Here is a 234,551-nt window from a genome sequence, read left to right on the forward strand (position 1 = left end):
AGGGAAAAAAACGTGACTAAACACCAGTGGACAGGGGCGCCGAAAAGGGGAGGTAAAGGAGACGGATTCTAGGGGCCCATGATGGAGGGGGGCCCAGAGAGGCCCCTAATGATGATGAAATTATAAAACAGAAAAAATAATGACACTGTGTTGGGGGCCCTGTAAAGATTATTTTCATGGGGCCCAAAATCCCTAGCGGCGCCCCTGCCAGTGGAGAGGACAGATGCATATTTGAATTGATGTAAACTTACTGAAAGTGTACTGTGACACATTGGATGAAAGGTTGAGAGTAGGGATGTCCGATAATATCGGACTGCCGATATAATCGGCCGATAAATGCTTTAAAATGTAATATCGGAAATTATCGGTATCGGTTTCAAAAAATAAAATTCAGGACTATTTAAAACGCCGCTGTGTACATGGACGTAGGGAGAAGTACAGAGCGCCAGTAAACCTTAAAGGCACTTCCATTGCGTGCCGGCCCAGTCACATAATATCTACGACTTTTCTCACACACAAGTGAATGCAAACCATACTTGGTCAACAGCCATACAGGTCACACTGAGGGTGGCCGTATAAACAACTTTAACACTGTTACAAATATGCGCCACACTGTGAACCCACACCAAACAAGAATGACAAACACATCTCGGGAGAACATCCGCACCGTAACACAACATAAACACAACAGAACAAATACCCAGAACCCCTTGCAGCACTGACTCTTCCGGGACGCGACAATATACACCCCCCGCTACAGTGTCTACGCGTTTCTCCTCATTGAGCCAAATGTAATTCTGTCTCTGTTTAATTCCTTGCTTCTTGTCTTGTTTAATAGATGTCATCAGTGTTTGAACCTGACAGTGAGTGTGAATGTTGTTTGTCCATCTGTGTTGGCCATGCGATTAGGTGGCGACTTGTCCAGGGTGTACCCCGCCTTTTGCCCGAATGCAGCTCCTGCATCCCCCCCGCAACCCAGAAAGGGACGAGCAGTAGAAAATGGATGGATGGATCGTCACATTTTAGTCATGGTAATAAAAACTTGAAAATGATCCGTGTAGGGTAACACTTATCTATGATGATGAAAAGTTATATTTATCTGCGATTAATTTTGAGTTAACTATGAACACACTGCAATTGAATATTTTAATTATTTGACAGCCCTGATAGTTAGCATAGCTAGTGTGGCATGGGGAGAAAGGTAGGCGAAGTGTCTTGCCCAAGGACAAGAACAGCAATGAAGTATGGAAGCTGGATTCGTACCAGGAACCCCCAACTTTCTGGACGATCGCTCTACGAGCCAAGCCCCCAGTACCGGTAATTTAAACATGCTTCAATTATATAAATTAATTGATAACTAATTCAAAAATGAAAAATAGAATTAACAACAAATTATTAGAATCATTGCAGCAATACATAACATATGGAGAAGTGAATGGTTATTTCTCCTCACTCAACAACAAAATGAAAAGCTTTGAAAACAAATATGACAAAATCCAGGCCACTCAAAGAGTTCTCTGTATACGTCTTATAGTCTTCATTCATTGGAGACATTGTCAAGTGACCTTTAATATCTGCTGTTATCTGCCAATTACTTTCCTGTTGTGAGGATAATTAACAATTGATGGCGACTTTTTTTGCACTTGCTATGAACAAAAGACAAATATCTACAGTGGGGTTTTTTTAGGGTGCACTCCCACTGCTCTACAGCATTACTGCCAGTTGTGCTGTTTTTGTAGATTAGTCCTCGTCTTTTTGTTGTTATTTCTGTTATACAAAGCGGGTGTCATGATTAACAAGCAACGGGCGAGCCTCGTTCAGCTTGTTCACTTCACATTTCACTTTTTCTCCCCCCCTGCGGCAGACAATTCAGTTAATTAACGGCAATACAAATCCCCCAGTAAATAGATTTTGGATTCAATTTACTTTTTTTTATGAAAAACCTCGGGAGGGACAAGTGGTAAAAAACAGATGGATGAAAATAGTATTTCTGTGTAAAAGGTGTTCATAAAAGACTGGCTGGAAGTCAATATGAATGGATTTAGAGCAGTGGTTCTTAACCTGGGTTCGATCGAACCCTTGGGGTTCGGCGGAGGTCAAGACACACCCGACTCATCGTGTAAATAAAAACTTTTCCCTATCGGCGTATTATGGATACGGCAACAGCAGAAGTCACACTGATTTGCAGGTGTGTAATGTGTTGTGAGTTTATGCACTGTGTTGGTTTTCTCCTTTGAACAAGGTGATGTTCATGCACGGTTCATTTTATGCACCAGTAAAAAAAAACATGGTAACACTTTAGTATGGGGAACATATTCACCACTAATTAGTTGCTTATTAACATGCAAATTAGTAACATATTGGCTCTTAACTAGTCATTATTAAGTACTTATTAATGCCTTATTCGGCATGGCCTTATTATAACTCTAACCCTGACCCTAACCCTAACCACATAACTCTAAATTAAGTCTTTCTTACTTAAAATATTGTTAGAATAATTGTTTGTAAGTTATCACAAAAGAAACGTGGTATTATGAATGCTGTCTTTTGAGGCCTAACAAGAGGAAGAAGGCTCGTGAAACGCCACTGTGATTTCAACACGGACAGATGGCAGGATCTGCTCAACTCCCAGAGGAACTCTCTTTGAAGTGTTAAACGAACTCTCTTTGAAGTATTTCACAAACTCTCTTCCAACTATTTGGTAACTGAAGTCAACGCTATTTACGACCCGCTGCCCTCTTGAAGTCCCTGTGGTCAGGAGACGGGAGGGGTTATCCATTGTCCTCCAACACCTGCCCCAGCTGGATCCAGGAAGAGCCCAAGCCCGAGAAATCCTCTTCTTGGACTTCAAAGCGACCGAAAACAATGACTCTTTTACACACTTACCATTCCTGCTGTGACATATGTTGGTGCGTGAACATGGAACATCTGAATTAAAAGAGGAGACGAAAACCTTCTTCGTCAGAGCGTGCTAAGACACTGTAAGAGGTTACAGGTTGACGCATGTCTCTCCTCAATTGAGTCTAAATTGAATTCTGTCTCTGTTTGATTCTTTGCCTTTTGTCTTGTTTAATAGATGTCCTGTGTTTGAACGTGACATCTTATTGGTCCTTCGAGCCGGATTCCAACACGTCTGACAATTCCAGCAGGAGTGAGTGAAACCAGAAAGACCATGGCAACCAAATCCTGATTGAGGAACTGCTTTTTCTTCATTTCGGGCTGGAATTGAAAGACTGACGGAAAATCCGAGGACAAAAGGAAGGAAGGCAGAGAGCAGTGAGTACGTTTTAAATTGACAAAGAAAGAAACGACTAAGAGAAAGCGTGTGACGAGGGTTACGACGCATAAACAAACCCTGTAAATCCTAGGCTCTAACAGGTAAAAAGGCCAAATTAATGCAGGACGTCGGTGTCCGCGAAAACTGAAATACCCAAAATAAAATTCTAAAACTGAAGAGGCCAATATACTGCAGGTAAACGGAACCGCGAAAACTGGAATCCGTAATATCCGTAAACAAATATACTAGGGGGAGGCGGAGCCCACAATTATTTGAAATATCCGTAAGCCATTATCCTGGGGACGACGGCGTCCAATGCAGACCTAAAATGGTCTATTCAGAATAAAAACTGAATTTTGTCCGTAAAAAACAATAACCTGGAGGGCGATGGGGTCCTCATGTCATGATACATTGAAATTTCCGTAGATCAATATACTGAAAAGTGTGAATGTGAGAGTGTGTGGGAGTAATCGCCATTAGGCTATCACTCCATATTAAAGTTGTGAGAAGTAAATAGTGGGTTATTGTGGATGCTCTAGGCAAGACACCTCCACTGGGGAACCATCTCCAGTAGAAGCGACGTGTACCACAATAATAAATTAAACCACTATCTTACAAAAAAGACAAAGTAATCCTTATAAGTTCGGCTCTGTAGGGGACGACGGATTACTCCAAATTCTCAAAATGGAAAGAGGGACACAAAGAAACGCAGATCTAATATGGTCTATTACAATCTATTTAAATCAAAATAGAAGACAACAACCACAACGTCAGCGGTTACACCTGACTGCATGTTGGCGTTGTAGCAGAGAAGGGCATTTTGCAAGAAACTGTCCTGAGAAAAAAAAAAAAAATTAACAATCAAAGTAACTCAGCATGACTGTTAAAAGACGACACCAATTAGTCATGTTGTCAGCGTATGCCATTGGTGGTAAGATCGCTGCAAACGTGTTTGTTTGTTTGTTTGTTTGTTTGTTAGTGTGTGTTTAAGTGTGTATCTTTCCAGGTACAAATTGTGTAAAAACCCTGGAGGTTCAAATAAAAATAAAAATAGGTTAAAAGAAAAAGCAAATAGGAGAAAAATCTCAAAGTGCTGAAGTGAGAGAAAAGTAAAAATAAATGAAGAAATGGGGAAAAATCAATAATAAGAATTAATGCAAAATGAAATAAACTAATGCGAAATAGAGATAATGGGGGTATTGAAATAAGAGATGAAGAAAAGGTAGACTGAAGATATACATGTATGTTTGGATATATAAAGAGCGCTTTTATATATACAAATATATATATGTATAATTAAATAATGGAACAAATAAAAACCTAGATTAATAACTATAATAAGAGTTGAGAGGTATAGTATGATAAAATGATAAAGTGGGTTACATGGTTATTAGCTGAAGAAAGAAGAGAGAAAAAAAAAGAAGAGAAATCTCTTCAAGTGTTGCTGACCTTTGCCCTTAAGAGTGCACTCACGCACTTACACACCACCGTGTGTGTGTGTGTGTGTGTGTGTGTGTGTGTGTGTGCGTGGCGCAGTGGGGGAGGTGTGAAAGTGAATGTATTACATGTAAATTTAAAGTAGGTTTAACTTTGAAGTGTAGTACAACATTCTTAAGTTAGATTATGTTTTAGACATTTGCAACACCATACATCTGAGTGTTGAGCTAAGATAAGATAATGACATAACATAAAATAAATAAGGAGGTATGGCAATCAGGAAAACTATCAGCTAGCGATAGACAACTGTTTGCTTTGAATATTATTGAATAGTAATTGCAAATAAAAAATATAAACAATGGGAAGAATGTAAATTCTGAGTGTAAAAGTATAGATTAAATGGCATATAGACAGTTAAGTGAGTTTAAAATGTTACTTAAAAAATACATAAAGTAATATGTATAACATTTGAATTTGGAGGAAAAATAACATTAGCGTTATTAATTAATTTACATAGTGAAAGACACAAAATAAGCAAAATAAAAGTCAAATTATGAAAAGAGAAGTAAAGAATCTAGGACGTTCTCTAAACAAAAATGGACGTACTATTGTGGAAAATAGAAAAACTAAGTACGGCAAGTACAAAAACCACAAATAAAGAAGCAAATGATGTAATTTCTAGGATTAACTAATTATTGTAGAAGTTGAATACCAAATTATGCTGAAATAGTAGCTCCTTTAAGTAAATTCATGAAAAAATGAAATCATCTGTAGAGTGGAATTCAGAAGCTAAAGCAGCATTCTGTGAAATAAAAATAGAACAGAATGTGCGATTGTTACAGTAACGAAAATTTTGAAAGCTATCAAATGACCATCAAATTGCTCAATGCAAGCGGCAGAACTAGAAGCACTAATAGAAGCATGTAAAGTAATGAAAGATCAAAAGGTCACAATATATATAAAGATAGCCAAAATATAGGAATGATAAAGTCAACAGGAAAACCTGTAACACATGGAGAACTATTAAAAGAATTAGTAGAAGCAGTACAGCTACCAGCTAAAATAGCAATATGCAAATGTGCGACACACACCAAAGGAACAGACACAGTATCACTAGGAAATGTGTTTGCTGACAAAACAGCAAAACAAGCAACAGACAAGGAAATACAAATTTCAAACTACAAACTAGCGCATGATAGACTAAAAGACATGCAACAGCAAAGTACTCCAAAAAGAAAAAGATAAATGGATAAAAAAACAGAGTCACGTTGAACAAAGAAGACATCTATGTATGTCCAGACAATAAACCAATCTTACTAAGAAAAATCGGTATAAGTGAGCAGCAATATTGAGCCAAGGTTGAACTCATGGCTCAACAGGAGGGATATGAATGCCCTTATACAGAAGTACTATACTTCCTATAGTTTAATTCTTATAAAAAAAAAATTGTATAAAACATCTATGCAATTAACTAAATAAGAGTGAAGGAAAACATTATTGTCTGGTCATAGTAGATGCATTTTCAAAGTAGATAGAAATATTTCCTAAAGGAAAAGCAGATGTGCTGACAGTAGCAAAAGCATTATGCAAATATTTAGTAAAAATGTACATTAACATTACAAGTACAACAGGACTAACACCATTTGAAAGATAGTGGAAAGACCAAGCTGAGTACACTTAGCACATAGTAAAAAGGTCATATAATGAGAAAAAGTATTTGGGATTGTATTTAAAAAGGTCATATAATGGGGGAAAAAAAAGTATTTGGAATTGTATTTGTGTTATCAAAGGGACATGTTAACTAGCACACTACAAATTCCACTGTGACAAAGTTGTAAGCATACCATTTGATGGTGTGTCAAAGTTTGATAATAATTGGTTCCTGTTTTGGTAATTAATTTGTTCCTTACGGCGGAGCAAGTGGGAAAGGCTACAAAAACGGATTGTGTTGTATGTATAAGCCCAGACAATTACTCAAGATGAGTCAAAAAAAAAAAAAGTTGAATTGAAGTAATGAGCAAAACAAAATCTACCCTGTAACTAAGGAAACAAAGCAGAAACCAATGTTTGATAAACATGTGACAAAAGCTAACTATACCTGCATTAACATGCTAGGCTCTGGACAACAGTTAGGAAATGTATCATTGGATAACTGCTTACACATAGTAAATGTATCAATATTTGTACCAGTATCACGAGGAGATGTGTGGTGGTGGTGCGGTGAGGAAAGAATCTATGACCGATTACCGCAAAATGTAACAGGATATTGTGCTCTGATCACACTGCTCCTGCCCACATCCATATACCCCACAACAGCACAAGAATTGTTAACACGCCTGAACAGTTTGATACCTGAACATGGGAAAATAACTAAACATGATGTGACCTGGCAAAGTGTTGGAGATCCAACTTATATCGATGCAATAGGTGTCCCAAGAGGTGTACCTGACGACTATAAATTGGTAAATCAAGTTGCAGCTGGTTTTGAATCATTTGTCTGCTGGTGGTGTACGATTAACAAGAATGTTGACAGAATAAACTATGTCCACTACAACGTACAGAGATTGGGAAATTGGACACAGGCCGGACTTGAAGCAGTCGCTGATCAACTCGCCGCCACCTCCCTTATGGCCTTTCAAAACCGTATGGCGCTGGACATGTTGTTAGCGGAAAGAGGGGATGTGTGCGCAATATTTGGTGAACAGTGTTGCACGTTCATACCAAACAACACCGACGCAGAAGGTAGCCTGACCAAAGCACTGGAAGGCCTTCGCACCCTCAACGGTAAAATGAAAGAGCACTCAGGCATAGATACATCTATGTGGGATGGGTGGATGGACGGTTTCGGCAAATACAAGTCTTTGGTATCATCAATTCTAGTATCTATGGCCGTGTTTGTAGCAATACTGGCGTTGTGTGGATGTTGTTGTATTCCCTGTCTGTTCTCTGTTTAACCGTCTGATTACCACAGCGATTAGCCCAGCAGATGATAAAGCTGTTCAGATGTACTTCCTGGTGGACGACAAGGAAGATGAATCTGAAGACGAGGATACCTACCAGGATGGTGTTCCTGATTTATTTCCAGAAATGTCATAAATATGAGGAAAAATGTATGTTCAATTCTGAGTGTAAACATAACTTTGTCGTAAGGAAATTAACCATTAACTGAAAATTGCAAGAAGAAGTTATTAGGGATAAGGAGATTATGGGAACGTTTTTGCGATAAACAGGAGGGAATGGTTAGAATAATTGTTTGTAAGTTATCACAAAAGAAACGTGGTATTATGAATGCTGTCTTTCGAGGCCTAACAAGAGGAAGAATGCTCGTGAAACGCCACTGTGATTTCAACACGGACAGATGGCAGGATCTGCTCAACTCCCAGAGGAACTCTCTTTGAAGTGTTAAACGAACTCTCTTTGAAGTATTTCACAAACTCTCTTCCAACTATTTGGTAACTGAAGTCAACGCTATTTACGACCCGCTGCCCTCTTGAAGTCCCTGTGGTCAGGAGACGGGAGGGGTTATCCATTGTCCTCCAACACCTGCCCCAGCTGGATCCAGGAAGAGCCCAAGCCCGAGAAATCCTCTTCTTGGACTTCAAAGCGACCGAAAACAATGACTCTTTTACACACTTACCATTCCTGCTGTGACATATGTTGGTGCGTGAACATGGAACATCTGAATTAAAAGAGGAGACGAAAACCTTCTTCGTCAGAGCGTGCTAAGACACTGTAAGAGGTTACAGGTTGACGCATGTCTCTCCTCAATTGAGTCCAAATTGAATTCTGTCTCTGTTTGATTCTTTGCCTTTTGTCTTGTTTAATAGATGTCCTGTGTTTGAACGTGACAAATATGTTCCCCTCGTGTCCAAATAACTCTAAATTAGTCTTTGTTACTTAGAATATGTTCCCCTCGTGTCCAAATAACTTAAATTAAGTCTTCCTTACTTAGAATATGTTCCCCATGCTAAAGTGTTACCAAAAACATACAACTTTGTCTTGAATTTGAAAAATATATATATATATATATATATATATATTTTTCACTAAAGAAGGGTTCGGTGAATGCGCATATGAAACTGGTGGGGTTCGGTACCTCCAACAAGGTTAAGAACCACTGATTTAGAGGGCCGGCATGCGTGCAATGTTTGCTGTCTGTATTAACACTAAACCTTCTGTTTTATTTATGTAACATACATGTTAGACATTTTCCATCGATCCATTCATTTTCTACCGCTTGTCCCTTTCGGGAGCCTATCTCAGCTGCGTTCGGGCGGAAGGCAGGGTACACCCTGGACAAGTCGCCACCTCATCGTAGGGCCAACACAGATAGACAGACAACATTCACATTCACACACTAGGGCCAATTTAGTGTTGCCAATCAACCTATCCCCAGGTGCATGTCTTTGGAGGTGGGAGGAAGCCAGAGTACCTGGAGGGAACCCACGCAGTCACAGGGAGAACATGCAAACTCCACACAGAAAGACCCCGAGCCCAAGGATTGAACCCAGGACCTTCGTATTGTGAGGCACATGCACAAACCCGTCGCACCGTGCTGCTCGTTGGACATTTTATTTACGTAAAACACACAATGTACGTTATACTTTTGTAATGTATATATTTTCAGTCTTACAAACCTAAATAAAGACGTATAAAAATGTTTTTAATTAAAAAGAAGGATCATCAATGGAGATGTCCGATAATGGCTTTTTTGCCGATATCCGATATTCCGATATTGTCCAACTCTTAATTACCGATTCCGATATCAACCGATACCGATATATACAGTCGTGGAATTAACACATTATTATGCCTAATTTTGTTGTGATGCCCCGCTGGATGCATTAAACAATGTAACTTTACCATGAATTGATTTACGTGGACCCCGACTCAAACAAGTTGAAAAACTTATTTGGGTGTTACCATTTAGTGGTCAATTGTACGGAATATGTACTGTACTGTGCAATCTACTAATACAAGTTTCAATCAATCAATCAAAAACAAGGTTTTCCAAAATAAGAGAACAACTTCAACTCCAGTTATGGAAAAAAGTGCCAACATGGCACTGCCATATTTATTATTGAAGTCACAATGTGCATTTTTTTTTTAACATGCCTCAAAACAGCATCTTGGAATTTGTGACATGCTCTCCCTGAGATAATCCTAATACCCACTACAACTATGGGAAATACTCTACTTTGACTTTCACAAAGTGCATTTTTTTTTTTTAAACATGACTCAAAACAACAGCTACAGAAACAATGAAGGCACACAGCTTCAGTCCAGAGTATACTAGAGCATACTTGCCAACCTGGAGACCTCCGAATTCGGGAGAAATTCAGGAGAATGGTTGCTCCGGGAGATTTACGGGAGGGGCACTGAAATTTGGGAGTCTGCCGGGAAAATCGGGAGGGTTGGCAAGTATGCCCTACGTCCGTGTTTTACCGGATATGTACCGCTCCGTACAGCGGCGTTTTAAAAAGTCATTACTTTAACTTGTTGAAACCGATACCGATAATTTCCAATATTACATTTTAAAGCATTTATCGGCGATAATATCAGCAGGCCGATATTATCGGACATCTCTAATCATCAACCATCAAAATAACTTAGCTCCGGTTTCTTCATGCTGTTAACTATCTGTCTAGCTGCACACACTGGAAATGAGTAGCGAAGGCATAGGAATTAATTAATTCTGAAAGCTGATGTGTAAATAAGTAAACACGGTCTCAAAGGAATAGGCACTTTCTAAAGAAACATCCACATTTTGATGTCCGGCCCATGAGACCATGGGCCCTTGAAACTGCGGCCCTCTTCATTATGTAGTTGAATAGCCCTGATTTAGTTATTATTTATAACACACTACCTTGAATACATCAGGAGGGAGGTTAAGGCGATTTCCTTGTTTTACTAAAAGTCGGTATTTATTAAAGTATATGCAGATTGAAAATATGGGGAATATATTTTACTTTTATGCAAAAGGTTATATTCAGAATGACAAAGCACGCTCTGATCACAGCAGTGTGTGTGTATGTTTACAAAAAGTGTAGAAGACAGGAGAAAAGGGAGGCACTTAGTGAGGCAGACGTGCAATCACGATGTCCCTTTATTTCCAAAATGACTGGAAATGTTGGTAATAATTTGCATTTTTGCTTTTTGTGTAACACCCGCCAGCCCCCTGATGTATTTAAGTATGTGGTGCACACTACAACATGTTAGATGACACAAACACACCAGCTTTGTTCTTGATTTAACTTACTTTTTTCAAATTCCCCCAGGAGGATGTTAAGAGAGGCTTTAGAAGCTAAATTCCTTTGGGACCAAATGCCTAAAGGTAGAAAAGTCACAAGTCTTACTTGACATGATTAAAAACAAGCGGTATAAATGAGCACAAATCCTCGAAAACAGGGCTATACAACTTGCAGGCCTGGGGCCCAAATTTGGCCCGGGAATGACACCGTACCTGCCCCCAAGTTCAGTTCAATACTTGTGAAACAACATTTTTTGCTGTAAATTCCTAAAAAAACTAGCATGCTCCTGTTGTATAGAGGAACTTGGACCACTGTAAATTGGTGAATCCTAGCATTGATATTTTAATCTTGCTAGTGAAGTGTATTTCTGGTCTTGTCATCCTCGTCCGGACAGAAGGGCGACACGGCAGTGGGGCTGGATCAAAAGAGACGTCGGAGACGCTTTACTGAACCAAAAGTTGCTTTATTACGAGCGAGCGTCATTATACAGGTCTGACATACCCGGAGGAACCTAGGTCAAAATAATGAAGGACTCCTCAACTGGAGAAACCAAACCACCAGTCTTATATTCCTACCTCCTATCTGTGTGTGGGTGCTGGGTCAGGAGAGCACATCCTGACCATAAAAGGAGATGTTTGTGTGTAAGTGTCTGGAAAACAACTGCTTTAAGTCATAACTCAAATGTTGGCGTTGAGCTAGACAGGTAGTCTCTTTTTAAGGATAGGGCTATCACTTTTGCATTCCGAAGTCCCAATTAGGGCCTCTTTCCTACGAGATGTGATCCAATCCACCTGCGAATATCAAACTAAGGGGCCTTATCTTATTGTGTGCTCAAACGGAAATACCACTGTTTACTTCAACTTCAATCAATGTTTACTTATATAGCCGTAAATCACTAGTGTCTCAAAGGGCTGCACAAGCCACAACAACATCCGATCCCACATCAAACTTGAAGATTTGCTTTTTCCAAGATGAATATGAACATTCACCATATATAGAAAACAAGTTAATTAATTCACTTCACTAGCAAACATAGAACACTGGGGTCCAAACCTGTGATTTGCATAACTGAGGCATTCCTCAAAGTTTAAGTCCTCTAATTTTTGGCATTTACAGTTTTTTCGCAATGTGGTTTATGTAACTAAGGTGTTGCCGTAGCGTGTTTACTTCAGATGCAGTCAGTTGTCATTTGCAGCTTGTGGTGTACCTCATGGTTCTGTTTTAGGTCCTCTCTTTTTCATTATTCGGACTATTCAACTGGTGGCCCAAAGAATTCAGTTAAAAAAACTTGCGAGAGATTTGCTTTTGCAGAAGTTTCTTAAAAACACTAGAGTGCTCTATAGACGATCTTTGACTAGCTTTTGTGCAAACAGTCTTTTAAAAAACAGCAGAGCGCTCCTGTAACTCTGACAAAATAAATAGCCCAAAATAAAATGTCTACTGTAGAGGACATTGGCTCTACGGCATATACAAAATAAGACTAATACTGAAGCAATACTTTAGCTTTCTGGTAAAGTGGGCCACAAAACAATTTTAGTTGAATATCCGTGCTCTAAATGGTTTCTCTAAATCTGAATGCCCCAAATAATGCTGTGCGATAGTACAATATATATCATAGCACAACTTACCCTAAAAATGTCTATCGTACGATGAAACTGTATTGTTTATTAGAGATTATCTTGAGGACTTTTTAAAGAGACTGGCTCGTAACTATAGCTTTGTTTTGTTCTTTATCTTTATTCTTTAACAATCGCCAGTGGTAGTTATACGATATGGATCAGAACAATTAAAATGTTCACTAAAATATTTTATTATTGGGAATTATCGACTGTAATTGTATTTTTGTTGTGTTTTCATTGTAAACATTCCCTAAGGTGGTGCCATATCCCTGTGCTTTTGATAGTGAGAATTTTCCCTCACCTAAAAAAATCTTGTGTTCATTCATAGTTTTGATGCCTTCAGTGACAATCTACAATGTAAATAGTCATGAAAATAAAGAAAACCCAATGAATGAGGTGTGTCCAAACTTTTGGCCTGTACTGTATATTCCAAAATTCTTTTGTTGCTTGTCCCCGACTTATGATTTCAAAAGCAAGTACCTTATTTTTCGGACTATAAGTCGCACCGGCCGAAAATGCATAAAAAAGAAGGGAAAAAACATATATAAGTCGCACTGGAGTATAAGTCGCATTTTTTGGGGAAATTTATTTGATAAAACCCAACACCAAGAATAGACATTTGAAAGGCAATTTAAAATAAATAAAGAAAAGTGAAAAACAGGCTGAATAAGTGTACGTTATATGAGGCATAAATAACCAACTGAGAACGTGCCTGGTATGTTAACGTAACATATCATCGTAAGAGTCATTCAAATAACTATAACATATAGAACATGCTATATGTTTACCAAATAATCTGTCACTCCTAATCGCTAAATCCCATGAAATCTTATACGTCTAGTCTTTTACGTGAATGAACTAAATAATATTATTTGATATTTTACGATAATGTGTTAATAATTTCACACATAAGTCGCTCCTGAGTATAAGTCGAAACCCCCGGCCAAACTATGAAAAAACTGCAACTTATAGTCCGAAAACTACGGTATGTTATTCATCAATTTGTAAGTGGGAAAAAAAATCTAATCCATAGAAAATTGTCGAATAACATACTAACACATAATTCTTAAACAATATATTTATTCACTGAAACAAGCAGCCCTCTGAGAGCAATGTGGCCCTCAATGAAAAGGAGTCTGACACCCCTGCTTTATGTAGACAATTGTTTGGAAATTCGACCGCCGAGCATAGAACTTCCAGTGTGGAATTAAGGGGAAAAAAACACTGGGTTAAAAATTCCTATGAAGAATTAAAACTAATCCAATTAGGCTTGCATCATGTGCACATGCACACAGGATAATGCAGTGCTCCAATTACATTGACACACGTTCGCTTTTAGATAATATTGCATTTGGCCACATGCAGTCAATGTTAAAATGATGGAGGCACATGGACAGGTAGACGCTTCCCTATTTGTCGCTACAGTTTGCAGCTTAAGAAACCAAAAGTACACGCATGCACAACGTAGGGAAGATTAAAGATGCTCATGCAATCCTCTTGGCAGCGGCTGCAAGGAAAATGAAAAAGAGGGACAAATAGCCGAGTGGTATGCAGCGCCATTTATATATTTTCTAGGGAGGAAGGGAGCAAACTTGAGCATTTTGCTTTGGTCTTAATGCAAAGCTAACAACTTTAATAGCAAGCACAATGATCTGCGAAGGGGAAATAGAACATGCAGTGTTGAAGCCTAAATCAAACAATACGTTTTTTTCAGTCAAATGGATCAAATTGTATTAGGTTGTCGACTTTTTGATTCGTTATGATACAATGTGTGCATTAAGATGCTCAAACCAGTCCAATGTGGGTCAAGATATGCTAGGTGTTCTGAACCAAACAACATCTTAGCGCTGTACTTGTTTTGTTGTTTGTCTATGCATGCTGCAATCGTATGTGTAAAATATGTATTATTATTGCTCGTTGTTTGTTTTTTTCGTTGGGTTTTACTTTTGTCGCTGTATGTAGAAATGGTCCCACTGAAATGGCAGCTGGTTGCATCAGCTCTGCTCTTTAATGTACACTATATTGCCAAAAGTATTTGGCCACCTATCCAAATGATCAGAATCAGGTGTCCTAATCACTTGGACCGGCCACAGGTGTATAAAATCAAGCACTTAGGCATGGAGACTGTTTCTACAAACATTTGTGAAAGAATGGGCCGCTTTCAGGAGCAACAAATCCAGTCGTGAAATTTCCTTGCTCCTAAATATTCCAAAGTCAACTGTCTATAATTTTATTATAAGAAAATGGAAGAGTTTGGGAACAAGAGCAACGCAGCCACCAAGTGGTAGGCTACGTAAAGAGGGGTCAGCGGATGCTGAAGCGCATAGCGCAAAGACTTTCTGCACAGTCAGTTGCCACAGAGCTCCAAACTTCATGTGACCTTCCAATTAGCCCACGTACAGTACGCAGAGAGCTTCATGGAATGGGTTTCCATGGCTGATCAGCTGTATCTAAGCCATACATCACCAAGTCCAATGCAAAGCATGGGATGCAGTGGTGTAAAGCACGTCGCCACTGGACTAGAACAGTGGAGACGCCTCCTCTGGACTGATGAATCACGCTTTTCCATCTGGCAATCTGATGGACGAGTCTGGGTTTGGGGGTTGCCAGAAGAACGGTACATTTTGGACTGCATTTTGCCGAGTGTGAAATTTGGCGGAGGAGGAATTATGGTGTAGGGTTGTTTTTCAGGAGTTGGGCTTGGCTCCTTAGTTCCAGTGAAAATAACTTTGAATGCTCCAGAATACCAAAACATTTTGGACAATTCCATGCTCCCAACCTTGTGGGAACAGTTTGGAGCGGGCCCCTTTCTCTTCCAACATGCCTGTGCACCAGTGCACGAAGCAAGGCCCATAAAGACATGGATGACAAGAGTCTGGTGTGGATGAACTTGACTGGCCTGCATAGAGTCCTGACCTGAACCCGATAGAACACCTTTGGGATGAATTAGAACGGAGACTGAGAGCCAGGTTCTCGACCAACATCAGTGTGTGACCTCACCAATGCGCTTTTGGAAGAAAGGTCGAAAAGCCGTATTAACACACTCCGCAACCTTGGGGACAGCCTTCCCAGAAGAGTTGAAGCTGTAATAGCTGCAAAAGGTGGACTGTCATCATATTGAACCCTATGGGTTAGGAATGGAATGGCGCCTCAAGTTCATATGTGAGTCAAGGCAGGTGGCCAAATACTTTTGGCAATACAGTGTATTTTATGTCCTTTGTGTTGCTTTGATGTCGTTTTCATGTGTTTTTTACCTCATGTTTTGTATCTGCACTGCAACCACATAATTACCCCATTGTGGGATAAGTAAAGTCTATCCTATCTTATCCTGAAAGCATGCCAGTAAAATAGCACAGTTGCACCACACTACCGCAGTATAGAAAGTTGCTTGGATTTCCCCTATTTTCCAGAAAGTTTCTCTTATTTTCAAAAGCAAACGTTGATAGCCGTGCTGATCATGTTGCGATTAAAGCCAAATGGAGAGCACCACTTGACTTGCAACCACCAGAGGTGCTGCTGATACTTTACTGACCCAAATTGCTTTTCCCTGCGATTCAATCACATACAGTAAATGTTTTTTGGCCTGGTTTCTCCTGCCAGGAATCGAACCCATGCTCTTGAAATGCAGCGTGTAAAATTACACAAATAGCGGGGGAAAAAAAGCCTTAAAAAGACAAGTCATCCAAAGAAGTGATTCATAACCACCATGTGAAATTATCCAATTCCACTTCATCCATCCAAAATGGTTCATGTATTTATTACAAATAATGCATCTTTGTTTATCTATCTGTGTCACCAACAGGCAGAATAATTAACTGTACCTAATCTAGATGGCAGAAGATACATAATGAACATGTGTATCCACTTGCTGCCATTCCTACACAGAAAAAGTCCCCTCCTTGTGAAATCTTTCTATATAAATCAGCAAATCACTTCTCTTAGAGCTTTTTTTCCTGTCACTCACACGATATTGTAATGGTCGTCCATCGCCACATCGTTCATCGAAGTTTGCGGCTTAATAGTAAAGGTGAAAACGTGTGTGTCATTTCATACCCAGACGGCTTTATTAATGTTAAAAATTTATTCAGAAAGTCATAGACATCTTTTTTGTTCTTGCTATGAAAATATTCAATTTAGAATGAATAATTCCTCGTAGTAGATTTGGCTGAGTGTGTATAATAACCGACCAACGAAAATGCAGTTTAAGTATTGTACATTTATCACTAGGTAGTAACAAATAATGTATTATTACTATTTTACAAAGTATGCATAATGTGTAATCATGTATGAACAATAAACAAAGAGACAACAGTGACAACTGTACTCAATATGTTCAATAGTCATGTGTTTACATTTTAGATAATGTCCTAAGTATATATAAAAAGGTCGATAAGTAAACAGAACGCAATAAATGGGCAAAAAACTACGAATAAATAAATGTTCTTTAGATACAATTTTTTGGGGAAAAATGTTTGGCTTCAGTCCAATACAGTTGTTTGAAAAATTAAATACAGTATGTCACGATGACGGCGTACAAAGCTATGTTAAATTATTAATGATCTTTATGAGCTTTTGAATGGATGCTGCGAAACCAAACTTAAACTTTTACAAAAGACGTGTTGACTCACCGATGAATAAACGTTTGCAAAAACTAAGCATCATTTTATCCATGAGGTAATTCAACCCATCAAAGTAGAACAAGCAGGACACGATGTCCAGCTACTGAAGTGACCGGTTGCCATGATCATGTGGGCCCCCTTAGTTGTTGTGGCCCTAAACAACCACATTGAGTGTTTATGCCTGGAGTCGGCCGTGCCAGCAGCAAAGAAATATGATTTCACTCATTTTGAAAACATCAGGACGTTTGTGAAGCCTTTTAACTACTCAAGGCAGCATCAATATGCTCAGGACAACCAATGGCATTGAAACAGGAGTTCAGTACATTCAGAGAATGGTTTTCCCATCCTATTATTCCCAAAACTTAGTTCTGCGTGTGCAGGTAGTGTTTTAGAGGTGACAACAAAGTCAATAAAAACGAGTGAGTCAGTTAGTTAGTTAGTTTATGGTAATAAACAGTCAAAAACTGGTCTGTGTCTATAGTGTGGCTCTCGGGTTGAAGTGCAAAGTTTCCATCAAAAGAGATGTCTTTGTTTGCGATGACAGCTTTGTTTGCTTTGTTTTGGTCAGAGTGTAATTGTGTGCCTCTGATTATAATTTTCCACAGTTGCAAGCAGTGAATGGGAATAGAGTGAAGTGGAATACTGTAATAAGTGGCTGGCACCCGCGTTCGTACCCATCCTCGCGACAGTCTCACACCTGATTATCCGCGCCTCTGAATTCGATTTGGTTATGGAATTTAGCAAGGGAACTAAATAAACACATTATAGTGTGTGCACATAGATGTGTACATATACGTATATACATATATGTACATTGTATACATATACATATATGTATATACATATATGTATACAATGTATATGTATACATATACATATATGTATACAATGTATATACACACACACACACATATATATATATACATACAAAGTCTGTATATACTTATATATACATACACACACGTATATACATATACACACATATATACATTATATACATACACATGTATATACACATTTACATGTATATACACATACACAAGTATACATACACATACACATATATATGTATATATATACATATATATATGTATATACATATATAAATATATATATACATATATATATATATATAAATATATATATGTGTATGTATGTATGTATGTATATATATATATATATACATATATATTTATATATACATATATATACATACACACACACACATATTTGGATACATATATGTTTATATATACACACATAAATGCATACACTATATACACATATATATATATATACATACACGTATATACATACATACAAACACATGTATATACATCAAAATATACACGTATATACATCCATTTATACACGTATATACATACATGCATACATATGTATACATACATTCATACATATGTATACATACATTCATACATATACACATATACATACATACACATATTATATATACATACACATATACACATATACATACATACACATATTATATATACATACACATATATACAGACATACACATATATATACACACACACATATATATATATACACATATATACATACATATATATATATAATGTGTATGTATATATATGTGTATATATATATATATATATATATATATATATATATATATATGTATATATATATGTCTGTATATATATTTATATACATACATATAAATATACACACATAAATATATATGCATATATACACATTAAAATAGCCACTAACAAGTCATCCAGTCTTTCTTACTTGAATTTGTAACAACCATCTTAACGTACAGTAAATACTGTACACACTTGTATTACTAAGTAGCATATGACCCTTTAAAAAACTAAGGACACTAGAAACATGCAGTTAATCATATAAATGCAAAAATGTTTACATTGTTTCACATTCAAAAAACACTTAACAGGTCTAAAAACACTGTAATGGAAAACACATAATAATGTCCACAAATAATTACAAATCTAATAATAATACTTTATGTATTTATTTAATGGATTTTAAATCAATGAAAACTAAATAAAAATGTTTCCTTTTTTAAATCTGAAAATAGAATAAGTGAATTAAAATAAACGTGATAAAAACTGCAAATAAAAAATTAAACTGTTGATTAATCCGCAGAGGATTGCCCTATAGATTATTTTAAAAGTCTAAATCGTACTTAACATGCACCTTTTCTATTAATGTATATTAACATAATATACATTTTCATTCAAGTCGATATTGAAATAAAAACGATGGGTCTGATGCCATTTAACTTTAAATTACATTCTCTCAATGGATGGCACGCATTCTGATTGAAGCTTCACACCAAAAAATCCATAACCATCAAATAACACCAGAAGTGTAATAATGGAGGATGTACTCACAGCAGGAGCCAAGCAGAGTGTGAAGAAAGTCCCTTTGGTTTGCATCCGCAGCATGTTGGCGTGCAGCATGCTTGTGGAGAGTGGAAACCACGCTGGAAGCGGCTCTGGATGCTGAGCCTCACTCTCTCGCTCTTAACTCCCCAGTTTAATAATGGAGATCCACCTGTCAAGCTCAAAAACTAGAAGATGTCAACGTTTCTTGGTGTGGGTTTTCAGAATAAAAGCATTGAGAGACAACATTGAGGAAATAGGAGCAAGATTTCTGGCTGAATGCTGATATACAAAAAATACATACAATACTAAATATGAGTACAGTATGAACTCACAGACATTTCATTAAGTGCGTCTGCACAGTGTAAAGCAATGAGACATTTTTTGTTGCAATATAGTAAAAAAAAAGATACATTTTCAATACAATAGGGAGTGGAACCTTAATAAAAAAATAATTGTAAAGACAAGAGTAACACACATGCTGAACGATGCTGAAGATTTTTCCACTAAAAGCTCAGCTTGACTGCAATTTTCAGTGATTTTTTAAAATATTTTTTTAGGAAGACATATTTAACAATTACCACAACTTTTTACCTCTCATTATCCCAAATGTAACCCATCATCCCTCAGAAGTCCTTGTTTTACAAGTTTAGTATTGATTGCAGCATGTATTTGCAAGTAAAGACATCGATAAACAGATTGTATCATGTGAACGTTTTATATTTTCTTCAACAAGTGCAGCTGTGTAGACAAAATATGAGTCTTTGCATACAAATAGAAAAAATCTACAAAGTTAAGCCCTTTGTATTTTAGCAAGAAAAATGTAGTGTCTTCAAAACAGTTTTTTGCATTCCAAAAAAACACATAATTCAAGTACAAGGAAAGCAGAAGCTATTTAAAAAATATGGCAAAAAAAGACATCAAATAATAGTCAAACCTACACTCACAAACATACACAAAAGTTGTCTTCCTCACTGCTTTTCGCAGCAGGTGTCAAGGTGCACGACAATTCCTGCCAATTAAGAGTCAATAGGCACTTGGAGCCAACAGTCAGCAAAATACTGCAACGTGTCGTCTCATCTCTTTGTAGGAAGCAAGAGGGCGTTATTTTTTTGTCTGATTCTTTTCAAGGTTTTACTTTCCAAATCCATGAAATGATGACTGCCTCCTAGAAGTGCGTGGCGTGTGACCTCATTTGGGAAATTGAATGGGATTTGGAAAACTTTGGAAAAAACACAAAACTGTAGAAATGAAATAAAAACAAACCAAGCCTGTCATTATAGGCTGCTTTTACAAATACATAATTTCTTTTGGCTAGTGTTATTCCACCGTAAATGCTCAAATTAATACCTCATTTCAGTTAATCACAGAGTCTCCTAATTTGTGCGCGTGCATGATGAAGAAAATCAAATAACCAATGAGGTTATTTTAACATTAGTGTTAACAAATGTGGCTGTAGGCAACCTCCTGATGTCATGAAAGTGGTTACACTTGACCAATGTTTATCTACCTATGTATGAGCTTTAAAATGTGTTTCATTCACGTTTACAAACAACTCATCAGCGGTAACAATCCTGACAAAGCAGTTTGCTCCTTACTGCTATTACAATTTTGGTTCAGTTGCTGCTGTAGTGTGAAATTTACTTGCTAAAAAATGACCATGTGTTCAAAGAGAGCTATGTTTTCCTTTCCACTTTCTCATGCACCTAAAATCACTTTAAGTTTAAAAAATGTAGGAACAATTTGTTCTCAAATTTTGAAAATACCAGCCTTACCTGCGTCCAGTTAACGCCACATCCTGTTTGTGGTTGAAATAGACAATTCGGTTGTAATTTGAGCATTTATGGCAAGACACATTCACATAATAATAATAAAATAATTAGTCAATTTCTTTCCTGAAAAAAAATAATTAATGTATCTCCAACTTTTGTGATTTAATTTTTTTTTTTGTAAAAATGTTTTTCATATAAAAGAATCACAATATTTGGAGATACATGCGTTTAAGTTCAACATAATGATAAACAGGTGCTATATTTCATATCGCTAGTGTAACTTTTGAGTCACATTAATTCTTACTTAGCCATATTGGAACTAAAAGAACATCACTTGGTGGATATGTTAAAGATAAAAAGGCTTCACTTGTTTATGAAGTCAACAATCGCTGTACAAAGAAAAGCAGATCTCTCTGAGACACAAACATCAGAGATATATGTTCTCAGTGGACAGCGACAAAATAAGATTTTTTTTTTTTTTTTAATAAACGTCTCTTCCAACACTTTTATCCCTTCGGTTGCCATGGTGATACTTATGCTAAAGCTTCAGGGGCAGTCGCTTCCATCGTAGATGATGGGCTTTTCCATGGTCAGATGGTAGAAGACTTTCTTAGAGATAAACCTGCGGGGAGAAAAAAAAAGATTTCGCATGAAAACGGGCACAATCCAATTAACGGGAGTATGAAACAAAACCAACAGCTGGCAAACTCTTGCAGGAGTTTTTGTTTTTAAATGGCTCATTCCCAAGCGTCCATACACTCAAGCTGGCGAGAGAGTTGCAACACCGCGGCTTACCGTGAGAAGGAGTTGTCGAAGATGAGCATGTACGTGCCGGACCGACGCACTTTCAGCTGCCCTCGGATGGTTTCTTTGTGAGAATTGCAGCGCGTCAGAGGAATAAGAACCTTAAAAAGAAAAGACACAGAAACGTTGGCAAGCAAGTGGAATTCAATTTCCACCTGATGTTAATCAACACAATCAAAACATGTATTATTACCTGTAGGGGGCGCCGATGTATTGTGTGGTAAGTTAAGCTTTGGGACACCATTTTGTTTATTAATGTTTACACTGACTATCTGTCATTTGGAATACCGGTACTTGTTGGTCGGTTCCAGAATGTTCAGGGGTCATAGTTGTTTTGCACTCACCTCTATTGAAATGATTGCCAAAACTCCCCAAACACACAAAAATGTCTGACAAAAATAACAAAGAAGAAGAAGCAAAGTGGGGCGTGAAATGGCGGACAGAAGAGAGCTCAAACTTACTTTCCGGATGCACTGTATGTTAAAGGGGAACTGAACTTATTTTTGGAATGTTGCCTATTGTTCACAATCCTTATGAAAGACATGACAATGGATGTTGGGTTTTTTTGCATTCTAAATATTAAATAAATGCGATCAAAAGTTTGCTTACAATGGAGCCATGGGAGCCACGCAATTCCGCCTATAAAGCCCTTAAAAAGACATCCAAACACCTCCCTTGATGTTTTATATACATTACGTAAGTATATATGTAATGTAGTAACAGGCACATTCATAATAACGTTTAATATTTACGTATTTTGATAATTCTAAGGATACGCGGTGCATTAATTTGCTTGTTTTTTCTTTATTACTGATTATTACTCACTGTAGACTTCATGAGAGCCAACAAACATAATAAAACATCGCTTACTGTGCAACGTCTGCTGTCATTAGGATGCCGATTGCTAGGATGTTTACATTAAAATTTAGATGAAGAATTTCTCCTCAGGAAGAAACGGGGTGGGGGTGCACGGGGAGTGGGGGAGGAGGGAGTACACGCGTCTTTTTGTGTCGTCCTCGCAAGTTTCGGGTCCTAAATGACTGTTTAACTTTAACCAACTTGCCGAAATACCTACTCAGACGTCTCATGTCCAGGTGAGATGCATGATTCATGATCTAGAATAAACTTACAGTGAGCAAAGAAGCGAGGAAGCAGGTGACCACTCGATGTAAACATAGGGACATACAATAGTGATCACTTCGCCGCTATAAATAGTTAGTCTGCGTTAGAGCTTGTAATAACAATATCACTAATACTTGCTTAACATTCAAATTATGAAATGTAAACTGACTATTGTTGGCACTTTTTGGATGGTTATCTATTGGATTTTACGGACGAAATAGAGGACCTTTTCAAGTTAGAATGAACTCATCACCGCCATTATTACTGACTCAGCAGCTCCTGCTGCTGTGTAGTGAAATATACTTACTAGTAAAATGAAGTTGTTTTATTACCTCATCTTCAATTATTGCCTGCTTCCGACATAAGCACTCTAAATTAATAGACTTTAGCTTAGTGAGAACCTGAGCAGAATAAACATGGTGCTGTAACTACCTTTGACTGCTCCACCGGAGAGTCAGAAAATTCCTGGTAGACCACACTAAAGGAGATGCTTTTAGGTTCAGAGGAAAACATCCAACTGATGGTGAGCCCACAGTCGCCCACGGCAACCGTCACCACGCTGTAACAGCTGGACTTGATGAAGAGTTCCCGGGAGCCGTCGCCAAACTGGGAAATATCGTCGATGCTCAGCGGCACGGCCATCCTGCGAAGAGTGCCATGCAGAGATGGTGTTGCATAAAAATCAACTTGTTAAAAGTCACATGTCGGCACTCACGTGAGTTCTCCTGATTTGAGAAGGTTGATTTCCGAATCCTGCAGTGTAGGATTGTTCTCCTCAGGGTCGTCAGGGGTTATATCTCCTACACCTCTGCAAAAAGAAAAACAACTATTAACTTTTTGATCCTCAAGGTCCAAGAGTAGGCAAGAGAGGTACATCTGCCTCAAGATGTCTCAGTGAAACCCTCCAGCATAATGACTTTGCATCTGGTTTTTACCCACAGGTCTGTGGGGCAGTACAGTTTAAAGGACCAAACCAATTTGGTAAAGTAATCTTAAGCCAACATCACGCATCCACTGGAGTTTGTTTTTTTTTGTCTGGGGCTTTCAATCCCTTCTTAGAAGGCAATGAAATGTGCTCTGTCGTCATGGAGATGTCATTATGTAGCCATCCGCAGCCAACTCTCCCCACTGATAAGTATACTCATATGTAGTTGAAAGTGCACCTGCGAGCCAGTGGAGATTATTTTAACTCATGTCAAAGCTCAAGACTGAACCAGTGTCAAAGTTTGCAATCTACAGCTGTATTAGTATTCTCAAAACAACACTTTATTCGCAAAGAAGCCAGATGTCACCATGAACTTACAGTGATGGGACTAAAGCTTTCATGAAAGGTTTTCTATTATGCAGAAGTGACTTTTAATGTTGAAAATGTTCTAACAGTAGTATGTGTCCCTAGGGCAGAGGTGGGTAGTAACACACTGCATCTATTATTTACTTATGTAACTTTTTGGATAAAGTAGTATGAATGAACTTCCATCCATCCATTCATGCTGATGGTATCATAGCAGTAAAATGAAATGTGTGCTCTTCACTTTATCCCAGTTATATAGATATTTTGATGTGGAACATGTTAAATCCACACATTTTATTTTTAGGGGTGACTTCATCTCACAAAGAAAAGCATCTGACTGGCTCTTCTTCATAACTAATCCCCAACCCTCTTTCTAAGTACGCTATTAAAGAGCTGTGATTGGATATATATCAAACTTGTCCCACCCATTGACAAGACAAAATTAAATATGATTGGATTTTGTTTCTGTCAACATTTTCGGGCTGTTTTATATGCTAACCAACATGTCAGTTAATTGTTTAATGGTCTTAGGCCATCCCCACACGAACACGGATAGTTTCAAAAATGCTTAAAACGACCTCCATCCAGACAAGTGAAGTTTCAAGGCTGTCTATTTCTACACACAAACGCCTGCTGTCATGCACATGGTTCAATCAGAAGCCTGAAAAAGCAGCAAAAGCTGACTTGGTGGCATTACACTTCTCTTTTTATAATGTTTATTTTGATATACTAGATGTAAAGAGACATGTACATTATCTTTAAAACCAACCAGTACTTACACAGAGCCCTGCAAAACTTTCATGGGATTATAATGCATTTAATCATCACTATATTGATATTATACATTTGCAATGAAGTATACATTGTCTTTAGCATCAGTACACACAACAAGGAGGAAGGATACAGTATATCATGTTTTTTTTTTTTTAGTCCCTCGGACCCGTTTTACGCACGCGCACTGTTAGAACCAACACACCTAAGTTAACTGCACGATATGTTGTTAAACAAGGATTAAAAACATGAGATAATGTTGCACCTTTCTTATGACACAAAGCAAAAAGTCTTGCTTGTCAAAGTTGTGCCATCAGCTGGAGGTCCGACAGTGACCGTATCCAAAACAGCTGACTCTCATTGCCGCTGGTGGGAGTGTCCCAACCTCTTTCAAAGCCCGTTTTGATGCGTCTTTTTTATCAATGTAGAGTGAAAATAGCAGCATGTGTCTGTTTGAACATACAATAAGTCCTTTTAGAGTGTTTAAAGCCAGCAAGGCAGTGTTGGAAACGACAGCGCACAACCGTGACGTCATCAGATGACTAGAAGTATTAAGTATTCGTGGTTCGTATGGACATGGCCTTAATCAACATGACTTTGTTTTGATTAATTATAATCTTATTTTCACCTACTCCGATGTAAAAGACAAAACGCAAATAAAATAAACAGCTTCAAGGCCAGGGCAGGCATCGCTACTTCTGTAGGCGGGCCAGCCAATGACGCTGGGACTGCTCTATCGTTTTTTTTAAAGCATATTCTACATATTTTTGGCCTAAACTGAAGCATAAAAATGACTAAATGAACTAATAAATATTAATACTATATTTAGTGCTGGGCGATATGGAAAAAAATTTGTATCACGATATGGATCATTTTATATCACGATAACGATATACCACGATATAGCTATGGTACGCTTTCAGTTCTATGAAAAATGTAACAACATACATGACAACTTGTCTTTTTTCTCACTTTATTTGCAAGTGAAATAAACAAATACCGTATTTTTCGGATTATAAATCGCTCCGGAGTATAAATCGCACCGGCCGAAAATGCATAATAAAGAAGGAATAAACATATATAAGTCGCACTCAAGTATAAGTGGCATTTTTTGGGGAAATATATTTGATAAAATCCAACACCAAGAATTGACATTTGAAAGGCAATTTAAAACAAATAAAGAATAGTGAACAACAGGCTGAATAAATGTACGTTATATGACGCATAAATAACCAACTGAGAACGTGCCTGGTATGTTAACGTAACATATTATGGTAAGAGTCATTCAAATAACTATAAGATATAGAACATGCTATACGTTTACCAAACAATCTGTCACTCCTAATCGCTAAATCCCATGAAATCTTATTCTTTGGTGTCGCTTCTAAACAACTCTGCCAACTCCAAAGGTAGACAATGCGCCGCTTCCTCTTGCCGTTTTCTGCTGCATATTTCACTACGTCCAACTTGTAACCTGCAGTGTTTGATTTCCTTTTCGGTGCCATTTTTGTTCAGCCCTTCTCAGTTTTTATAAGTTACCGCCAATGTTGAAATGATCCATTTTCATAGGTACAGAAGTAGTAGCAGGTAGCATCTTTTTTTTTCACAATGCACTTCTGCCATGACCCGCCCCCGCCAAATTTTTATTGGTTGACGTGTGTGACGATTGGTGATATACGCCTAGTGTCTTAGATAAATAATATTATTTGATATTTTATAATGTGTTAATAATTTCACACATAAGTCGCTCCAGAGTATAAGTCGCACCCCCGGCCAAACTATGAAAAAAACTGCAATTTATAATGCGAAAAATACGTTACATTTGGTATAGCAAACAATAGCAACAAAACAAAGTTTTCAGGGTTCACTGCCACACACAGCCACATGAACACTAACACTACACAAAACCTGACAGGACAGTTTAATAATAAACGGGATACCGCATGCAAAGGTACACCCTTACACTCTATTCAGAGGTATGTTAGAAAAATGACATAAGAAACATGGATAAACACAGCAATATTAACGTTAGCTGCCACACATACCTTGGGCTGTCACGGCTCCGGTGTGATCCTCTGGGAAATAAGTAGTTTGCAGGCAGCGATAAATAAAGCCACACTGATTAGCTACCCCCTCGTTTGGGTAGGAGTTTGTCCTGGGACTCCGTCTCCGCTGATTCTGGGGGTTCAATTTATTTTTCCGCCAGCGCATCACCTACCCGTCCTGTCTCCATATTTACTTACAATGATCCCCTCATGTGTGTAACCCAGGTAACCTGCAACGGCGGGAGACGCTGGACGCAAAGAGGGCACGTAAAGCGGCGTCATGCCGCAAAATCAAAATCAATCAATCATCAATCAATGTTTATTCATATAGCCCTAAATCACAAGTGTCTCAAAGGGCTGCACAAGCCACAACGACATCCTCGGTACAAAGCCCACATAAGGGCAAGGAAAAACTCACCCCAGTGGGACGTCGATGTGAATGACTATGAGAAACCTTGGCGAGGACCGCATATGTGGGTAACCCCCCCCCCCCCTCTAGGGGAAAAAGAAATGCAAGCCTACATGTCAATGCATCCTTTTCTTTATAAGAAAATATTGTTTTCTCTCCCGTTTGACACCAAATACACTTACTGAATGTGCAATTATTGTTGTTGTTACTATGAATCATCTGATGGCACAACCCCTATGGATAAAATACAGCCTATCGCTTGAAACGATAAAAATAGAAATGGCACGATAGACATTTTTCTATCGTGCCCACAATATGTATCGTCATATCGCCCAGCACTAACTACATTTCTTCAGTCAGTACTAAGCATCACTGTACAGCACCTGTTAACATAGTTAGTGTATATGTATAAAAGTATCACTTCTAGCCGTACACATAAAGTTGTCTCCTGAACTGTCTCAAAAAGCAGTTTTGTCCCCGATTGTCCAAGAATACTGCAACACTATTGAATGGAGAAAAGTCAAACACTTGTGCCAGGAGAAAAACCACAGCTCAGATGGAAGCTTGTCTCCTTCGATTGCACACAAGCTTATTGATTGGCTTCCTGATGCTGCATTGTTGCCAACATGACTCTGATTGACAGCATGCAGCTTTTTTTAAACACTGCTTTTGTCATAGTACGAGTGTAGTTTACAGAACATTATAATTAACCAGGAAGAGAGCAGGTTACAGGTGTGGACTGGCCATCAGGAGTTTTCTTTAACCTTACCGCGCCCCTGACGTTTCCATGATCTAAATATGTCAAATTTCTCAAATAGTTCAGTTTTTTGTATTTTCACACCTAAGTGTTAAATCCAAGTGTCCATGCACACTCTCTAATGCGACTATTGGTAATACGCCATGTGCCTCCCGTACACTGGGGGGCGCTTATTTAATGTTTAAATAAAATAATTAGTTTTACGGTTGACCGGTGGCTTGTTTTAAGTTCAGTTCAGTTCAGTTTCAGTTTATTTACAACATGCATACGATACAATGTAATACATCACATATTTCCAGTTGTTTCATTACAGCACGTCCGAAAAGGAGTAGGAATAAGATGAGCTTATTTAATCCTACCCCTTTTCATACCATAGCAATTTTATTCCATTTCCTTGTTCTCTGTAACAGAACAGTGAATAAATAAATAATAAATAAATAATATACCATAGTAAGTAAACTAAGATTAAATACATAAATAATCTTTATCCCAAAAGAAAAAAAAAAAGGGTTCAAGATCCATCCATCCATTTTCTACCGCTTGTCCCTTTCAGGGTCGTGGGGGTGCTGGAGCCTATCACAGCTGATGTTGATCATAATTATTGTTCTGTGTACTTTGTGAACACTTGTAGTTTGAACAGTCTCTTAAACTGAATCATATTGGTGCTCTGTTTGATTTTTTTGGTTAATCCATTCCATAATTGAATTCCACGTACAGATATGCTAAAGGTTTTAGTGTTGTACGAGCATACAAATGTTTTAAATTAGATTTTACTCTTTTGTTGACAAGAATTGTTGTACATTCTTGGGTAGCAGGTCATAGTTTGCTTTGTACATCATTTTAGCTGTTTGCAAATGCACCAAATCGTTGAATTTCAATATTTGTGATTCAAATAAATCACAAATATTCATAAGTGATGTCCGCTGCAATATTGGCACAGATTACAAATCTTCCCGTCTCTAATGGCTATGCTGATGTTAAATAGCAGACAGCATCAATAAATGATCTTGTATTGCGCGACAAACACGATGCTACCACCAAGAATGCACGTGCGACGCAAAGAAAGACCGGCGGAAAAGTTTTTCAAAGGAATTTTCGGAAATAAAATAATGGAAACAAAACTTTTTAATGTCTCGAAGTTAATTTCATGGAAGTAGTTTTAAATCCGAAAGAAAAGACAGTTTGTGTATCGACTGATACTATTCCAGAGGAAGGTTGCTATTGTTCTGGACTATCTTGCCAGTTGTGTGGAAAGTTAATCAGTTTGGAGTGCAAAAATGCAGCATGGAGAGGTTTGTGTACGCTTTATTATTCGCCTTTAATATACCTGCTTCATCATCTTACGTATCATTCGTATTTCGTTCAGAAGTCCGAATTAAAACGACATTGTACATTTCTTTAGCTACCTTCTTAAATTAATCTATTAATTTTTTTCTACCATTGATTCACTTCAAAATGTTCTGTTCTTTTAATTTGTGAAGCAAACAAACAGTCTCCTCTTCATTACAATTTTTGCTAGGTTTTTATTGAATGGTATCTGATTCCATGTTGCCCGGCCGCACACACCCCCTCGAGAGATCTGGTTTCCAATCGCAGACGATCGGGTTAAGGTGTTACCATGGGTTGTAGAAGGCTTATTTAGAGCCAAACTATTTGAGAAATAGGACTAATTTAGTGCATGGACACTTATTGACCGTTGAGAAGCAAAAATAGCTTGTAAAATGTCAATAAATGACAAGGTGCTTTATATGAAGTGTATTAACAAATCAAATCGCCTTACCAAATACACCTTATTTGTTGATTTACACTAAAAATAAATAATTTGTTTATCATGTACTCTTTCTTAATAATCCAAAACATGCATCTACATAAATTAAGGTTTGAGTCAAATAATACCAAAATTGTTTCACACAGATAAAGAAAGAAAAAGAAAAAAAACATGCATCGAATCCGTTAAAACAACTCCCACTTCTAAACTCTGGCCGCTCACAATGTCGGAGACACAAACACAGCTTATCAACATTAAAACCAAAGACAAAAAAACGCCGCGTTCCCAGTAGGTCTTGCTAGTTACTTTTAGACTGTCTAAATTTCAACATTGAGGCTAGAGTTTGGCCAACACACCATAAATCTCAACTGTGATTTGATGTGATATTAAAATTGTTGAAAAAAATACTGGGACCTTTAATTATGTCTTCCTTGCCTAAAATTGAAGGGTTTTACTTTCCAGGCAAGAAGCAGCAGTGTCAGACAGTCAGAGAGTATAGTTTTCTAAAAAGTAAAAGTGAGAGGTTCACAGCAGGTACCAAATTATGCTATTTTTCTCACAACAGGGAACTTGTACTTCTACATTTCCTGATCCCCATCCTAAAAGGGTGGAGAAGATAAAAAATAGCCACCTGGGCTGGCTGCAAACACACATTCATGAACTTTATAGGGGAAGAGAATCTGTATAAAGTGTTCAGCTTGATGGAAACTCACATATCTAAGGATCCGGGCAGCCTTCGCTCTGGTTCCCCCTCGAAGGAGCCTCCAGTGGTTTGGGAATTGGTGTCACTGTCGTAGACACCGTTCACCTCCTCTTCCGTGATAATGTCAAAAGCGCCATCATCAGGTTTGCTGCTGTGGTCGGATAGAACTACAAAAAAGACCAGAAAACACTTGAAGCAAAATGATAAATTACAGCAATAGTTATGGTTATGAAGTTGTAAAAATACAAACCACAAAACCAGTGAAGTTGGCACATTGTGTAAATCGTAAAAAGAAACAGAATACAATGATTTGCAAATCCTTTTCAACCTATAGTCAATTGAATAGACTGCAAAGACAAGATACTTAACGTTCGAACTGGAAAACGTTATTTTTTGCAAATATTAGCTAATTTGGAATTTGATGCCTGCAACATGTTTCAAAAAAGCTGGCACAAGTGGCAAAAAAGACTGAGAAAGTTGAGAAATGCTCATCAAACACTTATTTGAAACATCCCACAGGTGAACAGGCTAATTGGGAACAGGTGGGTGCCATGATTGGGTATAAAAGCAGCTTCCATGAAATGCTCAGTCATTCACAAACAAGGATTGGGCAAGGATCACCACTTTGTGAACAAATGCATGAGCAAATTGTCCAACAGTTTAAGAACAACATTTCTCAACAAGCTAGTGCAAGGAATTTGGGGATTTCACCATCTACGGTCCGTAATATCATCAAAAGGTTCAGAGAATCTGGAGAAATGACTGCACGTAAGTGATGATATTACGGACCTTCGATCCCTCAAGCGGTACTGCATCAAAAAGCGACATCAGTATGTAAAGGATATCGCCACATGGGCTCAGGAACACTTCAGAAAACTACTGTCATTAACTACAGTTTGTCGCTACATCTGTAAGTGCAAGTTAAAACAACACCCAGAAACGCTTTGCTGGGCCTGAGCTCGTCTAAGATGGACTGACGCAATGTGGAAAAGTGTTCTGTGGTCTGACGAGTCCACATTTCAAATTGTTTTTGGAAACTGTGGACGTTGTGTCCTCTGGAACAAAGAGGAAAAGAACCATCCGGATTGTTATAGGCGCAAAGTTGAAAAGCCAGCATCTGTGATGGTATGGGGGTGTATTAGTGCCCAAAGCATGGGTAACTTACACATCTGTGAAGGCACCATTAATGCTGAAAGGTACATACAGGTTTTGGAACAACATATGTTGCCATCCAAGCAATGTAATCATGGGCGCCCCTGCTTATTTCAGCAAGACAATGCCAAGCCACGTGTTACAACAGCGTGGCTTCATAGTAAAAGAGTGCGAGTACTAGACTAGCTTGCCTGTAGTCCAGACCTGTCTTCCATTGAAAATGTGTGGTGCATTATGAAGCCTAAAATACCACAACGGAGACCCCCGGACTGTTGAACAACTTAAGCTGTACATCAAGCAAGAATGGGAAATAATTCCACCTGAAAAGGTTCAAAAATGAATCTCCTCGGTTGCCAGAGTGTTGATCAAAGGAAAGGCCATGTAACACAGTGGTAAAAATGCCCCTGTGCCAACTTTTTTGCAATGTGTTGCTGCCATTAAATTCTAAGTTAATGATTATTTGCAAAAAAAAAAAATTGTTTCTCAGCTCGAACATTACATATCCTGTCTTTGCAGTGTATTCAATTGAATATAAGTTGAAAAGGATTTGCAAATCATAGTATTCTGTTTTTATTTACAAATTACACAACGTGCCAACTTCACTGGTTTTGGGTTTTGTAATTATATTCTTCAGTCAATCTTTACACTTCTGCTTAGACGGTATGAGTTGATGAGCTTTACAGAAGTACTCATTGATGTCAAATAAACTGTCATGCCTTGTACCTGTGACTTTGGGAGTAGGTTTATACGAAGTGGGATCAGGGGCAGGCTGCGGCCCGGCCCCAGGCAGAGATGGCTGCTGATCAGATGGGCTAGGCTCGACCGCGGTAAAGCGCTTCACCACCGCACTGTGCTGGCTGTAACAGTCCCTGCAGCAGCGCTCCTTCTTGCCGCTGTGCTTGATCATGGCGTAGTTGTTACTGCAGTAGTAGCAGAAGATGCGGCCGCAGAGTCTACACAAAACTACTGTTATTGGTGCATCTCTTTTAAGTTAGCGCTTTATGTTGAGCATGTGGGCACCTGCAGTGATGCCTACGCAGCCACCAGGTGAACTGGCCCTGGCAGCCCAGGCAGTTTGTGGCCTCTTTGTCCACCAACCACCACCGCTCCTCCGCCCGCAGCCTCTGTTCAAACTCCAGGGCGTCCGACTTTTGCCACAGAGCATCTTTGTCCCTGGGGAAAAGGAAAAACCATGCAATTAGGAGTTATGTGTCTAGCTGTAAAAAAAAACAATCATATTTAGGCAAGGCAAGTTTATTTGTACAGAACAATTTGCACCAAAGATAATCTGAAGTCCTTTACAGATGGATAAAATTAGAAAAAGGCAAATAAAATCATGAATAATTGAATTCAGAAAGAAGCAAAGCAGGAAGGTTCTTTTGCGGATTGTTTTGCTTTTTATGGGGTTTTTTTTTTTTACAATTTTTAAAAAAATACGCCATTGCTAATCATGCAAATTCAACGATTACGTCATTATGTCACCCCCCCCCCCCCCCCCCACCAGCAAAGAAGAAAGATTCGATGCAGTAAGTGTGTGAATCTTTGGGCACCTCACGATTGATAAGATTCAGGGACTAAGTTTGATTATAAATCGGTTATTGATGCATTTGTAATTCATGTATTCTGTATTAGGCTCCTCCATTGGCTGCTGTCGTATGAGGTAACTTATTGTGAAATTTCCGGTTTTCAGATGTGGTTGCGCATAGCATAGATGGAATGTAATAGAACTTTATTGTCATTGCACTTAAAAAGTGCAAAATAATTGCATTTTCAGTAGAAACTCGTCCAAGACCAGACATACTGTATACAAGATAGAACGGCAAAACTGACGTGTCGCGTCGTAAAAAATGGAGGAAAAAGGTAAACATGGGGGGAGGAGGAGAAGGAGAAGAAAAAAAATCCGAAACTGAGCTTCTGTTGGATGTGCTGAGTTTGAAACAAGGGAAACAAGCTTGAGCAAAGCAAATATATACATACTACGACAAACAGAAACTTGTAAATTGCAAAGGGAGGAGGGGGTGAGCATCCGGACGGAAGCTGCCAATAGGGGCGGGGCGCTGCTCTGTTGGGGGGTGAAGCGACAAAGTCGTGGGATGGTGGGGGTGGGGTACGTGTGTGTGGCGTGTATTTTCATTGGATGTATTTTGTGTGTGTAGGCCTGGAGAGTTGCTTTGTTCAACCTCGTTGCTCGCAGAGTGTTATCGCAATAACACAGCCAGTCAGTACAACAAATGTCAACAACAACAACAACGTGTGTCTCCATGAAAGATGGCAAAATAAATTTGGAGCTTCTTCGCTGTGCTGTACTCTGGGAGAGTCTCATGGCAATAATCTAAAACAATGTAATGGGAAAAAAATGTAGAATTCCCTGATTCCGTTCTAATATGCACATTTGCCACTATTGCAAAATAACAAAATAAAAAACAATGTAACAAAAATATACATCTTAAAAGTTAAACAAAACCACCAATACAACTATAATTACACACATACAGGTAAAAGCCAGTAAATTAGAATATTTTGAAAAACTTGATTTATTTCAGTAATTGCTTTCAAAAGGTGTAACTTGTACATTATATTTATTCATTGCACACAGACTGATGCATTCAAATGTTTATTTTATTTAATTTTGATGATTTGAAGTGGCAACAAATGAAAATCCAAAATTCCGTGTGTCACAAAATTAGAATATTACTTAAGGCTAATACAAAAAAGGGATTTTTAGAAATGTTGGCCAACTGAAAAGTATGAAAATGAAAAATATGAGCATGTACAATACTCAATACTTGGTTGGAGCTCCTTTTGCCTCAATTACTGCGTTAATGCGGCGTGGCATGGAGTCGATGAGTTTCTGGCACTGCTCAGGTGTTATGAGAGCCCAGGTTGCTCTGATAGTGGCCTTCAACTCTTCTGCGTTTTTGGGTCTGGCATTCTGCATCTTCCTTTTCACAATACCCCACAGATTTTCTATGGGGCTAAGGTCAGGGGAGTTGGCGGGCCAATTTAGAACAGAAATACCATGGTCCGTAAACCAGGCACGGGTAGATTTTGCGCAGTGTGCAGGCGCCAAGTCCTGTTGGAACTTGAAATCTCCATCTCCATAGAGCAGGTCAGCAGCAGGAAGCATGAAGTGCTCTAAAACTTGCTGGTAGACGGCTGCGTTGACCCTGGATCTCAGGAAACAGAGTGGACCGACACCAGCAGATGACATGGCACCCCAAACCATCACCCAACCATGCAAATTTTGCATTTCCTTTGGAAATCGAGGTCCCAAAGTCTGGCGGAAGACAGGAGAGGCACAGGATCCACGTTGCCTGAAGTCTAGTGTAAAGTTTCCACCATCAGTGATGGTTTGGGGTGCCATGTCATCTGCTGGTGTCGGTCCACTCTGTTTCCTGAGATCCAGGGTCAACGCAGCCGTCTACCAGCAAGTTTTAGAGCACTTCATGCTTCCTGCTGCTGACCTGCTCTATGGAGATGGAGATTTCAAGTTCCAACAGGACTTGGCGCCTGCACACAGCGCAAAATCTACCCGTGCCTGGTTTACGGACCATGGTATTTCTGTTCTAAATTGGCCCGCCAACTCCCCTGACCTTAGCCCCATAGAAAATCTGTGGGGTATTGTGAAAAGGAAGATGCAGAATGCCAGACCCAAAAACGCAGAAGAGTTGAAGGCCACTATCAGAGCAACCTGGGCTCTCATAACACCTGAGCAGTGCCAGAAACTCATCGACTCCATGCCACGCCGCATTAATGCAGTAATTGAGGCAAAAGGAGCTCCAACCAAGTATTGAGTATTGTACATGCTCATATTTTTCATTTTCATACTTTTCAGTTGGCCAACATTTCTAAAAATCCCTTTTTTGTATTAGCCTTAAGTAATATTCTAATTTTGTGACACACGGAATTCTGGATTTTCATTTGTTGCCACTTCAAATCATCAAAATTAAATGAAATAAACATTTGAATGCATCAGTCTGTGTGCAATGAATAAATATAATGTACAAGTTACACCTTTTGAATGCAATTATTGAAATAAATCAAGTTTTTCAAAATATTCTAATTTACTGGCTTTTATCTGTATATCTGCGAATAATAACGTCAGTAGGGCAGGGACGGAGGGGGAAAGTGTGCAGTAGAGAGAGAGAGGTGTGTTTGTACTGACAGACTAAAGGAGATGATGCAGCCACATAAACTCTCAGGAAAATAATTTGCCGGACACCTGCTCAGTGGCTTTGTGGTTAGTGTCCGCCCTGAGATCGGTAGGTCGTGAGTTCAAACCCCGGGCGAGTCATACCAAAGACTATAAAAATGGGTTCCATTACCTCCCTGCTTGGCACTCAGCATCAAGGGTTTAAATTGGGGGGTTAAATCACCAGAATGATTCCTGAGCGCGGCCACCGCTGCTGCTCACTGCTCCCCTCACCTCCCAGGGGGTGGAACAAGGAGATGGGTCAAATGCAGAGGGTAATTTCACCACATCTCAGTGTATGTGTGACTATCAGTGGTACTTTAACTTTAACTTATTATAAAAGAAAAACTCCAACAAAAGTACCAATTCCATCACATTAGTATCAATCCGATACCAAAACCCATCTTAGTATCGGTTTCACTACTTCACATTTAAGTTAGCTTAGCAGTTAGCATGGTAGGAGTCCACAGAGCACTTATTCTTTTGTTGTTTCACCACTTCCCAATTAAGCTAGCTGAGCAGTTAGCATGGCTTCTCGTCTCCTCCTGCTGTTTTGGTAAGCATGTGTCTGCACTAGTTCTGCATTTTAGAGCTGTTTGTATTACTTCATTTAGCATACTTATATAATCAAGTTTGTTCATCAATTCAGAATCATCCATGTCCGAATTGCGAGCCATCTAAGAATCGATCATTTCCCCCACACCAACAATGCAGTTTACGATAATTTACGATAATAAAGCCCAGTTTTGATTGGCACTGTTAGTCAATTTGACAATATGTTAGAATCATAAATATTATTGCTTGATGGCAGTAGGTATATATAATGTCTCTGTGTTACAGTAAAAGAAGTAGATTGGTTTCAGCAAAAACACAGGCATACATAACACATGAGGAACAACAGTAAAATAGTATGGGCAGATCTGAGAGGAAGTGACTGATAGAATCACTGATTGTTGGACACCGGAGAACATTGAAAGCCTTGTGGGCATTGAAGCAACAATGGCTGCTGATACCAGAAAAATCAATAAAAGCCGCTGCTCTCTTTTCTTGCCGGTACATCTCGCCAAAGTCTTTGTGTGGGTCTCTTTTTACATTCAAACAAAACCTGGATGCCATCATCCTCTTGCTCATTTCCGCCTATCCGGCGTGAGGAGAAAAAAAAAAATCAACTCTTACTGGAATAACTAATTGAAAACACAGCAGGCCCGTGAAAAGGAGGCAACCAGTAATAGACCGGTAGCAGGCTCACATACAGAGAATGAACCCTCTTGCTTGATGTGTTCCACCATTTTTAATACACCGCGTGCTAACCTTATGAGTTCGATTAGCCGCTCCTCCAGGTAGCGCTTAGTCCTGTTGAGGTCATCCATCTCCGCCGTCAACCTCACGTGCTGATTTTGTTTGGCTGCTTCGGCTGCGCTCAGTTTCCGCGTCGACTCCTCGCATTCCTTTTGCACCGCCAAGTGTGCGCTTTCGGCACTGTAAAAGAGGGAACAACGTTACAATCAGCGCCACATCACGCAAGGCTAGTCACGAGCGCAACCTGGTTATCGCCTGTTTCAGCTGCTCGATCGCACTCTCGTTGTCACGGACGTCCGCTTCGGTTTTTGTGATGTGAGCGTCCTTCTCGCTGCTCAGCTGCAAATACTGCTCATTCTCGGCCTGGAACCAACATTAGAACAAAAACACCTGTTCATACAGTTAAGCCATTATTCATTCAACAAAGTCTTCGTCACTTGTTGAATGGCTGGGAATGACAAAATAAGTTGTGATAGTGATAAGAATAAAACATATTCGCCATTTTTATAGTTTTTTTTTTCTTTCGCGGCATTCTTAAGACCTGTAGCTTTGTCTTGAGCAGGGGCGATCAGAAGACTTTAGAAAAATTGCAGCAGCTTGAGAAAAATAAAGAACAACATCTAATTTGAACATAGTAAGCTAAATTCAGTTATTGCAAAGGCAAAATTAAAGTTTTTTAAATGTAAAAACAAAAATACACTAATGTACCATATATGCTAAAATGTTTGCCTTTATTCAATTAACTGCAGAGTCGACTGGTGAGTTGTCTAAGAAAGCAAAACACCGCCTGGGTCTTTGATTAGCACGGGTTCAAGAAACATTGGCGTTTATAGCTGTGGTTGTAGGCAACCTGTTGATGTAGTTTTTATTGACTCCACAAAATGAGAGTAACCATTTTTGAAGTATCACGGGTGGTCAACATCCAGCAGCTCTATGCACACTGTATGCAACTGTACTGTTGTTTACAATGAACTCATCAGCAGTATTAATGCTGACTGAGCAAGTTGCGCCTTACTGCTATTTACAACACTGGTTCTGTTGCTGCTGTGATCTGCACAAGGTTCACTGTGACAATCGGATTTAATCTACAGCACTCTATACATTCAAAACATTGCTTATCTCTGTAGTGAGAGAGTTTGAAAAATTTGGGACAGTTACATTTTACTAAAAATGTACACAAAATTAAAACAATAGTGAATATAAACTATTTTTTTGAGACTTTAAGCCCCACTTAAGAACTTTCAGTTTTGGTTGATTTTGCCAGTGGACCAAAGCGGTAGTGTTTTTCCAGAAGGAAGACCACATTTCCCATAAGGAGTCGCGCATATAGCTTCAAACTGACATGATGTCTGCTCTAAAATTGGAAGATTACAAAAATTACGTATATAATGGCTATGCTGATCAAAAAATTATTTTGGATCGCGCTACAAACATGACGCCACTACCAAGAATGTATTGGGGAGGATGCAGGTCCGAAGCAAAGAATGACTAGCGGGAGAATTTTTTCCACGGAAGTAGTGTGGAACTACCAAGCTGGTGGCTATTTATTGTTACCACGCAAATTTCCGATAGCTAACATCAAAAGTCACTTACTAGTTTAGCAGGAAGAGAGGCAGCATTGACCGAAAATCACACCTCATTTTTGAGCTCATGCCAGCGAGTGCAAACCGAGCCAATGTTGATCCTTGACTGTCCTTTTTCTTAGGTAACCTCCCTTTTTCTTTTTCTGTCTCCTCAGACAAAACTTTTCGTTTTCGTCTTCTGGCAGCACTCAGGCGTTGCATCGACTTCCGTCTTTTTAACGAATGGGTAAAGGGGGGAGTGACTTATGCCGTAAAGCAAGTCAGCACATTAGTAGTTTTTTGTGCAACAGGGTTAATGCCACCCTCCACAAAGTTGCTAAGTGCCAGTGAGAGCGATACAGACTCCCTCAGGCCATGTCAGAGGTGCCATTCAACGAGCTGCAAATCGATGTATCATCCCAAAAGTTGCGAATATATTTTATGAATGTTGAAAATGTACTTAGTGCTGCTTTAACACAACAAAATCAAATTCAAAACATTTGTATGCTCGAACAACACTTAAAACCGTTAGTATATCAGTATGTGGAATTAAATTATAGAACGGATTAAGCAAAGAAATCTCAAACTACAAGTGTTCACAAAGTACACAGAAAAATAATTATGATGAACATCTTGAACCCTGTTTTTTTCTTTTATTTTATTGAGACAAAGATTATTTATTTATTTAATATTTGTATGCTTACTATGGTATATTATTTATTTATTATTTATTTGTGCACTGTTCTGCTACAAGGAAATTGGATAAAATTGATATGGCATGAAAAGGGGTAGGATTAAATAAGCTCTGCTTCTTCCTACTCCTTTTCGGACGTTTTGTAATGAAACAACTGGAATTGTGCGATGCATTACATTGTATCGTATGCATGTTCGAAATAAACTGAACTGAACATCCCGAAAACCCAATAAACTACATAAAAACTCACTTAATGTCAAAATTTGGCTATAGTAGGAACAATTATGGGCTTTACCTTTCATAAGATGAAATGCTGTTAACAATTTAAACATTTACATTAAAAATAGGAGCAAATATACAATAACATTAAAAATATCACCACTTTTGTCATCCCCGCAGTTGTTTCCATCGAACTCAATAAACATGCCCTTTGTGTATCCATCCATTCATCCATCCATTTTCCACCACTTGTCCCTCTTGCTGTACAGCTAATTGTTTGCTTTACTGCACAAATGAATCAAAATGACTGAAAAAACAAGACTTCAAACACCATTTTTGAGCTCTACATGAAAGCAGGATAAGTTGTCTCTGACTTACATTTGGACTGATACATTAAACTATTCTGCCTCCTCCGCTACGCCTCCTTACAAAATAGGTTGTCTCATTACCTTTAATGATCTCCTCCCAAGACATGCATTGCAACTGAATGCTGAACAGTGTTCTACCTCAGAGTGCACACAACACAGTCAAAGGTATTGTCAAAACATATTAAACAGTGTGGTAGTTTTATATTGAGCCTGTTGAGACGGGCTGAGAGATACTTGCTGTTATTATCTCCCAGGGGCATTTATGTTGAAAGCATTTATATATTTTTATTCTGAGCATTGGAAATCCCACTACAGTGTGGTAATTGGGTCTGTAGAGGCATCCTTTGACTTCAAGTGTATATTCATGTATGCACATATGATAATAGATAGGACTGCTGCTTCTGTGTTATGTGTTTTATGTTGCACGATTGCACCAAAAGAAATTCCTAGTTTATGAAACCGTTCTCAAACAATGGCAATTAAAACTATTCTGATTCTGATTCTGCTGAAAATGTTGTTTTGGTGTCTGGAATGCACCTACCTCTAGTTCAGACACTCTTGTCTGCAAACAAGACACATTCTTCATCTCCTCCTGAAGCTGGACTTTGACTTTAAGAAGGTCCTCTGCAACATTCTAATTGGTGAAAGAAGCACAAAGAGGAGATCATTTTAAGGGGAATCTACATTTAAAACCATTCCATGTTAATATGTATTGGATATGCTTTGATGTAAAATTTTAGCTCTACAGTCACATTTTAAAGCTTGTGGAGGCGTTCTCAGACTGCACATGAAACCAAGCTCCACTCTCTCCAAAAGTTTTAAAATGTATATTTTTTAAAAGTAAACCGTTTAATAATATATATTGAAGATGAACGTCAACGCTATTTCTAAAATAAACTTCTTGAACATTATATAGATTCACCCGGTCACAACATTAGGTAAAAATAGCGGTTGTCACTGAATGTCACACGTCTGTGTTATTGTGTGCATGAAAGATTAGATAATACTTAATCCTTTACCTTTCCTTGTTTCCTCAAACTCAATGGGCTTAATAGATTTACTAAATGTAGCCAAACTGCAAAAACCCTGCGGGCAGAGGCATCCTAAACTGGGTGCAGGCTAACCCTAACCCAAATGCATGACGTTTTGGCATTGTTTAAGTAAAGTGAAGTGAATTATACTTATATTTAGGCTGGATTTACACTACAATGATACAATGCAAATTGATTCAAAACTAAATCGCATGGTTTTGATATCCTAAGTTAATAATCAAGCAGCTTTATCTACCTCTGCGTTCGCTTTAAAATGTTGGTTGTACTATCTACACAACTACAGTTAGAGCATTTACGTTAGGTGCATTTTAAGACTAAATTACCTTCATCTGGACCTGGTGATTCATGTTCTCAGAGCTCATCTGAAACTTCAGAGCCTCCATTTCCTCTTGACTGGCGTCCCTGAGGGTCTGCAGCTGGCTGCTGCTCTTCTCCAGCTGCTCTCGAAGTTCTGCGACAGCTTCAGGAAGTTTCTCTTTCTTTGTCAGCTCCTCCTCCAGTCGGTCGTTCTCCAGCTGCAACCCGCCCATGCAATCCTCCAGGCGCTCTACCTCATGCCTCAGCTCTTCAAGGGCGGCGGCGTCGTCCGCCCAGTGCTTTTTGGCCTCCTCTTTCTCCGAACTCAGCTTGCAGATGGTCATTCCCAGCTCGGCCATCTCGGTGTTGGCCCTGTGCAGGCCATCTCGCGTTTCAGTGTTCTCCAGGACGAGTCGGTTGTTTTCGGCTTTCAGGGCAGACAGCTCCTCTCGGAGGGCGGACACAGAGAGGGACAATTCGGCATGGGCGGCCATCTCTTTGTCGCGCTGCTCGGTCAGCGCCTCTTCTCTCCTTTTGCTCTCCAGTAGCTCTGCGACATGCTTTTGGTTCAGCGCTTCTATTTGGATTTTAAGATGCTCGGTCAAAGTCCTGAACTCATCTCTTTGGACTTCGGTCACATCCAGCTGTGCTTGGGACTTCAGCTTCTCCTCCTCAGACCTCTGCAACTTCACCTTGAGGTCTAAGATGTCTGCCTGGAGCCTGGACACTTCTTTCATGCTCACCTCTAACTGGCCCTCCAGTACAGTCAGCTTGACAGTCGCCTCCTGGTTTTCCTTAGCCTGAGCGGCGCTTGTCTGCAGCTGACACTTCTCCATGGCCTGCTTCTCAGACGTAAACATTTCTATCATTTCTGTTTGTTTCACGCAAGCGGCTTCTGCTTTTGCCTTTGCCACCTCCAGCTCCTTCTCCCTGACCTCCAGAGCGCTTAACTTGGACTTGACCTCTACAAGGTGCTCCTCTTTAATCTCAAGGTCCGCCTCCACAGCTCGGAGTTGCTCTTGAAGGCCGTCTTCGTTCTTGCGTGAAGCTCCTAAGCTCTTCTCTAGTTCCCCGATCTGCCCGTGAACATTCTTCAAGTCGGCCTGCATGCGAAAGAGAGATGCTTTTACTGTGTCCTGCTCCTCTCTGAGACTCTGGTTCTCCTTCTCCAGCTGCTTTGACGTAGCCTCTGAGAGCTTGGCAGCCATGTTGGCCCGCTGTAGACTCTCTTCCAGTGTGCAATTCTCCTCGCGCAGCCCCTTTTCTTTCTCCCCCACTGTCATCTCGGCGTCGTCCAGTTGTCTTCGTAGCTGTTTCTCAGAAGCCCTTAGGGATGCTAACTCCCCTTCAAGGACTGCCTGGCTGTCTGACATCTCCTTCTTTAGCCCGTCCTTTCTCTTAGCCGAAGTCATCAGATTCTCGTTTAACTCCATGAGATTGGCACACTGTGTCTTGTAGTCCTCAACTTTTGCGTTTTGCTCTTGACTGCAACTCTCCAGCCGCTGGAGCTCCGAGGAGAGTTTGTCTCTCTCTGAGCTCAGACTTCGGTTCTGGGTTTTAAGGATTTGTAGTTCTTTGCTGCTGGAGGTTATCTCTGCCTCTTTTTTCTCAAGCTGCTGCTTTAGAGCAGTGATGTCTTTTTCTAAAGTCTCTCTCTGACTGCTAAAACTCTTGCAAACTTTCACCTGGTTCTCCTGTGCCTCTCTTTTCACCTTTTCTGCTTCTTTCTCCTTCTCCTCCAGAGATGTTTGGCAGTCCTGTAGCTGCCTCTGTATGTTGCCAGTCTCCTTTTCCCTCAGCGTCAAGGCGTCCTGCAGCACTTCAAGCGAATTGCGCTGCTCCTCTACTTTGCTCTCCAGCTTGGCTTTGTCCTCAGACACAGATGTGAGCAGAACTCTGAGTTTTGTTTCACACACTTTTGCAGCACCATCCTTCAACCTGAGCTCATCCTCCATCCTTTCTGTCTGCCTCTTCTTTTCCTCAGCCTCGGCAATGGCCTCCATCTTGCCCTTCTCTGCGTCCTTCAACCTGTCCAAAAGCTCATGTATCTTTTGCGCTGAATCAAAGTGACTGGTCGCCTGCTGGCCCTTCTCACTCAGTGCGCCATCCAACTTGGCCAGCAGCTCAATATTCTTCCTCTCAGTGGTTGCTAACTTTTCCTGGAGGCGGCACTGTTCAGCCTCTCTGGATTTTTCCCCAGTCCTGAGTTTCTCCACCTCCCGGGAAATCATCTCCTCACGCTGTTGCAGAGCCGTGAGCTCTCTGTGCAAGCCTTGTTGCTCCTCTTGTGCAGCCAGTGATGAATCTAGTTGTCTCTGGAGCGCCACCACTACCCCTCTGAGCTCCTCAGATTCGCCTCCAAGTTCCTGCACTTGATCCAGGAGTTCCCGCTGCCTCAGCTCCGACTGGTCCAGCTCCAGGCGGAGGTCTTCCACTGTGCTGATGTCCTCACTGCAGGGAGGCAGGGAGTCGTTCAGGTCATTCAGCTGACCCTGACCGTAGTCCGGGCTGGCGAGGAACTCTGATGCTTGCTATATGGTTGGAGGAGGACAGTTGAGTGAGATGTATTTATGGAAGCAATAAAAAAAACATGTTCAGTGGAACATCTAAAGCAGATTCTTACAAAAATATGCCTCGAAAGTCGCAGCATACTACGCAAAAGTTCCATAAAGAAAGTGGAACCTGTATATTTAGCTTTTTGTGCGTTTGTTTTCAACATTTACTGTAAATGCTCCAATTTTATGGTGGGGCGGTACATGGAAGCAGGCGATAATTACAGGTATTTTGAAAACTCATTGTATATATAAACAACGTCTTTCTATTTGTGTTGGCCCTGCGATGAGGTGGCCACTTGTCCAGGGTGAACCCTGCTTTACGTCCGAGTGCAGACGGGCAAGCGGTAGAAAAATGGATGAATGGATTGCATATACACAGTAGAACAGCTTACATGATTTTTTTACTTTAATAATGAGTCAGAGTGCATGAGAAAGTGAGGAGGAAAACCTAGCTCTTCTTGACCCCAGGTTTATTACAGTATATAACGCAGCAGCAACAGAACCGAGGTTGAAATCGCAGTAAAGATCTCAGCAACTAAAGCTCTCCAGCGCTGGCAAATGAAATTCGTGAAGGACGTGGTTGAGTTACGTTTTACACTTGGCCAAAATAATAATCACCATTATTATTCACAATTGATGTGGGATTTACAATACTAACTGTGAACAATAAAACACTGAATATTGAGAATATATGAACGTTGCTCTTCTACTGCAGACCACCTCTTTGATTGACATATTTTATAATCGAGCAAGACCAACAAAGATGCAACCAACAAGCCTAATACAGATGCAAAGGGTAAAAAACATCCACATATTCGATATATCACTGTTCTGCAGAACTTTGCTGTAGAAATCTGCCTCTGTCTGACACTCGCTGCTCTGTAAACAAGCCCTGCCCACTCTGCTCGTGCCTCGTCTGCATGAAGCAAAGTTTCGTATGTCATTAAAAAGTGCAGATTCTAACCATTGGAATCATTTATATAATTAGAAAATATCCAGCAGGCCGCTTTGAAATGTTAATTATGTTGTATTATGCCAAGGTAGCCTATTAATTGCCTTTTTTATGCTGTTTTGCAAGACCCGTGTCACGAGACTTCAAACTTGGCACCTCATTGGCTGGTTCTGACACAGGATCGATTGCTTCAGGCTTAATTTACCGGAAGTCAGTCTTGCTTTATGAAGCAGCTAATTTTTCAACACTGAATTTTTCAGCAATTCTTTTTTATACACTGATTTTGAATTTTTTTTTACACTGAATTTTTATACTCTGAATTTTTGTACACCGAGTTTTTATAGACTGAATTTTTTACACTGAATTTTTGTTAAATGAAATTGTCAGTATACAGTAATATGATGTAAAAAAATTAAGTTCACAAAATTTAAACGCAAAAAAATTTGTTACATAAATTCAGTGTCAAAAAAAGCTTTGGTAATAAAGACACAAATTAACCTCCACCTGGCTTCAATACGAGCCGCTGTTGCTCCTCTGCTGCCGCGGCTGCGAGAAAGCTTGATATGATATGCTGCTTTTTAAATGTTAATGTTAAGTTATGTTATTTTCATTTATATCTTCGCTAATCACACTTATTTAATTGTGGCAGCCAAAATCTTGATTAAAATGTGATTAATCATGCAGCAATATTTTAATGAAATATTGCAACAAATCATTTGTAATTTTTCCTCTTGAAAAATTTGTCAAAACAAAGTGTAAATTTTACGGAAAAAACTGTCAGCTCTGTCGCCAGGATTTTATCGTAAAATTTACGTTGTTTTTCTTTACAGCATATAACTGTAAATGGAATGGAAATGTTTTTTACAGTAAAATTCTGGTGAATGAGCTGACAGTTTTTCACCATAAAATGTAATGGGATTTTGACAGTGTACAATTTCATGGATAACTTGCATTGAAATCATAAGTTTAGCTGATATTTCAGTATTCATTTTTATTTTAACAAACAAATGTTTTGGGACGTATAATAATATATTTTGTTGCATTAGATAATGTTAATGTTTAAAAGAAATGCAATTTCATGCAGTAAATGTATTTTTTGTCCAAATGGAAAGAACAAATACATTCAGTAAGAAAAGATAAAGTACTTAATTGACAAATATTACTTCCAGGCTTTTGCAGGCCACATAAAATTATGTGGTGGACCAAATGTGGCCCCCAGGCCTTGAGTTTGACACCTGTGTTTTAGAGGTTCCACTGCACCACTTAATCACACCACTTACCTGGGAGTAACTGCTGGCCAGGCTGTTAATACTGGAACTGCGACTGGGCGGTTTCCAAGTGTGCCCTGGTGAGCTTGCGCCTCCCAATGTCCTCCTGTTGGTCACGACAACATTCTACATTAACGTACAAACCCTCAATTCCTGCCACATGCATACGATGCAAGGTGTTTACCTTGCAAACGTGGGCCAGGAGGCATCGAGGTCATAACCTCTGGAAGCCACGTCAAAGTGGACCTCATTGAGCTCGTACAAGTGATTGATGATATCGACACTGAGGTGCGGCTTCAAGAAGGGGCTTCGAGCGTAGTACCAGTCACTGTGGGGGAGAAAGTCACAAATGCCAACAAAAACCTACATTTCCTCACCGTGAGAGACATAAAGACTTATTCAATTATAATTTATTGTATTCTAATAAAAAACATTATCTACCCTGTGACTCTTTGGTTCATGAGGCACTGCTGCAGCGTGTCAGCCAATCGCTGATGCACCAGGGAGTAGCGAATAAACGCTCGGCCCTTCCCAACCGGCGTCTTCAGCTATTGGAGGGGTGGAGAGAGGAAGAAGAGAAGCAGCTATGATAAAAATGAGAAATTATCCTCTCGGCTAACATTCATATGGTATTATTCCACATGACTGAATGCTCAAACATGTCATCTATTTTGTACACAGTCAAACTGATTGATATGATTTGTTCTTGTGATATAAAAATGTTGATGCCCTAATGGGAAGACATTCATTGACTGACAACGTTTAATTTCTTCTAAACTGCTTTTTAACATGTAAGCGCGACACTGATTATACTTGCTTAGAGTGCAATGAGCCTTAATAAAGCTCTTCATACCTCCGATATGGATTTGACGAAACGGATGCCGTCATTGGCGCCTTTGATTTTAGCCAGGCAGTCAGTGAAGTAATCCCAGTAATCTTTCTTTGTGCCGAGAAACGTTGTCTTCTCCTTCTGGTCAAACTGAAAGACAAGAGGACATAACTCAATGTGAAAGAAAAGTGTACTTGCTAATAAATATTTGTTTAATGTCATGTGTTTCTAGAAGTTTTCTCTTCCTCAAGTACATTGATATCATGATGTATCCTAGCTGGGGTTTTTCCCGATACATCACAGCAATTCAGATAAATTGTTGTGGGGGCCATACTTCCAAAAAGCTAAGTATATATCGTCAAAAGGCTCTGCTACATATTATATTAAATATTGTGCGTGTTTGTGTAGTGTCCGTGGATGCGTGTATGTCCATAAGCCTCAGACGTTGCTTTGCCTGTCTTCACGATCTTGGTGCCTCATTCCGCATTGTGTCATGGCGATAACACAGCAGGTTGCTGTGGAAACAACCGTGATCTTAGTCTAGAACAAAAGTCAACAATCGGCAGATGTCAATGAGGGGAAAGGGTAGTTAGGAATGTCAGAGCGGCTCACTGCGTAGATCTCCTGGAGGAGTTTTTCTTTTTTCTTTGTCCTGTCCAGCTACTCAGGCAAAACATATTGTTGATGTAGATGCCCATATTTGCTGTACAGATTTACTTTACAAAAGAGAAGTGTGGGATACTTCTCTTGTTGCCTTATTTGTATTTGACTTTATTAAATGGATTTAGCTTATTATTTGGCGCAGCCGGACCGGAACAGGAGGGGATAGAAAGAGAAAAAAAGGAAGACATAGGGGGAAATTGCGGGACAAGAGGGGGATAAGACAGAGAGACAACAACAACAGAACAGCATCAGCAAATACGATATGTACAAATATGATACGAAAAGTGGCAGCAAAGAAGCAGTCAGTGAAATAAATATTAATACCACAAAAATTACAATCAGCATTATTGCACTACAAATGTAGCAATAAACATACCAATAGAAATAGCACTATTGATAATGAATAACAATAACTACCCCTATTATTGACAATACAATTGTTTTAAACAATACAATACATATATGTAATGATAACTTGAAATACAAAAGAAGGCAGACAAATGGAGGGGAAGAAAGAAAAGCGAACGATATTAACCTTGTAGATTGTTATACTAACAATAAGTTAAACTTTGTCAGTGTGCCCTGTGTTACCCAGTTTCCCCTAAGGGAACAATGTTTACATATGTTTGATGAAATGTGATTATATGCATGACTGTATGTATGTATATATACTTGTATATGTACAGTATGTGTATATGTATGTTTGTACAGTGAATGTGCGTGTGGATGTACAGTATGTACCGTGAGTGTGCATGTATACACTGTATTTGTGTATGTATGTGGGAGCGTAGGTACTGTATCTATGTATGTGGGTAAATACCAATGTTTGTATGTGTTAATGAATGAATATACGTATGTGTGTATATATGTATATATAATTGTGTGTATGTATGTGCATTTGTATGTACAATATATCTGTCTCCCAGTGTGTGCGGGAGTCAAAGTACGGCCCCTGCCACCCAGAGAGCCCAACCGAAATGAAATTGAAATTAATTTGGTTATCTATTTTTTTTTTTTTAAAGGCTTAAGATGTTTATCATAATTATTTTTATTTGTGCTTTATGTACCCTTGTAGTTTGAACAGTTTCTTAAACTGAATCATATTAGTACTTAGTTTCTTTTCCTTGCTAATTCTATTACATAATGTAATTCCACTTACTGATATGCTGAAGTTCTTAAGTGTTGTACATGCATACAAATGTTTTAAAGTACAAGTAGAGTGGAAAAACAAGTTGGCTTAATTGTGTTTCATTGTATCCATCAAACCTCAACCACCGGTCCATGACGCATTTGCTACCAGGCTGCACAGAAACAATAATTAATTTATCAACTACAGCATTTTCTCCAACTTAACTTTTGCCTGTCCACTAAACACACCAATAAGCTTGTTAATGGATGTATATTACAACTCCTTTGTTATAGTACATGGGACAATGCACATTAATGGACATCCATCCATCCATTTTCTACCGCTTATTCCCTTTTGGGGTCGCGGGGGGCGCTGGAGCCTATCTCAACTACCATCGGGCGGAAGGCGGGGTACACCCTGGACAAGTCGCCACCTCATCGCTGGACATATACAATGTTAATGTGCCAGATTGCAGCCAAAGGCTAATATTTCATGCTAATTTTTTTGCTGTTTTTATCTGCCACACGTAGAAAGCCGGTCCGTGATAATAATGCATACATTAAACCGGTCCCTGGTGGAAAAAAGGTTGGGGAACCCTGCATTAAACCATATCCAATTGTATTTACAATCTGCAACATCACAAAATGCCACAAATTCAGTCAGCCATTTTAAAATGTTCCGCTCCCAACGTCTTCGGTAATTTCCATAGATTAACGTAACTGTTGTAACGCTTGTGCACTCTGACCATAGTATCAGATCAGTCATATTGGAAATACGCAAGAATTAGAGAGGGATGTGCTGTCATTCACGATCCTTATTTAAGACATGAACACATGTTTTTCTTTTTTTATGTATTCTAAGTCGTAAATAAATACATTACAAAGCCCAATAACAAAGCAGTCAATGGAGGCTCTCTGTTCAGCCCACAAAACCCTCTAAATAACCATCCAAAACCCGCTTACAATATTCTTTATACATAGCGTGACTTGAATATTAACCAAATATTAGCAATGTTACTATTATAAGCGCTAAGGCAGACCAACTATATTTTAGCACAGCTCAGTAGCCCTCTGCTGCTTTACTGTGACCCAGCAGTGATGTCCTGCTGCTCCCGCATCACCGCGTCTTGGCTAGACAAAGTTATTCTAGATTATCAATCAATCAACCATCAATCAAAGTTTACTTATATAGCCCTAAATCAAGAGTGTCTCAAAGGGCTGCACAAGCCACGACGACATCCTCGGCTCCGATCCCACATCAGGTTTAGAAAAAACTCAACCCAATGGGATGACAATGAGAAACCTTATAATATTATAAATCACGCCTCTCATCTGAATATTAGGAGGATTTAGCCATAAATCTAGAAGCTGTTCATCTGTGGGATTAAATTCATACCCGAAGATTGAGACAAACTCCACACAACCGAAGACAGTGTCTGCAGGGAGACTTGTCCATGTTAACCCTTCGTGTGCATCATGATTAATTTTTCATATAAACGGGAAGATAGACATCCTATCAGTCGTCATCGCAGTAAGAGCAGACATTGTACTGTAAGCTATCGTTTTATTATGTTTGTAGTTTGTATTTCTTGTTTAGCACTTAGCAATACTGCTACATGATTCTTAGTGTTTCACTAAAGCTGGATCTGTTTAGCAGAGCTTCTAAAACTTGAAGCCCATCCTCCTTACAATCAGGATCAACAATATAAGTTTATGGATCATAATTTTTCCAAAGTAATCGTTGTTGGCTCTTACAAAGTCTGCATGATTTGCATTGTTGTTGGTGATGAAGGGATCTGATCTTCCTACCTCTACGTTACGCGATGACATGTCGGGCTCATTATCTCTGAAAATGGCTCGGGAATCTCTGTGAGATTGATACTATTTTGATCATATCTATTTACTCACAAACTTTGGAAGTCTTTTTGTGTCATACGTCAGATATATATGATAATAGCTTCAATATAGGGGCAACTTGCTTTTCCACTATCCTGGTACTTTAAATTTGATTTTCCTCTAAGGCTATATTGCTCCTCTTTTGTTGAGAAGTATTCTTGGGCATCAGATTATAGTTTGCTTTGTACATGATTAAGGGTTTGTATGTTCTCTATATCCAACATTATGTATTATTCTAATTGATCTGTTTTGTAACACCGTTAGTGAATGAAGCGCACATTTGTAGTTGTTTAACCATACATTCCAATGCTTGTCTATTCAATTGTCTGTTCCTGGTTCTCAAATTGATCATAATTTCGTCTTGCAGAGCAGAAAGCCTCTCCGAGATGTTATACAGTTTGTGATTTAGTTAAGAATTTGCAGCATTCTGAGTGCCTACAGCCCTGGTCATCGCATCAATCATGACGGGCAGCTACTGGGTACCTTAAATGGCTGCCTTGATCTTCCGAATTTGTCAATACACCATGGATATGCTTAGTCCAATCAGCAGAAGCCCTACTTTATCCTACTTTCGAATACGTAGAAAACTTTAATATCCTCAAAGGAAAGAATCACCAGGCACATGACCCTCCACTTATCCCACGTGTCCACCGTGTATTCAACAGCAAACGTTCCATCAGGACAGACAGGTTACCCCGAACATGAGCTTCTCCTCGAGAAAATCTGGTTAATGGCATTAAGAGACCGGTCGATCAATTCAATGTCTCAGATTTGGAGAACAGTGCGGGAAGAGGTTGAGACAAGACAAGACGAAGAAGCAGAGCAGGGAAAGATAAGGCGAAGAAGCAGAGCAGGGAAAGATAAGGGAGATGGAAGGAAAGCGTCCTCCTTCGTTGTGAGCAAGTAAGAAATAATAAAGTTTCCATCTTTTCTGCGATGGCTAACAATCTATAAAAAATATTACCGTAATGAGTGCATTTAGTTTGTTGTAACTCAGGTAATACTTAATTTGTCCTGAACAAAAAGTCACTGTGGGCATGTTTTAAATAACATTGTTGAACAAGTCAGTCGTTACATCAATGTAGTTCTTCCACGCGTCTTTAGTGATAATGAGGACGTTGACAATAGTACGGACCAGTTTCTCATAGAAACGTCCCTTTAAGGTCTAAAATGTTCTGAAGACGAAAGCGGTCAACCATGTATTTTGAAAACTTGATGAGTCGGTCGACAAAAGTGGGACAGACTTAAGCGGGTTGCTCTCTCCTTCACCAAATAGCTAACATGGTTAGGAATAAAGATATGACATACAATATGCTAATCTATATGACATTATAACTGGCTTTTTAATGATCAACTGCAAATGCTAGTCAAATGTCCACTCCACAATGAATCCTCTGCAAAATGCTAGTCGCTCCAAAAAATATGGATTGTGTCGTTCACAGGTCGGATTTGGTCCGTTCGCTGCCAGTTAAGTATCTCCGTATACACACCTGTAGCAGGTACTCCAGTTTATAAGAGAATTTATGCAGGTTGGTGCTGTCATCTGTGATGGGCTCCCCACTTTCCTTGTACTCTTTGGCAAGCTCTGCAACAGAGTCTGCAATTCAAAAGAAGATGAATTAAAGAATGTCACAAATTAAGGTGGTAGCACCTAAATTTGACATTCATAACCTATAACCTAAGCACTTATATTTGTAGTCTAACATTTCTGGGGGCCCCTTTCTATTCTTTTTAACTACTTGCTTCGTACCCAACGAATAAACTGGAAAGACACATGTGCTGGGTGTTGTCTCAGCACTCGATGCTTGTCTGGCTGCTTGCTGATACACACATCCAGCACAACACTTTTCTGGATATCAGTTAAAAATAAGTTTTCTCTTTTTCCTTGATAAAAACAGCTCAGGTCAGATGATACCACACGTATACAGGCAGAAGGTCATAGTGTGACAGTAAATCCTCTGATAGATTCTCTACAGTCACACCATGTCAGCCAACAACTGTGCGGTCACTGGGTGATCTATTCACATACGCACGCACACACACACACATATGTATATATATATATATATAAAGCTAGAGTCGTACCATGTAGATCTCTGATAATCCTCTGGAGCTGGCTCTCCCCAACCGTAGCACCGGCAGCCATGGTGGCCCCACCCGTCTCTCCTTGGCAACCAAGGGGTGACGGGGTCACGTCCAGTCTGCTGAATCAGAAAGTGACGAAAGAGTGCACAAGAAAAAGACTAGCTGGAATATTAAGTTATTCATGCAGTCATGTTAAGTAAATGGTGTCTAACGACATACATTGACTTCCCAATGTGCCTGAAGAGTAACTGTTATGGTAGTTTCTTCTTCGTTGCAAAATTCTGATTTCTTGTCATCGTAAAACTGTAATTAATTTAGAGTACATTGAATAAACATGTAAATTCCATAGATTTAATAGGGGATGTAACCGTAAAGTAAAAAGTCCTTCAAGTTCACTCACACATTTGACCTTTATGACCAAAAACCTTCCTAAAAACTGAAGAGTGACACACAATAATTTCTGTGACAAGTCAACATCAGAGAAAAAGGTTTTGCTACATGCTTAACTGTGTTGGGACTAACGCGTTACAAAGTAACGCATTACTGTAACGCCGTTATTTTCGGCGGTAACTAGTAGTCTAACGCGCTATTTTTATGTTCAGTAAATCAGTTACCGGTACTACATGATGCGTTACTTTACGATATTTTTTATGTAGTATCGACTAAAAAATGAGAAGATCTGAGTGTGTTTTATTGGAGAGCTGCAGTGTCGTGCTTCTGAATCTTCCTGTGTCACAAGGGGGAGAAGAGGCGCGCTGTGTTTGTGTGTGTGTGTGTGTGTGGGGCGTGTCTGTGTTTACTAACAACAAGACATTATGGTGGAGCCAAAGTTGAGTTTCTTAACATGGAGATATTCTCACTACTTTTCTTTTGTCGAGCACAAAGAAAAGAACATTTTAGTTAAATGTAAGTTGTCAAAGATCCTATCTACTGCCCAAAACAGCAATTCAAATCTGCTCAAACACCTACAAAAGCAACATGCTTCAACAAAGCTGGTAAAGAGAGACACAGACTCCGATGCCACTTCACCTTCACCACCACCTAAGCAACAGCGGCTGGATTTTAACGGAGGGACTGCTAGCCAGGACAAAATTGATAGAGCCATTGCAGCGTATGTGGTAGAACAGTGGTTCTCAACCTTTTTTCATTGATGTACCCCCTGTGATTTTTTTTTAATTCAAGTACCCCCGAATCAGAGCAAAGCATTTTTGGTTGAAAAAAAAAGATAAAGAAGTAAAATACAGCACTGTGTCATCAGTTTGTGATTTATTAAATTGTATAACAGTGCAAAACATTGCTCATTTGTAGTGGTCTTTCCTGAACTATTTGGAAAAAAAGATAGGTTTTTATTTATATTTATAAAGGATTTTTGAATTGTTGCTATTTTTAGAATATTAAAAAAAAATCTCACGTACCCCTTGGCATACCTTCAAGTACCCCCAGGGGTACGCGTACCCCCATTTGAGAACCACTGTGGTAGAAGACATGCAGGCTATTTCTACAGTGGAGTCACCTGCTTTAAGACAGCTAATTAGCATGATACCGGGCTTCAAATGGCACGGAAAACATTTTCCAATTACCTGGACAGTGAGTACATAAAAATGGAAAGCTAGCTAAAGAGAACGTTTAAGGGGATGGACTACATCTCGACGACCGCAGACATTTGGTCTGCCCAGGTTTACAACTATGTTGTGACATTTTGTTATTATGCTGTTTGTTACTTATGTATGTTATGTTGCAGCTATTTCAAATACATTTCTCAATTTGTTGTGGCCTGAAATAAATTGGCCCGTAGAAACATATCTTTGTCTTTGTGTGTTGTATGTAGACCACATTGCTTAGCAGAGTTCAGTGATGCAAATGCATGTCGAGTTGATCAACAGATTGTATTATTCTCCAGTGCAATAACAGTAGTGAAGTGAAGTGAATTATATTTATATAGCGCTTTTCTCTAGTGACTCAAAGCGCTTTAAATAGTGAAACCCAATATCTAAGTTACATTCAAACCAGTGTGGGTGGCACTGGGAGCAGGTGGGTAAAGTGTCTTGCCCAAGGACACAACGGCAGTAACTAGGATGGCGGAAGCGGGGATTGAACCTGCAACCCTCAAGTTGCTGGCACGGCCGCTCTACCAACCAAGCTATACCGCCAGTACTGAAATGAAGGCTAAAAGGGCATTATTGGGAGGCTTAAAAAAAAAGAATTAACTAGTAACACAGTAATGCATTACTTTTTGGTATAAGTAACTGAGTTACTTTTGAAATATAGTAACTAATAACTGTAAATAGTTACTGGTTTTCAGTAACTAACCTAACACTGATGCTTAATTAAATGAGGGAAAAAAGTAATGCCTTCTGTTGGACAAATGTAAATATTAAAACTTGAACTCAGTCCAACTTGAAATGAATATGTAACACAAAGGATTGTGTGAGTTTATGTTGAGATACACTTGGAATACAATTTGGCATTTCCAAGTGGAACTGTTTGTCAGGGCTTGTGTAGGTTTTACATTTTAGAAAAATGCAGAAAACAAATCAATAAGTCAATCAAAGTTCATTTATATAACCCTAAATCATGAGTGTCTCAAAGGGCTGCACAAGCCACAACGACATCCTCGGCTCAGATCCCACATCAGGGATAATATAGTAATAATATATATAATAAATAATACTTCAATACCATGCAATAAAAAAAAAAACTTTCACCAATATTAATTGAACACATCCAAAATGGATCTCTTCAGGGTTTAATTGAGGTTGCTTGACCTCTAGTTAGAATTAATGAACTATTAACCAGGAAGTAGGTTATTTGAGCCAACTGATCACGTGACCTCCAGAAGCTGAAGCTAAAGCTAGTTTGGGGATGGTTAACGAAATCATTTTAGGACGCAAAATACGATATAAACATTAACAGTTAAGTTGAGAGGACGGTTACACAACAGCTCTAATAATCCCCACATTTTACTACACAGCCCATTTAGTAATAATGGCACTTTTAGACTGTTGTTGCGATTTATTGCGTTAGCTTAATGCTAATTAGATTAATCTTTGGTAAGGTTTTTTTATTTAAGTTTGAGTAAGATATTGGACAACTCAGCACACATTAAGTGTCTTTAATGACATTATTGGATGTAGTTGTTAAAGCTAACAGTCACGAAGAAAAGAAAATACGTCTTACACATGACGAGAGTGTCGTCGCTGTGAGCGACTTAAGTAGCACAACACTTGCAACTTTGACACTCGGGGAGCATTTCAACAACACAGACACCAAACGAGACACTATTTCGAAACTTTAAACATTCGTATAAGCGAGATGGGGAATAAAAAACAAACTTTAACATACTTGTCAGCAGACGAGTCATGTCCATAACAACCCAGCTGGTCTGTGGGATCACGCACGCTTATGTGATTGACACATCCTATCGTCCAATCACAAGCCGAGTCTTCGTATTATCCACTCGCAAAACAGGCGGGCTGTAAGAACTAGCAAGGGTGGTTGTCGATGCAGTGTAAACACTGGTGTCATGTGATCGCTGTCATTGTGAAACTAGTTATCTATTGTTTTGACAACTGGGCGTAATGATAGTTTAATAATAGTTTTTTTTAATATTAATATTACAACCAGTATTGTAATAAGTCATGTTGAAGAGATTGGGGAATAGTATCTCCTACAGCAAAGCAACATAAAATAACGCCCAGGCTACTTTTTAAAAATGTTTTATGTATATTGTAAATACTATATATAATGTTATTTTGGTCAAATCTAGTCTGAACTAGACTTAGGTTGGTCAAATCTAGTCTGAACTAGACTTAGGTTGGTCAGATCCAGTCTGAAGTAGACTTATATTGGCCACATCTATTCTAAATTAAAGTTAAGATTGGTCAAATCTAGTCTGAACTACACTTAAATTGGTCAGATGTAGTCTAAAATAGACTTATATTGGTCAAATCTAGTCTGAACTAGACTTGGGTTGGTCAGATGTAGTCTAAAGTAGACTTATATTGGTCAAATCTAGTTTAAAGTAGCCTTATATTGGTCAAATCTAGTCTGAACTAGACTTGGGTTGGTCAGATGTAGTCTAAAGTAGACTTATATTGGTCAAATCTAGTTTAAAGTAGCCTTATATTGGTCAAATCTAGTCTGAACTAGACTTAGGTTGGTCAGATCTAGTCTGAAGTAGACTTATATTGGTCACATATATTCTAAATTAGACTTAGATTTGTCAAATCTAGTCTAAACTAAAGTTAACATTGGTCCGATCTAGTCTGAACTAGACTTAGGTTGGTCAAATCAAGTCTAAATTAGACTTAAATTGCCCGATTGTAGCTGAGATAGGCTCTAGTGCCCCCCGCGACCCCGAAGGGAATAAGCGGTAGAAAATGGGTGGATGGATGGTCAAATCTAGTCTCAACTAAAGTTAAGATTGGTCAGATCTAGTCTGAACTAGACTTAGGTTGGTCAGATCTAGTCTGAAGTAGCCTCATATTGGTCAAATCTAGTCTGAACTAGACTTAGGTTGGTCAGATCTAGTCTAAAGTAGCCTTATATTGGTCAAATCTAGTCTGAACTAGACTTAGGTTGGTCAGATCTAGTCTGGAGTAGACTTATATTGGTCACATATATTCTAAATTAGACTTAGATTTGTCAAATCTAGTCTAAACTAAAGTTAACATTGGTCCGATCTAGTCGGAACTAGACTTAGGTTGGTCAAATCACGTATAAATTAGACTTAAATTGGTCAGATCTAGTCTGAACTAGACTTAGGTTAGTCAGATCTAGTCTAAAGTAGATTTATATTGGTCAAATCTAGTCTGAATTAGACTTAGGTTGGTCAGATCTAGTCTGAAGTAGACTTCTATTGGTCACATCTATTCTAAATTAGACTTAGATTGGTCAAATCTAGTCTAAACTAAAGTTAAGATTGGTCCGATCTAGTCTGAACTAGACTTACGTTGGTCAAATCACGTCTAAATTAGATTTAAATTGGTCAAATCTAGTCTCAACTAAAGTTAAGATTGGTCAGATCTAGTCTGAACTAGACTTATGTTGGTCAGATCTAGTCTAAAGCAGCCTTATATTGGTCAAATATAGTCTGAACTAGACTTAGGTTGGTCAGATCTAGTCTAAAGTAGACTTATATTGGTCACATATATTCTAAATTAGACTTAAATTGGTCAAATCTAGTCTCAACTAAAGTTAAGATTAGTTTACATACACTTGTAAAGAACATAATATGTCTTGAGTTTCCAATAATTTCTACAACGCTTATTTTTTTGTGATAGAGTGAGTGGAGCACATACTTGTTGGTCACAAAAAACATTCATGAAGTTCGGTTCTTTTATGAATTTATTAAAGATTCAATATTCAAGATGCTGTTTATTGTCCATTCTTTAACACGTACAAGACATATAAGAACTGAACTGGGTCTACTAAAAATGTGAGCAAATCTGCTGGGTCAAAAGTATACATACAACAATGTTAATATTTGCTTACATGTCCCTTGGCAAGTTTCACTGCAATAAGGCGCTTTTGGTAGCCATCCACAAGCTTCTGCTTGAATTTTTGACCACTGCTCTTGACAAAATTGGTGCAGTTCAGCTAAATTTGTTGATTTTCTGACATGGACTTGTTTCTTCAGCATTGTCCACATGTTCTCAATGGTCTCTTAAGGCCCTAGCTGTTTGTTTACATGCTTTTTTTATTTTATTTATCTTTGCTATTTGGGCTTATTTGACCCTAATTAGAATAAAAACTAAGAATCATCTTTTGATATGATGTACTTAGTCCATAAGTACACAAACGTGTACTTCATGTTTAGTGACATGCTAATTCTTATTTTTACACTTTGTTTTCCAAATTCCATTGTATGTTATACTCTTCTGACACCACCAGATGGCAGTATAAGTGTCTACATAAGCAGATATAAGACCCCAATTCAGTAGTGTACACAATTTTGGAAATAAGAAGTAAAAGGTGCTGTCCACGCATGTAGCCACTTAGCCTTTAGAGGTTCTTAAGTCATGACTTTGGGAAGGCCATTCTAAAACCTTAATTCTAGCCTGATTTCGCCATTCCTTTACCACTTTTGACATGTGTTTGGGGTCATTGTCCTGTTGGAACACACAACTGCGCCCAAGACCCAACCTCCGGGCTGATGATTTTAGGTCCTGAATAATTTGGAGGTAATCCTCCTTTTTCATTGTCCAATTTACCCTCTGTAAAGCACCAGTTCCATTGGCAGCAAACCAGGCCCAGAGCATAATACTACCACCACCATGCTTGACGGTAGGGATGGTGTTCCTGAGATTAAAGTTCTCACCTTTTGTCCTCCAAACATATTGTTGGGTATTGTGGCCAAACAGCTAAATTTTTGTTTCATCTGACCACAGAACTTTCCTCCAGAAGGTCTTATCTTTGTCCATGTGATCAGCAGCAAACTTTAGACGAGCCTTAAGGTGTCGCTTCTGGACCAAGGGTTTCCTTCTTGTATAGTAGCCTCTCGGTCCATGGCGATGCAAAACATGCTTGACTGTGGACACTGACAGCTGTGTTCCAGCAGCTTTCAATTCATTGCAGACCTGCTTTTTGGGGGTTCTCGGTTGACTCTTGATCATCCTGACCAATTTTCCCTCAGCAGCAGGTGATAGCTTGCGTTTTCTTCCTGATCGTGGCAGTGACAAAACTGTGCCATGCACTTTATACTTATGAACAATTGTCTGCACAGTTGCTCTTGGGACATTAAGCTGCTTTGAAATGGCTCCAAGTGACTTTCCTGACTTGTTCAAGTCAATGATTCGTTTTTTCAGATCTGTGCCGCGTTCCTTTGACTTTCCCATTGTCGCATTTGTAACCGAGTCTAATGACTGCATCACATGAGCCCTATTTAAATGGGCTCAGATACGTCAACAGGTGTCGTCAATCATAATTACTCTCATGAAGTTAAGAGACCATGCCATGAAGCTAATTTGATTTGATTGTAACTTTTCTACATCACCAAAATTGATAATGTATGTTGCTGTATGTATACTTTTGTCGCAACAGATTTGGTCACATTTTCAGTAGACCCATAATAAATTCATAAAAGAACCAAACTTCATGAATTTTTTTGTGACAAATATGTGCTCCAATCACTATCACAAAAAAGCAAGAGTTGTAGAAATGATAGGAAACTCAAGAAAGCCATGACATTATGCCCTTCACAAGTGTATATAAAACTTTTGACCACGACTGTATATACCAGTAGATATATATTTTTAAGTTAAAGTACCAATGATTGTCACAAACACACTAGGTGTGGCGAAATTATTCTGTGTATACACACACACACACACACACACACACACACACACACACACACACACACCAGTATATAGATCTATATATGTATATAAATAGATAAGTAAATATACAGTGTATATATACATATGTATTCATATATATATACAAGTTTATGTATACATATATATGTACATACAAATGTGTCTATGTAAATGTGTACGTGCACATATATATATATATATATATATATATATATATATGTCATGTTTTTCCTGAATTGTAACTAGGATTGACCCTACCTATTCTCTGCTCTATGATCAAATTGACTAAAACAAGTTTTGATATACTGAAAGAGAAGTCAAAACAGGAATAACAACCAGTTGAGAATACAAATGCACTCTGTGGGAGTTTTTCTTTTTTTGAGGGACTGAGGAGTGAAGGTCAAACAACATCAGAGCCATAGAAGCGATAGGTAAGTTGTGCTTTTTTTTAAATTCCATTTGTACTAACAACTGCAAAATAAAATAAATAACTTGCTGTCTATAGGCACAGCAATGAATAACTCTTCGTATGACGCCGACTATGAAGATGGTATATGTGAAAAGGGTGAGGTGGTCCAATTTGGAGCTGTGGTCATTCCCGTTTTCTTCTCCATCGTGATCACGCTGAGCCTCGTGGGCAACATCCTGGTCCTCGTGATCCTGGCGTTGTACGAAAACATCAGGGCCCTCAGCAACATTTTCATTCTCAATCTGGCCCTGTCCGACCTGGTCTTCACCTGCGGCCTTCCTTTCTGGGCCATGTACCACATCTGGGGCTGGCTGATCCACGAGATCCTATGCAAAGTGATCACGTTTGTCTTCTTCATCGGCTTCTACAGCAGCGTCCTCTTTCTGACCGCCATGACCGTCTACAGATATCTGATGGTGGTCTGCCCAAGGTCTGACCTGACACCACAGAACACAAGCGCCGGAGTCTTCGTATCCATCATCCTGTGGATCATCAGCGTCGGAGCGTCCGTACCCTCGCTTCTCTTCAGCGCCGTGATCCCAACCCCCCACAAGGACCATCACTTCCTTGGCTGTGAATACGAGGACGACCTGTGGGAGACGGTCGGCGTTTGCCAACAGAACATCTTCTTCTTAGTGGCGTTTGTGGTCATGGCGTTCTGCTATTGTAAGATACTCGGGAGAATCGCAGGAAGCAGATCCCGCACAAAGAGCCGAGCGGTTAAATTAGTCTTCTGCACTGTGGCCACGTTCTTCCTGGGCTGGGTGCCATACAACGTGGTGATCCTTCTCAGGCTTTTCAGTTACAATCTAATTCCGCCTTTTGAAGAATGCGACGTTAGCATACAGCTTGATTACGCCTTCTACGTGTGCCGGCTCCTTGCCTTCTCCCACTGCTGCCTCAACCCGGTCTTTTACGCACTGTTGGGCGTCAAATTCAGGGGTCATCTGAAAACCATGTTCAGACGAACAAGTCCGAGTGAGACGAGACAGCAGAGGGGGAAACAAACCATGTCACAGGGGTCAATGTATTAGATAAGGGGTGTCCACAAGTTTTCCACCGAGGACCAGACATGTTCATCAACTTTGTGTTGTTAGTAGGGGTGCATGATAAACAGACAGATAATTATTGTGCCAATATTAGGAATCATGACATCACACTGGTAACATAAAAAAAGAATACCTGCGTGCCGCACTTTGAACATCCCATGTAAATGCTGTTCACGTTAACCTATTTGTTGTATGTTGGAAAATTGTCAAAAAATCCCCACAAAATATAACCTGACTTTCGCCAGATCCTTGTAGTTCGCTGAGCTCCACACAAGGATCTGGGACTATTTACTGACACAGTATCTCACAAGTGAGTACACTCACATTTCAGCAAGGATTTGTCTTAGTGTCAAGAGACAGACATACTTCAGAGAAGTATAGCAGTATAGATTAATTATCCACTAAAAATGAGTCAACACACAGCCGTTATTTTCTGAATAGCTCGCTACACAAGTGAGTAGCAAGTCTAATTGAGCACCTGTGGCGAATTCCTCAGACAAAAGGAATATTTGGACATGTTCACTTGTTTTGACAGCTATTTAGACAATATTGACTGTCTGATGTTATACAAGCTGTACCTTGGCTAGTCTAAAGTATATTCAAGTTTGCTAAGACACAATGCATTTCATTCTCCAACGTTTTTACTTTTGTTTTTGCTTCCTCTGTAAATCAGTTACCCAAATACAGTATGTGATTTTAACTGACTTACTGATCCATTATATTAAAATAAAATTTTTCCCCCGCATTATTGAAATACACTGCCAGTAAGAGGAATGAGAACCATTGATATTGTTTCCAATAGCTTCATCTTCCTGAAAAACTACCAACAGTCACATGAAGAACTGGTGAGACCAGCCAGCACAGGTGGGTGTTATGTTTATGGTGGCTGTACTTTGCAGTGACGTGTAAGAGCAAACACGCCAGGTTGACTCGCCAAAGTTTCCATGTCCTTATCAAAGGTTAAAATATGGCACATTGATAAAAGATGCGGAACGCGCTCGGAAAGCATTCATTTGGCACTTTTTCCCCCCAGATAAACATCAAGTTCAACGCGTTTTTATTTAAGGTGGGAATATATCAAAGAAGTTGCAGCAAAATATTATGTTTACACACTGTATAAATTGGCTGTTAATTGTTTACAATAAAATATACAAACTTCTCTCTCTCTCTGAATGTGTTTGCACAACATTAATCGTCTTTCAATCAAAGTAGTCGTCTGTCGATCAAAGTAGTGTAAGATCGACGATGATGAATCACAAGTAGCAAAATAAGCTTTTATTCAATATATCAATTGTTACCTGTGGGGAAACTAAATTTTAAAAAACAGGAGCATCACGAGAGAAAGTCAAATTAATAATTCAGTAATCATTTTTTAATCTTGTGAGTCTCAAAGGCAGATTACAGTTAAATTGCAAAATTCAGTGTTTTCCCCAGGACGATGGGAGCTACATGGAATTTGTGTGTCTTATTTGTATAATTGGCCATGACGCATGTGCATGCATGTATATTATGAATGCTGTGGGAGAGACAGCAAAACAAATATGTTTAGAAATACTGTACAAATAAACTTTCTTCTGTCGCTTGTCTGTGTTTCTCTCATGTCACGAGCAAGACGGAGCTGTCTGTGAGTGATGGGGGTTAAGGCACCCGCTGCTCGTTAAGACGAGCGATACGTTAATGTTAAGTCTTTGAAAGCGTCACCCCTTGCCCCCCCCCAAAAAATCACTGATTTTTCTCTATCCACTTTTGTAACACTTTGTAAATATATAGCGGGTTGCCAAAAATAAATGAAAGTTTGGGAAACACTAATAACCTGTGAGATCAAAACGTTCACACAAAAATATTTTAAAATAATTCTGCTCCTGGGGATATTACAAGAATAAAGATCGTGACAAAATTATCAGTAAAATCAAATTCTGTAGACAAGCTGTTGTAGCAACTGCACACACACCTTAAAACCCTGATCTATCAGTCATCTGAGGATTGCATAGAAGAGCACACAAAAGTAAGAAATCAAATGGATGAATGGGTTCAAGCAATGACTTGTCCTTGTGTTATTTAAGAATGACTCTACACCTGAGTGTAAGCAAGTGTCACCTGTTATCAGGTTCTAATCTTTGACCGTTTCAATGTTTGCTTTCATTTTGGTGACATTACCTCAGTGCAATAAATTCACAGTGCAGCAGAACTGGTCGTTTCTTTTGTGGAAATGCCAGCTTAGCTCCTCAGCATCCGTTTTGCTCTACATCCTTCTCGGCCACCACAGGCAAGACCACATGGGAGATGCGACTCCACAGTCCGCCGTACTTATCTGCGTCCATGTCATTGAAGGACGTGTGGTCACCAGAGCCCACCAGCCTGTCCTTAAGATAATCTTGCACTGATTCTTCAACAATTTCAAGCTCCCCCCTGACCTCATCCTGAGGCAGCAGGATGGTAAATAACAGGAAGGCCTCCTTGAATGCGGCGGTTTCGTGGTCGCAGTAGCGGTAAAAAATGAGTGTTGCACCCGGTGGCAGCTCCTCCAGGCGATGCATGACGGCAACCGGTTGGCTTCCTCCAAAAGCTGCCTGCAGCTGCCTGTCGATGTCTAGCTTCACCGCGTCGCTCTCCAGGCCAGCTTTGCTTGCTCCATCTATGTGGAGCACGGAACCCTGGACGGCCGAGGAGAAGGCTGAAGCCAGACTCTTAGCCAAGCAGGACAGTGTCTTTTCAGCCCTGCGCCCGGACGTCAGAATCAGACTCACGGGCTCTGTGGGCTGTGACGCTCGGAGGTGTTTCTCCAAGTGGATCCTGCTCCTGGCCCACAGCTCGGGCCTCTGATTATGGAAGCGAGCCTCCAGGCGGGACAGGTGTTCTGCAAATGTTTCGAGGCTCACTGACCTGGATGGACGCCCCGCACTGCTTTGTGACTTCATCTTGTTCTTGTAAACAAACAGTGCAGCCGAGCTGAGCAGCAGTAGGACAACCAACCAGCAAAAGTACTGAAGAAAGCCTGAAAGAACACAAGTATTTGGACAATGAAAAAGTTTGATATTTTAGTTGTTCTAAGTAATTCCTCTAAGATTCAATTAACAGCAGAGTCCCTTATAGTTGCCATTTGTGCGGTCTACAAAAGTAAACAACTGCCTGGGTCTGTAATTAGCGCTGGCTCAAAGATGACTGACATCTGTGGCTGTACGCAACATCCTAGGTTTTTCATTATTACAGCTTTCCCCTTTATGTAAACGATTGTGGCGCAACGGCAAGATTACTGCCGCCACACCTTGAAAATAAGTTTTTTCCTTTTACATGAAAACACTTTTTTTAACATGAATTTTTTTAAAGCAATATATTGTATGAATGAATATACCAACTATAGTGTATTATTTACATACTACTGGCTATAATAAGTTTGGGAAAAAAGCTCAAATATAAAAACGTTCCTCATTGCTTTATTTTGGAATAATACAAAACAAAAAACTGCTAGGGTCTGTAATTAGCGCTGGCTCAAAGATGACTGACATCTGTGGCTGTAGGCAACATCCTAAGTTTTTCATTATTACAGGTTTTCACCTACATTTAAACGATTGTGGCGCAACGGCAAGATTACTGCCGCCACACCTTCAAAATAAGTTTTTTCCTTTTACATGAAAAACATGTAAGTGATATATTGTATGAATTAATATACAGTTTATAGTCTATAATTTACATACTACTGGCTATAATACAAACCCCGTTTCCATATGAGTTGGGAAATTGTGTTAGATGTAAATATAAACGGATTACAATGATTTGCAAATCCTTTTCAACCCATATTCAATTAAATGCACTACAAAGACAAGATATTGGATGTTCAAACTCAAACTTTATTTTTTTTTGCAAATAATTTTTTTATGAAAAACATGTAAGTGATATATTGTATGAATTAATATACAGTCTATAGTCTATTATTTACATACTATAGGCTATAATAAGTTTGGAAAAAAAGCTCAAACATAAAAACGTTCCTCATTGCTTTATTTTGGAAAAAAATAAAACAAAAAGCCTGCATCGAAATCGCAGGTCAGAAGCACGTCAGCTGGTCGTGCAAGTTGACACTCGGCAAAAGTAAGGAGAGAAAGTTGAAGATAAAGGTATTATAAGACAATGCATTTTTTGTTCAAGCCTAAATATACCCTAAATATTATGACATTACTACCAACAATCACGTCTAACGTTGTGCGCGTTTTCGAACCTCTGTTTGGACATCACTGTGGGGTGTGCACTTGTACCAGTGCGCGTGTGGGTGTTCTCCCACATTCCAAAAATATACATGTTAGGTTGATTGGAGACTGCAAATTGTCCATAGATATTAATGTGAGTGTGAATGATTGTCTGTCTGTGCCTTGCGATTGGCCATGCTAATTTGAGTTTGCTTGTCTACAAGCTGGTCCATTGTACGTTAGCCTTAAGCTAGCAGCATTAGAGCTCAACCTTCATCCTGCATAATTGTATTGCTTTTTTCAGTTTATTCCAAATAATATTATTAACCTAATGTGATTCCTACATGTATGTGCACTTCATGTGTATATATAATGTACTTTCTTTAGTGTGGTTAGCTTTAAAGTGACTTAATTGCAAAAAATATCAACAAAACACCTAAAATTATTTTTTTTAAATCTAACTTAAAGCACTGTTTATATATTTGGAAAACTAAATTACAACATTCAGAGAGGGCAGAATAAAGTGTTATATTTTACAATAAGCATCAACAATTCAAACTGCATTGAACAAAGAGAGCACAGTCTACCAAGTCAAATTCCTTGTGTAAACCTGATTGTGATTCTGCTCATATAAGGAAACATTGTTATTAATAATTTTATTAGTGGTATTATTAATAACACTAGTAGATGTTTTTAAATATACATCAAACATTTGTTTAGCCTTTCTAAAGAAAATATATGCATCATTGCAAATCTAAATTATGAATGTATGATATATGTCATATGTTTGATGATGTCATATTGACCATGCCCCAAGCCACGCCCCCACCGCCACATATATAGTGGCAATCCAGAGGAATCCCTGTATTAATAATAATAATAATGATTTATTAGATTCATTTTAGGCACTTAAAGCACTTTACAGTGAGAAAAACTATGATTCATTCACTCTACATTGAGTTTGAGTATATTTCGAACATGCATACAATTACAACATAATACATCACAGTTTCCAGTTTCTCTTTTCAACATGTTCGAAAAGGAGAAGCTGAGCTTATTTAATCCTACCTCTTTTCCTTTTCTTACCAATTTCTAACGTTTGTTTACTCCCTGTTCTCAATTTATTCACAATATATTCCAAAAATAATAACATCACAAATAAATAAATAATAATCATATGGTGAGATAAATAAGATTATCAATAAATTCAGAATGTTTATCATGGTTCTTCTTATTTGTACTTTGTAAACACTTTGAGTTTGAACAGTTTCTTAAATTGGATCATATTAGTACACTGTTTGAGTTCTTTACTTAATCCATTCCCTAATTTACAAAACCCAAAACCAGTGAAGTTGGCACGTGCCATATATTTTTCCCCCCTGATTATAATAGGTGTGTTACTTCTTCCAGTCGGGACCAATACAATAGTTCAGTCTCAGAGACATTCTGTACCTGCCTGCATTCAGGGCAGGATTACTGCTCTCACTAAAGTTGCTGCTCTTTCTTAATGTTGTGTTTCAACTTCTATGCTACTGTTAGCCATATTTCTTTATTCTTGCTCAGCACTTCCAGGAGGAAGAGGCAGAACGCTGATTGAACGTTAATTTCGTTCTGATGAGCCTGACTTTCGCAACAGTGGACAAGTCACACGTGCACACACACACAGACACAAACAAACACACACAGGATCATGGTCAATAAAGGCGAATTGTTCTGTGCAGAATTATTCCAAACAGCGTTGCTTCCCTACTGTTTACTACAGCGGTATCTTCTAACAGACATTTCTGCCATGTTTGATCGAGGTAATAAATGCTAACAGTTTATCACCGTGATTGAACTCAAATTAATCACGATCATCGATCACGATCAGGAACAAATATACAGTATGTTAATACTAATTTTTTTAAATGTATGCATAATATTTTCAAGCATTTTTAAAGAAAATAGCCTGCATGCCACAGCTTAAAAAGGTGAAGACCTCAGTTTTACCTTTTGATGAATCTCCAGCAGAGGGCTTCCTGGCAACAGCTCTTGTCTTTTTAACTTCTGAGAATAAAAAGAAACAAAACAAAAAATACATTATTAATACTACTATAAATGCCAATATTATTAGCTTTATTAAAGAGATTTGATGGCTTAGTTGACCTTGTTTCTTGTGCTGCTGGACATTTTCTTTCTGAGAGGGAATGTTAGTGGCTCTCTGTCGCACTGTATAAGCTTTCCCAGAGGGTGTATAGCCACTCGGAACGTCCCGGTGGTTGACTGTGGGTAAACGTGAAGATGGAAGAAATTATTTTAAACTTCACGGATACATTTACGCAGTTTGAATGAGGCAAACAATTTAGTAACCAAACTGTGCACCATACCAGCTTTAGCTTCCATCTCCTTCCTGTACTCGGCCATTGTGGTGCTCTTGGGGACATGCACGTCGCTGTCCAAGGGCTTTATGGGCATTGCAGGTGCTGTTGTTGAAGACTTTACTGAAGACACAACAAAAAAAACATCTTCATAATTAGGTCAACCATTAAAATGCAGATGGTGAAAAGGTCACACCTTCTTTGGGTTTCATCAAGTCTTTGTCTGTATTTGCAGGCAAATGGCAGCGATCACCAAGGGATACGTATGGGGACATTGAGTCTCGTTTGCCTGTTTCATATGAACAAAAAACACATCAATAGTTGTTAGTGGCAGTCTATTAGGAAAACCTTGTATCCGTGTAACCTTATATTTTATTTCATAGAATTGTGGCACCTTAAGTTCCACAATGTTACACGTTAAAATTACGAACGTAAACAAAAGACATTCTGCAACACAATTCGCTTTTGCCTTTGTCATTTAAAGGGGAACTGCACTATTATCGACATTTTGCCCATCGTTCACAATCATTATGAGACACAAGAACACATATTCCTTTTTATTTTATTCTAAAGATGGTAAAAAAAAAAACACTTGGAAGATGCAGTTAATGGGAGTCAATGTTGTAGCCCTCAAAGCCCTCTAAAACAACTTCAAAACCCTCCAACGTTTTGTATACACACTGCGTGAATATATATACAGGTAAAAGCCAGTAAATTAGAATATTTTGAAAAACTTGATTTAGTTCAGTAATTGCATTCAAAAGGTGTAACTTGTACATTATATTTATTCATTGCACACAGACTGATGCATTCAAATGTTTATTTCATTTAATTTTGATGATTTGAAGTGGCAACAAATGAAAATCCAAAATTCCGTGTGTCACAAAATTAGAATATTACTTAAGGCTAATACAAAAAAGGGATTTTTAGAAATGTTGGCCAACTGAAAAGTATGAAAATGAAAAATATGAGCATGTACAATACTCAATACTTGGTTGGAGCTCCTTTTGCCTCAATTACTGCGTTAATGCGGCGTGGCATGGAGTCGATGAGTTTCTGGCACTGCTCAGGTGTTATGAGAGCCCAGGTTGCTCTGATAGTGGCCTTCAACTCTTCTGCGTTTTTGGGTCTGGCATTCTGCATCTTCCTTTTCACAATACCCCACAGATTTTCTATGGGGCTAAGGTCAGGGGAGTTGGCGGGCTAATTTAGAACAGAAATACCATGGTCCGTAAACCAGGCACGGGTAGATTTTGCGCTGTGTGCAGGCGCCAAGTCCTGTTGGAACTTGAAATCTCCATCTCCATAGAGCAGGTCAGCAGCAGGAAGCATGAAGTGCTCTAAAACTTGCTGGTAGACGGCTGCGTTGACCCTGGATCTCAGGAAACAGAGTGGACCGACACCAGCAGATGACATGGCACCCCAAACCATCACCCAACCATGCAAATTTTGCATTTCCTTTGGAAATCGAGGTCCCAGAGTCTGGAGGAAGACAGGAGAGGCACAGGATCCACGTTGCCTGAAGTCTAGTGTAAAGTTTCCACCATCAGTGATGGTTTGGGGTGCCATGTCATCTACTGGCTTTTACCTGTATATATATATATATATATATATAAGTTAAAGTACCAATGATTGTCACACACATACTAGGTGTGTCGAAATTATTCTCTGCATTTGACCCATCACCCTTGATCACCCCCTGGGAGGTGAGGGAAGCAGTGGGCAGCAGCGATGGCTGCGCCCGGGAATCATTTTTGGTGATTTAACCCCCAATTCCAACCCTTGATGCTGAGTGCCAAGCAGGGAGGTAATGGGTCCCATTTTTATAGTCTTTGGTATGACTCGGCCGGGGTTTGAACTCACAACCTACCGATCTCAGGGCGGACACTCTAACCATATAATGTAGTAACAGACACATTCATAACAATATGTATTATGTACAACATTTACCGTATTTTGGTAATTTTTATCATTTTCGGAACTACTTCTTTGGGGCATTTATTTCCGTTTCCATAGAAGCGCACTTTCGACTTCTGGCAACAACGTGTGTCCTACTTCCGTGAACAAGCGCGTGTGTGTCTTCTAATCATGGCACACTGTAACAAACAACGAAGACGACTATTTTTGGACAAATAAGGATTCACTTATCTTTTTCAAGCCAAATATATGTGGGATTAACTGCTGCTTCTAGAAGCCAGCACGAAGGAAGAGTGAGTCGTTGAAGCAGACAGAAGAATGAGGTGAAAATCCCTCAAAGCTGCAACATGTGCAATTTGAAGCCATTCTAAATCATGTAAATAATTCAATGTATATACTCTGATGATTAACTTGTGTGATGACTGTATTATAATGATATTATATATTTGTACCATGAATTGATTACGTGGACCCCGACTTAAACAAGTTGAAAAACGTATTCGGGTGTTACCATTTAGTGGTCAATTGTACGGAATATGTACTGAACTGTGCAATCTATTAATAAAAGTTTCAATCAATCAATCAATCATGTTAGTACAACTACAGTACATACGCTATCTGGCTAGCTGTGTCCAAACAAAACATGAAATGTGGGCTAATAGTTTACAGATACCGGTACTGTAATATGATTGTTCATGTTTTTCAGTCAGTACAAATTGGTGTCTTATCGCAGTGGTGTGCATTACAAACTCAAACGCGTTTCGTGTTGACATAGAAGCTAGGTTAGCTCTGTCCATAGTTAGCTTTTATGGCTAATACTGCAGCACGCCGATTTGTTACCACACCAGAAAAAGAGTTCTTCAGTGTTCGCTCTTACAATAACAATGTCGCTACAGCTTGGTGATTTTACAGGCTACCGAACGTAAGTGAAGTATTGACGGTTTTTGAATGCATTTTTAAAGTGATTTAGAGGTAGAATTGATTGCTCCCATTATCTGCATTGCTAGTCATCAAGAAGGAGCCATTTTTTTTACATGTTTGAAAGCAAAAATACAAAACACTTTTGTCTTCTTGTCTTTCATAATGATTGTGAATAGGCAACATGTTTTAAAAAGTGCAGTTACCCTTTAAGTTGAGTGATAGTTTTTTAACAATAACAATTTTCTTTTTGCACTTGTTTGGCAGATACATGTGACATAAAAGTTGCCTGCACAATTCTTAAATGCATCGAACAGCTTCTCTAGGATTTCAAGGTATTTTTTTGTAAATGTTGCAGCCTAAAATGCCTGATTTTGGGTCAGCTTTTTTCAAAAATATTGCAGCAAATTTGTGACGTTGAGGCTTGTGTTTTTTATCAATTTTATTCTTTCTTTGTAACTTTAAACCCAAAAAGCACAGAATTAAACAAATCTAACAAAAATGTGCTTTATTGGCACAAATGTGTGCACAGCTTGAAAACAAATATTGATATGTCAATGTTGCTTACCACACAAAGTAACACTAGATGAAGACGAATACACTTTCTCTAAACCAATTGCCAAATTACTGTGTTGTAAAAACAACACTGTAAGAGTAACTACACTGTGGAGTAAAAAAAAGAAACTGAAAATGAGTGCTCCAGAGAGTGAATAAATTGTCGATAAAAGAGGAAAAGTCACCGTGACAGTTTTTTATATACCTGTATATATTTGTAAAATGGACCATAGTCAGACTATGTGGTCTTTTAATTATGCAACACACTCATCCTCAAGGTCGGTAATACCACACCACCTTAACTGCGCTTAGAGCACAGCTGTTACCTTCAGAAAAAAGATATTCTGTTTTTTTTCCTAGGTTTACATTTTCACACTTACCACTTTTTTGGTTTATTAAGCATTTCTTACATATTCCTTATTTTTCACCTTGATTTTAAGAGGTTATTGTTAAGTGTTCAATGTGATATTAGAATTTAGTTTATATTGATTGAGTGTTGTTCATGGTTGTGTTGACTTTTGCCTCCTTTCTGTTTTGATAGCTAAGGGGATATTAATCAGACAAAGGTTACATTTTGAATACAGATGTTTACATTTAATATGTTTTTCTTGTGGTCATTATTTTTTATCATTACCAACATAAAACACAGTTTTCAGCCATATCGCCAGCCCTATCCACAAGTTGCAGAAAGTTTTACTGTAGCTTTTACGCTTGAAAAGGTATTATCAATCGTAAACTTTTACTTCCAACACATCGCTTTTGATGGGAACACTGGGGAACAGTTAAAACCCTCTACTGTGGCGATCTGTGTTCGTAAATGAAAAGCAATGAGAAATTATACTTTCTAATCCCCAGCTCTGTCAATGTTAAGTAAGGACGTGGGTGTGCTAAATGTTTATATACTACATTACTCAGATGGCATAGCGTGTAGACCAGGCCTGGGCAATTATTTTGACTCGGGGGCTAAATTTAGAGAAAAAAATGTGTCACGGGGCCAGTACGGTATATCTATTTTTAGGAACACTAATACAAAACCTTACAATATTGTCTGATCGAATACTAAAAACGTTATGACAGACCGCCTTAAAAAACAGAATGAAATGTAATATTTTTTTACTGAATGAGACACCCAGAATGTACATGAAAAAAAAGAATGTGGGATTTATAATATTAACTATGAACGATAAAACACTAAATATTGACAACATATGAACGTCACAGCCCCTCTCGATCGACATATTTTACAATCAAGCGAAACGTAACAAAAATGCAACAAACAGCTAAATATGAAAAAAAAACACCTACAATCTGATATATCACTAAGCTTTATAACATTGTAGTAAAAATCTTATTCCGCTTCTGTCCCTGACACCTGCATTTCAGGCTGGCCGCTCTGGAAACACCCTGTGGAAAACGCTCCCCACCCACACTGCTTGGTGCCTTGTCTGAGCTGCTGTGACTTAGATTACCATAGTAACTAGTATATACGGTACCGTAATTCAAAAGCACAGATTCCAACCATTGAAATACTTTGTATAGTTCAAGACTTACAGTAATTTGAAAACATCACTGCACCTCATAATGGCAGCTACAGTTTCCATCTTAAAGAGGTAAAAAAAAATTTGGGGGAATGTCCGGCGGGCCAGATTGAAAAGCTTAACGGGCCGCATGCAGTCCCCGGGCCTTAATTTGCCTAGGTCTGGTGTAGACGGAGGCAGAAAAGGGTCTGAGCTAAGAATAAATATGATAATTGTGCCATTAGAGCCATATAGAGTTGAGATATTTTTACACGTTGCTGTTTCTGCTTTGTCTGCACAAGAAACCAACATAGGTTTTGGTAGGACCGTTGATGTGTCTAAGCACTTACTTACCATGAACTTTTGGCTGATAACGATGATGGGAAATATGCTCTTGCTGCTGAGGATGATTGTAATCTTCCTCTACATCCATTTCCTTGTTTTTGTTCATGTCAAAATCTGATATCTGGACATCCATCTCATCACCACTGTCACCCAAAGTTCGTTCAGCCTCCAGTCGACTCTTCTTGCTGGAGGACTCTGTAAGATAACATTGTTGTAGGTTTTTTCTCGCGATTGTCACCGCATCTAAGAGTGGGTAAGTTAATTGCTGTTGAAGCTCACCTTTATCTTGTATATTATTTTCCACTTGTCTTGACCCATTAACAGTCGTAACAGAAGAAGCAGATAGCTTTCCTATCTCCTTTTTAGACCTCTTTAGTGGACCTCTCGGGGTCGCCTCATAATTAAGAACTATAGAGGGAAACAATTGTAGAAATAGGAGTGGGAATGACAAGATTAAGTGTCTTCAAGCACAATTATCTTCGGAGTCATGAGCATGACAATGAACATATCACAGTTAGCATGATAAAATAAACTATACTAATTGTCCTTGGATCCCAAAGGGATTGCAAAATGCTTGCAAAAAGAAAAACACTTTTTACAGGGAATTGATAAGATTGAAAACAAAAGAAGCAGAAAATAAATATAAAAAAATATAAAAACAAGTTAACTCAAATTATAAGGTCAAATACGAGATATTATAACAAATTACTAGATGATAATAAAAACAATATCAAAGGAATATGGAATTTATTAAACAGTATTATAAGAAACAGTACCTCTTCAAATAACTATCCAAAGTATTTCACGAATTATGGTAAAAGGAAATGATAATATTGAAGATGTGGCTAATGCCTTCAATAAATTCTTTGTAAGTATTGAACCCAAATTGCAGAAAACAAATCCCAGATCCAGGGACAACTAGTAAAATATATGGAGGGATTGTTGGAGAGAAATCCCCATTCTATGTTTTTAAATGCAGTGGGTGAAGAAGAAGTGTTGGATATTGTAAACAAATTTAAGAACAAAATGTCCACTGACTCCAATGACATTAGTATGGCATTGGTGAAAAAGTCCATTACGGGGATATCAAAACCATTAACATACATCTATAATTTTTCATTTCAAACCGGTGCATTTCCAAATGAAATGAAAATAGCTTAAGTTATACCTCTGTTTAAAACTGGGAGCACACACACCACTTCACAAACTATAGGGCAACGACATTAATATATGTTTGATGGAACGTGATTATATGCGTGAGTATGTATGTATATGTACATTATGTGTATATGTATGTTTGTACAGTGAATGTATATGTATGTTTGTACAGTGCATGTATATGTACAGTATGTGTATATGTATGTTTGTACAGTGAATGTATATGTATGTTTGTACAGTGAATGTATATGTACAGTATGTGTATATGTATGTTTGTACAGTAAATGTATATGGACATTATGTGTATATGTATGTTTGAACAGTGAATGTATATTTACAGTATGTGTGATACGGCTACTCTTGCGTTCAAAAAGTTCGAAAAAAATAAAAATAAAGTAATGCAGAGTAGTCTTGAGGAGGAGGTGTTTGACTCACTAAATTCCTTAATAAGCATTCGCGGAGATATGTCGAGATTCCAAATGATCATAATTTATTTTCACAAACAAAACATATTCTCCGTGGTTGACTTTCAAAATAATCAAAATAAGTTATTTAGCGTGGCTTCAATATAATTTAGCGTGGCTTCCAAATAGTTTAGCGTGGCTTCCAAATAATTTAGCGGTAAACAAACTGTTTCACTCCTCACTCCTTCAACATGAATGACAGACAAAGGGCACCCAGCTGTCCTGTCTTCTTAATTATAGGAGGAGGAAGTGGCTCACCAGTAGGAGCATGAGCAGCTGAAAACAATCAGTCAATCACAATGAAATCTAAAACATCCAATAATTCATCAACATCATCATTGACATTATTTGATTTCATTGTCAAAACAATTAATAAATAAATAATATAGATAGGCTCCAACATCCCGGCCCCTAATTGTGTGCTTTAGCAAAACAATTACAATAATAATAATATTCAAAGGAGCCATAATAGAACAATACAATCCAAACAATTATGTTCTTCAAATTCAAAGTTAATGAAGTTACTTGAGTTACTCGTCAAGTCTCTTCAAAGTCCATAGTTTTATCTGAAGCGGTCATCGAGTCATCGAGGCTGGAGAACCGAATCCCCCCTCAGTCCATCAAGCTGCTTCCATTAGAAGGCAGAGTTCATCTATTGGTCGTTGAACCGTGTTGGTCTTGGTTTTAACCAAAACACTTCTCACAAAGCCTTTGGCATCTGGAAATGTATTTACTTGTTCCATGGTCTTAGGTCTTGTCCTTGGTAGAGTCCTTGATTTTCTTATTTTTCTCCTTTTCGACTGTTCCGTGCATGTCTTTGCCATCTCCTTTGCCGCTGTATGGGAATGTGTAAGGATCAGCCTCTAAGGGCATTGGCTCTTTGTCAAAAGGTAAGCTTCCCCTTCGACCGTACAGGTCTCTGATTTCCTCCGTTTTGTCACGTTTGTCTCCATAGTCCTTCTTGACCTTTTCTTTATCTTTGTCATGGCCTTTTTTGGAAGAAGAAGAGGAGGAATGCCGATGTCTTTCTTTCTCTCTGAACTTATCCTGAGGTGTGACTTTGTCTTTATCCCGGAAAGGCAGTGGCAGAGGATCGTGACCATCTTTAAGAAACATTGAACTTGAGGCGATCTCCATAGAACAGTTATCTTCAACTGACATCTCATTTTTCTCCTCAAATATTTTCTCAGAGAAATCCTGGTTATATTGTCTGATGAGGAGGTCCTTCAGCTCAAATACTGAGAATATGTTAGTTGACACTGCAGTGGGCCCAGCATGTTCTGTAGCACTGCAACTGAGTGGTCCAGTTACCACCCATCCCAGTATGGTTTGGACTGCATATGGTCCATTCTTTTGACTGTTTATTATATTCCACGGCTCCATTGCTTGAGGAACATCAGTCCCAATAAGAAGTTCAACATCTGCCTCAATTTCTTTTAAGTCGATCCCACCAAGATATGGCCACCTCTTCAAGTCAGCCTTTGTGATGATGTTTTTCTTTGAGACCGGTATCTTGCTCTGTGTATACACTTTCGGCAGGTCCAGATATGTGAACCCTTTCGAGTCTCCAACCTCCAGTCCTCTAACCTCATAGGTCTTTGCAGGCTTTTCCTGTCCCATTGTTCGCAAAATAATTTCTGTTTTGCGTCCTTTCACCTTTAGTTGGTTCATTAGATTCTCCGTGCAAAATGTTGCCGTGCTGCCTGGATCGAGGAAGACATAGGTCTGAACATACCTGTTCCCTTTTCCCGCCTTAACTCTGACTGGCAAGATTGCAAGTGCACAGTCTTTCCCGGCCCCGGTTGCATCACCGGCTGAAACAAGAGCAATGCTTATAGGGGTTTCTTCTGTGTCAGCAGTGGGCTTTGCTTGATTTTCCTGACTTGGGCCTTTTTCACTTGAAATATGAAGTACAGTAGGATGTTTCATTTTGCAAACATGACACATTAATCTTCTTTTGCAATTTTTGCTTAGATGACCTTTTAGTAGACAACCGAAACAATATCCATGCCTTCTTAAAAATTCAACCTTGTTGTCATGTGACTGTGTTTTGAATTGTGAGCAGTCAATCAGAGCATGTTTGCCATGACAATATCCACATAAAGGGATGATACCACTGGGTGTGGTTTGAGCAGGTTGTTGTGAACAGATGATTGCTTTACAGTGCATGCTGCTGGCTCTGTATTCACAGCTACTGAAGTAGCAAAGCTGCTTCTTCTTTGGCTGATTGGTTTTAGTCCACTTGTGCTTCTAGGAAGAGGCCTTTTCGTTGTTATTTGGTCCTGAATGTCTCCAAACAACGGATCCAAAAGCATCTTGGCATGCTTTTCCACAAAATCCACAAAGTTGTGAAATCTGATTCTCCTGCCGGTTCTCTGTTGTGTCTCATAAGCTGTGCTTCGCCACCTTTCTCTGAGTTTGTAGGGTAGTTTGGATGTAATTAGCCTTAGGTTCGATGGGATATCAAGTTCCTCCAAATACTGTAAGTCTTGCATTACATTACAGCATCCTCTCAAATACAGTGCATATGCATGCAGCATTTTCCCATCCTCAGCTTTAATCGCTGTCCAATTCAAGGCTTTTTTCAAGTAAGCTCCTGAAATTTTCATTTCATTTCCAAAATGTTCTTTTAAGAGGCGCCTTGCTTCATTATAGCCCCTACTGGCTTCCATGTGCAAACAGCTGCGAACCAAGTCTCTTGGCAAACCAGAGGTAAACTGCTCAAGGTAGTAGAGTCGGTCTTGATTATTCTCAGTCTTGTCTTCAATCAAGTGTTCAAATGCATGGATAAAAGACTGATATGCCAGTGGGTTACCATCAAACACCGAAATCTCTCTTGCTGGTAGTAGAGACAGTTTTTGCTGTGAGACAATGAGTTTTGCGATGTCACTTTGTCTTTTAATAACCATTTCCAAGTTATCATGAGCAGCATTAATAACCGCATTATCTTGTGCAGAGTGATTTATTATTTGAGTCCGATTTACACTCTGGGTCTTGTGTCCTTCAGTTGCATTTTTGTTTTGAGGTTTATTTAGATCTTTTGATGTGTTGGTGTTCCTTTTAAGTAGAGGTCTGTGGAGACTTAAGATGGTTTGGTGAAGTGGGGTCTTGGGTATTGCACCGAACTCTATAAAGTCCACGTTGCTCTCCATAGTTTCTGTATCATGGTGAGAATCATAATACTCAGTCATGCCATCACCTGGAGGTTCCTGAGCCACATCATGGCTTTCATGAATTAAATCACTTTGAAGGATTTCAATTTTAGCAGTTGCTGCGAGGTCTGCTTCCAACTCCATTTGCTCCATCTTTGCTTTAAGCTTTGTTTCCTCCAGTTGCAAGGTGTGTTTTTCCTTCAGTGCAGCAGCTCGAGCCATTGTAGCAGCTTGTTCCGCTTTGGCCTTTTTTAATTCTGAGGATACTGAGGAACATCTGGAGGCTTTTGATCCAGTGGCAGACTTTGATTTGTGAGATACATTTGATATGCTGTCCAGTGGTCCAACTTTTGATTGTGCAATTTCTTTTTTCCATGTTTCAACATCTTTCATGAAATAATTCAAATTTATTATTCTGGTTTCATACCAGTCATAATAATCATTTTCCTTTTCCTCTTCTGAAAATAATTATTGCACAAGGTTGTGAGCATTTTTAAATTCATTCACAGCTCCTTTAAACACTTCAAATTCATCATTGACTTTATCAGCATTTCTAACATCAGTCATCAAAGTCTTTATTTAATTTAGCCTCCTCGTGCACGCGCCCAGTCTGCCTCTACGCGAAGCAATGCGCGTTCTCAGCATGTCCTCGTGTTCAGCTGCCGTCTCAGGTGTGCCAGACATCATTCCAGATAAACACACAGCTCAATTTAATGTCCACTTATTTCATTCTTAAATGTCCTTCCAACATCCTGTTTTATTGCATTTCACATCCACATTCTGCAAATGTCCTTTCCATAGCGTTGGAATGATTCCATACAGCGCAGCGCGCGTTCATTCATTAATGACGTCATCAGCTGATTTTACTCACGGCCCGCCGACTGCTTGCTGTCATCGGCGCAGAGCGATCGTGGTTTGTCTTTTGGGTCTTCAGTGAAGTTTGTTTACTTGATACGGCTACTCTTGCGTTCAAAAAAATAAAAATAAAGTAATGCAGAGTAGTCTTGAGGAGGAGGTGTTTGACTCACTAAATTCTTTAATAAGCACTCGCGGAGATATGTCGAGATTCCAAATGATCATAATTTATTTTCACAAACAAAACATATTCTCCGTGGTTGACTTTCAAAAGAGCTTATTTAGCGTGGCTTCAATATAATTTAGCGTGGCTTCCAAATAGTTTAGCGTGGCTTCCAAATAATTTAGCGGTAAACAAACTGTTTCACTCCTCACTCCTTCAACATGAATGACAGACAAAGGGCACCCAGCTGTCCTGTCTTCTTAATTATAGGAGGAGGAAGTGGCTCACCAGTAGGAGCATGAGCAACTGAAAACAATCAGTCAATCACAATGAAATCTAAAACATCCAATAATTCATCAACATCATCATTGACATTATTTGATTTCATTGTCAAAACAATTAATAAATAAATAATATAGATAGGCTCCAACAATGTGTATATGTATGTTTGTACAGTGAATGTATATGTACAGTATATGTATGTTTGTACGGTGAATGTGCGTGTGGAAGTACGAACTTTGAGTGTGTATGTATGTACTGTATTTGTGTATGTATGTGGGAGCGTAGGTACCTATGTGTGCATGTATGAATAACTGTGTGTATTTGTATGTACAGTATATTTGACTCCCGGTGTGTGCCATCTGCTTTTTAAAGCTAACATCAATTCAAATGTATCTTGTCCTTACTTTTTCCCGTCGACTGTTGTCGCGTCGTTCTTCTCGAAGGCCGTTCGACCGCGTCTCCGGAAGAGTGCGTAGCCATTTTAGTAGCGTTTTGAATGGGCTAGATGATGGCAACACAAATATACATTTAACAAGCACTCCTAAATGTGCCAAGAATGAGGAAGCGCGTAGAGATATAACGAAGCGGGAGTTTCGCACTTTCGCAACGCGGAAGGGAAGGCGCGGTGCTTTCTTTTTTACTGTCCACCGGAAACAAAGACTGCGTTGAAAAGTTCCGGTAGGAAATCGGCCAGCTCATTGGAAGGAGCGCTGCTGTTGGGGTTGGCCGTACTTCCCTGTGATGTGATCGAGCGTGAGTTTGCTTGTTTATTTTCGTCACCATCACACACATACATCTATAGATACATTCATTAGCTCGAATACTTTTTTTAGTGTACATTACGGCGCTGCTTACTGTCGGCTAGCACATTTGGCTAGCTTGGCCTCCAGCCAAGCGTTTTGTTTTCTTCTTTACGATCCAGTTTGTGTATACAATGCGAGATAATTATATGCCGCGCTTTTTTCTTGTTTGCACACTTTTGAAATAAGCATTTGGCACAACAAGGTGTGGTACATTATCGTTGTCATAACTAAGCATAATCATTTTGGACTCTGAACACTCAGAGCAGCAGTTATCTTGAGTAGATAAACGTGCAATTTGCTAAGTTACTTATTACAATATTACTGTATATGAGTTTGTACATTTTTACCCAGAAAAGGAAGCTGCCAAACAGCAATGGAGGACAGGACTGGCGACCACGGACATGACACAGCTGGTACGGCAAAATAAAGATATCATAAACGTTATAGGTAGATGCTAATGTACGGAGCCCCGAAAGGGATTGATTGATTGAGACTTTTATTAGTAGATTGCACAATACAGTAAATATTCCGTACAATTGACCACTAAATGGTAACACCCGAATAAGTTTTTCAACTTGTTTAAGTCGGGGTCCACGTTAATCAATTCATGGTACACATATATACTATCATCATAATACAGCCATCACACAAGTTAATCATCAGAGTATATACATTGAATTATTTACAATCCGGGGGGTGGGATGTGGAGGGGGTTGGGGCAGGGGGGGTTAGGTTTGGTTGCTATCAGCACTTAAGTCATCAACAAATGTATCATCTGAGAAATGGACACTGAAACAGTGTAGGTCTGACTTCGTAGAATATGTACAGCGATCGGTGAACATAGTGAGCTTAGAAAGCATAAGAACAAGTATATACATTTGATTATTTACAATCCGGGGAGGTGGGATGTGGTGGGTGGAGGGTGTTAGTCTAGGGTTGTAGTTGCCTGGAGGTGTACTTTTAGTGTGGTTTTGAAGGAGGATTGAGATGCCCTTTCTTTTACACCTGTTGGGAGTGCATTCCATATTGATGTGGCATAGAAGGAGAATGAGTTAAGACATGGATGTTTTTGCGAGATCTCGCAAAAGTTTTTTTTCCCTATGTCAGTGAACCGGAAGTAAAACAGACACAGCGATGGAGGAGCGGGAGCATGCCCATCATCTGTGCCTTGTTGTGGGACCATAATACGATTTGATGTCTTTATATGTTAGGCCATTACCGGTACTAAAATAGAAATCAATAAACTTCTCCCACGGATGATGGGTTGGCTCCTCCGTCGCTTTGTCTGTTTTACTTCCGGTTCACTGACATAGAAAAAAACAACTTTTTTTCCCCTCCATGTCCCTTTTGGGCCTCCGTACTAATGTGACATGTTTTATAAACGGTCTGTTCAGGCGCAGTGGAAGAGGAGGATCAGTCTACAAATGAGTCTCCATGTGAAGGTCTGAACAATGTAACGATTACAGGACAACACCCCTGTGGAGGTAAAAGTGCGTTGCAATAATAGTCAAAACCAAATTGTATATACACTATATTGCCAAAAGTATTTGGCCACCTGCCTTGACTCACATATGAACTTGAAGTGCCATCCCATTCCTAACCCATAGGGTTCAATATGATGTCGGTCAAACCTTTTGCAGCTATTACAGCTTCAACTGTTCTGGGAAGGCTGTCCACAAGGTTGCGGAGTGTGTTCATAGGAATTTTTCGACCGTTCTTCCAAAAGCGCATTGGTGAAGTCACACACTGATGTTGGTCGAGAAGGCCTGGCTCTCAGTCTCCGTTCTAAGTCATCCCAAAGGTGTTCTATCCGGTTCAGGTCAGGACTCTGTCCAGGCCAGTCAAGTTCATCCACACCAGACTCTATCATCCATGTCTTTATGGACCTTGCTTTGTGCACTGGTGCACAGTCATGTTGGAAGAGGAAGGGGCCCGCCCCAAACTGTTCCCACAAGGTTGTGAGCATGGAATTGTCCAAAATGTTTTGGTATCCTGGAGCATTCAAAGTTCCTTTCACTGGAACTAAGGGGTCAAGCCCAACTCCTGAAAAACAACCCCACACCATAATTCCTCCTCCACCAAATTTCATACTCTGCACAATGCAGTCTGAAATGCAGCGTTCTACTGGCAACCTCCAAACCCAGACTCGTCCATCAGATTGCCAGATGGAAAAGCGTGAATTCATCACTCCAGAGAACGCGTCTCCACTGCTCTAGAGTCCAGTGGCGACGTGCTTTACACCACTGCATCCCACGCTTTGCATTGGAGTTGGTGATGTATAGCTTAGATACAGCTGCTCGGCCATGGAAACCCATTCCATGAATCTCTCTGCGTACTGTACGTTGGCTAATTGGATGGTCACATTAAGTTTGGAGCTCTGTAGCAACTGACTGTGCAGAAAGTCGGTGACCTCTTTGCACTATGCGCTTCAGCATCCGCTGACCCCTCTCTGTCAGTTCACGTGGCCTACCACTTGGTGGCTGAGTTGCTGTTGTTCCCAAACTTTTCCATTTTCTTACAATAAAGCCGACAGTTGACTTTGGAATATTTAGGAGCGAGGAAATTTCTCGACTGGATTTGTTGCACGGGTGGCATCCTATGACAGTTCCATGCTGGAAATCACTGAGCTCCTGCGAGCTGCGCATTCTTTCACAAATGTTTGTAGAAACAGTCTCCATGCCTAAGTGCTTGATTTTATACACCTGTGTCCGGGCCAAGTGATTAGGACACCTGATTCTGATCATTTGGATGGGTGGCCAGATACTTTTGGCAATATAGTATAGCTGTATAGAAGCAAACCATTGATGAGTTCATTGCAAAGTACAGTAGGGCAAACGTAACACGCATGAGTTTCACACCAACAGTCATGATAAGGATACATTACTTTGCTACTTTTTTTAAATAAATCTATAGGTGTAAGTAATTAATATCTCTTAGTAAAAGTGCAGCACGGTGGATAGGGGTTAGTGCATGTGCCTCACAATACGAAGGTTCAATCCCCGGACTCGGTGTCTTTCTGTGTAGAGTTTGCATGTTCTCCCTGTGAATGCGTGGGCTTCCTACCACCTCCAAAGACATGCACCTGGGGATAGGTTGATTGGCAACACTAAATTGGCCTTAGTGTGTGAATGTGAATGTTGTCTGTCTATCTGTGTTGGCCCTGCGATGAGGTGGCGACTTGTCCAGGGTGTACCCCGCCTTCCGCCCAAATGCAGCCGAGATAGGCTCCAGCACCCCCCGCGACCCCAAAAAGGGACAAGCGGTAGAAAATGGATGGATGGATAGTAAAAGTGCCATTCCAATGTAATGTGCATTTATAAAAACAAAGAATAAAGGCCATAAAACAATATTTGTTTATTTTAAATATTTCCCCTAAAAGATGGATTAAGGCTAAAAAAATGTTTTATTTTATAACTCAATTAGTCAAACGAATTAATTTTTAAAAGCTGCAGCCCGAATCAACATGCATTATCACAATATAATGATAGTATTAAAAGCGCTATTGTTATATTATAATTGTCTATATCGGGCAACCCTAGACTTTACTTGTGCAATATCACCGCCATGCACTTGCTGAGACTACATTCTTTTAGCACTGAAATGAAGCACAGATAGCTTGTTGTTTTTTTTGGTCTGGGTGCTATCGCTTATAATTGCACTGGTGCCAATTATGGAACCGGGTGTCGGTGCCCACCCCTTGTCATAATACTGCTAATGCAGCTATTGACATATTATGGAGTTAATAAACAACATCAGGAGGTTGCCTACAACCACAGATGTTCATTTGTTTTGACCCAGCACTAATTAGAGAACTTTGCGGGCGGACTTGGCAGCTATAAGAGACAGCATCTATGTCATTTAGCTTTTGGCCCACTGTGTTTATATGTATATGCTGCAGATGGTGTTCAGGCTGAGGAGAGGTCTGTGCACAATGTGGAGAAGAGCGCCGCTTCCCCTGACCGCGGAACAGATGACGGTGAAGACAGCAGAGGGGAGCAGAGAAATGAAGAACCAGCAGTAGAAGCAAAGGAGTTTGTGCGTGAGTGTTCCTCGTCTCCATGACGATATCACTGTAATTAGGTTAATTGACTGTGATTAATGTGGGACCCTTTTTTTTGTAGCCGAAGAGGAGCAACCAAGGGATGAGGAAGCGCCAGAAGACACCACAGCAGTAACGGGGGGCGACACAAACCATGATCAGGTAGATGGTCCCACAGCAGGGCATCCAGAAGACACAAACGATGATGGAAAGGGTAAGAGAGACAGACTGCAATGTTCTTTAGCGGGGATTCTCAAACTGGTACGTGTACCACTGGTGATACACAGGCTCAATGTAGTGGTACGGCAAAGGATTACTTGATTAAAGTACAGTGTAGGTTTGTACGGTATACCGGTATTAGTATAGTACCGCTGTACTAATTAATCATATTCGGTACGATACCGTCTCTGAAATGTACCGGACCCCACCCCCCCGCGCCCGCATCAAAGTCACGTCGTGTCATTGCTGGTTTACGAGCAGACGAGCATGTTCGGCGGCACACAATCACGGAGTACTTACAAGCAGACACAGTGTTTCATGACAGCACGTCCGAAAAGGAGTAGGAAGAAGCAGAGCTTATTTAATCCTACTTATTTTCATATCATAGCAACTGTATCCCAATACCTTGTTCTCTGTAACAGAACAGTGAATACATAATTAATATACCATAGTAAGTAAACATATATTAAATACATAAATAAACATTATCTCAAAAAAAAGGTTCAAGATGTTCATCATAATTGTTGTTCTTTGTACTTTTTGAACAGTCTCTTAAACTGGATCATATTGGTGCTTTGTTTGGTTTCTTTACTTCATCCATTCGAAAGGGACGCATTTTGGCTTAAAAACTAACGATAAAGGTGAAGTTATAACACTGAAACGCCCTCAGGAAGAGGTGCTTTAAGACATGGCTAGCTAGCTAGCGGCAATCTGCAGTGTTTTAGCTACTTCTAAATCACTAATCCTCGCCTCCATGGTGACAAACAAAGTACGTTTCTTACAAGTATCATTCCTGCATGACAACGAATAGCAAAACATGCTTCACTACACACCGTAGCTCACCGGCATCAAAATGTAAACAAACGCCATTGGTGGATCTACACCTGACATCCACTGTAATGATATCAAGTACAAGCTCGATCTAGTCGATACTACTATGATTACGTCGATATTTTTTGGCATCACAAGTTCACAACATCTTCTTTCGTTTTTTAAAAATGTATATTATGTTTATAAACTCAGGAAATATGTCCCTGGACACCTGAGGACTTTGTATGATCCTGTAACTACTTGGTATCGGATTGATACCCAAATTTGTGGTATCCAAAACTAATGTAAAGTATCAAACAACAGAAGAATAAGTGATTATTACATTTTAACTGAAGTGTAGACAGAACATGTTACAAGGGAAAGTAAGCAGATATTAACAGTAAATGAACATGTAGATTCATAATTCATTTTCTACCACTTGTCCTTAATAATGTTGACAAAATAATAGGTAGATAAATGACACAATATGTTACTGCATATGTCAGCAGACTGATTAGGAGCCTTTGTTTGTTTACTTACTACTGAAAGACAAGTTGTCTAGTATGTATTTTATTTGAGGACAAACCTGCAATAAGAAACATATGTTTAATGTACCGTAGGATTTTTTGTTAAAATAAAGCCAATAATGCAATTTTTTTTTTGGTCCCCTTTATTTAGAAAAGTACCGAAATAATTTTAGTATTGGTACCAAAATATTAGTATCGTTACAACACTAGTACAGTGTTTTATTTTCTTATATTCAAACTGTGTGTAATGTTACAGTATCCAAAAATATTAAATAGACATGTTAAATAAAACCTCTGCCTTGTTTTTAATGAATACTTAGGCCCACTGCGCTATTGTATTATGGTACTATTGGGGCGGTATAGCTCGGTTGGTAGAGTGGCCGTGACAGCAACTTGAGTGTTCCAGGTTCGATCCCCGCTTCCGCCATCCTAGTCACTGCCGTTGTGTCCTTGGGCAAGACACTTTACCCACCTGCTCCCAGTGCCACCCACACTGGTTTAAATGTAATTTAGATATTGGGTTTCACTATGTAAAAGCGCTTTGAGTCATTAGAGAAAAGCGCTGTATAAATTTACTTCACTTATTATAATAGTGATCGTTATGATGGTACTTGGAGAGACCAGTTTTCTCTGAGGTGGTACTTGGTGAAAAAAGTTTGAGAACCACTGTTCTACGGTATATGTAAATATGAACCTGCTAGTATTGTTTATGTTCCTCCCCTCGTTAATCAGATCTTGCACAAAGTCTGAACACGGGTTCGAGTTGTGAGGATAAGGAGCCCTTGGACGACCTGAGGAGTAAAGTGGAGACCATTGGTCCGACCACTCAGGAAACCGATTTCGCAAGAGAAGTCACAGCCAGTCCTGGAAGTATGTATCTTATAATTGATGTGATTCACTTTGCCCAGTTGAAAATAAAGAAAGCTGTAGAGCAGCGTTAGTGCGGACACAATGGCGGGAGGAGTAACGCATATTTTCTTCTGTGCCTACAGGGAGAAGTTACCTGATAGCTTTTGTCACGGTGGTACTCCTCGCCATCCTGGCACAGCATCTCCTCCAGCCTGAGCCTCCGCCCCCGAGCAGCGTTTCGCCGGTCGACATCTTTCTCAGGGAAATGGACAAAGTCATGACTCGCTTTCCTCACCAGCGTCCAGAGCTGTGGAGACGTAGCAGGATCCACCTGAAGAGGCACATCCTGACGGCTCAGCCCAGCGAGCCGGTCAGCCTGATCCTGACGGCGGGCGTCTCAGACAGAAAGACGCTGCGCTGCCTGGCCAGCGACCTGGCGTCCGCCGTATCCACCGCCATCAATGCCACCGTCCTCCACATAGACGGCGCCAACGTCGGAGAAGATCGCTACAAGGTGAAGGAGGACATCGACCTGCAGCTTCAGCGAGCTTTCGAGGGAGACAAACCTGTGGCGGTCATCCACCGCTTTGAGCAGCTGCCGCCGAGCGCCACGCTCATTTTCTATCGCTACTGCGACCATGAGAATGCGGCGTACAAGAAGACGTTTTTCATCTTCACCGTCTTGCTGGAGGATGAGATTCCCGTCAAGGCTTCTCTGAGAAACGTGGAGGAGATGGTGGACGACCACCTTCAGAGGAAGTTCCTCTCCCATGACCTCTCCGTGGCCTTCGACAGGATGGACCTGGACAAGTACGGTGGACTGTGGAGCCGAATTTCTCACCTCATCCTCCCTGTGGCTGCAGAGGAGAGGACAGAGCAGGAAGACTGCTAGCTGACGCTAAGTTGTTTTCTCCCGGGTGACTCATCTTGATGTTGGTAGCGGCCACTTTGACAGCTTTGCTGCTTCACGGCAGGACCTTCAAGACAAATATGACACCTGTGACGCTACTGCTAACCTTCACAATGAACAAAAATGTCAGCCGACATTGAAAAAAATGGGGGCACTTTATTCTTTAATCGATTAAGGAGAGCATTTATGAGCTGGAGGTTCACTCACTTGAGTGCAGACCTCCGCCAATCCTAATTTACTACATCAGTAGAGTGTCTCTGCAAAAGCCTGAATGATTCACTGTCACATGAAGGTTTTACAAGATGCACGCAAAATTAGGGATGCAACGATTAACCGGGTTTACTATTATAAACGTCCATTTAAAGGTAGGGGTTGCTTCCTGTGTGTGTTGAAGAAACTATAGGCATGTAAGTTAATATAGCAAGTGTAGAACACTAACAACATCAGGATGTTTACAGAGCATTTTTTACTTGTATTTAATTGCAAGACCAAGATACTTTTAGTTCATTTATAATTTTGTACTGCTATATTATTTTATACGGTAATAAATAACATTGAAATCTCTCAGGAATGTCTGATTTGATACATTTTTGGTTGTAAAAATAATCACTGCATGATAATCGTGAAACAATGATAAATACATTGACTATAATTACACCATCAATCTCTGTAATCGTTGCATCCCTACTCCATAACAGGATTACTTTTAATAATTCAGAAACACAATTGTATTTTAAATCTTTTTTACCAGTTACATGTATATATTTTTTGTCTTCTTTCATAATTCTGCTAAATACCAAACAGGAAAAAAACATCCTTGGTAACAAGCAAGCAAGCAAAAAAAGATTGATTCCAGGGTTCACAAGGTGTCTGTTTATAGATTGTGTATGGTATGAAAAACAAATTGTATAATCAACTGATTTGTAATTTAAGTAGGGATTGTTTTACGGTAAATAATGACCTCAAATTAAAACCTTTGGGTTTTGTTTTTTTTGAGTACTTTTTACTCTTTTTATGCCTCATTGAGTTGCCATTTCTATGCAAAACAATACAAATAAAAGTTACAAATAGGATTGCCAGTATTTGTTTCTGACATGTATACCAACTTTCTGTACTCTACGCATAAATATTATTATTCTGCGTTAATATTTCTACAATGTGACTGTGGCACTGTGCCTTAGCCGACCTTCCTATATCTTCACAAAATGGTATTTACATACAACAGAAAGCCAAATACTTGTAATAATATTAATGTGCTTTTCGCTCGGTGGCTTTGTGGTTGGAGAGTCCTCCCTGAGATCGGTAGGTCGTGAGTTCAGCCCCCGGCCGAGTCATAGCAAAGACTATAAAAATGGGACCCATTACCTCCCTGCTTGACACTCATCATCAAGGGTTTGAATTGGGGGTTAAATCATCAAAAAAAAAATTCCCGGCATTAAGGGTTGGAATTGGGGGTTAAAACATTAAAAATGATTCCCAGGCGTGGCCACAGCTGCTGCTCACTGCTCCCCGGGGGTGAACAAGGGTGATGTCAAATGCAGAGAATAATTTCACCACACCTAGTGTGTGTGACAATAACTAACTTTGCATCATCAAATAACGTTTACTATTGCAGTACAAGCCTGTACCACCAGAGGGCAGCATTAACATAGTTCTATAAAGCTCCAATACAATGGATTCTTTAAGAGATTAATAAGACAATGTGTTTATTATTGTGGTCTGCAGAGCTGTGGAACTGCAATGCATTCGACTGAAGACTGTTTCTAATATTTTGCATTTGGTTGCCATTATTTAAATGTGCTGATTTATTGTTGAGAGTTGAACTCCTCCTCATTACATTGCAGCAGGCCCGCCTACTGTCAGCACACACAGGAGTGAACACACACTCCTCTTTTCTCCACTCTCCATCAGTGCATTGACATCATGGTGTCATAAAGCCTCATGCAACTTCTGGAGCCATGAGGAGGCCAAGGACTATTCACGGCTGCTAAATTTAATACTGCAACTTTCTTTCCCCCCCTACCCCCCTTTTGAGAGATTCACAGCAGCATGCTGAAGTTGTGCATTGTTACGTTTGTGGTCCAATGTGTGCTTTTTGCGCCGGGAGCTGCTGCTGTGCCAAAGAAGCCGGCTGCAGACTCCGGGCTGCAAGCTGAGCTAGAAGTGCAGCAAATTGACAACAAGAAGAATAACAACCTGCAGGAGGTGACAGATGGCCAGGAAAACATCCTCTTTAAGGTAGGCTCACATGTGCACACAAATGCATCATTTTGTACAGTCAGGGCCACAAGTATTTGGACAGTAAAGGGTTTTTTTTGGTTTTTTTGCCTTTGTGTACCACTGGATTGGATTTGGAAGCATGCAATGAAGATGTCATTGAAGTGTTGACTTTACGCTTTCATAAAAATATGGCCTTTATCATTTGGATGCTGAGTACTTTTTTAGGCTCTAAACTACTGTATATTTGGACAATTGACTCATAGCAAGAACCACAAACAAGCAACAAATTGAAGCCTTTTGCTGTAAATACTATCAATGTCTCGTTGACATGACTGCAAATGATTCTCATCCAAGTATAAACATATTACACTTTTATTTACGATTATGTCACCTGGGCCCCTGAAAATGAAGCTGCATTGTATACGGCACAGGGGTTAAACTCAATGACCCGCCACATCATTTTTTTGTGGCCCGCGAACACCTGGAAATAAAATGTGTCAATAAAGTACTTTATTTTTTCTTACTAAATGTATTTGTTCTTTCAATTTTGAGACAAAAATAAGTGCAACTGCATATATTTTAAACTTTCACATTGTCTAATGACGCAACAAATATTATACATTCAAACATTTTTTTCCTTAAAATACAAAAATATGTGCTTAAATGAGATTTTAGTTGTCCATCAAATTGTTAACAGTAAAAATTACAATAGTTTTTATAGTAAAAAAAAAGCTGGCGGCTCAGATGCCAGAATTGTACACTAGAAAAACCGACACAAGTGGAAGCTCAGTCGGCGGACTTTTACCGTAAAAAAGCTGGTACTGTTTTTCTATTTACAGTACAGTAATACAGCAGGGTTCCCCCATAATGTAACTGAACATGGCGGACCGCCACAGCTAAATCATGGTCGCCATACCTTAAAAAATTTTTTTTTTTTTTATTACGTGAAAACTATTTAAAATAAAAGATTGCATAGTAGCCTCCAGAAGAAGTCAAAAGTCTGCCGATCGCTATTTTTAACTTTTATTGAGAATCTTATGATAAACCGTGACCCAATTCCAACAGGTTTTACCTCCCGTGGAAACACTTCCTCATTCTCCACCAATCCGCTGTCAGGTACAGGCGGTGTTTTTGAGATCATCGAAAAAATAACCATTAAGTAACAAAACCACACGAACATTAAAACATTACCAACAGCAGGTCGTTACAGTATGAATGGATATATAGCCTATTTCTTGCACACTATTGACAAGTGATGTACTGAAATTCAGCCTACGAAAAAAAGACTTTAATCACCAAAAACAGCGCTGCTGAAACTGGATGTTGTAATGTAAACAAGACAATTATCTGGAGCGGAGCCAGCATGTCAGCCATGTGGACGTAACTGTATTATATCGCAGATATACCCGTAGACAGCCATCTACAAAGTGTGCAAATATTAAGAGGACAGTGGCGGTTTTTAAGGAGAGAAAAGTCCAACAAGAGCAGCAGCGCCAAGCGAGTGTGACGTCATGCTCGCTTTTCGACCGGGACACCAGGGGACAGAAGTAGGGTCTCTAAACACGACTACAGTCTATAATAATGCCAGAAAAATATGCTTGATTTGTCGCCAGTCATTTTTAATAAAGAAAAATCCCTAAAAGTCTAAAACACATCTCAACAAAGAAACAATTGAAAATAGAACAAAATGATTTAATATAAAATATATATGTTAATACTAAATAACAACACAGATTTGTTTAAGTGTATGTACCATATACATTTTTTGAGCCTTTTTAAAGAAAGTCATACTTTAGCAAATTGTGCAAATTATACGATGATGTCATGGTGACCACGCCCCTAACCCCCACCGCCACAGGCATTTTGGCAATCTAGGGGAAACTCTGTACAACTTAAAAACAACACCCGTAGATTTTTACGGTAAAAAAAAACTGTGGTAACATTTTTCCCAATTACAGTAATACAGCGTAAAAACAACAACCTTGGATTTTACGGTAAAAAACTGTCAGTTCAGTCACCAGAATTTCACCGCAAAAAAATGATGGTAACTTTTTTCCATTTACAGTAATACACCGTAGAAAACAACAACCGTAGATATTATGGTAAACAGTTGGTAGTTCAGTCGCCAGTATTTTACAGTTAAAAAACAAACTGTGGTACCATTTACACTAGGGTCCCCAAACTTTTTGACTCGGTGGCCGCATTGGGTTAAAAATGTTTGGCTGGGGGCCGGGCTGTATGTATGTATATATACACATATATGTATACACACATATATATATATATATATATATACACACATATATATATATATATATATATGTGTACACACACACACACACACATATATATATATATGTGTACACACACACACACACACACACACACACACACACACACACACACACACACACACACACACACACACACACACACACACACACACACACACACACACACATATATATTCCGAGCACGAGGATGTCACGTTATCGATGAGAAAATGCATTTTTAGACAATATGATTTGCCTGAGGGTTTAGGAGACACCGAGAGTAACGAGTAGTAGAAAATGGATTAGAAAGGACAGATTTAAAAATAATAATAATTAAAAAAAAAAATATATATATATATATATATATATATTTTTTATTTATTTTTTTTTTTTTTATTATTATTTTTATTTTTTTTTATTATTTTTTTTGGGACTTCCCGCGGGCCGGATTTTGGATGCTGGCGGGCCGTAGTTTGGGGACCCCTGATTTGCACTGTATACATTTATGGTGATACACTGTAAAAACAACAACCATAGATTTTACAATAAAACTGTGGTACTGCTTTTTCATTTAAAGTAACATGCTGTTAAAAAAAACAAAACATTGTAAGTTCCCATCCATCCATTTCCTACCGCTTGTCCCTCTCAGGGTGGCGGGGGTTGCTGAATTTTTTCCTGCAAAATCTACAGATGTTTTTTTTTTTTTTACGGTGTTTTCAAAAGATATATAATAATCGAATGCACAGGCCCCTGTGTAATGATAAAAAACGACATTAATACATTATTTCCTGTACAGGAGGGCAGCCATAACTGCAGTGAAGACGAGTTTGACACCCTTGATGTTTGTAACGCTGACAGTGTAAGGAAAGTTCATACTTTAAAACGGAAAGCCCTTGCTTGGTTGTTTTTTTTTTTTAGCTTTGTTGTGGTGCATAAAAGGCAAAAAAACCTCACTGTCGAGTGTCCAAATACTTGTGGTCTGTCTGTCGTGCGGACACCTCACAACTTGTATGCAGATGCCTGCAGAAATACATACCATCCTTTTTGTCTTCGTAGCTGCTGGGTGATTATGACAAAGTGAAAGCCGTCTCGGAAGGCTCTGACTGTGGCTGTAAATGTGTTGTCAGACCCCTGAGCAGGAGCGCCTGCCGACGGATAGAGGAGGGCAACGCGGGCCCGCAGGACTCGTACACGGTGGAGACCATCGCGTCCGGTCCGGAGTGTAAGTGCACCTGCGTCGCTCCTCCGTCAGCGGTCGACCCCTGCCAGGGAGAGCTCAGGTTGAAAAAGCTTAGGGAGGCGGCTAAAGATGACGTCAAGGTGAAGCCTCGCATCTTTTTTAATGATACCTACCAGGCAAGAAGGTGACGTGGTCAAGGGTCATCATCCTCAAGTTGGTCCGTTTGATCCGTTCTAGCTGGCCACCATCCTCGAGCTTCTGGAAGGTTCCTATTATGGGATGGATCTGTTGAAGCTGCAGTCCCTCATCAGCAATCTGGTGGCGCGAGTGACACACATTGAAAAGGTACATGGTGGGACAGACGCTTGCTGAGAGGATGGAAACAACAACCAACTTAGCCATTAAATCAGGGGTGTACAAAGTTAAAGTTAAAGTACCAATGATTGTCACACACACACAAGGTGTGGCAAAATTATTCTCTGCATTTGACCCCATCACCCTTGATCACCCCCTGGGAGGTGAGGGGAGCAGTGAGCAGCAGCGGTGGCCGCGCCCAGGAATAATTTTTGGTGATTTAACCCCCAATTCCAACCCTTGATGCTGAGTGCCAAGCAGGGAGGTAATGGGTCCCATTTTTATAGTCTTTGGTATGACTCGGCCGGGGTTTGAACTCACAACCTACCGATCTCAGGGCGGACACTCTAAGTAGAGTATTCTTGTCCAAATATTGACTATTTTTGTAATTACTTAAAATTATGCGAGTGAGTAATGACCAGTGATTAATCATGATTAATCTAAAATAAAGTCTGATTAATCGGATTAAAAAAAAATAAAAAAATAAATATATATATATATATATATATATATATATAAATCATTTATATATAGTTTTTCCTTGCCCTGATACAGGACTTCATTAGTAGACAGTGATGTAAGGGCTGATTTTTAATATTTCGGTCACCTAATTTGTGCTTAATAAAAGGCAGCGAATATGATAAACTCATAGTTTGAATTGTTATAATGTTCTGCATTTGCACCTAAAGAGAAGTGTTGCATCAGAAAGCAAATGGGTGTCCAAGGGCAAAATAAATCCTTCAGGAAAAAAAATGCGGCACTCTTTGACATAATCCCAATTCTACTCAGACAAATGATAGCATGCTCACAGTGGCCTAGTGGTTAGAGTGTCCGCTCTGAGATCGTAGGTTGTGAGTTCAAACCCTGGCCGAGTCATACCAAAGACTATAATAATGGGACCCATTACCTCCCTGCTTGGCACTCTGCATCAAGGGTTGGAATTGGGGGTTAAATCACCAAAAATGATTCCCGGGCGTGGCTACTGCTGCTGCCCACTGCTGCTGCCCACTGCTCCACTCACCTTCCAGGGGGTGAACAAGGGGATGGGTCAAATGCAGAGGACAAATTTCACCACACCCAGTGTGTGTGTGACTATCATTGGTACTTTAACTTTAACTTAACTAGAGAAAAACATAAAAAACAAACAAACCAAATAAAGAAATCGAGGGTAAGATCTGCGTACATGATCAATATGTCAGTGTGTTAATGTTTGGGGTTGACTGGACTGACGGAGTGTGGCACAGCAGCCATTGTTAGCAACACTACAAATAGATGTGCTTTTCCCACCAAGTGACCATGAGACCTTTTTTTAGCATTGGGAAAATCCAGGGAAAACCAACATGAAGTCCTGTAGTATTTACAGTATTTATACAATACACAGTCCACAGAGCGTATTTCTTCACAAAGTGGTGTGAGAGTGTTTACATAACAGCCGAGAGTACCAAGAAGGAGGCATTTGTACTAACGTATTTTTATTTGTATATTACAATATTTGTTTGGATTATTTAGAATGTGCTTTTAATACTGTCAAATTATATATATATATAATTTAAATCCGATTAATCAGACTTGATTTTAGATTAGTCATGATTAATCACTGGTCATTACTCACTCGCATAATTTTAAGTAATTACAAAAATAGTCAATATTTGGACAAGAATACAATTTTATTGTCAGGATGTCATACATAATTTTTTTTTAATGATAATATAAATACATTTAATAAAGTCAAATACAAATAAGACAACAAGAGAAGTATCCTACACTTCTCTTTCGTAAAGTAAATCTGAACAGCCGATATGGGCATCTACATCAACTATATGATTTGCCTGAGAAGCTGGACAGGACAAAAAAAATTATAAATAAAAATTAAAAAAATGATTTTTTTTTTTTTTAGATATTTCCCATGAATGCAGGCCATTTATTTGCTCTAACAGTTTTAGCTAAAGTCCAGTCAGGGTTGAATTTAAAGTGAAATTTGCCAGTACGAGTCTCCTCATTCGTCTTTGCAGTGGCGTATGTATTGACCTGATTACTAATCGTCCAACAACCCGCACCGCCTTTCCGGTAACCTCCGTGTTTAAGGTTACGGAACATATACGATCAAAATAAAGTGTGTGAATAATCTATGTATATACATGATTAATGCAAGTTTTTATGAACTAGTTATTTTTGACATGCCTAACTTTTTTTTTTACATTACATTCATATGTATTATTATAAATTAGTGCTGTCAAATGATTGAATTTTAGATTAATCATACTTTTGAATGGTGAGTAATCGCAGAAAATTACTCGCTTGTATAATTTGAAAGACCCCATTATTTCAACACCAATGCAATTTTGTCAGAAAGTCACACACAAACATTTTTTTATGTTTTACTTAATATATTTGCTCAAAACTTGGAAAAAGTTGTATCTAAAGTCCCATCGAGGTGTATTTTAAAGTGAAATTTGTCACATAGCTTACCAGTCATAGTATCACTGGTCTTTAACTTGATCACTGACCGTAAAAAAACATTTGGGTTGTATGGTATACCGGTATTAGTATAGCACAGCGATATTAATTAATCATATTCGGTACTATACCGCCTCTAAAAAGTACCGGCCCCCCACACCTCCGCGTCGCCATCACGCCGTGTCATTGCTGGTTTACGAGCAGAGGAGCATGTTCGGCAGCGCACAATCACGGAGTACTCACAAACAGACACAGTGTGTAGACAGAAAAGGGAGAATGGACGCATTTGGCTTAAAAACTGACGGTAAAGGTGAAGTTATAATACTAAAACGCCCTCAGGAAGAGGTGCTTTAAAATATGGCTAGCGAGCTAGTCGCTAAAGTCCAGCCAGTCTACAGTGATGTAGATACTTCTAAATCACTAATCCTCGCCTCCATAGCGACAAATAAAGTACGTTTCTTACAAGTATCATCCCTGCAGGACGAGAAATAGCTAAACATGCTTCACTACACACTGTAGCTCACCGCCGTCACAATGTAAACAAACGCCATGGGTGGATCTACACCTAACAACCACTGTAATGATACGGAGTACAGGAGCGTATCTAGTCAATACTACTATAATTACATTGATAATGTTGGGCATCACATCTTCTTTCATTTAAAAAAAAATGATATTGTGTTTATAAACTCAGGAAATATGTCCCAGGACACATGAGGACTTTGAATATGACCAATGTATGATCCTGTAACTACTTGGTATCGGATTGATACCCAAATTTGTGGTATCATCCAAAACTAATGTAAAGTATCAAACAACAGAAGAATAAGTGATTATTACATTTTAACAGAAGCGTAGATAGAACATGTTAAAAGAGAAAGTAAGCAGATATTAACAGTAAATGAACAACTTTATTAATAATTAAATTTCTACCACTTGGCCTTAATAATGTTGACAAAATAATAGAATGGAAAATGACACAATATGTTACTGCATATGTCAGCAGACTAAATTAGGAGCCTTTGTTTGCTTACTTACTAATAAAAGACAAGTTGTCTTGTATGTTCACTTGTAATAAGAAACATATGTTTAATGTACCCTAAGATTTTTTGTTAAAATAAAGCCAATAATGCCATTTTTTGTGGTCCCCTTTATTTAGAAAAGTACCGAAAAATATCGAAATACATTTTGGTACCGGTACCAAAATATTGGTATCAGGACAACACTAATCTACATATATACATGATTAATTCGATCACATGGGTTAACTTATTTTTGACAGCGCCAAATGTATTACAGTATAATAATGTGTTATGATAAATATAATATTAATTTAGTTTATATTATTCTTGTACTATTTATTTTTTTAAATACATTTTGGGCCAGTAATTAAAACTTTAAAAAATTGAACTTAGTGCAGCTTTTGTCCCATAATGCTGCGCCCAACATACACTTTACCTTTAAAACTCCACTGTAATCGCCAGCTTTACTAAATGGATCATAAACGTCACCTTTTGCAGATATCACATCTTCCCTGCAGGTACTGTAAGAGCGACTATGTTACAGCCGTTTAAAACTATGTCGTTAACATCAACTGTACACATGGCACATCTGCCCTGCAGGTGTGTGTGTGTGTTCTTGTATTTCTACCCTTCCTGAGACATCAATAATGAAAAGTACCTTCCATATGAGGACCGGTGAACAAGTTAGGACATAAATCATGGTCCCAATACGGAAAACCATTGCATCTAATAGAGAATGTCTCATTTGCACCCCTGGTGGTGAAATCTATCAAAATTAGGGTGGTCCCAAAACAGAGGGATTTTTCAAATTGACCGTGTGTCGCTTTTAAAAGTGCTCCCCCTCTGGTCAACATATGAAATAACAAGTGTGTGTAAAAATTTTAAGTGCTCCCCCTCTGGTCAACATCTGTCATAACAAGTGTGTAAGAAATTGAAATGCGCCCCCTTTGGCCAAAATTAATTAAACAAATAAAATAAATATGTATATAGAGACATACTGTAATAAAGTAAATAATGAAGATAAAAAACCATACACTTTTTTTTTTTAAATAAACAAATAACTAAAAGCTTACCTTTTTTTATATTTGCATAGTATGTATATATTATTAATGTTGTAAATACAAATCTTTATATATCTAGAAAGGCTGGTCCTAAAGAGGTAGGCATTTTTCTGAGGTCTCAAGAAGGTAACAAATACAAGAGTGTGTGAGTGTTGCATCAAAGACGAAACATGGTGGTGTCAGTAGTACTAACAAGAATTGAAGACTCTTGAACTAGTTTGTTTTGAGGTGTGGCAATTTCTTAAGGAGTCAAATAAGTCCCGCCCGTGCTCGTGCAAAAATGTTTTGCTTAATAGCGGCCATATTTTTTAACCAGTTTTGCTAAAATTTTACAGATGTGTGTTTGTCAGTCTCTTAAATGTGTGTACCAGATTTTGATGTGATACGGTTAAACACCCTAAGTTATAGTGGGTGTTTTTCTGTACGGCTGCACAGTAAAAGCAAGTCATGGGGGTCAAACTGTGTGCAGGAGTACGGTTAGTTTACACAAACATATGACTGTGGATGCCAGTATCTCAAAGTTAAAGTACCAATGATTGTGACACACACACTAGGTGTGGTGAAATTTGTCCTCTGCATTTGACCCATCCCCTTGTTCCACCCCCTGGGAGGTGAGGGGAGCAGTGGGCAGCAGCGGTGGCGGCACCCGGGAATCATTTTTGGTGATTTAACCCCCAATTCCAACCCTTGATGCTGAGTGCCAAGCAGGGAGGTAATGGGTCCCATTTTTATAGTCTTTGGTATGACTGGTCCGGGGTTTGAACTCACAACCTACCGATCTCAGGGCGGACACTCTAACCACCACTGAGAAGGCTAAAAAAACCCTATTTCTAAAAAAATCTAAATAAACAGGTGCAAAGAAGATGGTAGCCTCTACTGTCAGAACTCATCAACATCTATCCATGTATGTGTGAAGGTTATGGCCTTGAATCCCACCAGAGATGACATAAAGACCCACAAGAACCCTCCAAACCCACACGATGCTCATAAGCGGATGACTACGCCCCCACCTTCATCCCATCCAGACGACCAGGATGGAAGGAAACTGAGCAGACCCGAGGCGTCTCCAAAACCAACGGTAATCTCAATGTCTTGCTACATGACAAATGGGGGTCAAATGAGTATGAGAAGCGCAGTCCTCGGTGTTAAAGAGGGAGGCCCAGCTGACCTGTGACGGCATGCATGTGAAATTCTGATTCTGTCCAGAAGTGTTGGGTGGGCTCTCCCTGACGCCCCCCCCCCAAAACAAGTGATTCACCATAGTGGTATGTTTTCTCCAAGGGGATTACCCCCAAAAAAATAATAGAAGAAAAGATTTTGTGTGATGGTAAAGCTTGGCCTAAAAATGTGAGTCCAATACACAAACTAGAAAGTTGTCTTATTTGGAATTTTTCCCCCAAGTTTATGTCAGAGCGCTCCAACGACTACAAATAAATATTTATTGATGCAAACAACAGCTTTCAGAAATCACTCTGTTCAAATATACAATCTTTGTTTGTTTTTGGTTTGTACAAACAGGAGAAGTTTGTTGCAGGGACCCAGTTGAATTCTTCGGCTCAGGTCACTGAGGTCAAAGCGCACGTTGTTCCCAAAAAGGCAACCGACAAAGAGGTTCCTCAAGGGTCAAAGAGTGGTCTCAATGGGATGATCATCAGAGGGGTGACGTTTTACAAGTCGGAGCCGGAACCAGCAACGGCTGACGATGGAGAGCATGAAGAGAACGGTAGGTTCTGCCAACCCCGAGCAAACTAAGGTCATTTTGCTGTAACCTGAGATGTGATGGGACTTGGGATCTGAAGTATTATCAAGACCTCCTTGTGGTTTCTGCAATCCACTGTAACATGAACAAGGCAATAGATGACAATGAATAACCTTGAGAGTGCCGCAATCTTGTTTTGTCAGTTTGGAATGATTAGCAAGCTACTTGGTAAATGTAGTAAGCTCAGCGACAAGTAACTGTCCATTCAACTTAGTTGAGCTACAGAGGAAGCTATCCCCAGAGAATTGTAGCAAGCTACACGGCAAAAGTAGCATTCTCTCGATGAGCATCCAGAGGTAGTCACCTGAAATGGTTTTCCAACAGTCTTGAAGGAGTTAGCTCATTGAGAGAATGCCAAGAGTGTGCAAAGCAGTAATTAGAGCAAAGGGTGGCTATTTTGAAGAAACTAGAATATAAAACATGTTTTCAGTTATTTCACCTTTTTTTGTTCAGTACATAACTCCACATGTGTTCATTTATAGTTTTGATACCTTCAGTGACAATCTACAATGTAAATAGTCATGAAAATAAAGAAAACACATTGAATGAGGGGGTGTTTCCAAACTTTTGGCCTGTACTGTATATATGACCCCCAGTGTTATGTGCATTAAGCTACAGAAATTATATATATATATATATATATATATATATATATACACATACATACACACACATACATACAGACACACATATATATACATATACATACATATATATATATATATATGCATATATACATAGACAGTGTATATATATACATACATATATATATATACATACAACTGTTAGTGTGTCAGCATTGTCACATAACGTAAGAGGGCAGATCAATTCATAAATTGGTGGTGTTGATACCAAGGTATCAGTACATGATCGATATTAGGTTGGTATTTTTATTTTCTCAAAAGCATTTTTTTGTTCATGTTTACAAACTCTAGGAACAATTCCCTAGACACAAGGGGAATTAAGTTAACTTAAGGATTTATAGGTGGTAGTTTTTGCTTTTGTGTAGTTATCGTGTACTAGTGACCTTGTTTTACTCAAACAACTCAATGTAATAAGAGAAAATAAGGAACTAGTATAAATACTGTGTTGATATTGTTACATTGTTAGTAGCACTCACCATAAATAAATGGAAAAAATATTTAGAGTTTGTGTGTTCGGTATCGGCTCATTTCACTCATGGATGATCGGAATCGGCAGCATAAAACCCTGATTAGAACATCCCTACAGTTATTGCGTGAACCTGCAAACTATCAAACAAACAAACCAAACAATTGGTGGAAGTGATAAATACTGTATAATTTCAAAATGAATGTTTAATGTTGAGCTCAGCCACCTTTCTCCAACCCTTTTTGCAGATTTTGAGTATCATGGATTCAGTGGAGATGGCCCAATAGACCTCCTGATTGAAGAACACCTTCTTCAACACCGAGCCCCTCACCCACGTCCTGGGCCCCGGTCATTTCGACCCGTGACAAACGGCCTCTTCCGTGGCTCCAAGAAGACCAGCCAAACGACAACACCGAAAGACACCGAGTCCACAACTAAAGTCGTGACGGAGGTGATTAACGACATTGATGCTACTTCACAAAAAACCCTCACCACAGACTCTGCATCCCAGTCTGTGGATTTCACCACTTTGATGTACCCCCCACCAACCGAGGAGATGCTCATAGTGTCCCATACAGATGACAAAGTAACCTCAGCAGTGTTCACGCAAACTATCACTATGGAAACCCCAAGCCTAGAGATGAGAGAGCCAGTCCAAGCCACAGAAGCACCAAACACTACTGCAGAGGATGTGACCACTAACATTGGGACCAGTCCAGCCCAGCCTCCAACAGCAAAAAACACCCAGGTTATTGTCACGACACCACATGAACCCACCAGCCCTTCAGTATATTCTACAACAAGGCTTCCACACACTTCTACACCTGTCACTACACCTGCCACAACATCACCCCCAGCTACCACAACAGCAACCACCACCACTACTACCGCCACCACTACCAGGCAGGTTCCCAGGGTCAAGCAGAAGTACAAGATCAGCTGGGAGGAAGAAGATGAAGAGGAAGATCACGTGAAGTTTGACGAGATGATGCAAAGGCAAGAAGAAGCCGCGGCAAAGAAAAATGGTAATTTTCCTTAGAATTACTCATGTTTTGCTGTAGGGTGAACTGGAACCTATTTGAGCTAGGCAGTGCCGGCCCGTTGCATAAACACCAGTAGTGATGGGATCGGCAGTTCTTTTGACTGTACTGAATCACTAGAATCAGTTCCTTAAATTGAGTCGTTCAAAAAATTTGTTCACCGAATTCCCCCCCCCCCCAAAAAATAGGGGGTGGGGGTGTGTGCGTAGTACAGTACACAGTGCAGACATTCGCGGGAGAATCAGCAAATAGGGTGAACGTGAGTCCCTACACAGCTCTGTGCATGCAGTACACCAGGCAGTGAGTGACTGACACAGCGCCACAGTCAGCACAGTTCAGTATGTGAACCTGAATCACTTCTGCAGCAGCAGTTCTGTATGCAGGTCGGCAAATCATGAGTCAGTCAGTAACAGCTTCCCCAGCGGCAGATCTCGGTGTGTGTCAGTTCGCGAACGACACAAGCCCTCAGCACCCAATGAACGACGCGCACAGTGACTGAACGAGAGCCTCAATGTGACGTCCTCGTCCGCGACACAGTCAGTTCTCTGTGTCAGTAGGTTCGCGAGTCCTGATTCTGTCGTTCACTGAGTGATTCATGTCGTTAATCCGCGGTGAACGAATCGTTCGCTCAATCCCTCCCCCCGCCCCCATGGTTCAGTGAGTCACAGAATGCACCAGTTCCACTCATACCGGTGTTGTACCGAAATCTGTTACCAATCGGAATTTGTAACTCCAGGGGGCGATGTTCCCATGGCGTTTGTTTGATGGTTAAACGGCAAGCCCAAAGAGGAGGAGAAGAACGCTTGCGTAAATGGCGTAAACTATCCTTAATGCTGAAACGTCAGTTGTCAGAATTTCAGCATTTATAAATTACACATATTCTGGAAATCAATGACTTACTTTCATTATAGTATGAGTCCATTGTATCAGCTGTTGATTCTCTCTCACACACATACATTTTCCGGATTAAAAGCTATCATGGATTGAAACGTCAGTTGTCAGAATTTCAGCATTAATACATTACACATATTCTGGAAATCAATGACTTACTTTCATTATAGTATGAGTCCATTGTTATTATTAATGTTGAAATTATGACAACTAACGTTTCAGCATGAAGGATAGTTTACGCCATTTACGCAAGCGTTCTTCTTCTCCTCCTCTTTGGGCTTGCCGTTTAACCATCAAACAAACGTCATTGGAACATCGCCCCCTGGAGTTACAAATTCCGATGGGTAACATATTTCGGTACAACACCGGCATGGTCGCGGCGGAGCTCAACTGAACTGAGAAAGGAACGAATCAGTTCATGAAGTGATTGGGTTCAGTGCGTTCACTCAAAAGATTTGTTTATTCGAACGAATCGTTCGCGAACGACACAACATTAAACACCAGCGGTATGCCGTCAGGGACAGCAAGGCCTTCTCTGCTGGCCTAAATATAAACCATCCATCCATCCATTTCCTACCGCTTATTCCCTTTGGGGTCGCTGGAGCCTATCTCAGCTACAATCGGGCGGAAGGCGGTTTACACCCTGGACAAGTCGCCACCTCATCGCAGGGCCAACACAGATAGACAGACAACATTCACACTCACATTCACACACTAGGGCCAATTTAGTGTTGCCAATCAACCTATCCCCAGGTGCATGTCTTTGGAGGTGGGAGGAAGCCGGAGTACCCGGAGGGAACCCACGCAGTCACGGGGAGAACATGCAAACTCCACACAGAAAGATCCCGAGCCCGGGATTGAACCCAAGACTACTCAGGACCTTCGTATTGTGAGGCAGATGCACTAACCCCTCTTCCACCGTGCTGCCCAAATAAATATAAATATATATACTAAATATAAACCCATCCATCCATCCATTTTCTACCGCTTATTCCCTTTGGGGTCGCGGGGGGCGCTGGAGCCTATCTCAGCTACAATCGGGCGGAAGGCGGGGTACACCCTGGACAAGTCGCCATCTCATCACAGGGCCAACACAGATAGACAGACAACATTCACACTCACATTCACACCCTAGGGCCAATTTAGTGTTGCCAATCAACTTATCCCTTGATCATAAATTAATTACATTTTATTTTTAATATACTTTACATAAATATGTAAAATAATTAATCATATTCTCTTCATGTCATATTAGGCTCCAGTGTTGCTTGTTTTTTTTTGTTAGAGTTTTCACGTTACCAACGATGCCAAATATAATGCCGTCAGGACTAATAAAAATAAGCAAACAGAACTTAAAATTAGTCTGACATCCATTAAAAAAAACACACTGATTTCACATACATATCAGAAAGATCATCATACCTCATTGGCCTCATAAACTCCAAGGGGAATAAAGTTTATTTTCAATCCGAGACTCCATTAACGTCTTCTCCATCAAACACGTGTTGTCATGCTGCTTCTTTAATTCCGTCACATATTAATTGTCCCCCCCAACAATGTGACCAAACCGGAACAAAAAATATATTCCCCTCCAATTTACATGGGTTTGTAACAAAAATAAAGTTAACATAAACTTGCATGGATTAACCCCAGGAAATACATTTTTAATCACACGATGTGTACAATATGAACTTATATTTATGCATTCTATTTATTTATTGACACCAACCATGAAATTATATAACCAATATACATGTTGCTTCTGTCAGCAGCGACGCGTAAAATCGATTTATGCAATTTCCTGCATCTGTTTATGACTCATCGGCTATCATCTAAGTGCAATATTAACAATTCTACATTTTCTATTTGGAGAGTGTTTATTAATTTATATTGCTCTCATTATTTCTCATTGTATTTATGTTAACGTCTCCTTTTGTTGAGAGCCTCGACGAAAATGTATTTATGTTCGCACAATACCATTTTAGGACTTTTGAACCTTTAAAATCATTTTTTTATTTTTTATTTTATAAACCTTTATTTATAATATGCAAAATGTACAAACAATAAAGAAATAATAATAATCAAAACAAGTACAAAACAGCGCCAGGGGGTTATAAACTCAATAAAGTAACTAAAATAGAATGCTAAATATGATATATATATATATATATATATATATATATATATATATATATATATATAGATAGATAGATACATATATATATATATATATATATATATATATATATATATAGAGATATATATATATATATATATATATATATATATATATAATCTAAAAATGCCTGCAACATGTTTCAAAAAAGCTGGCACAAGTGGCAAAAAAGACTGAAAAAGTTGATGAATGCTCATCAAACACTTATTTGGAACATCCCACAGGTGAACAGGCTATGGATTTCACCATCTACGGTCCGTAATATCATATATATATATATATATATATATATATATATATATATATATATATATATATATATATATATATATGTGACAAAATGTAAAGCCATAGGCTCACACAAGTTCCGTAAATAATTTAAATTTGGAACACAGCATCATAGTTTTCACAGCTTTTTAATTGTTAGAGGTAGAGAGTGTTTTAAAGTAGAATAGAATAGAATAGAATAGAAAGTACTTTATTGATCCCTGGGGGAAATTCAGCAGCACAGTTCGCTCACAATAGACAAGATTAATAATAAATAATATAATGTATATAATAGGCTATATTATATATATAATATATAAATAATATAAATATATTCTACATATACTACATAAGTAGAGTTCTAGTTCTTTTTTAAAGGCACAAAAAACAGGTCAGGTATTGAGAAACTTAAATTTATGAATATAAAATTTAGCCAATAGTATAATGAGGTTGCAAAGGTACAATTAACCTTTAAAATTATTTAAAATTGTATCGCGATCAGCTGCCCGTCGGTGCTCGCGCATGAGCCCTTACGTCACACGCATTGTTTTCTTATAAATCACTTTTTAAAAATACAGGTTTTATTCAAACTACCACACATCAATTAAATGAAGGATTTTAACCATTTGACTATTTGAAATATTTAATAATCTAAAATTATTTCCATATGATAAATAGTGTGTGTGTGGGTAAGGTTGGTGATTAGGGTCTAGTGATGTCAGACATAAACATTAAAAAAAAAACATTTGCAAGAAAAGTAGTGTTATTTGACACTTATGCTGTATTTTGCCAGATGCAGCCATTATTGTATTGTAGGCCAGTGCATGAAATGATGGTAATTTCCAAAGAAAAAGCATACAAAAATGCCTAATGGTGGCATACGGGCTGAGGTTATTACAAAACCCAAAACCAGTGAAGTTGGAACATTGTGTAAATCGTAAATAAAAACAGAATACAATGATTTGCAAATCCTTTTCAACTTATATTCAATTGAATAGACTGCAAAGACAAGATACTTAATGTTCGAACCGGAAAACTTTGTTATTTTTTTACAAATATTAGCTCATTTGGAATTTGATGCCTGCAACATGTTTCAAAAAAGCTGGCACAAGTGGCAAAAAAGACTGAAAAAGTTGATGAATGCTCATCAAACACTTATTTGGAACATCCCACAGGTGAACAGGCTAATTGGGAACAGGTGGGTGCCATGATTGGGTATAAAAGCAGCTTCCAAGGATGGGGCGAGGGTCACCAACAAATGTGTGAGCAAATTGTCGAACAGTTTAAGAACAACATTTCTCAATGAGCTATTGCAAGGAATTTAGGGATTTCACCATTTACGGTCCATAATATCATCAAAAGATTCAGAGAATCTGGAGAAATCACTGCATGTAAGCAATAATATTACAGACCTTCGATCCCTAAGGCGGTACTGCATCAAAAAGCGACATTATTGTGTAAAGGATATCACCACATTGGATCAGGAACACTTCAGAAAGCCACTGTCAGTAACTACAGTTTGTCGCTGCATCTGTAAGTTCAAGTTAAAACTCTACTATGCAAAGCGAAAGCCATTCATCAACAACACCCAGAAACGCCGCAGGCTTCGCTCATCTAAGATGGACTGATGCAAAGTGGAAAAGTGTTTTGTGGTCTGACGAGTCCACATTTTAAATAGTTTTTGGAAACTGTGGATGTTGTGTCCTCCGAAACAAAGAGGAAAAGAACCATCCGGATTGTTATAGACGCAAAGTTGAAAAGCCAGCATCTGTGATGGTATGGGGGTGTATTAGTGCCCAAGGCATGGGTAACTTACACATCTGTGAAGGCGCCATTAATGCTGAAAGGTACATACAGGTTTTGGAGCAACATATGTTGCCATCCAAGCAACGTTATCATGGACGCCCCTGCTTATTTCAGCAAGATAATGCCAAACCACGTGTTACAAGGGCGTGACTTCATAGTAAAAGAGTGCGGGTACTAGACTGGCCTGCCTGTAGTCCAGACCTGTCTCCCATTGAAAATGTGTGGCGCAATATGAAGCCTAAAATACCACAACGGAGACCCCGGACTGTTGAACAACTTAAGCTGTACATCAAGCAAGAATGGGAAAGAATTCCACCTGAAAAGCTTCAAAAATTGGTCTCCTCAGTTCCCAAACGTTTACTGAGTGTTGTTAAAAGGAAAGGCCATGTAACACAGTGGTAAAAATGCCCCTGTGCCAACTTGTTTGTAATGTGTTGCTGCCATTAAATTCAAAGTTAATGATTCTTTGCAAAAAAAAAAAAGTTTCTCAGTTCGAACATTAAATAGCTTGTCTTTGCAGTCTATTCAATTGAATATAAGTTGAAAAGGATTTGCGAATCATTGTATTCTGTATTTATTTACGAATTACACAACGTGCCAACTTCACTGGTTTGGGGGTTTGTATATAAAGGTAGAATTCAGCAGCTAGTATATGAATAAGAAGATATTTGTCATGTTGCAATATGGAAACCTGCCGCCCGTGCACAAGGCTGGTAATTATTTTCAGATTCTTCGCTGTAGGTCTGCAGGACGCTTCTGGAATATTCTCTCATAACCTTTGGGGGTCTCTGTTTCCACAGAAGAATGTAAGGACACTCTGGCAACCATCTCTGAGCCGGTGACTCACAACACCTACGGCAAGAAGGAAGGCGCTTGGATGAAGGATCCCAAGTCCAACAGCGACAGGATTTATGTCACCAACTTCTATTACGGCAACAACCTCTTGGAGTTCCACAACATGGAAGTCTTCAAGAAAGGTACAATAAATCTCCCATATTTAGCATAATAGACTCCCGCCAAAGCCCTTACAGTATTTATCTTTTGTAAATATGACTAATGCTTCTCTTCAGTCTTTACTGCTAAAATGTACTGATTGATGTTCTTTTTTATTAATCAGTCCATCAAAATGATACACAATAATGCCATTATAATACAATTCCAATACCAAAACCAAACCAGTAAGACTCAGAATAGCAATCAACAGAGCAATGGAGAGGACACATGCATGACACAAAACAATCCAAAAGTAGTCAAACAAAAATGAATAATATCAACAACAGTATTAATATTAATAAGAATTCCAACATAAAAGTGATTAGAAATCCCTCATTTACTTGCTTGTTTTATCATCCAGACATCCTTGTTTCGTACCCTTCTCACTTTTTTTGTATTAACTCTTGACCAATTTTTCTAAGACGGATCTATTTTTGGCATGTTTACCTATACAAGAAACGTTGCTGTTTTATATATTTATATATTATATACATATGGCCGGGGGTGGAGTCGGCTCTCTTGGTTGCTTTGTTGGGTCTGCTCCTGTCTCTGGCCATGCTCCCCCCACCCCAGCAGACGATGGCGTGGAACACCGCAGAGGCCACCAGTGTATATTTTTTTGTTGTTGTTGATGTTTTACTTTTGTGGCTGTGTGTAGAAGTGGCTGGTTGCATCAGCTCTGCTCTTTTAATATCTTTAATGTCCTTTGTGTTCGTTGATGTTTCCCTCTTACACACATGTTTGTGTGTACTATGGCTATGAGTTTTTTTCCCCCTGGCCTCAGACTGAATTTTTTTTTTTTATCAACTCCTACAATTTACTTATTTCCAGTCTTTTACGGGATTGTTGTACTGTCCCCTACAAACTTTGCAATTTTATTTTGTTCTTTTTCCATATGATCCAGTTCAACAAAGATTATTTTTGATAGTTTTAAACCCTTTTATCAACTCCTACAATTTACTTATTTCCAGTCTTCGACGGGATTGTTGTACTACCTCATACAAACTTTGCGATTTAATTTTGTTATCTTGCCATTTGATCCAGTTCAACAAAGATTATTTGTGATTGTTTTAAAGCTCTTTTACCAATTCCACAATTTACCTATTTTGCATTAAAATGTTTTGGCCTATTGAACACTTTTACCAGCTTAAATGATTTCCAATCTTGAACACACAACCAACTATCACACACTTCTATATGTACAGTAGCTTTCCTCAGCTGTAGTTTCAACTCTAAATTCATAGTTGGATTACCGCATGCAAACTTCCTTATTTCCTGTCATTTTTTACTGTTCTGCCAACTTCAACTGACTTCAACTTCAATTTGACCAACTTTGGTTTTGTTTCCAAGATCTTTTTACCAACCCTCTCATGCTTTCTTATTTTTTGAAGACCCTTTTATCAACCCCTACAATTTACTTATGTCCAGTCTTTTATGAGATTGTTGTATTATTTCCTACAGACAATTTTATTTTGTTCTTTTGCCATTTGATCCAGTTCAACTGAGATTATTATTGATTGTTTTTAAGCCCATTCACCAATTCCACAATTTACTTATTTTGCCCTTTTACCAGCTTATATGATTTACAATCTTGAACACGCAACCAACTATCACACACTTCCTTATGTACGTATGTCCTTAGTAGCTTTCCTCAGCTGTAGTACCAACTCTAACTTTATACAGTTGGATTACCGCCTGCAAACTTCCTTATTTCCTGTCGCTTTTTACTGTTCTGCCAACTTCAACTGACTTCAACTTCAGTTTTGTTTCTAAAATCGTTTTACCAACCCTCCCAAGTTTTGTTATCTTTTTAAGACCCTTTTATCAACTCCTACGATTGACTTGTTTCCAGTCTTTTATGGGATTGTCGCATTATCTCCTACAAACTTTGTGATTTCATATTGTTCTTTGGCCATGTGACCCAGTTCAACAAATGAAGTGAAGTGAAGTGAATTATATTTATATAGCGCTTTTCTCTAGTGAATCAAAGCGCTTTACATAGTAAAACCCAATATCTAAGTTACATTTAAACCAGTGTGGGTGGCACTGGGAGCAGGTGGGTAAAGTGTCTTGCCCAAGGACACAACGGCAGTGACTAGGATGGCGGAAGCGGGGATAGAACCTGCAACCCTCAAGTTGCTGGCACGGCCACTCTACCAACCGAGCTATACCGCCCCACAAAATGTCCTTTTTGAATGTTTTTAAGCCCTTTTACCAACTCAACAATTTACTCATTTTATGGCCTATTGAACCCTTTTACCAGCTTATATGATTTCCTATCTTGAACACGCAACCAACTATCACAAACGTCCTTATGTACAGTAGCTTTCCTCAGATTTAGTACCAACTCTAACTTTATAAAGTTTGATCACTGCCTGCAAACTTCCTTATTTCCTGTCGCTTTTTACTCTTCTGCCAACTTCAACTGACTTCAACTTCAGTTTTACCAACTTCTGTTTGGTTTCCAAAATCTTTTTACCAACCCTCCCAAGCTTTATCTTTTGAAGACCCTTTTATCAACTCCTACAATTTACTTATTTCCAGTCTTCTATGTGATTGTTGTACTATCTCCTAAAAACTTTGTGAGTTCATATTGTTCTTTGGCCATGTGACCAAGTTCAACAAATGTCTTTTTTGAATGTTTTTAAGCTCTTTTACCATCTTATATTACAATCTTGAACACGCAACCAACTATCACACACTTCCTTATGTACAGTAGCTTTTCTCAGCTGTAGTACCAACTCTAATTTTATAAAGTTGGATCACCGCCTGTAAACTTCCTTATTTCCTGTCGTTTTTTACTGTTCTGCCAACTTCAACTTCAGTTTGACCAACTTCTGTTTTGTTTCCAAGATCTTTTTACCAACCTTCTCAAGTTTTCTTATCTTTTGAAGACCTTTTTTATCAACTCCTACAATTTACTTATTTCCAGTCTTTTACGGGATTGTTTTACTTTCCTACAAACTCTGCGATTTTTTTTGTTGTTGTTCTTTTTCGTCATTTGATCCAGTTCAACAAATATTATTATTGTTTTTAAGCCCTTTCACCAATTCCGCAATTTACCTATTTTGCCCTTTTACCAGCTTATATGATTTCCAATCTTGAACACATACCAACTATCACAAACTTCCTTATGTACAGTAGCTTTCCTCAGCTGTAGTACCAACTCTAAATTTATACAGTTGGATCACCGCCAGCAAACTTCCTTATTTCCTGTCGCTTTTTACTGTTCTGCCAACTTCAACTTCAGTTTTACCAACTTCTGCTTTGTTTCCAACATCTTTTTACTAACCTTTGTTTTATTTTGAAGACCTTTTTATCAACTCCTACAATTGACTTGTTTCCAGTCTTTTATGGGATTGTTGTATTATCTCCTACAAACTTTGTGATTTCATATTGCTCTTTGGCCAGTTCAACAAATGTCCTTTTTGAAAGTTTTTAAGCCCTTTTACCAACAATGTACTTTTTTTGCACTATAGTTTAAATATTTTGGACTATTGAGCCCTTCGACCACAAAATTCCTTCCTCAGAAATGTGTCAAGTTTAATTGCCGCCTGCAAACTTCCTAATTTCCTATCGCTCCTCGTTAAACTAATTTAATGGGCTCCCCTCCTTTGTGTTTCCCAGGCCGTTTCACAAACTCCTACAAGCTCCCTTACAACTGGATCGGCACAGGCCACGTGGTCTACGACGGGGCCTTCTACTACAACCGCGCCTTCTCGCGAGACATCATCAAATTCGACCTGCGTCGGCGCTACGTGGCCGCCTGGAGCCTGCTGCACGACGCCGTAATGGACGAGTCCACGTCGGCCTGGGAGTGGCGCAGTCACTCGGATATCGACTTCGCGTTGGACGAGAGCGGCATCTGGATCATTTACCCGGCCTTGGACGACGAGGGCTTCTTGCAGGAGGTGGTGGTCCTGAGTCGCCTGAACCCGGTGGACCTGAGCATGCAGAGGGAGACCACGTGGAGGACCGGGCTGAGGAGGAGCCACTACGGGAACTGCTTCATCGTGTGCGGCGTCTTGTACGCTGTTGACAGCTACAACCGAAAGGACGCCAACTTGGAATACGCCTTCGACACGCACACCAACACGCAGATGATTCCCAGGATGCCGTTCACCAACAACTACACCTACACCACCCAGATTGACTACAACCCCAAAGAGGGTGTCTTGTACGCGTGGGACAATGGACACCAAGTCACATACAACATAAAGTTTGCTTATGCAGACCCCAAATAAGTTTTGTATTTGAAATGCTTACATGGATTGTAGATCAGTCCTTTATTGGTTGAAATCCCTTTTTTTCCTATCTGAATTCCACCAAATTGAGCCACATTCCTCAGTCCGTAGGAGTCAGGACACAAGCCCTTTGACATGAATGTAAAAAGATGTTACCCACCCCAGTTTGTTCAATTGTTTCAACAAACGCACATTTTTCATTCTATACCCGCTTTATCTTTTTTTTCTTTGTAAAAGCAACCCAAATATGTCTTGTGAAAGCACTTACTCTCTGGTGACTGTTTGGGGGAGAATAAAGTTTATTCAAGCTTATCTGTCAGATAAGTCTCCAACAATTTAATTATTTCAGTTTTTTTCTTTGTTGTTTTACACCCTCAGACAACCGTTCCTCTCTTCTTTTTTTTATCCACTTCTACAATTTTCTCGTTTCTGATCTTTTTCTTGACAGTTAAAAAAAAAAAGAAAATCAAAATTTTAAAATTTCGCTGTTTTTGTTTTCAAACTTTGCTATTTTCAGTCTTCATTTGCCAATTTACCAACAATGACATGTTCTTGAGTGTGTATAACAATTTCTAAGATGTTTACAAACGTAATCTTTTGGCCATTTTACCAATTACAATTTCCTTATTTCCAATCTTTTTCTTGTTTTGTATTCTCTTGCCAATTCTCGTATTTCACATCTTTGCTAGGTCTTTTTTTTAACCAACTACAAACTTGTACATTTCCTGTACCATTTTTTTGTTTTTTTTAATTGGTTTTTCTTTCTTTTGACCAAATACTACATTTCCTTATATATATATATATATATATATATATATATATATATATATATATGTTTGGACACACCTTCTCATTCGATGGGTTTTCTGTATTTTCATGACTATTTACATTGTAGATTGTCACTGAAGGCATCCAGACTATGAATGAACACGTGGAGTTATGTACTTAACAAAAAAAAGGTGAAATAACTGATAACATATTTTGTATTGTAGTTTCTTCAAAATAGCCACCCTTTGCTCTGATTACTGCTTCGCACACTCTTAGCATTCTCTTGATGAGCTTCAAGCACACCTGTGAAGTGACAACCATTTCAGGTGACTACCTATTGAAGCTCACCGAGAGAATGCCAAGAGTGTGCGAAAAAGTAATCGGAGTAAAGGGTGGCTATTTTGAAGAAACTAGAATATAAAACATGTTTTCAGTTATTTCACCTTTTTTTGTTAAGTACATAACTCCACATGTGTTCATTCATAGTTTTGATGCCTTCAGTGACAATCTACAACGTAAATAGTCATGAAAATAAAGAAAACAAATTGTAATGAGAAGGTGTGTTCAAACTTTTGGCATGTATTGTATGTGTATGCGTACATTTATGTGTATATATATATATATATATATATATATATATATATATATATATATGTATATGTATAATTTTAATCTTTAAATGTCTTTTTTGTATATTTTCTAGGACATTTAGCTATTGCTTTTGACCTTATCCCCCAACACAAATTCCCCCAATTTCCTTCTTTCCAACATTTTCTTTGTTTTGTATTCTCTTACCAACTTCCCAATTTCACATCTTTGCCAGGTCATTTTACCAACTTTTTCTAAACACCTTTATCAACTTGTACTCTTTACTTGGCTTTTCTTTCTATTTTTTACCAAGTCCTACACATTATTTATTTCAGGTTTGGACTTTATTGTTTCCTAGATTCTATCTGGCCATGACAAATGTGATTTTCATATATTTTATTGGACAGTTACCCAAATGCTCTATACAATTTCCTTATTTCCCATCTTATCTTGGCTGTTTTCCACTCTCCTACCAACAGCATGACTTAGTTTTTAAACTATTTCATTGACTTTGACATTTAAAAAAAAAAATATTCTCAAGACTAGTTTGTCAAACTCACAATCTCCTAATTTCACATCTCCAAGAAAACTGCACGCTCATAAAATCCAGTGTTTATTTTAAACGAAAAGCACAATTGACTTGCAGTGGAAACATCTAGTTTGCGGAAAGTAGATGTTTACAATCACAGTACAGAGGGTAGGCAACCTGTGGCCCATGGGCGGAAAATGGTACACGACAGCATTTTATCTGGCCTGCTGTGCAATTTGTATAAACAAGGGGAGCGGTTAATAATATAAAATAAAAAAAATCATACATTTATAAAACTGAAAAAGGTGGCCTAACCCTGACTTTGAGCATAAGTGACTGCATGAAAATAAACCATTTATTTTTTAATATTAAATAAAAAATTCAAGAAGGGGCATTTGTGCTGCAGTGCAGACTACTATAACATTTTCATAAGTCCCGTTACATATTTTCTAACAAATACAAAAAGTGCAATTTAGCCTTTTTTTTTCTCTTTAGCCGTTTCTTTTGGTAATACACACAAACTTGATTAAAATCCCCCAAATAAAATATCTATATTAATGTTTATGAATAGAAACAAATATGTACAGAACCTGAATCTGTTTGAGAACACTCCCAAATGTCCATCCATCCATTTTTTCTACCGCTTGTCCCTTTCGGGGTGGCGGGCGGGGTCGCTGGAGCCTATCCCAAGTGTATAAAAACAAAAACAAAACAACATTGATCAACATCAGAGAAAAACATAGTGGTCATGCGCTCTCAGCTTTTCTATTTAGCATTATTTTATAAATAAACACATATGTCTTCTAAATAATGCAACAATAGATAGGAACAGTTTACGTTTTGTTTGGATTTTTTGTACACATCGAAGTATAGTTTTTTTTTTTAAGTCTAGTTGATCCAGAAACGAGGAACAAAAAGATCTGAAGAGAGCTGCGATGGTGAAAAGGCATGTGTGTGTGTGTGTGTGTGTGTGAGACGGGGTGACTCAGGGTTCAGTGCTCAGCCCCCTGCTGTTGAGCAATTATCCTACGTGGGACGTCTGGGCTTATGTGCAGCCACACAACGAGCCGGCTCGCACCACCTCTGGAATTCAGGCCCGATAAAAAAAGGAGGTGTCCGCTTAATTTCCACTCAGAAAGAAAGGGGAAATATCTTCTTTGCTCCACGGAGAATCCTAAGCAGAGCCCATGAGCACGCCGACGGGAGGGGCGGTCTGGGCGTCGGTCGGCGAGCGCTGGTAAAACGTCTGTGTGCGGTTGACGCGCAGCATCGGCGGGATGCTGTCCGAGCGGATGTGGAGGATCCGGGTGTCCGTCACTTCGCAATCGATCTGCATCATCACCTCGAACTCCTTGTCTCCAATGATGCTGTCTGCAGGGGGAAGATAATAACAATGGTCCATGTCAGGTGCTTGTGATGGAAGTACTGTGTGGTTATCACACACAACTATACATGAATAACTTTGTACAAAAACCGGTGCAAGAACCGAATAATAATACGTAGCTGCTAGTGTTGTCCCAATACCAATATTTTGGTACCGGTACCAAAATTATTTCGATACTGATACTTTTCTAAATAAAGGGGACCACAAAAAATGTCATTATTGGCTTTATTTTAACTAAAAATATTAGGGTACATGAAACATATGTTTCTTATTGCAATTTTGTCCTTAAATAAAATAGTGAACATACAAGACAACTTGTCTTTTAGTAGTAAGTAAGCAAACAAAGGCTTCTAATTTAGCTGCTGACATATGCAGTAACATATTGTGTCATTTTCCATTCTATTATTTTGTCAATATGAGGGACAAGCTGTAAAAATGGATTATTAATCCACTTGTTTATTTACTGTTAATATCTGCTTACTTTCTCTTTTAACATGTTCTATCTACACTTCTGTTAAAACGTAATAAGCACTTATTCTTCTGTTGTTTGGATACTTTACATTAGTTTTGGATGATACCACAAATTTGGGTATCAATCCGATACCAAGTAGTTACAGGATCATACATTGGTCATATTCAAAGTCCTCATGTGTCCAGGGACGTATTTCCTGAGTTTATAAACAAAATGAAAACAAAAAAAGATGTTGTGATGCCAAAAAATATCGACATATTCATAGTAGTATCGACTAGATACGCTCAAGTACTTGGTATCATTACAGTGGATGTCAGGTGTAGATCCACCAATGGCGTTTGTTTACATTTTGATGCCGGTGAGCTACGGTGTGTAGTGAAGCATGTTTAGCTATTCCTCGTCCTGCAGGGATGATACTTGTAAGAAACTTACTTTATTTGTCGCCATGGAGGCGAGGATTAGTGATTTAGAAGTAGCTAAACTGCGGATGGCCATGTCTTAAAGCACCTCTTCCTGAGGGCGTTTCAGTTATATAACTTCACCTTTATTGTTAGTTTTTAAGTCAAAATGCGTCCATTCTCCCTTTTCTGTCTACACACTGTGTCTGCTTGTAAGTACTCCGTGATTGTGTGCCGCCGAACATGCTCGTCTGCTCGTAAAACAGAAATGACACGACGTGACGATGACGGAGGCGCGGGAGGGGTGGAGGACCGGTACTTTTCAGAGGCAGTATAGTACCGAATATGATTCATTAGTATTGCGGTACTATACTAATACCGGTGTACCGTACAACACTAGTAGCCGCACACTTTTTTTTGGTCAACTTTCTGTCCTTCTTTAAGTGTTAGGCATACTCTCCTGATGGCAATGCGTCAAAGAAAAGAAAAGCCATAAGGATCGATATGGAAGTATTATTTTTTGCAAACGTGTATCTTAGTCTGTGTGTGTGTGTGTAATCCAATTCATGTGTGTGTGTACTAATATTCAAGTTCAAGTTTAATCACAATACCATAGAACAATTACAATAGTAGACCATGCAAAACCCAACAGTAGTCTACCCCACATGAGGCATTAGACATAGGTGGTTAATAGGGAAGTTTTCAGTTTCTTTCTGAAGTTGGAGAATGAATACAGCAACTTGAGGCTCTCATTAAGCCAGTTCCAAATCTTTGGTCCCCTGCATACAACACTTCGAGCGGTACAAGCCAGTAGACGATGTTTACCTGATATCAGATCTAAGTTACGAGTGTTGTGGGCATGCTGGGGATAATGGATAGGAACCAAGCTACAGAGGCTAAGATTCAGCCTGTGGATGACTTGATAGGTTAGACAAGCACTGCGATAAATATTGAACTCTGTCAGTCTTAAGAGATGACAATTATGGAATAGATGTCGAGTGGGGGCACTAAACTTGGACCATGACAGGGCCTGTATGATTTTCTTTTGCATGGATTCTAATTTGTGAAGGTAGGTAGGGACATTACAGTAGTTTAGATGTGGTTCAAAGAGAGTTTTATATAGAGTAAGTAGAGCATAAAGTGTCAATCTGCGTGTGTGTAGTTAAGTCAGGGGTGTCAAACGTACAGCCCAAGGGTCGGATCAGGCCCGCAAACAGGTTTTATCCGGCTCGCGGGATGAGTTTGCTAAGTATAAAAATTAACCTGAAATGTTTAAATGAAAGAAACTGCTGTTTCTAAATGTGTCCACTAAATGTCACAATAGCAATTATTTGTATCTTTGTAGATGATGCTACATATGTACAAAATAAACCACGTGATGTTAGTACATCAGTCGAGGAAAATGATCAAACTACATAAATAACATCCTGTAATTTGATTTTGATATAATTTTTTTTATCTTGATAGATTGATAATGAACACCAATGAGTTGATTGATGAACATTATCACATCATTTATTCAGAAAGTAGAAATAATGACAAATACGGGTAGAATACTATTAACCGCAACATGGTAAATGGTAAATGGGTTGTACTTGTGTAGCGCTTTTCTACCTTTTTAAGGAACTCAAAGCTCTTTGACACTATTTTCCACATTCACACACTGAACATGTAAGTGTAAAAAAAACAAATCATAAAAACATTATGATTTGTACATTTTCAGATTGTGCTTCTTCTATTTTTAAACAAAGAAAACAATCTGAAATTGTCTTTATTTTCAAGTTATCGTGCTGTGATTTTACCAGTCCGGCCCACTTGGGAGTAGATTTTTTTCCATGTGGCCCCCGATTTAAAATGTTTGACACCCCTGAGTTCGATCCACGTGTGTGTTTTAAGTTGTCTGTCCGTAATATGATTTGTTTGTCTAAATTTCGATCAGTGCCTGTGTGTAAGGAAACATGTGTGTATACGTACAGTACAGGCCAAAAGTTTAGACACTCCTTCTCATTTCAATGCGTTTTCTTTATTTTCATGACTATTTACATTGTAGATTGTTACTGAAGGCATCAAAACTACGACACCTGTGAAGTGAAAACCATTTCAGGTGACTACCTCTTGAAGCTCATCAAGAGAATGTCAGAAAAAGGGTGGCTATTTTGAAGAAACTAGAATATAAAACATGTTTTCAGTTATTTCACCTTTTTTTGTTAAGTACATAACTCCACATGTGTTCATTCATAGTTTTGATGCCTTCAGTGACAATCTACAATGTAAATAGTCATGAAAATAAAGAAAAACCCACTGAATGAGAAGGTGTGTCCAAACTTTTGGCCATACATGTCCAGGGCCTTGAAATTGTACTAAATTCTGTGACTTTTCCAGATTTTCCATGATCGTACGAACCCTGACCGCCGGTTACCACTTTCCAAGCATGGCACGCATTGTATAGATACGTGCAAAAGTAAAAGTGAGGGTTGTTGGGAAGCAGCTGGAGATGATTCACGACGAATTTCTCCCCTCACAGAAAGACAAAAGCATGTCCCGACATGCAGATATTTTGAGTAAGAGGGTGGGGGTAGAGGAGCGATCAGGGTCTCTAGTGGGTTTAGGAGAGCAGATCTATTTGGGAGGGACACCGTGACTTACCTGAGACATCTTAAAACCCGAGACAAACGTGCTTTTGTAACATTGGAGACAAACATCCCTTAAAGTGGACACGGCTTGTAAAAACCTTTGCAAAAAGGACAATCTATTAAAAAAGGTTTATATTAGCGCTCTAATGTAAACCGCGAGTAATCTCATTATTGTACAAGTAGTACTCAAGTATTGTGTCACTGCTGAGAAACAAGGCGCTTAAACAGTCGCTTTTCAAGTTGCGGCTTTTCACATCATTAGGAAAAATATCTTCCTTCATAGACAATATACCGCCTTTGACCCACGCCCAGATAGATGAGTCCACACAGTGTCTACACCCACAACTTTACAGAGGGCGTCTATGTAAACCGAAAAAAAAATATTAAAAAAATCAGGCTTTGCTACACATCTTAAAATGCAGCCTGGAGCTCTGCTAAATGTATGTTAGTCAGCTACAGATGTGGGCGCTGAAAGTTTGATAATTTCGTTTTTTTAGTCATTTGAGCTGTGTAATTCAGCATTGAAAAAAAATGTTTTTTTTAACTTTAGAAAGTTACATGGTTGAAAACGATAATGAAGCCAAAAAACATAAAAAAATGGGAAGTCCTCAAAGGCTTATTTTGAAAGTGTAATTATGTTTATAGATTATATGCTATCTGTTGTTGTGTTCCCTAATTTGAGTGACCTGGACATAATCTGGACAGTACATAAATGCTTTTTCTGAAAATGCAAATTTGTTTATACATTATATGCAATCTGTTGTGTTCCCTAATTATTATTTTTTTATTTTATTTTTTTTCATTGTACATGAATGAAGGTGTGTGTTGCTGAGCCCGACTTGGACATTATCTGGACTGGACCTGGTTTTAAAAAACCCTTTAAACAAATCTAATTTCATTTACAACCTGATCTGGTGAAGATGGGGTCCTTTTTTTTTTTTTTTAATAAAATAAAATAAATAAATAAATATTTTCTTGGATAAAAAAGAAAGTAAAACAATATTTTGTGTTTTTTTTTGTTGATTTAATAAATAAAAATAAAAAAATAAATAAATAATAAAATAAAAATATTTTTTTTTAAAAAATAAATAAATATATATATATATATATATATATACACATATTAAAAGGTTTTGCTACACATCTTGAAATACATCTTTGGGTTCTGCTGACTTTGATCATTTTTCTTTAGCAAATAGGCTAACCGACAATGATGACGCTGTTAAAAATGTGGGTGTAATATTAGCACTGGAGCTAGTATGGCTAACGTTCGTGCCGTCTTGTCCAACTTGTTCACGTTATGTTGTTGTACAGAATATACCGTATTTTCCGGACTATCGAACGCACCAGTATATAAGTCGCACCCACTAAATTTTAAAATAGTCCCCCCCCCCCCCATATACTAGCAGCATCGGACTGTAAGCTGCATATATATACATTGTGAAATGAGTTATTTACACAAAGGTTTTGTAAATGTGCCTGTAAAGCGGCAGTAAAACGGCTGATCAAACAAAACAGAAGTCATCGTCCTGGACCCGTTCGCTGCGGAAGAAAGCTCTTCCATCAGCTAAACAGACTCAGCAAGTCCAGCGTGACATTTTAGGGAATTTACAGAGGAATTTGTGAAACTAAAACAATACAAAAAGACTGCTTATTGTGGAGAATGCATATATGTTTAAGAGTTCTTTCTCTATTCATAGTCATGTTAAATCAGCTAGTGTTTTTCCATTTGTACTCTTTCTATTTTTTTTAGGAATATGTCCGCAAGTAAACTGTGTGTGTTACTTTGAAGGCTTGCAATGTAGGGGTTGGAGTACTCCCTTATATCTTATCTGTGTTCCTTTCTGGAGAGGGTGGGGGCTGTTTGCGTATTCAAGAAGTTGTCTCTTCCTGTTTGAATGTTAGACCATCCCGAGATGACGGTATGACTGTGTTGATGTGGGCTGGTCTCCTGAAGCTTCAGTAAAACATGATAATATTCCTATTCTGTCTTGATGGTCCTTCTTACTCTGCATATATGTCATCTGAAAGAACTTGGGATTGACCAGTGACTTTAATTACCTGAGGTAGACTGGTCAGACGCAACACTATGTAAGTTAATAAAACTAACACTTTTCAACGTGTTAGCATATATCTAATGCGAACCACGCTAGCTTGATTACATTACGAGCGCATGTACATATATGCATGTAAACACTACTAACAAACATATGGTGGTTTAGTAAGCATGAATTGTTTTAGTTGTATTGTAAAACTTACAAATGTTGCTGTGATAAATGAAGAAACAATAGAATTAGAAACGCTATTGACGACTAATAGACGGAACAGCACTTATACTTTCGGTTGAAGACACAAAACAGAAGGAAATACTGTAGTCTTTCAAATTGTAGTGAGCAAACTCATCCAAAAGATGGCACCATAGCACTAACAAAAAACACACATTTTCAGTCTCGGTGTCACTATATGTAAGTTTGTAGTATACAAAACATAATAGCAGTTAGCGAAGAAAAACTCATAGATTAGCTGCACCTTTGTATAAGCCGCAGGATTCAAAACGTGGGAAAAAAGTAGCGGCTTATAGTACGGAAAATACGGTAATAAGGCATCTATTATATCAGACAAATGCAGAGTTAGAGTGTATGTATAAAAAGTGGATAAAGTGCACAGTAGCGATTCTTGGAGCGGGAGTTTGGTGGATTTGCATATTACAGTCCTGGTCAAAAGTTTACATACACTTGTAAAGAACATAATGTCATGGTTGTTTTGAGTTTCCAATAATTTCTACAACTCTTATGTTTTGTGATAAGAGTGATTGGAGCACATACTTGTTGGTCACAAAAACCATTCATGAAGTTTGGTTCTTTTATTAATATATTTGTGACATCACATGGACAAAGATAAGACCTTCTGGAGGAAAGTTCTATGGTCAGATGAAACAAAAATCGAGCTGTTTGGCCACAATACCCAGCAATATGTTTGGAGGAGAAAAGGTGAGGCTTTTAATCCAAGGAACACCATTCCTACTGTCAAGCATGGTAGTGGTAGTATTATGCTCTGGGCCTGTTTTGCTGCCAATGGAACTGGTGCTTCACAGAGAGTAAAAGAGACAATGAAAAAGGAGGATTACCTCCAAATTCTTCAGGACAACCTAAAATTATCAGCCCGCAGGTTGGGTCTTGGGCGCAATTGGGTGTTCCAACAGGGCAATGACCCCAAACACACGTCAAAAGTGGTAAAGGAATGGCTAAATCAGGCTAGAATGAAGGTTTTAGAATGGCCTTCCCAAAGTCCTGACTTAAATGTGTGCACAATGCTGAAGAAACAAGTCCATGTCAGAAAACCAACACATTTAGCTGAACTGCACCAATTTTGTGAAGAGGAGTGGTCAAAAATTCAACCAGAAGCTTGTGGATGGCTACCAAAAGTGCCTTATTGCAGTGAAACTTGCCAAGGGACATGTAACCAAATATTAACATTGCTGTATGTATACTTGGATTTGGGGGTTAAATCACCAAAAATGATTACCGGGCGCAGCCACCGCTGCTGCTCACTGCTCCCCTCACCTCCCAGGGGGTGATCAAAGGTGATGGGTCAAATGCAGAGAATAATTTCGCCACACCTAGTGTGTGTGTGACAATCATGGGTACTTTAACTTAACTTAACTTAACTTTTGACCCAGCGGATTTGGTTACATTTTTAGTAGACCCATAATAAATTCATAAAAGAACCAAACTACATGAATGTTTTTTGTGACCAACAAGTATGTGCTCCAATCACTCTATCACAAAAAAATAAGAGTTGTAGAAAGTATTGGAAACTCAAGACAGCCATGACATAATGTTCTTTACAAGTGCATGTAAACTTTTGACCACAACTGTACGTAAATATTGGTGGAAGTCTGCCAACATTTTTAGTGGCTCGCGAGTGGATTAAAATTCCTAAAACGGCAGTCAGAATCAACAACGTGAACTTGAAGTGTCAGCGTTATCCTCTAATTTTGTGAAAAGAGCCATGAAATAGTGGAACCTGGAATGCATTCAATTGAGGTCTGCTGGGTGTTGCACTGCAGGTGCCAAGAAGGAAGTTCAGCACTAGATGAGGTCATGCTCAAGATGGACAACTGATGACATGAACACCCTTCAGAACCTAACGGCCGCAGAGGGAGCTCGCAAATTGTCCGTCCCTCCACCGTGATCCTCCTTTAAGTAAGAATCCGTGGAGATCCTGCAAAGCTGAGGAGTTTTAATGTGTTGCACAGGTGGTTGGAAAACTACAACAGCTTTTAAACAGCTTGGAGAAAGACTCCTCCGGCTTCAGGGCTGGGTCATCGAGGACTCCTTCCCGAATACAGCGCTCTTGTGAAGATTTTAAAGCTGTTGACCCTGTCAAGAAGTTATTTTTCATCAGCCTTAAAGGGCTCGTATTCTATTTTCCAACAACTTTAAATAAGTCTCAGAGGTCTCACAGTAGCGTATTGGCCTGAATCTGGCCTTGATACTGAAATATAAACAGTTTAAAAGTGCTACTGGGAACACACTCTTTTGTGTGTCTGCACTGCAGCTTTAATGCTAATGAGATGGTTTTTTTTTAACAGAAATATTGTTACTCTGCATTTGTCCAACAAATAGATGCCATTTATCCCGTACAGGAATGGACAGGAGGACAAAAACGTTAGCAACATTACCATTGCTATGTGAGCTAAAGTGCTAACATTACATATGGCACTGTTAGCGTTAACGCACTTTTTGTGTCTTTTTACGTATTAAAATCAGAAGTCTGCTGATTTTTTTTTTACCAACCCTGCCTTCTCCGCGTTTTTATTGGTCGTCTTCAAAGTAATGAACTTTCCAGGTACAATTTCTTAAATTTTGATTCGCCGAAAGTTTTATCAACGACAAATACTGCCTCAGTTTGCACTCGGACAACTTTACCGCGAGGGTATGTCAAATAAAAGACGTCATGGTAAACACTTAAGTGAGTGTAAAGTCAACCTTCTTAACTTCATCCTGTGCCATGTCTCCAGTAAATGAGAAACCATGGAAACTTCACTTTTATCTCCCGCTGGATCGACATCGTTCATGCTAACCAGCACCCGACCAGACTCCTCCACCCCAAAAACATACTTTGCAGGTCAACAAACGGGGGAAAATATGTGCCTTTTCGAAGTGTTAATGTTAAACCAGTGCCTCCAAGGAAATGCCCCCCTCTACCTCAAAGAACTGCTCACCCTCAAATCCTACACACGACACCTCCGCTCCATACAGGCTAACCTCCTCCAACTCCGAGGACAAAGCTCCGAACCATGGGAGACCGGGCTTTCTGCTTCGCCGCTCCCAGTCTGTGGAACGCTCTCCCTGACCACCTGAGGGCACCGCACTCTGTGGATGCTTTTAAAAAAGGCTTAAAAACCCTTCTTTTAAAAAAAAGAGAAGCCATTTTTAAAGATATATGCGCATTCTCAACGCACTCTAGCAAACTTGCTAGCAGGCTAACGGCTAACGCCCCTTCACAGTGCAAATCCGCTTCTAAGGGCCTGATCTACTAAGGTCCTTCGCTGTTGCCATTTCTAATATAAAATAGTGTAAAGTTCTTATTTATATCTGTCAGTAAACTCGCCATGAAAGCGCTAAAACATACCGGTCTAGTGAGTTTACATTATTCACCCAAGGAACTTTAGTTATTAGAGAGTTCCGGTCTGACGGATTTTCACGGGACGCATTTCCTGTGTTGTTGTTTCCGAATGAGGAGATGCTGCTCCGTTATTGATTGAAGTAAAGTCTGAATGTCATTAAAACAGTTAGCTCCAGCTTTTGACACTTCTTCCACTCCCGTCCTTGCACGCTACACCGCTAAAACAAAGATGACGGGGAGAAGACGCTGCTGAAGGTGAGCCACGTAAATAAGACCGCCCACAAAACGGCGCATCCGGAAACAACTGTCAGAAAGCGGCTTGAAGATGATCTGTAAAACATCATCTATGCAACATTTTGACCAAAGAACCACCATTACAAGTTATGTAGACCACAAGGAAATGTTTTCCATTTAGAAAAAAATTATAATAATATGACTCCTTTAATCCGGTGCGCCCTATCGTCCGGAAAATACGGTAGTAAATTTTTCGGCACAATCGAGTGAATTGTCATGAAGGAGTTTGTTGAAGTACGACCCTTGAAAGTGTCTAAAATTGTCTTCCTCTTATTAATTGTTGGCATGGGTTTTTTTTATATAGATGTTTTCCAATTTATATTCTTGTTCTCATTACATCTTTCATTATTTTTAAATATTGCAGCTTAATGTTGCTTCTGTGAGCAGACAGACAGCTTGTTATCTGACTAAATAAAAACAGAGTTACTTAGCAAGTATTCCTCATTAATCCGGGTGCTGAGACGCACTTTACTAACACGGGATGCACGGTTTACATTAGAGCAGTAGGAAAATCTGAATGGGAACCCATCAGTTACGCGGTGCTCTAGCTTGAACCCGCTGTGACTGCTGCACAACACATGTCCTTAAGAGTAACTGAAGTGCGTCTCCCACGGTTCATCCACCTGTGAATGATGTCATCGCCCAAACATTCCTCTCTCCTCCAAACATGTCACTTCCACTTGATTGAGCTACTTTCAAACTCTCTGCCTCATTAAATAAACACACACAAAAACCCCTCAGTCCTTATAAGGCAGGGATATTTAACTACATTTATTTTTTTGGTCCAGAAAGCTAAGGACTGGACTTCTCTCTTCACTTTTAGCTTATTTTGTACATTTTTAAGAAACCACACACTGTACAGTAGATATTTGATTTTGGCTTATTTATTTTGTCAGAGTTACAGAAGTGCTCTGCTGTTTTAAGGACCTTCTGCAAAAATCTAGACCAAGATCAACTCTATTGCAGCACTCTAGTGTTTTTACAAAACCAGTGAAGTTGGTACGTTGTGTAAATGGTAAATAAACACAAAATACAATGATTTGCAAATCCTTTTCAACTTATATTCATTTGAATAGACTGCAAAGACAAGATATTTATTGTTGGAACTGAGAATTTTTTTTTTTTTTTGCAAATAATCATTAACTTAGAATTTAATGGCAGCAACACATTGCAAAATTTGGCAGAGGGGCATTTTTACCACTGTGTTACATGGCCTTTCCTTTTAACAACACTCAGTAAACTATTGGGAACTCAGGAGACCATTTTTTGAAGCTTTTCAGGTGGAATTCTTTCCCATTTTTGCTTGATGTACAGCTTAAGTTGTTCAACAGTCCGGGGTCTCCGTTGTGGTATTTTAGGCTTCATAATGCGCCACACATTTTCAAATGGGAGACAGGTCTAGACTACAGGCAGGCCAGATTAGTATAGGGATGTCCCGATCCGGGTTTTTGCACTTCCAATCCGATACCGATATTGTATTTGCACTTCCGATCCGATACCGATACTGACCGATACTGGCCTATTCGAGCATGTATTAAAGTTTAAAGTTATTTAGCCTACTTAGTTGTCAGAATCATGTTGAAAAGGGTTTTAGTGCTCTTGATAACAACTAGTCAGCTGAATTAGGGGAGTTTGAATAATACACAATGGTTGGTAACAAGAAACTGACCTGTTTATTCAAGGATAAACACAAAATAGACAAAATTATACATGACAAACAGAAATGGCATCATTGAAACTAGGGCTGGGCGATATGGCCTTTTTTTAATATTGCGATATTTTAAGGCCATATTGCGATACACGATATATATCTCAATATTTTGCCTTAGCCTTGAATGAACACTTGATGCATATAATCACAGCAGTATGATGATTCTATGTGTCTACATTAAAACATTCTTCTTCATACTGCATTAATATATGCTACTTTTAAACTTTCATGCAGAGAAGGAAATCACAACTAAAAAAAAAAAAATCACAATTTTTTTCATACGGTGTTGATGTGGAAATGTTTGCCTCGGCATTTTGATGGTGTGGGCGTGTGGCACCGAATGGAGATAAGCGTCTCGACAGACGTTACAATATTTGAACAATGATGACGAAAACTGTTTTCTCTGTCGTGTCAGTCTGTCGAAAATTGTTATGCGCTTATTTTTTTATTTGATTTTGTGCGTGGCATATAATTGCTATGCGCAGAGGATGCTTGAGCAGTGCGCAATTGCACAGGCGCGCACCTTAGAGGGAAGGTTGCTCGCACGGCTGCGCTAGCATCACAGCTAACGTTAGCCATGCTGCTACCTCTCTGCTCGGGGAGGGCGTATACGTATGTGACGTATGACGTGACAGTATGTGACGTGTGTAAGAAGGTGCGCTTGTCTGTTTGTGAGAGGGAGACACAGGAAAGAGTGAGAAGAGCCTGTCGTGTAATGCCAGCAGCTAAAAGGAACTGCATGAGAATCCACAGACCTGTGGATGTGTTGAAGGTGTGCTGGAAAATGCGGAACGGAAGTTAGGGAGCAGCAGAAAAGTGGAATGTATTATTTAAATCGGTGCGTTGGAAAACACGGACCGGAGTTTTTTTTTTAAACTGGATCTGGATCGGCATTTTCCCATGCCTTGCCGATACGCATTTTTTGGCAAATATCGGCGGCCGATCCGATCCAAATATCGGATCGGGACATCCCTAGTCTAGTACCCACACTCTTTTACTGTGAAGCTACGCTGTTGTAACACATGCAGAATGTGTTATGAATCTTGCGGAAATAAGCAGGGGCGTCCATGATAATGTTGCTTGGATGGCAACATATGATGCTCCAAAACCTGAATGTACCTTTCAGCATTAATGGTGCCTTCACACATGTGTAAGTTACCCATGCCTTGGGCACTAATACACCCCCATACCATCACAGATGCTGGCTTTTGAACTTTGCGCCTATAACAGTCCGGATGTTTTTTTTCCTCTTTGGTCCAGAGGACACGATGCCCACTGTTTCCAAAAACAATTTGAAATGTGGACTTGTCAGACCACAGAACACTTTTCCACTTTGCATTAGTCAAGCAACACCATATTGACATAAATCACATTATAAAAAATACATTTGTGACTGCCAAAAAGGAGAGGACTTAAAGAAGTGCCTTGAGGAATGCCTCAGTTATGTAAATCTCATGTTTGGACCTGAGTGTTGTATGTTTGCTAGCAAGGTTGAATGCCAATGCTAGGATCTGCTAATGTGTTTACAGTGGTCCAAGTTCCTCTATACAGGGGGGGTCTTTCCAGGGCTGGATTTTGCCCCCAGGCCACAAGTTGAATAGTCCTGTTATAAGGTGACACTGCTCAGTCTGATACAATTCTAGGGAGTGGCTAGAAGATCAAGTATCTTTACTAGAAATCAGTTTGCATCAGAGATGCAAACTTGTTCAGTTATTAGGCAAAAGATCACATTAACAACGGTTGTCCACCACCAGATGAAAGCCATTTAGTGACTAGACGTGAAAGGCATTCCTCCAGAAAGAGCTGGAAAGAATTATCCTCCACCGTGGAATAATAATCACGCTCCAATGAGAGGACAGCGTCGCTCTCCATTTGCATTAAATCTCGTGAAATCTAAATGGAGACAAGGAGGCGGGGCTGTACCACAGTCGCAGTCACCCTTTATGGTTGCTTGCTCTGTGGCATCTGGAACAAGAGGCTGCTGAGCTTGCATCTGTGCGCTAACTTAAACCTGGTGTGAACATCCTCGCCATTGAGAGGCGAACATCCGTCTCGGTTCTCTCAGAGCTGACGACGTCCTGGACTGAATGCATGACAAAATGTGCAAATCGAATTGCCCTCGTTGCTCATCCTGAATGGCACCTTTGTTTGGGCCTTTCGTTTCAACCATGAGCTCAAAAGGAGGTCTAGGATTTCACTGTTTACTGCTGTTTCAATGGACCATGTGGCCGACACAGACCTTAACATTCCCCCACCGAGAACAATGTTTACCTTCATCAATCTTGATCAAAACACATCCTTTCCTAACAAAAAGTAGAGAAAAACTAATTTCCCAGTGGGTATGTCTTCATTGCATTGAGGAGCATGTTATATAATCAATTTCTTTCGTTGCTGTCAATACACTATTGGTATTAGGAGGAAAGCAATGACATGTGTGATAGATTAACAGCCAACAACTGCTAACAATATAAAACACAGCGTCTAAGTTTGTGTGGTATTTCCAAAGAAAAGCCTACTTTCCCTTCAAAGAACTCTCTACTGACACGATTTGGAAATGATGATCTTGGAACTTGATGAACTCACAGAAACCAAACATTGGAATGATTCATAAGAATGACAGCCAAATGGTGACATAAATGAAGCCGACGCACCATTGGGGTGTACCTCGTCTTGCAAAAATGAAAAATCGTTATCCAACAGAGATGTGGCACGGATCTTCCATGCTATCTCAGAAAAGCTGAGTGATCTCGCAACTTACCGCTAACACCCATCACTTCAAAACAGTCCCATTCGGACATGCAGGAGAACGAAGTGTTTTTGTACTAGGAATGGACAATATGGCCTTAACACTTTAACGCGCTATAAATTGCAGCCTCCCGCAATAACAATATACATCACAATAAATTATCGGATATGTAAATAATAATAGAACTATTTCAAAATGGGTTACAAAGATGAATGTGGTAACATATTGCATCATTTCCAGTTGTATTACTTTCTTAAAACTATTATTAATCTACTTTGGTGATTTACTGTTAATATCTGGTTACTTTCTGTTGTAACATGGTTCTATCTACACTTCTGTTAAAAAGTGATAAGCACGTATTTTTCTTTATTTGGATATGTAACATCAGTTTTGGGCGATACTACAAATTTGGGTATTGATCTAATATTAAGTAGTTACAAAAACAGTACTAATGGTCATGCCAATGCTGATATTTAAAATGTACATTGTTAACAATTGATTATCTTTTTTTGACCACAATTATAATCCGACAAAATTACAGGATGGCAAATTTTTTCTATATTATTCTAATTATTTTTAATATATGTATTTAATGAGTTTTAAACAATAACAAAAACAACACAACATTGTATGATAGTAAAACATATCAATATAATTACTGTAGTATTGACTATATGCTGATACATTACTTGGCATTGTTATCGATCCGCCTACCTTTGTTTACATTCCAGAGCGCTAGCTTAGCGGTTAGCATGTCTTATTGTATACTCCTACGGTGTGTAGTGTAACTTGTTTAGCTATTACTCATTCTCAAGAGATAATTATACTTGTAAAAAATATAGTTTATTTGCTGCCATAGAGGCCAGGATTGCTGACTAAAAAGTGGCTTTGGCGGGATGTTAGCCGCTCGCTTGTTAGTGAGGATGCTACGTTGCGTTGAGGACGCGGTCGTTCTCTTGTCGCTGTCAAATTTGCGGGTTGCAGGTAGAATGTGTCAACATGCATTATCACGATATAACAATAGTATTAAAAGCTGTTTCGTCTGCCAAATATTTATCATTTATATCGTGTATCGTCAACCGTATATCGCGTAACTCAATCATGTACTGGTACTCACTTTTCACATTTTTTGACATTTCTCAAAGTGTATGTAGACTTGTATGCATGTATCTGATTTTTTCATGTCAGTGTGAACATTACAATTCAGATTTTTTGAAATCCAACCCAAGCGTCTTTCGTAGATGGATATAAATCAGATATAACGTATCCAATATAGTCTGAACAATTGGGTCACAATTATCTGACCCATGCATCATTAAAAGGTGACAAATGTCACAATCATTCGGCAAAACAGACAGGCGTGAAAGTTAATGGTGGACGAACAGGAAACAGTCAGTGGCGAATATGATGTTTTAGAACTTATTAAAATATAAATCCCACCGCTCCTTGGTACGGGCGTCGCAACAAGGCCCCGCAGTTCCACAAATTACCAAAGCTAAAATTCTTGCCCTTTCCCAAATCTTCTACATGAGAAAATAAACTCTAGTTGTACGAGCTCCTTGAAATTGCCATAAATGTGCCAGGATTGACACAGACGCGAATCGGGGCCATGTTTACACAGTGTGACATCATATTTTGTGAGCATGCGCATCAGTTCACGGACGCATTTTGTTAACATTAGACATACATAGAAGTTGCATATTTTTTTGATAATGTGAACGACCGTATAAAAAGTCAGAATCAGACATCCTCTCCTGCAGTGTGAACGTAGCCAGAGTCGGTCTTCTCTCGCCATATCGTGCTTCAGTTTGTGGCTTCATTCTATCACAGATTTTTTTTCTTTTCTTTTTTTAAAGCATATTTTATGTATTTTACGCTACAATTAAGCATGGCTGAATGAACTAAAAATATCATTACTACAGTAATATTTGCCACTAGAGAAGACCAAACCAATCAGAGCTGGCTGTTCGGCAACGTGATCAGTTATTGGCACAGTCTCAGGATGAATTACTATATTGGAATAAACAAGAGTAAGGGTGACTATGTGGGTATTTTTTAATGTCTAGAGGCCTCTCATAATGTTAAAACCCATATTTAAAAGGTCAAAACAGGTTTTATATGCTCTAGCAATGAAAATATTAAGACATATAATCTCAGAAATTAATTTACCACAATCAGTGCCAGAACCAATTAACAGCAATAAACAAGGGATTACTGTATATGTTCAGTTTGGCTTTGAGGTATTGTCAAATAACTGTATGTGTATTGTACACCATGTGAAATAATTGGACATTGAATTTTTTAAATTTAACATGAAAAAAAAACCCTACTAGGAAAAATGGGCATCATACTCTGCAGAATGTGAACATAGCCAATTGAAGACATTACACTGAATCAGCACAACATTTGGTACACACCTTTAGGGAACTGACAAGCACATATTCGTAAAATCTGAGCACGGTTGGTTGAAAAACATGACTGCTACCTGACAAAACATCTTTTCAGGACTTGGTAACTAATTGTCCATAAGTAGGGATGGGTACCATTCACATTTGAACTCATTCCCGGTACCTGGGAATCGATACCGGTACACAACAGTACCACTTTTCACTGCATTGTGTGTGTTGCATTGTGTGTGTTAATAAATATTGTTTTTTGATAATAAAATCTTTTTTTTATCTCAACATTTAAAAATGGGCTAATTATGATAACTGCTGTCTAATTGTTGTATATTGTTTCATTATCACATTTCTAACAACTGTATTGTTCTTAGAATCCGGAGAAAAAGTGAATAAAGCAATAGCAATGGCAGTAGTGTATAGTTTATGGTGTGTTAGTCATTTCAGTCGTTGCTGTCTGTTGCGCCCTCACAAAGGGTTAATACTGTAAGCATTGTACTAAATAAACACCAGCTGTTTGATTGTAACGTGCATCTTAGTTATAGTTTTCATTAACACATTTGAAAGTGTTGATATTAAAAAATTTAAATCAAATGTAAATAACAAAGCCATTGTACTAGCGCATCTGTGGAAAACTGGAGCTTGACTTAATTTACGTTGGGGTGTTTTTTGAGTCAATTTCTTTGTTGGCATTGAAAATTGCAACACTACCGAGAGGTAGTTTGGCTGAGTCTACTGTCAATGCTGCTGGAGTGATCGCAGTTGGCAGCTGAGTCGGCAACCGGGCGTAACCTCACACATAATCCAGGTATCAAAACATGGCACCGTTAGATTTCGCGTGAATCGGTGGGAGTCGGTCAATGCCAGAAAAGTACCGGATTCGGTACCCATCCCTATCCGTAAGTCACTGACTATGTGTCTAATGAATATAAAACCTTCAGGATATCTGTATTACATGGATGCTAGCAATGTACAAATCATTTTAACCACAACCCATAGAAGGCGCTCAAATGTCATTTACAGTCACGCAGTTAATGTACCTTGCCGTAAAAATGGGGCATTGGAAGAATATTCCCATTTTCAAAGCTCTGGGCTGTTGGAAAGTGGAAAGACTGGCACATAACTCAGTGGGTTTGGCAGTGTCATGGCCAAGTATTGAGAACTGTTTAGGGAAGATTGGGGTAAAAAGCAAACTGTCTCACAAAAGTTGTGCTTTTTCTAGTTTTTGAATACCCCATGCTTTTTAGATTTAATTTTTATTCTATCAACATGTCAGGCCTGGCACTTGTCTAAATGATTTGAAGTGCAAGTTATGAAGCACCCAAGCCAAAAGGAAATCACAACACTGAGAAAGCATTTCTTTATCTTTGGGCCTGCGTGCTTGTATTTGGTTTGGACGGTGGCCGTGCAGCCACGTCGCAGCTCGGCTTAATGTAGCTGAGAGGGAGAAGCCTGAGGACGTGACAAAAAGGGCACCAGATGTAAGGAGGAAGATGAATTGATGCAGCAACTGGTACCAACACGCACTCGATCACCGTAACATACTGAATATGACAACAGTGTGTTGATGCCATTCATCTGTTGCAGTGCTGACAGATCCATTTTCCACAACTGTTAAATAATAACAAGAGTTACTTACCGTTTATGTTCATGGCTGGCAACACTACAGACATCTTGGGGCGACTTCCTTTATTGTGGTTGGTGGCAGGAAGTAGCAGATGATCCTAAGAACACACAAACAGGAGAATTCTCACTGGGCAGCAAAGTCGGCTGTAAATTAGATGTGACGCTCGCTTCTTTGGCCAAAACCAAACCGTTAAAAGATTATATGGTAGAGGCAAACTACATTAGGAGGCTAGGATTCCTCAATTTTAGGGTGGTGAAACGATCCGTGCTGAGGTCAATGGTGTTTGTTTCTTACAAACGAAGCCCAGTTTCCATGTAGCAGCCTATAATCAAAATATTTCATTTTCCCTCAAGGCTAACTAAGCACTTTTTGTCCTTAATCCCCAAGAGATGATAATTGCAAAGTAATTCAGTTATTGGCGCTGTAAATAATGGTTCTGTGAGACAGAGAGGAAAGGCTTAAATCCGAGTACATCCTCTTGAGAAAGATGAGTGGAGTGCCCATGACAGACGGACAGACAACATTCACACTCACATTCACACACTAGGGCCAATTTAGTATTGCCAATCAACCTATCCTCAGGTGCATGTCTTTGGAGGTGGGAGGAAGCCGGAGTACCCGGAGGGAACCCATGCAGTCACGGGGAGAACATGCAAATTCCACACAGAAAGACCAAGAGCCTGGGGATCGAACCCAGGACCTTTGCATGTTCCACCTGTATAACATAATGACTGAGTGAAAATCTGGTGGGAGGAAAACATGCAACTTTTCTCTGATTACAATAGAACGTTCACCTACCAAATATCAGGAGCATTGTGGCAAATGGGTGCAAGCTTTTGACCACAAACTTAGTCACTGCTCGGTGATATTCGTCTAGCGCAGGGCTAGGGCGTGACGCAATGTTGAGAGAAATTCTACAGCACATATGAGAATTAAGGGACAATGGTATATATTTGTAGCCAAACCACTTAAATTCTAATTGAAAACCACAGGAGCCACAAAATTAAAAAAAATGTGTCAACAATAAATTCTTTCTTGCTTCATGCATTTGCACACAAATATTGGAAATCATCTGTTCATAGGTCAAAACACGGCTATTATTTAATAACTCATGTCTTAAGAAACATCTCAACATTCTTAACTGACATATAATCTATGGATGTAATGAGAATGTTAATAAAAAGACGTTGAAATCTCGCAAATGAACCACCAAGGTTCCTGTAGTCACTTGGTGGGTCGTCTAAACAGCCAATGACTACCGTGTTCTCGAATTAGCGTCAGGCCACCCTGCAGTGTAATTTAAAAAACCGTGGCTGAAGGCAACCTCCTGGTTAGCAAGATGACAGCAGATGCACAACAGAAACAGCCGTTTCCACCTCTGCACGCAACTTAAAATGTTGGGCTGCTCAGCTGTTGGTGTGAAACTCATACGTGTACTGTTGTTTACAATGAACTCATCAGCGGTATTAATGCTGACTGAGCAGTTTGCTCCTCACCGCTGTGTAGTACGATATACTTTTTATCAAATGACAATGTGGTCAAAGAGTTATGTGATCCTTTCCATATTACTAAGCATTCCATGTTACTAAGCATTTAAAGGGGACCTATTTGGCAAATGGAGATATTTATAAAACTTATTTCATACTTCCTCCAAACGAGCCGTTTGGAATTCACCCAATTTGTGACATTTTTCCAATCTCCATGTCAGAATAATTGTATCTAAGTTATTGCAAAACTTTGTGTTTTAATGAGTTCCCGGCGAGAGGACAAAAGCTGTCTTTGATCCTACCAAACAAAAGGCTTGTAAAACTCCACTGTGTAGGATGGGGAACGACATGAGGGTTCTGTTTCTTTGATGTATTGTAATCCACAGAAAGATTTTGTCTTGACCCGAGATCTACAAAGCGGAGAGACAGCAGGACCTGCCCAAGCTCCAGGCACCTTTTCTTTGAACTGTTTTACGACCTTTTCTTTGAATTGTTTTTAATCAAAGGTGATGGCTGTTTACGACCCCCCTCCCTTAAAAACAGCTGTTGCCATGTAATCAGAGAAAGTCCAAGTAAAAGAGGAGGCGTATAATCTTTTGTCAGAGCGTGGTGATACTGTACAAGGGTACAGGTGTACACGTTTCTCCTCAATTGAGCCAAATTTAATTTTGTCTCTGTTCAATTCCTTGCTTCTTGTCTTGTTTAATAGATGGCATCAGTGTTTGAACCTGACACTCCACATATGGTAAAGTTTTACTCGAAGAGCTTTGCACGAATCCGCCTTTGTAGTCTGCGCTGCAGTCAATTAGCTACTTCTTTTTCCTCTATCCTCTTGTTGTGGGAAAAGACTGGCTCGTACATGCACATACATCCGCCGCTGTAGCTATTTCTAATACAAAGTAGCGTAAAGTTCTTTGACTTGATTTGGAAGCGCTTATTGCTACAACCTGGCTGAGGGGGAGAAGATGCAGTTGAAGTGGAGGCACGTAATAAGACCGCCCTGCAGAGACGGTCAGAAAGCGGTTTGAAAAAGATCTGTAAAATATAATCTAGGCAACATTTTGACCAAAGAACCACCATTACGTGTCATGTATACCACAAGGAAATCATAATATGGCCACTTTGAGTAAAATAATGAAGTTGTACTACATAACTATACATTTTCACAAATTGAAAAAATAGCATTTTGCAGAATTTATTATTAATACATTTCCAGAAAAGTATTGAGAAGCTCTGCGCTAGACGAATATCCCCGAGCAGTGACTAAGTTTGTGGTCAAAAGCTTGCACGATTTGCCACAATGCTCCTGATATTCGGTAGGTGAATGTTCAATTGCAGTCAGAGAAAAGTTGCATGTTTTCCTCCCACCAGATTTTTACCCAGTCATTATGTTATACAGGTGGAACATGCAAAGGTCCTGGGTTCCATCCCCGGGCTCGGGGTCTTTCTGTGTGGAGTTTGCATGTTCTCCCCGTGACTGCGTGGGTTCCCTCCGGGTACTCCGGCTTACTCCCACCTCCAAATACATGCACCTGGGAATAGGTTAATTGGCAATACTAAATTGGCCGTAGTGTGTGAATGTGAGTGTGAATGTTGTCTGTCTGTCTATCTGTGTTGGCCCTGTGATGAGGTGGCGACTTGTCCAGCCCGAATGCAGCTGAGATAGGCTCCAGCACCCCCCGCGACCCTGATAGGAACAAGCGGTAGAAAATGGATAGATGGATGGACATTTCCATGTCCGATTGTCCGTGTGTTTGCTTTCTTTCTTTCTCTTGCTTTAAAACCGGATACACAAGGATTCATTCTATGCATCGCTCTCAGCACTTGAGAGCTTTTATTAAATAGCAGGATTAAACAATTACAGTAAATGCTTTTGTCATCCATCCAACATTTTTGTTTCGGTGGGCGGTGGCAGGACCGCTTGTTTACACACACGAAAGGACAGAGCCTCGCTAGCGAGACGCACCGCAAAGTAAAAAAATGAGGAAAAAAGATTATTGCAAAGCCATATGTGTGGGAATGTTTCAGCCTCAAAATGAATGACAGAGATGAGCCCATCAAAAGGGTGCTGAAGATGTTACAAAGTGATTGCAAAAACAAATAAAAAAAACCAGCAAAAGATAACTAAGAGTTTATTTTCACACTTATTGTATTTATCTGTGTTTCGTCCCTTATTTAGGATAATTAAAAGTTTTTGAAAAAAATGTTTATTAAAAATAAAACTATTGGTTAAAAAGGTAACTTGCATTAAATTTTTAATTAAATCACTGCTTAATTTGGTCTTAAAATAATGCTGACAATATTGTTTATCGGCAATAATTTGTGGGACAATATATTGTCCAGCGAAATGTCTTAAGTGCTATTAACACAGACATCATGCTTTCAATTAATACCCTGTCCATATCCATCATTACTGTAGATTTATAACCACACTGCACTAAACAGCCTGGACAGAAACATATTTTTTTAATACAAAACAAAGCCAGGGATTAAACAAAGGTCCTTCATTTCCTGCACACATTCTGTCTTAATCGATTCTAAATAAATCAAAATTTGATTAATAAAAAGAAAAAAAGAAGATGTATATATATATACATTATATATATAATTTTTTTTTTAAATTTCTATTTATTTATTTTTATTTTTTTAATCTGTCATGTCTAGCCACTCAGGCAAATCATATTGTTGATGTAGATGCCCATATTTGCTGTACAGATTTAGTATAGAAAAGAGAAGTGTGGGATACTTTTCTTGTTGCCTTATATGTATTTAACTTTTTTAAATGTTTGGGTAGAATTTTATTAAACAAAACCGATTTTCTTTTAAGTAATATATACATTTATCACAGCTATTTGTCTAGTTAATGGAGGAATGTAGTTAATCATAGAACTGGCACCCAATGTTATTAAAAAGTATGGATTTTGAATCAAGAATAATTATGAATGAAATTGTTACCCCCAAGAATCAAATCACATCAAATTGTGGAGTCTCCAAAGATTCACAGCCCTATTAGCTATATTGTACTGAACAGCCAGAACGGAGATACTGTACGTATACTACTGTCCAAAGTTGTGCATAATTTCCGGATATATGGTTTTTATTGTACAGTAGTACCTCAACTTACAAGCTTAACTGGTTCTGTGACAATGTCTCCCATTCAAATGAATTTCAACTAATTTAATTGGTGCTTGGTCCCCACAAAACAGCACAATTTTAACGTGTACCATATCTTTTAAAAAGAAAAACACGCCTTTAAAAAGAAATATTGTATACAAACAAAGTAATAGAATGTTCTAACAAATACAGTAGTAATGTAATAATGATGTACATCATTTAACTTGGAGAGTGGACTACTGTCCCTCCTTCTAGCTTGTTCATCAAACAACATCAGCAGTTTCTCCTTATTTTTATGGATAAATGTCCACTCTTTCATGGATAAGTGATCTGCTCAAATGGCTTTACCAAGTTTGCTGCAGGCTCAGTCATGTTGGAAGATGTATTTTTTTAATTCAATGACTACCATGCACTTCTTCTCAGCACTGTCCTTCACACTCGCTTTCTTCCTTCCCATGCTTGGAAAACAGTTATTTCCATTTTTAGCTAGCGAGTAAGATCAGATGTTTTGGGCCGACCTTAAGGGTTTCACTGTGGGGGTGATGCTTGTAACTCAAATTTTTGCTTGCAACTTAAAGCATAACAATTAGTCAAGAGATAGTTCTTCTCTCAAAACACTCTTGATTGATTGAAACTTGCATTAGTAGATTGCACAGTACATATTCCGTACAATTGACCACTAAATGGTAACACCCGAATACGTTTTTCAACTTGTTTAAGTCGGGGTCTACATAACTCAATTCATGGTCTTAAATTGAGGTACCACTATATTTTTCCTCTCCGCCATTTAATCCTTGAGACGCTCACCAAGTGGAGGTCTCAATAAATTCTATGCCTCTACGCTTGGACCTCCAAGTTCTTGTCCAACTTTGGAGGCATATTTTTCCTGGAAATGTTGGTGGAATTTTAAATCGCGCGAGCAAGTTCCACTTATTAAAATATAATTGAGTTTTAATGTGCAGTAATGCTGTGTTAAGTGCACTGTCAATCACTTAAAGGAGAGTGTTTATATTCACCAAATAACAATAAAAAAGTCAATACTAGCAATTGAGTATTAATCTAAAACATGGTCCGGATGATTGCAACTAGTAGTTAAAATTAAAAGACTTTATTGTTTGGCATATGTTTCTGGCACTGCAAGGCACTAAGAAAAAGCTGGACACTACCAATGGGAGTATTAAATGTTCCCCCCAATGAGAGGGTTCTTGACGATGTAGGAAAACATCGAGTACATTACTGCTCATCATCAAGGGACCTACAGGCTAGACAAGCTGACATAAGAGCCGTTGCTGCCATGGCGACAGGTACATTTCCCTCGAAACATTTTGGATAAGGTCCTGTGTGAAATCACGCAATGTTTCCACCACGTCACCCCAAAACGCACACGCTTACATCAAGCGGCAGGTGCCATAACACAAAAAAGTAAGAGCAGTTTTTGGCTTTGTCAAGGAGGTACGTTTTCCATCACCTCAACTGCTTTCATACTCAAGGCCACAGGTGCTTGTGTATCTGCTAAGGGCTTAAAAGATGATCTGGGTTTCAATAGGAATGTGTCGCAACAACACAAAGAGCAGAACTGCCGGGGAGAAGATGAGAAAAGGTATGGACAATCCACAAAGACAGATGTTCAAATTGATTGTGATTGGTTTCAAATTCAATCCAGAAGCCTGGCTAGTTTTGTAATCACATCATACTGAGTGGAACAAGAGCCCACCCGTTTTCACCAAATATATACACCCTGAAACCGAGGAAACAAAATAAAGGCAGAAATTACAACGTGACATATTTTCTCTATAATAAGAACTTATTTAATGGTGCGTTTATACTTGTCAGGTTGGAATCACACCATTGCAAAAGTGATTTGCAATGATGTAACAGTAATAGGGGTTAGTACCTTTCGCATTTGACGGTACCAATTTTTGCAACTTTTGTCGGTGTTAATGTAGATTGTTTAATAATAAAATCTCATCTTTTAATAATTTCGAGATCCAATTTTGACAACAAAATTCTCACTTTTGAAATATTACTTTCTTCCTCGTCTGAGCTACTGTGACATAGAATACCGTAAGAACTCCTATAACCCTCAAAAGTGCAGATTTAAACTTACGGTCATTTAAAAACAGCACTGCACATCACAGTTTTGATTTTAAAAGTCTAAAAAAAATTATGTTGAACATCTGGAGGGCCGGATTGAAAATCTTAATGGGCCGCATGTGGCCCGCGGGCCATATTTTGCCCAGGTCTGCTTTAGAGAGTCCAATTTACTTAACATGCACGTTTTTGAAATTATGGAGAAAACCCACACACACATGGCAATAATGAGCAAAATCAACAGAGATGCCCAAGAGAACGTGAGACTGACATGCTAACCACTCGGGCACCAACAACCCTACAGCGACAAAATATATATTAAGCAGCTATATGAAATCCACCACGGTCACCATTGTCACCATGCCAACACCACTGTGACCCACTTGGTGAAAGGGGGCCTTAATCTTTGACCATCATGTGTCAAGACTCCCACCACATTCAGCAAGACTATTGAATGCATTGCAGCGCTCAGGGGAAAGAAGCTAAAATATCCCTTTAATTTTGTTAGCAATGTTTTTGTTTTAAAGCATGATGGAGCTTTACTGGGCTGTTTCATTGTACTGTCTGACAGGCGCTGGAGTCATTCAAAAAGAAAATCTGTTTTATTTGGTTAGCACTTTACACCATAACGTTACACTGGGGCCCTCTATAAATATCTTTCCGGGAAGAAAAGACAGCACTAAAACCCAACGTGATCAAAGAACTTTTACTGAAAGTGATGTCCACTATTAATCATGGTAAGACAGCAAATCCAAAGCAGACCCAGAGCCCAGACTGAGGTAAAAACTCTAATGAAGAAAGAGTGAGAAGATGAGAAATGACATGTAGTCATGCCTGAAATCTTAAAAACATGGCCCGGATGATTGCAAATGGGCCGGGAAAACGGAACCCTTGGGTGTGTTCACATCACCCCCACATCCGCCCTGCTTTCACATGACATTTTTACGTTAAGGAACAGACCTATTTACAGGCTATTCATGATTCATTCATTACACATTATTTTCTTTATTTAGTCACTTTATGGACAGTTTGTAGGAAAAGCTACGGCAGTGAAACCATTACTACGTGTTGATTGTCAATATATGGTTCCGTGAGGACAAACTTACCCTGCGGAAAGACACTATGTAAAAAGTGTCACCACGCCTGTTGATCTCGCCAAAGAAGTCGTTGTACGTGTGATGGGGTGCGTAGTACACTTGTAGCTCACGGCCAGGGGTCCTTAAAAAGAGAATAATTCATTAAAAAACACTCTGGGCGTTACTACCAATTCATATTTATTTGCATAATTGGACCATCATTTCATGATACAACTCTGTAATACAGCAACTTTCCTGGCTAGGTGAAATGAGCTTCTCAGTGGTTTCTAATGAGGTAGGTACAAATAATAGCTGGTGAAAGGATTGATTGCATTTACTATAAAACACATCTTCTGCCCTAATCAGTCCGATGTCAGCAATTCAACCAATCCCTGCAAATTACGTGCGACCTCAAAATTTTGTCCAAAGAACGCAACTTATTTTGGGTAATAAGCGTCATTATCGGCAATTCAATTTGTCAAATCAATCCCGTTTACGCCGCTAAGCCCTCTGGGTAATGTCGCATATAAACATTGAGCATTGCACCAGCGTCCTGATTTCATAGTTTGCATGTATTCATATATTAATTTCATTCTAATTCATCCATAGTAAGACAATTAAAAACATATTTTCATCTGCAAAAATGACCAAAAAAGGCAGTATTTACATGTTAGATATGTTAAAGTGTGATGAGAATATCTTATCAACTCTCATTTACCAACAAAAAAATACTGCTACAGATCACTTTCAACTGTTCATAAATGTTATTGACATTCGAGGGTAAATGTGATTATATGACATAAATAGATGTTTGTTTAAGATGGATAACCACTTTCCAACCATAAAACATACACGGAGAATGAGTGCAACTCTTCAAACTTAAAGTGTTTACAAAGTACAAAGAAGAAGAACCATGATAAACATTCTGAATTCATTTCATCCATCCATTCATTCATTCTCAAACTAATCTTACTCATCTCATCATATGAAATATAACTTACTTCACCCATTATTATTTATTTATTTTTATTGTGATTAATTATGGAGTATATTGTGAATAAATTGAGAACAGGAAGTGAACAAAAGTTTTAGCAACTGTTATGTAAAAGAAAAGGGGAAGGATTAAATAAGCTCTGCTTCTTCCTACTCCTTTTCGAACATGTTGAAAAGAGAAACTGGAAATTGTGATGTATCATGTTGTATGCTTGCATGTTCCAAATAAACTCAAACTCAAACTGAGGACAATACGTAAGTAATTGGTGGTGTTTTCTGTATAATTATGATTCATTATTAGTTATGACTAATTAAAACAGGACATAAGTTTGACAATGAGCTCAGAGTATGTACTTTTACTGCCATCTAGTATCTACTTTTAAGTCTGTGCGGTATGAAATGAGTAAAACATCAATACAGTAGTTTTCCAGTTTTTGTTACAATCCTGTGATTCTTGAGGCTAAGGTTACAAGGAACACTGAAATTATTGATAACAAGTTCATAAAATCACAAGCTGATTCAATGTTAAAAATGAGCCTCTAAACATTGCAACTTTTGCTGCGCCTTTCTGAAAAATCATTGACCATGGCTGCAACAATCACAAAAAAGCCTGTGAAATCCTGAAGGGACTGCCTAATAATACATGTATTATTGTATTTTAGTTAGATTTTCATGCAAATCCAGGTTGTAACCTCCCCATACAATCCTTGAAGATATGAATACAGGGAAAAAATGTACTTGAACTTAGGCCACTAGACCTGTTTAAACAGTTTCCCCTTTGTCCTTCACATTTCCTTGCCAGGGAGGGGGGAGAAACTATAGGGGGCCAGCAAAACCTATTGACTCCATCTGTTCTGATCTGAGTGCAGCTCAGGAAAAGGTTTTGAGTGCCAAAACTCTGAAGTCAAGTACTGGGGTCATCCTTGACAATCTGTGCTTCATTAAAAAAATAGCAAGAGGGGGGACAATTTCCAAAAAAGGAGAAAAACATTTTACCTCTCATTATGGCTCCATTTAAAGAGCCACTTAAGTCAAATACTATTATATGAACAGTGGCTTTACGTAATGGTGTTGTGTCGAAGGAGGCTGCAATACATTTGTAAGACAAGGCAATTTTAAAAGGGAGTTTACTGACTACAGATATGCTGTACTTAACCCTTTAAAGCAGTGGTCCCCAACCTTTTTGTAACTGCGGACTGGTCAATTTTTTTTTTTTGGTCATAAAAAAATACAATCATGTGTGCTTACGGACTGTATCCCTGCAGGCTGTATTGATCTATATTGATATATAATGTAGGAACCAGAAATATTAATAACAGAAAGAAACAACCCTTTTGTGCAAAGGAGTGTGAATGAGGGAGGGAGGTTTTTTTGGGTTGGTGCACTAATTGTAAGTGTATCTTGTGTTTTTTATGTTGATTTAATCAAAAATAAAAAATAAAAATAAATAATTATTATTATTATTTTTTTATTTCTTGTGCAGCCAATCGATCCACAGTTGGGGACCACTGCTTTAAAGGACATTCATCCAATCATTTTTGTTAATTTTAATTCTCTTTAAAGCCAAACATGACACTATTTAAGTATGTTAAGGTTGTAAAAACATTTATGCTCAAATTGATTAAAAAAAATGTTTTTTACCCTTTGGATCAGATGTCACAGGTTAAAATTTGCAAAATAACTAATTAAAATGTATATTAATTGAAAACTGTGACATCATTTGATCAAAAGGCCTTCAAAAGGTTAACATGCTGATGTGGATTGAGAGCTTTGAGCAAAAAAAAAAAAAAAGAAAATAAGTTTTAATGCCCTTTGTAAAATGAAGGGCTTATAGGCCTTGTTCACTTTGCATGTCAATCCGGATTGTGAACAGCGCATTTCCGAATTTCTCACATCCGACCCAAACCTCTTTTATATGTTAATATAAAACGGATATGTAAGTGATGCGACTGCAGTGTGAACGCTCGGGTCTCGTTCATCCGACCAAAATGTCATCAAAAAAGCGATAAACGTCATAGTTCTCCGCCAAAATAGACGGTTGCAAAATAACTCGTTGACATAAGAGCAGAAAACAGGCAAAAACAATGTTTATGAACTTACGTCAATGTTCCACCACTCTTGCGTCTTTGACTGTTGGCAAACACGCTCTTTGGAGCAGACATCAAAGCAAATGTCCCGCAAACTGCGACAGTCAAAACGCTTGCACTCTTTGCCAGAACTGGAGACCGACTAGACTAAATTGAGCAAATTACGCATTTTCAAGCATAAAAAAAAAGCTGAATGAACGAAAATATCCCTACTACAGTAACAGTTGCCACTAGATGAGACCAAACCAATCAGAGTGCACTGTTCAGTATTGTGGTCACTGATTGGCTCAGCCTCAGACAGCATTACAGTGCTATATTGGCATACTTGCCAACCTTGAGACCTCCGATAATGAGAGGTGGGGGGCAGGGGGGCGGGGGGGCGTGGTTAAGAGGGGAGGAGTATATTTACAGCTAGAACTCACCAAGTCAAGTATTTCATATATATATATATATATATATATATATATATATATATATATATATATATATATATATATATATATATATATATATATATATATATATAAGAAATACTTGACGAAATACTAAGTCAAGTATTTCATATATATATATATATATATATATATAAAAAATACTTGACTTTCAGTGAATTCTAGCTATAAATATATATTTCTTTTATTATATACATATATATATATATATATATAAAAAATACTTGACTTTCAGTGAATTCTAGCTATATATATTTCTTTTATTATATACATATATATATATATATATATATATATATATATATATATATATATATATATATATATATATATATATATATAAAATAAATACTTGAATTTCAGTGTTCATTTATTTACACGTATACACACACATAACACTCATCTACTCATTGTTGAGTTAAGGGTTGAATTGTCCATCCTTGTTCTATTCTCTGTCACTATTTTTCGAACCATGCTGAACACCCTCTCTGATGATGCATTGCTGTGTGGCACGCACAAAAGTGCTTTCATCAATTGCACTAGATGGCAGTATTGTCCTGTTTAAGAGTGTCACAACATTGCTGTTTACGGCAGACGAACTGCTTTACGGTAGACAAAAATGTGACTGCTGTTGTTGTGTGTTGTTACCGCACTGGGAGGACGTTAATGAAACTGTTTAACAATAAACCCACATAAGAAACCAAGAACTCGCCCTCGATCATCCTACAGTTATAACGTGATTGGGCAGGTACGCTGTTTATATTGTGGGTTAGCGGACTCAGGTCCGCATGGACCTGAGTCCGCCTGAATTTCGGGAGAAAATTTGTCCCGGGAGGTTTTCGGGAGAGCCGCTGAATTTCGGGAGTCTCCCAGAAAATCCGGGAGGGTTGGCAAGTATGTATATTGGATTAAACGAGTGTAAAGGCGACTATGTGGACATTATTTCATGTCTAGAGTAGTGTTGTCCCAATACCAATATTTTGGTACCAGTACCAACATTTTTTTTATATACTTTTCGGAGATCACAAAAAATTGCATTATTGCTTTATTTTAACAAAAAAACATATGTTTCTTATTGCAAGTTTGTCCTTAAATAAAATAGTGAACATACAAGACAACTTGTCTTTTAGTAGTAAGTAAACAAACAAAGTCTCCTAATTTAGTCTGCATTACATAGGCAGTAACATATTGTGTCATTTATCATTCTATTATTTTGTCAACATTATTAAGGACAAGTGGTAGACAATGAATTATTAATCTACTTGTTCATTAACTGTTCCGGTACTTTTCAGAGGCAATATAGTGCTGAAAATTATTCATTAGTATCGCGGTACTATACTAATACCGGTATACCGTACAAGCCCTAGTCGAGAGGGCTCTCGTAATGTTAAAACTCATATTTACAAAGTTTTATATACTCTTGCTATGAAAATATTAGATTTATAATCACGGAAATGGATTTCCCATGATCAGTCTCAGAACCAATTAAAAGCGACTAACAAGAGATTACTGTTCATGTCCTGCTAGGCTTTGGGGTATTGTTGAATAACTGCCAGTGTATTGAACACCATGTGATAGAATTGGACATTGACATTTTTTAATCTAACTTGAAAAACAACATCTTAAGAACAATCTTGTATTGTGGAGTAACCACAAAAAATATGGCCAAAATACAGCAAAAATTTGCTGATAAGTACAAAAAAGTCAGCCTTTGATCTGAGGGTTGTTAAAACATATATACTTCAAAATCATGTACAGTCTTGGTCAGAAGTTTACATACACTTGTAAAGAACATAATGTCATGGCTGTCTTGAGTTTCCAATAATTTCTACAACTCTTATTTTTTTGTGTTAGAGTGATTGGAGCACATACTTGTTGGTCAAAAAAAACATTCATGAAGTTTGGTTCTTTTATGAATTTATTATGGGTCTACTGAAAATGTGATTAAATCTGCTGGGTCAAAAGTATACATACAGCAATGTTAATATTTGCTTACATGTCCCTTGGCAAGTTTCACTGCAATAAGGCACTTTTGGTAGCATCTGACATCCCATGGACACAAATGAGACCTTCTGGAGGAAAGTTCTGTGGTCAGATGAAACAAAAATTGAGCTGTTTGGCCACAATACCCAGCAATATGTTTGGAGGAGAAAAGGTGAGGCCTTTAATCCCAGGACCACCAGGCCTACCGTCAAGCATGGTGGTGGTAGTATTATGCTCTGGGCCTGTTTTGCTGCTAATGGAACTGGTGCTTTACAGAGTGTAAATGGGACAATGAAAAAGGAGGATTACCTCCAAATTCTTCAGAATAACCTAAAATTATCAGCCAGAGGTTGGGTCTTGGGCACAGTTGGGTGTTCCAACAGGGCAATAACCCCAAACACACGTCAAAAGTGGTAAAGGAATGGCTAAATCAGGCTAGAATTAAGGTTTTAGAATGGCCTTCCCAAAGTCGTGTGGACAATGCTGAAGAAACAAGTTCATGTCAAAAAAACAACAAATTTAGCTGAATTGCACCAATTTTGTCAAGAGGAGTGGTCAAAAATTCGATCAGAAGCTTGTGGATGGCTACCAAAAGCGCCTTATTGCAGTGAAACTTACCAAGGGACATGTAAGCAAATATTAACATTGCTGTATGTATACTTTTGACCCAGCAGATTTGGTCACATTATCAGGAGACCCATAATAAATTCATAAAAGAACCAAACTTCATGAATGTTTTTTGTGACCAACAAGTATGTGCTCCAATCACTCTGTCACAAAAAAATAAGAAATTATTGGAAACTCAAGACAGCCATGACATTATGTCCTTTACGAGTGTATGTAAACTTTTGACCACGACTGTAGATGGTACACTAACTTGTAAAAAGAAGGATAGAGCCGTCATTCATGGCGACCCCTCATCGCTTACTTTAGCGGTTGGACCAGCCAGGATACCTCTCATGTTGCGAAACAGATTAGTTGCGTTTCACATGTCAACACCTTCTAAACTTCTAAACAGCTGCACCGCAACTGCGTCCCTCACCATGAAATGCAGTTGCTTGTACAAAGAAGAATGATATCACACATCAACTCACTTGTCTTCGTCGGTTTTTGTGTATCTGACGGTCACAATCTGGGAGCTTTCTGCATCCTTATTTTCTGTTTTCTGTTGGGGAGAGGGGAAATCCATTAAAACATATTGACTAAGACTTGTATCAAACAAAAACAAATGTGTTTTTACTGGACAACCGCAATGTATCCGACTTGGCATGACCCATTTTTTAAAAAGATATCTTTGTATTGTTCAACCAATCAAGCATCTTTTAAATGACACAAAATGTATGTTTAAAATGTGTTAATGGTTAAACAAAAAATTCTAAAAAAATTAAAGTACTTTTACAAAACCTGAAGTTTTGTCCCTAAAGAACTGTCAAGTTTCTGGTTTATTGTAAGGAGGTGATACATAAATAAATATACAAATACATATACAATACAAAAAATCCTATAATGATGGAAAGGGGAGGAGCTTGGGCAGCATTGTAGTTTTTACTTACTCATGGTTGCCAGATTAAATCCAGCTCAAAATAAGAGGAATGAGAGGAAGAGGGGAAGGTGAAACAAAACACTTCACAATAAAATCAATGAGGGTTTTAAACATGAAGATTACCAGAATGGTCCTGGAGTGCTTGAGGTGGTTGTTACTCATGCGCCTGGATTTGGTCAGCTCTACCTCATGACGGTGGACCCACCCCTTCAAATCATGGGCCAACCTGTCAATCAAAGTCAGCACATACTTACTTTTTTAATTACCATTTGAGGGTTTCATGTGTGATCTTTAGGAGAGGAAGAAACACTCACTCTAAACACTTGGTCCGATTAACAGGAGGCTGGCATGGCGCCGGTGGCCGGAGGAAGTTCAGCTCCTTCACCACCATCAGGGCCTTGTCCTCAGAGCTGCAACATCACAATCAAACACCGATGAGATTTCGATACTTGTGGAAAGGCTGGGAAAAAACATGCGACAATTTCACATTCGCACTTTAATGACCCGTTGAAAAAAAACAAACGTTTTTCTCATTAGAAAATATGCTTTCAGTGCAAAGCAGGAGCCAAGAAGGCTGGTCGTCAAACGGCCATGACAAGCAAGGAGAAATCAGCATTTCTTCAAGGGGGGCCCAGCTGTGAAATTTATGGATTTTGTTTTTATTGGGTACTTTTTCGGAATTGCATTGATTACATTTTAATGGTTACCAAGTGTAGAGCTGGCAGGGCGTCTGCCACTCAGTCAAGGGACGACAGAGTCACACGACATTATTATAAACCTGCATTTAGTGGTCTTTAGTCAACAAACTTATATTTAACTAAACGTTGGCATTAACAGCGGTGGCTGTGGGCAACCTAATTTTGTACTAACCCAACAAAATGGCAATAAATGCATTTGAAGTATCATGAGTGGTGAGCATCCAGCAGCTCCATCGACCTTTGCATGCGCTTTAAAATATCGGTTGGTGCGAAACTCATGCATGCTACACCTGCAATACTTAGGATTTTTTTTTTAAAGAAATTAACATTAGAGATGTCTGATAATGGCTTTTTTGCCGATATTGTCCAACTCTTAATTACCGATATCAACCGATTCCGATATATACAGTCGTGGAATTAACACATTATTATGCCTAATTTTGTTGTGATGCCCTGCTGGATGCATTAAACAACGTAACAAGGTTTTCCAAAATAAATCAACTCAAGTTATGGAAAAAAATGCCAACATGGCACTGCCATATTTATTATTAAAGTCACAAAGTGCATTATTGTTTTTAACATGCCTCAAAACAGCAGCTTGGAATTTGGGACATGCTCTCCCTGAGAGAGCATGGGAGGGTAGCGGGGGGTGTATATTGTAGCGTCCCGGAAGAGTTAGTGCTACAAAGGGTTCTGGGTATTTGTTCTGTTATGTTTGTGTTGTGTTACGGTGCGGATGTTCTCCCGAAATGTGTTTGTCATTCTTGTTTGGTGTGGGTTCACAGTGTGGCGCATATTTGTAACAGTGTTAAAGTTGTTTATACGGCCACCCTCAGTGTGACCTGTATGGCTGTTGAGCAAGTATGCTTGCATTCACTTGTGTGTGTGAAAAGCCGTAGATATTATGTGATTGGGCCGGCACGCAAAGGCAGTGCCTTTAAGGTTTATTGGCGCTCTGTACTTCTCCCTACGTCTGTGTACACAGCGGCGTTTTAAAAAGTCATACATTTTACTTTTTGAAACCGATACTGATAATTTTTAAACCGATACCGATAATTTCCGATATTACATTTTAAAGCATTTATCGGGCGATAATATCGGCAGTCCGATATTATCGGACATCTCTAGTTAACATCATTGAAAAATGGAATGAAAACTAGAACACTGGAATACTACTAATAGAATACTACTACAGTATAAGAGATCTCCACCAGCTTTGCTACCGTTTCATGCCCAATCAGGTGTGTAATCTGCCAATATCCTTCATTAGAAATTGTGCACTTCACTTCAATTATTTTAATTGAATTACACTAAAAGAGCGTCATGTTTTGAGTCAAGGTGACAATGTGGAACAGAATGGAAATCCACCACCACAAACAGGCCTTTTGTTAAATTAGTGAATAAAAGCGCTTGTGTGAATACAAAGTTTTATGTATACATTTTCCGCTCATAAACGTGTGCGGCCAAAGTATGTGCAAAATTAAAGTACTTTACAAATTAAGTGGGTGCGGTTATTATTAAAGTTAAGTTAAAGTACCGCTGATAGTCACACACACACTAGGTGTGGTGAATTTGTCCTCTGCATTTGACCCATCCTCTTGTTCCACACCCCTGGAAGGTGAGGGGAGCAGTGAGCAGCAGCGATGGCTGCGCCCGGGAATAATTTTGGTGATTTAACCCCCAATTCCAACCCTTGATGCTGAGTGCCAAGCAGGGAGGTAATGGGTCCCATTTTTATAGTCTTTGGTATGACTCGAAATTATGAGGTATTAACTATGGCCCTGGATATCACAACATATCTATTGCGCAACTTGAACTTATGAATTGAAGGAGCTGCGCATCCTGGTTGTTATAAATGTTACTATGTCTACTGTTCAGTTGTGCGTATTGTCCAGTCAGCTGGCGTACAGTATGTTGCTGCACTGTACAGCATGATAACATGCCTCAGGACAACAGACGGAAATTAGCCATTGGCTAGAATCTGACATATTTACATATAATGTTCAGGAGTGTCAAACTAGTTTTCATTGAGGCCCCCAGTTTAAAGTTAAAGTACCAATGATTGTCTCACACACACACACACTAGGTGTGGTGACATTATCCTCTGCATTTGACCAAACACCCTCACCCCCTGGGAGGTGAGAGGAGCAGTGAGCAGCAGCGGTGGCCGCGCCCGGGAATCATTTTTGGTGATTTAATCCCCAATTCCAACCCTTGATGCTGAGTGCAAAGCAGGGAGGTAATGGGTCCCATTTTTAGTCTTTGGTATGACTCGTTATTCAGGCTGTGCTCAGAGGGCCTTCATATCATCTATGAATAATATTGTACAGTATAAGGATTTGCCTCATGATGATATGAAATAATAGCCAACACATTTTCTTCCAGCTCAGTTGACAGAATTTTACCGTACAATGTTTTTTTTAACAATATGTTACTGTAAATAGAAAAATATGTTTTCATGGTAGAATTTTGGCGACTCAGCTGACTGTTTTTTGCTGTTTGTTTGTCGTTTTTACAGTGTAATACTATAAATGGGAAAATTCTATCCCTTTTTTTTTTTACCGGTAAAACTTTGGCGATTGAGTTGCCATTTTTTCACTATAAAATCTATTGTCATTTTTACAGTGTGCAATTTGATGGATAGCTTGCTTTGACATCATAAGACAAGCAGATATTCAAGTATTAATTTTTTTTTTTAACAAAAAAGAGTTTGAAATGTATGACAATAATATTATGTTGAATTATTAGATAATATTAAAGTTTAAAAGATATGCATGCAACTGCATGCAGTACATGTATTTTTGCAGTCAAAATGGAAAGAACCAATACTATAATTTTTTTGACGCATATTATTTTTAGGCTTTATAAAAAGATATGGCAGGCCAGTTCTGGTGCCGGGCCTTGAGTTTGACACCTGTGATGTATATGATATTCATTAATATGTATGGTCAGTAACTGAGCAGTTTGCTCTTCACTGCTATTATAACAGTGGTTCTGCTGCTGTGTTGTGCAACATCCGTGTTTATAAATGACCAAATGTGAGTTTTTCCTTCCTTCTCTTGTTTTTAACACTGTAAATCCCCTTTACTCTAGAGCCTATGTGTCAAAGTCAAGGCCCCGCGGGCCAGCTCCGGCCCACGAATGAATTATCTATGGCCCCTGGGATGATATTTGATTAGTATTAGAACCGGCCCGCAGGCCACAGCCGCCTGCTACTGTTTTGCACGCACCAATACTCCATCAGTGTTGGCGCTAAGAATTTTCAAAATTTTTGGGGTTCCACCTTTTTGTAAGCGTTTTGTAAACAAATGATACATGTATGCATTATCCTGTTACATCTCACATTCCATATTGTTTTGGAAAAATGGTGTCATAAACGTTACTTAATTCATTAAAAAAATAATACAAAAGAAAACAAATGTTTATGCATATGTAAATGTATTCAGTTATAAACATTCACTTTCTTCTTTCCTTCATGGATCTAAACTTTACCGTTGCCTGTATTTAAAAAAATATTTTTATTGTAATAGGCTCCAGTACCCCCCGCATGGATTTTCAGAATTTGTTTGATCTATTTTTGGCCAAAGTAAGACAAAGAAAAACAATCTGAAGTTGTCTTTATTTTTTGTTTTAATGCCATGATTTTAATAGACCGGCCCGCGTGTGCACAGATTTTCCTCCATGCGGCCCCTGAGCTAAAATGAGTTTGACACCCCTGCCCTGGAGTCTCTGTCTATGAGACTTATGTGTACAAATCCAGATATTACAGTGGCCCTTATGGGTTAAAATGTGTCATCACAAGAAATAGAGAGACTTGGCTTAGAGGGCGAGTGTGATTGCAATCAATGACATTCGATCCTTAAGTATGGCTTCTACACTACATGAGTCCACAGACTTTAATTCTGACTGTTACACCCGAGTTATGTTGTGAGAGTTGATGTGGACCAGCTAAAGCAGGGATATTCAACTAAACCATTTCCAGAAAGCTGAGGACCGAGGGGGCGGGGTGGAACTTCGCCTTTCACTATCAGTCTTATTTTGTATATTCCGGAAATCCAGCGCGCTCTACAGTAAACATTGGATTTTGGTCTTTTTATTTTAGCAGAGTGACAGGAGCGCTATGCTGTTTTTAGACTTAGACAAACTTTATTGATCCACAAGGGAAATTTTAAGGACCTTCTGCAGAGCAGTTAGTCAAAGATCATCTCTATGAAAGAAAGCACGCTAGTGTTTTTAAGAATCTGCTGCAAAAATGTGAGTCTCTTTACAAGTTTTGTAACTGAACTCGCAAGCCACCAGTTGAATATCCCAAATGATTAATTAGTGAGAACCTAAAATAGAACCATGAGGAACATTACTACTACAACTAAACATGTTGAACAAATGACTACTGACAGCATCTGAGACTACTGACTGCATCTGAAATAAACAAGCTCCAGCAACACTTTAATTACATAAATCACATTATGAAATAAATGTGTATAGCTTCCAAAAAAGAGAGAACCCAAAAGGGCTGCCTTGAAAAACACCTAAGTTATGTAAATCCCACATTTAGACACCAGCAAAGTTAAATGCTGTGTGTATGTATGATTTTTATATAGTTTATATAATGTTTTAACTTGCACCGTATTTATCATGTCCCTCCCCCTTAGGACTACAGATGGAAATTTGCTATTAACCTACAGTCTGGTACAATCATCTCTGCTTTTATGCATAACTTAATTGTACATTGTCCTAATAAATAAATAAATGAAATAAAGACTTAGACTTTCTTTTATTGTCATTCAAATTTGAACTTTACAGTACAGATAAGAACGAAATTTTGTTGCATTAGCTCGTTGTAGTGCAGGATAAAAGAGCAATAAGGTGCAGATATAAATAAATAGATTACTGTACAGATAAATATATTGCATTTTTGCATATGCATCCACGTTTATGGATGTATGTTATATTGTCTTTATATTCCAGCGAGTTAATCCGTTTTTGGGGGGAATTGAGGGGCTTATTATGATGCGTTCAAGAGTCTTACGGCCTGAGGGAAGAAGCTGTTACAGAACCTGGAGGTTCTGCTTCGGAGGCTGCGGAACATCTTTCTAGAGTCCAGCAGTGAAAACAGTCCTTGGTGGGGGTGGGAAGAGTCTCTACAGATTTTCTGAGCCTTGGTCAGGCAGTGGCTTTTTGCGATTATTAAATAAATTACCAAATTAAATTAAATAAATTACCAATGCAAGGATCTGCCAATGTGTTTACAGTGGTCCAAGTTCCTCTATAAAACAGGAGCACTCTAGTGTTTTTAGGAATTTGCTGCAAAAATGTTTGTCTACCACGTTTTGAACTGAACTTGGGGGCCGGTATGGTGTTATTCCTGGGACGGATTTGGCACCCGGGCCAAGAGTTGGATAGCCCTGCCTGCAAGGTTGGCCACCAAATAAATCCCTCCCTGATCTAAGTTCTTGTGTTAACTAAACCTCACATTCTTGTCTCTGAAGTCCTGGTAATAGTTCTGTTGGACAACATGTCAGAGCACAGGGGCCTCATCATAATTCTCACAGAGGGGCCCATATTAACCTTTCTGTACACACGGCTTCCTATTCAGGAAAGACCCTGAGATTTGATTGCATTCCACCTCTCGTGTCACCCCTTCTGTAAATGCTAATGTGTTCCTTCCTTCGTGTATTTGTTTTAATGCTGCGGGGTAACTTGATGCTACAGGTGACTGGCTTGCATTAACGAGCGACACAGCACACATGTACGTCTGCACAAAACACAGGCATAGATTCTCACCACCTTGCAAAACAACATTTTCAGGTAATGTTATTGGTGAAATTTACAAATTGCATTTAAAATAGAAAGAAAAATATAGAAGCCCTTAGAAAAATAAGCTGTTGCTCATGTTGTAAAGCTTCGTGTCAAACAAGCCACGACCCCAATTTCCCACCTTGTTACTCAAAGTACAACTTTGGGGACGGGGGCGCCTTGAGGCGTTTGGATAAAGAGTCATGCTCATGTTTACACATGTCGTAATGAGCCGCGCCAGTTTAAGCAAGGGCCCCAGCGCAGGTGCATCCTGGGTCGCAATGTTATGTTAAGCATGTTACCTGTCGGCCACCTCGGCGGCGCCATTCCCGGGGGCCTCGGTGTCCGTTTCTGGGGAGAAACCCAACAAGTGTCGGCCGTGCTGCACGGCCACAACCTCCAGCCCAGAGTCTGTGTTGCCTTGAAGCTGACTGATGAAGGGAAACAGGAGAGCAGAGAGTTGAAGTTAGGACACTTGAGAGAGAAAATGAAATTCCAAGTGGCTCTCATCCTGTGCACACAGGGAGGGAGGTTTTTGTTTTGTTTTAAGCCACAAGCCCAACAATGTACTCTTGATCTAGGCCGTGTGATCCAAAGCACACTGTCCTTCCGTGCTTTTCCAACACTGGGTGGGATTTTCATTGCGGGCCTATTTTACATTCCTCCAAACCCATAGCTAGCAGGTACGGACACATTAGAAGTGGACCTCAGCCCGCAGAGCACAACTACAAAAGAAAATGTAAAGAAAAAAAAAATGTCCAGTTGGTTTTTATAAGTGCTGCAGTGCACATTCCGAGCACACACAGAGAGAGAAAAGCTTCTCAAAGCCAACAACACCAACTCGCATCCTCGTTGAGGAGCCCAGGAGAAAACAAACATTTTTTTAACGTGACATCAGAGAATCTGTTACAAAAATTTGCAAACTGGATGGAATTTAGCTCTTTTTCCTGCGCTGCACTTTTATATAACTCGTCTTAATTTGTCAAAGGAGGTAATAGTTTTATAAGCAAGAGATGAAAGGAACTGGGCAATGTGTCATTTACACAACTCGTGGAGCGTGATATGTTTTGTTCTGACGTTCACAAAGAGGAAATGTTTACATCCATCCCAACCCTGTAGGGTTGTTCTGAGGTTTATTCACCTATTAGTCACAAAGTCCTATAAACCTTGGCCAAAAGATCAGAGAGACTAAATGAATGTTTGTTTTCTTCATGTGAGAACAGTTTTGACTCATCCTTGGACAAGGACAGCTACAGTATGTTACCACTAAATTCACATGCTTCCTGGATTAACAGCAACACGCTGGCTGTAATTATCGCAAAGTCTTAACTAAACTGAAAGTTGGCCATTGATTTAATGAGCGGGTTTTGTGTGAACTAGCTGATGCAACAGGAAGTAGTTGACACTGTTTTCAATTAGTCTTTGGATAACGTCTCACTCAGTGAGTCATTGGGATTCCCATTTATTTCCTCCGCTGATCAAATTATCGTGAAGCCCACCATAAATTATACATAGCAGGAATATGGAGTTTATACACTATCTGCCAAATACAGTTTTCATGAAATAAAAGACCTTCATTCAAGTGTTACCTTATTGGTCCAACGCTAAGCACGAGGAAGACCAAGACCACCATGAGACACACAGCTCGCCTCTTCGGAGCCGTTGACTTCAGCACTGAATTCTGCAGAGGAGGAGGGGGGACGAAGGCAAATTGCTTTAATTCAAACAGTATGACAAAGGCCAGTTGCGAATAAAAGTGATTTCTACACAGTAACTCACATTTCAGCAAGCATTTTTTAATCACAGTAAATATTTTCATGAGACAATACTATAGATATGAGAGTATTAGAGTAGTCAGTGTGCAGCTTGTAGGGCTGTACAGTCACGTTTCAGGAAAAATGTTTCCCTAAATTACGCACTTTAAAGCAATAAATATGACCAAATGAACTAAAAATATCAATTCTACAGTAGTATTGGCCACTATATGAGACCAAATTAATCAGATCAAGCTGTTAAGTATTGTGGCCACTGATTGGCTCAGCCTCAGGCAGCATTACTATATTGGATTAAAAGAGTGTAAAGGTGACTAAAGGGTGTTATTTCATGTCAAGAGGGCTCTCATATTGTGAAACATTTATTAAGAAGGTAGCAAACAGGATTTTATGATCTAGCTATGAAACTATTTGATTTATAACTAATGACTTCACGGAAATGAATTAATCGCGGTCATGTTCGAAACTGATTAACAGTGATAAATTACTGTATATTTACCATCCACTAAAAATAAGTCAACACACAGCCATTAATGTTTAAATAGCTGACATTACAAGTGAGTTCAAAATGGCGAACGTTAGCATTATAGTCTGGACCTGCACGAGTGCTGCCAGCACTGGGGAGCTGTGGCTTTTGGAGGGGAAGTGTGAATTTCAGCAGGTACAGTGATATTCCAAAGACCAACTCCTTAAGAGTTGTAGCGATGATCTGGGGCTGCACGAATGCTACCTGCACTGTGGGGCTGTATTAATTCTAACAGGTATTTTATTTTCATCCATCCATCCATCCATTTTCTACTGCTTGTCCCTTTCGGGGTCGCGGGGGGCGCTGGAGTCTATCTCAGCTGCATTCGGGCGGAAGGCGGGGTACACCCTGGACAAGTCGCCACCTCATCACAGGGCCAACACAGATAGACAGACAACATTCACACTCACATTCACACACTAGGGCCAATTTAGTGTTGCCAATCAACCTATCCCCTGGTGCATGTTTTTGGAGGTGGGAGGAAGCCGGAGTACCCGGAGGGAACCCACGCAGTCACAGGGAGAACATGCAAACTCCACACAGAAAGATCCCAAGCCCGGGTTTGATTCTCAGGACTACTCAGGACCTTCGTATTGTGAGGCACATGCACTAACCCCTGTTCAACCGTGCTGCCTTATTTTATTTTCATATTCTGTAATTTTGTATTTTATTTATTGCTTTTACTACTATTATTCTCTCAATGTTATGTTTTTATTAATCTAGTATAGTCCATCCATCCATCCATCTTCTTCCGCTTATCCGAGGTCGGGTCGCGGGGGCAGCAGCCTAAGCAGGGAAGCCCAGACTTCCCTTTTCCCAGCCACTTCGTCCAGCTCTTCCTGTGGGACCCCGAGGCGTTCCCAGGCCAGCCGGGAGACATAGTCTTCCCAACGTGTCCTGGGTCTTCCCCGCGGCCTCCTACCGGTCGGATGTGCCCTAAACACCTCCCTAGGGAGGCGTTCGGGTGGCATCCTGACCAGATGCCCGAACCACCTCATCTGGCTCCTCTCGATGTGGAGGAGCAGCGGCTTTACTTTGAGCTCCCCCCGGATGGCAGAGCTTCTCACTCTATCTCTAAGGGAGAGCCCCGCCACCCGGCGGAGGAAACTCATTTCGGCCGCTTGTACCCGTGATCTTGTCCTTTCGGTCATAACCCAAAGCTCATGACCATAGGTGAGGATGGGAACGTAGATCGACCGGTAAATTGAGAGCTTTGCCTTCCGGCTCAGCTCCTTCTTCACCACAACGGATCGATACAGCGTCCGCATTACTGAAGACGCCGCACCGATTCGCCTGTCGATCTCACGAACCACTCTTCCCTCACTCGTGAACAAGACTCCGAGGTACTTGAACTCCTCCACTTGGGGCAAGATCTCCTCCCCAACCCGGAGATGGCACTCCACCCTTTTCCGGGCGAGAACCATGGACTCGGACTTGGAGGTGCTGATTCTCATCCCAGTCGCTTCACACTCGGCTGCGAATCGATCCAGTGAGAGCTGAAGATCCTGGCCAGATGAAGCCATCAGGACCACATCATCTGCAAAAAGCAGAGACCTAATCCTGCAGCCACCAAACCAGATCCCCTCAACGCCTTGACTGCGCCTAGAAATTCTGTCCATAAAAGTTATGAACAGAATCGGTGACAAAGGGCAGCCTTGGCGGAGTCCAACCCTCACTGGAAACGTGTCCGACTTACTGCCGGCAATGCGGACCAAGCTCTGGCACTGAGCATACAGGGAGCGGACTGCCACAATCAGACAGTCCGATACCCCGTACTCTCTGAGCACTCCCCACAGGACTTCCCGAGGGACACGGTCGAATGCCTTCTCCAAGTCCACAAAACACATGTAGACTGGTTGGGCAAACTCCCATGCACCCTCAAGGACCCTGCCGAGAGTATAGAGCTGGTCCACAGTTCCACGGCCAGGACGAAAACCACACTGTTCCTCCTGAATCCGAGGTTCGACTATCCGGCGTAGCCTCCTCTCCAGTACACCTGAATAGACCTTACCGGGAAGGCTGAGGAGTGTGATCCCACGATAGTTAGAACACACCCTCCGGTTCCCCTTCTTAAAGAGAGGAACCACCACCCCGGTCTGCCAATCCAGAGGTACCGCCCCCGATGTCCACGCGATGCTGCAGAGTCTTGTCAACCAAGACAGCCCCACAGCATCCAGTATCTAGTATTGTATTATTTATATTTTAGTTTACATATATTTTAAAATACGGCATATGTTATTTTTAGATGGCGTTAATTATAGTTATTCTCCAGGTGGACGCCTTAAAGGTGGCATTTTTCCTCAATCCTTAGTGCCATGCCATGTTTTGTATTGTTATTGTCAATAGTTCTGTTTGTGTGTGTGTGTTTTCTTCTTTTTTTGTGTGTAAAGCACTTTGTGTGGCCACTTGCCTGTATATAAAAAGTGGTCTTTAAATAAAGTTTGATTGATTGAGTGATGTAACAGTCTGGAAACACACTCCCTTAAAAAGGTTGTAGCATCATCATTTGGGGCTGCATGAATGCTGCCGGCCTTGGACAGCTGTGGTTTATGAAAGGGAAGTGTGAATTCCAACAGGTATTATGACATTTCGAAGACCCCACTCCCTTAAGTGTGGTAGCATCATGGTCTGGGGTAGCACAAGTGCTGCCGGCACTTGGGAGCTTGGGGAGCACAAATTCCAACAGGTACTGTGACATCTCAAAGCTCACCATCATGGTCTGGGACTGCACAAAATTAAGGTACTACTCTAGTAGCTTACATCGACGTGAGAACTTTTTTGTAATATTTCGGTCACCTCATTCCTGCTGAATGAAAGGCAACAAATATGATAAAAACATAATTGTAATTTTTTAAATGTTTTGCATTCCTCATGGAGGAAAAGCACGTGCAAGAAGTGTTGCAACAGGAAGCAAGCGGGTGTCACAGCACAATAAAAAAAAATGCAGCGACCTTTGCCTCTTGTATACTTAAACAAATAATGGCATTGTCGCATCCTAGGAGAGGTAAAAAATAAACACCAAAAAAAATGAACAGTGGGTGAAAACTTGCTAACATGTTCAATATGTCAAATTACATTTTAAAATGGTGGTGTTTTGGGGCCAAAAACCAATTAAATAAATTAATTTAAATAATTTTCAATGGGAGACACTAATTTGAGATACAAGTGTTTTGAGTTAAGAGCTCCACCACAGAACCATAAGTTGACATACTACTGTAAAGTAAAGCCATGAATTCCTTAGAAATCTAAGTTTATTTTATAAAGTTTACTAAAATGACTTTTGGAAATGGACTCAAATCGTGTAGAGCAGATCATATAAGCAATAATCGTTTGACCGGTCGACTAATCGAAAAAATAATCGCTCACTCGTTGACTATTAAAATAATTGTTAGTTGCGGTCCAACATTACAGCGGTACCTTGATTTTCGTATGCCTCACTTTGATTTTTTTTTATCTTCAATAATAGTAAAATAGATGATAAAATTAATTGGAAATCTCATGTAAAAAGTATACAAAATAAAGTAGCAAAAAAACACGTCAATAATGAACAACGCAAAACCAGTTCTGGACCAAAATCACTTCATATTCTCTACTGCTCGCTAGTGTTACCATATCTGAGTTATTGTGCAGAAATATGGGGAAACAACTACAAATGTGCGCTTCATTCACTAACGGTGTTACAAAAAAGATCAATTAGAATAATACATAATGTTGGATATAGAGAACATACAAACCCTTTATTTGTTGAATCACAAATACTGAAATTCGACGATTTGATGCATTTGCAAACAGCTAAAATGATGTACAAAGCAAACTATAACCTGCTACCCAAAAATGTACAACAATTCTTCTCAACAAAAGAGGAGAAATATAACCTTAGAGGAAAATCTAATTTAAAACATTTGTATGCTCATACAACACTTAAAACTTTTAGCATATCTGTATGTGGAATTGAATTATGGAATGGATTAACCAAAGAAATCGAACAAACCACAAATATGATTAATTTCAAGAGACTGTTCAAATTACAAGTGTTCACAAAGTATACAGAACAAGAATTATGATGAACATCTCGAACCTTTTTTTTATTTAAGTATTATTTATGTATTTGTTTACTTACTACGGTATATTATTTGTTTATTATTTATTTGTTCCCCTTTCTGTTACAGAGAACAAGGAAATAGGATAAAATTGCTATGGTATGAAAAGGGGTAGGATTAAATAAGCTCAGCTTCTTCCTACTCCTTTTCGGACGTGCTGTTTATGAAACAACATTGTATTGTATGCATGTTCGAAATAAACTGACACTGAACTGAACTGAAAGTGATGTTAAATGTTCATTTAATCATCATTTATGTTTTAGAGATATTGTTTTGCAGGTAAAACTATAAATATTTTCAGGTCGATTAATAGGATTTACATGATTTCCAATGGGGAAAAATTGCTTCGGTTTTTGTCCGATTCGATGTCCGTCGGACCTTTTAAAAGATAAGAAGATGCAATAAAATGCTTGCTGAAATGTAAACCGTGCACTCAGTTTTGTGGGACACTGCTTTGGACTTCTCGATGCTCACCTCACTCAGCAGGCCTTCCAGTTGCTTCTTGAGGTTGCCGTTCTCGCTCTTGAGCACCGCGTTCTCAGACAGCGCCAGTTGCAAGCGGGCCTCCAGCGTGAGCAGATACTCTTTCTTCTTTTTCCGAGATAGGGACGCTGACTCGCGGTTCTTTATCATGCGCTGCTGCCGCTGGGACAACTTTGACTGAGGTTGAAAAATATGGGACAGAAAAAAAGCAGAAAGGCGGTGGGGGGGTTAGAAAAAAAAAAAGAATAACACTTAAAATGATGACTCATGTCGCAGGATTTATCACATCTGGATGTGTTTGGGGAGCAGCTATTCAAACAGGGAAAATAGGGCAGCATTTGAGTGAGAATGCAATGAATGCCACCTGCTCGGCAATAGATCATTAGCTCCTCATGCTGCTGTGACATCATGTTTATATATGTTGGTTTAAAAAATACATTTTCATTCCTATGATTAATGCCCCCAGTCGGTCTTACATGCGTGTATTTCATATCCAAACACAAAGCTCAAACATCTGCTCTGCAGTTATTCATCCTCTGAAGTGTGACAGAGAAGCTGGCATGAACAAAGACACACGAGATAGTGGGAGAATTTTACTGCACATGACGGGATGGTGTTAAATAGACATGTTCAAGATGTCCGTCGGAGGGTCCGTGACACCCCCTCGACCCACAGAGAGCCCTTAAGTGCACGCGATGGAGCTTCTGCGGGGGAAATATTTACACCGAGATGCTCCTGCAGTTTCTCTGTTGTCTATGTGTGGACGGACGTGTTTATGGAGGGTGTCAGCGTTCGAGCACTGAGACACGCACAGAAATCTAATATAGGTCAAAAAGGGCTGAGCAATCTACACTTTCTACATTCTACAGCACTGCCTGTAAAATGGTAGTACAATTCAGATTTAAACCAACAATTTGGGGAAGAGCAAGAGTTCCAAAAGCTGTCCTTTTGCTTTTTCTTTGTTTTTTTGCAGCCTATTCTGAATGATGGACCGTCGACGTGCATGCGCAGCATACCTCATAGGACACAGGTGTCAAACTCAAATCTGGCCCGCCACATTATTTTATGTGGCCCGCGAAAGCCTGGAAATAATATGCGTTAATAAAATATATTTTCCAACTAAATATATTTGTTCTTTCCCTTTTGACATTAACAATTATGTACTGCATTCAATTACATATCTTTTAAAATTCAATATTATCAAAACCAAAATTTTGCATCATGTATTCCACAAATATTTTTTGTTAAAATAAAGATAAATACTGTACTTAATTATCTGCTTGACTTATGATTTCAAAACACAAATTATCAATCAAATTGTGGACTGTAAAATTTACAATAGATTTTAAGTTGGGGTTTTTTACCGTAAAATCAACTTTGATACTGTTTTTTTTCCATATACAGTAAGACAAAACATTAAAAAAACACACACAAAAAAATTAAAACAACAAGATTTTACGGTAAAAAAACAAAAATTTTACAGCTAAAAACAGTGGTATTGCTTCTCCATTCATTCCATTTCTTATATGCTGTAAAAAAAAAAAAAAATGCTTTTACTGTAAAATTCTGGTGACTCAGCTGCCAGTTTTCAAAATAAAATTAAAAACGTTTTTGAAGCTTATGTAAAAAAAAATATTGTTAATGTATTATATACATACACACATATACATATTCATATATTACTCATTGTTAAATGCGGCCCTCTGAGGGCAACCATAACTGCGATGTAGCCCTCGATGAAAACGAGTTTGACACCCATGTCATAGGACCTCAGTACAGTGAGCATCAAAGTAAACGTGGGCTAATAACCAAATTATGGGACAATATATTGCACCACAAATTATTGTCAATTGTCAGCTTTATGTTGAGACCAAGCACAAATGTAATCATAACACATATGGCTGGACAATTAATAAAATTGTAATCCTGATTTCGATTTTGGCTTCTCACGATCATACATCGGAAAAATCAATTAATGCACTGTGCAACGTGCATGCAAAAACCATGATGAATGCAGAATATCACGGAACTTGACATAAATGTAAGTGAAATGCTGTTATTGTGAAAAGAAGGAACATTTCTTTGGAAAAAATATTGTGTTTGGTAGTGCCCATTCATCCCCGAAACACTCAACCGCCCCGTCTTGAACTGACCAATGTCGAAACGGCAACTTGAAACGCAGACTAAACTATAAAACCAAAATTAGCAAGAACAATTCATACACCCACAGCACATCTCATGTGCCTGTGTTGATGTGAACAAAATAATTGATGTAAGATCAATGTACGAACAGGACAGCAGTACCAACTTCAGAGGCTCTCCTTTTTTTTGTAAACAGTCTCAAGTCGTCTCCAAACTCGTCATCTCAGAGCAGCAGCACAAAAATAATCATGTTTTCAGATTAATCGTGATTTCAATATCAATCAAAATAATCCAAAAGCAAGACTCACTTCTGGTAAATTAAGACTGAAGCAATCGATCCTGTCTAACAACCAGCCAATGGGGTGTCAAATATGAAGTCACGTGACACGGGTCTTGCAAATCAGCATAAAAAAGCAGATAACTGGGCTACCTTGGCATAATACAACATAATCAACATTTCAATGCGGCCCACTGGATATTTTCAAACTATACAAATGATTAAAATCTCAACTTTACACTGAACTACACTGAATATTTTACACTGTGAATTTTTTTTTTACACACACTTTTTTTACACCAAATTTATTTTCAATAAAATTGTCAGCATAATTTGATGGAAAAAAACGTACTTTCACAAAATTCAAAAGCAAAAAATTTGGTTACATAAATTCAGTGTCCAAAAAAAGCTTTCGTAATAAAGACACAAATTAACCTCCATAGACGTCTGCATGAGAAAGACTGACTTCTTTAGTGTGGGACCCCATCAATATGTCCCAAAAACTAAACATCTCAAAAGAAAATAGGGAGTTTTGCATGGACAGATTTATTTGCCTGTAAAATTTAAAAAAAAAATGGCTCCAGCCCCTGACCTAGAGAGTATAACAAAAAAAAAAGTTTCACACAATGACACGCCTCCTTTACCAAAACACCTTATTTGATAATCCAGTTCCCGCTACTTCTGTCCCTGGGGTAAAGCTGCTAAGATCTCAGGACTAATAGCCCTGCTGCTGATTAAGTTATTTGTGTTCCGTCTCCAGAGAAACCCCTGAAGTCTCACGGCACTCGATCTGGGAATTGTGCCACCGGGCCGAGCCTGGGAACGCGGCGAGTATGCAGTTACCAGGGAATGGAGGAAGGGGGACCTCACGTCAAACTGCAGCGGCATTTATCAGGCAACCTCACTTTGACAGGTGACGGCCTGAAACTGTCACTGTTTGCTGTTGAAAATAATTGAACGTGGAATATATAAATTTTTCTATGAGCAGATGTAATGCCTCTATTACCGTTTAAAGAACACAGTGGGCACGCTGCTAACAGCTGTCCTTGGATCCTGCACCCATATGTGTGCGTTTTATTGTGTTAAACAGATGAAGCGCTACCGATGGAGGACGCTGCGATGAGATCATCGAAAGGGGAGGGGCCTCTTTTGACAAGTCGTTGCAAAAATGTCTCTCGACTTTACTGGCGGTCATAAACATCGATCATGGTGGCCTGCCTGAGTGCGCTGCAGGTGAGATGATTGTCATCCTGTGCAGTACAAAAACATGATATAACTGGTCCAAAATCTGCAGAGGGCTTTGTTTACAAAAGCAAACAACGGCAGCTGTCTCTAATTAGCGCTAGATGCCAAAACATTGGCATGAACATCTGTGGCTGTAGGTGACTTGACTTCCCCGTGTAATTTTGTATTTACTCCAATCATGAGTGATCAGCATCAAGGCAACTTTATCTAGCTCTGTATGCGTTTTAAAATGTTGCTCCCCAGCTGTTGGTGTGAAACTCATGCGTGTTACACTTGTCGTACTGTTGTGTAGCGTTACAACCATATTTTACGGAGTATAGAACGACCGGTATATAAGCCGCACCCTCTAAATTTTAGAGAAAAAACATATATTTTTCCATATATTCGCCGCACCGCAGATATACAAGTTATAAAAATAGTTATTTCCAACGAAAGATTTTGTAAATGTTTATTTACATACCTTAATTGATTCCAAACTTTGTAACTGATCAAACAATACAGACATTATCGTCATGGGCCCACTAACTGCGGAAGTTACCTCTTCAATCCACTAAAAGGACTAAAATAACTCCACGCTGACGTTTTGGTGACTTTACTGAGGAATTTGTGAAACGGGAACAATACAAACAGAATGCCATTGTAAGTTAATAATACAAACCCAGACACTCGTAAACATCTATCCATCCATCCATTTTCTACCGCTTAATCCCTTCGGGGTCGCGGGGGGCGCTGGAGCCTATCTCAGCTACAATCGGGCGGAAGGCGGGGTACACCCTGGACAAGTCGCCCCCTTATCACAGGGCCAACACAGATAGACAGACAACATTCACACTCACATTCACACATTAGGGCCAATTTAGTGTTGCCAATCAACCTATCCCCAGGTGCATGTCTTTGTTAGGATATTATCTAATGCTAATGAGGCTAGCTTTATTACTGGGCGTGTGAAAAAAAAAAAAGATTTTAAAGTGAATCATGATCATTATTTGTAAAAATTGTTCATTCATAAAAAAAAAATCAAAAATGCATTAAAATTAAAAAAAATTTAAATTAAAAATAATTATATATATATATATATATATATATATATATATATATATATATATATATATATATATATATATATATATATATATATTTATTTTTTTATTTTTATTTATTTATTTTATTTTTTTAATAAATAAATCTGTCCTGTACAGCCACTTGGGCAAATCATATTGTTGATGTAGATGCCCATATCTGATGTACTGATTTACTTTAGAAAAGAGAAGTGTTGGATACTTCTCTTGTTGCGTTATTTTTTTTTAAATTTCAATATTCAAACCTTTGGGTCAATTTTTTTTTAAACAAAACCAGTTTTCTTTCAAGTAATAGGCAAATTTATCATCCATCCATCCATCCATTTTCTACCGCTTATTCCCTTTGGGGTCGCGGGGGGCGCTGGAGCCTATCTCAGCTACAATCGGGCGGAAGGCGGGGTACACCCTGGACAAGTCGCCACCTCATCGCAGGGCCAACACAGATAGACAGACAACATTCACACTCACATCCACACACTAGGGCCAATTTAGTGTTGCCAATCAACTTATCCCCAGGTGCATGTCTTTGGAAGTGGGAGGAAGCCGGAGTACCCGGAGGGAACCCACGCAGTCACGGGGAGGACATGCAAACTCCACACAGAAAGATCCCGAGCCCGGGATTGAACCCAAGACTACTCAGGACCTTCGTATTGTGAGGCAGATGCACTAACCCCTCTGCCACCGTGAAGCCCGCAAATTTATCAGAGGTGTTTAATTTATGGAGATATTTTGTTAACCATAGAACTAGCACCCAATGTTATCAAAGAGTATGGATTTTGAATCGAGAATCATTTTGAGTTGAGAATCGATTCCGAATCGAATCATTACCCCCAAGAATCAAATCGTGCAGTGCCCAAAGAACCACAGCCCTCTTTGTTACATTACGATAGCACGTACAAATATGCATGAAGCACTCCTACAGACATCACACATGGGACGATTTAGTAAGAGGGAATTGTTGTAGTTATATTGTAAAACTTACAAACGTTGCTTGGGAGTGATTAATAAAGAATTCAGATGAGTAGAAACACTATGGATGATTAAAAAAGACAGAACGGCTCTTGTACTTGCGGTTCAAAGCTTTAAAACAGCAGGAAATACTGTAGACATTCACTCGTCCAAAAGTTGGCGCCATAGCACAAACAATAACACATCATTTCAGTGTCTTTGCATGTGTTTTATGAAAACTATTTGCATTAAGGCCGGTAGCGAAAAAAGTAGTGGATTTTCATTTGGAATTTACGTTAATGCTGACTGAGCAATTAGCTCTTGACCGTTATTACAACATTGGCTCTGCTGCTGCTGTATTGACATATACACATGGTCAAAGAGAGCTACATTTTTTCATTACACTTTCTCAAGCACTCCAATTCAGCATTAAAGTTAAAAATTATCAATTGTTACCAATTGTTGCTTGCTTTCAAATTAAAGCACTTTGCTTTTTGTAGTTTAGGTAAATAAATGTGTTAGCTGTAACTTAATAATTATAAACATAATTTATCGTCGCTGATTAAAGTTGATAAATAGTTTCGAATTTTGTATGCTAAATATGTAGGAGGCGGACTATTTTTCTCTACAACATCAGTACGCCTGCACAAGCTTCTCAGTGTAAAAACATCAATCAATCAATCTGAAAAAAATCCTGAAAACCTGCTAGACTGTAACAATGCTGTATATCCCCATCATTCAAAAGCAATTACAGTAAATGGTGAAGGTAGGGTTTATTATTATTATTTTCATATTATTATTAAAAATAACCAACATATACATGCATTTTCTACTAATAACGGGACTTTTGTAAGCAATCCTCGCTGTCACTTTGTCTTACTTTGTGTTGCTCGTCATTGTATTACTTAAAATTGAATAAGGAGACCCACAGCAGTAACAATGTCAAAACATGTTCACAATCGTATCATCTCTAATATGCTTTGGAGACACTTGCAATATTAAAGCCATTCGGGAGCAAGAAACACGTTTTAGTTCATCATAACTCATCCCACTTTATACCTTTTATGGGTCTCCGTCTCTAAATCCCCTAATCCTTACAATGGCAGATTTGTGGAGCATTCTCATTCTGGAGTAGCAAAATCTCCCGGCTGTGCGAGAGCACCAAGAAATAGCAGGGACCCTGATCCCTGATGGTTGTTTACAGCTGTCGCAAACGCTTCATCCTGCACAACACCTGTCTGAAGCATGTAATCGTTAGCAGCCGTTTAACGCAAAGGAGATAAAATATCCTAACTATAGGTCACAATATAGTATAACACAAACTGGATGTATAGTAGATGGTAACACCTGGCACAGGAAGGCTGTTTTTAACAGGCATTTTTAACCGGCTCACGTTATAATGTAAAGTCCATCCCGCTGGTAAAGTGAGCGCAGCTGCATTTCACGACAAATACATTTAAAGTCACTATGACCAACGATTGGCCATTCAATTTTAACAGTGTAATAGTGCATTTTTCCCCTTACATTTTTTTTTAAAGGCTTCGCTACACATCTTCAAATGAATCCTGGAGTTCTGCTGACTATCTGTCAGTTAGTTTAATACGGTATGTGGGAGAGGTCAATTTGATCGTTTTTCATTAGCGAATAGGCTAACCTAAAATGATGTTGCTGTTAAGAATAAGAATAGTAATGCTGACACTGTAGCTAACATTGCTACGTTAGTTTTACTGACGTTTTTGGCCACATTTAACATTACACTGTTGAAAGTGAGACAGTAGAACTTCGATTTAAGACCCCCCATTAAAAAAACTTTTCGATTTACAAACCACAGACCAACTAAAAATATGCTTTGTTGTACAAACCTTGATTCTGTGTATGAACGTTTCATTCATTTAATGTGTGCCTGCAGGTGAGTCATTGTTTGTGGGCTTATTGATCTCAAGTGTCCATTCAGTCAGCGATAATTGATATATTGCTATATCGTGTGCTTTTTAAGTAGGGATGTCCGATAATATCGGACTGCCGATATTATCGGCCGATAAATGCTTTAAAATGTAATTTCGGAAATTATCGGTATCGGTTTCAAAATTATTGGTATCAGTTTCAAAAAGTAAAATTTATGACTTTTTAAAACGCCGCTGGGTACGCGGATGTAGGGAGAAGTACAGAGCTCCAATAAACCTTAAAGGCACTGCCTTTGCGTGCCGGCCCAATCACATAATATCTATGGCTTTTCACACACACACAAGTGAATGCAAGCATACTTGGTCAACAGCCATACAGGTCACACTGAGGGTGGCGTATAAACAACTTTAACACTTACAAATATGCGCCACACTGTGAACCCACACCAATCAAGAATGACAAACACATTTCGGGAGAACATCCGCACCGTAACACAACAGAACAAATACCCAGAATCCCTTGCAGCACTAACTCTTCCGGGACGCTACAATATACACCCCCCATTACCCCCGACCCTCCCCCCCCCCAACCCAACCTCCTCATGCTCTCTCAGGGAGAGCATGTCCCAAATTCCAAGCTGCTGTTTTGAGGCATGTTAAAAAAAATAATGCACTTTGTGACTTCAATAATAAATATGGCAGTGCCATGTTGGCATTTTTTTCCATAACTTGAGTTGAATTATTTTGGAAAACCTTGTTACATTGTTTAATGCATCCAGCGGGGCGTCACAACAAAATTAGGCATAATAATGTGTTAATTCCACGACTGTATATATCGGTATCGATTGATATCGGAATCGGTAATTAAGAGTTGGACAATATCGGAATATCGGATATCGGCAAAAAATCCATTATCGGACATCTCTACTTTTAAGTGTTATACAGCCTTTTGACATTATTGTTCTAGTTTTGCTACCTACAGTGAGTCTAAAGAAAGCAATGGTGGGTTTGATAAATTCAGGAAGTATTCACAGCGGTGTCGACACCGCTCCCTTCCCCCTACACTCATTTCCGCAGCACGCCAAAAAGATTAACTGACAAGGTAAAGTGGATTTTATTTTTTATTCGTAATCATTTAGCGACCTGGATGTTGAAGTTAAGGAGCTTTGTGATTTCACACTGTGAGTGCACCACAGGGCTAGTGACAGTGTGTGTGTGTGTGTGTGTGTGTGTCGTCAAGGCGGCTGCACGTAAGGACAGTTAAGCTAGTTGATGTTTTGACTTTGTTACCAAATAAAAAGTTGATCCATCACCCCCTATGATTGCTTGCTATACAATACTGTATAACGCGTTATATTGTGTTCAGAGTGTACAAACTTTTACTAAAATATGGACTTTTTCGAGGCTGGAACCCATGAATCATGTTTACCTTGTTTTATTTAGAGAAATTAGCTTTAAAATACAAACTTTTCTGTTTACGTACCCTGTTCAAGAACCAATTAAGTGTGTAAACCAGAGTTCCAATGTACATACAAAATGTACATTATTATTTATACTTATTTGATCTGCTCAGTGGCCTTGTGGTTAGAATGTCCGCCCTGAGACGGGAAGGTTGTGAGTTCAAACCCCGGACGAGTCATACCAAAGACTACAAAAATGAGACCCATTACCTCCCTGCTTGGCACTCAGCATCAAGGGTTGGAATTGAGGGTTAAATCACCAAAATGATTCCCGAGCGTGGCCACCGCTGCCGCTCACTGCTCCTCTCACGTGCCAGGGGGTGAACATGAGGATGGGTCAAATGCAGAGGATAATTTCACCACACCTAATGTGTGTGTGTGCGCATGTGTGTGTGACTATCGTTGGGACTTTAACTTAACTTTATTATGCCATCCCCGCAATCCACCATAGCCACAATTAGATTTTAGTCATTTGGGAAACACTGTACAGAAATATATGTAAAAATTACAACAGAGGCAAAATAGCGATACTTGCAAGACACATTAGCCTTGAAGCTACAGAAACACAAAACTGTTTACTCAGTCTGGCTTTTAAATTGTCTAAATTCCAGCATCAGAGCTTGATTTTGGACAACACACTTCCAATACACTTTTGTGGGACCTCTGACACATACCTAAAGTTGTTGAAATACACGATAAGACTTTTAAAGCTAAGATGAAAAATATATTTTGGGGGGAAAAAACACTACAAACTGAGATGAGGTTTGTCCATAATTAATGAGAAGAGCCCCCCCCCCCCCCTCTCTCTATTGTATGCTTTATTGAGTTGGTTAGGTTTACAAATGGTTTAGGACCATGTTTGTTTTGGCCTCCAGGGATTGGAATTCCTCCACACTGCTTTCAGGGGGTCCTTATAGACTTGTATTTTCACAGCCTTGAATTGGTTGTTGACATTTAAAAGACAACTTTACTTGTGAAATTTCACTGGAGCTTAGTCAGTCAAAATATTGTTCAAGACAAACAGCAAGATCAAGCTATTAGTTATTTTTGCTGTCGAGGTAATGCCAAAGATCCATGTCTTCCATATGCAATCACACTTCTTGTTACATCCTTAGAATAAGACGCAAAAACTAATTTGCAACACGGACGCCAAGCCAAACAGCCAAAGACAAAAACACAAAATGTGGAAATCCATCTCCCAGGAAAAGAATACGACAAACATAGCTGTGAGAACATTTCTCAAAATCATCACAAAAGGTCAGACAAGAGCGAGCAATCGAAAGCCGCGGCGCTGTGGACCCGAGCCTGAAACAACACAGAGGGTCTGTGTATCGGAGGCAAATAGCCTGGACAACGGGGACGAAAGATTTGTAGTTTAAGTTCAAACAGTGACAATGAGGCGGATGTGCATGTCAGTGCACAGATGGAGCATAACTGAAAAAGTGAGAAAGTCAGAAAAGAGTACTAATTTTGCACGTTCAAGACAAAAATGTGCAACGATAAACACAGAAGTAGACACGGAGTGTTACCAAGAAGAATTCTAACACAAATAGCACGTAGCTGAGATCATAATAGCTAATGAATAGCATGAGTAAAGGGATAAGTACAGGTTCCGATCGGCTTACATGTATGATGGTATTTAATGACTGAGACTGATTAACTCTGCCTAGTACAGGGGTCGGCAACCCAAAATGTTGAAAGAGCCATGTTAGACCAAAAATACAAAAAGATCTGTGCGCCCTGACCAAATATGCTTGATAAGCACTCCACATAAGTCAGTTACATCTACAAAGTTCACTGTTGTGCATTCATGCACAGTATAAAAAGATTGGTGGACAAAATGAGACAAAAAAGGAGTGGCATAAAAAATGTCTTTCTCTGGCATCGTTGAAGAAAGTTATACATGTATACAAACTACGATGAGTTCAAGTACCGCCAAAATTAGTAGGACAAAACGGCGCCCGCTAAATACTCTCAACAGAGAATCATGTTTAATATAAACAGTGGGAATTCTAACAATTAGGGAGGTTTGTGTCATGTTGTCCTCCTCCAGAAACCCTATTAAAACAAAAATATATATTTTCCCCCATCTTTTTCTATTTTCATACATTTTTGAAAAAGCTGCAGGGAGCCACTAGGGCGGTGCTAGAGCTCTAGAGCCGCAGGTTGCAGACCCCCGGCCTAGTAACACGTGGCAAACGTCATGTAAAACTGTGGCGTCACAAACCCATAAACGCTACTCACGTCGTCATCCGGAGAAGGGCTTTGAAGCGTGACGGAGACCATGGGTGGAGCAGTGACGGAACTGTCCTGGCCCAGGGTCGGCATGGCAACCACGCCGACCTGGGGGGTTTTGATCTGTAGCAACTGGCTCGGTTGAGACAGCATGATGGGCTGACCTGAGTAAGAGACCACAACACACAGTTAGCATTAATGCTATGAGTTTATTGCATTGTGTTACATTAACGTCAGTTAGCTTTAGGATGACGCCTTCAGACTGCACTTTTTATGGCCTCACACAGTAGAATTTTTTTTTGATCACCTTCCAATGAAAAACAAGCATCGCCAATATTTTTTCTTTATCCAGTGGAGGCACATACAGTACAATGTGCAGATCACAATAATAGGCACAGTGTTACATTAATACCCTAAAGACACTTATTTTATCAAATCGTATTAAATTGTGTATGTGTGAACCTAATAAAGTGACTGATGCATTGTGTGTACCCACTACTGTGACTGATGACAGTAATCTATCTTGTCATCTCCAACAAGAACATGTGCAGTTATTGGAACATATTAACTGGAAGCCTTATTAGTCAGTTATGTTTAAAGACACTCTTGCAGCTACAGATGGCACAGAACCTCCCTCGCCACCGCTGACCTCCATTAACCCTGCTCGCCTTTTTAACGACCGTCACAATGTTTACAGGTGGAAGAGTTGTTTACTACCTTTGACCTCTGGTCTTTGACTTCCACATTCCGAGCGCAGAGGTGTGTCATAAATGTGCATGTGTGGTTTAAAAACACATCACTTTTGGTTCTAAACTGAAGACGGACTTTTTTGCAGCAGAAGCCTGAACCACCAGACAACTCTTGTCATATAGAAGATATTTGACAATGATGTTTAGTATGGCTTTAAAATCTGCAGAATGCTCCTGGCATATAGATGATCTTTGACTAGCATTTTTGCTGTAGGTCCTAAAAAACCCCCAAATAATTCAGTTATCCAGGGCAGGGTTCCTAATCTTTTTGACCCCGGGGCGGAACTTTTCCACTAGAGAGGGGTCCTGGGTCCACTGAATAATTAACACTGAATTAGTAATCTTACTTTTGTTTTTAATCATATTCAATAATTACAAACCCCAAAACCAGTGAAGTTGGCACGTTGTGTAAATCGTAAATAAAAACAGAATACGATTGGCAAATCCTTTTCAACTTATATTTAATTCAACAGACTGCAAAGACAAGATACTTAACATTCAAACTAGAAAACGTTGTTATTTTTTGCAAATATTAGCTCATTTGGAATTTGATGCCTGCAACATGTTTCAAAAAAGCTGGCACAAGTGGCAAAAAAGACTGAGAAAGTTGAGGAATGCTCATTAAACACTTATTTGGAACATCCCACAGGTGAACGGGCTAATTGGGAACAGTTGGGTGCCATGATTGGGTATATAAGCAGATTCCATGAAATGCTCAGTCATTCACAAACAAGGATGGGGCGAGGGTCACCGCTTTGTGAACAAATGCGTGAGCAAATTGTCCAACAGTTTAAGAACAACATTTCTCAACAAGCTATTGCAAGGAAATTAGGGATTTCACCATCTACAGTCCATAATACCATCAAAATGTTCAGAGAATCTGGAGAAATCACTGCACGTAAGCGATGATATTACGGACCTTCGATCCCTCAGGCGGTACGGCATCAAAAAGCGACATCAGTGTGTAAAGGATATCACCACATGGGCTCAGGAACACTTCAGAAAACCACTGTCAGTAACTACAGTTCGTCGCTACATCTGTAAGTGCAAGTTAAAACTCTACTATGCAAAGCCAAAGCCATTTATCAACAACACCCAGAAACGTCTAAGATGGACTGATGCAAAGTGCATAAGTGTTCTGTGGTCTGACGAGTCCACATTTCAAATAGTAAAAATGCCCCTGTGCCAACATTTTTGCAATGTGTTGCTGCCATTAAATTCTAAGTTAATGATTATTTGCCAAAAATAAATTAAGTATCTCGGTCCAAACATTAAATATCTTGTCTTTGCAGTCTATTCAATTGAATATAAGTTGAAAAGGATTTTCAAATCATTGTATTATGTTTTTATTCACGAATTACACAACATGCCAACTTCACTGGTTTTGGGTTTTGTATATCTAACCTACTTACAGTTTACAACACTGGCACATGATTTGAAACCATATGTTAATCACAAAGATGATTATTTATTTAGCACAAACCTTAGGATTAGGTCAGGCTGATTAGAAAAAACTAACGAAATATACTGCATAAGAAATTAATCATAAATAACAGACAAACATTTTGTGTTAAATTGTTGTGCTAAAAAAAAAAAATCAATAATTAATATGTTTCTAAACTAAACAGTCAATAAAGTTTAAGTGCAAATGAAAATACAGCTTCACCACTTTAGTCACATTTTTTGTGCTTAAGAAACTGTTCTAAGACTTTAGCTCCAGACTTAATTGTTTGTTTGAGATTGTCATTACTGCTACAAGTGGTGGAAAAGTGTATCAAACTGAATAATACTGCGTATATCACAGCTGAGAAACAGATATTTTTTGGCAGCCCTATAGGGGGCACACGTGGCCCAACAATGGGCCCTGGCCCTATGGTTAAGAAACACTGAAAAAGGGGATCTCTGACTCGCACTTTTTTCCCGGCAGGCCCCTAAATAAAGCAGCGCACTCCTGTACTATATATTTTTTCTGTAGATCCTTAAAAACAGCAGACTGATCCTGTCTTATGGAAACTTTGACTAGCATTTTTGCAGTAGATCTTTAAAAACAGCAGAATGATCCGGGTATGCAGAGGATCTTTGACTGGCATTTTGTCTGCACAATTTGTATAGAGGATCTTTGATTACGGTAGCATTTTTGCAGTAAGTCCTTAGAAACAGCAGAATGCTTTGGTTATGTGTCAGGCTCTTTGAGTAGCATCTCTGCAGCACACCCCTGTCATATAGAGAGGATCTTTGACTAGATTTTTAGCAGTGTGTCCTTAAAAACAACACAGCACTACGGTTCCATCTACTGGTATGCCAAAGAATCACATATTAAAATATTTAAACACAGTGTTGCAAATCAAACTGTGCGCAATGTTACCGTGGCCAAAAACATTAAATATACTTTTTAAATAAAAAATATGCCTTGTTTTTAAGTAATACTTAGGCCTACTAGGCTACTGCAATTCACTGTTGGTCATCAAGTGTTTTCTGAGGTGGTTTTGGTGGTAAAAAAGTTTAAGAACCACTGATATAGAGAATATTTGCCTAGCATTTTTGCAGCATGTTTCTTTTATTATACAGAATAATTATTTGCAGTAGGTCTTAAACTGCAGAGTCCTGTCATATAGAGAACTAGTTTTATGACTTAATGATAACAACCCAAAAAATGTCCCGTTTTTTTCTTTTTATCTAAATTCAAACGCAATAGGTAGCCCTACAGGAGCAATGACTTCCAAGAATCATTCCTCAAAACAAACCAGCAACAGCCTGTCAGAGCTAATCAAGTAGTTTGCCAGTCCTGCTAATTAGTGCACATGGTACCTACCACTTCAAAATTAGGCCGATGAAAGTCAGATGATTATAAAAGCCTCTAGAGACCAGTTTGTTCTTTATGAATAACATTAGTCAGAGCGTGACGACAAATGAGAACATTTCTTGTTGTTTTTCTTCACTCTGCTCAATGACTGCCCACCTATGTTGTGAATATTCAAGAGGTAATCCTAAAAAGAAGTACAAAAAAAACAGCACATGCAACTTTACACCTCTATTTTGGGTTAGAAAAGTTAGACTTGGCTATTAGCAGTCTTGGCTTTTAGCACGCCAGTGACAAAACCAAGTTCAACTCCAAGTCAAGAAGCGGTCAGATACACTGCCTTGGGTTCTGAAGATAACAGCAGTATTTTCATTGGTTTAATGCGGCTCTAGAGCCACATGCAGCTCTTTAGCGGCGCCCTGGTGGCTGCCCTGTTTAATATGTTTGTGTTTATGCTTCACTGATGAGAGTATTTGGCGAGCGCTGTTTTGTCCTACTAATTTCAGCGGCCCTTGAACTCACTCTTGTGTGGACTGTGACTCAACAGTTTGTTTACATGTACAACTTTCTCCGACACTGCCACAGAAAGACGTGTTTCATGCCACTCCTTCTTTGTCTCATTTTGTACACCAAACGTTTTATGCTGTGCGTGAATGCCCAAAGGTGAGCTTTGTTGATGTTATTGACTTGTTGGAGTGCTAATCAGGCATATTTTGTCACTGAATGGCTGCAAGCTAATCGATGCTAACATGCTATTTAGGCTGTATGTACATATTGTATCATTATGTCTTGTTTGTAGGTATATTTGAGCTCATTCAATTTCCTTCACTTATGTCCACTGTGTATTTAGTTTATTTTTCCATGTCTCATGACACATTATTTGTATGTAATATTGGCTGCATTTCTGATAGTTGTCGTTCCGGACCAGTTTGCAAAGAATGTAATAAATCCATTAGAAGAAGACAGCCTGCCGTTTCCTTTAACTTCTACACACATCTATACCTCTGGCCATTCTAAGACAGTCATTTCCAGGAGTTATCTCACCCTCTGAGAAGTATATTAGCGTTTTCCAATGTTGTAAAAATGTGTAGAATAAATATTACATTTCAACATTTCTGTCAACAAAGATTTGCATCAGCCTGCGACACATAGTCATTTTGACAGTAGGCTAATATAGCTAATTAGTCACTTACATCATGTGTTGCCTTCATTATAAAACTTATTTAAGTCTTTAAATTGTTTGCCGCTTTTTTGATTTGATTGATTGAGACTTTTATTAGTAGATTGCACAGTACAGTACATATTCCGTACAATTGACCACTAAATGGTAACACTCGAATAAGTTTTTCAACTTGTTTAAGTCGGGGTCCACTTAAATCAATTCATCCAGACCGATTACTTTTTTGTATTTGTGGTCCAATATGGCTCTTTCAACATATTGGGTTACCGACCCCTGGTTTAGGTGTTAAAGATACACCACACAACGAGAACAAGCCTGGTAAACCACAAAAGAATATTAATTAGAATGTTTAGTAGAGATTAAGTTCTACAGCAAATACAGTTAAAACTCCTAACCCTAATAAATGTTTGGTAAAGTGGTTAAGTAAACAAACGACAAAGTCACTAAATGAGGAAACTTGATTTGATCGTGTAATGGTCACTTGGCTGCAAAGCTTACTGTATCCAATGAAGCAGCCAAGTCCCTTTTAAATGTGAGCCAACAGCACCCTCTGCTGGGTATATACAACTCATTTGTAAAAATTTAGTTGCAACAAAAGTTGGGGATTAAATACTTTTTTTCCTTAAGACAATTGAATGTGGCTTTTTCAATCCAAAACACACTTGGTTGTGATTGCCTGTTGCAATAAAGTGCAATGTCGTGTGTTTGCAGAGCAAGCCCTGACCTGGGGAGGGCGCTGGCTGGATGCTGATTGGAGCTGCCTTGACCACAGGCAGTACTGTGGTCTGGAGGGGCTGGATGATGATGGTCTTAGGCTGCAGGGTAGCAGCTGCATGAGCCAATGACACAGCTGCAATGACCGGTTTAGGCTGGATGGACACTTTGGAGGTATTCTGTATGGGCCGCTTGACTGGCTGTGCTGCTTTGGCTGTATGATGTGTGCAAAATGAAAGGACAGTTAAAATTATGAACTGTCCGTAGGGCTTTCAAATCTAACAATTCACCTCTTGTGTTCTGGCTGTTTCTCTTTGGGGCTTTCTTGGCCTGGGGAGGGATTTCAGAAAAGCCACTGGACTCGGAGCACACCGACACCGGCGAGAGCTGCGATTGTGGAGACAGAGCCTCATCCTGCAGGAAGAAGATGTACGTTCAGTATCTGGCCAACCTCTTCTCTAAGAGTAGGCAAGCAATTGGATTCTAAACCTTTTTGTCAATCAGGCAAATAACCATTTCTGTAACTTGAAGTGAGTGCTTAAATGGACCTTACACATTATCTATATCAGTGTTTTTCAACCTTTTTTGAGCCAAGGCACATTTTTTTCATAGAAAAAATTCTGAGGCACACAATCATTAAAAAATGAAACCCAGCAGCCGATGTTGACAGTAAAAAGTCAAGTCGCAAGTGTTGGATATGACTTTAAACCATAACCAAACATGCATCACTATAGCTCTTGTCTCAAAGTAGGTGTACTGTCACGACCTGTCACATCACACTGTGACTTATTTTAAGGTTTTTGGTGTTTTCCTGTGTGTAGTGTTTTAGTTATTGTCTTGCGCTCCTATTTTGGTGGCTTTTCCCGTTTTATTGGTGTTTTCCTGTAGCAGTTTCATGTCTTCCTTGAACGCTATTCTCTGCATATGCTTTGTTTTAGCAATCAAGAATATTCAAGTTGTTGCTATCCTTCTTTGTGGGGACATTGATGATTGTCATGTCATGTTCGTATGTACTTTGTGGACGCTCCACTCGCTGTAAGTCTTTGCTGTCGTCCAGCATTCTGTTTTTGTTTACTTTGTAGCCAGTTCAGTTTTAGTTTCGTTCTACATAGCCTTCCCTAAGCTTCAATGCCTTAATTTTCTTATGGGCACTCACCTTTTGTTTATTTTTGGTTTAAGCATTAGACACCATTTTTACCTGAACGCTGCCTCCCGTCGTTTCCGACATCTACGATGCAATTAGTTACCTGCTGCCACCTACTGATATGGAAGAGTATAACATGGTAAGTCTGCCGATCTCCAGACAGCACAGACACTTAACAACAACACATTATTTGCGGATTACTGGTTTGCAAAAAATATTTTTAACCCAAATAGGTGAAATTAGATCATCTCCCACGGCACACCAGACTGTATCTCACGGCACACTAGTGTGCCGCGGCACAGTGGTTGAAAAACACTGATCTATATCATTTCTTTAACAGGCATTTATACAAATAAAGGCCTCATCGCTACCAAACAGCTTACCTCTAATAAACATCAGGTACTGTCTGCAGTTGAGAAAATAACCACTACATTAAAAAATGTGTGATTTATTTTATTATGGAAAAACTTACATGACTTGATTTGAGTCTATGTATTGACTTATATGACTACCGGTATACATATTTCAAAAAAATAATCAAAGAAAGTGTATACAATTGTTTAGGGCTGAAAGATAACATAATTCAATGAATTTCACAATTAATGTAAAAAAAAATAAAAAAATTTAAACAGCCGTTTTAATAGTATAACACTTTGTGTAGCGCTTAATGTTTTTAATCCCATAAAAAATATTTCAAAACGTGTGATAATTATCATTATAGCCCTAGTATTTTAATATACAATATTATCACCTGTTTGTTATGAAACAATAACAAACAAAACAACAAAAACGCAATTTCTCCTTAAAGAAGGAATTAATATTGTCACAATCCCACACGACAGTTTGGACATGCACTAAATTAGTCTAAATTTTCAAATAGTTTGGCTCTAAATACAACAACCAGACTGACTTTGAAAATGAGGAGAGGGAATCTGGCGTGTTTGACGGAGAACTTGCCCAACTGTTTAATTCGGACACAGAAGATGAGGACTTTGATGGATTTGTGGATGAGGATTGATCAAAAAATTATGTGAGTACATTGATAAATACTTCAATAAAGAGCAACCGAACTCAGCTTTGCTCCTGCTGCCTTTTTAAAACAGCGTCCATGCATGCTAGCGTATGTTTTAAGCTAGTATATTTATGCGTTAAATACAGAAATAGCACCCGTAACTGACACGGCGCCTTTTAATACGGTGCGCCCTATGGTCGCGAAAATACGGTATAGTGGCTTCGATAACAGGAACCGGTTCTCAAAAGGGGATTTGAATCCATGGAATCGGTTCTTTTCTTATCGAAGCATCGGGAGAACCGGTTTTCGAACATTATCCCTACTTGGTAGTAGCGTCATGCCCGTAGTGCAATCCAAGATCATTTCTTGATGCTGTCCGCTATTTAACATCAGCATAGCCATTAGAGACCTATTATTTGTAATCTGCGCCAATATTACAGTGCCTATCACTTAAAACAATTTTTAAGGGTCCGCAAATCCTAGTGTGACGTCATAGGTCAACCGGAAAAGTAATTCAGTTATTCGTGCTAAAATTAAATAAGCGCCCCCCCCAGTGTACGGGAGACCAATAGTTGCATTTGAGATTGTGCATGGACACTTGGGTTTCACATACAGGTGTGAAAATACAAAAAAACTAACTATTTAAGAAATCAGACTAATTTAGTGTATGGAAACGTAGTGACTGTTTGTTATTTTCCTGTGTTCTGTATCATTTCCTGTCCAGGTGCTCTTATTTTGGTTGTACTTCCTGTTGAACTCCTTGTTTTGCTACTTCATTTTCTGTTTAGTTTTCAAACTCTAATCAAGTCTACATAGGTACGTCTGTTGCTCCTTGCCAACGCTGAATTATTGCCTTTTGTCAGTGTGTATGAGTTACTCGGATGCCGCTATGTGCCTTGCACTAGCCTTTTGTTTATCTCTCTTTGACCTGTACACTGCCTTCCGTCTCTGCATTCTGCGATCGCGCCATCAGCCAACATGCGCCACCATGACAAATACCGCTCTATATAGATTAAAATCATTAATATTCCTAGTCGTACATACAAGACCTGCAAATATGTCCTTCATTTAACCGTAAGAAAACATTTTACTTTGAAATTATGCGAAGTTGTCAACACTTTCAGTATTAAATAAAATAAAAAAAAGGTCCCTAGGATGGATGCTAAATATAAAGTTGACAAGGTGTTTAAGGCTTCTGCTAATAAGTAGCTCTCAGGAGTGTACAGTACAGTAGGTGACGGTCAGCAAAGCCCGTGAGCAGCTGTCCGTGTACGAGGTGCCATCTGGATTTTCACATTAATAATCAAGGGAGAGGAGGACAAAATTCAACGTGTGAAAGCATTGGACTTACGTGTAAGACGTATGGTGATCGGGCTTCCGCAGCTGAGGGGGAAGGGAGCGAGCTGACAGTGTGAGCAGGTGACAGAGAGTGCACGCTCACATCACCATCTGAATGCACAAGGACAAAGACAAATGTGTGACTCCTACATTAGGCGTCCCCTCGAGCCACCAAGTCAAACATGTCCTTTATCAATAGAAAGCACCTAATTTTCTTGTATTTAAATCAACAAGACTGGAGCTGGAGCTAAATATCACATGAAGCTAGACATGTACATACGATGTTTACATACAAAGTCATCTTTGGTTAGTAAGATGACATTGCATGTAATACAACGCAGTGTATTATGTCTGTGTGCCATCTGCAGTTTTATCTGTACCTGTGCAGGTGCTGCTTGTGTACCCTTCAGGCCATGGAGGTATGGCAATATCAAAGTCAAATTGTGGAACCCCGTTGGTCTGAAACGCAAAAGCACACAATATTGTTTTATAGAAAAACACTTGATTAGTGACAGAAACTACTGTTTTTTTGGGGGAGACTGGAGTATAGCATGGTGCATCAAAAAACATTATTCAAAGTTATACAGTAGTGTACGGCTGCGCGATTAATCAACATCAAATCAAAATTGAGGTTACAGCGCGATAACGTAACCGCAAGAGGTTGAAGGTTTTTTCGTTCACTTACATTTAGTGACAGACATGTTCGCCCAAAAAAAAAAACTAGAAATAAAAAAAAGTTTCTTTGTCTCTCGATTCAAACAGGGAGAACGACGTCTCACTCTGTGTATCACTTCAAGCACTTGAGCACATACAGTAGAATTAACTGAATGCGGTAAGCCCGTCAGAGGAAGTGCAAAGTTCCGCAGAGTAACAAAAATTATGGAAACAAAAATATGCCTACATAGCCAAATGTCCTGTTGTGGGGAAATTTCAGCTTCAAAATGGATAGGCAATATGAGCCCATCAACACGGACGAATGAGCCAGAATGTCGTGATTGATAGATGGCAACAAATAAAAAACGACCTAGTTTTTCCAAATGGGAAAAAAAATGCACCTTAAGATGTTCAATAATTATTTAAGTAAGATTTTTGCTTACAGAAATGAGAGTCAATTTTATTTTTTTGTTTGTTTATTTGAGATTAAGTTATTTACCTTCCAATCACAGTACAATGGTAAACAATTCTACAGTAATGAGAAATAAAAGTGTCTCTCCTTTAAAATGGTTACTTGCATCTTTATTATATATTATGATTACATTACATTATAAACAATACATAGTTTTTATCGGTTATAGCATGATGTGGATAAAAGCTCTGTGTCTGTTTGCATAAATTATATATATTATATATAATACATATAATATTAAAATATATTATATATACAAACCCCGTTTCCATATGAGTTGGGAAACTGTGTTGGATGTAAATATAAACGGAATACAATGATTTGCAAATCATTTTCAACCCATATTCAGTTGAATATGCTACAATTGATGTTCAAACTGATAAACTTTTTTTTTTTAAATAATCATTAACTTTAGAATTTGATGCCAGCAACACGTGACAAAGTTGGGAAAGGTGGCAATAAATACTGATAAAGTTGAGGAATGCTCATCAAACACTTATTTGGAACATCCCACAGGTGAACAGGAAAATTGGGAACAGGTGGGTGCCATGATTGGGTGTTAAAGTAGATTCCATGAAATGCTCAGTAATTCACAAACAAGGATGGGGCGAGAGTCACCACTTTGTCAAGAAATGCGTGAGCAAATTGTTGAACAGTTTAAGAAAAACCTTTCTCAACCAGCTATTGCAAGGAATTTAGGGATTTCACCATCTACGGTCCGTAACATCATCAAAGGGTTCAGAGAATCTGGAGAAATCACTGCACGTAAGCAGCTAAGCCCGTGACCTTCGATCCCTCAGGCTGCACTGCATCAACAAGCGACATCAGTGTGTAAAGGATATCACCAAATGGGCTCAGGAACACTTCAGAAACCCACTGTCAGTAACTATAGTTGGTCGCTACATCTGTAAGTGCAAGTTAAAACTCTCCTATGCAAGGCAAAAACCGTTTATCAACAACACCCAGAAACACCGTCGGCTTCGCTGGGCCTGAGCTCATCTAAGATGGACTGATACAAAGTGGAAAAGTGTTCTCTGGTCTGACGAGTCCACATTTCAAATTGTTTTTGGAAACTGTGGACGTCGTGTCCTCCGGACCAAAGAGGAAAAGAACCATCCGGATTGTTAAAGGCGCTAAGTTGAAAAGCCAGCATCTGTGATGGTATGGGGGTGTATTAGTGCCCAAGACATGGGTAACTTGCACATCTGTGAAGGCGCCATTAATGCTGAAAGGTACATACGGGTTTTGGAGCAACATATGTTGCCATCCAAGCAACGTTACTATGGATGCCCCTGCTTATTTCAGCAAGACAATGCCAAGCCACGTGTTACATCAACGTGGCTTCAGAGTAAAAGAGTGCGGGTACTAGACTGGCCTGCCTGTAGTCCAGACCTGTCTCCCATTGAAAATGTGTGGCGCACTATGAAGCCTAAAATACCACAACGGAGACCCCCGGACTATTGAACAACTTAAGCTGTACATCAATCAAGAATGGGAAAGAATTCCACCTGAGAAGCTTAAAAAATGTGTCTCCTCAGTTCCCAAACGTTTACTGAGTGTTGTTAAAAGGAAAGGCCATGTAACACAGTGGTGAACATGCCCTTTCCCAACTACTTTGGCACGTGTTGCAGCCATGAAACTCGTGTTCAAATAATTTGCTGTCAGGAAGTCAATTACGGTTATAAACGACATGATGCCACTGGAACAAGTTTTTGACCCACTACTGGTTTATGATATTCCATTTGGGGATTTTAAGCATTTACCATGTTTAAAGAGTAACTGCACTTTTTATTTGGAATTTTACCTATCTTTCACAATCATTATGTGAGATATGCGCTTATATGTTTTTCTTTTTTTATGTATTCTAACACGTAAACAAACGTAAATGAAAGTCAGCTAACAATGGGAGTCACTCTCTTCTGCCTATAAAGCGCTCTAAAAACATTCAAACACCTCCATCAATGTTTTACATACATGCTGTAAGGATATATGTAATGTAGTAACAGGCACATTCATAATAACATGTTATATTTACGTATTTTGATCATTTTAAACAGGCTGCGGTGCATTACTTTCAGAGATGAATCACGTTTGCTTTTTCCTTAGACAACAACAACAACACTAATCATGACAGACTTCATGGGGACAACAAACATAATAGAATAATCACTTAATGTAGAAGGTCTGCTCTCACTAATCATAATCCTTGCAAAAGGTTAATAAAAAAACAAGTGTCTTTTTGTGTATTTCTCGCCATCTACGGGTAAAAAATAAATGTCCAAGTTGACCAACTCCTCGGTTTATGTCCACAACCTTTTTTTTTAATCTAGGTGAGAGGCTCGATTTATAATATAGAATTTACTTTCACCAAATAACAGGGAATAGGTAATATGTATGTCAACACTGCAGCTGCACAATTCGATTTTCGATCTTAGATTACAACCTGGCTAAATTGTCTCTCATAAGGATTGTGAATGATGAGCAAAATTAAAAAAGAAGTGCAGTTCCCCTTCAACCACTGCACACTTTCGCAATGTTACTGACGAGTATACAACGTTGTAGGCGGCTAATACGCTAATGAGCTAGCGCCTTTGGAGCAAAATGCTACTATTTAGCGGGCTACTGCTGCATTTGAGACTGCTGGGGAAGTCGGAAATATTAGCTTGTTCCAGTAAATACAAAAACATAACCGACATGTAAGATTGACGATTTTGAAACAGAACAGGCATGTAAACAATGTAATATTTTGGAGCAGAACGCACGTGTAAACAATGTGATTGTCAACAGGCTTTTGCATTACACACAGGCATTATTCCAGCTGAAAACAAGACGATGCCACGTCAACAGAGTAACAGGTTACCAACTTTCTGCAGTCAAAAGATGCATTTGGATGTCAGCAAAATAAATACATGCATTCAAAAGTTTGGCGGGATTTTATAACACACCTGTCATTATCATAAAGTTCACCAACAAAAACGGACTTTTCTTCTTTTATCCACAATTTCTTTGCTCTCTGCAGCACTATGTTTTACTTTTTCTTCTCACTCCATGCAGAGAATCAACAGCAAGACAGCAAGATGGTGCAATTAAACTTGACAGTTGATCATGTTACCTGATTGGCATAACCCACCTATTGCTCACTGACCATTTCTTGTTTTGTAAGTGCCTTTGTTCATGCAATCAACCTTGCTCCGTAACTTACGGCTCCTTCCGACCCAAAAAATATATATTTATCTAACTTTTTATCAAATGCATTTATTATTGATATCGATTACATGTCTATTGCAACATGCATTGATATTGTTTTTTTCGGTCCAGCCCTAGTTGACGTTCCTCTGTGTTGACATTTACTATGGCAATGACGGTATGTCTTTATTGCCGTTCTAGTTAAAGGGCAGAAACCAGTTTTCTTTTGGGTACACGTCACAATTTTCCTTGATGGTTGCTCTACAAGCCATACCGCTGATGTTGGATCATATCAGTACCGGTACTTACATAGTCCACGTTGTCGAGAGCCCTTAGCAATTCGTCTGCATCTCCCAGGGAGTCCAGCTCATCAAAAAGACTGAGGTCTGTATGTAAAAAAACAATTTGAACAAACATATACATATATAACATACAAAAATATACACATACTGTACATATACATTCACTGTGCAAACATACATATACACATACTGTACATATACATTCACTGTACAAACACAGATACACATTCTGTACATATATAAGTACATATATATATACACATACACTCATGCATAATATCACGTTTCATCAAACATATATTAACAGTGTTGCACTAGGGCGGGGGTCGGCAACCCGCGGCTCGAGAGCCGCATGCGGCTCTTTGGCGCCGCCCTAGTGGCTCTCTGGAGCTTTTTCAAAAATGTATGAAAAATGGAAAAAGATGAGGTGGAAAAAAGATATTTTTTGTGTTAATATGGTTTCTGTAGGAGAAACATGACACAAACCTTCCTAATTGTTATAAAGCACACTGTTTGTATTAAACATGCTTCACTGATTCGAGTATTTGGCGAGCGCCGTTTTGTCCTACTAATTTTGGCGGTCCTTGAACTCACCTTAGTTTGTTTACATGTACAACTTTCTCCGACTTTCTAGGACGTGTTTTATGCCACTTTTTTTTCTGTCTCATTTTGTCCACCAAACGTGTGTGTGAATGCACAAAGGTGAATTTTGTTGATGTTATTGACTTGTTGGAGTGCTAATCAGGCATATTCGGTCACTGCATGACTGCAAGCTAATCGATGCTAACATGCTATTTAGGCTAGCTGTATGTACATAGTGCATCACTATGCCTCATTTGTAGCTATATTTGAGCTCATTTAGTTTCCTTTAAGTCCTCTTAATTAAATGTATATCTCATGACACACTATCTGTATGTAATATGGATTTAATTTTTTGTGGCTCCAGACAGATTTGCTTTTGTATTTTTGGTCCAATATGGCTCTTTCAACAGTTTGGGTTGCCGACCCCTGCCCTAGGGGAAACGTGGTAACACATGGCACACTGACAAAGCTTAACCTATGGTTACTATAACAATCTACAAGGTTGATATAGTTGGCTTCTCTTTCTTCCCCTCCATTTATCCGCTTTCTTTTGTATTTCAAGTTATCATTACATATATGTATTGTTGCATTTGAAATAATTGTATTGTTGATCATAGATACAATTATTGTTATTATCCATTATCAATAGTGCTATTTCTATTGTTATTTGTATTGCTGCATTTGTAGTGTAATAATGCTCATCATTGCAGCATCATATGGCAAATAACAAACAAAACATAACAATATTTGAGTGTGAAAGGTCTACAGTACAAGCACTCTATGTGATGTTTGTTGTGGTTGCGTTCAAGCACAGGCGATTACATCATCACGTCAATTCCAGCTAACTAATGTTAAATCTCAGGCTAACATGAAGAATGTGGTAACCTTACGATATATTTTTAAATTAAAACTAACGACAGTTTTCCTCTTATTATAACGCTGTGATAAATGAACAGCATGTTGATTTTTGTGAGCCATTCCTCGCCCCCGCTATAGTGACGAGGAAGCTCACAAACTTACCCCACTCGCTTCCGTGGTCCATAGAAAAGCCAGTTCCTTCGCTGCCCATCATGAAACAACGTCGATGGTCTTCGAGGTCTAATGTCAAGTTGGACGACATATTTTGTCAAATTCATTAGTGACTTATTTACGAAACAACAGCGAGGCGACGTGACATTACTACTGTCATAGCATATGGAAGCCGACCGGAAGTAGAGTATTGTATGACATCCGGGCTCCAACAACAAATACACACGTCAGACTTTGCAGGGACGACTACGGCGAGGCAGGAGGGACAAAATAAATAACATAGACGGTAAAAATGCAGTTTCTGAGATTAACCGCCGAGGGGCAAAATTGTACCGGAACATCATTGTTGTTGTTTTTTATTATTATTATCATTTTTTTTAATTGAATAACAAACATACATTTATAATTCGCACAAAAGTCACGTTTTTTGATTGATTGAAACTTTTATTACTAGATTGCACAGTACAGTACATATTCCGTACAATTGACTACTAAATGGTAACAAATCAAATCAAATCAAATCAACTTTATTTATAGAGCACATTTAAAATTTACCACAGGGGTAGCCAAAGTGCTGTACAATGAGCAGGTTAAAAGATAAAACGAGTACCGAGCAAACACAACACAACACAAACAGAACACGATAAAAAATAAATAATTAAAATAGAATTAATAAAAACATAAAAATATAAAAACAGGATCACAGCAGGTGTATTATGGGGCGCCATTGCAGGATGGATATCACTCAGTGTTAAAAGCCATGGAATAAAAGTATGTTTTTAAGAGAGATTTAAAAACAGGAAGAGAGGAGGCTTGTCTAACACTCAGGGGTAGGTCGTTCCAGAGCTTGGGAGCAGCAACGGCGAAAGCTCTGTCACCTCTAAGCTTCAGCCTTGTGTCAGGGACCGTCAACAGCAGCTGATCGGCTGATCTTAAGGATCGGGTGGGTCGGTAAGGCTGAAGGAGGTCGGAGAAATAGGTTGGCGCGAGGTTGTTTAGACATTTAAAAACAAATAAAAGGAGTTTAAAATGTATTCGGTAACGCACAGGGAGCCAGTGAAGGGACGCTAAAATAGGGGTGATGTGCACACCCGAATTAAGTTTTTCAACTTGTTTAAGTCGGGGTCCACGTTAATCAATTCATGGTACAAATATATACTATCAGCATAATAAGTGATCACACAAGTTAATCATCAGAGTATATACATTGAATCAGGCCCGGCCCTAACCAATCTGGCGCCCTAGGCAAGATTTTAGGTGGCGCCCGCCCCACATCGGCAGTGAAGTGTATATACTCACAAGAACCCGAATAGCTTTGTCTTTGACCTTTTTTTTTTACTTACAACTATACCTAATATATAAAGGGGTGGAAAAGTGACGATTACCTGCAGGGCAAACATTAGCTAACCAGAAGGCAATAACAATGTAAACAAAAAACACCTGCTTAAAAGATCTAATACAAACATTTATATGCACGTACAACACTTAGAACTTTTAGCATATCAGTATGTGGAATTAAATTATGGAATGGATTAAGTAAAGAAGTTAAAAATTGTACTGATATGATCCAGTTTAAGAGGTTGTTCAAAATAATAGTGCTTACAGAGTACAAAGAAGAAGAATTATGAGAAATACTTTCAACCTTATTGAAAATAAGATATTCTTCATCTCAGTATGTTAATAATGACTGAATTAATTAATTAATTACATATTAAAAAGCTGTTGTATACTAATTCATAGATGTTATTTTATTATATAAAAAGGTCAGTAAATGATTCTATATATTTGTAAACGCTTTGAAGTGGGAAAGGGGTAGGATTAAATAAGCTTTGCTTCTTCCTACTCCTTTTCGGGCATGATGTAAAATGAAATGATATGAAATAGTGTGATGTATTATGATGTAAGTGTGTTCATGTTCGAAATAAACTAAAGAAAGAAAGAAATGTCCCTGAGGAATGTAAGGTGGGAGTACTGTAATTACCTAACGTTACATTATTATTTTCCATAACAATTTAGCCCCCTCCACAATATTAACCCGACGTTAAAACAGAACTAGCTATTTATTGATTAGCAATTGCCGAATCATGTAACATTAGCTTAATGCTAAAAAGCCAGGTTACTATCACATTCTGTAACAGACAAATAATTTCATGTAGGCTAACGTTACCTACCTGCTACCACTGTCTTTTCTCGTTTCTCCTCCTCTTCTTTTCTCTTTTTTCTTCCCTGGGCACCTGACAGTTTTGGCCGTTTTGACATCTTGTGTTGATTTTTTGATGTGGTGACGTCCAAAAAGAGTCATGATACGGGAAGGGAGAGGGCGCACCGTGCGGGGGGAGAGAGGGGGGGGGGGGGCGTAATGTTGTACCATATAATATTTCTATTAAATAGGCTTTACTTTGCATTTTAATTAACGTGGGATTATTTTTTGTATTTAGAAATAATAGTACCAACTTCTGATGGGGGCGCCATGCGCCACGCGCCCCCATCAGGGGGCGCGTGGCGCCCCCTGATGGACGGCGCCCTTAGCACTTGCCTATACGGCCTATGCCACGGGCCGGCCCTGCATTGAATTATTTACATTATTTTACAATCCGGGGGGTGGGATGTGGAGGGGGGTTAGGTTTGGTTGCACTTTCAACATCAAGGAAATAAAACAAATGCAAATACAGATAGAGTAATTGTACTAAAAAATATGAATAAAAAAAATAAAAAAAGGGCTACCTAAATCACTTTAAACGTTTTTTTTTTTAACAAGGATATCAATTTAAGGGCTTTTGTACTCTTGATTGATAATTGTAACCCTCATCCATCCATTTTCTACCGCTTGTCCCTTTTGGGGTCGCAGGGGATGCTGGAGCCTATCTCAGCTGCATTCGGGCAGAAGGCGGGGTACACCCTGGACAAGTCGCCACCTCATCACAGGGCCAACACAGATAGACAGACAACATTCACACTCATATTCACACACTAGGGCCAATTTAGTGTTGCCAATCAACCTCATTAAGCCAATTAGAAAATGTAGGCCTTACTTTCAGAAAATCGACATTTATGTAAAAAAAATTTGCCTGGAGCATATATAATGTTGACAAACATTTCTATTTTACAGTCGTTTGCAAAAAATACCAAATTTGATCTCTTCTATAGAGAATGAGGACATCTCCACACCCTGGTTTCTCAGCCAATCTCTGATCTCCTCCCAAAACACATGTATCAATCAATCAATCAATCAATCAAAGTGTATATATATAGCCCTAAATCACAAGTGTCTCAAAGGGCTGCACAAGCCACAACGACATCCTCGGCTCAGATCCCACATCAGGGCATGCAGGAAAAAACTCAACCCAATGGGATTACAATGAGAAACCTTAGAGGGGACCGCAGATGTGGGGACCCCCCTGGGCGACCGGTGCAATGGACGTCGAGTGGATCTAGCATAATATTGTGAGAGTCCAGTCCATAGTGGGGCCAGCCAGAGATCGTCTTGGGTGGAGACAAGTCAGCAGCGCAGAGACGTCCCCAACTGATGTACAGATGAGTGGTCCATCCCGGGTCCCGACTTTGAACAGCAAGTGCGTCATCTGTAGTCACCTAATTTGTGCCGCCCCTCTGGGGAAGAGCAGAAAAGAAACGGCAGATCAACTGGTCTAAAAGGGGGGTCTATTTAAAGGCTAGAGTACCATATATTACCAAATAAACGCCCTTGGGCAAATAACCGGCCATGTCCTAATAGCCGCCCGGGGTCCGACCCCATTTTGTGAATTAACCGCCTCTTCCTAATAACCGCCTATGTCCAAATAACCGCCCATGGGCTGTTATTTGCATAATTTAGATTAAAATGGGTTGTGTTTGCTGCAGTATTATTGTTTTGATGGTTTTATAGAGTACTTGGTACCATAATTTTATTTTTATTTTATGCTGCTTTATTTCAAACTTGGAGTACTGTAGCCTTTATTTTATTTAAGTGACAGTATTATTGTTCTGTTTTGATGGTGGATTTTATACTTGAGTACTTGGTGCCATAATTTTATTTTTCCCGGTAGGCTGCTTTATTTAAAAAGTTTATTTATTTTTAGTATTGGTATTCTATTTGACAATTGTTGCACCACTGCCATGTTGAGGCCTTGTTGATCTCTTGTCTTTTGATAGCCTACCTCATGTTGATCTCTTGTTTTTTTGTTTGTATGTTTACAATAGCTTTTACATTTAAAGTTTTTTGTACGAAAAAAAAAAAATACTGGACAGTAACCATTGTAACCAAATAATGGCCTGGTGCAGGCTGGTGCAAAAATAAATAAAAGCCTTGTGCAAATAACCGCCTGCTTCTTTTAAACGCCTGTCTCCAAAATCGATTTTGTGAAATAAACGCCTGGGTTACTATTTGGTAATATACGGTATATAAATGAGTTTTAAGATGGGACTTAAATGCTTCTACTGAGGTAGCATCTCTAACTGTTACCAGGAGGGCATTCCATAGTACAGGATCCCGAATAGAAAACGCTCCATAGCCTGCAGACTTTTTTCGGGCTCTGGGAATCACTAATAAGCTTGAGTTCTTTGAACAGATTTCTTGCCGGGACATATGGTACAATACAATCAGCAAGATAGGATGGAGCTAGACGGTGTAGTATTTTATACGTAAGTAGTAAAACCTTCAAGTCACATCTTAAGTGCACAGGAAGCCAGTGCAGGTGAGCCAGTATAGGCCTAATATGATCAAACTTTCTTGTTCTTGTCAAAAGTTTAGCAGCCACATTTTGGACCAACTGTAATCTTTTAATGCTAGACGTAGGGAGGCCCGAAAATAATACAATACAGTAATCGAGACGAGAGGTAACGAACGCATGAATAATGATCTCAGCGTCGCTAGTGGACAAAATAAAACAAATTTTAGCGATATTACGGAGATGAAAGAAGGTCGTTTTAGTAACACTCTTAATGTGTGACACAAAGATAATACCCAGATTCTTTACTGAGTCGACTTGTGTAATGGTTTTGTTGTCAAAATTTAAGGTGGTATTATTAAATAAATGTCGGTGTCTAGCAGGACCGATAATCAGCATTTCCGTTTTCTTAGCGTTGAGTTGCAAAAAGTTAGCGGACATCCATTGTTTAATTTCATCCAGACACGCCTCCAGCTGACTACAATCCGTCGTGTTGGTCAGCTTTAGGGGCATACAGAGTTGGGTGTCATCGGCATAACAGTGAAAGCTACCACCGTACCGCATGACGTCACCTAGCGGCAGCATGTAGATGCTGAAGAGTGCAGGGCCAAGAACCGAACCCTGTGGAACTCAGCACGTTAACTTGACATACTCCGAGGTCACATTGTTATGGGAAACGCACTGCATCCTGTCAGTAAGATAGGAGTTAAACCACGACAAGGCTAAGTCTGACATACCAATACGTGTTTTGTTTTTTGTTTTTTGTTTTTTATTTATCAATCCAACAAAACAATACACAACAATCCGGTTTCAGGGCAAATCACTCTACGGAGACAGCCCTCGCAAAAATGACTAATGATCTACTGCTAACGATGGATTCTGATGCGTCATCTATGTTGCTGCTTCTTGATCTTAGCGCTGCTTTCGATACCGTCGATCATAATATTTTATTAGAGCGTATCAAAACACGTATTGGTATGTCAGACTTAGCTTTGTCGTGGTTTAACTCTTATCTTACTGACAGGATGCAGTGCGTCTCCCATAATAATGTGACCTCGGACTATGTTAAGGTAACGTGCGGAGTTCCTCAGGGTTCGGTTCTTGGCCCTGCACTCTTTAGTATTTACATGCTGCCGCTAGGCGACATCATACGCAAATACGGTGTTAGCTTTCATTGTTATGCTGATGACACCCAACTCTACATGCCCCTAAAGCTGACCAACACACCGGATTGTAGTCAGCTGGAGGCGTGTCTTAATGAAATTAAACAATGGATGTCCGCTAACTTCTTGCAACTCAACGCCAAGAAAACGGAAATGCTGATTATCGGTCCTGCTAAACACCGACATTTATTTAATAATACCACCTTAACATTTGACAACCAAACAATTACACAAGGCGAATCAGTAAAGAATCTGGGTATTATCTTCGACCCAACTCTCTCGTTTGAATCACACATTAAGAGTGTTACTAAAACGGCCTTCTTTCATCTCCGTAATATCGCTAAAATTCGTTCTATTTGATCCACTAGCGACGCTGATCTCAGCGTCGACTACTGTAACGTATTATTTTCGGATCTCCCTATGTCTAGCATTAAAAGACTACAATTGGTACAAAATGCGGCTGCTAGACTTTTGACAAGAACAAGAAAGTTTGATCATATTACGCCTATACTGGCTCACCTGCACTGGCTTCCTGTGCACTTAAGATGTGACTTTAAGGTTTTACTACTTACGTATAAAATACTACACGGTCTAGCTCCGTCCTATCTTGTCGATTGTATTGTACCATATGTCCCGGCAAGAAATCTGCGTTCAAAGAACTCCGGCTTATTAGTGATTCCCAGAGCCCAAAAAAAGTCTGCGGGCTATAGAGCATTTTCTATTTGGGCTCCAGTACTATGGAATGCCCTCCCGGTAACAATTAGAGATGCTACCTCAGTAGAAGCATTTAAGTCCCATCTTAAAACTCATTTGTATACTCTAGCCTTTAAATAGCCCCCCTTTTAGACCAGTTGATCTGCCGTTTCTTTTCTTTTCTCCTCTGCTCCCCTCTTCCTGTGGAGGGGGTGGGGGGCACAGGTCCGGTGGCCATGGATGAAGTGCTGGCTGTCCAGAGTCGGGACCCGGGGTGGACCGCTCGCCTGTGCATCGGCTGGGAACATCTCTGCGCTGCTGACCCGTCTCCGCTCGGGATGGTGTCCTGTTGGCCCCACTATGGACTGGACTCTTACTATTATGTTGGATCCACTATGGACTGGACTCTCACAATATTATGTCAGACCCACTCGACATCCATTGCATTCGGTCTCCTCTAGAGGGGGGGGGGGGGGTTACCCACATATGCGGTCCTCTCCAAGGTTTCTCATAGTCATTCACATCGATGTCCCACTGGGGTGAGTTTTTCCTTGCCCTTATGTGGGCTTTGTACCAAGGATGTCGTTGTGGCTTGTGCAGCCCTTTGAGACACTTGTGATTTAGGGCTATATAAATAAACATTGATTGATTGATTGATTGATTGATTGATTGACAATACCATAACAATGCAATCCAAATCCAAAACCAAACCCGACCCAGCAACATTCAGAATAGCAATAAACAGAGCAATTGAGAGGACACACAAACATGACACAGAACAATCTAAAAGTATCCATCCATCCTTCCATTTTCTACCGCTTATTCCCTTTGGGGTCGCGGGGGGCGCTGGAGCCTATCTCAGCTACAATCGGGCGGAAGGCGGGGTACACCCTGGACAAGTCGCCACCTCATCGCAGGGCCAACACAGATAGACAGACAACATTCTGCATTTAAGTCCCATCTTAAAACTCATTTGTATACTCTAGCCTTTAAATAGCCCCCCTGTTAGACCAGTTGATCTGCCGTTTCTTTTTCTCCTCTGCTCCCCTTTTCCTTGAGGGGGGGGGGGGGGGGGGGGGCACAGGTCCGGTGGCCATGGATGAAGTGCTGGCTGTCCAGAGTCGGGACCCGGGGTGGACCGCTCGCCTGTGCATCGGCTGGGAACATCTCTACGCTGCTGACCCGTCTCCGCTCGGGATGGTGTCCTGCTGGCCCCACTATGGACTGGACTCTTACTATTATGTTGGATCCACTATGGACTGGACTCTCACAATATTATGTCAGACCCACTCGACATCCATTGCTTTCGGTCTCCCCTAGAGGGGGGGGGGGTTACCCACATATGCGGTCCTCTCCAAGGTTTCTCATAGTCATTCACATCGACGTCCCACTGGGGTGAGTTTTTCCTTGCCCGTATGTGGGCTTTGTACCGAGGATGTCGTTGTGGCTTGTGCAGCCCTTTGAGACACTTGTGATTTAGGGCTATATAAATAAAGATTGATTGATTGATTGATTGATTCACACTCACATCCACACACTAGGGCCAATTTAGTGTTGCCAATCAACTTATCCCCAGGTAAAAGTAGTGAAACAAAAATGAATATTATCAACAGTATCAATATTAGTAACAATTTCAACATAGCAGTGATTAAAAATCCCTCATTGACATTATCATTACATAATTTATTAAAAAAAAAAAAAAAAAAAAGAAAGAACAATAGTGTCCAATAAATTTATTTATTATTTATTATAAATTTACAATACAATTATTTGAAGGGTATATTCCATTAATATTTCTAAATTGTATTTTTTTAATTTTGGGAAGAATTGGGTATGTAATGTCCTTATCATTGTGGAAAATGTTACGATCCGCTGCCCGGATCATAGTTTGTTTATGTTTGTGTCACGTGTTTTCAGCACCTTGAGTTTAGTTTGTTTCTGTTGCCATGACGGCAGATTGTACGCACCTGCCTCTGGTTAGTGTTCGGGACGCGCACCTGTTGCCCGGGCACTAATCAGAGGGCTATTTAGTCTTTGCTCTGGCCTCACTCTGTCTGGCTTCGTAGTTTGTTCCCACACAACTGATGACGACGTTTATTTCATGTTCCTTAGCTGCTAGTTTTCACGCTAGGCTATTTTGGTTTACTAGCTCCCACGCTAGCCCTTTTGTTTTGCCTTTTGTGCTACGTGTATGTCTTTTGTTTATTCATCGTATGATTTATATGTTAAATAAATCATATTCCTACCTGCAAGCTGTGTCCGAAGCCGTCTGCATCCTTGGGAGAACCACACCCGCATCACTATGCGACCACGTCGTTTCAGTACGAAGCCAGCAAAAAACAATTCTCCCGCACTGGCTAACGAGGAGTTGGACGAAGGTACGCTCATGGTGTTGCGAGCGATGGAAGCCGAGACGCTTCGCTATTCGACGGAGGAGAGGTCGAATCTCATGTGGGGACCTGGAGGCTCTCTTATCCCCATCGATTCCCTCTGGTCGGAAGACATCGCCGCTACACCGCAGTACCGTGCGCGCCGTCAAAGACGGAAGCCGGCCAGGAGGTCTTTCCCTCGCCGCCAAGACGCGCCGCTCCTGCAAACTCCTCCCCCGGACCGAAGCAAGCTACATGCAGCTCAAACTCCCCCTCCTCAGTTTGGCAACCCCATCGACCACTTCGCCAAAAAATTCTCCGATTGGGCTGTAAGTCACATGGACAGTTGCAACAGTGATGTCATTTCATTGGCGCCTCCCGAAGAGGTAACTCCGCCCACTTCTGATGACATCATTGAAGAAGATTTTTTTTCCCCTCTTCTAATTCTTTCTGTCAGCCAATACCAAATGATTTTCATTCTAAGTTAAAACATTATCAGGACATTTTTGCTAAGTGTAAATCTAGTCAGTCACATTCTGATTTTCAAACTCCACCTCCAGTGACTTTGTTTCCGCCCCCAGTGACTATTGCTCCGCCCACTGCACATATTTTTTCCCCCTGTGCTCCCACCCAATCTCAAGTGAGGAGTAATAATAGTCAATTTGGACAATTTAAAGAAGAGTATACCCCCCTCCATACCTCCCCCCACCCACCCTTGAAGACGGTTCCAAACCGCAAAGAGCGCGTCTGGTATCCGCGTCTTGAGGGGGGGGCTAGTACTGGGAACTGTGCTAGTGCGGTGGCACAACTTCGGCGTACTAAGCCGCAACCACCTGCACGGCCACCGCCACCAGTTTTTCGGCGTGCTAAGCCGCAACCTCCTGCACGGCCACCGCCACCAGTTTTTCGGCGTGTTAAGCCGCAACCCCCTGCACGGCCACCGCCACCAGTCTTTCGGCGTGCTAAACCGCAACCTCCTGCAAGGCCACCGCCACCAGTCTTTCGGCGTGCTAAACCGCAACTTCCTGCAAGGCCACCGCCACCAGTCTTTCGGCGTGCTAAACCGCAACCTCCTGCACGGCCACCGCCACCAGTCCTTCGTCCTGCTAAGCCACAACCGCCAGCTAGGCCACCTCCAGCTGCACCTCGGCTAGTACCTGTTCCTGCACCTCGGCTGACACACCAAGCTTCGTCTCCAGTACCTCCACCACGCCAAGCTCCACCATGCCAAGTTCCTCAGCTGGTTTCCACACCAGCGCCGGCTCCAAGGCTGGTTCCCACACCAGCGCCGGCTCCAAGGCTGGTTCCCACACCAGCACCGGCTCCAAGGCTGGTTCCCACACCAGCGCCGGCTCCAAGGCTGGTTCTCACACCAGCGCCGACTCCAAGACCAACCCCTGTCCCGGCTCCAAGGCTGGTTCCCACACCAGCGCCGGCTCCAAGGCTGGTTCCCACACCAGCGCCGGCTCCAAGGCTGGTTCCCACACCAGCGCCGGCTCCAAGGCTGGTTCCCACACCAGCGCCGGCTCCAAGGCTGGTTCCCACACCAGCGCCGGCTCCAAGGCTGGTTCCCACACCAGCGCCGGCTCCACGGCTGGTACCCACACCAGCGCCGGCTCCACGGCTGGTACCCACACCAGCGCCGGCTCCACGGCTGGTACCCACACCAGCGCCGGCTCCACGGCTGGTACCCACACCAGCGCCGGCTCCACGGCTGGTACCCACACCAGCGCCGGCTCCACGGCTGGTACCCACACCAGCGCCGGCTCCACGGCTGGTACCCACACCAGCGCCGGCTCCACGGCTGGTACCCACACCAGCGCCGGCTCCACGGCTGGTACCCACACCAGCGCCGGCTCCACGGCTGGTACCCACACCAGCGCCGGCTCCACGGCTGGTACCAGAACCTGCACCTGCTCCACGGCTGGTACCAGAACCTGCACCTGCTCCACGGCTGGTACCAGAACCTGCACCTGCTCCACGGCTGGTACCAGAACCTGCACCTGCCTCCACGGCGACGTCGGCTCCTCCTGCCTCCACGGCGACGTCGGCTCCTCCTGCCTCCACGGCGACGTCGGCTCCTCCTGCCTCCACGGCGACGTCGGCTCCTCCTGCCTCCACGGCGACGTCTGCTCTCTCCTCGTCTTCGTCTCAGCGACCTCGAGTGGTCTGGCTGCGCAAGCGGCGCTCTCGGAGGTTTGTTTATGGACGCCAGTGGCGCAAACAGCAGCGACACCCGAGACGTAGTCGTAGAACTCTCCGGCTGCTGAACTTCTGGCGCCACTCACGCCCACCTTCTCGGCAGCCACGAATGTGGCCTTTCCGTGGTCGCCCACCTCGCCTGCGGCAGCGGCGTTCCACTCGCCGCCGCCACCTGACTCTTCCCCGGTGGATTCGGGGACACGTGGCCTGGCGACCCACCACCAAATCCTCCCTCCACCCTCCCTTGACTCTCAAACTATTTCTTGTTTTTTGGGTTCTAGTTTTATTTAGTGTCAAGGGACATCTGGAATCTGTCCTTTAAGGGGGGGGTACTGTTCCGATCCGCTGCCCGGATCATAGTTTGTTTATGTTTGTGTCACGTGTTTTCAGCACCTTGAGTTTAGTTTGTTTCTGTTGCCATGACGGCAGATTGTACGCACCTGCCTCTGGTTAGTGTTCGGGACGCGCACCTGTTGCCCGGGCACTAATCAGAGGGCTATTTAGTCTTTGCCCTGGCCTCACTCTGTCTGGCTTCGTAGTTTGTTCCCACACAACTGATGACGACGTTTATTTCATGTTCCTTAGCTGCTAGTTTTCACGCTAGGCTATTTTGGTTTACTAGCTCCCACGCTAGCCCTTTTGTTTTGCCTTTTGTGCTACGTGTATGTCTTGTTTATTCATCGTATGATTTATATGTTAAATAAATCATATTCCTACCTGCAAGCTGTGTCCGAAGCCGTCTGCATCCTTGGGAGAACCACACCCGCATCACTATGCGACCACGACGTTTCAGAAAACTCTGGTCTGGTTTTAATGACTCTGCTTCACTTTAGTTATACTGTCTGCTATCCATCAGAAAACAGTAAAACCCCAAGTACAAATCATGTAAAAATTCTTTTTTCAAATATTACACGTTACAAAATGTATTATACACACAGTTATTGCGATATGATGAGCTGTATAACGTCAAATCATGTATGGTGGTGTGTTGAGCATATAGAGATAGGATTTATTCATGGCTGAGAAAACACGTTACCTGTCAAATTTGTAAGACATTGGTAATACCAGCTGTGGCTGTATGCAACCTCCTGATGTAGTTTTAAAACTAAACTCCACAAGATGGCAGTAGCTGCATTGACAAGCTGTAGAAAATGGATGGAGTGCTCAGAATCCAACAGTGCTATCAACAGTTGGTGTGAAACCCATGAACTTTGAATCATTATTCAATTGAAAGTTATCTGCTTCTTAGTCAACTATTTATTTTGTAACCGTCTATTTTGGCGAATAATTAGGATTTGTGTCCACATACGAATGAGGCTTGGGTCGGATATGAAAAATGTGGAACACGAACATGAAATAATCCGATACGGTTTGCATATGGTCAAAAAAAATGGAATTGACCTGCTGTGTGAACAAGGCCTGACAAGTGCAAAAACCTTGGGAAGACAAACTTAAATTCTCAGGAACGGCATCTTTTTTTTCTCCTTTTAAAAAAAAATATAGCTGCTTTTGTTTGACCAAGATGCTTGTTGCATCTTCACTCTGAATAACCTGACTGAGATAGTTTATGTACATGTTTGGAAGACAGAAAAAGATCTTCAAAGAAGAAAAAAGTGTGTTCTATTTTTAGGACTAAACAAAGTTCAACTCAAAGAGCCATCCATCCATCCATTTTCTACCGCTTTTAAAATAGAATAGAAAGGACTTTATTGTCATTATATTTGCATATAACGAGGTTCCCTTTCGGTGTCCCGGGGGGCGCTGGAGCCTATCTCAGCTACAATCGGGCGGAAGGCGGGGTACACCCTGGACAGGTCGCCACCTCATCGCAGGGCCAACACAGATAGACAACATTCACACTCACATTCACACACTAGGGCCAATTCAGTTTTGCCAATCAACCTATCCCCAGGTGCATGTTTTTGGAGGTGGGAGGAAGCCGGAGTACCCGGAGGGAACCCACGCAGTCACGGGGAGAACATGGAAACTCCACACAGAAAGATCCCGAGCACAGAATCGAACCCAGGACCTTGGTATTGTGAGGCAGACGCACTAACCCATCTTGCACTGTGCTGCCTCAAAGAGCAATGCATTAAAATGTCTTCCCACTCCAGGTTGTATTTTCTGCCCTGGCAACTCAAGTGTAAATACAACAATAAATAACGAAAGAAGTTGTCAGATATAATGACTTTTCGAATTTTGGATAGCCTTCCTGAAATTAAATTCTACTTCCAATGAAAACTTTATGACTTCATTATAGCACTCGTTGGAAATAGAACAACTTGGAAGTAAACCGGGCATCACATAATGTATTATGTCACATACATTATTAAATACATTGTGAAATGCGTACAGTCGGTGCAGTGTGACTGTGGAGGTTAACTAATCCTTAATCCATCCCTTACATCCGACCCTATAAATCTATACAATAATCCGCATCATCACGTATCCGCATGATCATGAAGTTGTGCGTGACGGCGGTACAACACATGACGTCTGTGACCTACAGTTCATCATATTGATTGTGTGTAAAACCCAGACATAGACAGCAGATTAACCTAATATGCTGGAAGAACGCTTTGATATGTTTAATGCTGTTGTCAATTTGTCTCATTTTATAAGTCTGAAGTGATCCCTCTAAGATTCCAGATTATTTAGGTAGTTATTCATTCCCATTGATTTACACAAAGTTTAGTTATAGTGAATACAACTTATTAGAGTCAATAGAAAAATCCACTATAATTTTCATTGGGAGCCCTTATTTAACTCTGGAGTCATTAGTCTAATATGCACTGTATTTATGACTGCATTATACAGGCATCTGTTTCTAATATCGTGGTTAAAGGATCAAATAGTTGGAAAGCCTTTTGTGTAATGCCGTTCAACAACACGCCACAACAAGCAAAAACCAATGTTTGAACTCCGAGCTCGTGTGCAATCTAGAGACATACAGTGCATCCAGAAAGTATTCACAGGACGTCACTTTTTCCACATTTTGTCATGCTTATACAGCCTTATTCCAAAATGGAATAAATTCATTTGTGTCCTCAAAATTCTGAAGACAATACCCCTTCATGACAATGTGAAAATGTTTTATTTTTATCTTTGCAAATTTATTTTAAAAAAAAAACTTTAAAAAAAAATCACATGTATAATAAGTATTCACAGCCTTTACTCAATACTTGGTTGATGCACTTAGAGCCTTAAGTCTTTTTGAGTATGATGCCACAAGCTTGGCATAGCTATCTTTTAGTACCTTTGTGTCAAAGTCAAGTATCTATGGCCCCCGGGATGATATTTAATTAGTATTAGAACCGGCCCCGCAGGCCACAGCCGCCTGCTGCTGTTTTGCACGCACCAATACTCCACCAGTGTTGGTGCTAGGAATTTTCAAACTGGAGTCCCAAGGACCCCATCAAGTCATAAAGATGGGGTCACACAGTAAATGTTTGGGGTCCCACTTTTTTGTAACCGTTTTGAAAACAAATGATAAATGTATGCATTATCCTGTTATATCTCACATTCTATATTGTGTTTTGGAAAAAGGTTATCATAAACGTTACTTCAGTCATAAAAAATAAATAAAATAAAAATAAAACAAATGTAAATGTATTCAGTTATAAACATTCATTCACTTTCTTCTTTCCTTCATGGATCGAAACTTTACCCTTGCCGGGTTTTTTTCTATATTTTTATTGTAATATTTTCAGAATGTGTTTGTTCTATTTTTGGCCAAAGTAAGACAAAGAAAACCATCTGAAGTTGTCTTTATTTTTTAGTTTTAATGCCATGATTCTAGTCCGGCCTGCGAGGAAACCTTTAAAAATGTTTTACTTGAACGCACGTCATTTATTTGATTAATACTTGCTAACAGTTATATTTATTTAAAATACTATTGTGGAATAGACGATAGGTCCAATATTTCTATCTTTGACAGTTCATATATGTTGACAAGCCTACATAAGACAAAGTTGCAGTGTGATTGCCAATTTACACGTCCTTTCTAAATGTACCAAAAAATATGAATATACAATGTATATGTAAATATACAATTTCAGTCTTCATAAATCACACTGGGTGTGCTAAGTCGTTAGATTTGCATTTTATTGTTGGCTTTCTGATGATCAGCATGTATTCTGCATATTCATGAAGTCAGACAAGCTAAATGGTTTATGCGCTCTATTTTGCTCACTTCGTCGACCAGCTTTGCTTGTGCTATCAAGTTTGCACGTATTTTATTATACGTACAATTTTAGTAGATCAGGTCCATACTATTCTCAGTATGGCTTAATAAAAACTATTTTTACCATCTAAATTGCAGCATTAAGGCAAATTTTCGGACAACAAAGTTCCAATACACTATTGCGGGTCCTCTCAAACCAGATGTCAGCAACCCGTGGCTCCAAAACCGCATGCGGCTCTTTAGCGCTGCCCTAATGGCTCCCTGGATCTCTTTCAGAGATGTGTGAAAATGGAAAAGGATGAAGAATTTTTTTTTTGTTTGTTTTAATATATTTTCTGTAGGAGAACAAACATGACACAAACCTTCCTAATTGTTAGAAATCCCACTGTTTACATTAAACACACCGTTTTGTCCTAATTTCAGCGATCCTTGAACTCATCATAGTTTGTTTACATGTACAACTTTCTCCGATGCTGCCACAGAAAGACGTGTTTCATGCCACTCCTTCTTTGTCTCATTTTGTCCACCAAATGTTTTATGCTGTGCATGAATGCACAAAGGTGAGCTTTGTTGATTTTATTGATTTGCTGGAGTGCTTATCAGGCTTGCAGTCAATCCATGACTGCAAGCTAATCGATGCTAACATGCTATTTAGGCAAGCCGCATGTACATATTGCATCATTATGCCTCGTTTGTAGGTATATTTGCCCTTTGAGACATTCGTGATTTAGAGCTATATAAGTAAACTTTGATTGATTGATTTGAGCTCATTTAATTTCCTTTACTTATGTCCTCTGTGTATTTAATGTATATTTGCATGTTTCATGGCACATTAATTGTATGTAATATTGGCTGCATTTCTTATTGTTGTTTGTGTGCCATGTTGTTCCAGACCATAGCAAACGTTACCCAGCTCGCAAAGATTGTTATAAATCTATGAGAAGAAGTCGTTTCCTTAATCTTGGAAACACACATCTATACCTTTGGCCATTCTGAGCCAGTAATTTCCAGAAGTTATCTCATCCTGTGAGAAGCCTCCATTTTACTAATGATTTCCTATGTTGCAAAAATGCGTAGAATTTAAATTTAAATACAACATTTCTGTCAACGAAGATTTGCGTCAGCCTTTGATAGTAGGCTCATATAGCTAATATAGACACTTACATCATGTGTTGTCTTCATTATAACACTTAGATCAGTGGTTCTCAAATGGGGGTACGCGTACCCCTGGGGGTACTTGAAGGTATGCCAAGGGGTACGTGAGATTTTTTTAAAATAGTCTAAAAATAGCAACAATTCAAAAATCCTTCATCAATATATTTATTGAATAATACTTCAACAAAATATGAATGTAAGTTCATAAACTGAACATCAAATCAAGTAGGCTATTCCATTCATTACAATGCAACAATGCAACAATGCAATATTCAGACAGATAGATTTTTTGTGGACATGTTCCATAAATATTGATGTTAAAGATTTATTTTTTTGTGAAGAAATGTTTAGAATTAAGTTCATGAATCCAGATGGATCTCTATTACAATCCCCGAAGAGGGCACTTTAAGTTGATGATTACTTCTATGTGTAGAAATCTTTATTCATAATTGAATCACTTGTTTATTTTTCAACAGGTTTTTAGTTATTTTTATATCTTTTTTTCCAAATAGTTCAAGAAAGACCACAACAAATGAGCAATATTTTGCACTGTTATATAATTTACTAAATCAGAAACTGATGACATAGTGCTGTATTTTACTTATTTTTCTCTTTTTTTCAACCAAAAATGCTTTGCTTTGATTAAGGGGTACTTGAATTAAAAAAAATTCACAGGTGGTACATCACTGAAAAAAGGTTGAGAACCACTGACTTTGATAAGGCTTCTTTTTTTTTGCGTCTCCAGGAAGATTTTTTTAATTTTTATTTTTAGTCCAATATGGCTCTTTCGTCATTTTGGGTCGCCAACCCCTGTCTTAAAAGTATATATATTTGTTGTACAGCAATGTGAGCTTGCCCTGAAACCACAGTGCCTCTGCTGGTTGCATCAAATTCCAACAATCGTCAGAACTCTCAACAATCAAGGAATAATTTATTTCCCCCCTCCCTGGTCTAACTGTGTAAGAAGGCAAAGAAAACAAAGTTTTTTTTTTAACGTTAAAAACACACCTCTGTTGACACTGGTGGCAGAACTTTCAGTCTAGCGCTCAACTGGCAACTGAAAAGATGCAAGAGAAATGGTGGACCAGCTCAAAATAAAAGAAACCTCTTTTGTGAAAAGGGAAGAAAAAAAACAAAAAACACTTTGAAAACATTTCATCTTTTGTACAATGTGATTGATGACCTATGAGATGGATGATGCTCTGCAGCGCAGTGTTGCATTGTCTTATCCTGGCCGGGCACAAAGAAGGGAGAACACTTATCATCTCAGGCGTATGCATAGAGGTGGGAGGGGGTGGCCCGAGAAGTGAAGAGGATCCAACAAGGTGGGGGCACCCTCTGATAAAGCATACTAGAGATGGGCTAATGAGAGCACCGGCAGATGGAGAGTGCCGTCTCCCATGACGACCGCAACAACCTCAACCTCCGTCCTGTAGATGAAGAAGAACCGGAGGAACGTGGTCACATGTATTATCTTATAGACTTATGGGCGTCTGGTTGTCAGGTGTGTGTTTTTGGCCTTTTCATGTGCTTTGGTGACTTGTTGGCAGGTGGCCCCGGTTTGTGCGAGGCTTGGTTTGGGATCAGCACGTTGTTTGGTGGGAATGGTGCTGTGAATACAAAGGGATTAGTGTGGAGGGTTGCTTCATTGACTTTGTGTTTGTTGGGGATGATTAATGCATTGGAGGGCTACAATAAACAATACATACAGTATCTAACATTTCAGCAACTGTATTGAATCATTTAATCTCGAGGGGCTAAAGATGAAATGTAGATGCGTTAGAGTGGTCAGTGTACAGCTTGTACGGCAGTTTGAAGTAACTACCGTATTTTCCGGACCATAGGGCGCACCGGATTATAAGGCGCGCTGCAGAGGAGCGGGTCTATTCAGGTCTTTTTTCATACAAAAGGCGCACCGGATTATAAGGCGCATTAAAGGGGTCATATTTAGAGACGTCCGATAATATCGGACTGCCGATATTATCGGACGATAAATGCTTTAAAATGTAATATCGGAAATTATCGGTATCGGTTTCAAAAAGTACAATTGATTACGGAGTGGTACACGGACGTAGGGAGAAGTTCAGAGCACCAATAAACCTTAAAGGCATTGCCTTTGCGTGCCAGTCCAGTCACATAATATCTACGGCTTTTCACACACACACACAAGTGAATGCAAGGCATACTTGCTCAACAGCCATACAGGTCACACTGAGGGTGGCCGTATAAACAACTTTAACACTGTTAGAAATATGCGCCACACTGTGAACCCACACCAAACAAGAATGACAAACACATTTCGGGAGAACATCCGCACCGTAACACAACAGAACAAATACCCAGAAGCAGCACTAACTCTTCCGGGACGCTACAATATATCCTGCCCTCCCAACCCCGCCCACCTCAACCTCCTCATGCTCTCTCAGGGAGAGCATGTCCCAAATTCCAAGCTGCTGTTTTGAGGCATGTTAAAAAAAATAATGCACTTTGTGACTTCAATAATAAATATGGCAGTGCCATGTCGGCATTTTTTTCCATAACTTGAGTTGATTTATTTTGGAAAACCTTGTTGTATTGCTTAATGCATCCAGCAGGGCATCACAACAAAATTAAGCATAATAATGTGTTAATTCCACGACTGTATATATCGGTATTGGTTGATATCGGAATCGGTAATTAAGAGCTGGACAATATCGGAATATCGGATATCGACAAAAAAGCCATGATCGGACATCTCCAGTCATATTATGATTTTTTTTCTAAATTTAAAACACTTCCTTGGGGTCTACATCAGTGGTCCCCAACCTTTTTTGCACCACGGACCGGTTTAATGTAGGCATTATTTTCAGGTACCGGCTTTCCACTTGTGCCAGATAAATACAGCAAAAATAAGTGCATGAAAAATAAAACTCACTATAACGTTGACTTAGTGGGATGCCTGGGCTTGTTTCTTTGCAATGAGATGCAGATGGAAATCAGCCTTTGGCTACAATCTATCACATTTATATTTTAAATGTTCATTAATGTGCATTGTATCATGTCACAAAGTTATAACAAATATAACAAATGGCAACTTCCTATGAGGAGTTGTATTATACATCTATAATCAAGCTTATTAAAGTTAAAGTTAAAGTACAAATGATTGTCACACACACATTAGGTGTGGCGAAATTATTCTCTGCATTTGACCCATCACCCTTGATCACCCCCTTGGAGGTGAGGGGAGCAGTGAGCAGCAGCGGTGGCCGTGTTTTTGATGATAAAGTCTCATTGTGGAAGTCGCTTCCTAGCGGTCCCACTGTCAGACACGGCACAGGAGCCCAGCGTGCAGGTTTTAACAAAGTTTTAGTGATAATGCTTCAACACCAGTTTTCTCTCCAGTAGAACGTGACCTTTCAGCCACGTCCGTATCCTCTCTCTTTCTCTGCTCCCGGCCGCTGACTGTTAAAGACAACAGATGATTAGATTAACACGTACCACCTGTGGAATCTAATCACCTGCCAGCTGTGTCTCGTCGTCAGCACTGCCACGCCCCCGTCTGATGGTGCTCTGTCCTCAGCACCATGGACAGAGGTGGTGACCTTTGCTCCTGCAGGCAGCACTGACAACATCTGCCTCCACACTCATTTTTAAAGCAGTATTTAAAATTGAGCTGAATATGATAACTGCTGTCCAGTTATTATATCTTCTTTTATTGTTTTTATTCATTATCTCATTTGCAAGTATGATATTAAGTTGCAATTACAGTTACAAGTCCAAGACGTTAGATGCCAGCAGTGTATCGTTTATTGTGTTTTTTTGTTTTTTGTTGTGCCCTAAACAGTAATAATACTGTAAGTCTTGTACTTTTTACGCACCAGCTCTTTGATTGTCACGTGCATCTTTATTGGAGTTTTTATTTTTTTTAAATTGGAGGTGTTGGAATCACCATCTAAAATCGCTAATACCAATGTATATTAGCATCAAGCTAGCACATTTTTGGAAAAGTGAAGTCTTACTTTCCTTACGTTGGAGCCTTTTTTGAGTCAATTTCTTTGTTGGTGTTGAAAATTGCAACATTACCTAGAGGTAGAGTCTGTCCTTAGTGCTGCTGAAATGCGAAGAGGCACCCAAGTACCTTAATAATGCACAGTTGGATTTATATGAATCGGTTCCGGCTTCCTCCCACCTCCAAAGACATGCACCTGGGGATAGGCTGATTGGCAACACTAAATTGGCCCTAGTGTGTGGATGTGAGTGTGAATGTTGTCTGTCTATCTGTGTTGGCCCTGCGATGAGGTGGCGACTTGTCCAGGGTGTACCCCGCCTTCCGCCCAATTGCAGCTGAGATAGGCTCCAGCGCCCCCCGCGACCCCAAAGGGAATAAGCAGTAGAAAATGGATGGATGGAGGGTTCCTGGTAGGACCGGCGGGATTCAGTCACTGCCAAAAAGTACCGGATTCGATACCCATCTCTACAAGTGAATGTCCAAAGTAGTGTGAGCACCATTTTTATTTCACTGCTTTAATCTTCTCGAGCATAAAATTCATCAGAGCTGCACAAAAATAGATCAAAGGTATCATGCAACGAGAAAAAAGCTGAATTTGAACCTGCACTCTATTGCTTTCAGTATCTTTAACATGTTCTAAAGCGGCCCTGCAGCCTTTCATTTTTATGTACTGTATGCGGCCCTCGCTAAAAGGTGTGTATACCCTAGCTATAAATATTTCATGACAAAACCTTGTGTCATAGATGCTTTTTTCCTTACATTTGTACTGTTTCTTTTTGGATTTTATCTCGACAATAAGCAACAAAACCCGAGCATATAGCGACACCCTGTTTTTAGTGGGGTTTTCTTGTTGAAATTAAAAAATATAATGGCCCCCATATGTTAGACCTCTCAGTATGTGGCTATTGGTGAAAAAAAAGACCAATGTCTAAACGAATATTACAATTTTAGGTCACATTATAACGCACGAGAATGTAGTACCAAAAACCAGACAATATATACAGCTTTGTGTCATAGGTAACAACGCATAATGGTTACTATCGTTATTAATATCTCAATTTAAAGACGAGACACAACTATTTTGCAACTCACTTATATGACTATTATTACTATAGCTGTGCTTTTTCAGTGGATATTAAATCTGTTATTGCTACTTGAGTTTTTTATTTTATTTTTTTTTTTACATAATTTATATATTTTTAAATGTATTTGTATTTATTTGTATTTATTTTTATTTATTTTTTATTTATTTTTATTTATTTTTATTTATTTTTATTTATTTTTATTTATTTTTATTTTTGCTGCAGCTGTTACATATACTGTAATATTGTACATGGTAATTGGGATTTGTTATATATTGTATATATTACATACAAATATAATATAATATATCAATATATTATATACTGTATATATAATATGTAACTTTTACATATATGCTATATTTTATATTGCTACCATGGTACATTTTTAATCTACTTTATACCTGCATTATCCTTTCCATCCTTACCCTATCCAGCCTTTGTAACTGAGCTACTATGTGGAACAATTTTCCTTGTGGATCAATAAAGTTTTTCCGTAACACTTTAGTATAGGGAACATATTTACCATTAATTAATTGCCTATTAAAGTAACAAAGACTTTAATTTTGAGTTATTTGGACAATAAGGAAACATATAAGGGTTAAGGTTAGGGTTAGGGTTACTAATAAGCAATAATTCTGAGGTTAATGAGGGAAGCCTCTTAGTTAATGGCTTACTGGTTGTATAATAAGGCCATGCAGAATAAGGCATTAATAAGTACTTAATAATGACTAATTAAGAGCCAATATGTTACCAATTTGCATGTTAATAAGCAACTAATTAATGGTGAATATGTTCCCCATACTAAAGTGTTGTCCAAGTCCAAGTCTAAGTTGAGCTGTACATTGACTACTCTAAAGTCGTATTGCTCCGTTGGAAGATGTACTTTCGGAAAGTGAGGGCTCTACTCACTTTTAAGAGATACTTTAAAATCACACCAGAGTAAAGTTGTTTGGATCAGGGGTGTCAAACCACCGCGAACAGGTTTTATCCGGCCCGCGTGATGAGTTTGCCAAGTATTAAAATGAGCTGCATTTTTTTTTTAGCGAAAGAAACTGCTGTTCTAAATGTGTCCACTGGATGTCACAATAGCAATTCTGTTAGGACTTGCAAGAGGTACAAAGTAAAGCGTAAAATTTAAAACCTGCCGTTTTATGCTTTCTGCTTCGAACACATCGTTATTTGGCACCTTAGTCCCCAATAATGTCTCTGTCAAAAACGAGAAAACTTAACCCTTGTGAATAGTTTTTTTGATCTCTGTTTCTTATGGTTTGTTGAGTTAGCACTGGCTTGATAGGTGGACATGACAAAGGACGTATTTGATACCTAGAAGAGTTTACATGTTACATGTTGCATTTACATGTTGTATGTTAAATTCCAGAAAGACTGTGACTTAAAGTTTAATCCTGGCTTTGTAGATACAGCTCATTGTGTTTTTGAAACGGCACCAATTTCCTCAGAATTTTCAACAAACTTGAAGTGTTGTGATTTGTACATTTTCAGAATGTCAGTGTTGGCGTTAACGCACTTTTTGTGTCTTTTTACGTATTGAATTCAGAAAGGACGCAAAATTTCGTAAGTCCACGGTTTTTTTTTTAACCGATCACGGCGCCTTTTGTTTACCGTATCTTCCGGACTATAAGGTTGACTTTAACCATCTCAATACTTTTGAAGCGTAGGAAGGGGTGAAAATGGTCTTAAATTGAAGATGTCAAGCATAACTGTCATTCTGTATTATCATAGCCAATTTTAATGATAATATTAATTTTAAACATCCCATGTGTAAATGAATGAATAGCATACTTACTCAACAGCCATACATGTCACACTAAAGGTGGCCGTATGAACAACACCAACACTGTCATAAACATGTGCCATATTGTGAAACCACACTAAACAGTTGAGAGAATATTTGCAGTGCACTGCAACACAACATAAACAGAACAGAACAAATACCCAGAATTCCCTGCAGTACCAACTCTTCCGGGACGCTACACTATTTTATTTGGTACAGGGTTCAATTATAAGTGTGACCAGTGGATGGCAGTCAAACATAAGAGATACGTCTCAAGTAAACAACGGCAACATTTTAACTGTTCCATTGAAAATATACACGGCGCTCAAAAATCTATCAAAATGTCAAATTTCTAATATAAAGTAGTGTACAGTTATTACTTATATCTCTCAGTAAACTCGCCACGAAAGCGCTAAAACATACCGGTGTAGTGAATTTATATTATTCACCCAAGGAACTTTGTTTATATTATTGGTCGACTTCAAAGTAATGCACTTTCCGGTACAGTTTCTTAAATTTTGATTCGCCGAAAGTTTTATCGATCACAAATACTACATTTGTTTTTGTTTTGTGTGTTATGTTTTTAATTAGAGATGTCCGATAAAATCAGGCTGCCGATATTATCGGACGATAAATACTTTAAAATGTAATATCGGAAATTATCGGTATCGGTTTCAAAAAGTAAAATTTAAGACTTTTTAAAACGCCGCTGTACGGAGTGCTACACGGACGTAGGGAGAAGTACAGAGTGCCAATAAACCTTAAAGGCACTGCCTTTGTGTGTCGGCCCAATCACATAATATCTTCGGCTTTTCACACACACAAGTGAATGCAAGTCATACTTGGTTAACAGCAATACAAGTCACACTGAGGGTGGCCGTATAAACAACTTTAACACTGTTACAAATATGCGCCACACTGTGAACCCACACCAAACAAAAATGACAAACACATTTCGGGAGAACATCCGCACCGTAACATAAACACAACAGAACAAATACCCAGAAGCCCTTGCAGCAATAACTCTTCCGGGACGCTACAATATACATCCCCCGCTACCCCCCCACCCCCAACTCAACCCTGCCCCCCCAACCCCGCCCACCGCAACCTCCTCATGCTCTCTCAGGTAGAGCATGTCCCAAATTCCAAGCTACTGTTTTAAGGCATGTTTAAAAAAATTATGCACTTTGTGACTTCAATAATAAATATGGCAGTGCCATGTTGGCATTTTTTTCCATAAATTTATTTTGGAAAACCTTGTTACATTGTTTAATGCATCCAGCAGGGCATCACAACAAAATTAGGCATAATAATCTGTTAATTCCACGACTGTATATATCGGTATCGGTTGATATCAGAATCGGTAATTAAGAGTTGGACAATATCGGAATATCGGATATCGGCAAAAAAGCCATTATCGGACATCTCTATTTTTAATGAATGAAGTAACGTTTATGACAGCCTTTTTCCAAAATACAATATAGAATGTGAGATATAACAGTATAATGTTATAACTTATCATTTGTTTTCAAAACGGTTACAAAAAAGGACCCCAAAAATGTACTGTGGGACCCCATTTTTATGACTTGATGGGGTCTCTGGGACCCCATTTTGAAGATTTCTAGCGCCAACACTAAATGTTTTTGTTCTATTTTTGGAAAAACAAAGAAAACTTTATTTTTAAGTTATCATGCCATGATTTTACCATTCCGGCCCACTTAGGAATAGATTTTCCTCTAAAATTAGTTTGACACCCCTGGTGTAGATGCAAAAGGCTCTTTTAATACCAAATGGTCAGCAAGAACAAGCCAACTGTTTTTTTTTTTAATCCAAATTCCCACGTCCCCTCATTTAAGTGTCTCCGAGAAAAGCCCTACCAAAATCATCTCAATGCCTTGAACCATGTGCCACCATTAGGAACACACAAAGAGTGATCTGACAAATGACCACTTTAACGTCCCCTCTCTGACTTTAATGAATTTATACGTTATCTGGCCCCTAATGGAGGCCGTGGCGGAGGGGCTGGCGCGAGGCCACCGCAAATGAAAAGCTCTGATTAGCGCAGAATGAGCTGAGAAAAAAAAATGCCATTCATCTTGGTTAGCATCCTCCTGAGCTCTTTTATGAGTCGCTGTTACAAGGACGCAGGGGCCGGGGGGGTGCTGGTCCTCCATTAAGTGGGGGGCTGCCGCAGCTGAGTGGTCAGCGGGCCGCCCGGCGTTGACGGAGCGTCTGGCTGCTCGCACAGTTCAAGTCAGTGAATGGCTCAGTGCGGCTTGACTCCTGAATAACCTTCCGAGGTACCGGGAGCTTCACCCCTGCATGACCCCGCTCTGTGGAGAAGCCTGTGTGAGTGTGTATGTGTGTGTGTGTGAGAGAGAGAGAGGGGAGTGGGGGTAGGGTAATCCAGAGTGGGGGGTGCCACCCACTTTCAGTCTCACATTAGCAAAAGGTAAACATTGGAATTGTCAGTATATCATATCAAAATGTACGCACAGGAGAATATTGACAAGTATCGGCCACAACATTAGGTACATCTGCAAATATCTCTTATGTGTAGTTCAAAAAAAGCGAGCCATAATATTTGAAGCACCTTTTTGGTATGACGCAAATATGCTGCTAGGGTTGTACGGTATACCGGTATTAGTACAGTACCGCGATACTAATGAATCATATTCGGCACTATACCGCCTCTGAAAAGTACCGGTCAACCCCAGAGCCCGGCCCACCGTGCCGCCCGGAAGATCCAGCAGAGGACAAGGCACGGGAGAAGCAGGGGACAGCCAGCCCCCAAGCCAGCGAGAGACCACACCCAGAAAGGCGGGGCGCCCCTTGACACTCTTAATACAATGTCAATGTTTTCCAGGCCAAGGACCCCTAAACTGATGGAGAGATGCATGCAGGGACCCCTTATTCATATGTCCTGTATTTTAAATTCAACTTGTTATTGTGTATTACTGAGATATCAAATATTGCAGTACACAGTAGCGCTAGATACTAGCGCTGCAAATCGCTAGCTAAAATATTATTGCTGCTAATCGCTAACTATAAACCAGCACTGCTAATCGTTACCAGGCAACGAGAGCGCTAATCACTACCTGGCAACGAGCCCTGGTAGTAGCTAGCTGAAAACTAGCATTCCTAATTGCGAACTAGAAACTTGCGACGCTAATGGCTATCTAGAAACTAGCACTGCTAATGGCAAGCTGAAAACTAGCATTCCTAATCCGGAACTAGAATCTAGCACCGTTAAAAGATACCAGGAAACTAGCTCTAGTATTTTAAATGCTCACCAGAATATAATGGTATAATTATTTATTCATGTTTTTATTTTAAACCTGCGCGGTACAGTGAGTAAGGTAGCCATCCCACTGCCGTTTATAAACTACACTACAGTGCACTGGATCCATTTTAATGTGTATTTATCCATCCATCCATCCATCCATCCATCCATCCATCCATGGATGGATGGATGTGTATTTAAAGATATTTAAATTGTGGGGCAACATAAATATAAATACACTATGTTGAGTAATGTGTTCAAAGATCGGTATGCCACTTTGCAGGTGGAAAAAAACATTTTTCATTTTAATAGCTGTTTTTAAATTTAAAAAAATTGTTTACATATTTAAATTTAAATCTTAAACTTTACAGAAGCCCTCGCTCCACTTGGGAACCAGGGATCTCCTGGAATCGTTCAAATGTATTTATAAAGTGCTCGTTTGTGTCCAGTTCAAAACATTTGGTTAACGCCCTCATTTAAACATGCAAACTTTAATGACGACCCTGCCTATTTAAGAATTGAGAATCGGAATTCAAACAATGGAGAACCCTACTTCTTAGCAAGTAACATTGACTTATGTTTCCATGCACTAAATTAGTCTGATTTCTCAAAAACTTTGTTGTTTTGTATTTTCACACCTGTGTGTGAAGTCCAAGTGTCCATGCACACTCTCTAATGCAGAGGTGTCAAAGTCGTTATCACTGAAGGCCACATTGCAGTTATGTTTGGCCCCAGATGGCCGCTTCTAACAGTGAATACTATTATTACACAATTTTTTAATGCATTTTTTTCGTATATTTAAAAAAAAAACTTAGATGTTTAAAAAATATGGAAAGTTGCAATAATTTCACCTAAAAAAAATGTAGTATACAGGTAAAAGCCAGTAAATTAGAATATTTTGAAAAACTTGATTTATTTCAGTAATTGCATTCAAAAGGTGTAACTTGTACATTATATTTATTCATTGCACACAGACTGATGCATTCAAATGTTTATTTCATTTAATTTTGATGATTTGAAGTGGCAACAAATGAAAATCCAAAATTCCGTGTGTCACAAAATTAGAATATTACTTAAGGCTAATACAAAAAAGGGATTTTTAGAAATGTTGGCCAACTGAAAAGTATGAAAATGAAAAATATGAGCATGTACAATACTCAATACTTGGTTGGAGCTCCTTTTGCCTCAATTACTGCGTTAATGCGGCGTGGCATGGAGTCGATGAGTTTCTGGCACTGCTCAGGTGTTATGAGAGCCCAGGTTGCTCTGATAGTGGCCTTCAACTCTTCTGCGTTTTTGGGTCTGGTATTCTGCATCTTCCTTTTCACAATACCCCACAGATTTTCTATGGGGCTAAGGTCAGGGGAGTTGGCGGGCCAATTTAGAACAGAAATACCATGGTCCGTAAACCAGGCACGGGTAGATTTTGCGCTGTGTGCAGGCGCCAAGTCCTGTTGGAACTTGAAATATCCATCTCCATAGAGCAGGTCAGCAGCAGGAAGCATGAAGTGCTCTAAAACTTGCTGGTAGACGGCTGCGTTGACCCTGGATCTCAGGAAACAGAGTGGACCAACACCAGCAGATGACATGGCACCCCAAACCATCACCCAACCATGCAAATTTTGCATTTCCTTTGGAAATCGAGGTCCCAGAGTCTGGAGGAAGACAGGAGAGGCACAGGATCCACGTTGCCTGAAGTCTAGTGTAAAGTTTCCACCATCAGTGATGGTTTGGGGTGCCATGTCATCTGCTGGTGTCGGTCCACTCTGTTTCCTGAGATCCAGGGTCAACGCAGCCGTCTACCAGCAAGTTTTAGAGCACTTCATGCTTCCTGCTGCTGACCTGCTCTATGGAGATGGAGATTTCAAGTTCCAACAGGACTTGGCGCCTGCACACAGCGCAAAATCTACCCGTGCCTGGTTTACGGACCATGGTATTTCTGTTCTAAATTGGCCCGCCAACTCCCCTGACCTTAGCCCCATAGAAAATCTGTGGGGTATTGTGAAAAGGAAGATGCAGAATGCCAGACCCAAAAACGCAGAAGAGTTGAAGGCCACTATCAGAGCAACCTGGGCTCTCATAACACCTGAGCAGTGCCAGAAACTCATCGACTCCATGCCACGCCGCATTAACGCAGTAATTGAGGCAAAAGGAGCTCCAACCAAGTATTGAGTATTGTACATGCTCATACTTTTCATTTTCATACTTTTCAGTTGGCCAACATTTCTAAAAATCCCTTTTTTGTATTAGCCTTAAGTAATATTCTAATTTTGTGACACACGGAATTTTGGATTTTCATTTGTTGCCACTTCAAATCATCAAAATTAATGAAATAAACATTTGAATGCATCAGTCTGTGTGCAATGAATAAATATAATGTACAAGTTACACCTTTTGAATGCAATTACTGAAATAAATCAAGTTTTTCAAAATATTCTAATTTACTGGCTTTTACCTGTATATTACTGTATAGGGAAAAACAGTACTGCTGTTTTTATGGTAAAAAAAAAAAAGGCCAGAATTTTACTGTAAAATGTACATTTGTTTTTTACTGTAAATAAAAAAAACTGCAATTTTACAGTAACATTTTGGCACCTAAGCTGCCATTTTTTTTAATTTTTTTTTTTTTACCTCAAATTAACAACTGTATATTTTTCGGTGTATTACTCTAAATGCCAAAACGGCACCACAGTTTATTACAGTAAAAAATTTACTGTTTTTTTCATTGAGAGAAAAATGCTGTAAAAACCACCAGCAACGTGAGGGTTCCTGGTTCGATCCCTAGCTTCCGCCATCCTAGTCACGTCCGTTGTGACCTTGAGCAAGACATTTCACCCTTGTTCCTGATAGGGCGTGGTTAGGGCCTTGCATGGCAGCTCCCGCCATCAGTGGGTGAATGTGTGAGTATGTGGAAATGGTGTCAAAGTGTTTTGAGTACATTGAAGGTAGAAACGTGCTAAATATTAACCATTATAAATGAGATTTTTTTTTTTGTGATAAGTTAACTTGTTATTTTTGACAGCCCCAAGTAAATATATAAAGCAGGAGTGTCAAAAATAAGGCCCGAGGGCCGGATCAGGCCTGCGAGCAGGTTTTATCTGGCCAGCGGGATGAGTTTGCTAAGTATAAAATTTAACCTGAAATTTTTGAATGAAAGAAACTGCTGTTCTCAATGTCTCCACTGGATGTCGCAATATCAATTATTTATATCTTTGTAGATGATGCTACATATGTACAAAATAAACCACATGATGTTAGTACATCAGTCGAGAAAAATGATCAAACTACATAAAGAACATACTATAATTTGATTTTGATATAATTTTTTAATCTTGACAAATTGAAAATTAACACCAATGAGTTGACTGATGAACATTATCACATCATTTATTCAGAAAATATAAATAACGACAAGTAAAGTATATATACTATTAACCGCAACGGGTAATTGTAAAAAAAAACCCAACAACATTATGATTTGTACATTTTCAGAATGTGCTTGTTCTTTTTTAAAACAAAGAAACACTCTGAAGTTGTCTTTATTTTTAAGTTATCGTGCCGTGATTTTACCAGTCTGGCCCACTTGGGAGTAGATTTTTCTCCATGTGGCCCCCGATCTACAATGAGTTTGACACCCTTGATATAAAGTCTTAATCTTTTACAAAAAGTGACTGAATTCATTACCATGATTAAACATTTATTGCAACATCTACTGTCACGGCCAGGGCGCATTCCAATGCGCACTCATCTGTGCGCTCTGCTGATTCCGGCAGAGGCTGCGCCGGGGCACAGCTTCAATCAATCACAGGCAATCAGCACACCTGAAGCTGATCATCAGACCCGCCTTCATAAGCCTGCACAACCTGCTATCCTGTGCCAGAACGTAGTCATCTGTTCCCATACAGTAAACCTACGCGTCAAACTCTATGCGCACTCTTTGCTCTCTGTGTTTTCTCCCCTGTCGTGTTTTATTGTCTCGTGTCTTTACTTGCCGTCCTCCCTGCAGCCTGTCTTCGTTCCACGTTATGAGCTGTGTGTCTCGTCTTCCCGCATTCCCTTTGCTTCCCTGGCTGCCTCTTGGATCTCGACCTCCCGCTTGGACACGGACCTTCGACGCCTCTCCATCGCCCCGACTTCCTGCCTGCTCACGGACCTCCGAGCTTGTCTTGTCCCCTCCCCTTGGTCTTCCTCACCTCTCACTCAACACTCCTGGTAACACTCATTAATTCCTACACATAGTCGCACACCATACACTCCTGGATTTAGTCACACTTCGTTCCTGATTATTGTTATATATTGTGCGTATATAATAATTAAATATAGAGCTTTAACTACGCCCCTGTTCTCTGTGCCGTCGCCTTCCCCCTGTACATAACATATTCTTCATCAAATTAGTGAGGCAGTATTAAAACCTACCCAGTGGCCTTGTGGTTAGCGTGTCCACCCTGAGATCGGTAGGTCGTGAGTTCAAACCCTGGCCGAGGCATACCAAAGACTATAACTACTACTTTTAAGACCCTTATTAAAACCCATTTTTATTCACTGGCTTTTAACCCAGCATGAGAGTTTAAACTGTTTTTATCTAACAAATTCTTCTTAAGATAATTTGTATTTGCTTTTTCATTGTGTATTTTACCTCTGTTTTAAATGTTATTTTTTAGTCTGTCCTTTGCCTGTATTTCTTTGTGGTGCCCTTTGTTCTTCAACTGTGGTTGTTTTTAAAGGGCTTTATAAATAAAATTGGTATGGTATAAAAATGGGACCCATTTTTATACCTGCTTGGCACTCAGCATCAAGGGTTGGAATTGGGGATTAAATCACCTCCAAAGACATGCACCAGAGGATAGGTTGATTGACAACACTAAATTGGCCCTAGTGTGTGAATGTGAGTGTGAATTTTGTCTGTCTATCTGTGTTGGCCCTGCAATGAGATAGTGACTTGTCCAGGGTGTACCCCGCCTTCTGCCCGATTGTAGCTGAGATAGGCTCCAGCACCACCACCGCGACCCCGAAAGCGGCCACCGCTGCTGCTCACTGCTCCCCTCACCTCCCAGGGGGGTGGAACAAGGGGCTGGGTCAAATGCAGAGGACAAATTTCACCCCACCTAGTGTGTGTGTGACTATCAGTGCTACTTTAACTTGAATAAACATTTTTTTTTTTTTTTTTTTTTGTCATTCAAAAATACAATCATGCGTCCTTACGGACTGTATCCCTGCAGACTGTATTGATCTATATTGATATGTAATGTAGGAACCAGAAATATTAATAACAGAAAGAAACAACCTTTTTGTGCGAATGAGTGTGAATGAGTGTAAATGGGGGAGGGAGTTTTTTTTGGGTTGGTGCACTAATTGTAAGTGTATCTTGTGTTTTTTATGTTGATTTAATTTAAAAAAAATAAAAATAAAAAAATTCTATTTTTTTTCTTGTGCGGCCCGGTACCAATCGATCCACGGACCGGTACCGGGCCGCGGCCCGGTGGTTGGGGACCACTGCTTTAACTTAAATTAAGTATACGTTAACTGATGCATGGAATGTTGATTATTATCTCTGAAAAATGTCCCGTAGAGTATTTTGGGCTTTATTGTTATGATAAAAGAAAATGAAAAAAAAAATAGAAGCATTTCAACAATAAATTTAAATTTTTAAAATAAAATTAGAAATGCAATTACATTGAGGAATATGTCATAAAAACATACTGTAATTTCAGTTGAAATATGATTTTTATTTTTATTTTTAAATATACAATTTGCTTAAAAAGTCTAATATCCGGGTACGTCAATCCATGAAACACGTGGACATAAAAAGCGCATTATTTTAAATAATTTTCTTTAAAATCACGTTGTCCGCTCTATACTTCATCCCTGCATTGTCAGCTGCCAGGTTGGAAAAAGGGAAATGATCGTATTTTTTTTCCTTCTTGAAAACATTCTTGTGTCTGTCTTACAGGAAAGTAGGCCAACACGTTACGCAAAAAAAAAAAAAAAAAAAGACAGTAAAAAAAAAAAAAACCGGGAGAGACGTTCGGTGCGGATCGTGTTGGAGCTTGACACGGAACACCGTCGTCATTGGGAGAAGCTGCTTTTTGACCGGCCCCTCCTCCTCCGCCACGGACGGGCCCCCCGGGCGTTAGAGCCGCCTCGCACACACTCTCAGTCCGGCCCCGGGGAGAGGAATGCGGTGGGATGCCGAGCACCGCCGACTCGACAGGACAGCCACGAAGCCCCAAATAGCACCGTTATGGACGGCAATGATCCGTACGTGCACTTAAGTAAGTACGCCTTTCACATTTACACTTTTGTTCTTCTTGGAAGAGGGGGCGGGCGAACGGGGGGTACTTCGCGGAGGAGTGTTCCCCGGCCATGGCGTCCTCTCGCCGGACTTTAACCAGCAGCTCGCTCGCTGATAGCGTCGTTGCGTGTGCAGTGGTGTCGTAAAAGAAATCAGGTGGTGGTCAGGCAAGGTCAGAGGTTGGCGCTTTGATTGCAGCTTATGTAATTTATGGCCTGTTTGAAACTTCATTCCCCTGCAAGGTAAACCGACAGAAGAAATGGCAAATGTGTTTTTGGTAAACAAACTTGCATGCAGGGGTCGGTGTAGGGCAGGGGTGTCAAAGTCATTTTAGATCGGGGGGCCACATGGAGAAACATCTACTCCCAAGTGGGCCGGACTGGTAAAATCACGGCACGATAACTTAAAAATAAAGACAACTTCAGATTGTCTTATTTGTTTAAAAATAGAACAGGCACATTCTGAAAATGGAGAAATCATAATGTTGTTGTTTTTTTTACACTTAAATGTTGCGGTTAATAGATCGTACTTTATTGATTCCTTCAGGAGAGTTCCCTCGGGAAAATCAAAATTCTAGCAGCAGTGTACAGAGTTGAGATCAAATTTAAAAAGTAAACAAGGGGGGTATAAATGGAAATAAAATTAGAAAATATTACAATAAGAATAAAAATAAAAAGCCACAATTAGAATACAAATATAACAGTGAAAATAAGAATATAACACGATAAACTGCAGTAGTTAGTATTAGTTAATAGTATTCTATCTTTGTCGTTATTTATACTTTCTGAATAAATGATCAGTCAAATCATTGGTGTTAATTTTCAATCCATCAAGATAAAAAAATAACAAAATCAAATTACAGGACGTTATTTATGTAGTTTGCTCATTTTCGTCGACTGGTGCATTAACATGTGGTTTATTATTTTTTTTACATTAGTAGCGTATACTTCCAAGATACAAAGAATTGCTATTGCGACATCTAGTGGACGCAATTAGAACAGCTGTTTCTTTCATTCAAATATTTCGGCTCATTTTTATACTTAGCAAACTCATTGATTGATTGATTGATTGAAAATGTTATTAGTAGACTGCACAGTACAGTACATACTCCGTACAATTGACCACTAAATGGTAACACCCGAATAACTTTTTCAACTTGTTTAAGTCGGGGTCCACGTAAATCAATTCATGGTAAATGCGTATTTTGGTGAAAATTGTTGAAATAAACAATTTATTGTAGTTTCCTAACCTTTTTTTTCCCCCTTGTAAATGCACATGATAACATTAAAAATGCACTTTTAACATGAAAAAAATATCAACGATAATATGTGTTGCTGACAAATTAATTTTGACAATAGTCGGAAACGTCATCACTCGTGTTTTACCGGACGTAAGCGAATCAGCAGCAGAAAACGTAAAGTGTGGGAACATTTCACCTTAATCTTGTTAAAGACATGAATACTTTGCTCATTTTGCAAAGTGGACCTTGGTTTTTTTATCTGGAGGAGGAGATCGCTAGTCTGTAAGATAGTTACCTGGCTAGCTAATTTTGAGACGAAGTTGTGTGAAAAATATATTTAGCATATATATGTAGCGTAATCTACAAAGATACAAAGAATTGCTATTGCGACATCTAGTGGACACATTTAGAACGGCTGTTTCTTTCATTCAAAAATTTCGGCTCATTTTTATACTTCGCAAACTCATCCCGCGGGGCGGATAAAACCTGTTCGCGGGCCTGATCCGGCCCGTGGGCCGTACATTTGACACCCCTGGTGTAGGGCATCCATCCCCTGATGTCATTTTGCTAAGTAAAGCTCCACTACTTGCTCTGTCTCCCTGACTTTGCCCTTGAACCAGCTGATTGCCCCCCCTTCTGTCTTCTTCTTTCCCCTTCTATTAGCAGAATTGTTTATGTGACAGCTTTACAGCCCCATGGAGTTGGGCAACACGTGGATAGCACTGGGCCAAAGGAGCTTTTTGTGTGTATGCGCGTTCAAGCCTCCTCAAGGGTTGTTGCATGCTAGGGCTGCAGGCAATATGAACGAAAAAGTATATCTCGATAATTTTTGCTTAAACTCAATAATTGATATAAATCTCGATATGCAGTCGTGGTCAAAAGTTTACATACACTTGTAAATAACATAATGTCATGGCTGTCTTGAGTTTCCAATAATTTCTACAACTCTTATTTTTTGTGATAGAGTGATTGGAGCACATACTTGTTGGTAAAAAAAAAAAAACTTTCATGAAGTTTGGTTGTTTTATGAATTTATTATTGGTCTACTGAAAATGTGAGCAAATCTGCTGGGTCAAAAGTATACATACATCAATGTTAATATTTGGTTACATGTCCCTTGGCAAGTTTCACTGCAATAAGGCGCTTTTGGTAGCCATCCACAAGCTTCTGGTTGTGGATGGCTATTATATTATCGGCCGATAAATGCTTTAAAATGTAATATCGGAAATTATCGTTATCGGTTTCAAAATTATCGGTATCGGTTTAAAAAAAGTAAAATTTATGACTTTTTAAAACGCCGATGTGTACATGGGCATAGGGAGTAGTACAGAGCGCCAATAAACCTTAAAGGTAAAGGCACTGCCTTTACGTGCCGGCCCAATCACATAATACCCACAGCTTTTCGCACACACAAGTGAATGCAAGGCACTGAGGGTGGCCGTATAAACAACTTTAACACTGTTACAAATATGCGCCACACTGTGAACCCACACCAAACGAAAATGACAAACACATTTCGGGAGAACATCCACACCGTAACACAACATAAACACAACAGAACAAATACCCAGAAGCCCTTGCAGCACTAACTCTTCCGGGACACTACAATATACACCCCCCACTACCCTCCCCCTTCCACCTCAACCCCGCCCACCTCAAACTCCTCATGCTCTCTCAGGGAGAGCATGTCCCAAATTCCAAGCTGCTGTTTTGAAGCATGTTAAAAAAAATAATGCACTTTGTGACTTCAATAATAAATATGGCAGTGCCATGTTGGCATTTTTTTCCATAACTTGAGTTGATTTATTTTGGAAAACTTTGTTACATTGTTTAATGCATCCAGCGGGGCATCACAACAAAATTAGGCATAATAATGTGTGAATTCTACGACTGTATATATCGGTATTGGTTGATATCGGAATCGGTAATTAAGAGTTGGACAATATCGGAATATCGGATATCGGCAAAAAAGCCATTATCGGACATCTCTAGTCATGACGTCACATGCTACATGTCTGCTGCTTGTTTGAAAACAGCAAAGTGCAGTAAACGATCGAGTGTCTCCGTGGTGAAAGCCTTGTTAGTACGTGCAAAATCCTCATTTCAATAAGGCGGTCTGCACCAGTTATGAATAGCACAAACAGTATTAGTAGATCACATGCAACACGCTTGCTATAGTACACACAATTTTATTGTTGCACTAGAGATGTCCGATGATATCGGCCTGACGATATTATCGGCCGATAAATGCGTTAAAATGTAATATCGGAAATTATCGGTATCGTTTTTTTTATCATCGGTATCGTTTTTTTTTTATTTTTATTTTTTTAAATCAACATAAAACACACAAGATACACTTACAATTAATGCACCAACCCAAAAAAACCTCCCTCCCCCATTTACACTCATTCACACAAAAGGGTTGTTTCTTTCTGTTATTAATATTCTGGTTCCTACATTATATATCAATACAGTCTGCAAGGGATACAGTCTGTAAGCACACATGATTGTGCGTGCTGCTGGTCCACTAATAGTACTAACCTTTAACAGTTAATTTTACTAATTTTCATTAATTACTAGTTTCTATGTAACTGTTTTTATATTGTTTTACTTTCTTTTTTAGTCAAGAAAATGTTTTTAATTTATTTATCTTATTTTATTTATTTTATTATTTTTTTAAAGTACCTTATCTTCACCATACCTGGTTGTCCAAATTAGGCATAATAATGTGTTAATTCCACAACTGTATATATCGGTTGATATCGTATCGGTTGATATCAGTATCGGTAATTAAAGAGTTGGACAATATCGGAATATCGGATATCGGCAAAAAGCCATTATCGGACATCCCTAGTTTGCACACATTGTTTAGCACCTGCTATTTTGATTTTTGTAAATCAGGCCCTTTGACTCGCTTATTCCTGTACTTGCATGCAAAACATGAGCTTTAGCTGTAATATTTATTTGTTAAATGCCTGAATTTTCTGCAGACTTTTTAAAAAGTTGCAATGTTTTGAGTCTTATTTTTCTCAGTAACATTGAATCAGTGCATGATTTTACCAATTTATAATCAACGTGTTACTGTAAAGGCAGTTGATATGGAAAATATGTTTGGCTTAAAACATTTCAACAATGCACGTTAATCATTTGTACACTTCTAGACTTGCTTACTCCTGTTTACATGCAAAACATCAGAAAACCACAGTACGGGATTGAACTTTGGCTGTAATATGTGTTAAATGCCTGAATTTTTCAATATGTTGCTAGATAGTTGCAATGTCTTGAGTCCGTTTTTTCTCAATAACATTACATCTGTGCATTCTCTTACCAATTTGCTATCAACGTGTTACTGTAAAGGCAATTAATATGACAAATATTTTTACAGTGCATACTTTCATGCAAAACATAAGAAAAGTGACTTTTAGTGCTTGCATCTTCAAGCATAACAGTTAGCTGAGAGACAGCTCTTATCTTAAAACTTTCTTAATCGGGAACTGCACTTTTTTTTCCTTAATTTTGCCTATCATTCACATTCTTTATGTAAGACATATTTTTTTCTTGTTTTGATGCATTCTAAGTAGTAAATTCAATCCAAAGTCCACTTTCAATAGAGCCTATGGGGATTTCTCTATTCTGCCTTTAAAAGCCCTTAAAAACATCCAAACACCTCCTTTAAGGTTTTATATACATGATGTAAGTATATATGTAATGTAGTAAAAGGCACATTTATTATACCATTTAATATTACGTATTTTGCTTATTTTAAGCATTACAACTCACTGCAGACTTCATGAGAGCCAACAAACATAATGACACATCACATACTGTACAATGTCTGCTGTCATTAGGATGCCGACTGATAGAATCTTGTTATGGTCCCATTTTGATGAAAAATGGCCAATAATTCACGCGTCGTTTCATGTCGTTCTCGCTATTTTTGGGTCTAAATTGGCTGTCAAATTGTACCAACTTGTTGGATTACGTCCTAATCCCTCTACTTTAGGTGCATGTTTTTTGATCTAAGATAAACTTCCACAGGAAAGTAAGCGAGGAAGCAGCTTATCAGTCGATGATGTCAAGTATAGGCATGCGAGCTTGTGATCACGGCGCCGCTATAAATAGTCTGTCATGCATATAATCACGTTTCATCAAACATATATTAACGTTGTTGCCCTAGCGGAAACTGGGAAACACATGGCACACTGACAAAGCTTAATCTTTTGTTACTATAACAATCTACAAGGTTAATATAGTTGGCTTCTCTTTCTTCCCCTCCATTTATCTGCTTTCTTTTGTATTTCAAGTTATCATTACATATATGTACCGTTGCATTTGAACAATTGTATTGTTGTTAACAGAGGTAATTATTGTTATTATTCATTATCAATAGTGCTATTTCTATTGGTATTTGTATTCCTCCATTTGTAGCCTAATAATGTTCATTGTCATTTCTGTATTATTTATTTCACTAGTGAAGTGAAATGAATTATATTTATATAGCGCTTTTCTCTATTGACTCAAAGCGCTTTACATAGTGAAACCCAATATCTAAGTTACATTTAAACCAGTGTGGGTGGCACTGGGAGAAGGTGGGTAAAGGGTCTTGCCCAAGGACACAACGGCAGTGACTAGGATGGCGGAAGCGGGGATCGAACCTGCAACCCTCAAGTTGCTGGCACGGCCACTCTACCAACAGAGTTATGCCACTAATTGCTTCTTTGCTATCACTTTTACCATCATATTTGTGGTTATCCTATTTGCTGATGTTGTTCGGTTGTTGTTGTTGTTGTTGTTGTTGTGTTTGTTGTTGTTGTTGTCTCCATTTAATAAAGTCAAATACAAATAAGGCAACAAGAAAAGTATCCCACACTTCTCTTTTGTGAAGTAAATATGTACAGGCGATGTGGGCATCTACATCAATTATATGATTTGCCTGAGTAGCTGGACAGGACAAAAAATAAATAAATAAATAGTCTGTCTGCGTTAGCGCTTATAATAACAATGTCACTAAAACTTTGTTGATATTCAATTCACGAAATATAAATGGAGTATTGTTGGCGTTTTTTGGCTGGTTATTTATTGTGTTTTATAGGCGCAATAGAGGACCTTCCATTGGCTGCGCTGTAAGCGGAATTTTATTCACGTTTATTTACTTTTTTTTCATGATTGTGAACGATAGGCAAAACTTGTGCAGTTCCCCTTTAAGTCAAGGTACCACTGTACCAAAAAGTTGTTGTGATTGTTTTGTATAACACATTGAGCTGTGTGAGAAATTTCACGACTTTCCGACTTATTGTGAAAATAGCAGCACAGTGGAAACAGAAAGGGTGCATGTTTTGTGAAATGTTCACCCTTTTGTGTGCAGAGATTCAGTAGTAGAAAAGTTACCGAATGCAAATACGCACAATTCTTGGAATACAATATCAATGTTTTTATTCTTCTTATATTTCGAGGCTGCGAGTAAACAACTTTTGACTCTCAGGCGCTCATAACTTTTTGAGCTAGTTTTGCACCCGTTTTATCCCAGAGTCGTATAACTTGGTACGTGACACTTGTAAACTGTTATCATGCAAACGTAAGCATGCTAACATTAAAGTGCTAACTTTCTTTGCTAAATGTACACATTTTTGTCAAATTCCCCAGCCGTGCACCTTAGAGTCATAAATTTTTATTTTTTATTTTTTTAATTTTTTTAATAAAGAAATACAATCATGTGTGCTTACGGGCTGTATCCCTGCAGACTGTATTGATATACATTGATACATAGTGTATATATTGTGTTTTTATGTTGATTTAATACCGGTACCGGTCCGCGGCCCGGTGGTTGGGGACCACTGCACTAAATGGTAACATCCGAATAAGTTTTTCAACTTGTTTAAGTCGGGGTCCACGTTAATCAATTCATGATAGCATGCTAACATTAGTGTGCTAACTTTTTTAGCTAGTTTTGCAACCGTTTCACCCAGGGTCATTAAACTTGGTATGTGGCACTTGTTACCTGTTAGCATGCAAACGATAGCATGCTAGCAAGCTAACTTAAGCATGCTAACTTTTTATTCTGATTATACTTTTTTTTTTTCTTTCTATTTCCCCAGCCATACACCTTAGAGTTATAAAACTTGGTACAGTATGTGACACAAGCTAACTATTATCATGCTCATCTTAGCTTGCTAGCATGCTAACATTAGCATGCTAACTTTTTTAGCTAGTTTTGCAACCGTTTCACCCAGGGTCATTAAACTTGGTATGTGACACTTGTTACCTGTTAGCATGCAAACGATAGAATGCTCGAAAGCTAACTTAAGCATGCTAACTTTTTCTTCTGATTATACTTTTTTTTTTCTATTTCCCCAGCCATAAACCTTAGAGTCATAAAACTTGGTACAGTATGTGACACAAGTTAACTATTATCATGCTCACGTTAGCTTGCTAGCATGCTAACTTTTTTAGCTAGTTTTGCAACCGTTTCACCCAGGGTCATTAAACTTGGTATGTGACACTTGTTACCTGCTAGCTTGCTAGCATGCTATCGTTTGCATGCTAACTTAAGCATGCTAACTTTTTCTTCCGATTATACCTTATTTTCTATTTCCCCAGCCGTGCACCTTAAAGACATAAAACTTGTTATGTGACACAAGCTAACTATTATCATGCTCACCTTAGCTTGCTAGCATGCTAACATTAGCATGATAAGTTTTTTAGCTAGTTTTGCAACCGTTTCACCCATGAATTGATTAACGTGGACCCCGACTTAAACGAGTTGAAAAACTTATTCGGGTATTACCATTTAGTGGTCAATTGTACGGAATATGTACTGTACTGTGCAATCTACTAATAAAAGTTTCAATCAATCAATCAATCAATCAAAGGGTCATTAAATTTGGTAAGTGACACTACCTGTTAGCATGCAAACGATAGCATGCCAGCAAGCTAACTTAAGCATGCTAACTTTTTATTCAGATTATACTTATTTTTTTTCTATTTCCGCAGCCATATACCTTTTGAGTCGTACAACTTGGTATATGAAACATGCCGACTGTTATCATGCTATTGTTAGCACACATGCTACGTGTTATCATTTTTGTGTAAACATGCCACTGTTTTAGGCTAGCGCTGTGGCTCATTTTGTACAGTGACACCTAAAACTCCCGGATTCAGACACTCGGCACCATCTAATAAGTACGGCGGCTTCCAGCGACCCCCGGTCAGAGGTCCAGGGCACAGATAGCAGGCCCATCAAAATTTTCCGCGGGAATTTTCTAGTTCTTCTTATATTTCGAGGCAGCGAATAAACAACTTTTGACTCTCAGGCGCTCATCCGGGCTTAAAGGTAAACACAATAAATATATTTGGAAACGGTACAATAACCTTTTTCACAATATTTATCATCCAACCCTTTTCTTTTCATCCCTATCCTTTCCGTAACATTGTGTATGACAAATGGTATGCTTTGGCTCATCATCTCTCTCCAGCTATTATGTTGGATGGCATTCTGTTGTGCAACAGTACAATTGGCTGTGTGTTTACTGTATGTGATGCGTGCTGTTCTTCTGAGAAAGAACGTGGCGTGTAGCCCACATCAGACCGTTGTGTGGCATTAAATAATAGCATGAAATGGGGCCCTTTGAGCTACAAACTGCCTCATTATTTTATCGGGGAAATCTCGGCACCATTTCAGAGAGTCTGAAAATTGTTTCCATAAACCAACGCGCCTCTCAGGGGAATGGAAGAGACATCTGGATGGGACGACATGTAGAGGGAAGCCCAAAGCGGTGCTCACAGACCGGATATGGAATATTTTTGGTTCACAAGACATCCTGGCATCATAATTGACTGACTAGTAAGATAGGAAATGTTATTTTCTGGCTTTTTGTTGCAACTCCATAGTCTTAGAGCAGGGGTGTCAAACTCATTGTAGATCGGGGGCCACATGGAGAAAAATCTACTCCCAAGTGGGCCGGACTGGTAAAATCACGGCACGATAACTTAAAAATAAAGACAACTTCAGGTTATTTTCTTTGTTTAAAAATAGAACCATCACATTCTGAAATTGTACAAATCATAATGTTGAGGCTGTTTTACACTTACATGTTGCGGTTAATAGTATTCTATCCTTATTTGTCGTTAGTTATATTTTCTGAATAAATTATGTGATAATGTTCATCAGTCAGTGTTAATTTTCAATCTATCAAGATAAAAAATATAATGTCAAAATCAAATTACAGGATGTTATTTACGTAGTTTGATCATTTTCCTCGACTGATGTACTCACATCATGTGGTTTATTTTGTACATATGTAGCATCATCTACAAAGATACAAATAATTGCTAGTGTGAAATCCAGTGGACTTATTTAAAACAGCGGATTCCTTCATTCAAAATTTTCAGGTTAATTTTTATACTTTGCAAACTCGGGCCGTACGTTTGACACCCAATCGTGCAATTATGTCCAAAGTGCATCCCATTGGCGTGCCGAACCTGCTTTTTTCTTCTTTTTTTTTTTATCGGCACATGCCCTATTGTAAGTATGAAATAAATAAGACCTGCATCCAAACATAATTAGGACCACATTGAACAAAAACACATAGTTAGCGGTAAACCCGATTTGAGAATCAGGTTTGTAGAATTCACCAATTGCAATTACCGTATTTTCCAGACTATAAGGCGCACTTGAAATCCCTTTTTTCCCCCTCAAAACTCGACAGTGCGCCTTATAACCCGGTGCGCCTAATGTAAGGAATAAGTTTGATTGAGCTTACCCACCTCGAAGCAATTTTATTTGGTACATGATGTAATGATAAGTGTGACCAGTAGATGGCAGTCACACATAAGAGATACATGTAGACTGGTGTATGTATAAGGTAAGACATATTATCTGGCGTTTTGTTTCGCAATATTATGCAAAAGCAACTTTTCTTACCTTCTAGTACTTGCTGATCTGTATTTGGGATCTGCATAAATCCTGAAAAATTGCGTGTGTCCTCATTTGTAGTCCGTGCCGAAACTGTAGTCGATAAACTTCTTCTTTTTCTCTATCTTCTTGTTTTGTGGCATTCATCCCCCGCTGTTGCCATTTCTAATACAAAGTAGTGTAAAGTTCTTACTTATATCTGTCAGTAAACTCGTCATGAAAGCGCTAAAACATACCGGTGTTGTGAGTTTACATTATTCACCCAAGGAACTTTAGTTATTAGAGTTCCAGCCGGACGTTTTTTCACGAGACACATTTCCGACGTTGTTGTTTCCGGATGAGGAGATGCTGCTCCGTTATTGATTGAAGTAAAGTCTGAATGTCATTAAAACAGTTAGCTCCATCTTTTGACACTTCTTCCACCCCCGTCCTTGCACGCTACACCGCTACAACAAAGATGACGAGGAGAAGACGCTGTCGAAGATGAGCCACGTAAACAAGACTGCCCACAAAACGGCGCATCCGGAATCGACTGTCAGAAAGCGGCTTGAAGATGATCTGTAAAACATAATCTATGCAACATTTTGACCAAAGAACCACCATTACATGTTATGTAGACCACAAAGAAGTGTTTCAATTTCGAAAAAAAAAAGAAAAGACTCCTTTAATGTGCTCTATAATCCGGTGTGCCTTATATATGAAAAAATAGACCATTAATCGGCAGTGCGTTTTATAATCCGGTGCGCCCTGTGGTCCGGAAAATATGGTAAGTCTCAGAGGTCCAACAGTAATTTAGACTTTCTCCCCCCGAGGGTGCTCTTGACTTTTGGGATCTCATTTAGCTTCATCCAAACTTCATCTTCTTCAGAGTCACAATCTTTAAAATGCAAATTACACTCCTCTTGCTTGGTTTGTCCCATTTTGTGTGAGTCAATTTGATTGGAGAGGTCCATACTTTTCTCATATTCCCATCATTTGGAAATGTATGCAGGCTGACACCTTCATTTAGTGGTTAGAGTGTCCGCCCTGAGATCAGTAGGTCGTGAGTTGAAACCCCGGCCGAGTCATACCAAAGACTATAAAAATGGGACCCATTACCTCCCTGCTTGGCACTCAGCATCAAGGGTTGGAATTAGGGGTTGAATCACCAAAAATTATTCCCGGGCGCGGCCACCGCTGCTGCTCACTGCTCCCCTCACGTCCCAGGGGGTGATCCAGGGTGATAGGTCAAATGCAGAGAATAATTTCGTCACACCTCGTGTGTGTGTGTGACAATCATTGGTACTTTAACTTTAACTTTAATTAGTTGTATTCCTGCAACACTGCACCTCGAAGCCATATTTGATCATTCCTTCAAATTCTGTGCAATAATATCGTAATTCGGGATGAAGATGCTACCAAAACACCTGGTTAGTAGCAACTTGAGGTTTGATCCCCGCTTCCTCCATCTTAGTCACTGTCGTCGTGTCCTTGGGCAAGAAACTTAACCCACCTGCTCCCAGTGCCACCCACACTGATTTAAATGTAGCTTAAAGATGATTCTCTAGAGCCGTGGTCCCCAAACTTTTTGACTCGGGGGCCGCATTGGGCTAAAAGGATTTGGCCGGGGTCCGGGCTGTGTGTGTGTGTATGTATATATATATATGTATATATATATATATATATATATATATATATATATATATATATATATATATATATATATATATATATATATATATATATATATATATATATATATATGTGTATGTGTATGTATATATGTGTATGTGTATATATATATATATATATATATGTGTATGTGTATATATATATGTGTATGTGTATATATATATATATATATATATATATATATATATATATATATATATATATACACATACACATATATATATACACATACACATATATATATATATATATATATATATATACACATACACATATATATATACAAATATATATACATATATATATACACATATATATATACAAATCTGGGTTCCTTGTTCGTGTTCTTCATAGAGGTCTTCGAGCTGCTCTTTGTCTGATCCCTCACCTAGGACCAGTTTGCCTTGGGAGACCCTACCAGGGGGCATAGAAGCCCCCGGACAACATAGCTCCTAGGATCATTGGGACACGCAAACTCCTCTACCACGTTAAGGTGGCAGCTCAGAGAGGAGGGGAAATATATATACATAGTTAAATGTTGTTACCCACATACGAAAAACGAGCAGGCACCTGCAGCATATGCCACAACAGAAGAAAAAAAAAGAAAAGAGATGGACACTTTTACGGAGCGGAGAAGGGACGCCTCGCCGGGGTCCGGGACCGAGGCCCCTTCCCCCGAGAGGGCCCCACCGGGAGCCGTAGCTGAGGCGATCCGCGAGAAGGGCCCGACGCACGTCCAGGGTCACTACCGCGCCCACCGCACCGACACCCCGCCTCGTCCGCTTTCGCCGCGGCCGGCGTCACGCGCAGCAGGTAAGCAGCATACCTGCCCGCCACCCCCGTGGCCGGGGGCTCGTAACATGGGTCACTCCGCGCGCTCCGCCCGCGCAGCTTACCTGCTTGCCACCCCTGTTGCCGGGGGCGCGTAACAGGGGTCACTCCGCGCACAGTGCGCTCACGAAAGGGGTGGGGCTCACCCTGGTTGATATAGAGAGCAGGACGGTGGCCATGGAATTTCATTTAAGGTTTGTGATAAACCATCAAACTCATTCGTTAAAAGGACT

The 234,551-nt window shown here is 39.3% G+C and overlaps 7 protein-coding genes and 1 long non-coding RNA gene across 14 annotated transcripts in view; 4 read left to right on the forward strand and 4 right to left on the reverse strand.

The window, feature by feature from the left end:
* Positions 1-20,295: 20,295 nt before the first annotated feature.
* On the reverse strand, positions 20,296-56,685 carry fyco1a (FYVE and coiled-coil domain autophagy adaptor 1a). 2 transcript variants are annotated; one of them, XM_061978012.1, is made up of 18 exons: positions 56,592-56,685; positions 53,250-53,368; positions 52,655-52,761; positions 47,502-47,627; positions 47,090-47,196; positions 46,833-46,976; positions 46,661-46,754; positions 41,900-44,404; positions 41,066-41,158; positions 37,926-38,044; positions 37,694-37,861; positions 33,211-33,363; positions 32,914-33,143; positions 31,049-31,205; positions 24,010-24,102; positions 23,727-23,937; positions 22,164-22,273; positions 20,296-21,990 (listed from the first exon to the last, which is right to left on the reverse strand). In XM_061978012.1, exons 2-18 carry the CDS (start codon positions 53,308-53,310, stop codon positions 21,915-21,917), a joined length of 4,554 nt encoding a protein of 1,517 aa, XP_061833996.1. In that variant the 5' UTR covers positions 53,311-53,368; positions 56,592-56,685; the 3' UTR covers positions 20,296-21,914. The 2 variants fall into 2 exon arrangements, with proteins under 2 accessions (XP_061833996.1, XP_061833997.1); XM_061978013.1 differs by having other exon boundaries at positions 53,250-53,365; positions 56,592-56,676.
* A 4,390-nt stretch (positions 56,686-61,075) lies between these two features.
* LOC133617792 (chemokine XC receptor 1-like) lies at positions 61,076-62,901 on the forward strand. The gene has a single exon (XM_061978020.1). The coding sequence runs from the start codon at positions 61,082-61,084 to the stop codon at positions 62,069-62,071; it is 990 nt and encodes a 329-aa protein (XP_061834004.1). The 5' UTR covers positions 61,076-61,081; the 3' UTR covers positions 62,072-62,901.
* Positions 62,902-63,436: 535 nt separating this feature from the next.
* On the reverse strand, positions 63,437-80,862 carry LOC133617790 (torsin-1A-interacting protein 2). Of its 2 annotated transcripts, XM_061978014.2 has the most exons (8): positions 80,358-80,851; positions 74,159-74,287; positions 73,889-74,074; positions 68,824-68,916; positions 68,637-68,750; positions 68,416-68,532; positions 68,260-68,316; positions 63,437-65,081 (listed from the first exon to the last, which is right to left on the reverse strand). In XM_061978014.2, exons 1-8 carry the CDS (start codon positions 80,431-80,433, stop codon positions 64,312-64,314), a joined length of 1,542 nt encoding a protein of 513 aa, XP_061833998.1. In that variant the 5' UTR covers positions 80,434-80,851; the 3' UTR covers positions 63,437-64,311. The 2 variants fall into 2 exon arrangements, with proteins under 2 accessions (XP_061833998.1, XP_061833999.1); XM_061978015.1 differs by lacking the exon at positions 74,159-74,287 and having other exon boundaries at positions 80,358-80,862.
* LOC133617791 (torsin-1A-interacting protein 2-like) lies at positions 80,615-89,109 on the forward strand. Of its 3 annotated transcripts, none has more exons than XM_061978017.1 (7): positions 80,615-80,706; positions 81,108-81,169; positions 82,151-82,240; positions 84,655-84,795; positions 84,878-85,009; positions 87,084-87,221; positions 87,344-89,109. In XM_061978017.1, the coding sequence occupies exons 2-7, from the start codon at positions 81,130-81,132 to the stop codon at positions 88,090-88,092; spliced, it is 1,290 nt and encodes a 429-aa protein (XP_061834001.1). In that variant the 5' UTR covers positions 80,615-80,706; positions 81,108-81,129; the 3' UTR covers positions 88,093-89,109. The 3 variants fall into 3 exon arrangements, with proteins under 3 accessions (XP_061834001.1, XP_061834003.1, XP_061834002.1); XM_061978019.1 differs by having other exon boundaries at positions 80,644-80,706; positions 81,113-81,169; XM_061978018.2 differs by lacking the exon at positions 80,615-80,706 and adding an exon at positions 80,750-80,958.
* An 892-nt stretch (positions 89,110-90,001) lies between these two features.
* On the forward strand, positions 90,002-113,303 carry olfml2ba (olfactomedin-like 2Ba). Of its 2 annotated transcripts, none has more exons than XM_061978021.2 (8): positions 90,002-90,348; positions 93,660-93,923; positions 94,021-94,128; positions 99,594-99,755; positions 100,196-100,400; positions 101,795-102,571; positions 108,527-108,703; positions 112,347-113,303. In XM_061978021.2, exons 1-8 carry the CDS (start codon positions 90,160-90,162, stop codon positions 112,961-112,963), a joined length of 2,499 nt encoding a protein of 832 aa, XP_061834005.1. In that variant the 5' UTR covers positions 90,002-90,159; the 3' UTR covers positions 112,964-113,303. The 2 variants fall into 2 exon arrangements, with proteins under 2 accessions (XP_061834005.1, XP_061834006.1); XM_061978022.1 differs by having other exon boundaries at positions 90,172-90,348; positions 93,731-93,923.
* LOC133617794 (uncharacterized) lies at positions 93,589-105,020 on the reverse strand. Its single transcript, XR_009817068.1, has 3 exons — positions 104,900-105,020; positions 93,957-94,098; positions 93,589-93,865 (listed from the first exon to the last, which is right to left on the reverse strand). It is a non-coding gene; the product is annotated as an uncharacterized lncRNA (long non-coding RNA).
* Positions 113,304-114,919: 1,616 nt separating the features above from the next.
* On the reverse strand, positions 114,920-188,997 carry atf6 (activating transcription factor 6). Its single transcript, XM_061978023.1, has 16 exons — positions 188,788-188,997; positions 187,193-187,269; positions 182,952-183,030; positions 182,585-182,682; positions 179,368-179,491; positions 179,088-179,291; positions 173,644-173,798; positions 162,336-162,521; positions 157,053-157,144; positions 155,766-155,894; positions 149,284-149,379; positions 149,093-149,195; positions 148,521-148,591; positions 141,942-142,053; positions 134,156-134,240; positions 114,920-116,219 (listed from the first exon to the last, which is right to left on the reverse strand). The coding sequence occupies exons 1-16, from the start codon at positions 188,885-188,887 to the stop codon at positions 116,023-116,025; spliced, it is 1,908 nt and encodes a 635-aa protein (XP_061834007.1). The 5' UTR covers positions 188,888-188,997; the 3' UTR covers positions 114,920-116,022.
* Positions 188,998-221,363: 32,366 nt separating this feature from the next.
* The window catches only part of rxrgb (retinoid X receptor, gamma b), a 112,120-nt gene continuing 98,932 nt past the window's right edge, over positions 221,364-234,551 (forward strand). Inside the window, exon 1 of one of the 2 annotated variants that reach the window (XM_061978025.2) lies at positions 221,364-221,645. Coding sequence is in view for 1 of the 2 variants with exons in the window: in XM_061978024.2 (XP_061834008.1) it covers positions 221,615-221,645 (31 nt within the window). In the remaining variant the exon portion in view is untranslated. The remainder of the gene's footprint in view (positions 221,646-234,551) is intronic. The other variant, XM_061978024.2, reaches the window with a different exon arrangement.

This window comes from Nerophis lumbriciformis, linkage group LG18 (genome assembly GCF_033978685.3).
Source record: "Nerophis lumbriciformis linkage group LG18, RoL_Nlum_v2.1, whole genome shotgun sequence".
Classification (NCBI taxonomy): Eukaryota; Metazoa; Chordata; class Actinopteri; order Syngnathiformes; family Syngnathidae; genus Nerophis; species Nerophis lumbriciformis.

What these genes read in the sequence shown, in the direction of transcription:
- atf6 (XM_061978023.1), bottom strand. Translation starts at nt 188,887, where the DNA reads ATGTCGTCCAACTTGACATTAGACCTCGAAGACCATCGACGTTGTTTC. An exon ending in GGACCACGGAAGCGAGTGGG is followed by an intron (nt 187,270 to 188,787) that starts GTAAGTTTGTGA and finishes TTTTACATACAG; the next exon opens with ACCTCAGTCTTTTTGATGAG. An exon ending in CTCTCGACAACGTGGACTAT is followed by an intron (nt 183,031 to 187,192) that starts GTAAGTACCGGT and finishes TTTGCGTTTCAG; the next exon opens with ACCAACGGGGTTCCACAATT.
- LOC133617792 (XM_061978020.1), top strand. Translation starts at nt 61,082, where the DNA reads ATGAATAACTCTTCGTATGACGCCGACTATGAAGATGGTATATGTGAA.
- LOC133617791 (XM_061978017.1), top strand. Translation starts at nt 81,130, where the DNA reads ATGGAGGACAGGACTGGCGACCACGGACATGACACAGCTG. An exon ending in CCACGGACATGACACAGCTG is followed by an intron (nt 81,170 to 82,150) that starts GTACGGCAAAAT and finishes CGGTCTGTTCAG; the next exon opens with GCGCAGTGGAAGAGGAGGAT. An exon ending in AGTCACAGCCAGTCCTGGAA is followed by an intron (nt 87,222 to 87,343) that starts GTATGTATCTTA and finishes CTGTGCCTACAG; the next exon opens with GGAGAAGTTACCTGATAGCT.
- olfml2ba (XM_061978021.2), top strand. Translation starts at nt 90,160, where the DNA reads ATGCTGAAGTTGTGCATTGTTACGTTTGTGGTCCAATGTGTGCTTTTT. An exon ending in AGGAAAACATCCTCTTTAAG is followed by an intron (nt 90,349 to 93,659) that starts GTAGGCTCACAT and finishes TTGTCTTCGTAG; the next exon opens with CTGCTGGGTGATTATGACAA. An exon ending in CGGCTAAAGATGACGTCAAG is followed by an intron (nt 93,924 to 94,020) that starts GTGAAGCCTCGC and finishes GATCCGTTCTAG; the next exon opens with CTGGCCACCATCCTCGAGCT.
- fyco1a (XM_061978012.1), bottom strand. Translation starts at nt 53,310, where the DNA reads ATGGCTGCCGGTGCTACGGTTGGGGAGAGCCAGCTCCAGAGGATTATC. An exon ending in CAAGAGTGTCTGAACTAGAG is followed by an intron (nt 38,045 to 41,065) that starts GTAGGTGCATTC and finishes TGTTGGTTCCAG; the next exon opens with GCCGAGAATGAGCAGTATTT. An exon ending in TTCGACAACTCCTTCTCACG is followed by an intron (nt 21,991 to 22,163) that starts GTAAGCCGCGGT and finishes TTCTCCCCGCAG; the next exon opens with GTTTATCTCTAAGAAAGTCT.
- LOC133617790 (XM_061978014.2), bottom strand. Translation starts at nt 80,433, where the DNA reads ATGGCTACGCACTCTTCCGGAGACGCGGTCGAACGGCCTTCGAGAAGA. An exon ending in TTATCAGCCAAAAGTTCATG is followed by an intron (nt 68,917 to 73,888) that starts GTAAGTAAGTGC and finishes CATATGAAACAG; the next exon opens with GCAAACGAGACTCAATGTCC. An exon ending in TGCTGGAGATTCATCAAAAG is followed by an intron (nt 65,082 to 68,259) that starts GTAAAACTGAGG and finishes GTGTTCTTTCAG; the next exon opens with GCTTTCTTCAGTACTTTTGC.